The sequence below is a fragment of the Pygocentrus nattereri genome, chromosome 13 (genome assembly GCF_015220715.1).
Source record: "Pygocentrus nattereri isolate fPygNat1 chromosome 13, fPygNat1.pri, whole genome shotgun sequence".
NCBI lineage: Eukaryota > Metazoa > Chordata > Actinopteri > Characiformes > Serrasalmidae > Pygocentrus > Pygocentrus nattereri.
The window spans coordinates 18,502,681-18,746,769 of NC_051223.1; the positions used below are offsets into that span (position 1 = coordinate 18,502,681).

General features: G+C 38.9%; 16 protein-coding genes across 46 annotated transcripts; 9 read left to right on the forward strand and 7 right to left on the reverse strand.

Annotated features, from left to right (window-relative positions):
• The first annotated feature begins 4,773 nt into the window (after positions 1-4,773).
• shisa8b (shisa family member 8b) lies at positions 4,774-55,499 on the forward strand. 5 transcript variants are annotated; one of them, XM_037543981.1, is made up of 5 exons: positions 4,774-5,206; positions 5,481-6,121; positions 22,455-22,576; positions 42,246-42,371; positions 50,343-55,499. In XM_037543981.1, exons 2-5 carry the CDS (start codon positions 5,559-5,561, stop codon positions 50,825-50,827), a joined length of 1,296 nt encoding a protein of 431 aa, XP_037399878.1. In that variant the 5' UTR covers positions 4,774-5,206; positions 5,481-5,558; the 3' UTR covers positions 50,828-55,499. The 5 variants fall into 5 exon arrangements, 4 of the variants coding, with proteins under 4 accessions (XP_037399878.1, XP_037399879.1, XP_017580794.1 ...); XM_037543982.1 differs by having other exon boundaries at positions 5,495-6,121; XR_005131302.1 differs by lacking the exon at positions 4,774-5,206 and having other exon boundaries at positions 5,429-6,121; positions 50,343-52,756; positions 52,790-55,499.
• Positions 55,500-55,982: 483 nt separating this feature from the next.
• Positions 55,983-93,625, reverse strand: mrtfab (myocardin related transcription factor Ab). Of its 8 annotated transcripts, none has more exons than XM_037544058.1 (18): positions 93,488-93,625; positions 88,212-88,411; positions 72,786-72,851; positions 67,743-67,798; positions 67,492-67,567; positions 65,448-65,594; positions 65,143-65,297; positions 64,284-64,388; positions 63,924-64,177; positions 63,176-63,353; positions 62,695-63,090; positions 60,548-61,264; positions 60,165-60,368; positions 59,922-60,038; positions 59,574-59,717; positions 59,317-59,403; positions 59,113-59,173; positions 55,983-58,092 (listed from the first exon to the last, which is right to left on the reverse strand). In XM_037544058.1, the coding sequence occupies exons 2-18, from the start codon at positions 88,384-88,386 to the stop codon at positions 57,563-57,565; spliced, it is 3,468 nt and encodes a 1,155-aa protein (XP_037399955.1). In that variant the 5' UTR covers positions 88,387-88,411; positions 93,488-93,625; the 3' UTR covers positions 55,983-57,562. The 8 variants fall into 8 exon arrangements, with proteins under 8 accessions (XP_037399955.1, XP_017580798.1, XP_017580797.1 ...); XM_017725309.2 differs by having other exon boundaries at positions 63,924-64,180; XM_017725308.2 differs by having other exon boundaries at positions 64,284-64,400.
• A 2,157-nt stretch (positions 93,626-95,782) lies between these two features.
• On the reverse strand, positions 95,783-119,875 carry rgs9b (regulator of G protein signaling 9b). 2 transcript variants are annotated; one of them, XM_017725315.2, is made up of 19 exons: positions 119,674-119,875; positions 116,072-116,168; positions 113,186-113,236; positions 111,160-111,266; positions 110,832-110,883; positions 110,589-110,647; positions 110,367-110,443; positions 108,260-108,341; positions 107,647-107,709; positions 105,976-106,005; positions 105,774-105,835; positions 104,146-104,259; positions 103,917-104,032; positions 103,614-103,701; positions 103,055-103,193; positions 102,872-102,954; positions 102,617-102,740; positions 97,722-98,137; positions 95,783-96,502 (listed from the first exon to the last, which is right to left on the reverse strand). In XM_017725315.2, the coding sequence occupies exons 1-19, from the start codon at positions 119,737-119,739 to the stop codon at positions 96,346-96,348; spliced, it is 1,983 nt and encodes a 660-aa protein (XP_017580804.1). In that variant the 5' UTR covers positions 119,740-119,875; the 3' UTR covers positions 95,783-96,345. The 2 variants fall into 2 exon arrangements, with proteins under 2 accessions (XP_017580804.1, XP_037400336.1); XM_037544439.1 differs by lacking the exon at positions 119,674-119,875 and adding an exon at positions 119,427-119,592.
• Positions 119,876-120,795: 920 nt separating this feature from the next.
• Positions 120,796-127,781, forward strand: gna13a (guanine nucleotide binding protein (G protein), alpha 13a). Its single transcript, XM_017725318.2, has 4 exons — positions 120,796-121,332; positions 122,020-122,246; positions 124,894-124,944; positions 125,106-127,781. Exons 1-4 carry the CDS (start codon positions 121,053-121,055, stop codon positions 125,673-125,675), a joined length of 1,128 nt encoding a protein of 375 aa, XP_017580807.1. The 5' UTR covers positions 120,796-121,052; the 3' UTR covers positions 125,676-127,781.
• A 1,729-nt stretch (positions 127,782-129,510) lies between these two features.
• Positions 129,511-136,890, forward strand: LOC108444261 (archaemetzincin-2). 2 transcript variants are annotated; one of them, XM_017725329.2, is made up of 9 exons: positions 129,511-129,853; positions 130,405-130,687; positions 130,937-131,110; positions 131,349-131,477; positions 131,752-131,915; positions 132,161-132,337; positions 133,542-133,635; positions 136,614-136,626; positions 136,765-136,890. In XM_017725329.2, the coding sequence occupies exons 1-9, from the start codon at positions 129,851-129,853 to the stop codon at positions 136,781-136,783; spliced, it is 1,056 nt and encodes a 351-aa protein (XP_017580818.1). In that variant the 5' UTR covers positions 129,511-129,850; the 3' UTR covers positions 136,784-136,890. The 2 variants fall into 2 exon arrangements, with proteins under 2 accessions (XP_017580818.1, XP_017580817.1); XM_017725328.2 differs by lacking the exons at positions 136,614-136,626; positions 136,765-136,890 and having other exon boundaries at positions 129,512-129,853; positions 133,542-135,050.
• Positions 134,617-145,552, reverse strand: LOC108444260 (monocarboxylate transporter 7). The gene is made up of 6 exons (XM_017725327.2): positions 145,450-145,552; positions 142,159-142,420; positions 141,903-142,046; positions 138,865-138,993; positions 137,619-138,437; positions 134,617-137,048 (listed from the first exon to the last, which is right to left on the reverse strand). Exons 2-6 carry the CDS (start codon positions 142,394-142,396, stop codon positions 136,807-136,809), a joined length of 1,572 nt encoding a protein of 523 aa, XP_017580816.1. The 5' UTR covers positions 142,397-142,420; positions 145,450-145,552; the 3' UTR covers positions 134,617-136,806.
• Positions 144,196-158,304, forward strand: arsg (arylsulfatase G). Of its 7 annotated transcripts, none has more exons than XM_037544253.1 (13): positions 144,246-144,303; positions 146,028-146,059; positions 148,116-148,340; positions 148,720-148,907; positions 149,192-149,239; positions 150,223-150,331; positions 150,461-150,595; positions 153,619-153,812; positions 154,012-154,092; positions 154,796-154,904; positions 154,993-155,113; positions 155,827-155,917; positions 156,578-158,304. In XM_037544253.1, the coding sequence occupies exons 3-13, from the start codon at positions 148,117-148,119 to the stop codon at positions 156,853-156,855; spliced, it is 1,578 nt and encodes a 525-aa protein (XP_037400150.1). In that variant the 5' UTR covers positions 144,246-144,303; positions 146,028-146,059; position 148,116; the 3' UTR covers positions 156,856-158,304. The 7 variants fall into 7 exon arrangements, with proteins under 7 accessions (XP_017580810.1, XP_017580808.1, XP_037400150.1 ...); XM_017725326.2 differs by having other exon boundaries at positions 144,271-144,287; XM_017725322.2 differs by lacking the exon at positions 144,246-144,303 and adding an exon at positions 144,332-144,682.
• snx11 (sorting nexin 11) lies at positions 150,969-172,957 on the reverse strand. Of its 5 annotated transcripts, none has more exons than XR_001859224.2 (8): positions 172,735-172,957; positions 171,120-171,171; positions 170,380-170,466; positions 170,055-170,155; positions 169,816-169,911; positions 169,245-169,469; positions 166,001-166,735; positions 150,969-151,451 (listed from the first exon to the last, which is right to left on the reverse strand). XR_001859224.2 is itself a non-coding variant. In XM_017725334.2 (8 exons), the coding sequence occupies exons 2-8, from the start codon at positions 171,162-171,164 to the stop codon at positions 166,168-166,170; spliced, it is 864 nt and encodes a 287-aa protein (XP_017580823.1). In that variant the 5' UTR covers positions 171,165-171,171; positions 172,735-172,957; the 3' UTR covers positions 162,431-166,167. The 5 variants fall into 5 exon arrangements, 4 of the variants coding, with proteins under 4 accessions (XP_017580823.1, XP_037400151.1, XP_017580822.1 ...); XM_017725334.2 differs by lacking the exon at positions 150,969-151,451 and having other exon boundaries at positions 162,431-166,182; positions 166,441-166,735; XM_037544254.1 differs by lacking the exon at positions 150,969-151,451 and adding an exon at positions 172,271-172,366 and having other exon boundaries at positions 162,431-166,735.
• Positions 172,958-176,161: 3,204 nt separating this feature from the next.
• si:dkey-220f10.4 (tubby protein homolog) lies at positions 176,162-183,046 on the forward strand. The gene is made up of 12 exons (XM_017725304.2): positions 176,162-176,203; positions 177,104-177,260; positions 177,543-177,782; positions 177,863-177,979; positions 178,078-178,218; positions 178,750-178,925; positions 179,406-179,564; positions 180,615-180,727; positions 180,819-180,933; positions 181,054-181,152; positions 182,042-182,213; positions 182,875-183,046. The coding sequence occupies exons 1-12, from the start codon at positions 176,162-176,164 to the stop codon at positions 183,006-183,008; spliced, it is 1,665 nt and encodes a 554-aa protein (XP_017580793.1). The 3' UTR covers positions 183,009-183,046.
• Positions 183,047-184,034: 988 nt separating this feature from the next.
• On the forward strand, positions 184,035-192,556 carry stx4 (syntaxin 4). Of its 2 annotated transcripts, none has more exons than XM_037544416.1 (11): positions 184,035-184,340; positions 184,980-185,093; positions 186,629-186,728; positions 186,896-186,970; positions 187,052-187,122; positions 187,245-187,353; positions 188,190-188,263; positions 189,983-190,120; positions 190,328-190,438; positions 190,524-190,602; positions 191,668-192,556. In XM_037544416.1, the coding sequence occupies exons 1-10, from the start codon at positions 184,311-184,313 to the stop codon at positions 190,599-190,601; spliced, it is 900 nt and encodes a 299-aa protein (XP_037400313.1). In that variant the 5' UTR covers positions 184,035-184,310; the 3' UTR covers position 190,602; positions 191,668-192,556. The 2 variants fall into 2 exon arrangements, with proteins under 2 accessions (XP_037400313.1, XP_037400312.1); XM_037544415.1 differs by having other exon boundaries at positions 184,038-184,340; positions 184,980-185,084; positions 186,627-186,728.
• A 2,361-nt stretch (positions 192,557-194,917) lies between these two features.
• On the forward strand, positions 194,918-203,508 carry calcoco2 (calcium binding and coiled-coil domain 2). Of its 3 annotated transcripts, none has more exons than XM_017725336.2 (14): positions 194,918-195,001; positions 195,461-195,666; positions 196,088-196,190; positions 196,947-197,107; positions 198,512-198,637; positions 198,727-198,873; positions 198,979-199,094; positions 200,135-200,204; positions 200,327-200,491; positions 200,617-200,802; positions 202,403-202,498; positions 202,586-202,766; positions 202,941-202,957; positions 203,074-203,508. In XM_017725336.2, the coding sequence occupies exons 2-14, from the start codon at positions 195,490-195,492 to the stop codon at positions 203,227-203,229; spliced, it is 1,701 nt and encodes a 566-aa protein (XP_017580825.1). In that variant the 5' UTR covers positions 194,918-195,001; positions 195,461-195,489; the 3' UTR covers positions 203,230-203,508. The 3 variants fall into 3 exon arrangements, with proteins under 3 accessions (XP_017580825.1, XP_017580826.1, XP_017580827.1); XM_017725337.1 differs by having other exon boundaries at positions 194,992-195,077; XM_017725338.2 differs by lacking the exon at positions 194,918-195,001 and having other exon boundaries at positions 195,284-195,666.
• Positions 203,509-204,616: 1,108 nt separating this feature from the next.
• Positions 204,617-208,704, reverse strand: snf8 (SNF8 subunit of ESCRT-II). Its single transcript, XM_017725340.2, has 8 exons — positions 208,307-208,704; positions 206,958-207,008; positions 206,681-206,819; positions 206,059-206,163; positions 205,815-205,887; positions 205,527-205,668; positions 205,027-205,101; positions 204,617-204,936 (listed from the first exon to the last, which is right to left on the reverse strand). The coding sequence occupies exons 1-8, from the start codon at positions 208,358-208,360 to the stop codon at positions 204,799-204,801; spliced, it is 777 nt and encodes a 258-aa protein (XP_017580829.1). The 5' UTR covers positions 208,361-208,704; the 3' UTR covers positions 204,617-204,798.
• Positions 208,705-211,187: 2,483 nt separating this feature from the next.
• On the reverse strand, positions 211,188-213,505 carry LOC119265041 (gastric inhibitory polypeptide). The gene is made up of 5 exons (XM_037544471.1): positions 213,290-213,505; positions 213,113-213,208; positions 211,664-211,801; positions 211,462-211,560; positions 211,188-211,368 (listed from the first exon to the last, which is right to left on the reverse strand). The coding sequence occupies exons 2-5, from the start codon at positions 213,196-213,198 to the stop codon at positions 211,359-211,361; spliced, it is 333 nt and encodes a 110-aa protein (XP_037400368.1). The 5' UTR covers positions 213,199-213,208; positions 213,290-213,505; the 3' UTR covers positions 211,188-211,358.
• Positions 213,506-216,958: 3,453 nt separating this feature from the next.
• Positions 216,959-221,823, forward strand: msl1b (MSL complex subunit 1b). Its single transcript, XM_017725341.2, has 9 exons — positions 216,959-217,526; positions 217,629-218,405; positions 218,550-218,746; positions 218,845-219,152; positions 219,240-219,304; positions 219,428-219,495; positions 219,636-219,763; positions 219,881-219,953; positions 220,525-221,823. Exons 2-9 carry the CDS (start codon positions 217,743-217,745, stop codon positions 220,613-220,615), a joined length of 1,593 nt encoding a protein of 530 aa, XP_017580830.1. The 5' UTR covers positions 216,959-217,526; positions 217,629-217,742; the 3' UTR covers positions 220,616-221,823.
• Positions 221,824-222,373: 550 nt separating this feature from the next.
• On the reverse strand, positions 222,374-225,250 carry chmp2a (charged multivesicular body protein 2A). Of its 2 annotated transcripts, XM_017725350.2 has the most exons (6): positions 225,069-225,250; positions 224,219-224,386; positions 223,939-224,118; positions 223,588-223,718; positions 223,425-223,486; positions 223,192-223,313 (listed from the first exon to the last, which is right to left on the reverse strand). In XM_017725350.2, the coding sequence occupies exons 2-6, from the start codon at positions 224,384-224,386 to the stop codon at positions 223,192-223,194; spliced, it is 663 nt and encodes a 220-aa protein (XP_017580839.1). In that variant the 5' UTR covers positions 225,069-225,250. The 2 variants fall into 2 exon arrangements, with proteins under 2 accessions (XP_037400222.1, XP_017580839.1); XM_037544325.1 differs by lacking the exon at positions 225,069-225,250 and having other exon boundaries at positions 222,374-223,313.
• A 2,265-nt stretch (positions 225,251-227,515) lies between these two features.
• On the forward strand, positions 227,516-241,403 carry fbrs (fibrosin). Of its 4 annotated transcripts, none has more exons than XM_017725342.2 (19): positions 227,516-228,179; positions 229,244-229,842; positions 230,109-230,291; positions 230,647-230,679; positions 230,829-230,858; positions 230,972-231,020; positions 233,353-233,677; positions 234,244-234,452; positions 235,379-235,656; positions 235,772-235,816; positions 236,003-236,098; positions 236,461-236,544; positions 236,847-236,885; positions 236,990-237,061; positions 237,250-237,412; positions 237,700-237,780; positions 238,020-238,103; positions 238,211-238,427; positions 238,524-241,403. In XM_017725342.2, the coding sequence occupies exons 2-19, from the start codon at positions 229,543-229,545 to the stop codon at positions 240,109-240,111; spliced, it is 3,876 nt and encodes a 1,291-aa protein (XP_017580831.1). In that variant the 5' UTR covers positions 227,516-228,179; positions 229,244-229,542; the 3' UTR covers positions 240,112-241,403. The 4 variants fall into 4 exon arrangements, with proteins under 4 accessions (XP_017580831.1, XP_017580833.1, XP_017580834.1 ...); XM_017725344.2 differs by having other exon boundaries at positions 236,476-236,544; XM_017725345.2 differs by having other exon boundaries at positions 230,127-230,291.
• Positions 241,404-244,089: the final 2,686 nt, after the last annotated feature.

A 244,089-nucleotide genomic window follows, 5' to 3' on the forward strand; every position in this document is an offset into this window, starting at 1 on the left:
AGATACTAATAGGTAAGGCAGGGGGGAAAGAGCAGCGCACAAGAACCAAAACAAAAACACAAGCACATAGCAGAAAGCACATGGCTGCAACACAGGGCAAGAAACAGACACAGGAACAAGGGGAAACAGTGACAGCTGGAGACAGTTCAAACAGCTGGAGACAGTTCAAAGTACTTTAGAGACAGCTGATAAAGCTCAACAGAAATACAAGAAATTGCAAATATTAATTCAAAATCATATAGGAAAATGACAGATCAAATTAGAAGACAAATATCACAAAACATAGGATTTTGTTTAGTTAGGATTAATTGTTAAGTTAAAGAGAGATGTTTTTAGATGCTTCTTAAAAGTGAGCACTGAGCTTGACTGTCTAATAAAAGGCAGAATTGAGTTTCACAGTTTAGAAGCATAATAACTGAGCAAGGCTTCTCCATGTTTTCAATATTTTACAGAACGTGTTTGTAGAAGGTCAGTATCTGCATTATCTGCATCTGTCAGTATCTGAGACATTCTGTGATATAAGTGGCTTTTAGGCCATTTAGAGCCTTAAAACCTAGTAGCTGAACTTCAAAATCTATCCTGAATTTGAAAGCGGGAGTGAAATTATCTCTCTGTTTTGTTTTTGCAATTTTTATAAGTTCTTAAGAATGTATTGTTTTCTTAGGAAGTCCAGTAAGAAGATCATTACAGTGATCAACTCTGATTGTAACAAATGTATGAACAAGTTTCTCTGCATTGCTCTAAGACAGAAAATGCCAGACTTTAGTGATATTTCTCAAGTGATAGAAAGCTACTTTAGCTCAGAGTCTAAGATCAACCCAGGTTTCATACTGCAGGTTTGGTATATGAAGCTAAAGAACCAAGCAGCTTTCCCTGAGTTTTGTACCAATCAGTGTTTCACTTTTTGTGATTTAATTGTATTTATTTATATTTAGTGATTTGGAAATATTTAGTAAATACTAAACTCAGTGCAAAAACTAGTTTGGGTGTGGAACCTATTTTGATTTAGTAATGCATAAACATGAATTCAGTAAACACTATAATAACATTATAACTGTTTAAACTTATGTAATGCAGAGGTTCTTAACTAATTAACCATATACCGAAATCAAGCATTTGGAAACCTTTAGTAGTAGGCCTAGCGTAGAACCAGTTCAGTGCAGATGAAAAGATCTTGCTCTGGGCAAGAACATCAGACTCATCAGAATACCCAAAGCTGCAGGAGAAGAGCAGGACTTGGGGGATAGAGAGCTGAAATAAAATAGCATTGAGGGAGCAAATGTGACATACAGTGTTTGTTTCAGCTGCAGAATTACACAGAGATGATAGAGGTTCAAAGAAAAACTAATGTCAATTAAGAAGAGGAGATGAAATATTCAGGAGCATTCTCTCCCCAGGCTAGAAATGTATTCTGATGAGCGGGCATGTACAGAGAAACTTAAAGGCGTCTCATTTCCAGAATCTAGTTCATCAACACTAAGTTGAGGGGAGTTGCCTGTTCACACTTTAGAACACATTTTCTTGTACACTCTTAAAAATAAAGGTGCCAAATCAATCACTTATGGTTTCCTAAAGCACCTTTCAATGGATGATTCTTGAAAGAACCAATATATGTAAAAGAGATGTGTGAATGCAAAGGACCTTTTTAAAGTTCATAGAACCTCCACAGATTGCAAAGGTTCTATACTAATTGAAGTTAGACCTGTGCATCCAAGCCAGCAAGGTGCCTTCATTTTTGTGAATGTACATTTACACAGTAAAAGGAAGTTTTGTGATTTGTAACAGTAGCAGAACACTGTTCTTGTGCTATGCAGAACCATCCTTTTTATATACACTTTTCACTCTCCAAATTATTACTGTAACAACAATGCTTATTTCCATTAGGTCCTCCAGGTGATTTCCAGTCTTATTCAGCACCAAACTAGTGGTGCTCTACATTTCTTTTCTCATGCAGAGACTCAATCTCAGACAGCTCCCTATTCCCTACATAGTGCAGACTGCTCTGTCTTGGAAGGTTGGAGCTGTTTGAGATTCAGTCTGGGTTTTTATATCTGACTAAAACGTGTATTTGAAGCATGTGAAAACGTTTAAGTGACACATTCTTTACTCTTTGATATTGCACTTTGGATTGGGTGAACTCAAGTTCTCAAGTTTTTACCATGTCCAATTTATTCATTTGAGAAAAAAAACAAATGGAAGATCTGCTCCTCAGTCAAGCTAACGCTGCTTGTCACTTACAATCGCAAAAGTTTTAAATTTCCTAATTGGATAATTTTATGCTCACCATTTCAATTTAGCTTCTTTGTTTTTTTTTGTTGCCAAAACTTAATTATGAAACAAGAGTCATACAGTAATACTCATGGAATTTGAAAGAAACCATGAACTAAAATGGACTAAGAACTATAATTTTTTGTTCTCTGTAGTAATTAAGCTTTTCTGAGGTTGTAGAAGGCCCCTCTAGTTATTGCTTAATAAAGTAGCAAGTAGTTGATTAGCAGCTATGGGCTTGACACGGCATTAAGTGTGTTATGGGAGCATCATGATGTTTCTCTACACTGACGTGCCACTGAAAGGTGTTTTTTTATATGATCTGTTAAAAATCATTCCTAAAAACAAATGTGCTGAATTGAGTTTTACAGAGATGCCAGTGAAGAACACAATTTTGGTTTCCTGAAAAACCATTTAAATTATAGGTCTTTAAACAACTATTTTTGGAAATGTGACAAAATGTAACCATGTATATTTAATATTACTGTTCCACAACAATTAAATGTTTTTACTACTTCCAAGCTGAGAACCATAAAGGAACCTTTATTTTCAAGAATGTAGCTATTTGACCACCACAGCACTGGTTGGAGTTGTGTTCTGCCTTCAGAAGGGAGAGTAATGGAGTGAAAGAGAAAGAAGGGAGTACGGTTATGTGTAGATGAAAGAGAGATTTGATCTTGGCAGCTTGATACACAGTAAAAGGAAGTAGGAAGGTAAAAGTAATGGACTAAAAACACACAAACACTTAGTTTATTCCCGGAGGCATTCTGGACTTAAGCAGAGACCAACCTTAAACGCAAGCCACCTCTTTTTAGTCCTCTTTGCGCCTCTAAGCCGCTGAATGTTTATGCGGCGTGCCGAGGACCAGCGCGCTGATGGACAGTGGGTGGAGGACTCTTGGCAGGCAGAACGGTGTTTTGGACAGGTTTGGATTTTGCAAATACATGAAGAGGATTTGAGAGTCGAAACCTTGGACTTAATCGTGCAGCCGCAGACACACATTCATAATGCCATTCAAATGTGTTTATCTCCATCCTGGATGTTCAAGGCGCTTTACAATGACAGGCAGTGGATGAAGGAGAAACTCAGTATGGGACGTACTCATCATACTCACTGAAACGGCTCCTGAAATCGCTTTCTCTTCCTTTTCTCCTCGCTTTGTTCCCACAATCTCCTCATCACAAACATGCTTTCATTCATATATGCTTGCACATGGAAATATAGCCTTAAAAAATTTTCCACCAAAAATTTGTTTCAAATGATTCTAAATGATTTTAGTGCCCTTCAAAATAACATTCACCCCCCCCCCCCCCCCCCCCACTCAGTAAACAGCAGCTCTATAAAAATATCACCCCCCCCTCTCTTTTACTCTCTCCATCTCTCGCCACTCTATTTCCACCTCTTTCTCTTTCTCTCTCCCTTCTATCTATTTCTGTCTCCTTCTGTGTCCCCTCTATCTCTACCTCTCTCTTTCTCTCTGCCATCTATCTCTGACTCTCTCTCTTTCTCTCTCCTTTTCTCTCCCCTCTTTCTCTCAGTCTTTCTTTCTTGTCCTCTCCTTCTCTTTTCCCTGTCTCCCTGTGTCTCTCTTTCTGTCCTCTACCTCTCTTTCCCACTATCTCTTACTCCCTCTTTATCTCTTTCTCTCTCCTCTCTTTCTCTTTCTCTCTTCTTCTCTCTCTCCACCTCTGTCTCTCCACCTCCCTCTGTATTCTCTACCTCTCTCCACTCTCTCTTTCTGTCTCCCCTCTGTCTCGTTCTGTCTTTCTGTTCTCTACCTCTCTCTTCCCCCTAACTTTCTGCATTCCTCTTTCATCACTCTTTTCTTTCTCTGTCCCCTTCTCTCCCCTTTTCTCTTTTTTCTCTCTCCCTCTGTCTTGCGCTCTCCCACTGTCCTCCACTGCTTCCCCGTATCTGTCTCTCCTTCCCCCTCTCTCCTGTTCTCTCCCCTTCTCTCTCTCTTTTTCTATCCTTACCCTCACCCTCTCCTCGCATTCCCCCTCTAATTCTCTCTCTCCATCCCTCTCTTCTCCCTCTCTTTCCCCCTCTCCCTCTCCCTTGTCTCCCCCTCTCTTTTGCTTTTGCCCCATTTTGTGCCTCCTCTCTCACCCTCTCTCTCTATCTCTCTCTCTCTCTCTCTCTCTCTCTCTCTCTCTCTCTCTCACGCTTTCTCTCTCTCTCACTCCCTCTTTTCCTTTTTCTGCCTCCCTGTTTCTCTTTTCTTCTTTATCCTTCCCTCTGTATTTCTGTCTGCCTCCCCTTCTGTTGTTCGCTCTGTCTCTTTGTCTTTTTCTCTCTCCCTTTTCCCCATTCTCTCAGTTCTCTCCCATTCTGCCCCCTCTATTTTTTCTCTGTCTCACTTTGTCTCTTTCTGGCTCTCTCTCTCTTCTCATTTCTCCCTCCCTCCTCTGTTTTTGTCACTCTCTCCCTCTCCTGCTCTCTCTCTTACTCTGTCTTCCTCTTTCTCTTTCTTGCTTTCACTCTGCCAACCCCTGTTTCTCTCTCTTTTTCTCTTTCCCCCAATCTCTCCCTCTCTCTCACACACTCTCTCTCCCTCCTTCTCTCTCTCTGACTCTCTGATACGCTGAGAGTGGAGAGGAGGGATTTTATTTGAATGCTGATCTGTTGCTGTTCGCAGGACTCTGAGTTTACTCTCTGTCTGGAGTGTGTGCTGGATGAAAACAGCAGTGTGTGTTCACAGACTATTGCAGGAGGAAAAGGATGAGCAGCTCTTTAGAAAAGAAGCACTTATTACATGTTTGTAATGGTGAAAACTGAACAGGACCTGCATGGAAGTATTCCCAGAGCACACTGTTGATTACGAGTCTGGCGCAGTGGTGGGAACCGTATGCAGTGGAGACTGAGATGCAGGAAGAAGGAAAAACCACATATATCCAAACATCACTATTTCAAACTTTTTTTCACTATTAGGACAGAGGTAATGTGATATTTCTGTTTACCTGTTTTTGTGTATCATTTCTTGTATTTTTCATGCTGTAAAATGGCAAATTTTATTGATTCAATGGAACTTGTTACAGTACACTACAACAGTAATTTCAAATTAAAATAGCTTTTTAAATTGGCTATAAAACAGTTTTCAAGATATAATGTTTGTGTTACAGTAAAATATCTGTAAATAAAGTACTGACACTTTTATCACTTAAAGTTGAGGTCATATAAACATTTTTTTGATTCCTTCCATTGCTGCTGAGTTTGTTCTTCTCAGTTTGCATGGTTAGGACATTGTGGCAGACGAGAACGACCAAAAGCATTTGAGGATCTAGATCACCATGGCTGGACAACGTTTCCTGCTACACATTGCCCTCGCTGCTTTGCTTGGGTGGGCCTCGCAGGCCCAGGATGAGACAACCACAGAGATGGACATGCAGCTGGCCAATCAGACGACAGACTCCACAGTGACCTCGGTGACAGCAGAAGGAGCTGTGGTACTGAGCTCACCTGCAGGAGAGGTGGAAGAGGAAACCATCCCGCCCATGGGGACCCGTTGCCAGGGCTACTATGATGTGATGGGCCAGTGGGATCCACCCTTTAACTGCACCGCAGGCATCTTCCTGTACTGCTGCGGCACCTGCTTCTACCGCTTCTGCTGCCAATTCCGTCAGCAGCGGCTGGACCAGACCTCGTGCTCCAACTACGACACACCCATCTGGGCCAACACAGGCAAACCAGTGGCCACCATCACGGAGGGGCAGTCTGATCACGAGCGGGACCGCACCCACATGATCGTCTACATCATCTGTGGTGTGGTGGCCATCATGGTCCTGGTGGGCATCTTCACCAAGCTGGCCCTGGAAAAGAGCCGAGGGGGTCAAAATGACCTCAGTAACTCCAGGTGAGTTTATGATGGGCTACAAAAGGGGAGTTTTGTAAATTTCACACTCAAATAGTGTGAATTAAAGCTATCATTTGGCAAAAAATCTAATTAGCAAAAATTTGTGTTTCCACAGGCGTAAAAAGTATAAATAAAAGTAAAAACTGCTTTTAAGCAAAAACTAATCATTAACAATTAAATATGCAAGCATGAAGTATCTAAGTATAAACATATTCAACTTTCTAAAAGTAAAAAGGAAATTCTCCTGGACTTTGAGGTTTTTAACAATTAACTTGAAGGTCTAAATGAAAATGTAAGGAGTAAAAAGTATGTTATTTTTTTCTGGGAAATGTAATAGAGTGAAAATGCAAGTAATCAATTTCAATAGTTAGTAAAGTACAAATCTTCCAAAAATAATGCTTAAACATAGTAACAAAGTACAACTACTTAAGTATTTCTTTTACCTCAGATTTAGTCATGGTTCATGCCTGAAGTTGTTTCTTTAGTTTAGCACGGGAGCTATGAAGTTAATGTAGCTAAGGAGTCACAGATGTTTGTACTTCACCAGTAAGTATTGTGCAAACTGCATTTCAATCATGACACTCTTGCCTCAAACCAGATTCAAGTCGTTAATTTATCTGTTATAGAGTTTGTCATGTGGTATCTGACTACATGAAATACTGTAATGTGTAAAAATGTCTAAAAGTACATTGTTTAGCTGAAAGAGCTGTAGCAGCCATTTCAAAGCCTGGAGTTTTGTCAAAATGTTATAAATAGCAACGTTACTTGAATTTATTTGCAGTTTGAGTGAAGCTCAATGTGATCAGGCTTTTATTACTTGTTAGCTACATTTACCTCATAGCTTCCGTGCAAAACTAAAGGGGTAAAATGTGGACATTGAACATGCGTTTATTAATAAACAGTTATAACACATTAATAAAAAGGGCAGAAGTGAGCTGTTATAGCTGCAGCAAGTAACTAGTAAATATCTGATATTTAACAAAGTAGATGAATGTAGGCTCACTATTAGGCAAACAACAGGTCACTGTTGCCCTTTGTATGTATGTGTTGTCACTCCTTATGAATGATTTTAGGGTGTTTACGACCTAATAATTATCCATTTATAATCTTAAACCATTCATACACCCTTCATAAGAGTACTCTCATTCTAAAGTGATACTTGGAAAATTATTGTTGATTTTTTGTTTCTTTTGTCTCTTTAAAGCCTTTCTCAGTGACCTTTTTGTACAGTGCATGAAATTCACATTTGCTCCCACAAGTGCTACATTCAGTTTAGTGCCAAATAAGTGACACTAAGGATAATGTAACTGCAATGTTGTGTTGATGGATTCTAGACAGAACATTCTGTAGAGCTACTGTACGATTCGGAGTAGATCAGCATAAAAAATACTTTAATGCTCAGCCAATCATCAAATTGATTATATGTAAGAAGTGACTCCTCATATTCATTTAATCATTCTTCCTTCCATTCATTACTTTTTTGACTTCCCTGTCTTTCATCACACTCCTGACCACTTAGTCCCTCACTTCACGTCTGTCTTATCCATTCTCTCTATCCTGTCTCAGTGCAAATCAAAACACTTTTGTCCTCATTAATTTGAATATTCAGGAGCTCTGAATAGTAAATGACCTGTCAGGAGCAATGAACGCAGAAAAAGAGAATTCCTAATAGTTCTTCCTTCACTCTGTGTTCTCAGATAGGGGCTGCTCTCATAATGTAAACACCTTTTTTAAGATTTTGTGGTGACAAAAGAAATCACCCTGAAGATTAGTACCTCTCTGAGGTTAATATGTCTCTAAAATCATGCACTTCCTATATGCTGAACACTGCTCCTCAGATTAACTCTTCTTACAAGATTAAGAGTTCTCTCAAGATTAACATGCTGCACCAAGATTAAACAAACTTCTCCCAGGATTAGTTTTCCTCATGCTCTCTTTGCTCTCTTGCTGCTCTCTGAGAACCTTTTGTCACAATCTCTCACTGTGCCTCTGACTCTGCTTTACAGAGGCTGGGAAAGGCAGATGTGGATAAGGAGTTTCTGTGTTTCTGTTACATAATTAACATTTGTCACGTTTATATTTTTAATATAAGATCCCAAATGGCATAGCACAGTTTTTATAAGAAGAGGTGATGTTTGTGTGTATGTGTGTGTGTGTGTGTGTGTGTGTGTGTGCGTGTGTGTGTGCATGTTTATGTGTGTGTGTGTGTGTGTGTGTGTGCATGTTTATGTGTGTGTGTGTGTGTATGCATGTTTATGTGTGTGTGTGTGTGTGTGTGTGTGTGTGCATGTTAATGTGTGTGTGTGCATGTTTAGGTGTGTGTGTGTGTGTGTGTGTATGCATGTTTATGTGTGTGTGTGTGTGTGTGTGTATGTTTATGTGTGTGTGTGTGTGTGTGTGTATGTCTGTGTATGTTTATGTGTGTGTGTGTGTGTGTGTGTGTGTGTATGCATGTTTATGTGTGTGTGTGTGTGTGTGTGTGTGTGCATGTTTATGTGTGTGTGTGTGTGTGTGCATGTTTATGTGTGTGTGTGTGTGTGTGTGTGTGTGTATGCATGTTTATGTGTGTGTGTGTGTGTGTGTGTGTGCATGTTTATGTGTGTGTGAAAAAATAATTTCAATGAAAGAAATACAATGTTTTTTGCATGTTACTCACTATTGCACTGTCTCAGACAAGTTGATGTTCTCTAGGCATGCCACTCCATCCTATAACATCTAACTTTAACTACAATGTTCAAGTTAGACTACATACTTCATGAGATGTCTTGAAAACATCTTAAACAGGTGATGTAATGTCACCATTAATGCTGAATTGCTGAATACATTGTGGAGCAGCATAATGCTGCCTTATAGATGCTGTTTTTTCTGGGATGCTCATAGTTATTTAAAAAAAACAGAGTCACATTCGGCACTGGCTAGTCTACAGTTAAGACCTGTCTCCTACTGAAATCATGGGCACATCATTAAGCTAAAAATATCACAACAAAGACCCTGTATGGTCACACAGCTGAAGACTTGTATTACTCTTGTATTAGTCCCCAAACATTTCCATCAGTCTTGCTAAAAGGAAAGGTTATGTAGCACAGTGATAAGCAGGCTCCTGTACCAACTTTTTTGAAACATGTTGTAGGCGTCTTATTTGGAATGAGTGTATATTATTAAGTTCATAAAGTAAAACATTAAAGATTGGGCTTTTAATTAAATACAGGTCAAACAGAATTCAAATCACTTTCTGATTTTATTAGCATTTTACATACTGTGACAACTTGGAATTAGTTTTAGAAAACATAGATGGTCTGACCTGCTGCCTGCTTTAATTTTAACCTGCCATCCTTGTTAGTGCTGTAAAAGGTTATGATTTAGATCCAAATCCTTGGACTGAGTTCTCTTCTATTACTCTTTCAATGCACTGGCAATCTTTATATTCATCTTTGGTTATAAATAATAACAGTGAACATGTCCAAATTGGGGGGACACCAAGGGGAAAGGACTTGCCCCAGGTGGAGGAGTTTAAGTATCTCGGGGTCTTGTTCACGAGTAATGGGAAGAAGGATCATGAGATCGGCCGCAGGCTGGGACAGGCGGCAGCAGTAATGCAGTCACTGTACTGGACTGTAGTGGTGAAGAGGGAGCTGAGCCATAAGGCAAAGCTCTCTGTTTACCTGTCGGAATGACCGAAAAAGACTGACAGAAAGACATTTAAAATGGTAGCTACTGATGAGATACATCATGAAGAAGAGGTAGATAAATAGGTGTCACAGCTGTCTAACATAACTGTTGATGTGTGTTGTTTCAAAATCTGATCTTTCTGTGAGTTATGACTGTACAACTGTGTTAGTATGTACATGAGTAAAGGTTTTAGAGGGTTACAGCAGGCTGTTCCATAGCCCCAAGTAGAATGTGTTTACATTAACTTAGATTGAATGTAGGTTTTTGCCCTCTCTTGTTTTTCTTTGGACAGCAACAACATGCTATGCATATTTTTTCTAACACTGCAAAATGAATAACTTGTACTTTTTGGCTGTTCTGACAATAACTGATGTACAACCTCAATTCCAATGAAGTTGGGACGTTGTGTAAAACATAAATAAAAACAGAATATGATGATTTGCAAATCCTTTTCAACCTATATTCAATTGAATACACTACAAAGACAAGATATTTAATGTTCAAACGGTTAAACTTTATTGTTTTTTGCAAATATTCACTCATTTTGAATTTGATGCCTGCAACACGCTCCAAAGAAGTTGAGACAGGGGCAACAAAAGACTGGGAAAGTTGAGGAATGCTCAAAAAACACCTGTTTGAAACATTCCACAGGTGAACAGATTAATTGGAGGTGAGCGTCATGATTGGGTATAAAGGGAGCATCCCTGAAAGGCTCAGTTGTTCACAAGCAAGGATGGGGCGAGGTTCACCACTTTGTGAAAAACTGTGTGAGCAAATAGTCCAACAGTTTAAGAACAACATTCCTCAACGTGCAATTGCAAGGAATTTAGGGATTTCATCATCTACCGTCCATAATATCATCAAAAGATTTAGAGAATCTGGAGAAATCTCTGCAAGTAAGAGGCAAGGCAGAAAACCAACACTGAATGCCCGTGACCTTCGAAGCCTCAGGTGGCACTGCATTAAAAACCGACATCATTCTGTAATGGATATTACCACATGGGCTCAGGAACACTTAAGAAAACCACTGTCAGTGAACACAGTTCATCTACAAGTGCAAGTTAAAACCCTGCCATGCAAAGCGAAAGCCAAATATCAACAACACCCAGAAACGCCGCCGGCTTCTCTGGGCCCGAGCTCATCTGAGATGGACTGACGCAAAGTGGAAAAGTCTCCTGTGGTCTGACGAGTCCACATTTCAAATTGTTTTTGCAAATCATGGACGTCGTGTCCTCCGGGTCAAAGAGGAAAAGGACAGTCTGGATTGTTATCAGCAAAAAGTTCAAAAGCCAGCATCTCTGATGGTGTGGGGGTGTGTTAGTGCCCATGGCACGGGTAACTTGCACATCTGTGAAGGCACCATTAATGCTGAAAGGTACATACAGGTTTTGGAGCAACATATGCTGCCATGCAAGCAACGTCTTTTTCAGGGACGTCCTGCTTATTTCAGCAAGACAATGCCAAGCCACATTCTGCACGTGTTACGACAGCATGGCTTTGTAGTAAAAGAGTGTGGGTACTAGACTGGCCTGCCTGCAGTCCAGACCTGTCTCCCATTGAAAATGTGTGGCGCATTATGAAGTGCAAAATACGACAACGGAGACGCCGAACTGTTGAGCAACTGAAGTTGTACATCAAGCAAGAATGGGAAAGAATTCCACCTACAAAGCTTCAACAATTGGTGTCCTCAGTTCCCAAACACTTATTAAGTGTTGTTAAAAGGAAAGGTGATGTAACACAGTGGTAAACACGCCCCTGTCCCAACTTCTTTGGAACGTGTTGCAGGCATCAATTTCAAAATGAGTGAATATTTGCAAAAAACAATAAAGTTTATCCGTTTGAACATTAAATATCTTGTCTTTGTAGTGTATTCAATTGAATATGGGTTGAAAAGGATTTGCAAATCATTGTATTCTGTTTTTATTTATGTTTTACACAACGTCCCGAATTTATTGGAATTGGGGTTGTAAATGAACATTTGTTCTTGATTTTTACAGTTTAAGTAAACCAACAAGTGTTCACTAGTTTTATTTTACGAAGAACAGAATAACATACTACAAACCTTTAAGCAAAATTTTGCTATTGCAATAGGTTATAATACAATATACATCAAGTCCTTCAGCAATGACATTCAAAGGTGAGAGTGCATGGTTGAGAAGAGATTAAAAAGAATACTGGGCCAAGGGCATAACTGTGTACCATAGTAAGCCCACTAGGGGCACAGAATTGAGAGAATTAGCATGTATGATGCCTATCAGTCTCTTCTGTAATACATGTTTGAGAGTCCTTTAAGATATCACATATTTTAATATGAGGTCTTCTGTGGCTGGTGAAAAGTTTTTACCCTTCAGAAGCTTAAGGAAAGGTCAGTGACCCTTACATGGCTTAAGCTAAGTGCATTTATCACCATATCATTGCTGCCATAAGAAAACTTTGGGTCTCCAAAATGGGAACTTCATAAAAGAAATAAACCATTATTTTACCTTAAAAGAACTGCAAGGACCCTACACTGCACTGACTAAATACAGTTTCAAAGTAGCGATCAAATAAATTATAGCATATAGCAATAAATTATAGAATGATCTCAAAAGGCTCATACTGTACACTTTGCTTGTAATTAATATTTTTCCCTTATGTCCTATTAAAATGTCTGTGGGTGTTTATGTGTCAAAAAGTCTTAATTAATTCTTACACACATTACTGCCACATTATTGCCTTTAAGACGGAAATATGTAAATGACCTCTGTTCTGATTTGCTGTCCTGCATTGTGTGTCATTACGAAAACACTTCAAATGAAATCCTCCTGATAGCTCTCACTCTTTCTCTCACTTTAATGAGCAACACTGGCAATGCATGTCTTTGCTGCCGGGTTGCAGCGTAACTCCGTATATGTGAAAAACATTAGACATGTGAGTCACTGTAAACCACATGAGAAAACACATTTGTCATCCAAAAAAAAACCTCCCTTTTCTCTGTGGATCTCCAGTGGGCTTGGTTGTTGCTGCTGGACCCCTCAGCTGTGGTTCAAAACTGCCCTAATGAGTTTGATGTGAATGGGAAGTGGCTGTCTGGGACAGCATTGAGTGTGTGAGTGATTGTGCGTGCTTGTGAAGGTGTTTCTGTCTCTCCGATTTGGAAGGCGTGCTGTCTCTTGCGTGGCTGATTCATGGTAGGGGAGCACTGACATTTTCAGTCTCCTGACCCCCTCCTGCCTATTCCTCTAGCTCATCCTCCTCACGTCCTCTGAGTGGTCTCTGGGCAATGTGAGATCCTGTGCCCCTGACAAAACCATGTCCGTCTGGACATTTTTTTAAACAAATTTGGGCCTACTTTAGCATGTGTCAGACCCCTGGCTGCTGTGTAGCCCCAGGGAGGTGGACTGAAGGAGACAGGATCAAATTTGCTCAAATGACCGTGATGAACTGAGGCAGGACACATTAACTTACAGGTTTAAATTAGACACACCATAGTGGTGGCACACTGCTGGGACTGACCTATCCAACATGCTCCCCCTGCAATTGCATTCTTTAGTAGCATGGTGGCTCCCAGCTTTGTTATAGTCAGTGAAACATATCGCTGTTGTCAGATCAAAACTTTGTATTTCCAAAATTTTACAGGAGAGGGAAGAAACATACTCTACTTTTAATGTAATTCAATGGAACCAGACTTTTTCCAAGTAATTTTGGGTCATTTCTGTTGGTCCATTCATTGTGAAATTTTCACACAATATATAAGACCCAGGATAATTTCAAATTATGTCAAAAACTGAAAAATGACAAAAATGGAGATACGAGGTTTTGTTCTGACAGCAGCAATATTAAGAGACCCTTATTAGCCCCACAACGGGGAAATTTCACCTCCGCATTTAACCCATCCATGAAGTGAACCATCACATACACACTAGTGAGCACGCACACACTAGGGGGCAGTGAGCACACTTGCCCATAGCGGTGGGCAGCCCAATCCGCAGCGCCCGGGGAGCAGTTGGGGGTTAGGTGTCTTGCTCAAGGACACATCAGTCATGTGCTGTAGGCTCTGAGGATCGAACCGGTGACCTTCCGGTCACGACGCTGGATCCCTAACCTCCAGCCCATGACTGCCCATGACAGCCCATGTGGACTTCCTTAGTGAGTTCCTAGGATATTTCAGTCAACCAGCTTACATCAGCAATGATATCTCTTGTTTCTCTGCTATTCCTTAATCCCTCTTTCCTGTCTGGCCGTTCTGTTTCATTGTAAGGTTCTGGTCTGCGCTAGATGACCTTGGGCATAATTTATAGCCATGTGTTATGATGGAAGTTGTACATTCTTTCTGGTCTCCTTTCTGTGGTATGGAGATTTCAATCGAATTCTTAAATTGAATGGCCATTGAGCAGCTTTACAGAGTTGTTTACAAATTTCAGTCAGAACTTTAACCACTTGTTCTTCAAAGTCTTAAAATATTTCTGTTGCAGTATTATCAATTCCTTTTTTTATGTCAGTGATCTCATAGACTGTTTGACTCTACTCTTTTGTGTAGCTGACATCAACAAAAGTGACTTGGCATTTGAAATCTTTTTAATGCAAGCATTGTGGCAAATTCAGTTTTCAACCTGCATAATTTCAATTAACTATGAAAACATAGTCCAGCTCAATAGTGAAAAGCTCAAAACTCTAAACAAAGATTACTTCATTTGCCAATTTCAGTGAATTTTTTAATGTAAATCTTTTGCTACCTTTGTTAGATATATGTGCTGAGTATGTGAGTAGAGCCTGGTTAAGTCAACAAAGATTTGATTGGATGATTGTATACTGTAGATTATGTAACTGTAAATGCTGCTGCACACTGAGCCAACATTCTCCAACATCATAGACCATTCCAGAATCACACTCAGTTGCGGGACACCAATCTAGTGTTGGAATGCTCTAAGATGTTAGAGAATGTTGGGTGTGCAGCAGCATTTAGAATCACACAATATACAAGACACAATCATTTCAATAATTCCAACAATTCCAATTTGATGAAAATTGTCCAATCAGAATTTCATTTCAACAGTAGAGTCTATGTAGATGCAGCCCAGAGATCTCTTACATTGGTTACTTCAGTACTGTCAGATTACCTATCTAACATAATAAGGAATTGGCAGAGGAGTTAACCAGTCATGTTTTGCTTTTCAATGACTTAAAGAATTAAACTCACTCAAGGACTGCTGGAAGTTTTACATATATCACAACACTGAAAATAATGGGTTTCAGTCAGTTGTCAAGAGGCTATTAGAAATGGAACAGAGTGACAGCAGCCAGGAGTCTTTGCTGCAATTTACAAGGTAATGTTAATTTGTTGTAAGCTTCAAAGAACACATAGAATGTCATAGAATCTTCAGTGTTTCTTCAAATATTCATGTGCACTAGTGTTAGCTTAGTGCTAACATACTAATAGAAATCACATTTTGGCACTAGCATTATCGTAAAGGTCACGTAAAAAAGTCACACAGTAAAAAATGAGTTTTTGAGATCATTCATTAACACCTATGAATTATTGCGTTACTACTTTGAAACTAATATGTAAGTTTACTAATACATAAATTTATAAAAAGAGATTTAAAGATGGAATGAGAGTAGAAGGCTGACATGACAGGCTGATCATAACATTGCAAAGCAGTTCATGTAGAAATGGATTATTCATTTGGCTGAATAGACGAGGGTTCAAAAAGCTATGTTAGCATGCTAATACATCACCCATTTGTTCTCATTAAATCTCTTCAGATCAGCGCTCATTTCATGTCTCCTGTCCGCCTACTTTCACATGGCAGAGTCGCTTTTGATCCATGATCAGTTTGATCCATGATGAACCACTCAGAAATATTTCATTAAGCAAAGTGGAGACCGGAGGAGATGGTGTGAGCAAGTAAGATGCAGCATAAACAGAGTTATGTGAAAAGTGATTAATTAGGATGATATGTAGAGAAAGTGATTGGTCTTTGGGCTGGAGGTTTATAAAGCAGACTCGGGATGAGTATGACTAATAAGATGTCTCAGAGTGGGACATGAAGGGAATAATTTATTTCTATTCAGAGCTAAAAGAAATGCAACTGATCTTTCTGTAATTGAACATGATACTGAGAGCTGAAAGTAATTGGCGATGAAATCACATCGTCCAGAGCCAGAGAGGATGCCGCTTTACAGGATGTTAGAGAAATGACAGTGCAGCAAATACAGGCTTTAATTAGACTGACTGTGCTGTCACCATTTTTATTGCTCCCCCAAATGATGAAGGGTATAATTATAAAATAAAGATGAATGAAATTGTTTATCATGCTCAGTAATGTGTAATTAGTATCTATTTTATTCAACTGCAAAACAGTTCAATCACTGGCGAACACCGAAGCTTCATTAAGCTTCCATTGTTTTCAGCTAGTATGCATTCATTCATCTGTTTTTTAAATGTATGCAAATATATTCCTGTCAGGAGAAAGAAGCAATTAAATGTAAGTCTGATAAGGTTAAGAAGAATTCAGAAAATATAAAATGATTACTTGTCTTAGGATTCTGAATATGCCTTCATACAACTCTGGACAGAAAAATGCAATTTATGCAATTTGCACCCCAAAATTCCATTTAAATATACAGGAGTTCTAATTTTCATTCATTATAAACATCAATTCTAAATATGAATATGATTTCTTTTCAATTTTTTGCAAAAAGAGGCTTCAGCAACTTTAGTAACTTTAGTATCAGTATCAGCAAAAGCAAGCGAGGCCCACGGCACTCAGAATTTATGAGTCAGAAAATATCCTCTGCATAGTTTCGGGGAAAAAGAGAAGAAAAAAGAGATGAGGTGGAGTCAGAAAGAGGCTAGATGCATATAATATATCCAAAAGTATCCAGACGCACTTCTAATTAGTGAATTCAGTTATTCTTAGGTTCACACATTGCTGACACAGGCGGTCCATTACTGACACAGCTTGTACACTCTCCATAGAAAAACATTGGTCAATAGAATGGAATGCTTTGGAGCAGCTGGTAACTCTTTATTATACTTTATTACACTTTATAAACAGTAACGATTTGTTTGCAAAGCTATGTAAGCCATTCATGGCAACAGGCATGAGTTGTCATAAAGACTGCTTTTGTCAATTTTCATGAAATTCCACTTCAGCAAGTGTTACAATAACTAATGTTTGTTGGAATAAGCTTTTATGAATATGACCTTCAATCCAAGAAACTTCATAATCTGTCTGCCTAAACAGTTTGAGTTAATTGAACTTCAAGTAATAAGTTGGTAGAGCATAAGACACAAATTCTATTATTAGAAGTTTAATTAACTGACAGTGAAGTTGTCATTAAATACTTTTGTAGGTGTTATGAAGCTTTATGACTCCCGTGAAAGCATCAGCTGAAGGGTCCAGCACTGGGCTGTGGAGCAGTGGAACTGCATTTTCTGAAGTGAAGGAGCTCTGTCCAGTACCTTGAGCTGGAGCAGCATTTGTAAACAAATCATCTAACATCAGCAGCTGACTTCACTCATTTTCTTGTGGCTGAATACAATCAAATTCTCACAGCCATGTTTCAACATTGAATGTAAAGCTGTCTCAGAAGAGTAGAGGTTGTTACTGCACTCCCTGTTAAAAGCCTTAATTTCTGAAGAAACACTGGATGAGCAGGTGTCTATAAAGTGTTGGACACTTTTATGTAGAAGGTCTAAAAAGAAGGAAGTGTTGAGGTAAACATGTTAGATGTAAACATAAAACAAAATAACATCTTGTTTTTTTGATTTGATGATGATTTATCAAACGGTTCAGACAGCTGTGATTTAGATAGCTTGTTTCCAAGCTCGCATATCTTTCCTCCAGGCTGCAGTCTGGCAGCTGAACATCTGAGGAGCTCAGCAAGGACTCAGCAATGCCATGGCCTCAAGTTCTCTGGCAACAACTGTGTCCCATCACTTCCTCTCATACACTCTTAAAAATAAAGTTTTTAAATGGGAAAAAAAAAACTGACTTGTGTAGAACAGGTGTGGCCTATATTTGTCTTTGGGCCAAAGTTATTTCATAACATTACACTATAATTTATAAAAGAAATGGTGTAAAAATTCTGTAATATTCAAGTACAAAATTTAGTAAATCAAATGTCCATGAGCCTACTTTGGGCTGAACGTGCATATAACCTGTATGCTATGTGGAGGTTTTTAAACTTTAACAAGGTTATTCATCTAGACTTCATATTTTCAAAATGGTTCTTTGAAGAATCATCCATTGAAAGGTTCTTAAAGAAACTCAGAGTAGTTCTTCTATGTTCTTACTACAAAGAACCCTTTCTGTCTGCTTTTATGAATTTTTGAGTGTTCAGGCCTTAGGCTCATGAGTTTTAGATATGAGTGTACGATTCAGCATGCAGGAGAGTTATCTGGTGTGCTTAGTAAGCATTGCAGCTGTATTTATTATTTATTGATCAAGGAGAAGGAGAGAAGAATGATCAACATTCTGCTTAGAAATTCAGGGTAAAGAAGATGCGTTGGCTTCCCTAAAGAGGATGTCCATGCTGGTCAGCAGTGATAACTGATTGGAGCCATTTGATGATCAGAGGTTCCAGTTTCAGAAATTCCAGAGGTTCTTAAATCTCTGTTTACTGTCTGAGCATAAAAAGGACAATTTCCTTTGATTCCTTTACAATCCAGCTGCCCCTTCAATAGAACTCCATCTCCTTTCACCCATCATTGCTCGCCAGCAGCTCAGCATAGACTAAAACATTTTACACACAAAGAGTCAACAGTATTCTAGTCAATCTAGTCAATGAGGTTATGGAGGAAAATACTTTGTTTGATTATATCATTTAAAAATATCTTTAACCACTATTGATGCATATATTGATTAAAAATATCTGTAACTACACTTACCACTAGGGGGCCTCCAGAAAGTGGGATAAATATGCTAATTACAGGATAATTAATGTTAAATTTCCTTCGGGATCAATAAATTATCTATCTATCTATCTATCTATCTATCTATCTATCTATCTATCTATCTATCTATCTAGTTATAATGACACAGTCAACTGAAACTTTTGACTATGGAGCATGTGCTATTGTAGCTAATAATAGTATTATTTGATCAGTGTGGTTAGCGTTCTAATAATTAGGTGAACATGGTACATTCTGCAGTGTTTGAATAATGCAAATCACAGCAAATTGAACTGGACTGGAGATAACAGAAGGGCTGCATTGTCTGGATGTATAAACTCATGCCACCCCCACAGTGAGTGAGAGTGTGTGTATGACACAGCATGACAGCTGAAAACAAAATTGAGTCAGCGTAAGTCTGAGTGAAAGGAGTGGGCCCAGAGGAGGCCCTAATGAGGCTGGACTCAATGACTTGTGAATCAAAACACAGCTGCCTAAGAATAATCACTACATGTCGTTCACATTCTGGGACAGTCTTATAAGACCTCACTCCACTGCCTATGCTGGATAAAGTTTTTCCGCTTTCTTCAAAAGTAGTTTGATTTGTAAATTTTGCACGGGAGCCATCAGTCTAATGTACTGGAATGTAATGGATGTTTAGAGACACTAGTTCAGCATTGTGCAACTGCATAACTAAATCATCACACACTTGTCCAAAACTGCCCTCAAAAATGTTTAAACCCTTTTTTGCTGAAGCCATATAATGAAACTATTCATATTTTTATTCATTAATGTTGATGAAATATGTTTTGATGAAATGTCTAGGATTTACCAGAAGGAAGCAAAATGAATTTTTGTCTTTGTAGGTGATCAAGCAAGTCAGCATCTAACATTTAATAGAAGTGTTTATTTGACAAACAGAGCCAATGTATATATATTACATTTGCATACATCAGTCTGAGGTTCAAACATATTTCCTCAGTGTTGCTTCTTACTATTTTCTAATACTAAATATTAGCATAGCATAATCAGTGGGGGGGGGGTGCATGGGGTCAAATGACATTGGGCAGTATTTTCCATGTAAATATTCACAGATATTTCAAAGGTTTTAGCAATCTTTTTTGAGGATAAATGATGCTGGGCTGTGCATATTACTTTCTTAATTGACATTAAACCTTTAGCAGCACTGTAAGTAATCTCACTGTAAGACACTGTATGACATGGCTATGACGTTTTTAGCTATGCCACCTATGTTGAGAAATATACAATATAGACTTTAAAAACATATAAGCAAGCCTGTTTGCATAGTTGTGACGCAGCCCAGAAACCTAATAGGGCATGATAGTTAGCTAATGATATGGAACAGGTGTGATAGAGCAAGGATAATACAAGACTATGTCTGGAGCAGGAGGGTCAAGAACAAGAGTTAGGAGAATAATTTAGGCATGAGGTTTGCATGGTGCTAACAGATGGCCATAAGCTTTCATTACCTGTTAAGTATATAGACTTGTAGCTCCAGTGAAAAACAGTGGTTGATTGGCTACATTTAGGCTGAAAAACATGTGTAAATTGTCAGTCAAACCATTTAACAGAAGTGTGTTAACTGTGTTATTGTGATGGGGGATAAGAACACAGCTGTTGAGGAAAGCCCAGCCCAGGGAACCATTGAACTGGGCTCCCCAGTGAGATATGCAACAAACAGAGGATGAGTTTTTGATCATCTTTACTCTTTATGACAGGAGAATTCATCAAGACTTTGACTGTCTGTCTGAGACAGCTCACAAGAGCTCCATACTGGCTGACCTTATCTGACCAAATTACTGTCCTTCTCCCCTCCTCTACCCTCTGTGTCTTTTCTGTGCTCCACCACTCAGGTGACATCAGTGCTGCACGTCATCGTGCTCTCATGCTTCTCCAATGTGTTGTTGTCCTTATTCTGTGCCTCGCTGGCCTACTGCTACTGGCAGTCTCTGGCCTAGGGCAGCATGCTTATGCTCCACAATCATGTTACATCAAATCACAGCCTTATGCGGGCTGGAGGGTGTGTCGGACAGGTCTGGGGGCTCACCAGGGGATGCATGTGCAGGCTGCGGGAACAGGACACAGCTTTGCCTGAGAGAAGATGAGCTATCCTAGTTTTTTCAAGGCAGAGTTTTAGCACTAGGCCTTATGAGAAGTGTTATATTTCAAGGCTTAGATAGAATTTTTAAACTGATGTGATACAATTTTCTGGAAAAAAGCTACACCTTAATGGAAACATGACCCAGATACATTACTGTTAAAACTGTGGGAAGTTTCAGACTCATTTATAATTCACAAGACACATGAGAGCTTGAGACTTCTTAAAGCCTAACTGTAAAGAAAAATCTAACTGTCACTGTAGAATGCATTAAAAATTAAGTTTTGTTGATTTGGTTCATTGTACAGAAACTAACCCACTTAGATTTCTTTACAGCGGTGGTGATAGGGACCAGGAGTCACAGTGTCTACAACACAAAAATAATCACTTTATTTACTATCTAAAATGACTAGCGAACTTACACATGTCTTCTGAGTTGTTAAAAGTAATGTTGATAAATAGTGGTAGGTCTGAAAAAAATATCCTTACAAAATTCTGCACATATCTCTCCATCATGACTGGATAAAAAATAGTTACATTTTAGGCAAAAACTTTACCTCAGAACTATAGTAAAACAATGTCTCAGGTATCAGGCAGTGTATTTATAACCATGCATAAAATATTTATATTTGGGGGGTCCCATGTTGGCTGGCACCGTTAGCAAGCTGCTATCCTCACCTTAGCACTGGTGCTAGCTTCACTGGCACCGAAACGTTTGGTTAAACCATTCTTCTTCTGAAAATGCTCTTTTCAGGTTTGATAATGCAGTCTTCCACACATTAACTGAGATCTTACACGTCTTTTTTTTTTTCGGTTTGAGAAATGAGTAACAATTAATTCTTTCCACCAATCTCTTGAGAAATAGGGCAAGTTTTCAGATCTACAAAGATGCTACAGCATATTGGAAAGTGTTTCAGAGGTATTCTGGACATAGTTACAGCAGAGCAGAGCAGTGCTGCATCTTTACTTAGTTAAGAATACCAAACACAGAAGCTCCGGATTGGAGGTGAAGAAGGCCAAACAATAACCTTTCCCTGAATTTGAATTTAAGCATCTATTTTTCCTTAACAATCAACATAATGTCATAGGTTTGTGTTTAGAGACCCTCCAGAATTTTGGTTTTGGGGTCAAAGAGGTTGACTGGAGATCCCAGACCCCCAGGACTGTCTGTATTTTGCACCTTGGTTTAATGTGAAATGGTTCATTGAAAAGAAACAAATCCACTTAGATTTCTTCACAGTGGTGGATTTCCTCACTATGTCTACAATACAAATACAGCTAAAATGACTGAGTTGTATATTTCTACATGTATCCCTCCACCATTACTGGATTTCAAAAGGGCTATGTTTTAGACAAAAGCTTTATCTTAAAACTATTGTACAACAATGTCTCAGGCATCAGGCAGCAGATTCATAACTATTTAATGTAACAAACTTCTGTGAAGTAGCTTATAGAGACAGTGAACTTTCCATATATCTGGTTTCTATTACCACTACTGTGAACAGTTCTAACTCTTCCCTAGAATGGCTCATTTCACATCAAACTGCTCTGAATGACTTTAGGCACCTTAATGGTTTAATTATGAAAAAACATATTTGGTTGAGAGAGTGTATATCTGTGTATTTGGCTTATATGACAATATCCTGGTGATATCCTGTGCTGTGCAGGACTCTGCAGGAGCTGCTGAAGCAGCCAGGTGGAGAGCTGACCCCTGTGGATGGAGCCACTAGCAGCACCTCCCCTACCGGAGCCAATGGTGTCTCAGCTAGGATGCTCCGCAGCCGCAGTGGTGAGATAGACTGAGGCCATTATGTGGCTTCTTCAGATTTTCTCCTATTTCAATATGCAGACACTGACTAATGCAAGTAAGCAGTGATATATATGTATATATATATATATACACACACACACACACACACACACACACACACACACACACACACATATATATATATATATATATATATATATATATATATATATATATATATATATATATATATATGTGTGTGTGTGTGTGTGTGTGTGTGTGTGTGTGTGTATTAAAAGAATAGAAGTTTCAAATATATTTCACACTTTGATTTGACAAGATCTACTTTTTCCAAAATCTGCAAATGGTTTACAACAGAATTTATAAAACAAATTATAGGGCCTACATCATAGAAAAGAGAATTTCTGGTCTTTTTCTTAGTGGAAGAGTGTAATATAGAATGTAAACACTGTCCCATTTGAAAACGTATCCTTCATTCCTCAGTCCGTACAGGTCATACATGGAAACTAAGCTGCAAAAACAGCCTGCTTTGAATTAATTGTTTTTATGGTATCTGATACAGATATCTGCCTCTTTAGCTGACAGCAGTTTAGCCCCACCCACTTACATTGAAGTTATAAGGTATGTTTTAACCTGGACTGCTTTTTGAATGAGGCACAATGCAGGGCGGCCAGTAAGAGCAAAATTTACACAATTTACATATATTATTCTTAAAGGCACAGTACAAACAGCCTGTTTAACTTTTTAGCCTGTTTACCTATCTAAGGGATAAAGAGAGTTTGGGAATATAAAAAACATTAAAACCATATAAAGATATACATTACATATACAGATTACATATAAAGATTTTCTAAGTGTAAATGAGTTACACCTCCTCTACAGAGAACAACACACTTCAGTGTATATTTGGTAAAATAAACATACGTATTATGGAAAAAAAATGGGGTCTGTGCAAAGTGAATGGGACATTTTATATTTTATTTTTTATATTTCTCCAGTATGTTAAATACAGCAAATACATTGAACATGTGCAATAAAGGTTGCATTAAAATGGCATATTTCCTTGCTCCCTGTAAAGCATGTGTTAATTTCAAATCATCAAAATACTGCATTTGGCAAGCGGGGGAATGCAGGGCATCAAACCTTTGTGCATGACTGTTTGATTTGCGCATTATGTAGACACTGGCAGGTAGACAAACGAATGCCAGTCTGGTTGTGCATATCAGCAGCAGTGATGAGGAGAACTGTGTGACTCTTATAGATGCATCACCTATTAGCAGAGAGATGCTTCAGTGCTTCTGTGCATGTATGTGTACCCATCTGGCTATGCCTCCAAGCCATATGGAAGTGACCTGTTCTACAGTAACCTTGACTGTGTTCGGGTGTATGTGTGCTTCGTGGGCTTCAGGTCACGTGGCTGGTTCGAGGGCAGTGTAGGTGCAGTGTGTTGGAAAGTGGTTAAATTCTAGATATAGATTTCACATATCAAAGAGCCTGTATTCATCTCAGAGTGTTCCATTCCTCATTATCACTGGCATGTACCCTTGACAAGCTTTATAATTATGAGAACCAATTTGGGCAAACTGAGGAGATAATGCATCTTATAATCTATATACTCTGCTGCTCAGAGCTGGGAAAATAGAGGAAAGACATGACCTGTTAATTGTCTGAATTTCTCTGCAGGCAGTGAACAGAGTAGCCTACACCCATATATCAGTTTATATATCAAATTACTGTTACTTCAGTGAAATAATGACTCAAACAAATGTCAATACAACTTTAATTATAGAATCACAGTGAAACATCTTACACTGTGAAAAATACTTCATGTGGTAACAAGCAACTGAACTAGTTTTATTCAAGTCAAAAATTACTTTGATTGAAAGAATCATTCATTCAAAGTATTTATTTAGGTTGAATAAAACTAGTTCATTTACTTGTTACCACATGAAGTATAAGGATGCTGATTTAGCTAGCAACATGATGAGGGGAGGGGTCCATATTATGTGATTTCCATTTTACAAACATAATCTGTTAATTACCCTCATGAACTTTTACATTTATATCATAGCAGTGTTATATGTTATAGTATGTGTGTTGCATACCTGTACAGCTCAAGAAGGGAAAGTCACTCTGGACAGCATAGTAACATAGCGTAGCAACAAAGGTCTATGGCCAAACCACAGCTGTTCTGAGGTCAGCAGAGAACTGGTCACTGCTGACTATACAGTCTTGTCACTGTTTGCACTGTTTGCACATGGAATCTTATAAAACCCCTTCCAAAACTATCAACCTCCACGTCCTAACGCTCATTATGGCCATGTATGTCAGCATGTTTGGTAGAATAATTTATGTATCATAGTGAAATAGAGGTGTGGGTAGTATGTGACAATATCAGTGTGACAGTCAGATGCTCTTCTTTGATTGTAAGAAAATCATTGGATTGTAATTGAGGAGCAGGAGGAGGTGGGGGAAGAAGAAGAAGGTGAAGAAGAAGAAATAAACATGTTCTGAGACAAAAAAAAAACAGTGATATGAGGAGAATCCTCAACACTGTGCCAACTGGTCCAAGCTGCATGTGCACATGGCTTGTGTGCTGCTTCTATACGCTTTGCCCATTCATATGCCTCACAGGCACAGCCACATGTATTCCAGAGAGGGTTGATCTCAGCCTTTCTGTTCCTGCCTCCATTTCTCTATTTCAACATTGCCTAATTTCCTCCTCCTAACCCAGAAAAACGCCCCTAAACTGGTTTCCTCTTCATTTGTATATGAAATCAAGGTCGAATCATCTACACAAACTGGCACTTGCTGGATTTGCACACGGTGAAGGCGTGGAAGGCTTCAGACCAACAGTTGATGTGGGATTTATGCTGATATCCAGAGTCTGTGCACGGCTTAAAAAGGCATACTTTCCTCCCCTCTCTGTGGCACGGATTTAAGTTTGGCTTGCGTAGGGGTTTTATGCGTGTGACTGTACACATCTTCTGTATACTCTCTAGTTTTCCCCAGTAATGGGGTGGAGATTAGGGAGCGATGCTGCTGTTGTCATGCGGGTTTTAGAGTGCTCTCTCTGGGAAGGTGATGTGTAACACTGGGGTTCAAAAAGCCTGACATTTCTCCACAGAGAGACTTTGATCTGAACGGGGTTAAACAGGCAAGACGTTGCAAATAGCAGTCTGCCACACTGCCTCATATGCAGAGACAGGGATTTACACCAGTGGGTGAGGGCCCACAGGCTGTGTAATGACTGGGCCTCTATAAAGAGACATGACCCAGTAATGCGACCCCCATGACAGTGTGTTTTCATCTCACTGCAAAGTGGAGTCGACATCATATTTAGCAAAGCTTTAGCCTCAAAGTTCCTGAGCTCCTGCTCACATTAGCCTGCCAGCCTTTTAAACTGTATTATTAAATGGTAAGTTCTGGTTGTAAAAACCATTGGCTGAGCCACGTTGTGAAATGTTTGCACATATGACATATGACTGGGCAACAGTTGATTTCTGTATTAATGTGGCAAGTTATTTAAAACCACTGGACTGATCACTGAAGAACTATTATAGCATAGCTCCCCCATAGAAGTGCGTGGTATAGAACACAACCAACTCATTCTCTGATCCTGGTTCAAATTGTAACTCATTATATTTAAAATATTGGCTTTTTGAGATTTTGATTTAGATGGGCAAAATAATGACTAATAACTAAATAAGGTATTCCTCTTTGATAAAATGTGTGATTATTTCAACATAATACATTATTATTTTGAGAGAATGCATCGTTGTGAAATAATAAGTGAAATTATTGTGACTTTCTGTTTTGAAACATGTTGTTTGAGCTGAACTTGAGTTCAGTACCAAGTGCGTGATATTGTGTCCCTTTTTAATATTCACTGACAACTTCCTGCTTGATTGGGAACTGTATGATTTGAACTTGGTGGTGAGCACATACTCTTAGCACCATGCAAAGCATCATGAGTTTGAAATTTCAACAACAGCCACAGCATGAACAAGTAACAAGTAGCTTTAATGAAGCAGTGATAGAACCTAAAGGGTTTCACAATGGTTTGTGAAAAAATCGTTCTGATCATTATTGAGATATAGTCTGCTCTTAAAACACTTTCATGAGTGTAAAATATACCCACGGTATTCTGTTGCCCCTTTTTAGTTAATCGCGATAAGCAGGGTTTAGGAAAGTGTTAGTAAATTTGCCCCCGAGTCCTTGGGCTCTACATTTACCTACCTCTGTAACATGATTCAATTGTAAGTCAGTCTGGAAAAGAGCATTGCTTGCCGTTAAAAAAATAAATATTTTTAGAGCTTTGTTGTATTTTACTCTTTTATTAAAAGACCCCCTTTAACTGTGATACAGTCACTGTAGCACACAGCCTCACCTCGCTTACTGCTTTAGAAACCTGTAATTAGTAACAGTAGATAGTGAAAACATGAGCAATATCACTTTTATCACATTATCAGTATCATATCTTCTATAGATGGCATGAAATCACTTGTTCTTTTTCAATACCAGTACTGATATTAAAACCTTTTGTATCACACAAAGTGAATTTTGTTTTAAGCTTTAATACAGGATTGAATCAAACACGTTCTTTTTTCCCTTTAGTATCCAGTTGAGCATTTTCTATTCCCAATATGCCACTTTGCCAAAGAATGCATCAGCAAATAGTCCAGTTGTTCAAGAATGTTCCTGAGCATTAGCAAGGACTGGAGGCATTTCACACTCTATGGTGCAAAATCTGTTCAAAAGATTCAGTGATTGTGTAGAAATCTCATGACCCCTCAGGCAGCACTACATTATAAAGTGGCATGTTTCTGTGATGGACATCCCCACATGGATACACTGAGAAACTGTTGACAAGACACAGAGTTTCTCACTGCATCTACAAATGCAAGTTAAAACTGTACTATGCACAATGGAAGTCAACAACGTCCAGAGAAGCTACCATCTTCTGATCTGAAATGAAATGAACGAGGATCTGAAATGGACTGCTGCTCCATGAGTCAACCTTTCAAACTGTTTATGGAACAATAGATGTCCCATTGTCTGGGACAAATAAGTAAAGAACAATCCAGATTATAATAAACAGCAAGCTCAGTATCCAGCATCTGTTGTTGGGTTAGTGGGTAACTTGTACATCTGTGAAAGCACCATTAACACTGAACACATTTTAGATGACATCTTTTTTTAGGAATGTTAATTTCAACATGACAATGCCAAGAAATAATTCTTCAGGTGTGGAACATTATGACAACACATGACAGCAATGATCCTGCTTTCAAAACTGGATCTGTGCCAAACAATTAACCCACTCTTAACCCACTCTTCTAACATACTAAGGCTTATTATTCAGTAAGTACAGGGACTTCAATGGAAACTGGTTGAGCTATTCTTAGGTTAGAGAAGTGTGTAACTAACACCAGTGGGCCCAAGCTATTTAAGGGGTTAATAAGTGTTGTTAAAAGGAAAGGTGATGTAACACAGTGGTAAACAGGCTCCTGCTCCAACTTTTTTCATGTGTGTTGCAGGCATCATATTGGAAACGAGTATTACAAAAAATAATAGTTCATTCAGTAAAACATCCAATGTTGTGTTTTTGTACTGTTTCTAATTTGGTACAGATCAAACAGAACTTACTAATCACTGCTTTTATTAGCATTTAACATACTGTCCCATTTTTCTTTAGAACTTGATTTGTAAAACATTGTGTCAGTGTTGTTGTCTAAAATAGTTCAAATGGCAGTTGGAGATATTTAACCTTTGTTCAGGGGTCTGTTCGGTTATGATATATTTATTTACCATTTTGGATTCCGCTAGTGGCACTTTCCAGGACAGTACGTGCTGAAAAGGAAAAGGATCCATTTGTAACAAAGAATGAAAAGAAGAGAAGATGAAAATTTCTGCACTACTGTGGGAAGATAGTGAGAGGATCAGTGATTCCTGTGGGACTGAAATAAGTGAAGCAGAGGCAGAAAATCTCTGTGAAAATTGACCCTCTGTCTCTAACGAAACACTGAAGAAGAAAAAACTCTGGCGATATCATTCATTTCATCTTTCCGTTTCATGAGCCCTCTTCTTGCTCATCCGCTGGGCTCAGAATTCCCTTTTCCTCTCAGGTAGCACATTCTTTCATCGCTCCATTCTCTCTTTTATTAGCGCTGTTCTTTTCTGGGCTCCTCTTCCACTTCCTCTAGTCCTCTCCTCTCCTCCCTTTAACACGGTCTCTGCCCAGCTCCCCAAAGTCATAATTTGTTTTTTTTTTACTGTAAATTAGAAAGTATACAATTAAATGTCGCTCTGTTATTTTAGTGATTTGTTCACAAATGGTGGCAATAGATGCTAAAGTAAACAAACAAAAATAAATAAATGAATGAATGAATGAATGAATGGTTGGATGGATGAATTTATGAATCAAGGAATATCAATTTGAATAAAAAAAAAACAACAACAATAAATTACACGCTAAAATATAGCCCTCTAGCAAAGTCAGACAGAAACCAATGCATTTTTGAGGCAATACTGAGGCAGCAGGGTAAGATTCTTGTACCTTACATTTATTTTGCAATAGACCCAACATGCACAGCAATGACTCTAAACACAGTTTTCTCATCTTAATTGAATCATTCAAAGGGGTTTAAAGTGAGATATTGAGTTAATTGTAGAGAAACTTACCAAATTGATGCTCTTTACAGTGGTGGTGATAGGAACTGTGGATCATGATGTCTACAACATAAATTTAGCCATTTCATTTACTAATCAAAATCACCAGTGGATCCACACATGTGTTTTATATGTAATGTTTTATATAAACCTGTCATCACCTCTGGGAACAATTCTGATTCTGGAGGTTTCTCTAAATTGGCATATTTCTTCTTAAACAACTCAGAATAACTTTAATAACATTTTTACCAATTTAATTATGCAAATATTTTGATATCAGCCATCTGATTCTTTGTAAAGGATTTAATTGGAAAACTTAAGACTATCTGGATTCATAACTTTGCTGAAATGCCTAGATATTGAAGAAGAGAGCACAGAAACTACGTTTTGTAGTGCTGTAGAGTCATGCATCATACTGCTTTAGTTATCTCCCTGTTTCACTTCACTCGATGTGTGCTTCATTGCATCAGTTTTTGTGAGTCTTCTGCCTACACAGACTGTGAGTGAAACTTATGTAAACCTTGGCAAGTGAGGTTATATAAACTACAACCCCAATTCCAATGAAGTTGAGACGTTGTATAAAACATAAATAAAAACAGAATATGATGATTTGCATTCTTTTTCAACCTATATTCAATTTGAATACACTACAAAGACCAGATATTTAATGTTCAAATGGATAAACTTTACTGTTTTTTGCAAACATTCACTATTTGATGCCTGCAACACGTTCCAAAGAAGTTGGGACAGGGGCGTGTTTACCACTGTGTTACATCACCTTTCCTTTTAACAACACTCAATAAGCGTTTGGGAACTGAGGACACTAATTGTTGAAGCTTTGTAGGTGGAATTCTTTCCCATTCTTGCTTGATGTACAACTTCAGTTCCTCAACAGTCCGGCGTCTTCACTGTCGTATTTTGCACTTCATAACGCGCCACACATTTTCAATGGGAGACAGGTCTGGACTGCAGGCAGGCCAGTCTAGTACCCGCACTCTTTTACTACGAAGCCACGCTGTTGTAACACGTGCAGAATGTGGCTTGGCATTGTCTTGCTGAAATAAGCAGGACGTCCCTGAAAAAGACGTTGCTTGGATGGCAGCATATGTTGCTCCAAAACCTGTATGTACCTTTCAGCATTAATGGTGCCTTCACAGATGTGCAAGTTACCCATGCCATGGGCACTAACACACCCCCACACCATGAGAGATGCTGGCTTTTGAACTTTGCACTGATAACAATCCGGACAGTCCTTTTCCTCTTTGGCCTGGAGGACATGATGTCCATGATTTCCAAAAACAATTTGAAATGTGGACTCGTCAGACCACAGGACACTTTTCCACTTTGCGTCAGTCCATATCAGATGAGCTTGGGCCCAGAGAAGCCAGAGTCATTTCTGGGTGTTGTTGATATTTGGCTTTCACTTTGCATGGCAGAGTTTTAACTTGTACTTGTAGATGGAGCGACGAACTGTGTTCACTGACAGTGGTTTTCTGAAGTGTTCCTGAGCCCATGTGGTAATATCCATTACAGAATGATGTCGGTTTTTAATGCAGTGCCTCCTGAGGGATTGAAGGTCACGGGCATTCAATGCTGGTTTTCTGCCTTGCCGCTTACTTACAGAGATTTCTCCAGATTCTCTGAAACTTTCAATGATATTATGGACTGTAGATGATGAAATCCCTAAATTCCTTGCAGTTGCACATTGAGAAACATTGTTCTTAAACTGTTGGACTATTTGCTAACACAGTTGTTCACAAAGTGGTGAACCTCACCTCATCCTTGCTTGTGAACCACTGAGCCTTTCAGGGATGCTCCCTTTATACCCAATCATGACACTCACCAGTTTCCAATTAACCTGTTCACCTGTGGAATGTTCCAAACAGGCGTTTTTTTGAGCATTCTTCAACTTTCCCAGTCTTTTGTTGCCCCTGTCCCAATCTCTTTGGAACACGCAGGCATCAAATTCAAAATGAGTGAATATTTTCAAAAAACAATAAAATTTATCTGTTTGAACATTAAATATCTTGTCTTTGTAGTGTGTTCAATTGAATATAGGTTGAAAAGGATTTGCAAACTATCGTATTCTGTTTTTATTTATCTTTTACACAACGTCCCAACTTCACTGGAATTGGGGTTATGCATAAACTATTGGTTACATAAACGTATGTCAGGAAATAGCACTACAAGTACTAGCACTATGCAGACACCTTAGAAAAAGAAGTTAACCTGCTAGTTAATGCTAGAAATATTACTGTTGGCTCCCAGATAGCAAGTGGGCCACTGTTGGCCCACTAATGGCAAAGTTGGCAGCTCACTCGCTTTTTGTTCAGTGTTTTCCAGGCTCCAATGAAAAATGCTACTTTCATTGTTCATTATCTATTCACAGTCCAAATTACATTTTTTCTTTCTTTTCTCCCTTTGTTATCCTTGTTAATTGGCCTGTAGTATTATAAATAAAGCTGATTATACAGCTGTAATCAATCTAGCACAGTATTAGCAACAACATTTCCAACAAAATCATTTTATATTAGGCATAGTCATTCAGTTTTTTTCCCAACTTTTTTAATTGTGTGCATTTAAAATCTATTTGAGGAGATTAAAAGCTCGTTAGACCATTTAATCTGGGTGGTCCATGGGTGGTCCAGCAGTGGCATATCCAGCCAGCTGACTGATATATGCTTGCTATCAGGGCTAGCTCGCTACCAAGCCACCACGTGTTAGCTAGTGCAGTAGGTAGTTCCATGCTGATCTAAGTTGGTTTATGCTGGTTATGTACTGGTTTAGCTGGTTTACCAACATCCAGAAACATTTACTAGATGCTTGTTTTAGTGTTGATAAACATAACAGCTTCCATAACTGCTGACCAGCATACCAGCATTCAAAACACAACACATGTTGGTTTTTGTTGGTGACCAGCTAGGCTAGTCGATGATGTTTTTTCTAGCAGGGAATGTTTTAAAATGTTTAACTTTTTTGCCTGTGTGCTCACAAAGACAATAAATTGCTTTAACTTGGTCATTTTCTAGTTTGATTTGGTTTTAGTTTTGGTTTCATGGCAAAGATATTACTATGTAAAACCTGCTCCTGCCCGCAAAATGACCTGAGATTTTTTTTTTTTTTTTTTTTAAAAAGAACTCACATTTGTAACAGGACTGAGGAGCAGTCTGTGGAGATGCTTGCATGTAAATCCTTACAGCACACAACACAGTGCGTTATAGGTGTCCCCTATTCCTTAGGGTGCGTCAGTTGTACGCTTCTTCTGTTGTCAGATACCCTTACAAAATGGCAGAATCCCAAAATATGTAGTGGATGGGACACAGTTTTGGACAACAACTGGTTTTATTAGCTCATCAGATGCAGGATGTATGGTGAAAGCTTGAGTTCAGGCCTTATGTATTTGTGTGTGTAAATATTGGTGTCCACACATGGCAGGACAATGTTATATATAAAACACACACACACACACACACACACACACACACACACACACACACACACACACACACACTATAGCACCTCATGTCAGGCTGTCCAATGCACACTTACTCACATGTCTGTCTCTCAGCACCAAAGACTTGTTTTTTGTGCCTTTACACAGATGCACTGGTCTCAGAGCTCTGGGCTACAACTGCACAATGGTTGTTCATAGCGGGAGATGGTGGTGGATAGCAATGCACAAACATGCAGCATGTCCCTCTGTCCCATATTATTTCATCTCTACTGCACACTCTCAATGTCTCAGTCAATTTACATTAAAATCCTAAAACGAGACTAGAAGGGCACTTACCTTCAAGCTCACAAGGACAAAAGAACTTTTTTTTTCCAATAAATGTCATGCAGTGACTACATGGCTGTACTCCTGAATAAAATCTGGGTTTTTCTAGAATAACACAATACAAAATATAATATTTTTGTCTGCTGCTGTTTTTTTTTTTTTTTTTTGGTCACATTGGTACTTGCACAGGGCCAAATTTCCACAATATTCTCTTTAACCCAAATATACTCTGGTCTATGAAGTTTGTTCAAATTAGTTGTGGCCACCAGGGAGCCCATAACAACTTCTGGGTATTACACTATCATGGTGCATAAGATGCTTATGTAAGGAGAAAAAAGTAACTGCTACTCATGTCTCAAAAAAGAACACGTGGAACAAAACAAAAAAAAACAGGAAAATGCAGTCAGACAAGTACCGTTCTCCTGGCAACCACCAAACCTAGACTCATCCATCAGATTGCCAGATGGAGAAGCATGATTTGTCACTCCAGAGAACTCGTCTCCACTGCTCTACAGTCCAGTGGCGGCGCTTTACACCACTGCATTCAACGCTTTGCATTGCACTTGGTGATGTAAGGCTTGGATGCAGCTGCTCAGCCTTGGAAACTTATTCCATGAAGCTCTCTATGCTGTTCTTGAGTTAATCTGAAGGGCACATGAACTCTACGCACTATGCGCCTCAGCATCCACTGTCATTTTACGTGGCCAACCACTTCATGGCTGAGTGGCTGTCGTTCCCAATCGCTTCCACTTTGTTATAATACCACTGACAGTTGACTGTGTAATATTTAGTAGTGAGGAAGTTTTATGTCTGGACTTGCACAGGTGGCATTCTATCATGGTACCATGCTGGAATTCACTGAGCTCCTGAGAGCGACCCATTCTTTCACAAATGTTTATAGAAGCAGTCTGCATGCCTAGTGCTCAGTTTTATACACCTGTGGCCATAGAATTGATTGGAACACCTGATTTGCAGTCACAATTGTAAAAAAGCAACACTGTCACCATTTTTACTGGGTTTGGATCTAACTATGCCTAAAGGTTGCTAAATAAGCAGGAATTTCTGCATGATGTACAACCCAAATTCCAATGAAGTTGGGACGTTGCATAAAGCATAAATAAAAACAGAATATGATTATTTGCAAATACTTTTCAACCTGTATTCAATTGAATACACTACAAAGACAAGATATTTAATGTTCAAACGGATAAACTTTATTGTTTTTTGCAAATATTCACTCATTTTGAATTTGATGCCTGCAACACATTCCAAAGAAGTTGGGACAGGGGCAACAAAAGACTGGGAAAGTTGAGGAATGCTCAAAAAACACCTGTTTGGAACATTCCACAGGTGAACAGGTTAATTGGAAAAAGGTCAGTGTCATGATTGGGTATAAAGTGAGCATCCCTGAAAGGCTCAGTCGTTCACAAGCAAGGATGGGGCGAGGTTCACCACTTTGTAAACAACTGCGTGAGCAACACAGTTTAAGAACAACAGTTTAAGAACAACATTCCTCAACGTGCAATTGCAAGGAATTTAGGGATTTCATCATCTACAGTCCATAATATCATCAAAAGATTCAGAGAATCTGGAGAAATCTCTGCAAGGCAGAAAACCAACATTGAATGCCTGTGACCTTCAATCCCTCAGGAGGCACTGCATTAAAAACTGACATCATTCTGTAATGGATATTACCACATGGGCTCAGGAACACTTAAGAAAACCACTGTCAGTGAACACAGTTCGTCGCTCCATCTACAAGTGCAAGTTAAAATTCTGCCATGCAAAGCGAAAGCCAGGTATAAACAATACCCAGAAACGCCGCTGGCTTCTCTGGGCCCGAGCTCATCTGAGATGGACTGACGCAAAGTGGAAAAGTGTCCTGTGGTCTGACGAGTCCACATTTCAAATTGTTTTTGGAAATCATGGACGTTGTGTCCTCTGGGTCAAAGAGGAAAAGGACAGTCTGGATTGTTTTCAGCGCAATGTTCAAAAGCCAGCATCTCTCATGGTGTGGGGGTGTGTTAGTGCCCATGGCATGGGTAACTTGCACATCTGTGAAGGCACCATTAATGCTGAAAGGTACATACAGGTTTTGGAGCAACATATGCTGCCATCCAAGCAACGTCTTTTTCAGGGACGTCCTGCTTATTTCAGCAAGACAATGCCAAGCCACATTCTGCACGTGTTACAACAGCGTGGCTTTGTAGTAAAAGAGTGCGGGTACTAGACTGGCCTGCCTGCAGTCCAGACCTGTCTCCCATTGAAAATGTGTGGCACATTATGTAGCACAAAATACGACAACGGAGACCCCGGACTGTTGAGCAACTGAAGTTGTACATCAAGCAAGAATGGGAAAGAATTTCACCTACAAAGCTTCAACAATTAGTGTCCTCAGTTCCCAAACGCTTATTGAGTGTTGTTAAAAGGAAAGGTGATGTAACACAGTGGTAAACATGCCCCTGTCCCAACTTCTTTGGAACGTGTTGTAGACATCAAATTCAAAATAAGTGAATATTTGCAAAAAACAATAAAGTTTATCCATTTGAACATTAAATATCTTGTCTTTGTAGTGTGTTCAATTGAATATAGGTTGAAAAGGATTTGCAAATCATCGTATTCTGTTTTTAGGAATTGGGGTTGTAAAATCATGGATATAGAATACCGAGAAGGTGAATTGTAAATTATTTTCTAACTAATTAGAACTCCAAACCAGCATCCTCAGCAATACACAACTAGCCAGTTCAAAGATATACAGTTTTGAGAACTTGGCAGTCATTGTTATTAGTTAGTCTCTATTTTTACAATAGAACAAATAGCAAGATCCTGATTAGGCCTCTCAAAATGGTAGAGTCAGTTTAACATCTTGTAATGCTACATTTTTGTACAATACCAATGCTGTCACTTTAAAAGTTAATCCACGTTAAAGCCAGCTCTACTTTGATTTTAGACCAAATATTTTTTAGGCAATGTTTTCTGTGTTCATGAACTTTTATGGATGCTCAAATCTCAAAATTAGTCACTGTTTTGAACTTTTAATAACAGCACAAAAGAAATTTATAAACTTCAACCTACAAAAAGCACACATGGGTCTTTGCTATTCTTAAATAATTTTAAAGCCCTTTTGTTATTTTTCTGTTTTTGGCAGTTGCAGTTATACAATCCAAAAATCTGGAGCTATTGCAGTCCCCTACTTCCTGTGTCCCTCTTGCACAGCTAAAAACAGTAGTATAAGTATTATGAATTTTTCTGTACTTTTGCCAATTACAATAGACAACAGTGCGGCACGTTATGTAAGAAAACATACAAACTGACAAACAAAGCATGTTTGAGATTACCTAAAAACTCAAGTTTGAGTGTGGGTGGTGTGACACAGGCATCTAGTTTGCATAGTTGGTGGGAAATAAGTTTCCATTACCTCTTCATTTGCTTTGTATCTCCAGTGAAAAACCTGAGAAACAAATGTCACTTACCAGTCACCACATATCTCAATTTGGGTAAAAGTGGACTGTGTGCATATGTTTTTTAATGAACTGTCCTTTTAACAAATCTGGTGACTGTTATTTAAATGTATTTAATTGAGTACCTTACAGTGACCATTATTCAACTTTTGTAAAGTCTGCAATATATACTAGCTTAAATGAATTATATAATGCATTAAAGGTTTTTATTAACCATCCTGGACTTCCTTGTGGATTTGGGCTCATTATGTATGACTGACGAGACTTTAAGTGAGTAATACTTAATGAGGACATTAATATGCACAGAGGACATTTCCCTCTGTCTCATATACTAAAATCACACATTTGATGCACAGAGTGGTGTGATTGCAGTTTCTGGGGCTGAATAAGGCTCGGTCCCTGAGAGCCTCTTTGGCCTGACAGCCCCTCATTAAACTCCACTTTTCCTCTCCATCATTATTAAACTCTGCCTCACCCATTGGAGGGGGCTAGCGTGGAGAAGAGATGGTAAATTGTGGTTATTACTAGTGTTGATATTGAGCATGGATTTGCACTAAAGCTGTGTCCTGAAGGCCTATGGCAGTGTGTTAAACAAAATCAGGCATAAAGACTGAAAAGAGGAGCAATTTGGTCATGAGATTCCAACATTTTTCTTTTTTATAATGTGTATTTGTGTGGTTTTATGTACCAAAAACAGCCTTAATTCATTTTATATTTATTTGTGTCTCATTCAATAAATAGTTCAGGCTGAAAAACTGTAACTTTAATATGAATGGGAGAAACTAAACTGCAGTAGGTTCAGTTGGTGGATGTACTGGGGTTGGACAATGAAACTGAAACACCTGTCATTTTAGTGTGGGAGGTTTCATGGCTAAATTGGACCAGCCTGGTGGCCAATCTTCATTAACACCAGTAAGAGCAGAGTGTGAAGGTTCAATTAGCAGGGTAAGAGCACAGTTTTGCTCAAAATATTGCAATGCACACAACATTATGGGTGACATACCAGAGTTCAAAAGAGGACAAAATGTTGGTGCACGTCTTGCTGACGCATCTGTGACCAAGACAGCAAGTCTTTGTGATGTATCAAGAGCCACGGTATCCAGGGTAATGGCAGCATACCACCAGGAAGGACGAACCACATCCAACAGGATTAACTGTGGATGCAAGAGGAAGCTGTCTGAAAGGGATGTTCGGGTGCTAACCGGGACTATATCCAAAAAACATAAAACCACGGCTGCCCAAATCATGGCAGAATTAAATGTGCACCTCAACTCTCCTGTTTCCACCAAAACTGTCCGTCGGGAGCTCCACAGGGTCAATATACACGGCCGGGCTGCTATAGCCAAACCTTAGGTCACTCGTGCCAATGCCAAACGTCGGTTTCAATGGTGCAAGGAGCGCAAATCTTGGGCTGTGGACAATGTGAAACATGTATTGTTCTCTGATGAGTCCACCTTTACTGTTTTCCCCACATCCGGGAGAGTTATGGTGTGGAGAAGCCCAAAAAAGTGTACCACGCAGACTGTTGCATGCCCAGAGTGAAGCATGGGGGTGGATCAGTGATGGTTTGGGCTGCCATATCATGGCATTCCCTTGGCCCAATACTTGTGCTAGATGGGTGCATCACTGCCAAGGACTACCGAACCATTCTGGAGGACCATGTGCATCCAGTGGTTCAAACATTGTATCCTGAAAGCGGTGCCGTGTATCAGGATGACAATGCACCAATACACACAGCAAGACTGGTGAAAGATTGGTTTGATGAACATGAAAGTGAAGTTGAACATCTCCCATGGCCTGCACAGTCACCAGATCTAAATATTATTGAGCCACTTTGGGGTGTTTTGGAGGAGCGAGTCAAGAAACGTTTTCCTCCACCAGCGTCACATAGTGACCTGGCCACTATCCTGCAAGAAGAATGGCTTAAAATCCCTCTGACCACTGTGCAGGACTTGTATATGTCATTCCCAAGACGAATTGACGTTGTATTGGCCGAAAAAGGAGGCCCTACACCATACTAATAAATTATGTATTATTATTATTATTATTATTATTATTATTGTGGTCTAAAACCAGGTGTTTCAGTTTCATTGTCCAACCCCTGTATGTAAATATGTTTTTTTGTGACATCAATAAATCATTGAATTCAAAATGGGCTGTTTTTGCACCTTAGTTTCTGCACATGGACTGAATGGACGTTTTGAAGTGTTTGCTGTAATTACATACTTCAACAAACTTTTTTTTGAAACCACTTCCTGCTTTTACATTGGGTGAACATTTTATGATAAATGAGCCAGTTGGTGTGATCCAAAATTACAAATACTACTTAAATACTACTTAAATAAAATCTAATTCCAAAACATTGAATTTTTACCATTTGGAAAAACAGGCTTTTGTTACCACAACAGAGAAGCGTAAAGACACTAGATTTTCTGACCTTTTCTAACTCCTCAAATGACATACAACATACAGAAACAGTGACCTTGATCTGACAAGTTTTAATTATACTCGGTTGTGACAGTAATGCTTTTTCCCCTCATTCTATACAAACATATGGAGCGAAGGATGCGCTCCTGGGTTAAATGAACATTTAGAGCATTAAATAAGCCGCTCTTTGCCTCTAACAGGAAGCGACAGCAGAATTCTGTTCTCAGGCTGAACACGCAAAGCAGGTTCAGCCTGAAAGAAGAGCCACGTGCATCTCTCAGCGCTCAACACACCGTGCGTGTTTAATGAGACATGACTAATGGGCAGTGGAACAAACAGGAAAGAAAACAACATCCAATATCCACTAATTGCATCAGTGCCCTCTCCTTGTTGTCACCCAAGTGCAGAAGTAGGCCACGCAGAATGGGGCAGGGCTCTCTGAGTGCCGCAGGCCACCTTTCTGTGGTCAATACATGGCATGGCGAGACTAGGTGGGCAAGCAGGGGGAAATAGGACACTCGGTCACAGCACCGTTATGCCTGAAACCAGCAAAGGCGTCAAATTTAACCCTGCCTCAGAGTTTGAGCTGTTTTTAGGTTGTTGCCTTGTGAATGTGCCACAAAAAACCATCTATGCATCTGCTGTACTTGGCTGGTTTATTGAGCTGCCCAGATGTACATACAATACCATTTAAAGGTTTCTTAACAATACAAATCTAATTTTATTAAATTAAATTTGGTTAGTTTTCATGTGATAAAAAGTGTTTATCAGTGTAATTGCTTCAATTATCTGCTTAAACAGATAATTACAGTATTACGTATCATTTTGTTGCTTCTAAAGTACTTTAAATATATAAAAACAACATATCTAAAAGCACTTTTAATGTTTTGTTTCTTCAAATGTACATTGTATATAAAAACCTAAAAAAAACTTGAGACAGTTTATGAAATGCAAAACAAAAACAGTACAAAGACAAGGTATTTAATTTACTCTTTTATGAGCACGGACGGGTTGAGACTCATGCCTTGATTTAAATGTGTCAGTAAACAATCCAACAGTTTAAAACAATGTTCCTCAGTGACTGGTTGCACAGGTTTTAGAAATTTCATAGTATGAAGGATTTCACCACTTGGGCTTGGATTGAAAAATCTTTGACAATAAACATTGTTCATCATTGCATCCACAAATCCAAATTAAGACTGTACCATGCATGGCGGAAGACACTTCCTTGGGCTTGAGCTTATCTGAAATGGACTGATGTGGATATGTGTTAGACTGGTCTGCCTGCAGTCCAAACCTGTCTGAGAACATGTGGCACCTGATGAAGTGGAAAATACAACAATGAAAGCCTTGTTGAAAGCCTTGAGTTGCAGAGGTGAAGACTTGTATAACTGAGGAATAGCAAACAAATTCAACTTTCAGAAGTGGATCATTTTGTGTCTTCAGCTCCCAGATGATTATTAAGTGTTGTTAACCCCTTAAAATCTGAGGCTTTTTACATACTAAGGCTTATAATTCAGTAAGTACAGGGACTAAGTTATTCTTAGGTTAGGTTTTAGAAGTGCCTGCTGGCGCACCACAGTCATTGAAGGTGTTAAAACGAAAGATGATATAGCACAGTGGTAAACATGCTAATGTCTAAACATTTTCAGAATTTTTAGAATAAATGTTGAATAAATTGGAACATTTGCAATAAATGTTTATTTATAAAACATTAAAGGAATAAAATAAAAATAGTTCATGAAGCAAAACATCAAATATTGTACATTGTGTCTTTGTACTGTTTTCGATTCAGTACAGGCCAAACAATATTGGCTAATCACAGCAATTCTGTTTTTATTAGCATTTCATGTACAGCCCCAGCTATTTTCAAACTGAGGTGGTATATATGGAAATCACATTATTTATTGAAAAAATACAGACTCAGGTCTCTATTATAAGGGGCAGTCGTGGGCTGGAAGTTAGGGAACTGGCTCAGTGACCAGAAGGTTGCCAGTTCGATGCCCAGGGCCAACAGCACATGACTCAAGTGTCCTTGAGCAAGACACCTAATACCCAATTGCTCCCCGGGCGCCGTGGATAGGGCTGCCCACCTCTCCGGGCAAGTGTGCTCATTGCTCCCAAGTGTGTGTGTGTGTATTCACTAGTGTGTATGTGGTGTTTCACTTCACGGATGGGTTAAATGCAGAGGTGGAATTTCCCCATTTGTGGGATTAATAAAGTATCACTTAATTTATGTGAACTGCCATGCTTTTTATGATATCTGCTTGAGTCAGAAACAAAGGGACAACAATACTTTTAAGTTCCAACTGTGTATCTTAAATGCAATATGTCTATCTCAGGAAAAAGGCATGCATTTGTACCTTTCATGACTTAATGTTTAAAAACAGAAAAATAAATTGCTGGAGTCAAGACAGAGTGTGCAGAATCAGTACAACTTAAAAACATAACTGCCTTTAAACATGGTAAAATTATGATTCCTGACTAAAGGTACTGAAGACATACTCTTGAAGGTACGACCCCAGTGACAAGATGGGGACCATCCTAGTGACAGTTTATTACATTTTTTGGTGTATGGTTGCTGGATCTTTGTCCAGAAGAGCTGAACAAGCTCAACAGAGTACTTCAATACAGTCAAGCTGTGCGTTCACCCCTCTAAAACACATACCCATATACCCAGAGAGTGAGGAGCCACAATGAGGAACAGAGAGTAAAAGAAATCACATGCTCAATGGGACATCACCTAAATGAAATGAGGGTCTAAGGGTCCTTATGTAGGCTCATCCTTCAGTTTTTCGTTCTCATATCTACATTAATTAGTAGTTACTGAAAAATTCATAGTAATAACAGAAAAATAAGCTTAGGAGACAGGGAGTTGTAAAAGAAAGACACTGAGGAGTCTTCTACTGAGTTAAAAAGGAAAAGAAAGAAACTGTTGATGAGAAATAAGAACCAATGTGTTGATAGAAGACCGTTCAAAATGAAAAAAAGGCATTAGTCACTTGTGTTGGTCATTCAGTTTTGCTTGTTATACATAGTCCACATTCGGTTCATAGACAGATATGTGGTATGTGTTGCTGATTATGGGTATGCCCTACTTAAGTAAGGTGAGGTTTAAATATTCAGAAATGGCACCAGAAATCTGGTCAAAGTTTTAAAGACTTTACAAATTTAAGTCACAGTTTATCCATTTGTTTAGTGAGGAGCTCTCGGCCATCTCTTGAAGCTTAATGATTTTAATGTTGGAAGTATTACTATTTGGGCTGTAGCAATAACCATCAAAGCCTTCTGCCATTTGGCCTGTTTTGAAGTCAGTTCTCTTCCTTGTTCCTTTCTTTTCTTATTGCAGAGCAGTACCACCTCAACAACAGCAACTTCTCCTCCTTTAGCCCCACAGTCGGGCTCCCTCATCCCCAAAGCAATATCAGCCTGCCAGGCCTTGCACTCAACAAGTACACCTCACTGAAGGCAGTGGGTAAGTGAACCAACTTACCAATCATAATGATGAACTATCAGTCAATAGAACACTAAGAGTCAGCCTGTTTACAGATTTCAGCAATTCCCCGGTCACAATTAAACCAAATTCTCTTGATGCTAATCATGCGCTCCATCATTATTTATTCATTTGTATCACTCGATTTAGCATTCACAAAGAGCAGCAACAACTCCTTCAAGGCCTGAATCAAACAGACCGTTTTTTCATCTTCTTCTTTCTGTTTGATTGACAGAACTAGGGAAGCCCTGTGGTGGAGTAGACCTTTTTTCACTCTGTGCTGGGTTTGTGGCAGGGGCGTACGGTTGCCCTGCTTTACAAAGACCCAAAGCTGGAACCTAATCAGCCTCTGGCTACAGCAGCCCATTTATACAGACAAGCTAATAGTGACACACATGCGTGTGTACATGCTGGAGTGCAAACGAGTCCTTACAAAACTGCAGTCAGACATCTGAAGCACTCACAGCTTCATTGCCAATACTTACTTATACAATGAGACTGATGCACTGTGACAAATCAGCAGTCCCTCATGATTAATGAACATAATGAACTGCAGAGAGTTTACAGATAAACCTGTACCACTAATAGGCTGTTACTGCAGCACTTTCTGCTTCACTGCCACGTGCTTTTACATTGCCTTTAGCAGCCAGCAAACTCAAGCTGGATGAAATAATCATTCGATTTTTGTAACTTAGAACTAGTTGTTTCACTCATAAGTGTGCAAACTGTATCTGACAATAATTCACAGTATGAAGTAGAATATGAAAAAAAAATTGCATGTGAGTTTAGCAGCATTACATTTATTTGCAACATATTAGGATTTAGTCTTGGTGAGTTTAGTAAGAGTAACTTACCTAACAGAGGATTTAATGCATACAGACTAATAACTGTTTTTCAAAGAAAAAAAGTGCACTATGTAAGGCTGAACAAAGAAACACGCTAAAATGTGGTGTGTTTTGTCTGTAAAGCCTGAAACAATCACTTAAAAATCAGAGGCACAGGAGTTTTCACTGTAGTTTTTGGACTATGTTATATGTATTTACATATTAATGTCACATGCACAGGCTCCAAAAGAAGGTCCAGCTCAATGTTTAGGTCTCAAATGTAAAATCAACATTATACTGATGCATACATGATGAGAATAGTAGATAATCAGAATCACTTTATCACTTCATTGATAACTGTAAGATAATTTGCTTACACCCTTGGAAGACACGCCAACACCAAGTTTTGACTGAGTTCTCATTGAATACTTTCACAATCAGCAGATTCATATGTTTGTGGGGGGTCCGAAGCACAAACAACATTACAAAATGTTCGTCTGCACATCGTGTGTCATTGAGGATTTGAGGACTAGAGAGGTCTCCAAATCCTCAAAGCTTATATTGTGTAGCTTTAACTAATAATAACTAAATATTATGTCATGTTATATTATATTTAGATAATTATCTTGCAAATAAAGCGGTTTGGTAACACTTTACTGTAGGGTAGAGTTCACAAGGCTACCTAACAACCTGCAAATGTGTACATAAACCTATATAAACATTTATGAAGGCTGTTTTTCCAGTGAGCAGCAGTTGTCATAAAAGCTGCTTTTATCAAAGTCAATGTCAAGTTGACATAACACATATGTTGTGACAACTATTTTCTGACATTAGTTGTCATAATACTTTCTGGAGTGAAATGACACGGCATGTTATTGCAATTGACTTTGTAACTTAGTGTATTTTTGGTATGTCACACACATAATGGCTACTATGTTACATAACTTGACACATATGGCTGCAAAGTCACATAAAGGTCTTTTTTTAAAAGATGCTTTGAAACTTTGTGAAAATACTGAAATGAAAATCATCTGTATTGTAGTTCTATTATGAAGGTTTTGATGAGGATTTTTTATGACGACAGTTTGCCACAGTGTGTGGTACCCTCTAATGTGTCCACTGTAAAATAAATAAATAAATAAATAAATAAGATTAAATGCACATGATATTTTCTGAATATTAATTAAGAAGCATGCAGTTCAATTTTAAAACTATACACATGGTACTTGCTGAAGTTAATTGACTAGCTAGCTTGTTTTGACTCATAGTCAATTGAAAACAGTACAAAGATATTTAATGTTTTAATTAAATAAATGTATTATTTTTTGTATACATACATTTACCAGTCTCAGTCCATCTCAGATAACCTGTAGCCCACCCAGGTTTATGGCTTCCACTTTCCATAGTAGAGTCCTAATTTGCATTTGTAGTGATGAACTGTTTTTCCAACATATTGCAGCGCCCTTGCAGTTCCATATATACAAAAGAAGCATGTTGGATTTTAATGGTGTGTCGTCTTAGGGAACAAAGTTCACAGACAATTAGTATTGGTTTTTGGCTTTGCCCTTTATGCAAAGAGATTACTCTGGATTCATTTTTTCATTTTTCATTCATCTGGATTCATCTTTTAGTAATGTTATGGACTGTACATGGTTAAATCCCTGAAGTCCTTGCAATCTTGCATTGCGGAATATTGTTCTTAAACTGTTGGACTATTGACATTTTTTTTCGATTGAGCCTTTTGTGAATGCCCCTTTTATACCCATTCATGATAGCATCACCTGTTACCTGTTCACCTACCTGTGAAAAGTTCCAAACAAGTGTTTCTAATAATTGAATTGTTCAATTCAGGCAGTAAATTTAGATCAAATCAAATCAAAATTAAACAAAAAAATTTAATAAGGTAAAATATTAAAGATTTATTCTTTGTGATATCTTCACTTAAATCCCTGTAAAAGAAAAATCACTATATTCTGATTTTATGTGCATTTGTAATAACAATAATGATAATAATAAGAATAATAACTCTGTTTATATAGCATCTTACATCAATGCTTTACGAAGAAAGAACATAAACAACAGCAAAGATCAGAATTCGAGTTACAGTGGTGTAAATGTGTGTGATTGAGAGAATAAAGGAAGCATGTGAGAGATGTATGTTCACACTATATGCACACAGCTGTAGGACAAGGGCATTAGGCTGCCCTACATTACTGTCTAAAACAAGGCCAGTGGCAACAGAAGCACAGTGGTTCAGACATACAGACATACGTGCTGCCTACACACGCACCCACTCACAGTCAAATTTGTCCATACAAAGTGCATGTCTCAATGTCCTTGTTGGTTGTCCAGTCATCATTTACTGATGATGATCCTCTGTGGCAATATAACCTTTAGAGTCTCCTCAAGGTTTTTGTACTGTCATCCAGTCAAATACTCATGGTAGCTTAAATAAATGTAATAAATGAAGGGAAAAGAGGCAAAGAGCAAAACTCAGTCTAGCAGATCTAGATGCTATTCCATGATTTAAGTCACACAGTGCAGTGTTTTTAGTATTGACAGCAGAAAAGTTCACTTTGAGGTAATCTTTCAACAACTCCTGTTTTATCTTTTATTGTCATACTTTGATTTATGACTGGATGACAGCTGCTAAACTAAATAGTTTTCAAGTCTCATTCTATTAAATTATGTTTTGTCACTGATAAAAAAAAATCCAAAAAAGAAAGAGCATTCTTAATTTTAATATAGGGGACAGCAGGGCACAACCTTTCGTTTTTTTCCAGTTTATCGTTTTATTACTTGCGGATTGGGATTTTTTTTTTTACAAGCAACATAAAGATCACTGCTACAAATGAAAACGTGAACGTACAGCACCTACCGAAAGCAGAGCGAGTGCTAATGTTACCCCATAGGAAGGTTTAATTGTAACAGTGGTATTACAACAGAGGTTGTAATAGTTGCTAACGATTCTGGTAAAATGACCCAAACAAGTACAATCCGACGCTGTTTGAATCAGGCAAGCTTACCAGCATAGAAATATGATTAGTGAAAACAGCACTACATACAGCACATAACTTTATGTGACAGATGTTTATTTGACAGAAATGGAAAACCAATTTGTCAGACAAGATTTTAAATACCACCATCATTTATTTATTGCAGCTAATTAAAAGAGCTAAGTTAACACATCTGACACAAATATCAATTTGTAGCTTAAAATCATAATAATCCATCCAAGTGGAAACCATGTCTAGTCTAGTCCATGTGCTTTTTGTTTTGATCCCAGTCCGGCCCCTTGTTTGGTTACTCCATCCCTGATTGTTCCCACCTGTTTTTCTACCTGTGTCTGTGGCTCCCCGTTGGCCTTCCATCTCTCCTGTGTCTGCTGTTCTCCGTGGGCCTCTTGTTTCTCCTGTGTCTGCTGTTCTCCGCGGGCCTCTTGTTTCTCCTGTGTCTGCTGTTCTCCGCGGGCCTCTTGTTTCTCCTGTGTCTGCTGTTCTCCGTGGGCCTCTTGTTTCTCCTGTGTCTGCTGTTCTCCGTGGGCCTCTTGTTTCTCCTGTGTCTGCTGTTCTCCGTGGGCCTCTTGTTTCTCCTGTGTCTGCTTCTGTGTCCCTGGGTTTTTCTGTCCCTTTGTTTTTGCCCTCCTCTGTTCCTGGTATGGTTTTGTTCCCTTCTATCGTGTCCGTGCCCGTTCCTGTTCCTGTTGTGGTTCCCGTTCCTGTCTCTCCTTTTGTTTCTGTCCCGGTTTATGTATGTGTGTCGGTTTCTGTTTTGGTCCCTGTTCCCCTTTGCGTGGTCTGTCTTGCGTTCTTGTTTTTTTCAGCTTCCGTTCATCTCTCATTAGGCGTTGTTGTGTTGGGCCTCCTCGTCCTCCCTCTGTGTTTCGTCCTCGTTCTGTTGCTGTTTCTTCTGTTCCTGTGTCTGATGCTGTGTCTCCTGTTTCTGTATCTGTGCCCTTGTCTTCTGTTCCTTATTCTCGCATTCCGTCTTCTGTTCCTTGTTCTCGTGTCCCTGCTTCTGTGCCTGTCCCTGCTTCTGTGCCTGTTCCTGCTTCTGTGCCCGTTTATGTTCCTGTTTCTGTGCCCGTTTCTGTTCCTGCAATTGTTTGTGTGCCTTCTGGTCCTGTTCCGTGTCCTGCGTCTGTTCCTGTGCCTATTCCGTTCTCTGTTCCTCGTGTTCCGTGTTCTGTCCTTGTTTAGTTCTGTCCGTTTTTGGGTCCTTGGTGTCTGTTTTGTTTTGTTCTGTTTTGTTTTTTTTGGCACACCATGGAGTTGTGTGTCTTTGGGGGGGTGGGGTTGAGGGGTACTGTCACGATTGGTCCCTCCCAGTCCGGTCCATGTGCTTTTTGTTTACCTTTTGATCTTCCATGTATGTTTATTTTGGTCTAGTCCATGTGCTTTTTGTTTTGATCCCAGTCTGGCCTTTTGTTTGGTTACTCCGCCCCTGATTGTTCTCACCTGTGTTTCCACCTGTGTCTTGTGATCCCTAGTTAGTCCTCGTGTATTTAAGCCCTGTGTTTTCCCCTGTGTTTTGGCAGGTCTTTGTTTGTCGTTAGATGTTCGGCTGGTGTTTGTTGTTCATGTTTGTTTGATATGTTTGATCGTGTTGGATGTATTGTATTCTCATGGTGTTTGGTTCTTGTTTGAGGTTCTGTGTTCATTTTGTCATGTCTGTCCCTCCTGCTCTCCGTATCAGCTGTTTGAACCTAGAACATTTTGACCATGACCCTATATTTGCCCATAATATAACTCGCTTATCTCAGCACGTGCATCCGCCTCCTCGCTCCCCATTACAGTTTTAAATGATGATTTAATTTATTGAAGGAAAAATGATGTTTAGCCCTACTTGGCCCTATGTGAGAAGGCAATTTTTCCCTTAGCTACTAAATCAACCATTTAACCAAACTGAATTGACTATTGGGTTCAATTTCACTGGTCACACTCAGGCATGATTACTGCTAGACCTGTTGGATCCAAACATTAATTGAAATGAACCAGTGAGGCAATGTGCAGGTAGAAGGTCTCAAAATGCAGCACATGGTGCCACATTCTAAAATATAAAGATGAGAAGTTAAGTCACTGAAAGTCTGGAAAAAGTTACAAAACCATTGCTAAGGCTCTGGATCACAGCGAACAGTGAGAGATATTATACACAAATGGACAAAATGTGGAAGAGTGGTGAACCTTCCCAGGAGTGGCCGGCTACCAAAATTTTACCAGGAGTGCATTAATGACTCGTTCAGGAGGTCACAAAAGAACTGCAGGACTCACTTGGCTCAGTTAAGGTCAATGTACATGACTCCACAATAAGAAAGATACTGGTCAAAAATAGCATCCATCTGAAAAGAAGGTCTCGCATTTGACAAGAAACATCATTTGGGATAATATTTTGTGGACTGACAAGTCAAAGGTGGAACTATTGGAAGACATGAGTCCCATTACATCTGGCATAAAACTTACACCACATTCCACCATAAGAACATCATACCAACAGTCAAACATAGTGTTGGTAGTGTGATAGTTTGAAGCTGCTTTGCTTCTATGGGACCTGGATGACTTGTCTTAATTGATAGAACCATGAATTCTGCTCTCTGCCAAAAAATCCAGATGTAGAATGTCCATCAGTTCCTGACATGAAGCTCAAGTGCAGTTGGGTTATACAGCAGGACAATGATCCAAAGCACACAAGCAAGTCCACCTCTGAATGGCTCAAAAGAAACAAAATTAAGAGGTTGGAATAGCAGAAAGTCCCGGCTTCAGTCACTTTGAGATGCTGTGGCAAGACCTTAAACAGGAAGTTCATACTAGAAAACCCTCCAATGTGGATAAATTAAAACAATTCTGCAAAAACGAGTGAACCTCCACAGTGATGTGAAAGACTAATCACAAGTTAACGCAAATGTTTGATTGTAATTGTTACTGCAAAAGGAGGAACAACCAGTTGTTAATGTGGGTGATTTAGGTTTTGAATCATTTAAAAGCTACATTTTGTGTTTCCTGACATTGTCTATATCTTAAAATTAGTTCAATGATTTGAAACATTTATGGCAAATTAGCAAAAATAGAAGGAATCGGGTGAGGGGTAAATACGTCATCATTTGTATAGTCTGACTTGCTGCCCAATGTTCAAAACAAGCAAGTTAGTAATCTTTGAGAATGTAATGAGTAGAGACAGAGAGCATGGCTTTCAGGTAAACAACTGAAGCAGAGAGAGGTAAATCAGGTCTAATGAATATGACCTCAGCACTCTGAAGCTTCCTCTCCTTCACCAGTGAGCTAATCGGAAATGACACCACTGCCCCCTCTGTTTATATCCAATAACTACTCACCAGTACTCCACTGCTCTCCAGCTCCACTTATTTATTTACAGATCGCCTTATTCAGGGAGCTCTCGTCTGTTAGCCCACTGTGCACCATGACACTGAGTTCAGCTGAAGATTTATAAGAATGCTCTGCTGAAAAATAGAGCATTGAAACCATGACTATTATAACCTGATGGTTTCATTTTTTGCAACTTAAAAACTTTCTTTCTCCTGTAGTCTCTTTCTGGAGGCCCCCTGGTGGCCATTCCTCCAGCAGAATAGAAATCGATGGGATATTTGTACTTAATTTAACCATTTGAATTAAATATTTTGCCTGTAAATCTGTTATCAGACTGACAAGGACATTGTTGACTCCCTGTGTATGAGATGTGACTCTGTGTTGAGCTGCTGGTGAGCAATGAGGGGCAAAAGAGGTGAAAATGAATGTCTCTTCATAAAAATGGCTTTTCCAAGACAAAACACTGCCACATGCTTGATATAAAGAAAATCATATATAACCACTACAATAAATAAATACCATTAAACCACAATAGAACCATTCTTGAATTGTTGACTGCTCACTCACCTACAAAGATGAAAATCCAGTTCATGTCTGGTGTTGTAAATCATGCATATTTCCTTTGAAATACAATTAATGTTTTAAATCATAACAAATGAGGGACCTTCAGAACAGAAGCGGTATTCTATCTACTGTGAAAAAAGTTGAAGTTACCATTTTGGAGATACAAGGTTTCTTTTGTATAAGCAATGATAACATTCTTCACTTACTAGGCCTATTATGCAACTCTTTCTTTTCTCCTTGTGTAGCAGACACAGCTGCAAGAAGTTATTACAAGAGCTATCCACTCATGGACTTCTCTCAGTACCAAACACCGCCTGCAACTTTCCAGCCCATTCCACTGCACCCCAAAGACAAGTCTTATTTGCATCAGGAAAAGTCCTACATGCATCAGGCACTGCCATCCCATGACATCCACTCTCCCCTTTCCATTTCAATTCCCAGCAGCCACCTGGAGCGGACCCGCATCCCGAAGACCACCACTCACCCTCTGCTCTCTGGATCAGCCTTTAAAGCCTGGGACTCTGGGCCCAGGCACGTTCTCCAGCAGACCTCGCACCCCACTCACACTGGTCGTCGGCAGACCTATGATGATGGCAGGAGGCAGTACAGCACGGAGATGGTGCCTGAGCTTTTACCACAGCATGTGACCTATGGAGGACCTTCATCATACCATTATGCTCTCAAACAGAAGACCTACCAGACAAACAGCAAGACAGAAGTCACTGTCTGAGGGAAAATGTTTTACAAGCAGCAGACCTGTATTCAAAGACATCCAAATGGTGTGACTGTGGGCTTCTTTGAGATTTATGGTTTCGCTGAACTTCCAAACCCTGCTGCTTTGCTTTCCTTAGGGTTCTTCTGCCTTTGTCTGCTTAGTCCATATCTGGTCTGCATGTCCACTACAGTATGCTCCTCACATATACATTGGGGAGCATTCATCCTAGAATGCAGGAATGGTCCCTAGGTCCTAGAGCACTGAGATCCAACGTCCACCAACCAACACCAACAAACTAAATGTTAACCTGGTGTACCATACCTGTATGCATGATTGGGAATTTCTGTTCACATTGATTAATTTGGTCAGTTCTATTTCTGGAACATTCTGAAGCAGGGGTGTTCAGTCCAGGTCTGGGAGATCCATCACCCTGCGGGGTTTTGCCACAACTGTAGCATACCTACTCCAGGTGACGAAGGCCATCAGGGACATCTGACTATCAGAGCCAGCTGTATTGGATCCAACCTCTCAAGGGTGGTCGATCTCCAGGTCCATGAGTGGACACCCCATTCTAAAGCCAACAGCCAAAAGCTGTAGGTGTTTGTTAGAGGACGCTGGGCCGGTGTTCCATGGCCTTAAGGCTACATCAGCTCCACAAGGAGAATGCCTCTATCACATCAGCCCTCCATCTACCTCCACTGGCAAGGAGAGTGAATGTGGATCACCATCCTGGCCATCTTTACATGAAAATGATTAAGAAGAAAAGCTACAGAAAGCGAATATGATTCCTTAACCTGAGGCAGTAGGTAATGTTGAGCGAAAATGTCTACTCTAATTCAAGGATGTACTGAGGGATGACCAAAGGGTCATGTCCCCTGTGGATTCATACCACTGGGGGGTGTTAGCACATCTTTTGGCCTTCCTGAGTGGGGTGGTCAGTGAAGGATTGTGAAGTTCCAGAGGTTAGTATTCCAGGTCACATGAACTGTAGGTGAGATCTTGTAAGATCTCTAATTAGTCCATTTAAACTATTATTTTTGTAGGACCTGAAGCATCCAAACCCTAACTTAACCCTAACTTAACCAGGGGACCAGCCATATGTCTGGAGAAGTGAAGTTTATTTATTTGCGTGCAGGCACCAGACACCTAGCCAGCCCATAAGACACTGGACTGATGCAGTTTTATAGCATGGACTGATGCTCAACCTATTCATGACAAGTGACAGGTGTGACAGACATGACCATGTAGGGATAAACAAGAATAGACAGAAGAATGTTCCAAATACAGTCACAGTACAGACACACAGAATACTGAATAAAATGACATATAACGCAACACTAAACACATTACAGAGCAGTACATTTCTACAGACTTCAGCCTTGTTTATTCCAGAAAACGAACATAAGACTAGTTAACATGACAGATGGAAAGGCACCCAGAGGTAAATTGTTCAAATGTTGCTCTTTAATAACATAGGAGACGTAATGGTGTTCCTTCAAAAATTCATTATGAGAAAATAGCATTAGACAAAAGGGAGACATGAGATCTAGAAGAAATTATAGATGAGCGTAGCTGCAGATGAATATGAATGTTAAAGTCTTGACAAATCTGAGCATAATGTGAGACTTTATCTCTATTAAAACTGAAGAGGAGACAGATGTGAAATTACTGAAGTTTTTTCTCAGGAGAAACATCTGAACAGCAGGTGAATTAAGCAAAAGACTCCTTTGTCTTTCCACACAGAGGTAGTAAGGAGATCTCTTTTACATTTTTTTTCCTATAAAAAGAAATCCTCAGGCTTGTCTATGGAATATGAGATCCATAAGACTTTAACTTGAGTAGCTAAGTAAAATTGGATTGCCTTTGCTGCTGTCCAGACTTCTTTTCTAATGAAAAAACAATGCAGAAGTCACTATACAATACTTTCATACAATCCCCTTTTTTGTTCAATTTTGAGACCTTTAAATGATTTTAAAGGTCCAAAAACACGGGGACATGGTCTCACAATTAAACCAGGCAAACCCAACCTTGTGGTTTGGACTTCAGTCAGTAAGTTTAGGATTTCTGTCCTTTTCTCCATCTTTCCTCAACTTCTCCAAACAGAAGGTAAATGCAGCTGAGACTCAGTTGTGTTGTGCTGTTCCGAGCTATTCTTTTAACTTCTCGGCAGAGCAGGACAGCTTAGGCAAGAATGCTTATTCATTCAGCTAACGATCCAGAGCAATAATCTGGAACTGTGAAATCTCTTTCCCCGTACGTATGAGAATCTAGCTCGGAGATTCCTCCTAGACCTCCAACAACTGTGACCTTCCATCATCTGCAAGGACATTAGGGAGCAGATGATAAGCTGTGTTGCTTCATTGTTACATCTGACCCTATGCAAAGGCAAAATGGTGAACCTACCTGTGTTGAGCTTTCTGCAAGGTGAGATCTTTTCTTCATAACAATGGATCCTGATTGTCTTCTCTTCTCAGCACCTGAAGACCAAGCACAACAAACACGACTGTTACCTCAGAAACATTTGTTCCTCGGCACTTTTTACACCAGAAAGTATTTGAGAAATCAAAGCACAGGAAGACCTAAAAGTAATACTGGCTGTGAGCTAAAAGATTAGCCTTGTATTAATTTGTTATATTAATGAGGTGTTGTCTATAGTGACCAGTTAGCACTTGAACTGAAATCAAGTTTTTGTGCTGTTAAAAATATGGTACAGCACTTGAAATAGAGTCACAAACCAAACTGAACGCACCTCTTGGGCGAGACTCCCAAATAAGATGTTCCATGATCGAGGGGATGAGGTTAGAGATCATTTAGGAACCTGCATTTCAAGCCCATTTTATCTACAGCAATACAATACATAATGTTTTATATCTGAAGATTTTAGTTTGCAGTATTTGTACTACAGTATTTGTATGTTTGTAGTATCGAAAACTGTGTGTATTTTAAAGTGCTTCTGATCGTCTCCAGTATGGAACCATGCATTCATTCAGATCTGATAACCCTGTGAACTTCACCTCTGTGCACTTTTGTTATCTTAACATTTCCACACAGCACTTACATTTCATTATTCTACACACGTATTTGTGTGGGGAGCACATAACCAACAGAAATTTGTTAAGCAACTTTGTAAGAGATATCTGTACATGTATTAATATAGTAAGTGTTGCGATTTAAAGTAATTAATATATGTGTATATACCATTATTATTCTACTGAACTTTTTATTTATAAAAGGGCTTTTCAGAACAATTGGAAACAAAAAAGGATATGACTTTTTCTTTAATGGGTAAAAAAAAAGCCTCCTGCCTGCAAAGTGGTCTGATTTTTTTTCTCAAATTAATATCTCAGGATTGACTTTTAAGATAATCTTGAGATAGTTATGCTGAGAAAGATTATTTTGAGGTCATTCTCGAAATGTTTTCTTTGTATAAGTTTCTCAGGACAAGTTTCTCAAGATATTTATCTGAAGATGTTTTTCTCGAGACAATGTGAGGGAGATACACCCACTGTGGACACTAGATGGCAGCAATATGCTGTTCAGGGAGCACTGTTCCCTACATCCTGGCCCTTGGTGTTTTGGAGTGTTCTGGTTAAAAGTGGCATTAAAGTTTGAGGTTCAGCAAATTCCTCTGATTCCGAAACATGCCACTTTTAAAACAAGCTTCAAATGGCACTCTGATATAATGACGTCTGCTGGTAAGCACTGAAACTGCATCTTTGTGTTTTCTACTCACACCCTCTGGCTGGCAGGAGACTTTTTTAAAAGTAACCCCAAAGTAGAGTAACTGCATTGAACGTTACTTGAAATCTGGGCCTGTGTTCATGAAGATTCCTGAAATAGCTGATGTAGGATCAGATTCCTCTGTTATTCACGACAATCTAACAGGATCAGATTCTAGATCAGCACTACTTCAGAGAAGCTTTATGAATACTGACCCAGCGTTTTAAGGAGGTAACATGGAAGATGGACTTTAGGGTTGGTTTCTTAGACAGGGATTAAGCTTAGTCCTGGACTACACAGAAACCCCCACTGAAAGGAATATGTAGTCCAGGATCATCCAGGTAACCAAACCTCAATGTTAGGTGCTGAAGCTTGCTAGTTGGTCACAGAATGTCATATGAAGGGCGCCACACAATGAACAAGAGAATCAGTTTTCACAGACTTAATAAAACGTCAGATTCTCTGTTAGCTCCCTCTACAAATTCCCTCTAGAATATTAAAGAGAATATAATAGCTGAGCTGAGTGTGAGAGAATGTCGACTTTTAAAAAATATCTGTTTGACAAATATACTAATCAAGATTATAGAAGCAAAAGATATGAAGCAAAAAGTTTAGATCCACTGACTTGTACATTGAACACTGTTCTTAAATGCTTTCCGAATAAACCTATTACAAAAGTTTCTGAATTTCTCTGCAGATTTTGTTCTGCTGCTGTTAAACTGTGTTGTTTGTGAGTGCATCAGTGTTTCCAGCAGAAATCCTGTGCCATTCCTATTTGCTGTTCCAGGTGACAGAAGACAGCAGAGCTAAAATATAGAATCTCTGTTCATTTTAGTGGCTTACAAACAGTGACGTATTGCTACAGTGAGCCTATTTATGAAGGGGTTATGCACATTGAAAATTTCGTGAACTTTATCTCCCTCTCCTGGGCAATTTGGGTATTGCAGACAGATTCACGGATAGAAAAAAGCAAGGCAGAACAGTACTGAATGCTAGATTAGTAGGCTCTCTCCTGAATTAGCATGCATGACTCAAGACCACATAGCCATGTCAGCAACTCTGTTAATGTCTTCCAAGACCTTTTAAAAACCTCCACACAAGCTTTGCAGCTACAGCGGCACTGCTAAGTAAATACTGAAATGAAAATAAGCTACACCACTCGTTTAATATATCGCTGCTGTGGAAAAAAAAAAAGATAGAAGTATCTTTTTGTTGATTTTTTCTACCTCGTCTGAACACAGCAGCTTTTCTAAATATTGTGTGAACATTTCATGATGAATGATCCAAAATCACTTCGCAGAAAACCTTTTTACATTAACTTGCACTGATAGTGAAGAGAGTTTTGGCTTTTAATGTAAAATTAAAGCTTTGGAGATGCATGATTTGCTGATGTGTTAATCTGCTAACATTATGAGTGAACATGAAGAAATGACAGAAAAAAAGACCTCAATCCAAATTTTTTCCTTGCATTTTTTATTTTTCTTTTTTAAAAAATAACAATTTCCAAATACTCTGAAACCGGAACCCCAGCCCTGACCTCCACCTGCTCATCTATACAATCAGAGAAGAAGAAGGCTTTAGTCAATAATATGTACCTCAAATACAGCAATGCATAGAGATCTGGTGAACATCACCAAACCCAGTTCCCAGCAGAGTTTATTTGATTGGGAGGTTTCCTTAAGACCACAAGACTTCTTAGGTCACAAGGTCTTAGTCAATCTTAAGTGCAAAGTTGGAAGCACTGGCATGTTGGAAGTCACTCCAAAGCCAAACTCAGAGATTAGGAGAGGACCATGTCTACCTCTCCTTCTCTCTCTCCCCTAAATCCCTCCTCCCATCAGCGTGTGCCCAAACTCCATCAGTGCCAGCAGAATAAGCAATATGGTGGAGTGACAGCAATGTGGCATGGGAGAAATAACCCAAATAAGTTGAACACTGAAAGCTAGAAAAAATATGGATCATTTTTGGATAATAAACTCCTGACAGTGAGATGGCCAGGAGTCAAACACTACTTATTGTGGACCATGACCATCCAACCAGATGTACAAGCTTAAAGGACCCATGTCCTACATTTTTCTTGTATTAAATTTTTATTCCCTGAAGTCCTCTTGTAATATTTGTGTGGTTTTTATGTACTGGAAGCAGATGTAATTCATTTTCACATGACCATTTTTGATGCGTCTTTGAATTAAACAAGTTGTTTTTGTTACTGTGCCTGGACTGCTATATTGTCATTGCTGTGCAATAAACCATGTACCTATATTTTTGTAGGTTTTTTTTTTTAACTTTTCTGCATAATTTGAAACCCCTTAGAACCGCTTAGAATTGTGGTAAAATTTCATGATGAACAGACCAACAAAAATGGTCCAAAATTACTTGGAAAAAATATTTTTATATTAACTTTTACAATAATAATTCTTTTTTGTTCTCTGGTACAGTGACCATTTTGAAAATCCAAGGTTTTGTTCCAACTGCAATGATATATTAACAATCTCTAAGCAGTTCTGACTGACTGCTCTGTATTGCATCTCATTCAAAAACTACCCCAAGCTGAAACACTATTTACACCTTCACCACGAATGGACGAATCATGAGGACGCTTCATGATATGGGCCCTTTAAGATTGAGAAATGAAAATTCCCTGCCTGATATGTAGGCATACAAACAGAACAATCTGGATGTAAATGAACCGGTTTGTCATGGATACATATCGTCCTAAAGGAGGGAGAAACTTGGAAGGAGTATAGATTGGTCTCTCTGTTGGCAAACACATAAGCACAATGTACTGTAATATGTTTATGTATGGTTGAGGGTGTGGGGGATAATACTCAGTGCTTCAATAGACCTATTAAACAACAGAACTGCTCAGAAACCATACATTATTCTGGTAGAACATGAGGAAATTTTTTTTCAGCATTACAAACAGCATATAGGTTTGAAGTGTTCATGTGTAAAAGCCTGTACACAGAATAAGGATGAAGGTGCTAAGTCATATGTTGTATGTATCTGCTGAGCAGTTTAAGACCATAGCTACAAACAGGAGTCCCAGTGTATCTGCAGGTCTGAACTGTCCAAAAAGTCTGCGGAAAACACACTGGGGGGTGTGTGTGAGCCCAGAGGAGCTAGAACCGTTCCCCCTCCAGTGCTGCTTCCGCCCATGGATATGTCCAGCCAATCCATGCCATCTAGGGCAGGGTCTTCAAAGTCCAGGCTGGTGGGATGGGAGGAGAAGCTCAGGTCGCCGGTGTCCATTGGGGAAGGGGGATGATCCAGAATGCTGGGAGTGCTCAGCATTTGGTTGTGGAGATCATCGATCAGTGTTAGAGGACCGTCAAGCTCCACCCCGAGCAATGGCGTCCCAGTTGTGCTCTCTAGGAAGTCTTCCAGACGACCTGTTCCTGAGCAGGGCCGCTCGTGAGTGTCAGAGGGAGGGGCAGGGTCAGAGGGAGGGGTCGGAGGTGAGAGGTGCAGTGGGGAGGAGGGAGGGGAGGGAGTAGGAGGATTGGAGTGCAGGTCAGAGAGGGAAGGGTCTGGATTTGCCTTGAATCCAGCTGAAATTTCTGTAACAGATATAGAAGAGAAAGGAAACAAAACCAGGAAAAAAGAGGCAGTAAATTAGAGCTATGACATATAAGAGACTGAGGGTTGAGTTATTTTTACCACAGTACCATGGGGTGTTATTACTTACAACACAAATCAGAGCACCTAAGGTCCTGTCACACAAAATTTACTAAGCAAAGTTGCATTCATTTCAATGGTATTTGCCAGTCAGTGATATTGTGTCACAAATGTTGCATCGAGTTCAACTTTGGTGAACTCTGACATGCAAATTCATGTCTGATTAGTGCTACATTTTCGGCTGTATTGACCTCTAAAGGGACTTTGGTTCACAGAACTGAATATCCAAACTGGATAGAATGCTAATTTAACAAGTGTCTAAGCACAAACCTTCTAAAATTTAATCCCCGCTGGCTATATATGAACACATGAAAGAGAGACTGCATGATACGCAGTAAGTCATGAGACTGTATTAATATTTTTACTTCTGTGATTGTACATTTTGTGGTAGTTAAGTTTGCCAGGTGGCAAACTGTATATTAGCTCTTTGACTGACTGTAGCTGCATACCAGTCAACTCACTGCTGCCAACCATGCCAGTTATTGATGTATTTTTGCTAGAGATCCTTATGCAGCTCTGTGCTGTCACAACCAATTGTGGTTGTGTACAATAATATAATACAATTATTACATTATATATATATATTTTTTAAAAACTTTTTTCTACTGCAAATTTTAATAAAGAAATATTTTCATTTATTATTAGTTATAATTTGTTTACAGGAGACTGTAATTGCAAGGCAACAGAACAAAGATTCCATGAACAGCACAATGGTTTTTGAAAATTTAATAATGATTATTTTTAACAGCTTTGATCATTACTCAAAGAAACTTAAAAGTGTTTATTTTTATCCATCATCCATCCATTTTTTCCCATCAAATCTGCAAAAAGCAAACAGCTATGCAATTCTTCACACAACTATTAAGGCATTTAAAAGCTATTCCAAGATGCTTTTTCCTTACCTCCACTTTTAACGAGAATGTCAAACAAGTCATCTATGTGCTGATTGCTGGAACCGTTCTCCTATGAAAAGACAAACAGATTAATAACATTACCGTAAATGTATGCATCTACTGCACCATTGGGAAAATAGACTTTGTAAACATTTGCCACCAGAGCAGAAAAGGCAGATGATGCAGATGAACAGGGAGCAAAGGAAGCCATACTTTGAGACGATGAAGGGAGTGGCATGCTGGTTTTGGAGAAGGAGGGGTAAACAAAGTGTGCCGGTCAAAGGTTGGGCACACTTCTCCCTGCAAGAGAGGGAGGTCATGATAAAAGGGAGAGGAAATAAGAAAGGGAAAAGGAAGGGATTACCTTTGATGAGTAAAAGCAATACAGAAACCAAAAGGGGAAAATGAGATGTGTTATGAGATGAAATGAAACACAAGGCTGGTTTAGGCTGGACTGGATGATGCTGTACCTTGAGTGAAGGGGGTGAGTTGGGCTGAGTGACAGGGCTGGGCACCTCGCTGAGGAAAAAAGGCTGGAGATTAGGTGGGGCAGACACCGGATGACTTGACTGTTGTACAACGGGAGTCTCCAAATGCAGTGCTGCCTTCTGCACCTGTGGGAGGGATTAAGGCTGATTATATACTCCAACACCTTAAAATTAAAGTGTCGAAATTGGACTTGACCAGTATGTTATTACTCTAGCATTCAGGAAATGCCTGCCCTTAGCCTAATGAACAATTGTTGCCTGATGTTTGTTTTTTAAATAAGCCATGAATCCATTATGTATCAGGGAGAAATCAAGTGCATATTCACATACTTTTGGGCTGGGCTGTTTGGCAGGAGCAGCTTTCTGGGGCTGCTGGGGCTGGTTTACAGAATTAGCCACTTCATGAGTCGACTGGCTGGGTAGCTTAACAGGGGTGGACTGCAATCTCTAGGACAAAAAGCAAAATCATCACATAGTTAATAAGGAGTGCTTCTATGTGCAATTGCCAATTCATGTACACAAAACAGTAAGAAAAACTGAAATCATACGACACAATGGTGCTATGCACCTTACCTGTAGGGTGATGCGCCCATTGGTTTTGTTTAGAGAAGATTCACCATTCAGGCTATCCACACTGTTATTGGCAAGGGCAATCAGGTAGTGGTTGCCATTACCATCTGTGACAAGAGTGGGTGTTGGGTGAGCTTTCAGAAGATCCAGTGGAAAAGATGTGGTCACCTGAGTGCCAGTCTGTTGGTTGATAAACACTTGTGAGATCTGTGAAACACAAGGCAGGAATTAGAGCTCTCAAGGTAAGTATAACTGACATACCCATTAAAAGCCTCACATCATAATGTATGTGTGGAAATGCCGACAATCAGATGTTTTGTCTAAGCTTCAACAACTATTATTAAACAAGTTTTGCACTGTTTACCTTTTCACACAACCTGACTGACCTGTTGTGTCTGTAACGGTCGCTCTTTGTGCTGCTGTTGTTTTTGTGGCCTTTGTTGCTTCTTCTGATTGGCCAGCAGCTGCTTCTGCTGGTTCTGTTGGATAATTAGCTGTTGAAGCCTCTGTTGTTGTACCAACTGTGACTTGGGCTGCTGCTGCAGTTTTGTCTGCTCTAATTGTATTTGCTGCTGCTGTTGTTGCTGCAGCTGCAGCCGGTGGATCTGCTGCAGTTTCAGCAGCGTCTGCTGAGAGCACTGAGTTTGTGTCTTCCTCTGTGGCTGTGTCTGCAGTTGAGGCTCTGTTGACATCTCCATGTCCTCCTTTGCCTCTTCCTTCACTTTCACAGTCTCTCCGTTGGGCAGAGCTGCTCTTTCTGTCTTCATTGAACTGTCCGTGCCCTCAGTGGCTGGTCCGCGCTTGCCCTGCTCTAGCTGAGAGCGCAGTGTCTCCACCAGCTGCTGTTTCTGCCTCAGCATGCGTGTCAGCTCCTCAATTCGTTTGTCCTTCTCCTGCAGCATTTGGTCTTTGTCCAGACCAAGCAATGCGGGTCCCGCTGGTGGAGCCAGTGAAAGCTCCTGAGACTGAGGAAGCGGAGGTGGGACAGGGGTGGGACACGACAGGCAGCATGAAGACTGCAGCTGGCTCAGAGGCTCCTCTTTAATTGGGGAGGGGTGCTCAGGAGATGGGTGCAGAGTAAGCTGTGTGAGAGGTGAGCTCACCTGGTTAAAGAGAGGGAGAGAGAGAGATAGAGAGAGACTATTAACTTAAAAAGAAAAGTAAAATTTAAACCAGGGTAAACTTACAGTAAAATACTGTTAATTAAAGACTGACTCTAACAAACATAAAGCGATACAAAGCTATGAGGCCAACATTGCTAATAAAACACTAGAAGCCTATAGTCTATAAAGCCTTATAATCTATAAATCTATATAATATATAATCTATAATCTATAAATAAATCCCCAAAACCTACTCTCAAACCGCATCCTCCATTAAGGTCTGCATTAAGGTCATGCAGACTTGTCACACAGTATGACTCACTGTAAACTGTAGAAATGAACTAAATTTTGTGTGGCCATGAACTGTCCAAATTCAAGATTATAGTTACTTATAAAAAGAAAATCAAAAATCATGAATGGAATACACATACATGCATATGAAAGGTAGTCAGAATTTGGCATAACACTTATCGTCTAAAAGCAACTGCCTGCTGTATATGAGGTACACAGTAACGTTTTGTAGCTCACATTGCTAGTGATACTGTGTCTGAAACCACACAGACTTGACAAGCTGTGGAAGCGATTTGAGCAGGTTGAGAGCCTTTTAGGTCCAGTGCTAAACTAAAGCAAAACTTGGACAACAAGCACATCTTTGCTGAGCATGTAAATTTAATATTTTGTCCAACCATTCCTTTAACTAATAAAACACAGAGTAATGAGTGATACTGTAGATAACACACAAGTTATTTATAATTTCAAGTGTTTTATATGACAGTTGAAAAACTGCAAGGAATATCAAGCAAATAATTCATATTATTTCAAATATATCGCCGTTATCGGAAAAAAACTTGTATCTCCAAAATGGTAGCTTTACAGGAAAAGAACAAATCATACTTTACTTTTAATGTAAATAAATGGAACCAGACATTTTTCCAAGTACTTTTGGGCCGTTTCTTTCCGTCTATTCATCATGAAATTTACACACAATATAAAGAGCAACAGGTATTTTCAAATTATGGCAAATCAAAATGAAAAATAACAAAACTGGATATTCAAGGTTTTCTTCCAACAACAGCGATATGTATTTTTAAATTGGCAATGCCTTTGCCATGACAATAGTTCGAGCAGTTTAGACAAAAGCGACCACTGTTGTTACTTAGCAACTGGTGGTCAGCAGAATGATACGGGTATGGTAGAAAATAGCACACTATGTTGGGAGAGAACTCTGTGCTGTATAATAAAACAACATACCAAGTTGTTAAGAAGAGGATATATACACAAAACCACACATATATACACACTGCTGCATTCAAACTGAAAACAAAAGATGAACTGAAACATATGATGTGATATGTTGTAAGGTCAACACTGAACAAAAGGAGCATTATAAAGCTATTTATAAATACTTCTTGAGTTAAAAGAGAACTGACCATTTCTCCAAACACATCCCCATTACAGCTGGTCTCATCTGCACTCAGTCCAGCCAATGAGCGGTCGGACGGTGCTGGCGACACAGGGGGAGAGGAGCTAGTGCTGCTGAAGCGCATAATTTGGGGCGGAGCTGCAGCATGGACTCCATTAGTTGTAATCAGTGGAAAGGCTGCCACTTTCTCAGTGACGTCTTTGGATTGTTGCGGAGCTGAAACAAAGGACTGAGCTGCCACTTGCTGAGGTGTAGCTGGGAACGTTTTCACTGATCCAGTCCCTGTTGATGGTCCTGCACCACCATTCTGCTCCTGGTAGTTTTTCAGCCTTTCTATTAGGTCATTCTTAGTACCAGACACTGTCAATCCCCTCAGTTTCAGCTCCTGCTTAAGCTCAGCAACCTGTAAAAAAACACAACGATAATATACTGAATACTGCTATCATGACCATGAAGCATTGCAGAATTTAAACAGATAAATCACTTACTTTGAATTCATCCAAGTTTGCAGGCAATACACCTGGCTTTGCCCCTCCTGCTTGTGGCTGGTTCTGACGATTAGACCCATTTTGAGTGGATGGTGTAGCAGAGGGTGTGGAAACTGATCGTGAAGGGGAAGGGCCAGTATTGGCAGGCGGCTTTTGCTGCTGTTGCTCTGCAGGAAGTCTAAAAATATATAGTGTTCAGCTTCATTCTTATTGTGGAAAACTTGCATAAAGTTCTGCAACATGAGATGGCACAATACTGGTTCTCTTTTCCAATACCATAACCTTGAGTAATGGTTGATACTGCCATTCTTACAACTTGTTTCTCTTTAAAAACTACTAAACATATAAGTCAGCTACTTTCGATCCGAAGATCACTTAAGATGGCAATCTAAAACATCACTTACAGTATAAATGTCTATTACACAACACAAATTAGACCAGGGGTGCCCAATCCTCATCCTAGGGATCTACCACCCTGGAGAGTTCTGATCCCACACAGCTGGATCGACTTTTCACATCCTACCTGAAAACGTTCGTCACATGGATCAGGTGTGTTAAATTAGGGTTGTGGCTAAACTCTGCAGGGTGGATACTTCTGGCTGGACACACTACAGAATTTGTAGTCTTATTCAGTGTTTTTTCCTGGTATCAGACTGGTACCATCTCTATCTACATCGGTGCTGTGCACTAACATAAAAAAAACAAACAAAAAAAAAACTGCAAACCTTTCTTAATTAACAGAACTTACTTGGGGGGAGCAGGCAGGATAGTGTGATAGTTGTAGTGCTGCTGTTGTTGGCTGATAATCTGGAGTTGGAGGAAGAGCTGCTGCTGGTGGAGGATCTTGGCATAAGATGAGTCCAGCTGGGGTGGCGGCTCACGGTCATTCTTCTGATCAGGGGGGATGTACTGGTGATATTTAAGCTTTTTCACTTTAGGCTTGTTCTCTTTGGGTTTCTTAGACCGCTGAGTAGGCCGATCAGAACTAGACTTTGACTGTGGCTGCAACAATGATAACACATGAACAATAAAGATTCAATATGAGCATTCAAGGAAAAAAAGTGGTCACTTTCAGGTTTACAGGAAAGCACTGATATATGTCACTTACTTTGGCAGGTCCCGTAGGAGGACGGGCACTTGCAGTCACCAGAGTTCCATTGGTCATGTTTTGTGAAGAGGAGGAGTCAGTGGTATTAAGCAGAGATGTTGGAGCCTGAGTGAAGAACTGCATGTTGTTCACTAGTTAGTTACAGCATTCATGCTCATATAAATGTATTTTGGTAATCTTGATCCTGATCCCATTCCTACACGTCTTCACTATTTGACTACGCACAAGCAAGTGCAGCAATGAAGTAAATTGTGAATGAATGACAATGTTGAATAATACTGTCTAGCACAGTGTTTCCAAACTCCAGTGCTGAAGACCCACCTGCAAGGCATAGTTTTGTCTTTTTCCTGCTCCAACACACACAGGAGTCATATCATTAACTAATTTTAAAATCCTTCCTGAGCTGAAACAGCACGATGCAGGGAAAACACTAAATCTGCATTTGTAAAACACCTTTCAATATATTAAAAGGGTACAGCAGAACTAATGATGTGACATGACTGAAGATCACTCTGACCAAAATTATTTAATTTAGTTGAATAATATGAACACTTTGATTCATTAAAACATCCACAGAAATGCTCACCTAAAGCTGCTTATTCAAGATTCTCACAGCAAAAACAATAAATGTTTAGAGTGCTCATTTACATATTGCAGCCTTCTGCAATATCAGAACTGCAAATGGCTATACTGGTGATACTGATTAACAAACCATGTACTGATCAAACACAGAGCAGGGAAAATACAAAACTATGCAATGCAGGGAGCATCTCCAAGAGTGGAGTTGGGAAACACTGCTCTAGCATGTTGACATATATCTACTAGCTTCATCTTGACGTAAAAAGAACCTGCAATGTACCTGTGTGGGTGAGGGGTTTCTGTTTAGATTGAGCATATCGGAGGGAGAGTGCTGAGGGGCGTGGCCTAGTGGGGAGTCCTGACTGCCTGGCTGATCAGGTGATAGGGCATCACTGCTGTCCTCATCCAACGAGGAATTCTCACCTTTTGGAGACCCTGAGAGAATGTTGAGGAACAAATTGGATTCTAATGTGACAATAAGCAACTACACAAATGACTCAGTTGACAGAGACAGGGAAGACTGCTGATGACATAATGTAAAGAAGCCTTTTAATGATGTCAGTGCATATGTGGTTTAATGCTGACCTATAAGTGTGGGCACAGGCAGGATGTTTTTGTGGATGAGCTCAATGGGGCCAGGCCGGTGAGAGATCTTATCGTTGAGGTCATCAGCTAGTCGAGCCCTCTTCAACTTCAGCTGCTTGGCCTGCAGAGAGGGCTCTGCTGAAGTCTCTGTGGGTGGGACAACTTACAAATAACTTACAAATCAAAAACATACAGACACTAGGGATGCAAATTATCGATTAATTCATTAATCATTAGTTGATTGATCTTATCGATCGACTTTCGATTAATTGATAAGCGGCGTTTTTCACCTGAATTTTTCAATTTGTTTGTTCAATTTGTGTTTCAATAGGGCCTTTAAAAATATCAGCTAAATAGTTAAAATGCTGAGTTCAAAAAGTATATATTATATTATGATAATTATATTGTATTATATTATATATTCCTCAAGTAATTATGCATTAGGAAAAGAAAGCAGACATGTTTTTTATGGTATAACAAAATACATTCTTTAATTTAAAAAAAGAAATAAATTAAGGACTGGCTCAGTTCTTGCATTTGAAACATTAGACATATTTAAAAAAAAAAAAAAAAAAAAAAGAATAGAAGAAATTAAATAGAGAGCCAAACAGAATATTATTGAGCCTATAGAACATGATGTGAATTTGGACGGCTGTGAATTTCCCCGCTGTGGGACTAAAAGGATTATCTTATCTTATCTTATGAAGAAACTGCATCTAGGCTATTAATTAGGAAATCCTCAACAATCCTCAACTGAAACATCCACATTTTTCTGCCTTAATTTGTATAGGGTTACAGCAAAATAGACAGGTGGAAATGTTTCACCAACCTTCCCGCTGCCACTATTGCTCTGCTTACCCCAGCAGCAGCAAAGCCATCATTGACTGCGAGATTTAGCGTGTGTGCCATACATGCAGCTGATTTCCAGCTGACTCGTGTGGGGTTGTTTGCTTGGACAATGTTTCTAGCGTTGTCGTGAACACACGCTGTAACACGACCCCAAGTCTCCACAACATCACTGAGCTTTTCAGCTAAATTGTCAGCGGTGTGTCTATCCGACATGTCGTCGTAATCAGCACTGCAGATTGTAGCTGCCAGTTCTCGTCAGTGTAGTGGCACGTCACGGTAATTTAACTTTCTGTTGTTAGAGCCGTCCAACAATCTGTTGTCAGGGCTACAGCAGTAGCAGTAGCTAGCTTTGTTTTTAGCTCACTCTTCTTTTTTTCGTAGCGAGCTTCGATGCGGGAGGTTATTGATGGCCTCGAAGGGATATTGTAGCCTGGCTCTAGGAACGCAATGAGATCCTGAAATCCTGCACAGTCAACTGTGTTGATTGGCATCAAATCTCTCTCGATCATGCTGCATATCCTCTCTGTAACGCCCTCCGCCCTTCTCTCATCACACGCTCGCCTTCCCAGTGTAGCTGTGATTTTAGGTTGACCAGGTGCACTGGTGCAATGCAGGACAGCTGCATGCACGGTGTTCAAATGATAACTGAGTGAGCTAGTGGAACTGTTGGATTTCAATACCGCTTTACACAGAGAACATCTGACTTCTTTGACTAAATTAACAATGTTGAAATGGTCCCACACCGCACTTCTTTTCGCCCGCTTCATTTTGTTTTCAACCCTGGTCTCTCGCGACACGTGTTCACCTCTCATTGTTACGCTCTGTTCAAGTTACTACAGTAGCGCCCTCTAGCGATTAATACATTTTGTTCGAGCAACCTCTTGATCGACAATTAATCTAAAGTCGATTAATCATTCGCATCCCTAACAGACACAGAACAAAACCACACTCCGAAAATTTCTGAATACCAAAAAGGATCTGACCATTTTTTTGCTCTTGTTATATTATGCTAATTAAAATCAAGAACTGAGAGCAAAGACTTCAAGTGTATTGACAGATACATTATTGAATGCATATAGTAACTCATACATCATATATAAGCAAATAACTTAATATTAGCAGTTGAAAAAAAAAACATTGTCCATTTTCCTGCAGGCATCTACCACTGAGTTACAGGGTACTATCTGACACTCACCCTCCAGAATGTGCATCCTCACCAGCTCTGACCTCTCTGGACGACTCCTGATCTTCCTCTTCAAATAATCCTCGGTCTGCAGGAAATAGAGAGAAGGGGCAGCCAGACAAAAGTGAGCTTCTTTTTGAGTATGAAACCTGACATATTAAAGAGGCTTCTTAGATGTCCAATTCTTATGTTGGACTGGGATTCTGCTAACAAGCAGGAGTTATATTATATTATATTACATTATATTATATTAAGTTACTCACTCGTGCCCTCTCCAGACTTTTTCTCTGCTCGTGAAAAGCTGCAGGACTCTTCAGCGCTGCAGACAGAAGCAAAGATGAACTCACAACTTGACTATAGTACACTGACAGTCATATCTGATATAGAAGAACACACTCAAAGCAGAAGTATCTATTTACATTAGTGTCAAATTAGTCAATACATCTCAAAGTGCATCATATGACAAGAGATTTAAGAGAAATAAATGGAGGAAGAAAATGAGGAATTGCTGTGCAAGCAATCTTGTGGGAAATAAAAGGGGTAACTGAAAGAAAAGTAAACCTTGCTTGTTTGATGGTGTGTTATGGCTAACTCAAGACTAAAAGAGGAGGGAAAGTACAAAACTAGTTTTCCCTGGACTGGTCTAATCATGTTAGGTCACAAGGTTCAAGGCCACAGTTGAAGCTAGAGCCCTGTTCAATTAAAATGTTGTACACTGTTGCACAGTATAAGTAAAGCACTGTGAGCAACCATTACAAACTAAACTGCCCAAAGACACTGCATAAATTTCACCATAAATTTCTTTACATTTCTAGCAGGTACAAAATCAGGTACCTTACAGCTACCAAAGTCTGTGAAAATGAAGGAATGAGAATGTGGCCGTTGAGTATGGTGTAACAGCTCTGACTGACTAACAAGTGACGACATTTCCTCAACGACAGGCTTGGGCAGGGGGTGCCCAACAGGGGTGATCACCATTAAAAATGGTGTGGCAGGTCAGTGTGATGCCACCTTAAGGTAGTCTGACAGAGAAAAAGTGAAAGCAATGTGAGTTGGTCAGCTGTCTAGTCTTTCACAATAGCCCAGGAAATGTTACAGGAACATAATGCAATAGCAGAAACAGACGCCCCCCCATCCGTTCTCACATCCTAGTGTTTATCATCCCGTCCTCTTTCTTCCACTGAGCTGACATAGAGTAATGACTTTTAGGTAAGTGACTCCCAACAGAGATTAGGACTCTGTGTTGCTAAATAAACCATACACAGTGCATGTCAGCAGGGCTGAACAATATAGTGTTAATTGTTAGCGTGACATTGGCTTTTGCAATATTCATATCACAAAAAGTCAGAGTATGCAAATGAGTACTCAAACAAAGTGTTTTTGCTGTCTGTTGTGAACACTGACCAGTTCCAACTTATAGTTTGTGTGGGTGTTTTGGTGAATCAGAGCAATCATGTAATTGAACAAAGTTAAATTATTTTGGTTAAAAAGGTAAGGGCCAATTTGTGTCACATGACTGCTTCAACAAAGTATGTAAGTATACTTTAAGGCATACTGCAATTGCCAGTGGTGGGCCAGTGTTCAGTTTTTTCAGAGCTTCAAACTGTCTCCAAATATTACCATGATGTACGCTAATACCAGTGTGTGATAAATATAAAAGTATAAATGCAGTTTGCTTACATGGTCACTAAAGAAGTGCGGTGCACAATTTTCAACCCATTATTTAATTAATGTCAAACTATCTATCTAACAACAATTGGTAAATGTTATACAGTGCTGCTAACTATGAAAGAGGAGCTGGTAAGCATTAGTTTGGCTGACATTATTAAGGAAGACACCGGTCACTGGTAGAAAAATGAACAGGAAAGCTCATAACATGCCACATGGGGTCAGTTTACAGGCAAAGTCCTGCGCTTCAGTAAAAACAGCAAACTGGCCTGCTGGTAAAGCAGCACATGGGAAAAGCTCTCCCTTATGTGTAGTAGCCTGAACCACTCTAAAGAAAAACCACATTTTTTGATAGTTAATTGAGCCAAATGAACTCTGCTTACCACAGAAAATGTTAGACTCTGATTAAATAAAGCACCATTTACACAGATTTAGATGATAAATGAATCAAATCTGTGGTAGTGAAGGGGAGCGACTGGTGTTTGAGGGACAGGAAGACACAATTAAAACTGTTTCCTGGAGTTTGGATCTGTAACCTCTTAGCTAACTTAACATTGGCTCATGCTTGGCCCACACTACAGGATTTTAAAAATTCCTTTGATGAAAATGTTACCGACCCCAAACATGATATTTTCACCATTTTTTCTACAGTGTTTAAAACACTGTTAGTCATTAAAGTTCCCACACTACACAATCTGCTCTGAATAAAACACCATGCACTTTAAGATTGCGTATGCAAACAAGAGTCCTGATCAATAGTTCTCATTCTCAAAACCTTGTAGCAGTTGATCACAAACTTGTGTGACTTTAGATCTAAAGAAACACTGCGGATGATAGCGAGTCTATTGCTACGCTGGTGATGTGTGCTCTCTGCACAGAAAAGGCCAAACGGAAAAAAAATGTGGATAAAGCCATTGCTGCAAAGAAGGGGTCAACAGGGTGTATACACATTGCAACGTGAGCTTGAGGTAAATACAAACATACATACACACACATACACACTTGAGGTGAACAGTTCTCGATTTAGCCACCATGTTTATATCTTATTCCATACACACTGACAAGCTCAGTTCAGCTCAGTTCTTACTGGTTAATGGTCTTTCAATGCATGATGATAACACCACATTTCACTCGAGAGAATGGAGGCCAACTCCCACTACAGGATACTGAGTCGTAAATACTGAACGTTTAATATTTACAATTCACAATCAGGGCGGTACCGACTTGACTAATTTACTCATTCAATCTATCCCAGACATGCCACATCACAGAATATCATCCTCAAATTGGCCCGATTATCCTTCAGGGTGGCCAGGCATTAACGAGCAGGCTACATAGCCAATCAGTGGCATGCACTACAGGATAGGTGTGAATCTGGTATTGGAGGGACAGAAAGCCAAAACCTGTTGTGTGGAATTTGAGAGCTGTAACATACTGGCTAACATTAAACTAATGATGTCTTAGTCAGCAGGCCAAAAGCGAGTGTGTTCTGTGGTGTATGTGGCTGTTTGTCACCAAGCCACTCAAAACCAAAGTGATGGGGAGTTCCAACATGTCTGGGAATCGGGGCTCTCTCTTGAACAATGACTCTGAGAGTCAATATGCTTGAGACAGTCTCTTCAACTCTGCTGAGTTTGAATAGTATGAGATTGTTTAACTGCCAGCACCAATGCTGCTCACCAGCTGTTTTAAGCACAAACTCTGCTCACGTTTTCAATATATCTGCCTCTACAGTGCACCGCTCTGCACCCTAACTCTTTCTTTGTGATTAGGGTTGCAATAAACCATGATCAGAAACAGTACAAGGAATGAAACTCAAAAACGAACTATATTTCCACCGAATAATGTGTAAAACCTGATGCACCTGAAGTTGGCTTCTTATCTGCCCACTACTTATTCAAAATTTCCATACCACCATGAATGGTGCTGTATATTTGGGCAGCAACACACAATTAAGGTAAATCCTGCATTTTAAGGTGGAACAGAAAAGTTCCAGAAAAAAAGAAAAGTTTATCACAGGTTGTGCTGCTGTCTTGGTTAAAATTAAGTGGCGTCAAAGAGTTGATTTTCGATTCTCCATTGGATCCAGAGTTCAGAAAACATGAAATTGTGCATCACTAATATTCTGTGTAGTTGTTCTTAGGTAGTCATAAGTCCTGATTTAGCAGCACATCGGCCAGGAAAAGAAACCACAACCAATAAGAAACAGCTGTGAGAACCATTTGATTCAACAGTGGAAGTCAGTGTAAGGCGCAAGTTTTAGATATTAACGCATATTGGACATGTTCTCATCTCTGGCTACAGCTCATTTCAAGCGATGCAAAACGTGAACAGACTGAATGTAATTATTTGGCTGTTTATTACATAAACAGTGACTATTTCGAAATATCATTTATAACGCAGTATACCTAGTACTGTTTTACCACCCTAATGGTACTGTTTTAATCCTAATCTGAACTTTTTTTTAAAACTTGCTTCATTTTGATCAACACATTGTTTGACTTAAATAAAATCAGTTAAACTGCTTGTTACTTTATGAAGCATATATTTTGGCTCAACTGATAAAATACTCTTTAAAGTGTCTAAAGGAGTTAAGTTATCAGCATAAATTAAGTTATTAAGTTATCAGCATAAAGCTGCAGTTCGAGAGTGGTTAGCTGCACTGAGCTCTTGGTCCTGAAGTGGCCTGCATGCATGATATAAGAGTACAAGAGTCATCTTTGGCTTCTACTGCTATAAAGTTCAGCTGTAGCTGCTGCGGTAGTACTTCCTCCTTCATACAGATAGGCAGAATAGAGACCAGTGTGAACAGTGTGGCTCTTCTTGTCTGATGAGCAGAACCCAGAATAAGGAAGTGGAAACAGAGGGGGAAGCAGGACCACCTGATAATACAAGCAGGCCTTTTCACAATGACTGAGCAATGACACTCATAGGCCAGACCAAAGCTTACAGACATTCTCCCATAGCAAGATCTCCCATGTCTCCAGCCTAACACCAAACCAAAACAACAGCTTTAACACTGACTGCATGAAGCTATGCAAAGTGCAGTGCAGGAAATAGTTATGGATTCAATGATCTAACTATCTGTTTATACAATGCAATGAAAAGAATGCCTACTATGGGGGAAAAAAGTGTGTGAGTTGAAACTCTTATGAGGTTTGAACAAGCCTAAACTTTCATGATTTGAGACATAAAATTAAATATTAAAGGACTGAAATTTTAATGGAACCTAAAACAGAGTAGCAAACAATCCCGGATCTGGTACAGCTTTACTATTACAAGCAGTAACGATGAAACTTAAGTCTTGCAACACACTTGAACTGAGGAAATCAACCAACCCTTCCTTAGTCTTGCATTAACTGTCATTTGAATAAATAAGCCTAAAATAATACTAACACTCTTCATTCAAATGTTTATAAACATGCAAATATGGTCTTTGACGACCTGCTTTGTTAAGGTGACAGACATTTACATTCAACATAACATGCAATGTGACAGCTGCATTTTTGGACATCTGCACGGACAGCTGAATTGCAATGACAGCAGCACGGGCTGAAAAACAAATAAGCACTGCCTTCAACAAAGTGAACATGGTCTGAAACTTATGGAAGAAAGTTGAGGAAAAGAGGAGAACTTACGCGGCATGATTCCTTGGTTGACAAGCTCCTCTCGCGTCCTCCTCTGTTGTAGTTTGAGCTGGAGGACTGCATGAGGACAGAAGAAAACAAGTTAGAGAGCAGAGAATTTAAATATCACACTCGGAACGGTCACATCAGGATGGCAATGTTACGACTCCCTCTCCGCCTCTCAGTGGCTCCTCCACATACACAGACTCAGAGTTTGTGTGAAGTACACAGAAGCTGAAGTATGCGTCTGTCTTGGGTTTGAAAGTACTCTGTTTCTCACCAACATACATGCAGAGGGGAGGGACTGTGAAAGATGGTGGCTATTTGCTGTTACAAACTTCCTGTTTCTCCACGCTCGACCGTTTTCTTTAATTCAAACAGAGTGCCATAGAGAGCAAAAGCAATGAAAGAAGAGGAGGAGGATCAGGGTCAAAAACAGGAACGTACAGAGCACTGGCACAAGAGAGGGCAGAATTGCTCAACCATGAACTGGGTGGAGTGTGAAACCAGGATCACTTTTTTGTTTTGTTTTTAGTAACACAATGTAAGGTCTGTCACTCGGGCATTGCTGTTATGATTGAACATCATAATATGAAATCATTCAGTCCAATCAAAACAATTAGTGCAATAGAATTTAAATAACTGATTCAGCCAAAAATCAAAATTCAAACATTTTTCCCCATAACACATTTGATAAGCCTAGACATGTATATTTGATGTATGATTATTTGAAAAATAGACAAAAGTACTAGAGAACTAGAGTACAGCAGCAGAAGCTATTTTGAAACTGGAGATTACTTAACAGCTCAATGTGGTTTGAGGCAAGTGTGTTGATGGCTTAAGCATGCAATGTGCACAATGCTTGGGCCTAAAAGCTTCCATTACTTGATAGTGCCATTAGTCTCAGAGCTCCAGTGCAAAACTATAGGAAAAAAACAAAACAAAACAAAACATGGGAGCCTAAACTTGACTTAGCTGATCAACGTCACTGGGGGGTAACGTCACTAGGTTGCTGAGACTGTGCAATAGTCCATTGTCCGATTAAGCCCCTAGCCGTTGCTGACTGACGTCAGTATCTTTGGGGAGGGGGGTGACATGCAATAGCATCTAACTAAGTACATGAATGAATGAATGAATGAATGAATGAATGAATGAATGAATGCAGGCATGTCTGAGTGTTTTCATGTCAGCCAGTTAAGACAATGTTCATGTTTCGCAAGGAAAAGTTACATAAGCCTGTTTAACAAACAGTACCACAGTTAAAAAATTATGAACATAAATAAATACAAATGAATAAAATCAATAAAAAGAGCTGTGTACTGCTATAGAATGCTCTTAAGCAAAAAAGAAAGAAAAAAGATTTAGAGACAAATATGTGCATCTTAGACGGTACATTTTCTGAACTTTAAATCCACCACAATAGATGCAACAATTAGGCTCAAGCCTAAACATCACTCAAACGTTAGTGGGCTTAGTGGATTCATCCTTGCACTGGTGAGACAACCACACTCTGTGGGATCAAGAGCCAAGGCACACCTGTCACCCTGTTTAAATGACATCATCATGGGCATGGTGCTGCAGTGTTCACTGGTCAGCTGTTCTGACCTTCATGGGCACAGTGTATGGGATTAGTGCTGGGCTTTATGGAGCAACAGCACCATTCACTCTCTCCACTTCACATACACATGTGCCACACAATGACATGCCAAAACTTGCCAAAGGACATGTATAGCACAACTGACAGGCACGAATGGGAATTCTATTCTGAGAATGTGAAGCCCACCCTCTCAATTCAGTCTGGGCTAGTTCATACACAGCCCCCTCGTCCGCTCTCTCTAGTAAAATGGATGCTTTTGTTAGTTGCACTGTTACTGTGTCATCTAAATTCTTCTCATTCCCACTTTAACTGCAGCCTTTGAACACTCAAACACCCCCTCCTCCGTTAACCACTATTTCTGTCCCAAGTGCACCACTGAGGAAACACAACCCCCAACCCCACACCTCTGAGAAACTTGGACCATTACTGTAAATCAATCAGACACCTTAAACGTCAGCTCTCTCTGCTTACACTGAGACACAGGAGAACTAATTTCACATTTAATGGAGACCAGAGAGTGTCCTACTTTTATGTCTACAGTAACTTATCCTTTGGAGTCAGAAGGAAAGAATCAAGAGCCCAAACTCACAGTGGCCAACTGGGTTAATCCCTAAGCCTGCCAGTTGGTGAGTTCAATTAAACATGTCTCTTGTCCCCAAAGGCCCTGAGCTGGGCACATCACATAGGTCAGCCTGGCTCTTAGACATGGCTTCACATTCTTAACAGACTATCAGGGGAATAACCTCACCTCTTAAGACTTTAAGCTAGACCTGTTCGTGTGAAAACATCTGACAAGTTTTAATGGAGTAAAACTTACCTGGAAAACTGCTCAACTGCTTAAACGGCAGATTTTATTATTTAGCAGAGCTTAAGAGAAAACTAATATGCAAATTATGTGCTTATTAGGTTATTATGTATGCATTATTATGTGCTCATTAGATTATTATGTATATCTGCTTATTAGATCATTATGAATGGGACTACATACAGGCCCTTGTAGTTTAAGAAGTTAACATGTCAGAATGGTAAGTAAATCTATATGGCCTGTATGTATATTTTAACCATATGAACCAGATGGGCCTTGGTAGTGTGCCAAAACAATAATAATGATAGAAAAAATGTCTGTGTGCCACCAGTTTTCTGTCACTGTACAAAAGATGGACCATTTTTCTTCCAAGCAAGCAAAACTGAGAATGTTAAAAACTGAGAGCTAACTACTGTTGCGCTCAATCAGAATAACAATAAAGTACTATTGATGTGTGACTTGTCTTTCTGATTCACACGTTTTCTTAGTCAAAATCAAGAACAGATTCTTAAAAAAAAAATAAAAACACAACAAAAACATTCATTAAATCACATTATTAACTGAAAATATCAGCTATATCAGCAGGAATTTGGCCACTTTTTTGCACCAGCCTTAAAGGGCTAATGTACAAATGACAAGTGATGTCTTGGGCCCACCTTCTTTAAGGCTATGATAGGCATGTCTGTCATAGTCCAGCCTCACAGGCTGCTTATCTCGATCTGTTATCGTTGGTTGATCCTCAAAAGAGGATGCATCAATGTGAAGGCAATGGTTGGTGTCCAGCATGCCTAAATCCAGTTCTGAAGATAATGATCCTGGTCAGTGTTTCAATTCAGCACAAAGAACAAATATTCCAGCTGTTTTCCTTGAGGTGTGAAAATAGGTTTCATGTGTAGCTAATCACAGGCGGAACTTCTCCATAACTGTCAGATTTGTTCAAAAGGACAGCAATATTTCCTCAATTGAGCACCTAAGAAGTTCACACAATGGACAGCATAGTTTCCACTTCTTCTGTCTGGTCAAAAGGTGTGTTTCCACTCGCCTCCGCTTCCCTTCGCCCTTGACTTTCCTCTTGTCACAGGGGTAAATGGCAAATCCCCAAAATGAACACAGCTAACCCATACGTTATATCCAGAGAAACCAGAGAAAAAGATGAGCAGCAGAGAGAATGGGACTGCACAGGCTTCAAGCAAGATAAACATGCTCTCACAGCACTGTCCTCTCCCTCTCCCTCTCTCGCTCTCTCTCTCTTCCCCAACACACACACACACCCACACACACAGAGGCAGGCAGAAGAAGGGCTGCTGAGTGCCGATGACTGCACTGTCTCAGCTGTTGCCACTCGTTCACTCATTACAATCTGCAGACCCTCACACACTCCCTCGGCTCCATTACACCAGTCCAAACTAAAGTACCAACTCATGTAACACATAAAAAACAGATCTGTGGCCAAAACTATTAATGAGCTTTATGAGTTCATATTATTAATCAGAGGATTAAAAAAAAAACACCACATTGACGCATAAAAAGATTAAACAAATCAAACAGTCCTCTCCAGGCACCAGATATTTATGACCTGGTCAAAGCTCATATTTCAGAGGCATTGAGCTCATATATTATTTCTTATATAAATTCACATACAAAAAGTGAGCACGAGCTCTTTAGTATATTAAGAGTCTCAGAGGCTTCACCCACAGACATACATTTTGTATGTCGACCACAACTATGCAAATTTTGTCAGTCACATACCATCTTTATCAGTGTGAAGGGAAACTAACTTCTGTTTATCAAGCTAGTCATTAAAAGCAAATAGTCACCTGCCCTGTACACAACAACAAGCCTTTAGGCCTTTCCCCAATTATGACAGTATTACATCGCCATTATTTAAGCTGATCATTATAGCCTGGTGCTAAAACACATTTAAAGGATTGCATTAAGTAATTAAGTAATGTTTAGCTACTTGAGCTTAAGATGTGTCTGTCAGGCAGCAAGTATTAGGCAAAATATCTAGGAAGCAAGACAGATAATCAAGCCAGTTTGGCCACTTTAGGCTTGTATGTTTCAAACAATGCAGCTGGATACAATGTAGTTGCACAAAATGAACAAAAACAGACCATTATAATTTGAATCACAATTAGTTACATGGCAATTAATCACCATCTAAAATTTCATAATCATGACAGGCACATGAGCCTTATGAGGTAATATGCAGGCATTGTATTCATGGCATCCTATCTTCAGAAGTTATACAAGCATTTTATATTTAAAGCAATCAGAGTCTGTTTTTGTTGTAGACATTTTGACAATTGCCTGACCCTACACGTCATGTGAAAACAACAGCTTGTAGCTGGCTGTTTTGCATGCCAGTTAGAGTTGGCAGCTGTTCACAATGAGTGGTGAAACCCAGCAGACTCTCTGATGACAGTCAGAAGTCTGGTTTGAGACACTAGTGTATTAACAAGCGAAAGGCAATTAGTTCACTAAAAGAATTGGAGTCTCGTTTGACCCTTCTAGTCCTGCCTCTCAGTAAGGTGCAACAGTTTTCGGGGGACATATCTAGCTCTTGACAAGCATACATGTATACCCTCGCCTCAATCCTCTGAGTGGCTTCTGCAGAATGCTGTCGAGGTCAACTGTGGCCCCCCTTGGGTCCTCTCCCAGTTTTAAATAGTAAGGTCAGCTGGCCAAAAGGCGCTATATTCAGCGCAGTATCACCTGTGCAGGCAATGGGTAGAATTACTCACAGATATCCCAGCACAAGATATCCACAATTATGATGACACACGCATTTGCACCAACATATAAAAATCAAACATGTCAAAGAGAGCGAAGTTGAGGAACATGCCAGGCTTCTTTTGAAACTGCAGACATTCATTTTCCATCATTATAAGTAGCACTTCTGCATGTTGTTAGACATTTCTAAGGTGCTTTCCCGTTAAACATGAACTGAAATTTAGAAAAAAGATTTGCTTGAAAGGGGCACCAAAGGTGATATGGTAGCCAATATGGTATAAAACTGCTTTTCAATTTCAAAGGAATGAAGAAAAAGGCACTAAACAGAGACATGAGTGTGAAACCGTGTTTCTTTGTGTCTTTAGCTAGAGCTGATTTCAGTCCAACGAAACACAGCCAGTATTACTTACTGTGGATTCTTGGGGGGGTGATAGTATTTTTGAGGCTTGGCAGTGCAGCCTTACATTGGTCACTATATTTCTATATTACATGGTAATGTATTATATGAAATTTCCACCAGCCCTAAAAGCTTTGCTGGACACACTAGCAATGAACAGCAGTGCTCTGACGCATTGAATGTGAGATGTGAGAGTGACCTCACAGGAAGTTTAACACAGCCTACAATAAGCCCTCGTCTACCCACAAGCACTGAGACACCACCTTGACCAAACAAAGTGCTACACAGAAAACATGACCAAAGTCCACAAGTCTCAGACATTCACAGATGAAGAACTATAAAATGACAGACAGTAAGTACACATGTATCTTACTCTTTATCACCATGAGTAATGCTGTGTACAGATTTTATTTGCAAGGGTTATTAGTGATTTATTGTTAAAAAATTGATCACGCATATATTAACAGCAGAATAATATCAATGCTAACACATTTGCAATTAAAGTCCCGCAAAGAACAGCTATAACTAACAGAATAATCCAAGTACTGAAACACTAAAGTCCTGCCAGAAAATTATCATAGAAACCCCAAAACATGTCCAGAGCTTCCTAACAGGGTGTCTTGCAGCATTGTTGTGTTGTGATGAAGAAATTGCTTCACAAACTCATTGCAATTTTTAAAACCATTAAAGCTGGACTTTCTTTACCAGGAGAGGTTTGGGAATGTAAAGAGATTTCACTGGCTGTGAAACCCTTTGACACAACGCTGACTGCCCTAAATCTAACTAAAGATGAACACTTATGAACTAATTCAGATGAAATAAGCATTTCCCAAATTACCACAGAGAGCCCAGATTAAAAGTTTACAGCCCAGATGTTCAGGTCAGCTTTACTCAACAGGCACATCTCTCAATGACAATAACAACACAGCACATGTGACAGTGGGTTTTGTTATTCCATTATTGGGAGATGGATTCAAACAGGAAGACCACTAAAAAAAGGAGCTCCTGGTTTGGTCAATTTTAGCATTCACTTTTTCATTTTGTAAACACTGCAGATTTATTCTGGATTCACATTTCTTGGCAATCACTTAAATTACAGTAACCTGCTAAAACAAATCCATCTCAAATATAAAATATAGTTCATCACCTCCTCTATCCCAGAGGGAATTGAAGGTACATATCATATTCAAACCATGTTTTCCTCACTCCTGTTCAGGCAAGGAAGTGCACAAGCTCTAGCAGCAGAACAGGAAACATGTCATTACATTCCTTGTCTTTTAGTTTGATTAGGAATTCTTTATGCTCACTTATTTTTCCTCTAATCTAGTCTGTTCTTAGGAGTGCAATACTCACATTGTGTTAATATTACATCAACTCCAGAACTGTTCTTAAACGCGGAGCATGGGGAAAAACATGTTGGTAGAATTAAGTGGACAAGTTATGCTGAATCACAACACGGAATACTCAGGCTGCACATTATTTACTTTAAAACACAAGAGAAAAGAGTCGTTTTACAAACATGCATAAATCATTCTAAACAAAAGTTCATCCACTGCAGCACTTATTTTATTCCTGTGAGGGAAGGAGATTAAAGGAAGAAACAAAGAGAGAGAAAGAGGAAGATGAAATCTGATCTCGCCTACATGTGGCAATATGAGGCACTAGAAGAAAGAGGTTAGGGTGTATTCAGCAAATGAGGTTTTGGGTGGACGTTCACATCCAGGCTTGCTGTTTTTGTCATAGCATATTACATAACGGCCAGCTGAAATCATTTTAATCTGCACCCCTCGACCCTGCCCTACTTTTGAGCTATTGTGAAGCCAGTCTGCAGTAACATGAGTCTGGGTCTCAGGGTTACAAAACACTTCTCTTCTAGTAAATAACAATTTAATTATTATCTTCTCTAGCATTGTGGTGAACACAGCCTTGACCTGTTTGTGATGGTCTGATCAGGAAAGTCATTAAGATGCGTCACGCTGACCTCTTATGTCTTCACATTCAGCTGATGTTTAACACTGATAACCTGGCACTTGCTCTCCAACGCAACAGGCATGTTTGGTATTTCTGAACTGATTTGCTTATAATTTAATCTGCTAGGTGCTGTCACTTTTTCCATAAATCTCTTAATCTAATAATTAGAATATCAAGGAGATGGATGTCATGCACTATTGCAAAACAAGACAACACAAGTGTCATTTAAAGAGAGTGTGGTGCCTAAACCCCACTGTCCTCGCTAGTTTCCAAGCTATCCTTCCATCTCAGCTAGGTGTAGATGTGTAAGTCAAAATAAAGCTAGCTTTGAACGGTCCAGCTAAAACTGAATGTAAAGGAGGAAAAAACTTTAAACAGCAGTTTCATGATGAAAATTCCTATTGTAGTATATCACTTAATCCACAACTAAAGACTGACAAAAGTTTGATATAAAAATATAGTATGTTTGAATGACAGCCGATCGATGAACAGTAAGGTTCAATGTAGCTAAACCGACACAAGGAGTATAAGTTCAAGTTCATTAAATGACTGTCAAGTTGACTGCAAGCATTAAAACTAAAATACTAAACAATAATTCAAATGAAGTTGAATTATATAAGTTGAAAGCCTGAAAAATACAACTTCTCTGTCTGTTCAGAACTATGTTGGCATTTTATTACCCACAGTGACAGCGGTGTAGCCATGGCAACGTGAAAAAATCCACAGAAGCAGATATTTAATTTTTTAAGCTGTTCGTTTTCTGGCATATATCAGACTTTGAATCTGTGGCCTATCAGATTATGGAGATAAAGTTACATTCAGCTTTTAGTGAATATGTTAACTGTGGGAGTCAGTGTTGGTGAATAATGCAAAAATGAATTTGCATCATGCAAACTATTAGCATGCTTGCTCACTGGTAGCTGATCAGACACCATTAAAGATAGTTTGGTTTGGGTGGGGTGGGTCTGTGGTCAGGTACAATTGATGAAAAAATCTGCCCAAATTTTTCTTATTACAAGGTAAAACTTGATGCTGGCGTCTTTCAAGATGATCCCATCTAACTTGAATCAAACAAAAGAAACATAAAAGTGCAAGAATTTCTAAACTACAGTTAAAACTAAATGCAGGTGCCTATAGCTAAAAAATGATACCAGACTTTTAGCTGATAACATTTTTATCTTGGAGTAAACGGTACTTTCAAACTACATCAATATAAATATTTGCATCACAGACTACACCTAACAGCACAGCTTCAGCATCTAACAATCAGTCCCTCTGCACTGGCCTCAAAAAGGTATGAGAAAGAGTCCTGTAGAAAGGTCTGGCTGATGAAGCACTTTCTATAGCTAAGGGGTATGACTACTTCATTGAGTTTGGCTCACCAAACTCACTGATGCAGGTTTATCAAGAGCACCATGTCACAGGAGGTCTGCCTGAGCATGCATCTGCATGCCTGTTTTTCAACAAAGAAACAACAAGCCTTACCTTCTGGATATGATTTTTGGAGAACTTATATATTACATAGTTTCTTTATTGGTGAACTTGAGGTAGAACTGCATACATGCTTGGGTTGCTGCTGGGGAATTAAGCCCATCTCTGCACCTTTATCCTTTCAGCGTGGATCAGAAGGGCTCTGTGCTATTGCTTTTCATTCTCTCATTTTTCTACACAATCCATCCCACTCTGTTTTGGGCCTGTGTAAGCGTGCCGGAGCTGGAAATGGCATCCATCCCATAGTGTTACATAACACAGAAAACCACAGAGCAGCTCAGAGACAGAGCAGCAAGGCTGCTGCCACCTCCCTGCAGCAGCAGCACTACATGCAGTCTAAAATTCACAAAATTCAAGCTCAGGCTTCTCGGCTTTATACCATACCGTAATGCCCCATGTGCTTTAGCATCTCCATAGAGAAAAACACAGAGGAACATGCAAAAATGTTTGTGGTTCAGTACTGCATTGCCTCAGTTATGCAAGATGTTACAGGCTGAATCATGCCTGTACTATCTGATGCCTGTCCTCTTAAGACTTGTTATAACCATTGCTCAACATACAACGTAAACAGACATTCTGTACTCAGAGCTAAATGGAGTTGTAATAGGTCAGCAGTCCAATGTCTGTAAAATGCATTTGAAAATCAATACAAAAGCAACATAATAACTGACTGTTATTGGTACCAGTTACTGGCCCTGCTATTGTGTGGGAAGTACTTAAAAGCACTTTAAACAAATCTAATTTAAAACAAAACTAAAGCAAGCCTTTTACCCAACTTCCTGACCTGGTGACAGTATAGTGACACATAACTGAAGACCAAAACATGACTCACTGGAACAGAACCACCAGAAAGTCAAGACATAACAGGATGAAGTAACCACGAGTTTATAAGCAAAGGACGCTTACAGGTACTGCATTTTCTTGATGTATGTGTGGATAATTATTCCAGAGTCTGGACTTAAACGAAGACCAGAATCTGATTTACTAAACCAGGCCTTAAACAGAAACTCGCTGGATGTATCTGTTTCTTTTCCAGTCCAGACATTCTGTACTGATGTCAGTGTGTGGACTGATTCTTGGTCTGTAATGGTTGGAGCTCCACTCCCAGTCTCCATGGAGCACTCAGATGGTTTTAAAAGAGAGAGAGGGAGGGAGATACTGAGAGAAAGTGAGAGAGGGACAGAGAGCGAGGGACAGAAAGAGAGATCTTATCCTCTCCATCATCCCTTTCAGATGGAACAAGTCCAGGTAAAGCATCATTCTATGAAGTTTTACTTGAAGTGCAACACGAATGAGAGAGTCCTGTGTAACCTGGACTTGGTAAATTCACACTGTTTAGTATTAATTACAAAAAAAATGACCCAGCAATTAGGATTTTAAGTTAAAAATTATTTTCCAATATTTTTAATTGCCTGCGAGTTTTGAGCTATTGTGATTGTCAGATTCTACACTTATAGTGGCATCTACTTTTAACAGACTGCAGTATGGAAACTACGTTTAAGTAATTAATTGTAGCGGTCTTGGGAAACCTCATTGCAAACAGGGCAATAAAGCTTGTACAAGACTTTTAACAACAGTGAGCTTAGCCATTAAACATCAACACTACTACCCTCAGATCAGTCACCACACCCTCAACCAACCTTCTGTGAAGTGGCTCTGCTCAATTCAACAAATTATTTACAGTTAAGGACTGTACCTGAGTGTATGGCCATATCCTTCCTTTTCCAGAAGGAAGAGAAATCTCTCACCGAGTCCAACAATCCATTTGCAAATCAGACATGAAGAAAAAATGAAGGGAAAAGAATAGGAAGAAAGTGAAGAATGAATGAAACAAGACAACAAGTAGGCGCTGGAAGAGAAATCCAATAGTTGTCCCAGAACCTGCAGAGTGCCTATATGTGCCTCTCACCTTCCCTTTGACTGCAATCTCTTCCCTTTGACCAAACTCTCTTGTGTTGGCGTGTGGGTGCACGCCCAGCTTAAGTGGGTGTGTGTGAGTGCAAGTATTTGAGTCTTTCTATGAGCCAGTTTCTTCCTTCTTATTCTGTGGTTAACTGTCCACCTTCTAGTTACAGAGCAACTGTCAGAGTTTCCTGCTCCTTGAAAAAGAACTTTTTTCCCTGCAAAAACAGGCGGGAACATTTCTGGTCAGAAGAGTCCAGCCCTCTGCCTAGAGTGTTTAAGAAATCAGAGCACAGATGGTGGGGAAAACTCGCATTCCAGATCACCTTTGGCCCCTGAAACACTCCCTCTTATTCTCCTGGCTGAGTGTTTCTACTCAGCCTCCTTTCCTTCTATATACAGAGTTATGCAATGTAATCTTTCGGAAAACTCCTGTTTTGTTCCTCTCATATCCTCCGGGTTGTGTCTTTCCTTCTCCCATATCTCCCCATAATAAATATTTTCAATCCCATTTCTAATGTATTTGTAAACTTTACTGACACTTTACGCTAAACTTTACATACTTTTTGCAATACTAAATTCTCTTTTGCTTCACATACCATACCTGAAGAACAAAATCTGGGTGTAGTCTTAGATTCTGAGCTCTGTTTTACCCTGCATTTAAATGCAGTCAATAAAGTAGCTTTTTATGATTTGAAAAATATTGCTCAAGTTCAGAGTGATGCAGAGAAACGTGTTTATGCATGTGTTACAAGCAGAGAAATTATCCTCTACAACTTAAGAAAATATTCTCTACAACTTGTACAAAATGCAGCAGCACAGATGCTGATACAAATACTCGCTTTCTGCAAACACCTACCATAAAATACAGAAGACACTTCACTATCATGAAACTTTAGCTGATGATTAATTGTTGTATAAATTATTGTGATTAACAGTTTGTCTTTTGTTTATTTTATGCAATTAATAAAGTAAAAGCCTAAAACAGCTAAACTGGTTCATCAGCGATCATGCTTAGCTTAATATGCTATATTTTTGCTTTATTTTGCAGCCAACGAGATGATACACTGCACTGTACAGTACATAACAAATGTCTACAGTTTTACAGTCAACTAAAGATTACGTTTTCTCCTGAGACTGTGAAAATATAAGCGATAAACACTTGATCTGCAAATATACATGCTAACATTAGTATTACCTATTCCAGCTTTTCAATTAACAAACATTCCTCGTAAACATGTAGCATATATAGCTCAATTTACATTTAGAACTTTGGAAAAAGTAATTTGTTTTAATTACTTTTGCAAGTCATAAAAGAAATTACTTCAAGAAAGAAGTAATTTTTCTGATTTATGTTTATTTATTTATTCATCAGTCAGCTGATGAAAATGCATCTGGCTCACATTATGCTTGCAGAGATACAACATGATCGTAATTGTAGAAAATAAGGCGGGCGGGGAGACCTCTTTCTGCTTCTAATCTGTGGAACTCAATTTCACCTTTTATTAGGCAGTCAAGCTTGGTACACCCTTTTAAGAAATACTAGAAAACATCCCTTTAATTTAGCTTTTAATCAAACTTCCACTCCCTTTTCTATATATCTTTTTAATTTGATCCAACTGCTACTTTTATTTTTATTTTTTTCCTTCTACTGCATTTACCAAACAATAACAATAAAAGAAAATCTAACCCAACTCTATTTTCTTATATTACTGTTAAAGTTGATCACTTGTCTGTAAAGCACTACAAAAAGTGCTCCAAATATTTAAAAAATATATTTTATTTGTGATAATAAGTGGACATCGCTAAGTGCAGGAGCGAATACAACTGAATGCATCTTAAATTATGATCCGATCACTCAAATATCTGTGGAGGTGTTCAGGGATGCATCTGACCACATTACATTTAGTGTGAATGCTGGAGTATTTCAATGCGTCACTGGCAGAATTGAAGGACCACATTATTCAGCTGTGTCACCACACTAGAGACGAAAGCAGCTGCGTGGCTTATTTCAACTCCTCATCCATTTGTTTACATTGCATTAGCAATCCATGCGGTATAAAGGTTTCTAACAGCCCTTACATTTAGGTGAGCAAGGACTCCTGGTACATAAATGCAGTGAGAGACTGATGTAGTAAATGTGCATGGTACCCTTCCCCCAATCACAAGACCCAAACACGTGCTGTTACTGGAGATGCATTTGAGACATCTACAACAATGTCTGGTGTAAATGCCAGCTACAAATTTCATGACGTACGTATGAGAAGATCACTTCTGATTAAAAATGATTCTTACCATGCATTATAAGCATCGTGACCACAGCTGTATATGAGTGTATCTGTGGGTGTTTCTGATGAATGTAATGTATTGATGCCATCCAACAAATGTAAACTGGCTCTGTCATAACAATGCAAGCACAGCTTTACTTCAAGACATACTGCAATTATAATATGCTCCAACATAAATGCAATAAAAACATTTTATTCCATAAAAATCCATAAAACGTCCATAAAAAACACAGCCAGAGCCAAGGCCTTAATCCGCCCACAACTACACCCACTAACTGCAATGTCCGTATTCACATTTTATGCAACTTAATGCAATCTCTCAAACAGCATGAATGCAAAGGCTTACACAAGAAAGAAGACAGTCCTCTGTTTATTATTTAAAACATAATGGATAGAAACCTCAGGCATCAAGTCTCATGTGTCTCAGAGTGTCTCTGGTGTGAGAGATAAGAAAGGGTCCTGCAGTAACATGTTTTCTGTGAGACAAACCTCAGTGCAGGACAGCCCCAGGATAAAAGTGTGAAAAGAAAAGGTGTGGTGGCTACAGGCCAGGGACTGTGAGATGGAACATGCCTCAAACAGGTAAGCATTACCCTGTCACTGTAATTCATTCTCAGCAGGGCCGCAACTCCACAAATATATTCACAGGCTTTAATATCTCTATACAAATCTTACTGATGAGATCATCCATTTTCCTGGAAATAAACATCACTCTAGCTCTCCTCTGTTGTATTTTCATAATTGTCTTGTTTTGACAATGCCAGTAAAAAAAGATGGCAAACTGATACACAAAACAGCTGTGCAGACAATTCCATAAAGTGCAATATGGACGGTCACAAAGAGTGCTTTTACATCCTCACAATCTTGAAACTGAAATTCAATAACACACACTTTACTCAAAGTATATGTTTAACTGTTGAAAACAAGGCATTATGTAAGAAGAGCTGCTGAATCTAAGATATCTGGATGTGGCAAGATGTGTGGGCATTTCATGGTGAATTTTATTTTTCAAAAGCAACATCAGTGTAGCCTATTCTTGCTCTCAGATAGGATTGCATTTAACAGATCAATACTGGATACAGCAAACGTCCTTGATGAATGGAATCATAAGGGAAATTGTAGGAGGGAGGAAAAAAATTAACACAAAGAGAAATTACAGGTTAATATTACAGGGGTATAAAACCATATAAACAGTAAACTAATCTGAAGGTGGCAACTTCAACCACATTGCCTTTAGAAACATCTATAATCAATTATAATAATACTATAATACTTTCCTGGTAAAAAATACACTAATGTAAACAAAACTTCACAAAACTTCACGTCTCTATTCTACTATTGTGTAAACAATTTCTGTAGTTATAATCAGCGCATTTTTCAAAAATATTTTTTTTCAGACCAAGTACAAGTGCATATTTTTTTTAGTACTCGCCAGTACAGAATCCATATTGAGCAATCTACTTAGAATTAAGTTGTTGTTAGTGTGTGTGTGTGTGTGTGTGTGTGCAAGCTTAAAAGTTAAAGCAAAAAATTTAGCTGATTTAAAATTAAGTGTACTAGCTAGCTATACTATGTTATTTAACTCTACCTTGGATCAAATAGTAGACAGCGGGTTTTGTTCCGCGTCAGAAAAGCACTTCTGTTGAGCTGTAGTTTTGATCCTCATCTGTGTCTTTCAACAACAGTCTCTATAGCTCAGTGACAGCACAAATCACATCAAATCAAATTTACTTGTAGCACTTTTTACAACGAATGTTTTTATCTTTTTAAACAAGAATGTAAAAACCCCACATACACGGCTAAAGCATCTGAGAAGCTCACGTGTGGAGCTTTATGTTGTCTTGGATTCTTGACTGGTTGAGCTGTAGCTGAACGCCCTCCAAAGCCAGAAAATGTGTGATTTTAGTAATCTTCTTGGTAAGTGGTAATGTTTGGACAGATCATCATGTACAGATAAAACTCACAATTTATGTGCTTACGTTTTATATGCTCATTTATATGCTGTACGAAAAACACTTGGTCCATGCTACATGAAACGCAGGCTAGCGCACAGCGTTCACTCACCTTAGGTCACACGACATCGGCAGTTATCAGAATGTTGGTTTCTGTGTATTTTTATGAGAATATTAACTACAAGTAAATGTGCGTGGTGTTGGCCTGATTTCAGATAGAATCAGGACCAATGCATTCCTATTGCTGAGGTCAGAAATTTACACCCCTATAATATTATATGTGTGGCATCAACTCAACTCACCATTCTTCCTCTCATTCAAGGGCAGCAGACTAGGGATGGACTGCAGAGAGAGCTCCTTTAGTTCACATGTGACGGCCTCACTCTGCGGGCTTGGAGCGGAGCCTGAGGCCACGGCAGACACCATGCTGCCTGGTCTCAACTCCTCCCCAGCCTGGGCCTCGGGGGCTGCCAGCATGACACGCGGGTGATGACCGTCAGACCTGTGACAGATGATAAAAAGAAGTGAGTTTACATGCAACATCCTACATACTATCACTATACCCGTTCACCTGTACGCAGAACATACATGAGAGAACCAGGACTGGAGGAAGATGATCAAGGACTGGTGGAATAACCAAGGGTTCAAATTAAAAGAGGAAGAGGAGAGCACTGAAATGGATGGATACAATCTGAGGAACCATGACCCAGCCATTCAGATGCCTGAAAACCCACACCGATGACAGGATATTCTGGAGAAAGACTATTCATATGGATACCAGGGGTAGGAAAACGGCATTTAATTATAATAGTAATAATAAACAATTGCTCAGCCAATGCTATTGGTTAAAACAGTTTAATTTTATTTACTTAGCCAACAGTTCCTATTTAAATAGGAATGATTTTGAACTCTATGCTTGTGGGCACAGTAGGAAATTGGTTCTGCTAGATAGGCATACTGAAAAAATTAAGTGTGCCCCTAAAATAGTGATGTTCAAGAGGATGATAGCATAACTACAGTGATTAACAATAATGCAAACAAACATTCACAAGCAATAAGATAATTATTTCATCCATGTTCTCCAAGGGAAGGTGTGATGCACAACAATTGTGAGGAAATCAAATATGGGTATGTTAAATTACAGAAGGACATGTAAGACAGCAGCAGCTTTCAAGGGCTACTAAAGCCAAATCTAGCCCTGGTAAAAGGGGTGTACAGGGAAGTAGTAATTAACTGCTCAAGTGCCAGTAAGTGAATACTGAAATCACTATTCGGGTATTTTTTTTCCCCCATCTTTGGTTGGAAATTTACTTTGTGTGCAGGCTAACACGTTACACCAGATTAGAAAACCAGAACTACCCATTTTATAACTATCTATAACCGCTGGTTATAGATTACTTGATACAGACTTGACTGCCTGTTATCGGTCAAATGGAAGAATATATATTTTTAAGTACAAAATAATGTGTAATATTGTTTAAAAAAATAATTCATTTGGTATGTTTTGGTTTTCTGGCCAGTCAGCCACAAATACTGCACTTTGGCCCCCCAAGATAAACATCTGGTCGGTCCCGTTTTGGTACTCCCCCCATTAACAACAGTTCATGAGGCTTGTCAGGTCTTATTCTAGCACAGCATAAAACCGGCTGCCAAAATTAGCTTACTGGTGTTTGTTGCAGAACAGCCTTCAGAAGGACAAGCAGGCTGTAGACTTTGTCAAGATACGTCATATTTCAATCTATACATGAAACATTGCTCAAATCAAACTCATACAAATGGGTAGACTTTACTATAGAATGTCTTTGCTGACTGCACAGTGTTCCATTAACCCAAGTGCAGCGCGCTTTGCCTAATTTAATCTGAGTGCTCTGACATGTCCTATAAAAACGCATACAGACTCTGCAGAAGACACATAGCGATTGAAAGATGGAGCCATATGGCGCGTTCAGACATGTTTCATGGAGTACAGCATCAATTGTGCAACACCAACAACAAATCTAAGAACATAGATACACAAAATATCATCAGGCAGAAAGGTTACAAAGGCAGAGTTGGCTTCCCCCACATAATCTGAGTGTATGATGCTGGCTATTAAGACCACATGACATAGTTAGAAATGACCTCTAAAGATTCTACTCTTAAGACATGGAAACATATTTTTGATGAATGGAAAAGATGTGATGCAAATTCTTTAGGCTAGCACCTTTTATTTAAAGACATGGAAGGGCAGCAGTTAGGGTAGAAAAAAACTGCTTCATTTCTGCATTCACCCCACATCAGGCCATTTAAAATTAGTTTGAGCACTCTGAGCTGACAAATTTCTCAAAAAGTTACACTTTTCAGCTGTTGCAAGGGGTTCAAATGAACAATGTTTTTCGGTCACTTTGTGGTCAGTGCAAATTATATTACTCAGTGAGTGTGGCAGAAGGGAATGCCTCAAAACAAACCACAGTCAACACTGAAAAACTGCCCTAGGCCAAGAACGGACAATCATGCATTAGCAATCAAAAGCTTCCCTACTATAATTGTACAATACAGACATGTGCAGTGTAGCATTTAAACTTAACTACATCCACTTGAAGCCACAAAATCTGTCTGTGTCACTTCAAACTTCACAAACTGTGTTAATGTAACAGGGCCTCTAAAATGCACATATTACATATGTGCAAGAAATCAAAGCCTACAGGAAGCACGGCGACTTGTATTCAGATTCAGATTCCTTTATTGATCCCAGGGGACAATTGCAGTATTTATTTGGATTCCACATCAGGGCACTGAATTCATCTGGAAACTCAAATCATTGCAGGGCTGAACTAAAATGAATCACGTCTTAGCTCTAGCCTCCTGCACTTGAGTTACACATAAGCCGTAATGTGCTTGGCTTGGCACACCACATCTCAAATTTCAAGGAAGCCATACGCCTAGAAGGAATAACCTTCAGTAAAAGCACAGTGTTCCTCAGAAAACTAACAATCACAATGGACAAAACAACCCACTCAAATCTCCCATTTCCCACCTGTAAAAAAGGAACCTTTTTTTTTTTTTTTTTACATTTTTTCTTTCTCAAGCGGCTTCACTTCTGTGTCAACTCTGACCATTTCCTGAAAAATGTAACAGCAAGAAAATGAGCAGTCAAAATGTGGCTGCACATATACAGCCCCCCTCTGGTATGTTTTCCACAACCAACTTCTTTAGAAATAAAAAAAGAAAAAGAGAAATAAATAGAGCTGTTTCACGGTCTGGAAACACCCTGGCATACTGGGTGGATCTTTGGTGGTTGTGAATGTTGAAGAGAAAATGTAGGTCTTTACACAATGAATAACAGTAACCACCTACAGTATCAGCAGAGAAAGAAGTAATTCTAAGATGCTGTTAAACATAAACATTAAAAACTAGTGAAGTCCCAGTCTATTCTTAACAAAATACTACTAACACAGGTCCCTCCAACAAAGCATCTGTCCATTAGAATCCATATACAGACAAGTCTATATGAATCATCACTTTTGTTCAGTGTATTCATGATTAATCCATTTCTAAAAGGAAAAATACCAGCTCTGTACTTCATAAACTCCAAATATAAGCTAAATGGAATTGAAGTGCTATTCTGTCATTCAGTGATACCGAATAACTTACACAAGCCCATTGAATTGCACTCTTCATACTGACATATTCAGTTTTAGCTTACCAGTAAAATCATCACTGTTGCACAGCATATCGCCGCTGTCGGAAGAAAACCTTGTATCTATTTTTGTTGTTTTTCAGTTTATGACATCATTTGGTAAAGTCTGTTGCTCTTTAAATTGTGTGTAAATTTCATGATGAATGGACCAAAAGAAACGGCCCAAAATGACTTGAAAATAATTCTTGTTTCATTGACTTACACTAAGAGTAAAGTAGGCTTTTTCCTTCTCCTGTAAAGTTACCATTTTGGAGATGCAAGGTTTTCTTCTGACAACAGCGACATGCTCCACACTATGACATCTGGCTCTAGCGCAATTTCTCTCTGCAACTAAGTGAAATACATTGGCTTGCATGTACCATATGCAAAACAAGAAGGCAGTAAATCAAACACACACCAAGAAATAAATGCCATGTGTAAACAACAGGATGCATAATGTCAACAACTCTACATCTTATGAATGCTTATACATCAGCACTGGCTGATATGCTTATGAAAAATATCGGATATCAACCCACACCCATATCATTGCAGCCCTAGTAAACACACCCAACATCAAAAATACATAAATTGTAATGCCACAATAAAATGATTTAAGAGATTTAGTTATCAGCACCACTGCAAACAATCTCTCCCTGCCGGCTATGCATTAATCAGCTACTCAAAGACATAGACTGAGCACAGTATAAAGACTCCTCCTAGGGTTAGCACCAGCCTCCCTGTGTGAGTGAAAGGCAGTGTTCAGACATGTAGTACGAGGTCTTCTACAATTCAAAGGGGAAGGACACATTCCTCTTTGCGCAGGCCCACACCTGTCTGTAAAAATCACCCATGAACATGGTGGCCAATAAACATGCCTCCACCTACAAGGATGCTTGAGGAGAAATGAAGGCAGCTCTTTTCTAGTCCCGCGGAGCAGACGGTGAACTTTAATCTTGGCTACACTGACAGAAATGTGATTCGCATCAAAGTGGGGTTTCAATCAGCATAGTGATGCTGAATTTACCTTCATGGACAATGTAACCAGGTCACCATACAGGGCTGGGCAATATGGCTATATTTATCATTACTGAAAACGTGCTTTTCTGAGCAAAAAACCTCAGACTGCAGCGCATCTTTCTAACAGGCACCGGATGTGGAGTAGACACGACTTGTTGTGGCGTTAGCACGTTTAATAATAACAAAGCAGGAAACTAAATCTGTTCACGGGCTACATTTTGACATGCAAAACATCTAAGTTAACGTTAATGGCAGAGATTTTAAGCAAGAGTTATTCACTCCTAAAACACCCGCTGCTAGTCATTATTCCTCTCCTGCTAGCTAGCCAGCCATCCAGCATAGCAAACCCTCTCAGCTCGGCATCTGTTGACTCTGTGTAGGTGTGTCCCGCACGACTGATTTAATGAGACAAATACCCGCTGTTTTATAATCACATGTCATTAAGGCTGGCAGGTGTCATGTGGACTCGGCGTATACAGACATCACTTTCGGCAGCAACAGTTTGCAGCGTGATAAGTGGCGAAGCTAAGAAAGCTAGCTAGCGTAAGCTTGTTGGATTAACTGTCATGGCATGGCGACACGGCAGGAAGTGGAGCGGCAGTACAAGAAAACATCTTCCAAATAAATCTGCCGTCGAACTAACTCTTTACAGCTAAAAACACAAGTACATGAAAATAACAGGCCTACAGAAGCTCGGTGCTATAGCTGGGAGCGAGGACGGGGGGTGAAAATGGGGGGCTAAGAGGATGTAACGTTAGCGCTGCTCTGCTCTTTAGTCGCCAACAGCGCTGCAGCGGCTCGCCTTCAGCTAGCTAACCTTACTCACTAGCCCGCTGACTGACTGGACTACAGGTTAAAAACAGCGCCTGAAACACTTCCCACAATTTCTAAACAACTTACCGAGTTGTGGGGACTTGAATGTAGCAACGAGCTGAATTTTGAAACTCGACATTTATTCACAAACCGTGAGCCGACATGGTTAGCGTTAGGCTGCGCTCCGCTAGCCCGACCATCCCAGCTCTGCTGTGAGAGAGAGACAGACAGACAGGGGAAGACCACTGCTTCCGGGTGACCACACCGAGGCAGTAAGAGACAGGTTTTCATTTCAGTTTACATCATTTTTACAAACGATTAATGTCGTTTAGATGTAGAAACAGGAGCACGTATAGAGGAGACCAAACCCAAGATCAAGTAAAAGTATTGTTATTACAGTGTTATTACTACAAAAGTAAACGTACTTTTCCTTAAAAAAACAGTCGAGATTACCACCAAAAACACCTCAGAAAATTGTTTAAAGCACTCTGTTCGTTAAATGGCAGTAAACAGTCCGCACTGTAAGCATAATTTGTGGTGAACACAAATCTATGCAGTCTAAATTTCTCAGACGTGTCTGACTCCTCCTGACATTCATCTTCTGGGGTTTGGAGCAGTTTGGCAGTGTTCCAAACAGAAATCTGAGCTGTGAACTTTTACTTAATTCCTGACATGTTTAGTGCTAAAAGATCAGATTAAAAAAGAAAGAAAAATGTACATACGGAGGTGAGTTTTGTAAGTGTTGCAGAAATCCAACCATGGGCCTCCGTTTTCAACACTTTTTAGCTTTATTCACGCAATGGCCTTGTTTACTCTATTCTAGACAGGCCATCTCCAGTCTTGCAGACCACCTGCCCTGCACATTTGTACCTAGTCCACATCCCAGCACACCTGACTGAGGGCATCAGGTCGTTTTCAAGCCCTTCATGAGGCAAATCGGGTGTTTTTTTGAGCAGGAACTCTATGAAAATGCAAGCTTTCCTATTATATTTATGTAACATTTATATTGTGTTTTTAGCATATATATATATATATATATATATATATATATATATATTCATACTACAACATTGCTACATAATTCATACTAAAATATTAAATCAATGTACTGTTTATATGTGAAGTAACATCATTTGCATCATTTTCCCAAAATAAACCCCAAAGCAAAATATGTCTAAAAATATTTCTTTCCATGCTCAGTGGCTTTCTAAAAACAGTTTAAAGGGGGAAAAGAAACTGAGGCTGGTTAGGCTGTATTCTTCTCTTCTTCATGTACATTAAAGACAAATAAAATGAAGTTTGAGGTGCGACCAATCACAGTGAAGCAGTGTATTATAATGGAGTTAAACAGAACCAAAGCAACTTTAGCAGAAGTGAAAGTATTATTTAAAAATGTTTAGACAAATACAAATCTATACATTTTTTTCTTGAGCACATGTACTGAGTATATGTAACTAGTTACTTTAGCAATTATAAAATGCAAAGGGGGGGGGGTAGAGGTGTGTGTTGCTTAAGAGATGCTTAAGAGAACAATTTCAGCCTTGTGGTTCTGATTTAAACAAATGGATAAGTGTGATGGGATGCATTTGTAGGTAACACTGGGATAAACACACTTAAAGGTGAATTCCAACGGTTTTTCAAAATGCCTGTATAATTCTGTCGTTGAGATGCTCATTGTAGAGAAAGTTACACATTTCTTTGCAGTAGCAGTGATAGGATCTAGGGGTGCTGATGTCCACAGCACAAGCACCACCAATGAACATACACTTGTCTTCTAGGTTTTTATATGTAATGGTGATATAAAGGTAAAAGAGTGGACTATATTGCTTAACAATGCCCAACGTGTGGATTAAAAAATGTTTTAGGCCAAATCTGAATCTGAAGCATTGGACAGCAGATTTGTAACCATTTCAAATAATAACTTTCTGTGATGGAGATTTTAGAGGCATTAAACACTTCAGATGTCTGGCTCCTATAACCATCACTGTGAACAATTCTGACTCAAAAGTTTTTCTAGAACAGAGGATTTCACATCAAACCTCTCTAAATATCTTGGTTTACGTCTTAATGAGTAAAATATTCAGAACTTTTGAAAAGTCAGTGAACTTTCTTAACTACAAGGTACTTCAGGTAGTTCAGCATTACAGCATCAGATTTGTTTTGCTGACAGCTTCCTTCAGCTGCCCTTCATCTGTCTTTTCTTATAGGTTGTCACTCTGTTCATCTGGACTGATGAGTATCTTGCTCCACCTGCTGGTATTTTGATAACAGCAAAAACAGTATTTCAAATACTGGGCAATTTGACTAAGATTTAGATGTGGATGATCTGTCAAGTTTCTACAGCTTTGTTTAGCTTTAGCTTGTGTTTGCAAGACACGATTCTCTTTTTGAAATACTTTATTGAGGCACTTACACAAGTCCAATATGAGCAATAAGCACATTCTCATTCTGAAGTGAAGTGTAAACGTTTTGAAAGTAATACATTCAGACAGTAAATGTCCCACATAATGTTCTACTGTCTTCCTGGAGATACAACTATGAAAATATTGAATATTTCTTAAAGACGTTTACATTAACGCATCTTTGATAGATATAAAATGATGAGCAGACCAAGTACAAAATCTTTTGCTTGCCATACTAAACAAGTTGATGATTTTGCAAAAAGAAAGCTCCTCTAAAATAAGGCCTCCCCTTACCATAGCCACAGGTAGTTGAACAGGTAAATAAACAGATATAAAATCCCGCAATCATGTTATAACCAAGTTGTTCCACCGGCTACTAGAACATGTAGGCACTACTAAAAAGCTATCAGAAATACAGACAATTAGGTTTGAAAGGTTGTTACTTCAACTGTCGACTCCTAGAGCATGTCTGGGTGATACAGATGGTGACACCAAGACACACGTGTATCTCTGTGTGTTTCTCTCTTCAAGCTGTAGATCCCTCTATCCTGCTCCATCGTGTTTGGTGACCGTTTCCCATGGGCAGATGATTTCCTTCACTCCTCCCCTGGCTGCCCCAGGACTCTCTTCCTCCTCATCCTCCGAGTCAATAGGGTAGATGCGGCATTCAGGAGGGATATCCACTTTAATTTGGAAAAAACTAGAGGAGAAAAGATGGTGGTTTACAAGCCTGGTGGGACATAATTAAACACATAACTGATTTATGACTTACATAACAATTTATTGCATAACTATTGATCACTAGCATTTACAAAACTAATAATGACTCATTTTCGATTCAACAGACAAACCCCTTAAACTCCAGTTATTTACTGGCTAACGTCACCTTTCTTCTCACTGGCTTTATACATTTATCCACTTTCAAATATGTGCAATCTCTGAATTTTGTATCGCTTAGGATTCTCTCTGTCACAAAGAACATGCACAAGTTCATTGAGTCTAATCTTCCAGCACCTCCAAAACTTGAGGCCAGCTTGTCACGTTGGCCAAATAACAGTTGAGACATAATTTAAAGGTGAATTCTACCTTTGTCTTTGCAAATTTCTGCATAATTCAGTAGTTTAGATGGAAACAAAGTTGATCATAGAGGCTGGAGATGAAAAGCTTTATTATACAGGAAATTAGAGATTTAGATTACAGTGTTGCTGACAGGGGCAAACATAAGCTTTTTATTTACTATCCAAAGCCACCAGTGAACTTACACAGCTTCTGAGGTTTTGCGTATAAGGCTGATAACAGGAAATTAGTGGAAACCTAAAAATACATTTTCTTAGGTGACTATTTTGCCATACAGTGCTCCACATGTATCTCTCCACCATGAATGTGTTGTAAAAAATACATTTTACATCAAAACTGTGCTGGCAAGCTGTCGTAAAATGTGCCCCAAACATCAGGTAGTGTATTCATAACTATTCCTGTAATAACTTTCTTTGTTGGAGCTTTCAAAGCCATTAAACTTTTAAGACAACTGGTTCCTGTCACCACCACTGTGAACAATTCTCACACTGTTAGTCTCTAGAACAGAGCACTTCAAATCAAAGCTCACTGAATGACGCTGCTTATATCTCAACCATTTAAGAAATTTTGAAAAATAAGTGGGATTTCTCTTTATAGGAAATGTTATAGTTAAGGGAAATGTTAGAGTTGATGACGAATTCACTTTAGGAAACCCTTAAGAACCATACAAGGGTTTTTTTGTGCATCACATTTAACCTTCTTAAGGGTAATCTTAAGGGAAAATTCAACTTAAGGTGATTTATGCATCTACTATGTATCTACTAAAGATGGGCAATTTAACAAAAGTATAACATCGTGGTGCTTTCCATGTCAATGAAAAGTCTGAAATGTGTCTTACTAACTTTGCAATCCTCTTGGGCTGTGGTTGTGCGAGTGGCTCCCCTAGTGGTTGTACTTTCCCACCTCCTGCAGTAACAGCACACTTTGGTGACAGACTGGCAAACACTGATGGGGCATTGCATCCTCTGCGGAGCAGGCGGCTCAGTGACAGTGCTACACGGGATTTGGCTGCAGGTGGCTGGCTCTCCTCAGACACGGATGCCTCAGTGCTCTCAGCAATGGAGGGGAAATGGGAGGAGGTGGGGCCACTATCAAACCTTCTCTCAGAGGCAGGGGTGCTGTCGATGGCCACGCTGATGGGAGAAGGACACGCAGCACTGTTGGGCAGAGTCATGAGCCCTGGAGAAGCAGTGGTTTGATTCTCACAGATACCTGTGTACACGGCCAAGTGGGGCACAGGGGCGGTGTACCGGCACAGCTGAGGGCACAGCAGGCAGAAAGGTTAGTGTTATACAACTACATTTCAATCAAGCAGCCAAAGAAATGTCAGCAAGCACTGGTAGAACCATCTACGTTTTTATAATCTTAAGTATATTTTGATCATAAGGCTTACAATGAAAGGCCCAAGTCATGGAAAACCAAATTTTCCTCACTTTGTGAAATAAGCCCATAAATGAAAACCAAGCTGAAATAACAACTTGTTTTGAATGAATTGTTCATATGAGGTCATGAAAACCAAAGCATTTAAACACACCATGTGGCCAAATGTATGTGGACACATTGCCTAATTATTGAGTTCAGGTGTTTCAGCCACACCCAATGCTCATTCCTGCTAGATCTACCCCAGTCAACAGTAAGTGCTGTTATTGCAAAATGGAAGCGTCTAAGAGCAACAACAGCTCAGACACATACCAGCAGACCATGCAAACTCACAGAACATTTTATGTGAACCACATAAAACCACCCATCTTCTGTTGCATCACTCACTATAGAATTCTAATCAGCCACTGAAAGCAACATCAGCACAAGAACAGTTTCCACTGCGGAGCAACTGGACACAAGTCTGAGATCACTATGCGCCATGCCAAGCGTCAGGTGGAGTAGTGTAAAGCACACTATCACTGGGCTCTAGAGCAGTGGAAGCATGTTTTCTGGAGTAATGAGTCATGCTTCTTTATCTGGCAGTCTTATGGATGAATGTGGGTTTAGTAGATGCCAGGAGAACACTACTTACTGGAATGCATAGAGGGAACAGTAAAGTTTGGTGGAGGAAGGATAATGGTCTGGGACTGTTTTTCAGGTTTTGGGCCACATATTTCTAGTGAAGGGTAATGTTAATTTTAGACAATTATATGCTTCTAACTTTACGGCAACAGTTTTGGGAAGGTCCTTTCCTGCTCTGGCATGAGTGTACCCCTGTGCACAAAATGAGGTCCACAAAGACATTGACAAGGTGGTGTGGAAGAGCTCCAGTGGCCTGGCAGAGAGCCTGTCAATTCCGAGTGAGGCATTCTCATCCACCATTAGTGCCTGACCTCATGCTCTTTTGACTGAATGGGCACAGATTCCCACAGGCACACTTCAAAATCTGTTGGAAATCCTTGTCTGACCAGTGGAGACTTATTGCCGCAAAATGAGAGCCAACTCCATAATAATGCCTATGGTTTTGGAATGGGATGTCCAGCAAGCTCATATAGGTGAGATGGTCAGGTGTCCACATACTTTGGACCCTATAGTGTATATACACCAATTCAGCCTACTGCAGATTAGTTTACTATTTCATGTTGACATTAGAAATGTTTCAGTCCAGATTGTGTTTTGAATGAGGGCAGCCAATCTTAACCAGCATTATTTACGTATATCAGTCATAAATCAGTTAAAAATAGCCGGTTAAATTGTAATAGATAAAAAAAAGTTGGAAAATGAAAATTTTAAACACCACTATTTTTGGCAGATAAGCCACAAATACATCAAAAGTGGATCCTAAGGATTTAAGACAAATAGTTTAGTTTTTTGCAAATATGAATATAAAAAATATATTTAACTTTGTTCTTTGTAGAGGAGGCATTAACTACTTTACATCTAGAAAATTAACAAAATGTAATTAAACCAGAAAGGTTCAAGCTTTTGCATATAACTGTCTATGAATGAAATAGGTAATCTATTCTTTCGTCTTAACTTGCATACCTTACTATGAGTTACTGAATGTCTTTAACATACTGTAGTTTCAGTTTTATCACTTTATACTTTATGTAACAGTATACTTACCCATACATATGTGATACAGTATGTCATGCTTCTGTTCATTATGTTTAATTTAACCTTTTGGATAACAGGCTTATTCTTTAGTTGTTAGACTTATTGTTCAATAAGTAATGGAACTAATGGTACATACTTTATGTTTATTGACCCTAGCGTTACACAAATAATAGTAAATTAGCTGGTAAATTTCAGTTGATTGACTGTGATATTAGGGATAGTGTAAGGATTAAAGTTTTGGGTTGTACGCCAGGGTTTAGGGCTAGGTTTAGATTTTGGGATGAAATTGTAATGAGAGTTAAGTTTAGGATTAAGTTTAGATTTGGGGGTGAACTTAATGTTAAAGTTAGATTTAGGGTTAGCTAGGGTTAAAGTTAAGGTTAGGATTAGGTTTGTGACGATTGGCTCCTCCCTCTCCTCCAAGTGCTTTTTGTTTATTGTCCACATGCTTCTTTGTTTTGAGTCTAAATCCTGCCCCCTTGTTGCATGACTCCACCCCGATCATTGCCACCTGTTTTCCGCCTGTCCCTTGTTATCCTTGTTTTGTATTTGAGCCCTGTGTTTGCCCCTTGTGTTGGTTGGTCTTTATTTGATGTATGTATTGTTTGAATTGTTGTTTGCTGGATGTTTTTGTTTGATGTTTGACTTTCTAGTCTTTGATTGTATCTTGTGTCCTGTTCGTTCGGTCTGTCCCGCAATCTCTCCGTGTTGGCTGTATGGACCTGGACTGTTATGACTATGACCCCGAAATAAATCTCGCTTATCTCCGCATATGCGTCCGCCTCCCTGCTCCCAGGCGTAACAAGGTTCATGTTTAGGTTTAGGGTTGGATTTAACATACTCTTTACATTTAACTTGATGTTCAGTTGTATTTAATAGATAATTAGTTGAATGTAAGTTAAAGACAAAGTGATCATCTACAAAAGCATTGGCAGCAGACTCTCAAAATATAGTGTTACTGTAAAGTTATGTAGTTATGAGAGTAAGGAACTTAAGTGTGAGCTAACATATAAGCCCTTATGGCTTCATATGTTAAGAGAAATAATAGTGCATTATATAGTAGCAACAGTAATATACAACAACAAATTGACTTGTTGATGAGTTCAATTATATCGTATATAGTTATCGTATTATGAGAATTTAAAGTGGGTAGTAATTTCATGGAAACATCATGACCGATACAAGGATTTCATACAAAAACAATCCATGATTATGAATGACAGACACATGATATGACCACACTGGACAGAAATACTTTTGATGTGTATGCATGACTTTATTACATAGATGACAAACAGTGTAACTCACCCAATGGACACCGGTGTAGAAAAATTAAAAACAGAGAAATGGACAGTAGTTTTATGCAGATGGAACCTGTTTGATTGCATAGTTTCATGTAACACATAATGAAGACAAATAACAAAACATGATGGAACAGACACGCATACACAACGATGCACATTAACTTACAAAAACATAACACAGTGATGCACATGACATTAAAAACCATTAGTAGCTAGTACTAGTTGTTATCTATCATATGAATTATTAAATAAAACATACTGCTGAAAGTAGAATGGTTAAATAAAATCGTACAACCTACAGTATTATAAAGGCAGATATACAGTGCATAGAACTACAAGTAGTGATATCTAAAACTGAATTGTTGATTTAACTGAGAGTAGAAAATGCACAATATCATTTACTTTTTCAATGCCAATACTGAAATCCTGTGTATCAGCTAATACAACAACAGTCCAATGTGTTCTGTTTTTATTATCTAACAAGCTCAAAATTGAGCTCTTTTTAATTGAAGTACTTGCATATACAAAACTATAGCCCTTTTTATTCAGTTAAAGCTGCACTATGTATGTTTTGGAAAGCTTTATTTTAATGGTCCACTGTAGATGGTTTGTAGATGTCCAACCTTAATGTTGTTGATATTGAACTGAGAACAAACTGAAAGTTAGTCAATAATTTAATTATCTGTAAATAATCTACATAGGATCATTAAAATTAAGGGTGACCTAAGGTTTTGGTTAAAATTCAAAGAAGTAGCCTTAGTGAGTCAGGAATTAAAAAAAAAAAAAAAACACGCTAACTTACGTCCTCAGACGTCACATCCTTTACCAAGTTTTGACTGAGTTCTCTTTGAATATTCTCTCAAAATAATCAGAATAGTCCTCTTTTGGCAAAAGCACAACCAAACAAATCACAACTGACATTTCAGAACATTCTCCCACATGTTGCATGCAATTTAATGTTTCCACCAGAGAGGTCTCCAAATCCCCAAATCTTACATAATGCAGCTTTAAAATTTCATAGAAAACAAAACTGCTAATATGTGTAAAATGACACTTTTAAAAATAAATCAGTTGTAATTCTAGTATAATACTTGGCTTGTGACTTACTGTTCTTTTGTTAGTGTGCATGGGGCTACTGTTATCACATGATCTGCTTTGCTTTAAGTTATGTTGCACTATAAGCAATTCCAAGATATTTCTGACTAGATGTTTTACCAAATCAGATCTGATTTGTTCTTTTTGTCCTTACAGCATTTTCTGCTAGACTGGATTCTGTGATAAAGATACCCGATTAGATTTCTGTCTTTCAAAAATAGAGTATTTCTCCTCAGTGTCATTCTCTAAGTCTTTTGTTCAGGTTCAGTCGCCTTTTTCTGGGCCAGTTTGCTCATAACCTGCGTTATGTCCACAGGGCCGCTGGCAGCCAGTTTGGCCTTCTGCTCTTCTTCCTGCTGCCTCAGGATGATGGGGCTCAGACTGGGCCTTCGCTTCTTAGCATTCTGCTCCAGCTGGGCTTCACTGAAGGGACAAAAATGTGGGTTATGACATTTGTGCTCTGGAAAGCACTGTGTGCCAACTGATCTTTTTTTATGGGCACCATTTGAGTTTTAAAGAGTATTATTCATAATGCATTGTGCATTATATCTAACCTGAATTTGTGTGCCTCAGGAGCGACAGCTTTCTTCTGAGTTTCCTTAAACACTGGGGACTTCAGATATCGTCCGTATGAATCCTTAATGAAAAGGAAAGCTAATGTTAGCTCCGTGGCTGTTGTAGTGACTGGAATAGTGATTGGCTGATTGTTGTCATTGGTTTCAGGGGATATGGCTGACCTTTTTCATCAGCATGTAGATGTGGGTCTGTGCGGCATCTAGAACATAGCGATGAGGGTGAGACAGGCCCTTCACAGTAATCTCCATGGTCTTTCCATCAATGTTGATCCAGCGAGGGGCTCCACGAGCCAGGAAAGTTCTAAAACAAAGTTTGTGTCAACAAACAGAAGCCACGTTTCAGAAATGGCAGTACTATGGTGGAGGTTTTAGGTTTCATTTTGTTTGTTTGTTTTGTTTGATGTTGTGTTTTTTTTTTGTTAATATGTATTGATATATTGTCTGTATATCTGTCATCTGTTATCATAAGGCCACTTAATGACAGTGTTATGTAAAGTTATCTGCAGTCAAAATGATCGTTAACTACATTACATTAGAGTATTCCACTCGAACTGTAAATTTAATAAATGAATCATGGTTCCTGACTTTTGCACAGTAATGTACAGTGTGTATATAACTAAGCATAGTATACCACAGTTACATAAAAATTTCTCGTTGTGAACAAGCATTTAAAACAGTAACCTGAGGTTTTAGCAATTTATGGCACAAATATAAAGCTTACTTGTAGATTTGCTGAGCTTTCTCTTGCATTGTAGCTGCAGCACCCCATTTGAGATCTTCACACGCCTCCCAAAATGCAAGATTCTCACCTGTTCATCAACATAAATTAAATTCAAACCATCCTCCAGCCTCATAAGGGCTTTTTGTTTGTTAGCTATCAGAATCAGTCTAATTTAAAGCTTCTGGTTCCACTATATGCTAAATTTGTCACAATTAGCTTTTACTTTATTTGCAAAATAATAGTGTGAATTATATGACTTTACAGCACAGCAGAGCTTATACATGTTTAATGTATGCCACATACCACTAAACTCTTTCTTCAGGAAAAGACGGAAATCAGCTCGTCCGCGAGGGTCAGACAGCAGTTCACCGAAGCTAAAGGTCCAGCGCTCCACTCTCATTTTCGTAGGATTCTCAACGCTTTAAGATACACACACACACACATAAGCTTTGTGAAGCCCTTCAATCAATAATTAATAAAGAGCTGTCACTTTAAATCTGAAATTTAAAGTTCTCCCAATAACGGGACCCACTTTGGCATGTTTAGGTGCCAGTATGTCACATCGTCTGTTAACCAGGGGTTGCTTGGAAGGCATGGATAAAGGAAGGGATCATGCTGCTTGTATGTTGTGGTGTACTTCACAAGTCTGCAATGGTAAGAACATAATAGCAGTAATTTTATGTATAATGCACTTAAATCAGAAGATGCTATAAGAAAAAAGCTAAATAAAATTATAGAAACAATATCATCACATGGAAAGGTTTGGGTTTAGTGGCATGAAATTGCCTATAGTCAGGTCCATAAATGTATATACTTTGACAAAGGTAATATTATTTTAGCTGTCTACCGCAGCATATTGAATTTGAAGTTAAATATAGAAAATAAGATCAATGTGTATATTTTCAGCTGTAATTTGAGGGTATTTACACCCAAATTGGGTGGACTATGTAGGAATTACAACAGTTTTCATACACAGAACTTTACATACAATTTACATACACAAAACTTATCAGACAACCTAATAATCATACGTTCAGTGGTTACTTTTAATACTTGGATGTTCTTGATCTGGCCATCTGTTGTGAAAGGGCTTTTCTTCACAAGGGAAGAAGTTCTTGCGCCATCTACTTACAGTTGTAAGAAATAATGAGGAAAATGCACATCTGGCCATAGAACAGCTGAGCAGACTTGTCCAATTACTTTTGAGCCCCTAACAAAGGGGGACCACATACGAAAATTGTTGCAATGCCCAAAAGTGTTCTCCTGATCCAGATGTAAATATGCTTTTCAAGTTATTCTAATTATTCTAATTATTTTTCTTTTTCAACCTGACTACAAATTTGTAGTTTTTTGGAGGAATAAAAACTGATCATTACCAGGAATGGCATATGCCTATTAGGCATAACATTATGATCACCTCCTTGTTTCTACTCTCATTGTTCATTTTATCAGCTCCACTTACTATATAGGAGCAATTTGTAGTTCTACAATTACAGACTGTAGTCCATCTGTTTACACTGCATACTTCGTTAGCTGCCTTTTACCGTATTCTTCAGTGCTGGTACGAGTGGATCAGACACAGCAGTGCTGCTGGAGTTTTTAACCACCTCAGTGTCACTGCTGGACTGAGAATAGTCCACCAACCAAAAATATCCAGCCTGATGAAGGACTAGAGGATGACCAACACAAACTGTGCAGCAGCAGATGAGCTGTCATCTCTGACTTTACATCTACAAGGTGGACTGACAAGGTAGGAGTGTCTAATAGTGTGGAGAGTGAGTGGACACAGTGTTTAAAAACTCCAGCGGCACTGCTGTATCTGATCCACTTGTACCAGCACAACAAACACTAACACCACCAAGTCAATGTTACTGCAGTGCTGAGAATGATCCACCACCCAAATAATACCTGCTCTGTGAGGGTCGATGGTGGTCCTGACCACTGAATAACAGTAAAAGGCAGTTAACGAAGTATGCAGCGAAACAGATGGACTATAGGCTGTAACTGTAGAACTACAAAGTGCTTCTATATGGTAAGTGGAGCTGATGAAATGGACAATGAGAGCAGAAACAAGGAGGTATGACCACCTGTTATGCCTGATCGGTGTAGTTAAAATGGTATAATGTAAAAAGTGCATGTTTTGTGCATGTCATGACATACGCTCCAATGGACACAGATGACTTCACTCTAGGCCTCATGATGCATTGCTGCGTGAAAATGATCTACAGCAAAATCAAAATATAGTAATTATCTTAAGGGTTAAAGCATATTCATTACGTAATATCATAACTGCAGTACTACAACACTGTTAGCTTGTTCTGTACATAAGGAAAAAGTAAGCATAAGTAAGGCAACCACTTACTATTCTTCTGAAGTACTCAGATGTTTTTTTCTGAAAAAGAAGTAAAGACAAATGGCTGAAGAAGACTAATTTTTAATCTGTAGAAGATTAAAAAACGACTGGATTTTTGTATGGATGATGGACCAGGGAGTGGGAGGAGGACCAGCAAAACATGGACTAACCTATTTTTTTAAAGTTGGCAAAAATATCTTTCAGTAGTTTATCACTGTATAAAGTCCTACATCAAACAGCACATCTTGTGAACATCTACTTTATTTGTTATCTTACCCATTCACAAAAAGGCATAACCTATGAGCCTACTGGGTCAACCTGTATAGATACAAAACAGGTTTCCTTCTGCACTGTAAATGAGAGTTAATTTCTTCAAATTAAAGCAATTTGAAGACAATGAGACACACAGTGCTTATTTAAACCTGTACAGTATTCATCTACAAGTTCATATTTTTATGCCTCGTCCCTCCAATCAAAACATACATTCCACAGTCCATGCTGAGGACACTGAATGCAACATATTTATGTTTTAGTTACATACTATTGAACAAATACTTTTTTTTTTACATGTGAATGGTTAATCTTTGTTTAGATGTAAAGTATTATAGGTGATGTTCTGTTGTAGTTAAAAAAGCCAGCTTTTCTCACACTGCTGATGTTTTCCCCACACATATTTTATGCAAAATCTGCAAAAGAAAGAGAAAGGCAAGAAAATCAGTCTGAGATGATACACATGCTCTGATGTATTTCTCAAGGAACATAATGATTTACTGTAAACCACAAAGCCAGTAATGCACACTAGCTCTTTTTCACCCTGTGCAATGCATGACGTCTAAGTTTAGCAGCCTTTTCTGGTGTGCAGCAACAATGAGATTATCACACCATAAATCCTCTTGTATATAAGCTGATAGACTAAACGTGTCCTTGACAGGCTTGCTTTTGGTTCCCTCTATATTAACACAGTCTCAGCAGTTCCTTTCACCATGGACGCTGCTTTACGTCAGTCAGCATACAGAACTCTACATATAACAGTAGCTAAAGGCAGAACTGTAAAGTAAAAGCTAATCTTGTGATTAATGTGCTCAACTGTTTTTTAGAATCATACATTGAATTAATACTTAGATTTTATCATGAGCAATAATAAAAACATGGCTTAATTTTTATATTAATTGTTTCTTACCCATAGTTCATAGAAACAAGCTCTTTGATACGATATTTGTGTTTGTAAGTAGAAGGGAATATATCTTATTCTTATTATTCTATGCTCTTTTTTTTACCATTTTCACAGGTCACAGTTTTTGAGCTAGAACCACAAAACGTATGTCTAAAACCCTCTTATAGACACTACAAACATTACATACTAGCACACACACATACATATATATTAACAATTGCCTAGGACACCATAGCAATGACTTAGCAACACCTTAGCAACCACCTGGGAAAACACAGCAATGACCAACTTGAAGTTAATTCACAAACTTTCCCCTTCCTGCTTTCATTTGAATTTGATGAAAAGTTACCATTGTGCTGTGTCTTATGTTGCATCAAAATAACATCAAAACAAGCAAGAAAATTACTATGTAATTACATTGAATAGTATAACAAATAATACTAAGTGCTGATGCTTAGCCAGCAGCTTATTCCACCCATTAAAAAAGGCAAAACTCACCTTTTTACCTCCTCCTGATTGGGATCTACCATTCGCTCCAGTCCACAGTCCATCCCACTAATTGTTCCTGGCTGCTCAATGAATAGTGCAGGAGAGTTAAATAAGGCTTTGCTCTATGCAATTACAGATTGCCATGCAGAATTGTGTAAAGAAGCGGTTCATAACAATATGCTTTGTCATGCGCTTTGTGTGTGTGCTAGTATGTATGTCAACCAAATTACTGATGTTGCCTTTTCACTTTTGTGAGAAATGAACACAGGCTACAATACACAGTGTTTAAGGATTTTGAAGATTTCACACATTACAGTAAGGTATGAAATCTTCAAACTGCTTAAATACAGTGTACTATGTACTTTGAAACTTTTTCTGTATCAAAAACAACCTAACATTAACATTTTGAAACAACCGAATAAAGTAGTGGTTCCCAGTCCTGTGCTCTGCACATTTTTCTGATTACTCTGCTCTGTTATACTCCTGAACCAGCTCACAAAGCCCTTGGTATCAGTCCATAAAGTGAATTAGAAAAGTCAGATTCAGTTAGATTGAGAAAGACACAAAAACGTGCAGAGCATGGGGGTTCTCGGGACTGGGTCTGGGAGACCTGTTGTTTTATTAACTCACCGGTGGTCTGTGTACTACCCAGTAGGCTCTTTCTTGGCAGTCAAACACCACCCGATCTGGTTTCTTCCTCTCTTTCCCTGCCCTGTGCACAGAGAAATCATACTGTGAAAACCCATAAAGTTCCTGTTAATGTCCATTAGAGCATTACTATTTCAGTGCACACATTTCCCAGTAAAATCCAATACTGGATCTGGATGAAACTGTTTTGCACAGCAGGCTAGCATGCAACTCATGCAAGAACAATATCTCAACATTCTGCAAAGCATAATACACAAAATGCATACTGAAAAATACAGAGGAGAACTCAGAGTTTTCTAAGCATGGTTTCTGTCAAGTAAAAATACCTGCAGGTAATTTTGAATTCATCTTTATTTAAAAGAATCATTATGCTTGTTTTATTTAAACTCTGCAAGTACTGGAGTAGTACTCTTATATTTGGTTGGAAACAAAAAGGTTAAATTCCTCAAACTTCCAACAGAAAATGATCCAGTCAGGATGGTTTTCTTTTCGGTAAGGATGTAGATCTAGTCAAGCGAGCTCTTCCATTGGCTAGGACTTCAGGAGCTGAAATGGTGCCTAATGCATCAGATCAATACAACATAATTAGTAAGTGTTTTTATTTCAGTCGGTGGGACAATTTTGTGAAGAAAAAACATCACTGTACTACTTTAGCCAACAAAATGCGAACTGAATGCCTAATCACCTATATAATTTGGCAACCAATCATTATTTTTGTTTTCAAAGGGTGGGAGAAAAACATTGACTCTAGGCCTCATAGACTGTGAGTACGAGTGGACAGCCTAACCAATGTGTTTCAGTCACATGTTAGAAATAGAAAACAGCTGCAGCCATGACTGTTCACTGATAGACACTGTGAAAGTGCTACAAGGGAAAATCTATGCTAATACGGGTTTTACCAGCTTCAAATAATACATGGGATGTGTTTTACAGACATTTAATTTCACACAGCCACACATGTTCATGTGAATTGCTGTTAGCACACAGTACTGTTGTCCCATAGAAGAAATAAGAATTATCGTGAAAGTGTTTTTTTTCTCTTTTCTGAGTTTTCAAGTCCTAAATTGAAGGCCTAGCTGTGGTAGTCACAGCCCACCACTGGATTTGTGCTTTGAATTGGTTTGATTCAGGTGTTCCACAATTGGCCTCATATTAAAACAACATCATGGTGGCTGTTTTCTATTTTTTCATGTACAGCCCCATTTCCTAAAAAGTTGTGACACTGTGCAAAACGTAAATAAAAACAAACATGATGATGCAATGATATGCAAATCATGTAAACCATATTTTTAAAGGAAAATAGTTCAAAGACAACATATCATGTTGAAACTGAGAAATTTTATTATTTTTTGAAAAATATATGCCCATTTTTAATTTGTTGCCAATTAAGTAGCATCTCTGGATGCAATGATGAAATGTTATCACAGACAGAGGTTTTCAGAAGTGTTTCTGAGCCCATGCAACGATTTCCAATGCAGAATCATGTCTGTTTTTAATGCAGTGCCGTCTAAGGGCCATGCAAATATTGTTTTTTGGCCTTGTCTCTTGCATACAGAGATTTTTCCAGATTCTCTGAATCTTTTACTGTTGTTATCTACCGTAGACGATGAAAAGCAAAAGTTCTTTGCTATTTAAGTTGGGAAAAGTTGTTTTTGAATTGTTGCACTATTTGATCGTGCAGTCTTTCACAGAGTGGTGAACCCCTTCTTATCATTATTTCTGGGATTTTCTTTTTATACCTAATCATGTAACTGACTTGTTGCCAATTAACCACCATGTGTTTTTCTAGCACCACTCTACCAGCCTTTTGTTGCCCCATCCCAATTTTTTTGAAATGTGTTGTTGCCATTCAATTCAAAATGGGCATATATTTTTCAAAAAACAATCAAATTTCTCAGTTATAACATTTGATATGTTGTCTTTGTACTACTTTAAATGAAATATAGGGTTTACATGATTTGCACATCATTGCATTTTGTTTTTATTTACATTTTGCCCAGCATCCCAGCTTTTTTGGAAATGGGGTTGTAGATTTATACATTTGATTCAAGTAAATTCAAATGCAGTTGACTTGTTTGAACTGACTGACCGGTACTGCTCTTTGGCCTGCATCACAATGAAGTCCCACTTGTGATTCATCCATTTGTGAAGATTATTGTACTGTTCCTGAAATGAAAAACTCATTCGTTATTAGTTTGTGTGCTATGGGCTACCGGAGATTGGATGCCATGGAAACAATGCTCAGTAATCAACAGATATAATGGGAGTATATTTAGAGAGGTGATTGTGAATGTGATTGTAGAAGCAGTACCTGTTCATGCAGTTCTAACAGCCCCTTTTTACGTATATTTCTCTTTGCCAGATATATTGCTAGAAAAATACAGAAAATTAACCATGAGATTTTCCACAGAACAGTGAAATATTCAACATTATCTATAACAGAGAATCCCCACATAAAGAGAATATTGCAAGTATCGTTTGGAAATGGCATTGCCATTTTGTAGTTCATATATCAATTTTACAAGAGATCAGAATGTGTGTACTAATTACTGACCGTAGTCTGTGTCCTCCACTGGCCACTGCTGTGCAGGCCAGAAATATGGTGTCTGTGAAAGAAAAGTGGACAAGCTTTTTCTTAACATAATAAAAAAAAAATAATCATAGTAAATAAGGCCCATGTTTTGCAAGTTGACATGTCCTTTGGAACAAACTGTCTTAATCTAAAGCATTTAGGACCAGTTTCTCGGATCCAGATAAAGCCTAAACCAAGGCCAAATTGGATTTTTATTGGTGATACACTGTTAACATTACAGTCTAAACTTACTCCATGTCCAGGAAACCAGCACTTAATGCAATATATATAGTTTGAAGAGGGTTACTACCTGAAAGCGATACAGTGAAGTGTCTGGTTTGAGAATGAGTCTCTTATGATCCTGTAGTGGGTAAATATAACCAAAGGCCACCATCATGGTGCCCATGGCTCGGGCCTCTAGGATCAAATGTGATAGAGAAATTATTCAACACAACTGATACAGATTTTACACTTGTCTTTTAATACAGATCTCCAAGTCATGTCTCCTTAAGGAAATGACTGAAAAGAAGAAACCGACTAAAGATGAGGATTTGATGAATGAGTGTAGTGAAAAACCAAAACATCAAGAAACAGTGAGCATTAGTATGGATATACTGCAAAGAAAATGATAATACCTGGGTTTTTTTACTATTAGTGTGGCAAATGATGTCCTACAAATTTGAAGCCATGAAAATCAGTTTAAAGTGAGAATGAACCACAGAACGTTGGCATTTGTGTTTTTTTGTTCTATTCCTAAATTAACCAACAAAAATTATGATCAAACTATGATTATTCCTTTTTTGTTTTAATTTCAGTGAGTTTTAGTCATGTTATGCATGAAACTCGGCATGCCACAGAAGGGACTTAACAGATGCTAAAGTAATATTTTTACATAAAACAGCTATTTTGATACTTGTTTTAAGTTTAAACTGTAAAATGCATTAAATGTATTGTCTTTCACATGACAATTATTTGCTTTGATAATAAATCTTGACCCAGGAAATATAAAATGTTATTAAAATGCAAGAAGGTCTTTTTAAATGAATAAGTTAAGTCTAAATTTGAGAAGTCCACAGTAAGAGAAATCTTATATAAGGTTTCTCTTACTGTGGACGTCTCAAAGTTGCATGTAAATTTCATGAAGAATAGACCAAAAGAAACAGCCCAAAATTACTTGGGGAAAAAAAGTCTGGTTCCACTGACTTACGTTAAAACTAAAGCAGGATTTTCCGTGTCCTGTAAAGTTACCATTTTGGAGATACGAGGTTTTGCTACAACAACAGTGATACATGTATTTTTTCTGATAAATTTTTCTAAAATACTGCTGCAAAAAGAATGTGTCTGTGGTGTTACTCATATTTGTTACTGTCTACAAGACTGATATGTGTGTAAATGATCTCTGTTCCTACTGGCAGTCCTGTATTGCGCCTCATTCAAAAAGCAGCCCAAGCTCAACGCTCCTCATAACTTTTTTGTGTGATTTTTTTTGTGTGACATTCATAAAACAGCAAATTCAAAATGGGCTGTTTTCGCAGCTTAGTTTCCATATAAGCTTTCCATATATTTCCAATACAGTATTGTGAAACTTTACCAGTGTTTACATACTGCATCATTGTTTACATTTATATTAAGCAAAGTGAGGGCAATTTGATTTCCTTTGATATGGGCTACTTTTATTTTCCACAGAAGTGTGACTTTGAAAATGGGGCAGTAGACTTGATTTCACAAAAGTCTGTGTTGTTACAGTCAGCGGTGTTACAATTTTAATGATGTTGTTCAATATACATGTTTCACTTGAATTACATGTCAACATTCATGTGTCATTTGCCGCCATAACCGTAGAATGACTGATCCGCTCTTTATCAAGAGTGATGCATATTTGTCCTGCAGTCATATCAAATGCTTATTACTCATTAGCTGCCCTCTAAGAACATGTCATGATCATTAAATCGATAGAAGTGGTCCTTAGTTACATGTAACATATTCTCACTGTCCCAGAAACTATATCTATAAAATAGTGACTTTACAGGAGAGGTCAAAAACCTTCATAATTCTTAATGTATGTTAATGTATAGAGATTCAATTCCAACTGATTTTGGAGTATTTCTATTAGTCTATTCATTGTGACAGTTTCAGACCATGGAAAAAGCAGCTGCTGTGTCTGCAGATGATATAGAAATTCTGAAAAAAAACTGGATATGTTTTTCTTTGGACATCGACACTATGTTAAGGTGAAGACCATCCTCTTTTTGCTAGTTATCATTTTAGAGATATGACGTTTTGTTATGACAGCAATGATTTTCAGTACAATGCACAAAATAATTCACTCTACTTACCAGCAGCATCTATTTTGAAGCGATTAGCAATCCATTCAACAATATCTTCACCTGGAGGCAGGAGAAAAGTGTAGTTACAGCTATGAAATGAGGCATCAGCATAATTGACCATTTCACCACAACTCTCAGTAAGAAACAGCCATCACTGATAAAGCTTGCATAAAGTTACCACAGCAGGTGGGACAGTTGGCTTAATTAGCTGGCAGCTCACCTGCAGGGTCTACACACGCCACTGCATCTAATAGTGAGTTTAGATGAGGCAGAGGTGACCTTCCAGCAGCAGAAGTGAGCATAAACTTTCTTCTGGTTCAGCACATGAAGGGCCTGATAATTAGTTAATGATATGAGTCCAGATATGACTACTGCATCAAAGTATGCAGGGCCAGTGGGTCTTCATGACTGGAGTTGGGAAATAAAACACTGCCAGTCTTGTAAAATGCTGACTTGCAGAAAGGAAATACGATGAAGAGACTGAAAGGAGAAAGAATGTGTTTTGTGTAAACTACACCGCTAAAAGGGAGCTCCACTCATTTTTTTATATATATATATATATATATATATATATATATATATAAAAATAAATTATAATTAAATGGTAAGATGTAAATAAAGTCATTCAGAGTGGTTTGGTGTGAACTATTCCATTCTGGAAAAACATATCGAGTCAGAATTGTTCACAGTGGTGGTGATAAGAGCCGGATAACTATTTTACCTTTATCTGTACTTCATACATTAAAAAGTGTCTCTAAAATGGCAACATTACAGTAAAAGGAAAAAACCTTAACTTTAATGGAAATAAATGGAACAACACCTTTTCCAAGTAATTTTGGAGTGCTTCTATTGGTCCATTCATTATGAAATAATGAATAACACAGTGTAACGGGCAGGTAGCATTTTTTTAATTTTGTGAAAAAAAAAGATAAAAAATGAGAGGAAATACAAAGTTTTTCTCTGACCGTGACAATATATTAACTCAGAAGACGCTTGTAGATTTTTTGTAGAAATTCTGAGAAATCAGTGGAAGTGATGCCATAGAAAGACTACTTTTGGTTCCCTAAAGAACCTTTCAAAGAATGGTTTTATTAAAGAGTTCATAAGCAATGTTTTCTTTTTTTATTTCATTTTTTTTAGGAATCTGTCATGCAAATAAAATTTTACTTCTCAAAGAGTACTTTGCATTATTAAATTCGTGTAATGTTGCTTTAACAACCTTTCAATTAGTATTTTAAAGACCTTAAATATTGTAAAAGGGAATTAGATGAAGAAATAGGAATGTTGTTGTACTAGCTGTGAGGTCATGATTGTGTATCCTGGTGTGTGGTCAGCAGGAGCTCTTTTAATTGGAGCCAGATGAGCAGAAGCCTGCGTGAGTGAATCAGAGCAGCTTCATTAGTGAGTCGGGTGGGTGGGCCTGCTGACCTGATCCACGTGATTTCACTAAATGATTCATGAACACATTGGGTGTCCTCTCCAGGCCAAACCCACTTCTCAGAAACAATGCTAAAATCGAAAAATTAACCCCCATCAGAGGGTCCACATTTCAGTTCCCCTCTCTTACAAATTACATCAACCAGTGTACAGTAACTGCATAGTAACAAATATGCTGTTAATTACTGCCAGGATTTCACAATATTTTTATATACATTTTACTGTGAAATCAACTAATCTTAAGAGATGTTCTATAATAATACAGCAAATTAATGTGACATTGACAGTGAACTGTACCCCTCAGCATTATGGGATATGATAGCAACCAGGAGTTTTTGGTCACATCTGTGCAAATTATAAGCAAACTTAAACTGTCTTAAACTGTAAATATGTGCATGCGTTTAATATACATACTTGAGATATCCTGTGCATATATTCTATGAATAATAAATATGTTCATTAATATGGTTTATTTTATTTTTGTTTGTCTTTTGCTTAATTTTACATATTTATATGTGTTTCAGATTTAAATTTGCAATAAATTACTGGCTACTGCTTTTCACTACTTTTACAATTTAAAAATAAAAATACAGATTGCTATAAGTGCACTACAGAATACAACGAGAGCAACTGCACTAATCTTCTCGTCCGGGTGACTGTGGAGTCAATAATATTTAGTTGCTGTTTTATTGTTATGTACTGTTAATATGATACAGTAAATTACTCTGAAAGAAATGCCACCGGTAGGCAATAATTTACAGTAATTTTTGACAGCACAACTGGGTGGATGTTAGCCCATCATGACATCATCTTCTTATATTAATTTATTTTTGCTAGATCTTTGATTGTTCTTCATTTTGAGATGGTTTTCATAGCCTGTTTTCTAAGGATGATATCAGACCCATATATGTAGATAATTGCCTAAAGTAATTGGCATTGGACAGATGTTTAGATTTGACTGATAAGGCAATATTTGATTTAATGTTTATTGTACTCTGGCAGTGCAGAATGTTTAGATGACTCTGGGCACTAAAATGTCTGCATTTTGTTCATTTTACTGCATTGTACCTCCTTTGTATGTCTCAAGCTTCTGGTGGTTGTAGAGCAGCAAGGCTTTAAGAAAGAAGAGTAGAAAAGCTCTCCACCCTGAGACCACACAGCCAGGAGGAGGGAGTCACTGCAGCCAGCTGCTCAGGGGTTGTCATGGCAATAGATACTTCAGACCTAGACCTACATAAGAGGACTTTAATGCATGGACTGGCAGTAATAACTAGCACAGTAAAAAGTAATCTCTGAAGAAATCACTGAGTGTGGGGGAGTCTCATCAGTTTGGCTAATAGCTAGCGTCTCATATGCTGTATGAGATTTCCATTTCTCAGGATTTTCCTCTTGCGTTAAGCACAACTGCGCACAATTACATACACATATCCACACAGTAGTGAGACATTCTGGATTTACCTGTGATGGCATGAGGGATGGTGGTGATGACCAGCCTCTGGGTTTGAGATTTCACCCCAGTCTTGGGGTCTTGCATCTCCAGCACCACAGCTTCCATCTGCCATTGTAACAGTAAAATAAAGTACAATGATTCTAATAATGAAAACCCATTTTACTATTACAGTATTATTCACCTTTAAAAGACCCATATCCTACATGTTTTAACATGTATAAGATTTGTGTAGTTTTATTTATCAAAAATGGTCATATCTCATTTTTACATGAACATTTTCAGCCTTACATTATAAAACAGGTTGTTTTTGTTACTGAGCCTTTAGGACTGGTGTATATATCAATGAGCTATCTTCTAATTGTCTGTATTGTGCCTCATTTCAAAACCACTAAGACCTGAAATACTCCTTAAAACTTCAATATGAACAGCCAGGGCTAAACAGCTGTAGGCTGAATAGGTAAATATATATTAATGAGTAGGTTTTTGTGACAGCATAGACACCATGGATTCAAATTAAACTGTTTTTGCAGAATAGTTTCCACATGTGGACGTATTGACCCTGCAGTGAACAGTATGTTTTTAAACCGTGTTTACATATTAAAAAAGCGAGTGTCTTGCAACCCCCAGGACAATAAGACTCCCATATAAACCCCTCTGTTTGTTTCAGTGGTTGCAAAGTGCTGAGTATTGGACTGTCCCTAAAAAAGCTACTTTGCAAATGAAGTCTGCCTCTGCCTCTGCGTTACGGTGGGAAAGTCAGCATTCCATGATATGGATGCCTTGATTAAAAAAAAGTTAAAAACCTGTTAAACTTGAAACTCACTTACAATAGAGGCCAACTGGCAAATGCTTCAGCCCAAGTCAGTTTCAAGTCTACAGGATTTCATTTTGAGTCAAAATTATTGTCCATGGTAAAAGACAACATTTTACATATGTGACAAATAAAGATTAGACTGAAAAATGCTTAAGTATTCCTTTAAGTACTCTCAATCAGAAATTCAGGGCAGTGTCAACAATGTATTCTTCATGTTTCTCACTGTATAGACTGTGACATTGTGCTAGAAGCACTGCCATGTTCAGCTTTGATGCAATCTCCTGACATATTTTAGCATGGTCAGTTGCCAGCTTCTATTTTTACAGTGGGCTGATTTACTTGATTTACTTTACTTCACACTCAAAAGAATGGCAGTAGTTCAAAATGACTTGATTCCAGTACACTCAAAAAAAAAGGGATAAAACTTTCACTGGGGCAGTACCCTGGGTCACTGGGGTGCCTTTAGTCAGGGACATTTATTTAAATTATATTTTCATATGTATTTATTTTAATATTCATTTTGTGATTTGTTATGAAAAGTACAGATATACTTCAACTGGGAAAAAAATACTTCAAAACCACTGTTGTACCTACATTTACATCGTTTGTACCTTGATGAACGAAAAATGTACCCTAACAGTACCTGTATTTCTAACATTGTATAAACTGACTAATGCATGCATTTGTTAGATTAAAATATATGTATTGCTTATCTGATATGAGATTTTGGATTCCATGCAAATTATGTGAAATCTCACCCCACACTGGGTTGCTTAAAATGAGTGTCACATATTTTTGGCTTTTACATATTTACTAAGTCTCTCGTTTTTATGTCCTGCAAACAAAAAAAAATGAACAAGGCTACAAAGCTCAGAAGTGCTTATTCCATTGGTCAACAAGTCAGTTACTGTAAGGTTGCAGCGCACAATTTTCAAACATCCCATCGCTGCCTCTTCCTCACACATGCTGTTTCATGCTCTGGTGGGTGAGTGGTTGACGCCTTTGAAATCCGTGATTGATTGGTTCATCTTTTGGGCTGTTTGAAGTTGCTTCTTGCTTTGTCAGGGTCTCTGGCTTTTGAAGGCTGTTTGGGGAATCATGCACCCTCATCTGGATCACAGTGAGCTCTTAACCAAGTGATTGGGCCATTACCATCCCAATGTTGAGTCAATATTAGGTTTAGAGGGCAGCCAACAGGCAGTCACTGCGCACGTCATTGCTTCAAAATGTTAATTCAGCATCACCCAACACAACATCTTAACAGACCTGAGGCTGGTGATAAAGCTGGACTAATACTTTTAAGCACACATTGACCTTAACTGAGACACTGTGATCAGTTGTACCTGACATGCTGATAGAATGGACAAAATAAACACGTACAATCAATCAGCCAATCAATAACTAAGAAAAAGTAAAAACACACACACACACACACACACACACACATATACATACATACATACATACATACATACATACATACATACATACACACACACACACACACATATATATATATATATATATATATACTCAGACAGTTAACCTTAAATGAAAGCATGTAAGACCTAGTAAACATCCAAAACTGTCACCATAAGATAAACAGTACTTTCATCTTTGAGAGAAAGGAGAAAATCAAGCTCCATTCTTTTTTCAGATCTGGAAAAAATCCACAGGTGATTCTGTCCATGTTTTCACTGCAAGAAGGCAACTCAACACTATGAGTCTGAAAGGATGTGTGGCTGTCAAGAAGCTGTTACTGAGAAAAGGAAATAGACAAAAAAGAAGAAAATCTGCAAATCACACAAAGAAGCCGCTGGTGTTCTCAGAATGGACTGAATCCAGGCCTCAACTGAATGTGTTTGGGATTACTTGGATCTTGAGAAGCACAAAAAGCAACCAACATCTATTTATTGAACTTTGGAAGTGTGGCAAAATATTCCTGCAGATTTTTTGAAACACGGAAAGTGGGTATCCCAGAAAGAATGGAAGCTGTAATAAAGCCAGACTGTGGACACATTAATACTGATTTCACACTAAGTGTGATATGTGTAGTTGTGGCTTTTGTATATTTTTTTGTTAAATGTGTTTTTTTCTTTCTTTTTTTCCCAACACTGAAAGACAAATAACCTGTCCTTTTGGTCATTTTGACTTGAGTTTAAATAAGTGAAGGGTGGTCTCTGGCTTGTGCAGTAGTTCGTATATGCATGTAACTGAATATACCCACATACAAACAACTCTCAAATGAGCAGAGGAAATAGCGGACTGCACTGAATGTAGATGGCATGAAAGACAAAGAGCTCGAGGTGATGGAGGAAACTTAAAGCTCCAAAAATAAGCTATGAAAATGTTGACAGCTTACACTGAGACTGTGCTCATTAGTTTACATTATGAAAATAAGATGAATTCATATGATAATCACTGTCAGTAATTATATTAAAGCTGTTTCTTACTAATAGCCGTTCATTTTAATGTTTATAGTACACTGTAATTCTTACACATGTTCATAGTTTAATAATAGATAACGGTCAAAAGCAACAGTTACTTACAATGGAAATGTTTAGGTGGAAGAGTTAGTCCTACAGATCAGCTGGCAGAAAGGCACCAATTCAGGTTTAACAGACGACTGTGAGCAGCCAGATGAACCACACATTTCCCAGGATTTCTCTATAAGCAGTAATTCACGTTTAACAGCAGCGGTGAAGCACAGCCTCGAAAAAGACCGTGCGCTGTGCTGAATAACACCAAACCCCAGATGACGGTGTTTCAGCTCCTCCATTCAAGCGATCAACCCACCTTTTTGAGGCAAGACATCCGCGGTCTGTAACGCTGTCCGTGATCCCGCACATTTCTTATAGTCATGTTGGGTCCGCCGAGAACTGTCGAGGAGCAAAGATAAAGTGGCTGCTCGGATGGACGTGGGAGCTTTTCTAATCCTGCCTAATCTCTTATTATTATTGATACACACACAGACGATGGTGGTCTCCACCAATCAGAGAGCAGCTCCGCTCCTACAAGTCAAACCTGTCACATCCTGCATGAGAGCAGGCAGTGACACAGCACCGTCCGGTAGGGGGCGATGTTGAGCTGCTGTGAGCTAAATGGCTTTGGTCATTCATTACACGATGTTTTCGTGCCAGCGAAAGAAATCAAAGCTGTATTTCTGACCACTGGATTCACATTTCCTGCAGCCCCAGACAAGTGCTTCAGCTTAAAGGGGCTTCCACCATTTTTCAAAATGTCAGAGTAATGGTTGGGATGATTCACTCAGACGGGTGTGATGCGAAGTGGTTCACTGTAACTTACAGACTCTGATTTCCTTCCAGTTGTGGTGTTAGGGACCTGGGGTCGCCATGTCTACAGCACAAATACAGCGATCTCATTTACTATTCAAAACCACCAGTGAACCTGCGCGAGTTTGTATATGCAAAGCTGATAGTTATAAACCCGAAAAGTTTTCTTTTGAGACTATATTGCCTTACAAGGCCACCCGTCCGCCCTGAACGGATTAAAATAAACGGATTCAAATACATTTTAAGCCAAAGCCTTAATTATCACAAAACTATTGTAAAAAATGTCAGGCAATAACTTCCTATGAGGGAGCTTTTAGAGGCGGACGTCTGGTTCCCATCACCACCACTGTGAAGGATTCTGACTGTGTTCAGTTTAGAGCGGAACATTTCGCACCAAACCTGATTTACATCTTAATTATTTAATTATATAATATGTTCTTTTGGAAAATCGGGTGGAGATCCCCTTTAATTTGTGGACCTGATGACAAATTAATGTCTAGCCCACTGCCGAGAAAGCTTAAAAACGACAAGAAGCCGAATCTGCGCTCATCGTTATCCATCAGAGACTATTCTAAGTGTACGTCCATTATCTGTGTTTAACTGTCTTTATCTTTCAACTGGGTTTAGCGACAGAGATATCTGCTTAATCTTGAGAAACAAGTGTCGAAATAATAAACGTCTTTCCTACAAATCGCATGTTTTTAAAAACTATTTACTGAAACAGATTTGCTTCATTTCGTTTCTGGTCGGTGATTCTGAGTTTTATACTGACACGAGCAAATTTACAAAACTAGGCATAAAGTCACCGCCCAGTTTCGTGAACGCGCACCAAGCGGCGCGCGCTCCCGCGAGTGATGGATCCATGAAGTTGTTAGTACAAAAATGGCTGATTTCCTGCCCTCCCGGACGGCTTTAGTTTGTATCCCCGCTTGTTTTCTCTCCAGCAACGAGGTCGAGCAACAAAGGAAGTCCAAAGAGATAGACCGATGTATTTCTCGGGAGAAGACGTTTGTGAAGCGCTTGGTGAAGATTTTACTGCTGGGAGCGGGCGAAAGTGGCAAGTCAACTTTCCTCAAACAAATGCGCATAATTCACGGGCAGGACTTCGACCAGCGGGCCAAAGAAGAGTTCCGGGCTACAATCTACAGCAATGTTATCAAAGGTACTTCACTCTCCGCGGCCCAAACGGCGTCTTTGTCGACCGCTGAAACAATAGAGTCGACGTCCTGAACTTGTTTAAAACCGAAAGTGATTTCGTGAACTAACCTCGGCCGATAAGTTTCGATAAGACTTAAAGAGCTCCGTGAATCTGGCGTTAGCTCGAGTCAGAGTACTCGGGGCGGGCGCCGCGCCTGTGGACTTTCAGACAAAACGTTCAAATAAGCCGTTTCCTTCGAGGCCGCCGTGCTGCCTGTGCTGCCTGTGCTGGCCTGCATATGTTTTATTGAGCCACAGTGAATCACACCAAGGGTGGGAGCAGGGCGTACTAGGGCTCGGCAAACTCTGACTTCAGTTGACAAAACTTGGCTTCAGCTTGTGTTTGTTTGGTTTCTTGCTCTACTCTCGGCTATCCGTGCTATCTGTAGCGTAGATCTGTATGTACCAACCTGTTTAAGCCTCTGTTCCTGCTACCTGTTTTGGCTTGGGTCAGTGCGCGGTGCAGTAATAAGGCATATTCTGTGCTGAGCTGTAAATCTGACATGGTCTCTGTTAATTGGTTGTAGTTGTACCACGTATATACTCACAAATACCTGCTCTCCCAACTTCTCCAACGTCGTGTGAGGGGATTGAACAGGTTATCAGTCTCTCCTATCTCACTGGAATTTCCTTGTTTGGGTTTGTCTTCCAGGAGTGCGGGTCCTCGTTGATGCCAGAGAAAAGCTGCACATCCCTTGGGGAGACCCTTCTAACCAGGCCCATGGAGAGGTCATGATGGGCTTCGACACCCGCTCATCCACGATGGCCCAGGGAATAGTAGAGACCAAAATCTTTCTGCATTATCTGCCATCGATTCGTGCCCTGTGGGCTGACAGCGGGATTCAGGCTGCTTATGACAGGAGGAGAGAGTTTCAGCTGGTGAGTCTAAAACCACCTACGTTAGTCATCCTCATCAGTAGTGACGTGCGTCAAACTCCTGTGTGTCTTCGTTTTGAATTTCATGGTTTTCAGCCAGCATTGGATCTTAATGTTTTGTGTGAAGTGCCCTTTTTCGTTGTGATGGGTTGGACGATGCAGATGTTTCTGTTGTGACACCAATTCTAATTTTAAAATGTGTGGTCCAAAAGAACTGCCTACACACAATGTTTGTGTAGCTTGTTTAACAGAGTTTGTGAGGTGATGGGGGTGGGTGGTGGTTCCAGTTTAAGAATGTTGATCTGTTTAATCGGCTTGTACTGGTCAGTGTTGTGGGAAAGACGAGGAAAAACCTTTTGCTCAGAACATTTGTTGCTGTAATATAGGCATACAGATAGATCATATGAAGCCACATGTTGGCCTCTTTTGTTTCTTCCATTCTCTGGGATGGAGTGTTGGAACTGGTATTAGCGGAACTGATCAAATTCAAGACCCTTATATATTCTGACTATATTGCAGTGTCATGGTATCAAACTTTTAAGTTTGTAATAAAGAAGTTAATAAACTCATGCTTCCAGACTACTGCTAACAGAATGCCATAGAAACCTGGCAGGGCTTATTTTGGTTCATTTTGTTCTGCTTCATCAAAGGGAATCCTATGCAGTGTTATTACACCGTCGCCCATATGTGGCAGACAGGGGTTCGATTCCCCGCCCAGGTGAAACGCACTACGCAATAGCAATAATAGGTAATACTCTCAATGCTATATTCACCTATTTCTGTAATATGATGAAATTGTAAGTTGCTCAGGATAAGAACTTCTGCCAAATGCCTAAATGTAAATGGGTTTTGAAATAAAATCCTGTTTCCAGAAAAAAATTACGATTTATTAATTGAAAAATATATTTTAAAACTGTCTTAAGCACGCAGCAAGTGACATACACTAATGTTAAAAACATTTTATGAATACTGCTAAAAAAAAAACAAAAAGCAACATTGTGACATCAGTATGAGTGTGCTAGATTTAAAAAAAAGATTTCCTTTAGTAAAGAAAATCAGTATTTATGGTTCCATATAGAACAAAGAACCCTTTACATCATAAAAGCGTTCTTCAGAAGGAGAATTTCTTTTCTGCAGTTTTGTTTAGACTTTTTTTTTGAAGAGGGCTTTATGTACCACCAAAAAGGGGTTTTCTGTTGTTACAAGCTTGACATTATAATAATAGAAGAAACCTTTCTGCTAAGACAAAGAACCCTTTGAGCATGCAGAGGATTCTTTAAGTGATCATGGTTCCATATAGAACCATTTTCTTTACTAAAAAAAGCCCTTGAAGAACCATCTTCTTTTTTTATATATAAAAAAAGACTGCAGCACTACCATGTAAAGAACTCACTCTTGGACTATGATACCTTCATGCACAAGAGTCCATCAGCCTCATTGGCATTTTGTCTAATCTAGTGACTGAAGTCATCCATCATTAAAGTGGGTGTGTGACACTAATATGTGATGCAATTTTAATTAATGTTCAGAAGATTTGACTCACTGGTTAGATGCTCACTTCCTAGCACTTTTACTGGGATTGTCAAGGGCTTTATGTTGGTTTTACAGATTTAAAGACTTTCTTTTAGTCTGATAAGTAGCATTTTATTTCCTCTACAGCAGTCTTCAGTGTCGAGAGTCAGCATGTGGAGTCTTCCAACAGAAAGCGAAACTCTTGTCATGTGGTCACGGAAATGTCCCTGTTCCTTCTTTCCTGTTTTGTTTTTTCTTTATCGGTTTTTGTTTTTTTGCTATTTTCTTTTAAAGTGAACAAACATAAAATTAGTTTCATTGAATTGTACTTTCCAGTCTATCCCTTTTTCATGTCTTAAAAGTAGTCCTCTCATTGCTGAAGGTTGGAGGAATGCTTCTAGAACATGAGTTTTCTCATACTTGCACTAAATGAAAGCTACTGAGAAACTGAGCCTTGTTCTCTGTAATAAGGGATTGGAGGATTTATCGGTCAAGGTTTAGGATTAAGCTCTCAGGATCAAGGGTCGCAGCTTTTATCCTTGAAATAATTAGAAGTAGCTTGAAAACACCTCAGGAATATGCATTGTGTTTGCGCATCTAGAACTGAATTATGTCTGCAGCCAAGATTTAACTTGCATTGTATGAAACTGAACTGATTAGGTGTAATTATTAATGTCATTATTTAATTAGTAGGAGTACACATTGGTATTGGAATTATGTCTGTATTAGCAGACAGTATCTTACAAAATGTGTTGATATTGGGCAGATATTTAAATTAAGCTGATGATTTGACTTTTTATTGTCCTTCAGAAGAGCAGAATGGTTAAGCGATGCTGGATAAAGTGTCTCCAGTTTATTCATTTTATTGTAACCCTGCACAAATAATCCACAGTGCTGATTAAATTTGATCTTGATGCAGTTTGTTACATAAATGTTTATGTATTGTGATTGGGTTTGATGTTGGCAGATATGTACCTGGAAAAATATCGACATGAAAAGTTTTGTATGAAAAACTTGTGTGCTTGTTATGCAAGTGCTGTAATTGCTCCATAGTTAATCTTTCTTTCTTTTTCTTTCTTTCTTTCTTTCTTTCTTTCTTTCTTTCTTTCTTTCTTTTTCTTTCTTTCTGTGTCTGTAGGGTGAATCAGTTAAATATTTTCTGGACGATATGGACAGAATTGGGCAGCAGGTAATTGCTTTTTCTTTCTTCACTAAAAATGCACTGTGTTTAAAAGTTAAAGAGTGCATTTTTACAGTGGTCAGTATAACTTAATGCGATTTCAGCACAGATATCAGTTAATTTCTCACAATTTTTCTCTGATCTTTTTTCCATTTTCTTCGTATTGTTAGGACTACTTGCCAACTCAGCAGGACATACTTCTGGCACGGAAGCCCACCAAGGGCATCCATGAGTATGACTTTGAGATCAAGAATGTTCCGTTTAAGATGGTGGATGTGGGCGGGCAGCGGTCAGAGCGCCGTCGATGGTTCGAGTGCTTTGACTGTGTCACTTCCGTCCTCTTCCTTGTCTCATCTAGCGAGTTTGATCAGGTTCTAATGGAGGACCGTCAAACCAACAGGCTTATGGAATCACTTAACATATTCGAGACCATCGTCAACAACCGTGTCTTTTCGAATGCATCAATCATTCTCTTTCTCAATAAGATGGACTTGCTGGAAGAGAAAGTGAAGATTGTGTCAATCAAAGACTATTTCCCTGAGTACACGGCAGATCCCCATGATCTGTCTGAAGTAAAGAAGTTTCTAGTGGAGTGCTTCCGCAGCAAGCGCCGCGAACAACTGAAGCCCCTGTACTATCACTTCACCACTGCCATTAATACAGAGAACATCCGACTTGTCTTCCGTGATGTAAAGGACACTATCTTGCATGAAAATTTGAAACAGCTCATGTTGCAATGAGCGACGTGGGGCATTGTTTATGATCAGTCCATTTTATTGTGTTTTTTTTTTTTTTTTTTTTTTTTTTTTTTTCTTTGTTTTTGGCTTCTCTTTAACATGAACCATGATTCAGTAAAAGCCCTGAAATGAAAACCTGCCCAAAGCAGGTACATTGTGTTGCCACTGGCCGGTTAGACTACTTCACCAAACTTTTTATTTTATTTTTATTGTTTTTAAATAAGCTGTCTGTCATACATATTCTCCATGTTCTGGTGCTCCAACCTGATCATGAACTCTCGCTGATGTCCTGTGGATCAGTATGACGTATGGCTTTCTCCTATTCAGATAAGTCTCTTTGGGGCGTATAACTCTAAAGACCTCCAATTCTCAATTTTGCTGTAGTTATTGTTCAACTGTACACACCAGGCCATCTACAATGTACAAAATTTTATTTTTCAGTAACTTTTTACTATAGGGCAGCGTTCATAAGGCTATGTGATGACCTTCGTAAGACCTTAATGACGACACTTCACACGACATCTGTGTTATAGCTCTGTGTGTGTCACAGTGAAAGTGCTCATGTGACGTAGCTTGACAAGTCAGTGTGGTTAACTGAAAGTGCATTTTCTGAGGGTTTTAGGTAAAATGTTATATTTTATCAAATTACATTTGTGTAAAATTATGATTTGAAGGTGATTTCACCAGAATGTCATAACACAATGTCATAAATTGATGTCACCTGAAATAGGTGCTATGTCAAAGTGACAAAGTTCACTAAAGCTGCCCGTTCTGACAGACAACACTTACTGGAATAAGCCTTTTTTAATACTTGTGTGGGTTTATAAGTTATGCACCTTAATCAACACTGCCCTACAGTACAGTGTTACTTAATTTTTTAAGTACTGTTACAAAAATGTGTTAAATTTTGCTGGTCAGTTGTTTTAATTAGAATTTAATTTAGAATTTAAGTAATATGGAAAAAAAGTACCTTATGAAAGAAAGATCAATTAGTGATGACCTCTGTGAATAGCAAGCTAGTGAAAATAGCTTATTTTGGTCATTGATGCCCCAAACAATATCTGTGCTGGTGAGCAAACTGCGTTTGGTAGATTTATTTTATTTTTTTTACTATATTTACAGAAGCAGTTGGTGGACTGAACTTTTGTGTGTGTTTGTGGTGTTTTTTTTTTTTTGTTTGTTTTTGTTGTTTTTTTTTTAAAGAAGCATCTGGTTTTCATATTTGTGGAGCAGGTATGGGCATGCCACAGAGCTAAGTGGTAAATGTAGCTGAACTATATATTCATAGTCACACTCCAAGTGCTAACTGACTAGATTTAAGCTTGATATAAGTCTGCTTAACTGCTGAGACTCAGGACTGTAAATATGCATTGTAGACACATAATTGATGAGCACCGTTAATGATTGGGATTGGAATTTTTGGATTTGTTGATTTAAATCATGGTGTTGGGTGCCCCCCCCCCATTCTTTCAGAACACCATATAATTGCACTTGGCTCATGCTGAACGTGCATTATCCTAGTTAAGGTACCCGTGTATGTAATGCTGTTGTCTTTGTTATTATCAAAAGGGAAAAAAATCTTTGTTATACAGAATGTATGTTGTACAGATCCCTTGTCTATAGTTTTAAATCATAGTCTGGTGGATTTTTCACTTTAATGTTTCCTTAAGTGAAATGTGACCAGCATCAACTATGAACCTTTCCTATGTTGGGTTATATAGTAATTTACCAGAGTTAGATAAATATGTGTACATATGCATTTATCATGTCAGATTTACTTCAAGAAGCCAAATTACCTTATTGTCTTATGTTGTTGGCTTAAGTGGGCAATTTTTCCTCAGGGTTTGTGGTGCGATTTTATTTTGGGGATGGAGGAAGCATGTTTTGTTTTTATAATGTAGACCAAGATGTTTAGAAATTCACCTCAAATGACCATTTACAGTACCAACTTGCATATTTTATAATTAAAAGCTGATTTTTCTTAGTTCTCATCTCAGCTGGCAGTTTTGGGTAAAAACTGTTGCGTGACATCTTTTACATCATCTGTTGACATCAGACATATATGACTAGTTGAGAAATCTATTATTATTATATATTATTATAAAATTACCTGTGAATATATATATATATATATATATATATATATATATATATATATATATATATATATATATATATATATATATATATATATAAAATGATTTTGGCAGTGAAGTAAGCCTTACAGTAATTTTGAATTAGAAGACCGTCATCACTTTAGCTGATTTACAGTGCTAAGCTGATTTCCTGAAGACTGGCTCAGGGGTCTGTTTTCACGGTTTGCAAAAGAATTTGCTCAGTTCAGTCATAAACCACAACTGTCACTTATGTTCTTTGTGTACAGTAATGATTTCATTGTTTTCAATCGCTTTTGTATAACTCCTTTTGGTCCATTAAATCTAACTATTTTACAGAGATGCAAGACTTTTTATCTTTTGGCCTTCTTGACTTGCTTTTAGATATATTTTAAATCAGATTTCTCTGTATAATGTGCTGTTTCCAATAAGCTGGTTTTATTCTAATATAAAACTCTAAATTAGTGGTTGTGATTGTCGCTGATGGTACTGAAATTTGTTCCATTGCTCACTGTGAACACTTGGAAACATTTAGCTTTTTGCCAGATGATTTTATTTATTCTTATAAATAGATTTACACTTTACCTTTCTCTATATTTGAAAAGAGAATAATGCTCTGAGCTTTAGTGGAAGAAAAAAAAATAAATGAAAAATAAAACTTTCTACACCCTTAGTGTTTCTTCAAGGGTTTAGTAAAGGCAAAGGTTAGAGCAGTGATGTACACTCACTGGCCACTTTATTAGGTACACATTGCTAGTAAAAGGTTGGACCCCCCTTTTGTCTTCAGAACTGCCTTAATTCTTCGTGGCATATTTTCAACAAGTTGTTGGAAACATTCCTCAGAGATTTTGGTTGGTTATTTGAGTTACTGTTGCCTTTCTATCATCTCAAGCCAGTCTGCCCATTCTCCTCTGACCTCTCACATCAACAAGGCGTTTTCGTCCACTCAACTGCCGCTCAGTGGGTATTTCCTCTTTTTCAGACCATTCTCTGTAAACCCTAGAGATGGTTGTGTGTGAAAATCCCAGTAGATCAGCAGTTTCTGAAATACCCCGACCAGCCCGTCCGGCACCGACAACCATGCCACGTTTAAAGTCACTTAAATCATCTTTCTTCCCCCATTCTGATGCTCGGTCTGCACTTCAGAAGTCTTGACCACCTCTACATGCCTAAATGCAGAGTTGCAGCCATGTGATTGGCTGATTAGCTATTTGCATTAACAAGCAATTGAACATAATAAATTATACCTATAATTGTATAATTATATAATAATTGTACCTAATAAAGTGGCCGGTGAGTGTATATATTTTTAAGGTTCTGCTATTATTATACGTCATTGCACATTGTTTTGGTACTACACAGAAACCTATTTGCTTGGGCTGTACGGTGATGCAATCTAACCGGCAGCAGAGAGACTTTTATTTTGAAGATTGTAGTAGCAACCTTGAACAGTCAGAGAAAGGGAATGAGTAAGTTAACATGCTCAGACAACCTGGGCGTGTTTGTTACAGTAGAGTATATCTCCGAAAGTCAGCCACTCCGACAGAAAATGTGTGATTTTGTGCTTTTCGTTAATAAACGACGCCCTTACACACCAGTTGTTTTAAATGAAAATAATCTGGCGTGTAATGTTCAGGGTGGGGCTCGTGTCCGATTTTGTTTTTCAAAAGAAAAGTCTACCAAGGCGGGACTTTAGCTTTGAAAAATGATCGCAGGCAGCCATAAAATGAGCTCCGCGATGTTAGTAAACAGTAGTGTGGACTGTCAGGCCCAGGGACGTGTCTGAGCTCCTGAAGGATCGCGCTGTTCGGACTGATCTGTGCGCGGCCGTGTTTAAACGTACAGACCCTGAACGTCCTGACGAACGTAAAGGAAGCCTCTGGACCTTTCAGTGTCTGCAGACTTTATAGTTATATAACATATTTAATTGTAGAAGTTTTTTGTTCGCGTATTTGCTTCTCCTGCTACGGCTGCTCGAAAAAATCCAGCGTCACTTTCTAAATATAAAACAACTCAAACGATCCATAAAATCACATGTATTATGAACCCTGAAGATCTTGACTGATGGTAAGGTCCGATTACGAGAATTTCTTATTCGAAAGTTTATCATTTTGTGCTCCACCTTAAATGGTTTAGCAGTGATAATGAAACAGCTGCACCATTTAAGGTGGAACGGGCAATTGTAAGCTTGTAAGAAGCCAGCTCTCATGGTAAGACATTTCTAGGTCGTTTCAAAATGAGCAGAAAAGCAAATATTCCGTTTTTTAAAATGCGTACGAAACAGAAAAGTGTAGATTAAGTCCATATGAACTGTTGACTATAAGGACTGTAGGATATAGATTATAATAATAAACTTAATTCATCCGGGTAGCAGCTCAAAGCGCTTTAGACAAGTAATGTTCAGTAACAGTAATTAAGGAAAATAAAGTTTAATAATTTAACATTAAGAGTATTAACTGAAATATATTGAGACAATAATATGGATCAAATTAAAAATATTAATGCACAAAAAAACACATGCACAAATTATACCTCAGTTAATGTGTGTACTGAACCATGAGTGCTGTTCCATGATTGTTTAGTGTATATTTCTGTCTACTTATAATGTACATGTACAGATGCAGGTGATTGAGCATCCTGTGGAGAAACTGCGCTCAGCCCTCCGCTCCACTCGGAAGGACCTGATTCAGACCTATGAGCAGTACAGCCGAGAAGAAAAGAGGCTGCTGGAAGAGGGTCTCCTTCCTGGCAGTCCACTGTTCAGACCCGTCACTGTTCACTCTGATTCAGACTGGATTCCTTCACACCCTGAAGCACCTCAGGATTTTCTGAGCTTCTACAGCAACCCATACCGCAGCACACCTAACAATGGCCATAAGACCATCTACATACAGACTATTGGTTAGTATAAAGACCAGCATTGTAATACTGGTAGTTGGCCTTCTAACTGACAAGCCAAATTGACCAGCATGAATTGAGGGAGAACACTTTAAAACATCCTAACAGTCACACAGATATGGTACAACAACTGAGTGTTTATGTGTTGGTGTTTCTTGGAGAACACTGGGTCAGGCTTCAGTTTTCAAATGAAGTAGTGTCTTGCACAGAGTCAGTGTTTATAATGTTGTCTTGGGTTTCTTCTGTCTGCAGGCTCTTTCGGTGAAGGAGTTGGGATCACTGAGCAGTATGTGGAGTGGCTGAGAGGATACTGTCAGGCGTTCTACTACGGCCTGGTGGTTAAGCTTCTACCACCAGTAACAGTCGCGTCCACAGGCTGTACCTTCCGTGTCAACAGCAATACCCATAACCTTCAGCTTCACGCTGGTAAGTGCTAGTAGGCATTGAAGAGACATACTGAAGAGGTAGATTTTGGCCATTTCCATTCATTGTCCTGTAGATGGCAGTCAGTGCTCAAAGGAATGGGCAGTGCTGGTTAGTTCTTTGGTTATTTTGTTTAACACAGTTCACTGTGACCACACAAATCAGATTTTTCTTTCTCTGCCATTTTTTCACTCATTACTTACAGTTCTCTACTGACTGTCTTTTTCTGTCCTGTTCATAGGAGAACTGCTGAATTTTCTGAAAAAGAAGAAGCCAAAAGATGCATTTTGCATTGTGGGGATCACAATGATAGATCTGTACCCAAAAGACTCCTGGAATTTTGTTTTTGGCCAAGCATCTCTTACTGAAGGTGATATATTATGGAACTGTGTTGGTCAGATTTTCCAGTCTCCATGCTGAGATTTCTAATACCTGTTATTCTGGATTAGCTGAATAGAGTTGCCACGTGCAGCATATCTGATTTAAATCCTGAGTGGCTGCATAGACTGAACCAACCACTGAAGGAATTAACATTCATTGTTTTGCTGAATCCTTTGTTAAAACATTGCAGTTAACTTTGGTTTGATTGTTGATTAAGCTGTTTTATAGAATAGAGGTCTAAATATTAAGCATTTGTGCCACAGGAATGGGAGTTTTCAGCTTTGCCCGGTATGACGATGACTTTTACACAAGAAATTATGCAGGACGGCTGAAGAAGGCAATAAAGCTGAAGCCAGGAGACTACAGCGTATTCCAGGGCTACTATACACCTCCAATCACCAGCACTCTGCTCTTCCGCTCATGTAAGGTGTGGCAGTTAGGTCATGTTCCTCCAGCAGTCTTTCGGAAACATGAAGAAATAAGAGACCGTCTAAACCAGTCCTGTGAATTATTATTTATTGCCCTATTTAGCTCTAACCTCGTTACTTACCAATGTATTGGTCATGAAATTACAAAAATTGTGTATGTCAATAAGATCATTGTTTGGCTGCTTTAAATTTTGTAATGTTTTTCTCAAGAATTGCCATCTAGTTGTTTGTGTTCCTCTGGCAGACCTTGACACATGAGATTGGGCACATATTTGGCATCAAACACTGTCTTTGGCTCCAGTGTGTTATGCAAGGCTCCAACCATTTAGAAGAATCGGACCGTCGGCCACCGGATGTCTGCCCCATCTGCCTGAGGAAGCTACAGTCCGCCCTTGGCTTTAAGATAGCTGACAGGTACAAGGTAAGAGGGGGGGGGTGTGGAGGTAAGGAGGTGAGGAGCATTCTGTCTTTTTCCAGTACACAAACCCATTCAAGCTTTTCAAGACTTGACCCCTTAACCCTGAGATTGGTCATCATTTTAGAGTTTGCATTCAAACAAGCCATGATTCTAAGCTAGTGCTACCCAAAATGTTCCCAAATATTTCCATATCCTGGAAAACCAAATTTGGCTTGCTTTTCTAAAATAAAGGTGCTTGAATTGGTATGTAAACAATGTCAGTCTCAAAACATTCCACTTACTATCCACTCCATGTAATCCATGTATAGAACCATTCAGTAAAAACAGCTTGTTTGGAATTCATTATTTCTGTGATGTCATGAGAACCAACTCATTTGCATGCAAATACCTGTTCAGCCTACAACAGCCCCACCTATTCACTCTGAAGTTCTAGAGTGTTTCAGCTCTGAATGCTTTTTGAATACGGAACAAGACAGGGCAGCCCATCACAGCAGACATCATTTACATATATCAGCCTTAAAGGTTCAGTAACAAAAGCAGTCTTTTTAATTCTGAGGGATAAAGATTTGGATAAAGTTGAAAAAATGGTCGTGGAAATATTTTTGGTATATAAAATCTCACAAATGTCATAAGTGGACCTCAATGATTAAATAAAATACAAAAAAATTATAATACATATACAGTTGGTATGACTTTTATTGTACATTTTGTGTGTATGTACACCCCCCCTTGTATATCACTGTTTCATTATGAGTAGATAAAATATATTGCTACAGCTATGCTGTAAGACTTAATGACCTTGCGAATCAGGTGACCTAATGGCATTTGGAAAAAAAATGATGCTTACATGTTGTTACAACGGTTGTGATTTTTGAAAACACTGTACATATTTCCCATAGAGACAAATGTTTAGAGGTAGAGTCCTTAAAATTGCATTACAACCTCAGAGGTCTGTTCTTAATATTCAATTATTAATCTTAATGTTCAGTAACTACCATAAATATATACGTAGATATGAGAGTGAGAAACTGAAGTGTGGGGCACATATGGGCCTTTAGTTTTAAGGGGTAATTCATGTAAAGCCAATATACTACAGTCTGTACTGTCAGTGGTGAACAGTTTAAATGGCTGGCGTTTGAGTTGAATGTCTTAATATTTATTATGTATTATTGCTGGTCAGTGTGTTAATCTGAGGTCCCTCCTGCAGGCTTTACTACATTGGATAGAGAATGAAGTAAGCTGTTCTGGACAACACTTGGGCAAACCCACTCAAGCTTTCCAAGGCTTCAGGGAATGGTTATGTAAGTGTCTAAGCATACTGGAAGATGAAATATTTTAATTATGTTACACTCTGGTGAGGATGAAACATGGAAAGATATTATTTGATGTATGGTGGATTTGGTTTTATCTAGATCAAACAAAAAAACTGCATTTGCCTTTCTCTTTTGCACCTTGAATGTACATAGGTTAACCAATTGAAAGTTTAATACAAAATCCATTATTGTAAAATTGATACAATACAGTATTTCAAAAGATTTTGCTCAGATTACTTTATTTCAGATCAAAAAATAAAAGTGGTTGTGTGTAATAATGATGTACATTATGTTGCTCTTCCAGACATGCAAAACATTATGCAAAATCATCCTTTGGGAACTAACACTATGAACAATTTCTTCCCAAATACACAAAATTCAAGTCTTATAATAGTGCTCAGTCTATAACGGTATGCTGTAAAATGGGAATTACCCTTTTAGAATTAACTTTCAAGTGTAGACATTTTCACATCCTTGGCACAGTAGTTATAAAAGGCGTTAACTCAGACTGACCTTCCCTTTCTCATGCTCACATTGATATAAACCTGAGTTCTATTAAGTGTTCACATGCTGAAGCTCTATATCTGAATAGCTCTTCACATTAAAGTAGATCAGCTTACAGACAGTGGAGGAACAGTCACATGGCTGTTCTCCCCAGGCAGCACACTTTTCATAACATGAGCAGTAAAGTCTAGATTTCTGAAGTGGTGTGTCCTATAATTTAACAGTGATGTGAAAGCATTTACCTCGATTTGACACTTTTACTGACCTAAAGTCCTAAGATTGATAAATATTATGTCAGTGTCATCACAAAAGAACATAATTGGTCCCAAAATGTGAACATAAAGTTAAGTGCAGGAGTAACTATGCAGTAGACTGTCAGTGTGAAAAAAATCAGCAGAAACAATTTTAATAAAAAATGATTAAATAATTAATTATTAAAATGTGTTCATCTTTTTTAAAAAAATGAAATGATTAAAAGAGTGCTCTGTGTTTTTGTACAATGTACTATTGCCTTTTATCTCAATTCACTGCAATGTCAAAGTGGTCATTAAGGGAAGCCTAATACTGCACGTAATATCTTCAATAAGTTATTTTATGATAACTGTATCTTACGGTATCACATTTCTACAATCATTCATTAGTCCATTTTTAGCTTTTGCTTGGTGGTGATCTCTTATTCTGTGTAAGCTGTCAGCCTTGATCACCTTCTGCTTTCTCTTCTGTTTCTAAATACTTATTTGATGAATTACCTTATTAATTTAGTTAATTAATTCATTAATTGTCGCATGGAGAGAGTCACTTATCTTGTGTGTTTTCTTGTTTATTTGCTCCCCGATTTGTGCGCCCAATGCCCAGTTATGCCCTAATTGGTGTGAAATAATAAAGATCTTGGATTTTAACTCCTCAAACTCCTCAAGACGTATTAATGTTAATGATCACTGTGAGCTACCTATTAGGCCTTGCATCAACATGCATTTTTAATGATCAAATCCCATTCGGTTTCACTTCACACCTAGGACGCTTTGTAACTGGATTACGATCTGGTCACTCAAACCACAGTTGGAGGTGGTCAGAGACAGATTGTGACAGCATTTAATAGATGTGTAAATGGAAAGCATTTTCATTATCTGTTCACAATTATGAGTAGAAATGCATCTGCTGAGCGCTGACTAGCAACTAAGAAAATAAACGGGGGGGGGGAGTAAACAGAAGTAAAATGGTAGTGACACATGTTGATGTGCTTTTTATGAAAGAAAAGTACAGTCAGATCTCATCTGATCGCAACTGGGATGCATTTTAGTGAGAATTTAAATGGAATCTGGCCAAAGTTCGATCCAGATATCGAATGCATGTTAATGCAAGGTGTAAAAAGCCTCATGTTTAACATACTTAATTTTGCTCATTCACAGCTGAGCTTATATAAAATTAAGTTGCTACTCAAAAAGTGATTGGTTGTGTAATTTCAGAAAGTCTTTATTGTATCACAGCAGGTTCCTGTTGCTGTAGTAAAAGTTCCAGAAATTTATCTGACATTCCTGATAAAAGCCAATTTTCCTAGTTTTCAGAGTTTCAGAAATTGTTTTTAATCAAGTGAAATGCTTATGAAGCAGTCACCACAGTGACTTGTCTGTTAATTTAATATTTTGTATTCTGGCTTTGATGGTTTTAGCTCCTATGCCTGTAAACAACATGGAAACATAATACTCTCAGGTGTAACAAACATTATGGGGCAGATTTACTAACATTTTGCACATTTACAAATCCTATTTTGCTGATAAAAATTGGCCTTTGCCCCTATTCAGACTTCACCATAGCGTGCAAATAATAGCAAAACTGTTAGAGTATGCTGCATTGCTTCATTAAAGCATGTTCAAATTTTAGAAAACAATTTTGCTGCGATTTATTCCCCTACAGAAGTCTGGAACATATTTTTGCACTGTGTCTTACCTCTGGAGATTTCGCCTTGAAGTGACAAAAACTGTTAGTTTAAAAAAAAAAAAAAAAGGTTCCTTTTAAATTAGAAAATGATAATCCATTTAACATTTGGATAGATTTACTTCAGTCTTTCAATACTCATCCTATTAGAAACCTATGAAAAGGTATTCTCCTTGCACTAACACACTTGATTCAACTCCTGGAGAGTTTGATGACATGGATCAGATATGTGGAAGAGCAGGAAACCTGCAGTGATACTTCAGAGCTTTAACTGATCAAATTTATGTCATTAGAAAGTTCTGATTTTAGTGCACAGGAGATTTTGAGCTGATTCGAGCCATCAATTGTGTGTTAAGGCCAGAGTGGTTAAAGTTCTAATTCCATGTCCATCCAGAATTGTAACTAGAAACTTATGTGGATGAATACAGAGGTCAGTGTGATGTGTCTAGGCTCAGGCTCAGGCTTCTGTTGTCATGGTTGTTTGAACTTACCCCTCTCTTTAAGGCAATTTTTTGTATAATTTACAGGTGTGAAAACAAGGTAACCCCACCTTGCTGTTTCTGTCTATTCATCTGAAGCAATTGCTGTTTAAGAAGTTATTGTTGAAGTTTACCCACTGCCTTAAACTGTTGTCCAGTTTAAAGCTGTTCCATGATCGGCCATTCACACATCTGATAGGTTCCCAAGTCCCAACTAAGTCCACAGAGAAGACAGCTTTCTTCAAGACTGACCTTGTGGGTTGGAGAGAATGTTCACCTCTTGGAATTCCTCTGGCATAACTTTATCCTCACTCACATGCTCAACTACAGGGATGTCCTGGCAAGGGCTGAAACACTTCTTTGTGCACAGGTGACCTGTCTTCGCTGGACGTACCAGCCCAAGAAAAAGAGCTCCTAACCCCATTCCCGCAGCAGAGGAGTAGAAGGCCGAGCTGTAATCTTGAGTAATATCCACCAAAACACCTGGAAAACGTTTGAAACAAATAGTGAGCCAGCATTCAACAAAAATAGTCATTTTGTGTTTGAAAAAGTAAATATCTTTTAAGTGACTGCAAAAATAATGATTGACACGCCTCTCATCCAGTCACAACTGTTTTTAAGTGATACTTCCTCCATTAAATAAAGGAAAACCTCAGACAACACGTCTTACAACAAACCTGCAGTGTGAATAGTGGCGGTAATAAATTAGTTTTAGATTATTTGGGCTACAAAGATGGTAAAAAGTGTACTGGGGAATTGTAATTCAGACACACTTGGTCTTTATCACAGCAACAGTAACTATGGGAGTTGGAGCTTTTGCAAAGAGTCAATTCCAAAGGCCAGAGCACAGCAACCCAGCGTATTGTAGTTGGCAGTCGGCTTCAGAGTGTTCTAGATTAGGAAATTCTGTTAAATCAGAGTGGAGGGAGAACATTCTAGAACATCCCAATAATCAAACACAGGTATGGTACATCAATGCACCATTTGGGTTTATTGAAGAATGTTGGGTTGGTGTGATCTGAACTTAAAACAGCAGAAATAACATTTATTTACCTCCTAAAGGTGGTCCAGCAAGCCCCGCAAAGCTCTGGATGCAGACATAAACGCCCACAGCTAAGGGCATTCTCTTGATGCCCACCACATCATCCTCAGCCAGCATGGGTATGTGTGTAGATGCAATATTGCCTAACAAGAAGCCATAGAGCACGCAGCAGACTACCAGCCCCCAGAAACCATTGACTACAGTAAAAAGCACAAGGACCAGACACATCATCATCACACATCCAAGCAGGACAAATATCTTCCTCATGCGGCCCCAGCTTAGAATCCAGCCAATAGAGAGACGTCCAAAGATCTCCGCCACAGCCATTATTGATAGCATGTAGGCTGCCTTGTCCCTTTCAGTATCCCTGTTGGCGCTAAGCTCCACCACATAGAGCTGCGGGGCAAAGAAGCCAAGTGTTGCAAAGAGACCGAATGCAGCATAACACACAAAGCTGCATTCCTTTAGCACTGTTAGGTCCAGGAGTTTGCTTCTACTTGGCTCCTCTTGGCTCTGGTCCTGTTGGCCTTGAGTTATCTGAAAGGGGTCGACCTCTTTTTGCTGTCCCACCACTTTAAGGCTCTGTTCTGGCTGCTCCAGTGACTGCGCACCTCCAGAGCTACAAGAACCATGGAGCTCGGAATCAGGGTCAGAGTAAATGATCTCCTGCTTTGTGGATTTCAGAGGTTGGGTGAAAGACTCATTAGAAGTCTTAGGCTTGATAATCAAGGGGCGAAGCAGAAGTCCACAGATAACAATTGTACCTTGTAATGTCCCAAGCACCACCATTGTGTGTCTCCAACCAATTTGTGTCTTAAGTGCTGTGAACGCTGCAAAAAAAAGTTTGGGGCACAAAATGAAATGTACATATTTGAGCTTAAGTAGAGATGCACTGATACAAAAACCACTGCTCCTTGACTGCCATTCAAAGGCAAATATATGTAATGTTGGTATTAGCAATACCAATACCATTAAGGTTATTGCCATGGAATAAAAACCACGTTCAAGTGCAAATATTTAGCTATTACAACAAAACAAATTCATAGGGGTATCAATATTTGGTGTCAGTTGATTGTATATAATATGAAGATAAAGGTATGCTTTTTATTGAAAAGACGATATCATACAGTTTCAGTTCTGGCTTAAATATTGTAGACTAAATCATGTTTTTACAAAAACGAGACATGATGTGCATTTAGATGTAGTGATTGTAGTAACTGGACAGTGAGGGAAACAGTTGAGCTCGATTGTACTTACCAGGTGCAAAAACAAATATTGCAAAGGATTCTCCTGTGGAGGCCATAGCAGTCACCAGGGAGCGACGTTTACTGAAGTACTGGGACAGGATTGTGACAGTGGGGAGAAATGTTAAGCAGTAGCCCAATCCTTAAAGGAGACAAATTCAGAGGGATGATATTTCACTCGTCTTTTGAGATATGCGGAGTTGCAGTTGTCACAAGCAAATATCACTGTACTACTTCATACTATGTATCAAATATCATAGTACTCATTTATACTTTTGCACCAAATCAAATACAGTACTGTAAGTCAGAGACCACCCTTCATTAATTTCATCTGCAGTCAAACCAGCTGAGTACAAATTAGACATAACATAATCCATGTACATAGAGTTGGAGAGAATTAAAGGAAAATAAGCAAACAAAAACAGGAGTTTCTGTTCACTCAATAAATGACTGAGTGGTTCAGTAAATGTGTCTAAATTAAACCTTGTTTTTACATATAAAATTATTATCGAATCACTTGCATATTGTAAGTTCTTCACTCATGCTAGTAAAGAAGTAAAAATTCAAATGGCATATTGTACTTTACGTATTTGGTTAATCTTACTAGTCTTTTGTACATACTGAGAAAAGCAAAGAAAGGAAGGTAAATGTTAGTAATTGTACATGAACCGGGTCTACTTGCGCGAATAAATGGCTGCTGAGATGAAGACGACGGCGAGACAGACATCACTAGGCTCCCTGCACTGCTGCAGCTGAGTGTTGCTGGTTTGTCCACCTAAACTGTTGGATAGTGCTGCATTGTTTTTATGGTTTTATGTCAGTTCTATGTTGTTTATGAATGTAGCTGTACTATTTTTATAGTTATATGTATCTGTTTTGTTTTATCATTCTATTTTTAGTACTTGTTCTTTGTGAAGCACTTTGTAGCTGTGCTTAGAAAAGTGCTATATAAATAAATGTTTACTTACTTATTTACTTACTTAAAGTGTCATAGGTAGAAACAAACACCAATGCTTCCATTACCACTATTAATGCCCTGCCAACTCAATTTCGCAGCTGTTACAGAGTAAAACCCAGCTAGATACCAACATCAGCACACTGTTACACGTAAGAGCACCGTATTCCGTACACATCAGTATTCCGTACGCTTCAGTATTCCGTACACATCAGTATTCCGTACACTTCAGTATTCCGTACACATCAGTATTCCGTACGCTTCAGTATTCCGTACACTTCAGTATTCCGTACGCTTCAGTGTTCTGTACACTTCAGTGTTCTGTACACTTCAGTGTTCCGTACACTTCAGTATTCCGTACACTTCAGTATTCCGTACGCTTCAGTATTCTGTAGACTTCAGTGTTCCGTATGCTTGAGTATTCCGTACACTTCAGTATTCCACATGCTTCAGTATTTTGTAGACTTCAGTGTTCTGTACACTTCAGTATTCCGTACACTTCAGTATTCCACATGCTTCAGTATTCTGTAGACTTCAGTGTTCCGTATGCTTCAGTATTCCGTACACTTCAGTATTCCACATGCTTCAGTATTCTGTAGACTTCAGTGTTCCGTATGCTTCAGTATTCCGTACACTTCAGTATTCCACATGCTTCAGTATTCTGTAGACTTCAGTATTCCGTACGCTTCAGTATTCCGTACACTTCAGTATTCTGTAGACTTCAGTGTTCCGTACGCTTCAGTATTCCGTACGCTTGCAGGTTTTCCTGTTTGTGTAATAAAAAACACTTTCTTGACATTTGTCAATGATACATCTCAGACATTGTCATATATATCATATATATGATATACATCATTTTTCCATCAAATCAGTTGTCAAGACCATCAATGCTGAGTTTGGACATCAAATCTGTGCAAATATTGACCGACATCCGACACTACACGAACATGGCGGGTGGGGAAACCCAGGGATGGGAATGTGAATAGGGTGGATAGGGTTTGTTTAAACATATTTAAGCCTTAAACGAATTTTCAACAAGGGATTATAACCATGAAACACAGTATGTTTAATACTGAGCTGGTAATCCGAGTTTACACCGTCAGCTCAGTGACCTTAACAGACCCCTTTCAGTTTGGTTGCTAGGCAGATTTTGCAGAGTCCAACCAATCATTACACCCTGTTTGACTTCAGGTATTTCCGCGATAACTACTGAAACTCGAAAAGTGCTGAAAAACTGTGCGGAACACGGCGCTCTTACTGTACACATCCAGCTGAGCGTCGAGCTGATAAACAGCCAGCAGGTTAAACCCTTTCAACACCTCTGTTGAGCGTCTTAATAAATACCTAGCCCTGAAGCTTTCATTTAATTCAGTAGTATTGTCAGTAGTCAAGGTAATTAATCTCATGTTAGTGGTAACGTATCTTGGCTTGTTAGCTTAATAGCTAGCCGTAGCCAACTAGCTGAGTAACGTTAGCTAGCTCCCTAGCAAACGCTGCTAGCCAACATGAATCGTCAGATTGAGTCGATGTGAATTTCCCTACATTTATGATTTGTAAAACTCTGGGGCAGAAAATGTGTTCTCAGCTGATCCAAGTGATGTGTTCTCAGAACAATGGACTGACCTCCCCAGAGTCCAGACCTCAGCATCACTGAACGTCTTTGGGATTGTAGGATTGTGAGAAGCAAAAAATGCAATCAGCTTCCAAGACTGAACTGTGGACGTGTGGAAAAAAATCAATACAGTTTTCTTTGAACTAAAAGTAAGAAAAGAAGGAAAGTCGTAATGAAGGTAAAGCCATTAAATACTGAAAATTTTGTATTACACCAAGTTGTTGAGGCGTCTGGGTAAAAATAAAGGGTGATCCCTGATGTTTGCACTGTACTATTTTACACTTTGATTGTTTATTACTGATTATGCAAAAGAAAATGAACAATAAAGTTATCTGTTATCGGAGCTGTTACCTTTTATAAGGTAACCTAGATAATGAACTATTTCTGAACAACACATTTGATCAGTACTGTATTCTTGACCACTACCTTCACATTAATCTATCCTATGCTCAAGACCCTTATTACAGCAAATGGCTTTGATTACCAGCAACAATCCCGATAGTGATGTAAATCTGACTGATGTAGCTGGTGAACGCGGTGGAAATTGTTCCCAGGGAAATGAGGAATCCTCCAAGTATCACGACGGGCTGGAAGCCAAAGTGATTACTCAGCACAGTTGACAGCGGTGCTGAGCCAACGAGCAGTATGTATATGGACAAGAAGGATAAACAGATGAGCACACAAACATCAAGTAAGATTTCCGCCGAAGCTGGTTTGGCAGTGGCTCAAATGGATCTTACCTGTGAAAGTCATTACAAACACGCATATTGAGATAATCCATGAAACTCGACTGTTGCTCTCATTAAACTCGGACGTAAGATCCCTTAGGAAAATGCCAAAGCTTTTGATGACCCCATAGGTGAAGACCTCCACAAGAAAAAAGGCCACAGCCACAATCCAACCCCAGCCTCCATCTGGGACCTCAGAGTAGACTTTAGGTCCCAGACAACCATCTTTTCTGAAGATCCACAATGCCATGGTTAGTGAAGTCAAAACTGTGAACTAAAAACACAAACACTAAAGTTTACTCGTGCAGAATAATAATGCTTTGTGTCATTCAGTAGCAGATGTCACACAGAGTGCTGCAGTGTTTTGCATATTTTTTGGGACAGTGAAGTCAAAATGTTTTTTACTGTGTGCAGTTCCTAGGAATTAAAGATGAAAATGTTAAATAGAGGCAGAAGATACAAGACACCTTCTGGGTATTTTGGGCATACTATATTTTTTGCTTTATATATATATATATATATATATATATATATATATATATATATATATATATATATATAAGTGTTAAGTTTTTAAGTTTATAACCAATGGATGTCCTGAAAAAAAGTCAATGTATACAACATGGAATTCGTCCTTTGCCTGTGGTTAGTAACTATGCACAGATGCACTATACCAAAACTATCAGAATCAGAAGAAGTTTTATTGCCATTTTCAATGAACAGGATTCACAGACTAGGAATTTGCTTCGGCATGAAGGTGCAACATAAAAAAAGATGTTCATCTGTGTGCAATGTACAGCTCTAAACTCCAATTCTGGACAAATAATCATTCAGGTACATATTTTCTGTACATGAATACACCTCATTACAATAATTCTTTCTATTTCTTGGGAGCTCTGAAATAGTACTTAAATGATCATAGATATAAATTATTATACATTTTATACATTGATCTGTATATCTTTTTTCTCTTAGATCTTAATGCTGCCTTGATAAATTCCACTTGACCGGCTTGATTTACCTCTCTGGCCCAGTCTTAAACTATGAAGTTAATGACAATATTGAGTTACGTTGGGAGTTCCTCATGGATCAATTCTGGGCCAATTTTATTCTTTATTGTCTTAAATGACCAGGATCCACTGGCAGGTCCAAAGTTTTACTTCTACTATGATCTAAGAATAACTCAACTAGTTTGCATTGAAGTCCATGTAGTTACATAATAATAAGACTTAGTATGTAATAAGCCTTTAGAGGTTGAAGTATGATTTGACTGCCTGATAAAATTGTAAAAAAAAAATAGCAGTTGCTTCCAGCAACATGCAGACAACACACAGCTAGACTTGCGGAGTCAATATACATCACGTTCAGCTCCAACAACTACATTTACTATGATAAAGACAAGTACCACAGAACAAATTCAGACTGGTCTAAAGTTTTCAAATTGTGTGTTATAACCTTGGGTGCAGTGGCATCAGTGAAAAAAGGGACCATCATAAGAAAAGTACTTTAATGTTTGTCATACACAAGTCGTAGTTCTCAAGGCATGACTCTCCACCCGCTAGCATCTAAAGTTAACCTAGACTACCTATCTAAGGTTTTACACTAAATAATCTTTTACACAAGATTTTACCAAATAATGAATATATCAAGTTGAAGGTAGTGATGGAGCCAATTGGAAGTGGTTACCATGGACAAGATGCATTCTGAATAAGAAGTAAATTAGATGTGTCTGTGGTGCTGATGGAAGCTAACTGTCGAGATATGTTAGGAAATCTGTGGTCTTTCTGTGAGTCATGATGTACAACTGTGTCATTAAGTATATGGGGGGCCTTATAAAGATTTTAATGGGCCTGGTCACCACAGCAGCCGCTTTGATTTATAATCAAATTATGATTTTCTGTGGTTTTGTTAAAACTCAAAGTGATTTCGATATCATAAACTCAGTGATTACTCGCTTTTTAGCCATACCATTCAGGTATTCAGGGAGAAAGAGAGTTTGGGACGGTGCTACTAAAAGGGGCGTGGCCTAGCTGTGCGAAATATGCTCCTCACGTGATGACAACATGACGTCGCGCCGTATCAACATATCAGTGAGGCGACGCCGCGGGAGAGAGCAGCTTCATCAAAACAACTCGTGTTCTGTGAGAACCTTTTGAAGTAATCCATTTTTAATTCACGCTGTCGGCTTTTTGACGTCTTTTAAATGCCCGCTGTTGTTTTGTTTGCTGTCCTCTGTCGTCGGTAGGAAGTTAAAAAGCAGCTGCAGCAGATCGAAGAAAACTGGGGCGCGTTTGTACTGCGCAGAACTGCGCATGCGCACTGCACAAGGCACAAGCCGTGCTTCATAACTGCACGTGTGTGGTGTGTAGATCAGAGACTTCTGCAGGAGTCTCTACGTGTTAGAGTCTATAAGTGTTGCCTTTAAAGTCTGTATCCGGCACATAACGTTAACACTTCTTACTCAGGTCAGTAGGTGAAATGTCCTTCACCTCGTTCAACATCGCCGGCGCTATTTACCTCACAGAGGAGACCAAATGTAAGTGACTTGGAAAATTCATTTAGAAGGGATTTGTGCGTTAGCTCATAGGAAAACTTAAATCTGCTAATTAGATCCTAAATGCCGTTCTACAGAACCATAAAATTAGAAATCACCCAAAGTGCCTATTGAATCTGCTGGCATACTGAGGGCGATGTTGACCAATACAGTGTTAAGATCAATAACAGGCCAGAGACACACAGTTATATATTCACTTTGCCCAGTGTAGTGTCCACTGGGATTTGTCTAATCACTTTAAAGCTTTCCCCCCCCTGCCATCAGCATTTTAATCCATCAATGTACTACTACATATATTTACTACTACATATATTTTAAATTTCCTTTGGTCCATGTTTTTCTTTACTTGCTTGAGCACAAATCTGAAGAACTTTTTCAAACTGATCAAACCATATGGCTAAATTTTGAGTTGTATCACTTTGATTGTCATATTACATATATATTACTATTATTTGTGACCACTAGATTGGGACTACTGACTACTTCAACAGAACAACAGGAAATCTAAATTTCATTGTCAATACAAGTAGGAAAATTACATGTAGTCAAAAACCCCAAAAGGCTACGTTAGATATTAATCAAAAGAATAAATATACAAAATGTTTTCACTTTAGACCAATCAGGACAAGATTAGTAGTTTTTTTTTCTCATCATACCAATTGTAGTTGCACATGAATGGATTTAGGATTTAAATTTTCAGATTGAGTAAATTTTTTTCACAGAAGAAGCAGAGAACAAAAAGTGCTTACCTGCTCTTTCAGGTTATGGAGGAAAAAAAGTGATTTATGTGCAGCCTGCCACTGCAGTGTGCTTTCTGCCAAGAGTACATGTGGTGTCTGAAGCTGTGGCTGCTGGATAAAAATGCAGCTTGCCTGGTGGGAGGTTACAGCCGTGGGGGCTTTGAGGATTGGGTTACACTCAGCACTGATTGAGAAATCATGCTCTTAACCCCCTTTTTCTACATTTGAAACATTTGGTACATTTGAAATTGTAGGACCTGTTTATTTGCTACTCTCTGTGTTTGCAGTGCTCTGAGTTGGCAGTGAGGTACTGAATTTGACTGGCCTGAGCGTTTTGTAAGAGGACCAGTGCATTAAGTGAAGTTTGTTACCCTGTTATGTAACAGTTGTTACTGCTTGGCTAGAAAGTGTCCTGGGACCCAGAGTGGAGAACACACTCTCTGCATAGGCCTAGTGGACTTTACATAGAATAAAAGGGCAGAGAGGCAGAGAGAGGGTCCTATTAGTCATTGCTTTCAAGAATAAATTTGACACAGGCTAAAATGAACTTTTCACTGGAAGTTACTATACATGTCTTCACTTTGCAGAGTTGTTCATGTGTTCTGCACAATTAAGACAGGTAAGTTGTGGGGCTGAATTAAATGGGAAATTACTCAAGGTTTTGTGATATATATATATATATATATACACACACACACACACACACACACACACACACACACACACACACACACACACACACATATATATATATATATATATATATATATATATATATATATATATATATATAGTTAAACCCAGAAATATTTTGACTGTGACACAATCTTCATGATTTGGGCTCTTCATGCCACCACATTGGATTTGAAGTGAAACAACTTAGATGCAATTGAAGTGTAGACTTTCAGGTTTAATTCAAGGGGTTGAACAAAAATATCCTATGGAACGTTTAGAATTGCTTTACCATAAATAAAATGTTTCTTTTTAATACTTTGTTGAGAATCCTTTGCAGGCAATGACTGCCTGAAGTCTGGAACGCATTTCACTTGCTTAAGACAAAACTTAAAGCAAAACTTAAATGCTTGAACGGGTTGAGATCTGGTGATTGACTCAGCCAGTGCAGAATATTCCACTTCTTTGCCTTAAAATACTCCTGGGTTGCTTTCGCAGTAAGTTTCGGGTCATTGTCCATCTATACTGTGAAGCGACGTCCAATCAACCCTGTATCCCTGTACACTTCAGAATTCATCCAGCTGCTTCTGTTTTCTGTCACATCATCAATAAACACTAGTGACCCAGTGCCATTGGAAGCAATGTATGCCCATGTCATCACACTGCCTCCACCATGGTTTACAGAGGATGTGGTGTGCTTTGGATCGTGAACCGTTCCAAACGTTTACCATACTTGCTGTTCCAGTTTAATCTGGCCTTTCTATTTTTGAGGCTGATTAATGGTTTGCATCTTGTGGTGAACCCTCTGTATTTACTCTCATGAAGTCTTCTCTTTATGGTAGACTGATACACCTACTTCCTGGAGAGGCTTCTTCACTTGGGTGGATGTTGTAAAGGAGTTTTTCCTCACCATGGAAAATTCTGCGATCATCCACTACTGTTGTCTTCTGTGGACATATAGGCCTTTTTGAGTTCCCGAGCTCACCAGTGCGCTGTTTTTTTTTCCCAGAATGTATTTGTTGTAAATGTGAACTGTTGATTTGGCCACTCCGAACATTTCTGCTGTCTCTCTGATGGATTTTTTCTTTTTTTTTCCAGCCTAATGATGGTCTCTTTCACCTCCATTGAGAGCTTCTTTAACAGTATGTTGTGGGTTCACAGCAGACCTTTTACCTGCTTAATTTATGATGGATTAATGAAATAGCTTTTGAGATAATTGTCCAATTACCTGATATTAAAGAGCTGTAATTCCTAAATCCCCTACCCTCAAATTAAAGATACAGCTGCATCTTGAATATGGTAAACAGCTAAAACGCGTCGCTGTCCAAATATTTATGGGCCTAACTGTTTGTGTGTGTGTTTGTGTCTGTGTGTGTGTGTGTGTCTGTGTGTGTGTGTGTGTGTGTGTGTGTGTGTGTGTGTGTATATACAGTACTGTGCGAAAGTTTTAGGCATCTAAGCAAATTTTTAAACAATTTATCTCAGCAATGATTTTATCACAATATACATTAGAATAAAGTCATATTCATAATTCAAATAAACATAAAAACAGTAAAAAGTAGCAAGAATTTCTTGTGTCCATATTTTTCCTTGACACCTTCACAGCCACCAAAGAGACTTGTTAATATCATCAATTACATCACGAGCACAATTTAATGAAGCACTGATTGGTCAAACCAGGAGCTGCTTTTTAACTACATATAATACTGGGCTTCCTCGAGGAGAGGTTTGAAAATGGTTAAAATGACTATTTATTTGTTTTATATATATATATATATATATATATATATATATATATATATATATATATATATATATATCAAATTCAAATATTAGCACTTTATCTTGGGTGCCTAATATATCATTTCATGTTTTATTTTTTCCATTATGTTAACTTATTTACAATTAGAAAATCAGCTATAGACACATAGCTCCAATAGCTGTTACCCAATGTGCCAGTTAGATGTACATTTTTACGAACGTTTCCTCTTTTTGCTTTCCAGAATGGCAGAAGCTGGATTTGGTGTTCTGCTGCTGTTTTGCTGCCTGTTCTCAGGACTGGTGTATTACATCAACAGTTACTTTGAAAATGGAGATAAGACGAAGACTAGAGAAAGGCCCAATTTTATCATTATCTTGGCAGATGATATTGGCTGGGGGGACCTCTGGACAACACCATTTGATGGTACTACACCCTGGTTGAGCATGTTAAAACTGGAAGGCAAAAGGTAGAGTGAAAGAAAGATATATATTTATAGTTATATATTATACATATATTGTTATATTCTAAAAGCATTAAGGGAGTACAACAAATAAATAGCCATTTTAGATTAAAATCACTCGTCAGTCACTTTTCTTCATGATGCTAAAAGGATATAATTTCACAAAGTGCATCATTCAGGGAGACCACACAGTGTATTGAAAATGTATTAAATTGTATTCTGTGTATATTTTGAAACATATTTCCAACTGAATGAAAAACTATATGAAATGTTTTTACCATTGTGTTGGATTGATTTTGCCAGCATTGTATTATAACAACTGTTTTCTATCCTATTTTTGTACGTCCATTTATTTTTGTCCTGATTGTGCGCTGTTGTTTTCCAGATTTACAGACTTCCACTCTCCTGCCTCAACATGCTCCCCCTCGCGTGCTGCGCTGCTGACCGGCAGACACGGCTTACGTAATGGTGTCACTCACAACTTTGCAGAAGGCTCTGTCGGAGGACTTCCACTCAATGAGATGACGTTTGCTCAGCTCCTGCATGACGCTGGCTATTATACTGCCATGATTGGTAGACACAGCACGCTTTTAAATCACTGTTCAGCATAACACTGTGATTAACATTCGGATGGTTTTTAGTGAGCAAGCTCAGAAAGGCCTGATGCTCTGATTAACTCCTAATTAATGCATGCCACACAGACCCCACGGTGACTTAAGTTTAACTGAAGGCCAAAACATAATAGTCATAGTGATGTTTATTGCATTGTGATTATCTTTACCAGTCATTATGGTACTGTAAATGTCTTTAGAATTGCTCAGAAAAAAATATAATACTGATCTAATTTTTGGCTACAGGAAAATGGCATCTTGGACACAATGGTCCTTACCATCCAATCCACAGAGTTAAGTACAATTCTTCAATGTTTTGAACTGAATTGCAAAGATACTATAAAAGGTGCATCTCATCTATTACTCATCTCTTAACACACTGTAGTGTCTTGGAAGTAGTTGGTCATTAATAGACCAAATGTACAGTGGCAGGACAGAATTATAAGGTAGGGCTGCGCAGTAATAAGTATATCAGAGTTTTCATGATTATGAAAAACATCAATTAATAGTAATGTATGTTCTCAATTAATCAGCTTAGTGATTTGTCCCCAATTTGAGTGATAAACAGTGTATCCACCGGTCATTATAAAACAGGGTATAGCAGGCTGAAGATTATTTACTTGGGGGAGCTTTTAGCGCTCAAATTTTTTTTTTTCGTGCATCACAAAAATGAAAAATAAACATTCAAGGAGAGTCGCTACTTATAAAGTGAAGACTTGCTATTTAACTATATATTAACTATATATATTATTTAATTGATAGTGACAACCCTACAAATATAACGTTAATGTTTATTGCAGCATTGGTCTTCACAGTACTAATATTACTGTGCAGTATGCAAATTTGCCTCTCTGAATGATTGTTTTATTGGGTGCTGAGAACATCCTAACCAATCACATCTGTTATTTTGGATGATATTTGGAAGAAACAAAGCACATGACTCAACTAATGTGAATCTTTTGTGGTTAAAAATATTACAGGCCGGTCCCTAACCATGTTACATCAAAGATTCACTAATGTGTTTTCAATATAGTTATACAATATAATGTAAGGTATATTGCAATCATACTATGTATGTATCAACACATGAAGGAATTTTTATGCAGTGAACTTCGTCCACATTATGTAGCTCCAACCATAATATTGAACTACTGCCTTAATTACTCCTCTAAACACATATTTCTATTAAGTCGTAATTAGCTCCATTTGAATCATATATGAAGGAAGAGTATGAGGTTCAGAAAGATTTAACAGGCACTTGTTTTTCTCTACTACAGGCTTCGACTATTACCTGGGTATCCCATATAGTAATGACATGGGCTGCACTGACAAGCCTGGCTTTGACCTTCCCAGCTGTCTCCCATGTGAGCAAAGTAAACATAGCAGGTGAGCTCATACATGTCTAACTCACATGAGTTCAGCATATATATCTGAGGCATATAGAGTTAGGTTCTACAATCCACACTGATTTATATTGATCCCATTAATAAAAACTGCCGAATTTCTACTCAACAGGAAGCGTGGAGGATGTCACACTAAAATAGCATTACCTCTCTTTGAAAACCAGACTATTGTTGAACAACCCTTGGACCTCTGGGACCTTACAGGACAATACGCTAAAGCAGCGATCAGTCAGATTTTCACTGCTAGGTTTGTACCCCATCTTTATTTCTAATGGTCATGGTTATATGGAAACTGCTGAACAGTACATGTGCACAGATCATGAATTTTTATGGCTGAGCCTGATTCTGATTTCCACAGCAAAGTCCAGTGTTGAATCAACTCCCACAGAGTTGATTTCAGCACTTTATTAGGGTTTATTTAGCTCCATACTCTTCAGAGTTAAGTGAATACTTTCAAAATAGTTAAACATTTAACACTTTGTCAGAGTTGGTTTTTTAAATAACACTGAGTTATGTTTTTACTATTGGCTCCGTATAGTATTAGTTTCACTCTCTGAATTGGTAAGATATCTACACTGAAAAGCGGTTAAATTTTTTTACAAGAATGAATTACAAAGAACTAAATTTTCAAAATAAACATTTATTTTTGCTTTTTCTTCCTTGTAGTTATTCATACAGTTAAATTAAAATACTGGTTAAATCATGTATAAGCTTCCATGTGCAACATCAAATGAGCTTTGAATATCAAATGATTTATGAAATTTACACTGAATGTGTAATGATGGAAATCAAAATGTTCAGTGAATGGCTAACTTGTCAATAATAAAACGGGATCTTCAACCAAAAGTATATCACTTATTTGACAAACGACTGGCATGTCATCTTCCATTTACAAATGTACCATCGTAAGACAAATCAAACACAAAACGTGCTTTGAAAAGTTCATCAACCCCCCAAAAGAAGCGGTTTGCCTGGCGTGGGATGAGATGCCCATCCATGGTGATACAGAAGCTGTCAATCTTGCTCTTCTGACATCCAACACTGAGAAGTTATGGCTGCCAGCCATGCCGGTAGTGAAGATGCTCCTCCAAACCGCAGCATGACTAAAGAAAAAAAGAAAAAAAAAACACATTATAGAACTGATTATTCATGGCTAGTGAAAGATGGGAATACCTATGAAAACCTAATGAATTTTTTTTTTACTTTTTAACAACCCACAGTTACACATATGGCCAAAAAGTGAGATAATAACTTTAATTAGTTTCTCAACTGCATCACATGCACAAACTTTTGGAGATGTTAGTCACCCTGATGGTGGCATAAGGAGATGTAACAGCAGCAACCGGGAGCATCCACTGAACTTGACTGTCTAACAAAAAATTAACACAATGTGCTCCACAGTTTAGAAGCAGAATAATATTTTCTGTATTTTGCAGAAGGTATTTGTATCTGCAGATTTAAGATCAAGTGCTGGAGCATAAAGAGACACTGTGTGATGCAAGTGGGTGCTTTAGGGACATTTAAGCTTTAAAAACTAGTAGCAGAACTAAAATCTATCCTGAAAGATAAAGACAGCCAGCACAGTTCATAATGGGAGTGATATGAGTTCTCGGACTCTCTCATCTTCTAGAAAATCAGGGAGTTGTCTGTGGCATGGTTGAGAAGAGACATGGCAAGCATCCCCATCACGCTGCTTTTCAGTATTAATGGTCCTTTGAAAATTTGGGCCTCCTGGAGAAAAGTTAGGACACTCAGACACTAGGAAATATATTTACCTTACCTTAATTATTTGATTTCATTAAAACATATGATTCAACATTAAATTTTGTCACTACCAAAACAATCATAACTGTACCAAAACTTTACCAAATGTTACATTTTAAATATTGCTTTTATAAGTTGAAATGTAGCGGTTTGGGTTTGGGACAGACATCTCTCATTAGAAAGTACCCTATAAGTGATGAGTTTGTATGCATCTCAATGTCTGCTTTGGGTTATAATAGATCATAAGAGTTTCTGTTAAATCTAAGATCTGAATACTTAATTGTTAAATTTTTTGTCTAATTTATTGAATGTTCCTTATAAATAACAAATCATTGAAGGTGCTACATAGAAAGTGAGAGGTAACACTATTTAGCACAATGAGTAATGTTTAATTGTGCTGCAGTGTACTGGTACAGATGAAGCAGCAGCATTTAAACACAGCATGAGTGTACTTACAAGCCTCACATTATTTATACCATAAATTGGCAACACATAGAGAAAAATAAAAAACAATTAATTGGCTGATTGCCAGTTGCTTGATTGGAGCAAAATTTGACCAGTTCTGATCTCGGCCAATTCCATTCGTACATTCCTAGTGCGTGATGAGTCGTGAATGATGGAATACTGTCCAGGGCAGTGGGTCTCATTGTGTCCTTAAAATCACTTGATTCGTCACTTCAGTTTGCTCTGACAAAGTAAGTAACTGGTTAACTTGTACTTCTGGTCTTCATCCCATGGCCTGGTATTCTTCATCATCTTTGCCTTTGAGTATCCTACCTATTCTCTTTTTCATAATTATAAGGTTTAATATAAGGTTTACAGCCAAGTCTAATAGTGACTAATAACTGGACCCTAATTTTGAATGGACTGTATAAGCAACTATTTGTCTCAGAAGCAGGACTTTGATCTGGTATGACATGCTTAATCTACAAACAGGCCTGTTTAGTTTGACCGATCAAGCAGAGAACTGTGACTTTGACCTCTGACATAGTCCAAGGATAGATCACAAGTTGGTGCGGTATTTTCTGCCTAGCTTCTCCTATTTCACATTACTGCCTTATACTTCAGAGTAAATGTCGAGACAGCTGAGTTGAAGGCGTTCACATCACTTGTGATACAAACACAACCATGTGAATAATTTAGTTGCTTGTTCCTTCTTCTTTCGTATATCAGAGTTCATATCTTGCAGTCTTGTATAATACAGTACGTCATATCATGTATTTTATTTTAAAGATGTAGTATATTGTAAAACACTTCAGTAAATTATATCCAGTCAGCATGTGTTATGTTAAAAACATAAGAGTTTTGAAAAAAAACTAAAGAAATGTAATGGTATTCATTTTATGCTTTATGCTTAATGTGGAAACACTGCTGTTTCTTACTCTGTGCTGCTGGTGATCTATGAATAAGTGTAAAAATTGCCTTCTAGCTTGACAAGAGACAGTCTGACCAGATTGGGATATGGCACTGCTATGTAAACAGTCTTTTCTTGTTTTGTTTGTCCAGGAACAGAGGGCAGTCTTTCCTGTTGTATGTGGCTCTGGCGCATATGCATGTTCCTCTGTTCCATTACGGCTTTCTAAATGTGACTGAAAAGGACGCCTATTCTGCCAGTCTCAGTGATATGGACAGTTTGGTGGGGTCTATAAAGCTTGCCACTGAGGCCTTTAGCATGGAAAACACGCTCATATGGTTCACTGGTGAGTCATTTAGAGCTGTCAATATTAGCTGTGAACGAAGTCCTGTGGGTGCTATGGTAGTGGTGGTGGTGGCTTTCTACAGTTCATAGTGAATAATGAATGTAACTTTTATTTTAGCGCTGATAAAACATTAATAAGGTTAATGCATTTCAGAATTCAGGAGGACTGTGGATCTGAGGTCTCAGTGTGCATCTTTCAGGTGATAATGGCCCCTGGGAGCAGAAATGCCAGTTTGCAGGAAGTTCAGGGCCTTTTGTGGGGAGGTGGCAGACCAGCAGAGGTAATAATCAAAACCACTGATATACAATGTTTCAATGTAATTATGTGTTTATAATAGTCTGAAATAGAAAGTTACATCCACAGTGTGATTGCACTTGACCTCCTGACAGGCCGTCTCAGATTTGCTTAATACGTTAAGGAAATAATGCCAATGTCCCAGTAATTTTTTGCTTCATGAGTGCCACAGTAGAATGTACAAACTTGAAATAATTCCTTTGAATTCTTAGAAATGTTTAACAACTTTTTAGCAATACACTTTCAGCTAGATGTGAGAAATTTTCAGTTGTTCTTTGTTTTACAGTGTGTTTAAAGAAACAGCTGATACAGAGATGCATGTTTTTTTCCAAGTTATTGCAGAATATGCAGGAAAACAAAAGGGCAATCAGAGCATCCAAACTAAAAGTATATTAACTCAAGGAATTTTGGTATTAATTGCTTATTTGACAGTACTTCTGTGCCAGTTAGACTGATGTTAATAAAGTTTTCTGATTTATGAAGCACAAAACATGACACACATTTCAAATCCCATATTGTCTATGTACATGTTAAAATATTTATATCATTGGAAAGAACGCAGCTTTGTCATGAAATGTGATGATCTGAAGCAGAATGATCACTAATTGATTATCATTTATGACTTTGTGTACATGTAAAAAATTTTTTTTTTTAAAGGAACTAATTAAGTGATTATTTTTTGTGAAAAGGTGGAGGCTCAGCCAAAAGGACCACATGGGAAGGGGGCCACAGAGTTCCAACAGTGGTCACCTGGCCTGGGAAAATATCACCCAACACCACCAGCAATGCGCTGCTTAGGTATGAGTGGTTGTTCATGCGCTGATAAATGTAATGACAACTATTTTCTGGCTTTACTTGACTGTTTGTTTCTCTTCCTCATCTGCAGTGGTTTAGACATCTTCCCTACAATCCTTTCTCTAGCTGGTGTGGCGCCACCATCAGACAGACATTATGATGGCCTTGATATAACAAACGTTCTGCTCCATGACTCTGATTCAGGACATAAGGTATAAGGTAGAAACTGTGATCTATACCATGTTGGAAAAGGTTCTTCTTGCGCACATTTGAGAGTAACATTAAAAAAAGTTTGATTAAATTTTCTTATGTAAAACAGAACTGATTATTAAACTAAAAATGCATTTTAAAATGTCTTATTATTTGATTATCCTTTTTGGGCGACATTGTCTTGGGGCTATATTGGGCAAAAATAGAAAGAATATGAAAAATATATATTTTATCTAAATATTTGAAATGAAACTGAGTATTTTAGTACTAAAACACAAAAAAAATGAAACTACTAAGATGTAACGTCATGAAGTAATGTTCTGATTTCTTTCATACAAAACTATGTATGCTCACTGCTATATAACAGATTTGACTGTGGTGGGGATCTAGCCACTGTTAATGCATATATGTAAGATACAACAGTATGTTAGTTTTTATAAATAAAGACAAAAAAATTCTAAATAAAAATATTCTAATTGAAAAATAAATGACAACTTGCAATGAAATGGCTGTGTAGTGTTGCTGTGATTTGCACAGTGGATGTAGTGCTCCTGACTAAAATAGGTTTACAGGGAATGGCATTTGTATACCTTCAAAGTGCACCTGTATGGAATGTGTACCTGTTAATGAGTATATATACAAAGTGGGTGTATCTAATAAACTGGCAACTCTCTGTATAGCACACACTGTAACTACAGTTGTTCTCCATCTTCAGAGTCTCATGCATCCAAACAGTGGAGCAGCCGGGCAATTTGGAGACCTGCAGACTGTCAGACTGGGGCGTCACAAGGCCTTTTACATTACAGGTCTCTGTTTTAATTTCTTACTGAATTTGAATGATCAGTTCTATTCCTTAAAGAAGAAATAAACCACAGGAAATACTATGAAGAATGAACATTGCTTAACCATAATAGACTTGATGGTGGGAGTGTTCTGGTGAAATGCCTCTAATCAGTGTAGGTTCGGTTCATTTCTGATACCATGACAAATGCTGCTTATTATTGCTTTAAAATGGATTCAGTTTGACATTAGTGACCTGACTACAATTATAGCAACAAACCTGGTCAGGGTTAATGTTACCATTACAAAGGGCTTTTGTCCTGCCAGTTAAAATGGAGTGTATTTAAGGTGTAATAATAAGGTGTATTTCATTGCTTCATTTCACAACCGAAATTTTTATTCCTTAAGGGAATATATTATATGAAAATTTCATGACCACTAGAAATGGTTGAAAATGACTTTTTTGTTACATAATTGTACATATACACATATGTATAGTTTCTTCCTTCTCTTTTATCTTCTCCAAGATAAAGGTTTTGTTAGGACAGTGATGATCTGTTCTTTAAACACAGTTTCTTTTTTTTCTTTTCCTGTATGCAGGTATGTACATAGTGACTTATTTGCAGGTTCTCATTGGAACTGGTAATTAGTCAGATATTAAGGAACTGCTGTTTTAATTTTCTCAGGTGGTGCTGAAGCCTGTGGTGGAGGAAGCGGAAAGCCAGAGCTTCATGATCCCCCTTTGCTTTTTGACCTGTATAAGGATGAAGCAGAGGGGTCACCATTAGACCCCACCAGTGAGGAGTATCAGACTGTGCTGAAGGAAGTGGAGAGAGAACGGGAGGCTCTATTATGGGATATTGCCACAGACAATATATCTACTGCAGACTACACCATAACACATGCGGCAGTGCCCTGCTGCCAGCCACACAACCCTGCCTGCCGATGCCATAGAGTCAAATAAGCCCTGCAACTGTTTGTGAAGCAGTCAGCCAAATATTTCATATACAGAACCAAATAGCACAACTATTAAAAATAAAAATAATAAATAAAATAATATATACAATCATTAAAATAGTCCCCAAAATGAAACTTATTTACCTCTACTTTACTGTTATCAACATATCACTGGTGTCGGTACCAGGAAAACCTTGTATGTCCATTTCCAGGACTTTAAATTGTGTGTAAAATTCATAATGAATGGACCAAAAGAAATGGCCCAAAATTACTTGGAAAAAAGCCTGGTTCCACTGACTTACTTTAAAAGTGAAGTATGTTTTTCTTTCCGTCAAGTTATTATTTTGTTATCCTAATCACTTAGTTTGACATCAGTGATATAAAAATTCAGAAGACACGTGTAGGTTCGCTGGTGGTTTTGGTTGTAAATAAAATAGCCATTGTCACTCCTGGTTTGTATCAGCACCACTGTAAAGAAAATCTCAGTAAGTTTCTCTCAAACCTCACTGAATGCCTTTGTTTAAATCCAAACCATTGGGTCAGTAGGAGTTGTAGCCGATGATGTTGTGCCACCCCCATTTGTTCCTTCACACTAATACAAGAAGTACAGGACAGTGGCCCAAGGGCAGGTACACAAAATATTGACTAACAGCAGTTCCTAAGAGTGTAAACATCCAAAGAGGTGCTAGACAAGGTTGTTCACTATCACCTCTGTTATTCATTTTGATTATTGAGCCATTAGTCATAAGATCACATAGCAATATATTGGGTGTTGAATTAGGCGGATCAGATTACCGAATAGCCCTATATACAGATGATGTAATATACCTGTCAGACTTAAAGAAATCCATTCCATCTTTACTACAATCTGTGACACTCTGGGAAATTTTCAGGTAACAAAATAAACCAAACCAAGTCATCCATCCTACTATTAAATAATTATGAAAGACAAGGAATCAAAATTACAACCGATATTGATGATATTTCCAGGGTCAACTATCAGCCTCTTTTGGAATCTATTTCCAAATCTTTTGAAAGATGGAGAGCTCTACCCATCTCATTAATAGCCTGTATAAATATAATGAAAATGAACATACTGCCTAAAATACTATACTTATTTCAGGATATTCCACTCCACCCCCCACATTTTCTCTTTATAATCCTTAGAAAGCTCTTCATAAATTTTATTTGAAATAATAAGCGAGCCAGGGTCTGCTTGTCATTACTATACTTACTGGACAATGGGGGGCCTTTAGTTTCCCAGTATGCAGTGGTACTAATGGGCAGCCCAATTACGAACAATGACGTATTACTTCTCTCCTGAAGCATTTCCCACTTGGGTGGAAATAGAATGTCTTTCTATTAGGACAAAACGTCCTTTCAGATAATGTACTAATGCCCTTCTCAGAGATTTCAACCAAGTTTGGCATTCCAATAAAGCACTTTTTTGAAATACCTGCTACTTAGAAGCTTCATTTTGTCTCACCAAGGCTCAAAGTTTTCAGAACTCAAAATCTCCCCTGTCTAAAGGATTGGTATCATCATTTTATAACATGTTAATGTCTAGCTTAGAGTCCTCAGATTCTAAACTTGACTCTTGGAAAGAAGATCTACAAGTTGAGGCCTGGACGAATATATGGTTAGATGCTCAGACAAGATCCATCAATAGCCAGCTGAAGCTAATACAATACAACTGGATTATGAGAACATACATCACCCCAGTAAAACTGAATAAATTTAATGGCAACATTCCTGAGTAATGCATGAAATGTTCACTCTTAAAAGGTATGTTGCTGCATTGCATGTGGAGTTGCTGTGTAGCCCACAAGTTCTGGAAAGAAGTGTTGCAAGCTATTTTCCACATGGTTTTGGTAGATTTACCTCTGAAACCTTAATTTTTTTGGGGGGGGGTATTTTCCCTGACAGTCTTGTTATTGGAAGCAGCGCATGTAAATTGACTGACGTATTCTAGAGGAAAAACTTCTGATAGCTTTATTTTGGAAAAGAACAGAGGGGCCCTCCATTATGCAGTGGATAAAGAATATCTCCATTTGTTTGTCAGTGGAAAAAGTAACATATATATTAAAAGCCAAACAGTCTAAATTTAAAAAGGTATGCAATCCCTTCCTACACTACTTACCACAGCTAGACATTAGCAAGTTGTTATAAGATTACAAATTGACTTTTTTAAAAAAAAAGATGTGCATACATGTTTCTTTTCACAGATCTGATACTGCCTAAGGGCCTCTTTTTGCTAGTTGCCAATGATCTGTGCCCAATACTGAAATGTTCTGCTGTCGAACTGATATGTACCCAGTCCAGCTTTATTGTCTAACTGCGCTGTACGTAGTCTACCTGTTTTTTTTCCCTATTTATTGTTGTTTTTGACTTACTATTTCTGTTTGTTTGTTTTTAATTAATGTATTATTTTTACCTACTTAATTACTTACATAGCTAATTGTTTTATGTGTGTTTGGTTAACTTTTGTTTGTTTATTGGCCATAACTGTAAAATTGGTAAAAAGTCAATAAATACCATGTATGGGGAAAAAAAGTGCTGCTACACACAGCTAAACAGCTGCATTTATGGGCAATATTACAAGTTATGATAAAAATAGTTTATATAAAAAGTTTTATTTTTTTAATTGGATGTACACAACTTGGTTATGAATGATCTATCCTTATGGTGACCTTTTAAAGCAACATGGTCAGTGTACATGCTTTTTGACACTGTAGCTGACCTTTTGTACTGCATGTTCTTGTGCTTTCACCTGCTCCACTGCAAACATTTTAGTTCAAGAAAGGAGATATTATTAGCCAACACTATAGCTAAAATGTGTAAGAGTAGAGAAAAACAAACTACGCAGGGCAGGAAAGGGAGCAGGGGGTATTTCACAAATCAGGATTTCTTAGTTTAGCCAGATAACTTAAGCCTAAAGTTAAGCCTGTCTTATTGGGGAAGAACGGAGGAACATCAATGTTGGATGGTCCTGAACTTTGAGCTTATGTGGCTAAATGAGAAATCCTGTATTGTGAAATACAACCCATTCCTATTTGGAATAACATTTGTTTCAGTAAGATACTGAATAGTCCTGGTCCTCTATTTGTAAACTTAATATTCCTGCCAGTTAACCCCACCCAAGTGAAGGAAATCTGAACATAATGGAGTTTAAAGCTTCTAGAGAATTTTTAAGACAAAGAATTAACATAGATTAGAATATGTTTTTTCCAGAACATTTTTCTGGTGGATACAATGTTGTGTAATTTAGTACCCATTCATAATTTAACTGATGTGATGTGCTCCAGTAGTATTTGGCTACATAACATATATTTATAATCTTTCAATTTTAAGTGGGATAGTTCATACGGTCTGGAAGGCCGTATCAAGACTTGCTGGTAGTGGATTTGATCAGTTACCTCACGGACAGACAGCGGTGTGAGACTGTGGGAGATGTTACATTTGAATTTGTGCAGATTACTAAGTCCCACAAGGCTCAATTCTGGGATCTGTTCTATTTACAATTTATTGACAATTTTGTTTCTTCTGTAACTGGCTATAATGTACATCTTTATGCTGATGATGGTCTTGTACTGTTCTGCAGATACTGTACATTCTGCTGTTAAATCCCTTCAGCATTGTTTTAATGATTTACCCGTTGCACTCAATAACCATAAATTAGTTCTTAATGCAGACAAAGCTAAATACATTATTTTCCAGAGACTATGATAAGCTCTACATCTCTTCCGAAAGTGCTACAAATATTGAAAGAATCACAGGATACATGTATCTTGGAATAGGGATTGATGATAACATTTCTTTTAAATACTGTGTAACTAATCTTGTGAGCAAATTATGGAGAAATGGTTTCTTTTATAGGAATAAAACATGCTCTTCTCTGCATTATAGAAGGTTATTTATTGAGGCCCAACAACTACGGTAACAACTACGGTAACATTTTTTACATGCATTTTTCAGCTTCTATTATTAGGCCCTTGTACTTTGAATCCCTCTGCTTTAGGACTTATTACCTGCGACAATCACAGTACATCTCATTGTGAGCTGCATGTTAAGGTCGGCTGGCCCTCTCTCTGTGTAAGGCATGGATTTTATGTATTTATCAAGACCTTTGTATTTTTTCACGTCCTTACATTACTTTGTTGTAGTCCTGTAATCCAGGCCCTTACAGAACACATTCGAATGATTTAATTATGTTGTTGGTTCCAGCTGAGTTTGGAAAACCAAGTTTTACCTACTGTGCACCTGTAACCTGGAATAACATGCAGACCAATCTAAAGCAGACCTCATTTTTATCCTCAAGGCATTTTCAATTTTTAATTTTTTATTATTTGACTTCTGTTTGTTCATATTTTAGTTGATGTAATTGTTTTATATTTTATTTTTTGAGATTTTTAAGCTTTCAATATTTTACCAATTTGGTTGTTTTATTATTTTACTTAATCATTAACATTTATTTAAGTTTCTTTTGTTGTGCTGTTTAATGGCTGGTTTTCTTATATGTGTATCGGCACTCGGGCTGCTGTCCCATACTTACGGTATTAGTGTGACAAAACAAAGGAGAGTGACACATCTCTGCTACATCTGGCTCTCCATGGAGATATGCAATTTAAAAAAAAAAAAAACTCTGGAATTACCCTTTAATACTTTAAAGTACCTTGAAGGTATTTATCATTTTGCAATCTTGTAATACGGCCTCTTTATGTCATGTTGTGATATATTTGATGCTGTATTCACAAATTTTCACAGATTCTTTTATATAAATTATTTGTTTTGCATAAATAAAGTAGGAATTTAAAAATGTTGAGAAAATGTTGGTCATAAAGTTTTTTGTTGCTATCAGTTCAAGGCCAGAATATTTTTTCCTTCTCCTGAAAAGTTTTAAAGCTTTTAACAGTTTTAAAGCTTTCAGGTTTTGTTCCATTTATGGTGTCATTTACTTTTTGATCATGCTTTGCTTGATCAAAAATCAGGTCAGTGTATATCTAGAGTTAGGAGGTCAAACATTTCACCTGGTGGGCAACGAGTGTCAGTCCAAGCAGAACGGACTCAGTTGTTTTATAATGCTGTTGTCCCTTTTGACAGGCCATTATGAACTTTGTAGGTCACTGATTGGGGTGTACCACACACCCCTATTTAGCTACCTAAAAATGGTTCTTCAAGAGTTCTTTAGTGAAAACATTGGTTCTGTATAGAACAGTGATTGGTGAATACATAAATAGAATTTCTATGATTAAATGATTCTTCTCTATGATGGACAACTATTGTACATGGTTCTTTAATAAACCTTTTAAAATGGTTTTAGATAGCACCAAACAGAGTACCTTTGTTGGTACTATATAGAACAATTTTTGCTAAGAGTATAGTGTGAAGAGTGAATTGGGAAACTCTCCCATTGTATTACTCTAATAATGTGGTCAGACTGGGCGAAACAATTCAAAAGAAAAAATCTGAAATGTAATCTTTCCAGTAACCAAACAATATGAAGTAGTAAAGAAATTCTTAAATGATTGTTGAAATATACAACATGCATTTGGAATCAGGGACTTTCTATCAGACAAACGGTACTCAGTTATTTTTCATTCTCTTTATTTGCCATTAGTAAGTACATTAATAATTTCAAACATTTGCAGCTTTGAGGCTCTGTGCACAGATAGGTTTGGCCTTCAACATCCTTGTTTAATATATTCAAATAAAATCACAAGGTACAGTGATATAAACCTGACAAAAAAAATTTAACATCTGTTAAAAGGAAAAATAAATTGCTATATTTGAGAACTGAATGCTTTCCCATCTAAACTATCCCTGCAAATAAACCCTTCTGCAAAATCCATGTAAACCAGGGAAATGTACATCATTTTAAGGTATACTATATGCCTATAACCTATGCAAAAAAATCATATAAAGTATTAGCCATAACGTTTGAAAAAAAAGAAAAGAAAAAGTTCCCTTTCTTGTTGTTTTCTGCAGTGTTCTGTCAGTATTTCTCAGTATGATCACAACTGACATTCTAAGCAGCGTTTGTGAAACAGATTGAAAGTCAACTACCGGGAAGTAACATCATTCCCATCATCTCAGTGCATCTTCATACCATTTTAGAACGGCATCCTTATTTACATCATGAACGCTGTGTGCTAGTATGGTTTATTCTTGTTTACCTGTTAGCAGTTATCATGCAGTTTATCAGTAAGCATGGACTCTCTCACAGACTGACGTAGCTCTGCTCATGTGACTGAAGCTGATGAAGTAATCCAGCAGAGTTAAAATGCACAGAGGCTTATCTATTTTTTAAACAAATTGTTTTCCTTACAACTTTATCACAGCCAAGGTACTATTGGTCCAGCAAGATGCAGGTCAGAACATGCCCCTTCTGAAGGCTGTAAGAGTTAAGCCACACCACGTATTGCATAACCTCAACACTCTTCGAAGAGAATGTCGATTGTTCAATTCTACAATCTAATCATATAGATATCCCAGGTGGTATATGGCACAGCTTCATTTTTGGCCTGCTGATTAATATCACTTTGAGAACATAATTTAGAACTTGAACATTCTTCTATCATAACTCTATCCTAATTATTATATGTGCAGTTTGGTTTGTATAACTCTTCACAGCAACACAATGAGCACTTCATTACATTTTCAAACCAGCCAAGTTAACACGCCTCCTGTAAACGACCTTTCTTGTGACTGGGAATATTGCACCAGTGGATTACAAACATCAATAGAAGAATCAGCACATCGACAAATAAACTGACTGTACCAAACATTATGGATGCCTTCCTAAAATGTTATTTTGACCACAGAACAGCTTCCGCTTGCCTGAATTTATCATGTTCATGCAATTACTCCTGGCCCCTCTTAACTTTGTTTCAAAGGTCATTAATCTGCACAAACAAATCTTAGAAATACATGGAGCACAGTTCCATTTTGGTGATACAAAGTTTTGTTCCAACAGTGAATATATGAATGTTATATGGAAATTGAGTGAGTGTGAACAGCCTGTTCACGCCAAACTGTTGTCACTTGTTCACTCATTTCACTCTCAGTTAGAGAGCTGAGGATTCTCCACCAGGAGGTGCTGTTTGCACTCCAGTGGCTTTTTGCTTCATAAGAATGATGCTTAGCATCAGTGACACTGTGTCCCTTCTCAACAATTAGCCATTTTGACTGCTGGTTGGCCATTTAATGAATGTTCATTGGTGGTATTCCAGATTCACAAGGGAATCTGCTGATCTTCAAAAATTCAGCAGCACTTTTAAACAGAAAGGTGATGTAACCCCTGCGCGTGGAGATCTACCTTCCTGTAGACTTCAGCTCCAACCCTAATAGACCCCACCTGATCCATTGGATTTTTGCCTTTAAGAGTCCATAAACAGCTGAATGAGGTGTGAATTTGGGTTGGAGGTGAAAGCTGGACATGGCAGATCTCCAAAAGAAGGGTCGGTGACCACTGCTCTAATGTCACCCAAGACAGAGTCTCTTAAAGCGGGCTTACAAAAGTGTCAATGTAATCATCTGTGGTGCTTCAACTTCCAAGTAAAATTCTAAGATTTAATTAAAAGGATAATCAGTCCTTTCCAGTGTTTACGGATTTATTTTCCATATTTTGCAAAAAGAGCAACTGACAAGCTCAAAATAGGTTGGCAACATTTTTGACTTTCCTACAAAGCCTATGGGCGCAATAGTGTCAACAGTGTGCTTGCCTGTTGCTGTTTTACCTAAATATGAGAAATAACTTAGCCTGATCTTCCCCCTTTCATGTATAGGATTTGACAGATGGAATCAATTGGAAGTCCAGATTTCACCTGGATTCATCTGATATGAAACTCATTTGTCCATAATGTTTTGTGCACTCAGTGGTTGTCTAATATCTCCTCTTTAACAGCAGATTCCAGTGCAGAGAAAAGTATTAGCCAAAGTAGTAAAAGAGCTTACAAATGAAGAAAATCACAATAGTTGCACAACAGGAATTTCTGTACATGACTGTGCGCACTCTTACAGCCCAGAGCCCAGTGGTAAGCCGGTTTGGGGTTTACCCTCGGATGTTGCCCAGGCAGCCTAACAAATCTTCTTCTCACTCTTGTTAAGCAGAATGAAAAGCACAAACTTATGTCAGTAGTATTTGCATCAGTGATGCCACAAGACCCGAGACTGCGTATCTGTGTGGTACCTGAACATTGTTAAAATTTACTTCATTCACTTTGTCATCAGTGTCTTAATTATTTATGATATACTGACTGACCATAATCACTCTCCCCTCATCTTCGGTTACATGACACCTTCACTGCGTATTGCAATACTGCCCTTTGGCAATATTGATACTGAAGAGGGCTTACAGATGTAAATATGACTGTAACACATTATTTTTAACAGTGTTCTGTGAGCATCCTGGCCAGTCACAGATCCAGGTGATTTTTTTTTTGCAGGTGTTATAATTAATCAAATAATTCAACAAAAAAGTGTAATTTTGGTCCATATAATGCAGGCCAGTATTCAATCACATCACATTACTGATTCACCAACGCATTTTTACAAAATGTAAGAAAGCTCACAGATGCAATATTTCTTTGAAAGTTGCCAGGTTTGACAAAGCTTTAGCAAAAAACCATCAAAGCTCATGAAAACCTTTAGTGCAGCACTCAAAAAACCAAAGCTTACCACATTTTTACTTTAAAATCAGTGGCACTGTTAGAAGAGAGTGGGTGTAACTTTCACGAAGTAATCTCAAGTCTAGCGTAAAAACCTTTATTACAAAACAATAAAACTATATTCCTTTCACTCCATCGTAAAATCATTTTATCATTTCAAATTTAGTAATACATTCCAAATATAGATATTTGACAAAAACGCACTGTGTGAGCTACAGTTTCCCAAGCTGAACGGAATTACTGCCAACATTCTGTAAAGCCTGTCCAACCTGGCAACAGTTGCTATGAAAGAACAAAGTGCATAGATAAGAGACCTACCAGACAGGTCTAGCCTAGAGCACATTCAATCTTTAAACTATTATAGTCTAACTGTTTTGTATCCTCTGGTACATCTTCATGGTCACCTGCCTCAATGTATAGTGAACTTCTGACCTACTTCCACTTCAGATAACAGTGTATCCTTGTCAAAAGGGACTTTGGACTTACAGCGGACTGCTCTCTTCTCCATTTCCTCACGGATACTTTGTTACTGTATTCACTGTGGTTGTCTCAGGCACTTCCACACACCATGTAATTTCTTATAATAGGCCTCGTTTTGGTCCCCGTTAATAGCTCCTAGTGACTGGTGGGTTGACTTGGAAACCGTGGACAGGTTAACCAACAGGTGTCTGGTTGAAGGAATATAATTTTAGACTGCTGCAAGATAATAAACGACCAAAATGAAAACATATTTGTACTGTAGTAATAATTAAAGAGCATTCTGGGTCAGGTTTTGATCATTCTCTTCATGGTATTCTAAAGTCAGTTAGTTATGAAGCTGGTCTGCTTCTCAGAACTGCGGCTGAATGTGGTTTAAAAAAAAAGCTGACCCATGTATCATTACTAACTACATGTTTTGGTTGGGACTTGTCCTCTGCACTATGTACCTGTGAGGCTGTATCTGCACTGACGTCTCTTGTGTTGTCATGTGTTTGTGTTGTCTCCTCTGGCACGCTGAGATCAGCTTCTTCTTTAGTGTCTTCCAAAAGAGGAACGTGATGGTAGTGAACCTCCACTACCAGGTCATCACACCGCTCCCCTTCCTTTATTCTTTCTTCTTGCCCATCTCCATGAGCTGCATTTGCTTCAGAAAATCGGAGCTCTACAGAGTCGATGTCAGTGGTGTCCAACTCATTTGTAGCTTCATCATTTTGTAAAGTGGGAACGTGGGGAGAGGGGCTGCTGAAAATGACAACAAAGGTCAATGGGTCGAATGAGTTCTGGATGATGCATTACTTACACAGCTACAGTTCTATGCAATCATGTGGGTGCCACTGGCCAAATGATGCGTTTTGGTAATTTAGTAAATCTAAATGCAAATTAGTTACACATTGTCTCACACTTCTGTACATTTTAATGCCCAAAAAATGTAACATATTGAGAAAATAATAATAAAATGTTACAGCACATTTTACATTTTATATTTTCTTCTTTCCCAATATGATAACCTTTTTCCCAATAGGATTTACTTTTATAAATCAACAAATCATGTCATTCTCTGGTATTCAACCTTGTATAACATGTACATTGTTGTTTACGGATGAACCAATAAGCAACATATGGGCAAAAAATAATAAACGATAATTAAAATCTTGCTGTGTCTCATACCAATATCAAATATCAACAGTTTTTTATTAGCTCACCATCTCCCAACACTTTATAATATGTATACTTACTTATAAGATGGATCACTCATTAATTTTACGGAGCCATGACAGATTAATCAGAGATGGCCATTACTTCAAACATTTACCTATTTAGAAGATACCTGACTTAAGAGTGGTAGGTTAATATAAGGCTAGAAAAAACCCAAGAAGACTCACTCATAAGTCACAACTGGTTAAAAAGGAAAACTTCACAGGCCATGTTATCTTACCAGTAGCAGTGACATGCACTGCTTAAGTGTTAAAACTAGCATGCAACACTACATTCAAAACCAAGACTACAGATTACTGTGTGAGCATTAGAGTAATATGAGTTCAGCACTTTAAAGGAACTGGTAGCCAAATTAAGTGGACAATAATAACCAGTAATTAAAACATCATTAAAAATGGGCTTAAAAAAACATCCTATTATGCATATACTAAAAACTGCAGTAATAATCATCAGACTAGTGTATTTTACCTAAATAATGTAGCTCTATTATCTACTATAAAAAAAAACAAAAAACAAAAAAAAAAGATCGGCCCAAATCAGGATCTACCAACAGTCAACTTTAAGGTACTCGGAAACGAGCAGAGGGGGGAAAAACTGGCTTGGGACATCCCTTATTAGTATAGCACTGGTGTTCCTGCCTGGCAAGAGAATAGTACCTCCAATCTTACATGTGTGGTGCTTTGGTGGTGTTTCCACTCTGCTCTATTTAAGTGAGTTTAAAACAGAATGTAAATGCCCACTAGAGCCTACACATCCATCAGTCCTTGTGTGAGTATAAACAGGGCACCATGCTATCAGTTGTAATTCAAATCAGATGTATCCCATGTATCAGCCAATGTTCTAATCAGTCACCAATGTACAGTCAACTCCAGAATTACTGGCACCCTTCATGACAATGCCATGATATTTCAGGCTTAAACAAGTGATTTAGATGCATATTTTCATTTTTACATCGTATTTTGGAACAAAAAAGGTCTTTCCCCCCCAAAACAGGTTTCAAACATACTGGCAACCTTAAAATTGACACCTCCCATGGTGAGAATAACAGCACTGAGTCGCTTTCTGTAATGCTTTTACGAGGTTGTGGAACACTTGGGCCATTGCAATGAAAAACAGTTAATGCACTATATTTGTAAAACTCATTAAAGCATGGCACAGTATTTAAAATAAAGTGATCACTAAAACATAGTTTGGCTTTTTAATATACAATGTTGCATGAAATAATATAGAAAATAATCCAGAAAAGGTGGAATGGTTAATATGTTTCATTGTGGATTTTGATGTGTGTTTGGTGTATCTTGCTATCTTTAGCCTTCTGGCACACGCAGACAGATTTAAAATCTTCTGATGTTTAGTGGAATTCATTGTTTTCCTCTGATCCCCTAGCAGCAAAACAGCTTCAAGGTATTGATGATCCACCACCATACTTGACCGTGGGTATTATGTACTTCTCGTTGTATGCAGTCACTTTTTTTCACTACACATGTGACAATGGTGTGCGTGACCAAAAAGTAATATTTCTGTCTCATCTGACATCATCACATGATTTCCCTTGTAGTTCCAATGGGACTTTTCTAAATGTCAGAGAAAAAATCTAGCACATGAATTTAGCAAAGACTTTTTTGTGGAACTCCATAAAAAGTCAGGGAGGCAGCGTGTGGCAGTGGATTGTACATTGTACATTGGATTTTAGTGTAATCTCATATAAATACCCCAGGGAAACACGAAATGGTCAAACACAAAAATGGAGTTCCTGGAGGCCAAGATACAAAAAAAATCAAGATTTTCTTCTCTCCAAAGATGTAACTTTGTTTGGTTTTATTTCAACTATTGCTTAGGGGTGGCAATTATTTTGTCCCACATGTTTTTGAGAGAATACAATCTTAAAATAAAACTCTATTAGAAATGTTTTCTATTAGATAAATGGTAAACATGTATTGTTTTTTTTTATGAATGTTTTTGTCCAGTTTCTAGTGAGGTGCCAATAATTAGTATATATCATGCAGCGCTGGTATTGCACAATTTCCATCCATACCTCTCCACTGACTCATATGAGATTGGCGTTGGGCAAGGCTCCAGTGAGCTGTCCTCTTCCTCCTGAGCCCAGCCGCGGTTGGAGGAGGCGTAAGTCAGAATGGCATCAGTCACGCTGTATGGAGTGTGGCCCTGCACGCAATCCTGAATGTGGCCTACAGGAAGTTGAGTCTGCAGGAACAGATGAAGCTGGCTATCTGACAGGCACACGGTCATGTGCACCACCCTGTTTTGCAAAGACAGCATGAAATCAAATGTTGCCATAATCACAAGCTGATGTGAATGAAACAAACAGTCTGCTCTCATAACCAGTTCGCATATTAATAATTACATCTTTTTTTCCCATTTTTGGTTTTTGAATTGACTTCTGCTTAATACAATACACTTAACATGTCAGAGGGTACTGGGTTGAAGAAAAAAAAAAGGCACAAAAACCAGAAGTGTAACCTGAAATTATCCAACATGCCTCACTTCCCTCTTGTATAACATCCATAAAATACAATCAGAATCACATTCCACAGCTCCTTTACATCTACCACATCACACATTAATATGACAATGATAATACTGACTTGTCCAGAAAGGTCTGTAGACCCTTTCTCCTTTTTTCAATGAAGTCTGTGTTGTTAAAGGAAAATATTGATTTTCCAGGCAGATCAGGAACAGGTCTGTGAGACAAAGTTATGTTTATATGAATACACAGGGAAAATGTTTTTATCTGTAAACTAACAGTTTTTTTAGATGTCAGGCTACAACCTATCACAATTCCACTGTTTTGCTTTGTTAATATGGTTATAAACATTTAACTTACACAAGGCCAGCATTCTTTTGCAGTTTCCTCTTGAGCCACACAAATTCACTGTATCGGCGACGCACACAGGAAGTTTTAGCTGTAAATGCCTTGCTGTTAGTCTTTGAGCGAAGAGAAAAAAACAAGCTCACATTATACAATAAATGCCTTTCTTATGTACAAACCAAGTTAAGGTACTTCAAAATGAACATGCTATACATTAAGATGTTAAAACACAATTCAAATACAACTTAACCCAAAGAAGAACTCACTTATTCTTCTTTACACTGCAAATAATCAGTGGTTGGCTCCTTTATAGAAAATGTTTCTTATAAAAACTACTTACATGGAGGAAAATTTTAAAATCCACAAACGAGTTCCATGATCCTTCATTCACTACCCGAGGATCCTGAACCCTCACAGCAATGAATTCCTGTTAAAAACCAAAAAAATATATTATCTCTGAACACGTGCTATATAGTTTATTTTGTAGTTATTTTATTTTTGGAATGTAAAAATGCTGCTCTTAACATTGTTTGCAATTTTCATGACCCATGAACCAAGAGAAATGAACACCAGCTGTTACATTAACTTACCTAAAATTATGAAAATACAAGTAAAATACACAAATCAAATCACCCTGAAACAAGAGAACTGCCTGCTGAAAAATGTTAGCAACTGCACTGTAAGCCACTGAATTATTAAATATCCACATCCATCTTGGAGTAGAACTCTCATCACTGAAATAAGAACCAAAACGATTTGCATTCTGAAATATTGCTTAATATAAACTCCATGCACTTTCATACTTTTGCACATTTTCTTGATATGTGTACCAAATATTACTCCTGCCATAATAAAACATTGTATATTTGTAGAAGTAACACTGTAGAGAAAGGAAAAACCTTTCTGACTTTATATCTGTTAATGTAGCGTTAAAACATTTGCCTTTCAATATTTTTATTGGTCCGTTTGTTCACAGTGTATAAAGGGCAGCTTTATTAGATTTTCTGTTTTCAAAGAGTGAAAAAAGATTTTCTTATAAGAGCCACAATATGAAATAAATGAGAAAGACAGATATCTTACATCTTCTTGACTTTTGATCATCCTACTGCATTTGAACCAGCACATAGGACATCTGTGGAATGAAGAAGAAAAGAGTTTACTAAAACAAACATTCTTTAGTACAAGCAGTCACATCAGAGCTTCTGTTTTTGTCCTTTATCAGAAGCACCTGGAAGGCACATTTACTCACTGGCATTGTCCTTCTGGTTCTGGAGTTTGTGAAAATTCAAGAATCTTAAACAACTGGCTAATAAATCCATTAAGGGAAAAATCCCTCTCCAGATCTACATCAGAAAAAACATCTCATCGGTGCGCTGATCCCTCTCTTCAGAGCAGAAATTAAGAGGACAGCATCTTCTGCTTGCTCTTTAACCTTCGCCTCAAGCCCCCCAGGCCCTCAATCTCATTAACCCATTCATATTTTCACCATGACAAAGAGAAACTCCACTGACCTTGTTCTGATTGGGCTAAAGTGATGAAATTGGTACCCATTGGATGAATATCTAACCCGATTTCTTACATATAATTTTCATATTTTTATTCTATTCTATTGTTTTGCTAAAAAATACGCAGTCTCGTGTGATCAAAACACTGAATCTCACTTGGTAAATGAGGTAAAAACAAACTGAAATTTGTTTAAAAATAAATATGTTCATTAAGGTGAAAATAATCTGATTTCTCTGATGATAATCTGATAAAGTTTTCTTTTTCAGATTTTTTATTTGTGCTAAAGCCCATCACATTTTTATTATGGAGGGTGTAGTTATACACTGGATGGCTATATATATCAATACCTAACTGATCAGTTTCTATTATATGTCATTTTCATACTTTCATGCAGAATCAAAATTTTTTGTTGTTTTGTGATAAAAAAAAGTCACAGGTGATCAAACAGACTGATAAAACTCAAAATTTAACATAAAAAAGTTTTTAAAAATCTCCAGATTTGTGCTCAAGCAAGTCAAGCAAACAAATAGACCAAAGCAAATGTTAATAATGCAGATCTGGTCGTTAAAGGGTTAATAAACAAACTACAGACATGCCATCGGTTACTGCTTAATCCTGTAACTCGCTTTTACGAAAGAGATTAAGCAAAGCCAACGGTGCACTATCTAGCTAGGTCACCTAAGCAAACGCTCGCTTAAGCAATAATGTTTTATTGTATATTGTACCTTGTAGGAATTCAGCAGCAGCAGCAGCAGCAGCTCTATCTTTATCTAAAGAGTATCCATCAAATCCTTTCGATTTATCCGTTAAATGTAAACAAACTGTAGGACAAACATAAATTACTCCAGCTGTTCCTGCTTCGCTCAGATCCTCTCACTACAGAAACTGAGGTAAAGTGATCCAAACTGACTGGTGACCAGACAGACAGACAGACAGAGAGACAGATAGACAGACAGAGAGACAGACAGAGCGACAGACAGAGCGACAGACATTATCGGTCCGAACTCTGACACCCTGTGTGTTATGATGGGTCACTTTAATAAGCAGGTCACTAACATGAGCCCCGACATTACTGCTCGTTCTTCGGTTCTACTTTAAAACCTCTCCACTCTTAAGCGGCTCACGGGGCGTTTACTCCGAGGCTGTGCCGCTCGGAGCCGACAGTTTTTGAATGATGACATTAGGTTACCTCGATCAATAAAGCAGCTGATAACGACATGTCTTCACCATTCTGGCTCCCTGGATGAAGATTAGATTAAACCGCTACCAAACTGAACCGCGCAGCCGTCTACAGGAGCTTTGGAGAAGCATAAAATAAACTTTATCGGCAGATAAACTCGGAGAGCTTCACAGTATCGACACTCGTAAAGTGAGTTATCATCTTCCTCCTCCAGCCTTCAACAACAAACAGCCCCGGGAAGGCAGAGCGGCGCTGAGCATTCCGCCCTCTACCGGAGCGGAGGTGAACCAGCAGTGGCATTAAAGGGGAACGCCCCTTGACGTGATTTTGAATATGAAAAATTCCTGTGAAAATTAAGTTTTCTTCTGGGGCCTTTTTTGCCTTAGAGCACCCTTCATGTATCCTTCCACCATGAATGGATTAAAATAAACTGATGAAATAATTTTTTAATACTATATCGCAAAACTGTCGTATAACAATGTCTCAGACATCGGGCAATGTATTGAAAACCATATCACATAACAGCTTCCTGTGACGGAGATTTCAAAGGTATTAAACTCTTCAGATATTCCTGCCACTGTCCCTGTAAACAATTCTGACTCTGTAAGTTTCCCTAAAACAAAGTGTTTCACATTAAACCACTCTGAACGCCTTTGTTTATAACAATCATTTCATTATACAGCAGTGTTGAAAAATCTGTGTATTTCCCCTTCAAGACCACTAGTCCTGACTCAGTCATACACAAAAGGGACAGCAATACCACTGTCATTTTCTGTCTGACTCAGAGCGATACCACTTACAGTACACTGCCGCCTACGAGGGGAAATCTTTGTGGTTTCTGCAGAGTTATTCTCACAGACATGACCCCACACTCAGACCTGACCTGATTAGACAATTAGAAGTCAAACCTAATGTTTTCTCTTTCTGGGTACACAAACAAAGACACCTGTTTGAAAACCCTGGATTCCAGTGTAAGTGACTATATTCTCCTTTCCACGATGCAATAATGCTTGAAGAGTAATCTATAAATAATGTTTTTCTATCAAAATATTTTGTTTTCATAATCTGTACACTGCCTCAAGCATTTGAATAATAATCTGCACACTGCCACAAGCATTTCAGTAGTAATCTGTACACTGCCACAAGCATTTCAATAATAATCTGTACACTGCCACAAGCATTTCAGTAGTAATCTGTACACTGCCACAAGCATTTCAATAATAATCTGTACACTGCCAAAAGCATTTCAATAATAATCTGCACACTGCCTCAAGAATTTGAATAATAATCTGCACACTGCCACAAGCATTTCAACAATAATCTGTACACTGCCACAAGCATTTCAACAATAATCTGTACACTGCCACAAGCATTTCAATAATAATCTGTACACTGCCTCAAGAATTTGAATAATAATCTGCACACTGCCTCAAGAATTTGAATAATAATCTGTACACTGCCACAAGCATTTCAGTAGTAATCTGTACACTGCCAAAAGCATTTCAACAATAATCTGCACACTGCCACAAGCATTTCAATAATAATCTGCACACTGCCACAAGCATTTCAACAATAATCTGCACACTGCCACAAGCATTTCAACAATAATCTGTACACTGCCAAAAGCATTTCAACAATAATCTGCACACTGCCACAAGCATTTCAATAATAATCTGCACACTGCCACAAGCATTTCAATAATAATCTGCACACTGCCACAAGCATTTCAGTAGTAATCTGTACACTGCCACAAGCATTTCAGATAGCACCACAGACTCATAGAAGATCCTGAGCATAGTCCGGCAGACGTTGAAGGACCTCAGGCACCTCAGAAAATAGAGACGACTTTGGCCCTTCCTGTAGAGGGCGTCAGTGTTCTTAGCCCAGTCCAGTTTATTGTCAATATACACACCCAAATATTTGTAATCATTCACCGTGTCCACTGACACCCCTGATGGACACAGGGGTCACCGGTGCCTTGTCCCTTCCCACCACCAGTTCCTTTGTCTTTGTCACATTGAGCTGCACCATGCGACAAAGATAATAATCTGTACGCAGCCATAAGCATTTAAAACTATTTTGTAAAACATAATTTTACAGAATATAGTGTTCTGTAAATGTATCTAATTTCCACAACACATTGACCACCACTGAGGTTTTTCATTTTTACTTAACATTTTGTTAAGTTCACACTCTTAGAACTTGTTTAGGAAGGAAAAGCAATTCAGCAGTTAAAAGTAATACAGACTTGTTTTTGTTCTAATCAAAAAAACAAAAATAAATAAATATCAGTAATGAGTAACATGTGGACACATTATGGTTGCGAGAGTTAAGGTACAAAATGTGAGTAAAAAAGGAAAAATCTATTTAAAGTTTTGCTGTATTTAAAGAATAGACTCCTGGGTTCCAGGACCTTTAGTCACTTAAATGCTCCTCAGGGAAGTATTTCTGTTTGAGTACATTTACTACACTCATAAATCATAAACAACAAAAATCTGAAGTCCTCTGGTCAAATTACATTGTGCTGATTTTCTAAGTGACAATAAGTTACATGTCCTCTACAGAGAGCACACTCCTGCATGTTTTAACACACAATTACTGTTACTAACATGTTGAAAAAGACATAAAATGTGGCCTGTGTACAAGTTATGGCACATTTAATGTGTTTTAAATTTTTTTCCAATGTTAAACTAAGCAAAAAGATGTTATAGAATATAAAGCATATATCAAAGAACTGTAACAGTAATGTTTTACACTTGTGCAATCATACTGCATAAACCTGCACGTTTGTGTCTTTTTTCAATCAGTTTGCTCATATACTTTTGGTAGAACCAATAATCTTTCGGAAAGACCAGTTAAGAAGGTAAACACTTTAAATTCTCAGGTTTAATACACAGGCTTGTGCTGATTATTCAAAAAATACATAAAAAAACAATACAAACTGCTTGAGTTTCTTTAAAGGAGTCTGGGCCCAGCAGCAGTTCCTGGGCTTTTAAAGGGTTAATAATAATAAATGCATATTGCTATTGTGTATGTAATAATATCAAATAAGCATGTGATTGTTTATTATAGTTTGTAAACACTGAGTGGGGTTTGGACTCTGTATGAGAGCAGAGTAACAGAGTGGCCTCTGATGTCAGTGATGACTGTAAGTCTCTGCATGGCGTCTCAGGGCTGCGTGGACTGTAAGAACATTATCTTCTCTAATCTTCTTTCCCTTCTGTTATACACAGGTGGAGAAGTCAGATGGAGCTGCAGAGATAGACAGAGAGGAAGAATGAAACATACCTTTTATTTCAGGTGCTTTTAAGCTACATTGCACCTCAGGAGCTCCTATGGGTGTAAAGTGTTGCAGTTGTTGATAGTGACATACGTGACTGTGTCATATCAGTGAGGACTGAAGATACAAAAGTATCCCACGACTTTACCAGAAGACATGGAGGACCAAGACATTCGCCAGCAGAAGCTGGACAATCAGGCAAGTAGAGACGCTAGACTTCTCTAGTATCTGACTCTTGGATTAAAACACTGGATACAACCGTTTCAAGTCTGATTGGTTGGTTGGTTATTTGTTTATTTATTTGTTCATTTATTCCAAGATAAATCAATGACGCCTTAATCAAACGTCCATTTACAGCACACAATCAGTATTTTCTTTGTACATAAATCAATGTATAGCATGAATATGAATGTATATTATGAAACACTATACAATGTGTTTGTGTAAGTGTGAAAATGTGTGCGCGAGTTGTGTGTTGTGTGTGTGTATGTATATGTATATGTGTGTGTGTGTGAGTGTGTGTGTCAATGTGTGTGTGTATGTGTGCGAATGTATAGTATGAAACACTATACAATGTGTGTGTGTGTGTGCACAGCTCTGCTGTATGTGTGTGTGTGTGTGTGTGTGTGAGTTTGTGTGTGCGTGTGCACAGCTCTGCTGTATGTGTGTGTGTGTGTGTGTGCACAGCTCTGCTGTATGTGTGTGTGTGTGTGTGTGTGTGTGAGTTTGTGTGTGCGTGTGCACAGCTCTGCTGTATGTGTGTGACACATATACCAAATCTATATAAATATATAGGAAGTAAAGAGTTACAGATATTGTTACAGTTAGTGTTACAGTGTTATAATAACAGCAATCCATAGATTAGTAGTTTACAGTTGTAGTATTATTTCCACAGTAATAAATAAAGTACCCATTTCAGTACCGCTGTAAAACACAGTATTTTGCAAAAGAGCGTGACCACTGCAGGATAAGCATTAATAAAGTGCAGTGCACAAGAAACACAGATGTGCAATGATGCATGAGGGACATAGTTAATTAGAGTGCAGAGACATTTTAGCATTTCAAATTATCAGCTGACATGTTTGCTCATACAAACAGCGAACGCTTTTGATCAAGAAGCAGCAGAAAAGACGAGCCAATGCTCAGATGATGACGGCCAATCAAGAAGCTCGACCAAAGAGCCGCAAACAGAAATCTGGGGCTGAAGACACAGCACTGCTGATCAGCCAATCTCAGAGCAACACCTCGCTAAACGGTAAAGAAGATTCTCATTCACTCACTTGCTCACTCATTCATACAGAGTCACTCTCAAGTACTGTTGTGTTTTTTAGCGAGCATGTTTCAAAATATTTGAAAATATTACTCTTGAAGTTTCCTAAATGGTTCTTATTATGGTTCTTGCTCTAATGGTTCTTATTAATAAAATAGTGTAATAATGTATGTAAATTAAGAATTTAATTCCAAAATTGGGTTTTGGTTCGGGGTGCCCAAAATTTGCATATGACTTTATATAAACATTTTGTTCATCACCCGTCAGATCCGCTGCTGGAGCAGGCTCATGATAACATGCTGGAGGAGATTAATCTGGGTGAAATGAACATCTCACCTCAGACGGTAGTGATATCAGAGGAAACCCCTTCACCTGTTCCACTCATCATTAAGACAATTGACTTGGATACAAACAATCAGCTCAGCCCTAAACACCCAGCAGACCCACAGAGCCAAGCAGAGGGGAAAAAGCCCAAGAAAAAAGGAGTTAAAAAGGCTCAGATGAAATGTAAGTGTATTCAGCACAGAGTTAACACGTCATTTATGAGTAAAGTGTGTAGAAGCCTGACGTTCTCTGTTCTATTTAAGCACTCAATCCTGAGGAGATGGGAGAAGGAGAGGAAAAGAAAGAGAAGAAAACAGTGAAGAAAAAAGAAAAGAAAAATGACTCTAAAGAGAAAGCGAAGAAAACGGAGGGAGATCCAAGTAAGTCCATCAGACGGCTTACTTTGAGTGATTTGTGTTGATTTTTAAATTATTGTTAAAATTTTTCTCATATTTAAATTTTAACCATCCATGTTCAGCAATTCAGACTGAGTCTGTGATGGAGTTCAACATCACAGAGGAAAAGAAAGCTGATGTAGGAAGTGATGAGGATGACAGAAAGTACTGGTCGACAAGCCCGGTGCCTCCAACTCCAAAGAAAAAGCAATATTTCTCTGCCTGTGAGTTAAACATTTAGGTGATTTGGGTTTATAGGCCTACAGTCTCAAGAGGTTTAAAATAATAATAAAGCAGTTTTTCAGCCTAATCTGTTTCTGTTGCCTCTGCACTGTACAGTTGATTGCCATTGAAAAAGACTAATGTTTTTCCACGTATGTTCCTTTGATTTGGTTCATTTCCATTATTTAGGAACAATGCTTCATAACAGTGTTATAAGTGGAACAAAGGTCTAAATACATGTAAATATAAAAACTGACACTATTACTTTTATACTGACACTATTATATTTCATCTACATGTATGCATATTGACAGATATCTGCATAAATTAGCATATATCTAAACATTTAGAAGTACCACCGCACATATATATAATGTGACATATTATGTAATATCCATATGTATATATATATATTAAGTTAGACATCATTAAGTTAGACATCTGACAAATAATTTTTGCAATGCATGTTGCTTTTATGTACTGTATATTGAGGAGTAGTGAATGAGTGTGTATTGTTACTATCATTGCTACAGCAAGGTGCCATCTGAGTGACAGTGTGGATGAGAATGACGCTGAGGAGGATGACAGGCAGATTGTACAAATACAGAAAAAGCCCAAGAAAAGCACAAAGAATGACTACAACCTCGCTTCACTGAACTCTAACTACAGGCAGTCCTCCTCAGAGAGTGACTGTTCAGACATGGGAAAGGTGAGACTTTATATGCAGTAAACCAGTGTTTCTAAAACCTGCACTTTTCAGTGTTGTCCCTGCCACCAACACACCTGATCCATATAACCAGCTTGTTAACAGCCTATTATTAAAGTGGTCCTGTTAATGCAGGAAAAGCACAAAAATATGGTGTAATGGGCCTCCAGGACAAGGGCTGAGAAACACTGCAGTAAACTGCTCTGTATTCTTAAACTAATAGCTCAGGCTCTAAAACCTGTTTGGCTGAGCTGTTTCCGAGTCCTTTGTAAAATCTTGACACACATCATCACATCATCAGCTGAATTCTGTATTGCTACTCTACATTATTAATGATCACAGTGCTGCTCATGGAATAATCTTTGAGTGATATATGTTGCTTGGCAGCCACAGCTTACTGTCAACAAACTACACTGCATTATTTATGTCTTAATAATGAGCACATATGATCTTGTTGTTCTTGCTTGTTCCTTCTTTTGCCAGGCTTCGCCAGTCTCTCTGGAGGATTTGGAACAGTTTGCTCTCCGGCCTGCTCCGAGGGATGTAACTATCCAGTGTCGGATCACCAGAGACAGAAGAGGAATAGAGAAAGGAATCTACCCCACATACTACCTCCACATGGAGAAGGAGGATGGGAAGAGGGTGAGAGAAAAGATTATATTAGCCCACAAATTAAATTTCATGTCACTTATTATTACTAAGATTACTTATCTCTATTAGACTGAATTCACAAGGACGTTTTCATACAGTATGTGTCAAAAACTGGTTTGTGGTGAATGTTGTTTGAGGGTGGAGATTGACGTGCGTGAAACTCATGTGAAAGCTTGCTGCTTCTTTTCAGAGAATGAAGAAAGAGTACTGGTTGTTGTCATATTGAACCTCTAGAGCTGAATTTTAAAGCTCTGGATTTGAGCTAACAGGAGTCATGTGTGTCTTCATCAGTTTTTTTAAACACAGATTGGTCTGTTTTTGATCCTTTTCTCAGTAACAGCTTCTTGACAACTACACATCCATTCAGACCCATAGCATTGAGTTCTCTTCTTACAGTGGAAGGACAAACAGAAGCACCTGTGGATTTTTTTCAGATGTAAAGCAAGAGTGGAGTTTGATTTTATTCTCTCTCTCAAAGATGAAAGCTTTAAGCACTGTTTATCTAATCGTGACAGTTTTGGTGACTATGTCTTGCACTTATTAGGAGTCCCATTTTCTCTCCATCTTCTCCCTTATGCATCTAACCCCCTCAGAAATATCTCCTGAAAAATTAATCATTTGTATTTAATGGCTGTTTTGAAAGGAAGTTAAATAAATGAGAACAGAATGTCATATTGTTGTTCCCACTGTGTGGTTGAATGAATCATCTTCCTGTGAGATCATCACCACACACACACTTTGCCCACATCACTCCAGTTAAAACGTTTGATTTTGATCACATGCTTTTTTTTTTTTTGTTAGAGATGTCAGCCTTGAACGACACATACGATTCGGGAAGTAGATAGAAATGAACCAAACTCATAAAGTTCCATAGGTCTAGTCTTAAAGTGCAAATATAGTCAACATCAAATGTCTGAAACACAATGTATTCCAGGAAGTCTGAATGTGTTCAAATAGTTAACAAATTTTATTACTGCATTCTTAATTGATAATCACTGAATATCTAATTATAGTATTGCTTTTTTATTCCTTCATCTTCAGGTATTTCTCATGGCTGGCAGAAAAAGGAAGAAAAGCACAACGTCTAATTATCTGATCTCCATTGATCCTACTGATTTATCCAGAGACACAAGCAGCTACATAGGCAAACTTAGGTCATTATATAAAACTCTATCTGTTTTTCTAACCTTATCAGCTGAAAATAACTGGTAATATTTCCTAATGATTGATTTTCTCCCTATTCAGGTCAAATGTTTTAGGGACTAAATTCACCGTGTATGATAACGGGGAGAATCCAGAGAGGAAAGCATTCATAAAGGAATCTGAATCACTTAGAAAAGAGCTTGCAGCAATATGTTATGTAAGTTAACATGATTTAAATGGTTTAATTACATTATTTTAAAAATCATACTGCAATAAAATGCGGTGGTGACCCAATTAACTGATACATTTCTTAATGTTTTTGTTCACTATCACACAGGAGAAAAATATACTGGGCTTTAAAGGCCCCAGAAAAATGACAGTGATCATTCCTGGAATGCACGAGAATGATGAGCGAGTCAGTATTTGTCCTAAAAGTGTAAGTACTTCAAAATTGGTCTACCTAACACAACGGATTCTTCTGCAGAAGTGCAGTTTTCATGTACATTCATGTGCTCGTATCTCATATTTTTCTGGTCTTTTATGTTTTTTCTTTGAGGTCCACTTATAGTTTTGGTGTGGTTATATGTTCTGAAAACAATCACAATTCATTTGTTTATAACTATTTTCCAATTGACTGCCTTGTATTGAGCCTCATTCATAAAGCACTCAGAGCTAAAACACTGCTTAGACCTTCAAAGTGAATGGGTGGAGTGCTGAATAGACAAATATATGTTAATCAGTTGGTTTTTGTGCCATCACAAAAACAATGAATTTGAAATAGGCTGTTTTTGCAGCATAGCTTTCTCTGCATACTTTGTTAGCCCCCTTTTACCCTGTTCTTTTATCAGTCAGGACCCCACAGGACCTCCACAGAATAGGCATTATTTGGGTGGTGGATCATTCTCAGCAGTGCAGTGACACTGACGTTGTGGTGGTGATGCGCTAGTGTGTGTTGTCCTGGTCTGAGTGGATCAGACACAGCAGTACTGCTGGAGCTTTTAAACACCTCATTGTCACTGCTGGACTGAGATGGCCAACACAAACTGTGCAGCAGATGAGCTATAATCTCTAACTACAAGGTGGACTGACAAGGTAGGAGTAAGTGAACACATTGTTTAAAAACTCCAGCGTCTGATCCGCTCGTACCACCGCAACATAGACTAACACGCCACCATGTCAGTTATGAGAATGATCCACCACCCAGTTAATACCTGCTCTGTGGTGGTCCTGAAGTGGTATGTGTTTAGTTTTTTCATTCTGTCATTTAACATCAACATCAAGTCAAATACATTTTGCAAACTCTAACTCTCTCTTCTTTACCTCAGGAGCTTGAATCTCTGCTCACTCGTTATGAAAATGGAAACACTGAGAATCTGGTGTGTCTGGTGAATAAGTCTCCCAGCTGGAATGAGCAAACTCAGTCTTATGTGCTCAACTTCCACGGCCGAGTTACGCAAGCGTCTGTGAAGAACTTTCAGATTGTTCATCCAGATAATGGTGAGTTGTTGAAAACACACATGACAACATATTCTCTTCATAAATGCACGAGGCTGACTCCTACACAAATCTTACAGCACAGTTATGTGTGTGTGTTAAAGAGACTGTTAAGATTTACAGTTGCATGTAAGTTTGAACAGCCCTGATCAAATTATATGAAAATCAACTGCACAAAATGTTTTACAAATACCTGTATATGCCTTAAAACAGTGTTAATGTACAATACTTTTAAGATTTGATGTATAAAAAATGGAAATATTTCATTTATTATAAAAAATGACTAATTCTTTCTGCTAGTAGGTAGCCTCTCCAGAAAATAACACAATCAAAAAGTTTTTTTCTTGAGTAATATCACATTCTAGTTAAAATTGGACCGAATGATGTATTTGAGTTAAAAAAGATAATTAGCTAGCTGTTCATTGCTCAGTGGACAAGAAAGAGAGCAGCTGTTTGATGCCCCAACAAAAATTACAAATAGTGGAGGGATTTTATTCTGTTCTTAATAATAAATAGAATATTTCACTGAATTTATATTACATATCTTAATAGTATTGGAGATGTATCCCTTACTGAGGCTTACATGTCTTAATGGTCAGAGTCCCCTTTAAACTCTGTGCTAAATAAACCTGTCAATTTTGCTTTTCTCTTTTATTCTGCTCAGAGGATTACATTGTAATGCAGTTTGGGAGGGTGGCGGAGGATGTGTTCTCCATGGACTTCAGCTTCCCCATGTGTGCACTGCAAGCATTTGCCATCACTCTGTCCTCCTTTGATGGGAAACTGGCTTGTGAATAAACTTTAAACTATGTGAATAAACTTAGACTATATTTTAATGAATATGTATGTATTACTTTTAGTGATGTATGGCCTTTGGGTAACTTATGGTGAGAAACTTCAACAGCAGGAATTTTCAGGCCTCACAGCAATGAAGAAAATAAGATGCAACTTCTTTGCCTGCTGTCATCTGTAATTATCAATACAGCAAATAATGTGTTCTGAGCAAGAAGTAGTGTAAGTACAAGTATGTTTGTACTTTCATTTCCATTTCTTACTTTAATGTTTTTTTTTTATGTTGAGTCAACTCATGTCCTAAAGTGGCCACTTTCAAAATCTTTGGAAAAATACAACAATCATCAGTTTAATAGTGCCCTGCTTCTGTGTGTGTATACTTTTAACTATTCAATTTTTTATTGGTTAAAAATGAATGAAATAAAATGTTCGTATTTAGCATAATGCTTGTCATACAAGGCTAAATAAAAGTTGGGTTAAAGAGTCCATGTCATGAAAAAAATAAAACTTTCTTACTTATTGACATGAAAGAGTTTGATGTAGAATGCACTTTGCAGAGCATATCATTCACTCCTGAGCCTACTCAGTCTATATATGACAACTAAGCTGTAAAAACAGCCCGTCTTGAATTAATAGCTTTTATGATGTCACAAAAACCAACACAATTTACATCTTTAATCCTACAGTCATTCAGCCTCGCGCACTCATCCTGTAGTTTCAAGGAGGCTTTAAGCCTGGATCCCTTTTTGAACAATAGTGTAAATAATCAGAGCAGAGCTCATTTACATTAACAAACACAGCCTGGCTTATTCAAAGAGATTCGGAGAGGCTGGAAAATGGTAATGTAAAAATTAATTACGACTGTTTTAGAACATAAAACTACATAAACATCATAAATGGACTTAAACCAAGAAAAATGTAGGGTGTGTGTTCTTTAAGAACGATACTGCAAAAACACAGTTGTACATTGGTCCTACATTAGCTGTGTGAAAATAACCTGTTGAATGAATCTGCTTCACGTGACATGCGTTCTGGTTTCCTCTACTGTCTGCCTGTGGGTTCCGCTCGTAGGTTATATGATTTTTTAACATTTGTCTCAAGCGGCACAGCTTCCAGCAGAAGTTAACGAGAGGCTCAGTAGGTGGAGATGAAGCGCCTTTAATGGTGGATATGCTAAACCCTGAGGAAGAACAACTGTGGTGACTGACTTTGAATGGAAACTCCCTTCTCCTGTTGTTGTTGTCAACAAAGTTTCGGCGTTAGATGAAGTGATTCGGCCTCTAGAAAGCTTTTAGAAACGGAGCAAGAATGCGAGACCGAACCAAAGAACTGGGAAATGTAAGTCGACCCGGACACTCGCGGAGTCTAATGTGGCGGGTTAGCGGGGGCTGCGAGCTAGCTGGCCGAAGTTTGTCAGTGAAGTTAGCAGGTTAGCTTGTAGCTGTGACTGCAAGCGAGAAGCTAATGTGACATTGTTGTACGTTTTGTTGCACCTCCGTTTCATAAAGTGTTAGTATGTCTAATATGTACGCGAAAATGGCAGCAGACGGGCTCTGGGAGATGGAAGTACCGTTTCTGTGTTTAAAGCGAGCTGAGTTAGTTAGTCTAGCTAGCAGGCTAAGATAGGGATTGGGTGAGGTACCGTTAGGGAAAGTGCTTTGACCTCGCAGTGTCCCGCTGCCCGCTTCTAGCTTAAGACTGTAATAGGTTATAACGTTATATCCAGAGTTATTATCACATATAGGTTAGCTTATGTCTTTTTATTAAGAAAGAAAATACAAAATAGCCGCTCTGAGCCGCGTTGACACAGAGGTTTCACATCCGTTTAAGACCTTGTGTCCCAGTGTTCAGTGTCCCAGTGTTCAGTGTTGGTTGACGGGTTTGTTTGTTGCCACCTCTGTACTGAGTTTGTGTTCAACACGTGTAAAAGGTCTTTTGACTTGAATTGTCTCCCATGCATTCACACGTCCACTCCAGCCTGCAGAGGGTTCAGATGAAGACGAAGAAGGCACAGCGCTCATGGTAAAACCTGGCACAGGGACCTCAGGGAAGGAGGACAAAGAGAATGAGGTTTCTTTAAAAGGTGAAACTGTCACTTCAGACCTTCCCTCAGTTCATCTGCTGTTTAGAGCTTTATTTCACACACTTTTTGTTCAATTTAGTGTGTCTCAATAAAAACAGGCATATCAAGGAAGGGGTTAAATTTATTTGTGTGAGTAACGTTAGAAATATTGCTTCTTATGGGCACAAAAAAGGCACAGGTCCATATATATTTGGACAGTGACACAATTTTTGTAATTTCGCCTGTGTGCAGCACTGCAGTGGATTTGAAATTAAGCAGTCAAGATGTGATTGAAGTGTGGACTTTCAGCTGTAATTCAAGGGGTTTCACTAAAATATTGCAACCATTTAGGAATTACAGTAATTTTTACATAACCACTCCATTTTCACAGACTCAGAGGTAATTGGACCATTGACTGATGAAGCAGTTTCATGGCCTGTTACCTCATTGTTTCCTGACAAATTAAGTAGATATAAGGTCTGGAGTTTATGCTAGGTGTTGAATATGCATTTGGTAGCTCTTCATTGGAACTCCCAGTCCAAAGAGGTGGTGATGCTTGTGAATTGGGTCATCATGAGGCTGAAAAACCTAAACAAACCCATCAGAGAGACAGCAGAAACGTTAGGAGCGGCCAAATCAACAATTTGATACTTTTATGGATTCACTGGTGAACTCAGCAACACCAGTAACTCAGGAAGACCACTAAAGTGTAGGGTTGCAGAATTGTTACAGTGGTGAAGAAAACCCCGTTCACAACGTTTAGTCAAGTCAAAGACATTTTAAAAAAGGTTGGCATATCATTGTCAGAGTCAGGAGGCACCTACAGAACTTCAGACCTCGAGGTGCAAACCACTGGTAACCCTCGAGAATAGAAAGTCAGATTAGACTTTGCTAGAAAATGTCTAAAAGCCTGCCCAGTCCTAGAACAAGATTCTTTTGGCAGATAAAACCAAGTTTAGCTTGTACCCGAATAACAGAAAGAGTATAGAGAAGGAAAGGAAGGGCTCATGATCTGAAGCGTAACACACTTTCTGCCAAACATGGTGGAGGCAGTATTATGGCATAGGCATATATGGCATCCAGTGGATCTATAAGAAGTATCAGAATGAATTTTCAAATGCTGCAAAACTGATAACATGGGGTTTCACAGCAGTAAAGCCTGGCAAAGCATCTCAGGGGAGGAAACAGCATTTGGTGAAGTTCATGGTTCCCAGACTTCAGACAGTCATTCACTGCAAATGATTTGCATGCAAGGAATAAAAATACTCCTTGTGTTTATAATTATCTTGGTTTGTCCAAATACCTTTGAGCCTGTGAAATTAGAGGGGTTGTCATTTCTAAACAGTTAATGCAGTGTTTTTATTAAACCCCATGTTTTAAAGCTGAAAATATACACTTCAGTCACATCTTGACATCTTCAGTTCAAATCCATTGTGGTGGTATACAAAAATTGTCACTGTCCAAATACTAACAGACCTGACTGTTTTCTGACAGGTTAGAAGTAGGTTGACTCATAATACCTACTCTGATCTTTCCCTGATTCTTATTTCTTCTTGCCCTACAGGTCCAAGAGATTCGGGAGGGCCTTGAAACGCTTAAGAAGAAAGTGTCTGAACTGGAGAACAAGCAGAAAACTGTTTTAGGGGTGGCACTCCCAGACGACAGTTAATAACGAATATATTTTTTGATCAACGTGTTTGGCAGATTCTTTTCATTTTAACATACTGAGAGTTAACCATCAGATTCAAATGTTAAAATGATCAGTATGTATAATTAGTATTCAGAAATTAATTCTAAAGCTTTTTTAAGTTTTTCTTTTTTTTTGCTTCAGATATGAAGAAGGAACTTCAAGTCCTTCGGGATGAGATCAAAGTACTGGCTAGCCAGATCCACAAGAAACTGAAGAGTAAGAATTGTAATTCAAGTATTAAAATTTGCTCTGCTTGAATAAACTCCAGCAAATAGTCAAATGACAACTTTTTTGTAGGTCTTGAACCCAAAAAAACAGATGAAGATGGGAAATATGTTCCTATAAATACAAGAATGCAAAGAACACAGGTTAGTTATGAGAGATGTTCTTTATACGCTCTGTATAATTTCTACAGATTGAAGTGGTTGTATTTACATCTCTGTTGGAAGTTGTTTTCTTCAGACTTCCTTTGACTCTCTTCGTTTCCCAGCATGCTGTCTTGTCCCGTGATTTTGTGGAGGTGATGGGGAATTGTAACACGCTTCAGGCCTGGTACAGAGACAGAAATGTGGAGAGGATACAGAGACAACTCAAAATCAGTGAGTATTTTTTTTCTTCTCGTTTCATTAAGCAGTGTCCTTTAAATAATGCTTAGAAAATTGAGGTTTGCCTAAATGCAGTTTTGGATTTTTGCATTTTAGTAAACAATTGCTGCAGAAGATTCTGTTAAAGGTCTTTGTTAAAGTTTCCTGGCATTTCAGAATGATTAAGGCAGATCCCAAAAGACCAACCATTTCTGTGCTCTGTCTCAAAAAGAAAGTGAACTATATCAGATCCAATGTACTAGACAGTGGTAAGTAATTGAGGGACCAATGTGTTTTCATTAACATTTGAAACATAACTGAAAAATTTATGACTCAGCCTCTCAGCTAAACAGGCTAACATTTTGACATTGTGTCAAAAACTGGTGTTTGTGAATTACTGGCCTTTTGACGTCAGTATGGTAAGTAACCAATTTTTATAAAAGTAAAAAACTGGACATGACTTGTATTTACATCATTTTTGACCTCAATCATTCCTCAGCAGTTAAGCCTGTTAAGAGCCGATGCTGCCGGACCCCGCCACAGGGGATTGTTTCTGAACATCATCCTTTTCACTGTTTTCATATTTCTAAGTAGTTAGTGGCCCACAAAAGTAGCAGAATGAGAGTGAGATTTGCCAAGATTACATGACTTTAGCACTGTATAGTCAAATATGATAGCTTTTGGATCTTTCTAGCATCTGTTTTGTTTGTTGAGATAACAAATCATAGAGCTTAATATCTTCCAGTATGACATCGAATGTGTGGTTCCATTGCATCAAAGTCATGCTGAATCTGTGTGAAATAAAAAGGTGCAAGATTCTTATCATCTTTTTTAAAATTTTTTTATGGCAGCTGGCAACAATGTGACCGATGAGGAGCTTGAGTCAATGCTTGAGAGTGGACAGACCGATGTGTTCACACAAAACGTGAGTGCATTATTATGGTATTTCTGCTGATAGTATTAATACAGTTTTGAGGAAGCCACACCCTAAGCTCCAGGTATAATGTTTTTTATTTGATTTTGTTGCCTGTTTGAAGTTGAATTTTGAGGTTTCTAAATAGACAGAGATGAAACTGAGAACTGGTGAAGTGTTTGATTAGTTTTTATTTAAATTGGTTATAATTTCAGAATAGTTGTTACTAAGGATGCACCAGATATAAATATTCAGTATAGTTCAGTTTTCTTTTCAGCCAAATTGGCAGATTTGTTTATTAACATTTTTTGGCTGATCGATGGTCTAAATGAACACAAACGCAGTACTCCATTTCCAGTACTGTCTGTTGCTTGGACCCATTAATTCTGAGATGAAAAATAAGTTGTCTATTTCACATGGCATCTAACACGAATCACAAAGTACTACATTCAAAGTAAGAGGTAACTGGCTGTTTTGCATAATGAATCATACATATTTACTTGCTACAGTGTTTTGGAACAGGTGTAACAGCAGCAGCATTTAAAGACAGTGTGCGCTTACCTTCCTCACACGATTTATGTCATAGTATTGCAACACAGATTGGCCAAAAAAAAAATGACTGAGTACTGATGTTTGGACCAAAAAAATCTGCTGATTTCAATCTTGGATGATTCCAATTGTGCGTCTCTACTTCTTGCATTATTTGGTTTTGATCCAGTCTCTTCCAGATTATAGCTGTTTTTATATGTGGATACTAGAACATGTTGACACTGGTGAGTACATCTGAGGAGCAGAGCAGGATTCCTCAGTAAATGTGGATAATTTCTGCCCAAAAAGAGAGTTGCCTAATAGGAACATGTCTGAGCTCTTAGACAACTTGACTTTTGACCAAAACACCCCCCTGGACTGTACTTTTCCTTTAAAGATCATTTTTATTTGGGCTTCAAAGTAGTTTGCTGCCATTGTAGTTATTTGAGTGATTCACTGTTAATGATACATACTCTTTCCTGCTGTCTATGGAGTGGGAGTTGATGTGGTAAGATCATTTACATAATGAAAAAACTTTTTTCTTTTTAAAACATTTCCACCTTGTAGTTGCAGTTACCATTAACTTCCCTTAGAAACTGTAAAAACAGAAATGAAAACATAAGTCATAGTTACATCATTCCCCTTTTCATGAACCTTGACATCCATGATTTCTTTCATCATACATTACATCCCCCCCCCCCCCCCCCCCCCCCCCCCCCCCACACACACACAGAGTGTGATCCTCCACCCCACATAAAAAGAAAATGTAAATATGTAGATAGAAAAGACATGTTATTAAAGAAACCATATCATGGAAAGTTTAATTTCACCATTGTTAAAAAAAAAAGGAACCTGCCCAAAGCCTGTTTTGAATGCATTTTTGTCACATCATAATTAGTGTATTTACATATATCTTCTTGTTCAGCCTACAGCAGGTTAGCTCTGCTCAGTTACTCTGAAATTATGAGGATTGTGTCGGTCTGGGCTGCTTTTTGACAGAAGCACAAAAAAGCCTCTTTAGAGAGGTTGGCAGCTAGCCATTTAAAATGAAATATGATTGTTTTTTCACACATGAAACCACACAAGTGGAAGAAAAATGTAGGATATAGGCCCTTTAATACTTGTCATTTATATCGTGGTGGTCAATATAGGAAGTGGCTACATGCCATATTACTAACACTAGTTAATGGGATTTTTCTATAGATTTTGACAGATGCAAAAGCTACCAAGCAGGCACTGAATGAGATTGAATCACGGCATGATGAGATTCTCAAACTGGAAAGAAGCATCAGAGACCTTCATGACATGTTCCAGTACCTCGCCATGGAGGTTGAGGCCCAGGTGAGTTGGGGAAAGAGAAAAGGAAAAAAAAGTCAAACATAGGGTTAATAAGTTCTGAATTGCTATGAAGTGTATATGAATATATGAATAGTAGATTTACTCCCAAAATCTTAAAAGGTCTGAAAATGTTGGGGCTGTTGTGTTTGAGCAGTCGCCTAAATTCTTCTGCCAGTTTCATCCCACTTTCTTCATTCATTTTGTCTGCAGGGTGAGATGGTTAATCGTATTGAAAACAACATCATTAACTCTGCTAACTATGTGGAGAACGCTGTTGCAGAAACTGCAGAAGCTGTTGTCTCTGATAGGAAAAGCCGAAAGGTTGGTTATTATAAGTTGTTAGTGAGTACATGCAAATAATGTACATATCCAACTCTAAAGTTCACTCATTTGTTTGTTTTTGCAGAAAAAGATGTGGATTGCGATATGCTGTACAATTTTAATTTTGATAATAGTAATTGCCCTGGCTGCTAGTTTTAGCTGAGGTGAGTTCAGTACTTTTTAAAGTAGGGTTTCACACACAAATATTTACTTTGCTAATTTGCTACATGGTTAAAAACCTATATATGTGCTTATTTAATGAAAGCTGTGTGACGTGTGTTTGGATGCCATGTGCTTATGGAAAGCTACTTTTATCTTTTAATCCATACCCAGAAATCATGAAGTAGTTATCATAGTATTGTAAAAACTACTAATTTGATATGTAAAGACTCTAGACATTAGATTTGGTATGTATGATTACAGTTAGGATGGAAGTCATTCATGTAAAATTTAACATGCCATTTTTATGTGTGACAATTTAACTACAGTGTTAAAATTTCATTCCTGCTGGTAAAAATTGCGAATTAGGAGAAAAGTCTTAAAGTCTTAAGTCTTAGTACTGAGAATTAACTTTTTACAGATCAGGTTTAATTTTTTACTATTATTATCATTTTTACTTGTTCAAATTGAATTCATGACACAGAAACTCTAGATTAAAAGCTAAATTAAAAAATTCATAAAGTACTTTGCAAAGTGTTGCTCATACTATGCAGTGTTCTTGTTTGATGTCTTATAAATGACAAGCTAATCCGTTATAACCTGAAGCAAAGTTGCCTCTTTATTTATCAAGACCAAACAGATCTACAAAGTGCCAGGCCCAAATTAACTTAAGTATTAATTTTTGAGATATTGATATATTTTATATACTTATAGATTTTATATCTTTTAGCGGTTATGGATTTCAGAAATTTGTAGGCTGAACAATTGTATGCAACAGTTTGAGCACCGCGGTCAAATGTCATGTTTTGTTGATTTTCTAAGAGAGGAATTTAATGCATCCTCTACACCTGCACAGTTTAATACACAGTTACTGTTTACTTGCTGAATTTGAAATACTGTAGGGGAAAAACTATATAAAAAACAGCTTATTTAAATTTGTTTACTGTAGCAGATGTGTCCCCTTTTGCCAGAGTTGTGCAGCTCTACTTTAAAAGTGCTTTATCATTTACTTGTTGTTGTTATTATTAATAATAATGTGTTCATTTTTGTATTCTTTTCTCTTTTTCCAGTGTTTTCTTCATATTTTCATATGTCCATAGTATATTCACCTCTCCCAGATCCTCTACTCATCTACTGTTGCAGCTGATAAAGTTACTCAGAACTACGTGTTAATAGTCTAATACAATGGCTTTTTCTGTATATTGAATTGCAGCCTCACATTCATTTAAACATCACATTGGATCATCTAGGATGGTCTTCTTCCTAAAACTAGTACTTATCAAGTAATATTGACTCTACAAAACCATGGAGTTCTCAGGAAACCCAGGATGATAAAGCAAATTCTTAATATATAAACACTTAATACACCGGAGAAACTCACTATTGGAGAATTGAGCTATTTGCTTATACCTCAGTGTGTTAAATGTTTCTCTGTGTTGATATGTATTGTTTTGTGAGTTGTTGAGAAGGATGCTGTTTCAAGACTTGAAATTTCTTGAGATGATCAGCCACCACACCTCTGTATATATACTACTTTTTTATTGCTTTTACATTGCAGTATCTGCTCCTGAAATAATTCTTACTGCTCGTGTCATAAAATAACATATTAAGGGCTATTTTATTTTCTCAGATAACGTCATAGAGCTCCATTTACTCATATAGCAAGAGCCACTACCTAGAACTGCCTTTAGGAAGCTGAAATTGTTTGTAACTTCATTGCAAGGGAAACACTGAGAAAGGTGCTTTTTATATGTACAGTAACTTACTCTCAAGTGCCTCTGGCTTAGTGTTACAGTGAGTTATGATTGTGTGCTTTCTCAGTACATTTAGTGGAGGGTAAGATCAGAGAGACTGCAGTATTGTTGGGGCATGATATGATGTCACTTTGTACTAAACTGTCTGATCAGAGTTATTTTAATGTAGAACTGCTGTTTTTAAATAAAATATATCTTACACTAAGCTCTTATGTCGATCAATTGTGTGTCACTCATTTTACATATAATAAAACTAAAACAAAGCTATGTGAAGTGTGTTTGGATGCCATGTGCTCATGGAAAGCTGTTTTAGCTTTTAATCCAAAACAAGATATTCTGATTGGGATTAGTTTTTTTTATATATATTAAATTTAATATACACTGCTAAAAAAATACACTCAAACACTCAAATAAAACATCCTAGATCTGAATGAATGAAATATTCTCATTGAATACTTTGTTCTGTACAAAGTTGAATGTGCTGACAACAAAATCTCACAAAAATCATCAATGGAAATCAAATTTATTAACCAGTGGAGGCCTGGATTTGGAGTCACACAAAATTAAAGTGGAAAAACACTACAGGCTGATCCAACTTTGATGGAATGTCCTTAAAACAAGTCAAAATGAGGCTCAGTATTGTGTGTGTGGCCTCCACGTGCCTGTATGACCTCTCTTCAATGCCTGGGCATGCTCCTGATGAGGTGGCGGATGGCATTGGTGGATGGAGCGAGACATGATATCCCAGGTGTGCTCAATCGGATTCAGGTCTGGGGAACAGGTGGGTCAGTCCATAGCTTCAATGCCTTCATCTTGCAGGAACTGCTGACACACTCCAGCCACATGAGGTCTAGCATTGTCCTGCATTAGGAGGAACCCAGGGCCAACCACACCAGCATATGGTCTCACAAGGGGTCTGAGGATCTCATCTCGGTACCTAATGGCAGTCAGGCTACCTCTGGCGAGCACATGGAGGGCTGTGCGGCCCTCCAAAGAAATGCCACCCCACACCATTACTGACCCACTGCCAAACCGGTCATGCTGGAGGATGTTGCAGGCAGCAGATCTCTCTCCACTGCGTCTCCAAACTCTGTCACGTCTGTCACATGTGCTCAGTGTGAACCTGCTTTCATCTGTGAAGAGCACAGGGCGCCAGTGGCGAATTTGCCAATCTTGGTGTTCTCTGGCAACTGCCAAGCACCCTGCACGGTGTTGGGCTGTGAGCACAACCCCCATCTGTGGACGTCGGGCCCTCATACCATCCTCATGGAGTCGGTTTCTAACCGTTTGTGCAGACACATGCACATTTGTGGCCTGCTGGAGGTCATTTTGCAGGGCTCTGGCAGTGCTCCTCCTGTTCCTCCTTGCACAAAGCTACCGCTACGGTCCTGCTGCTGAGTTGTTGCCCTCCTACAGCCTCCTCCACGTCTCTTGGTGTACTGGCCTGTCTCCTGGTAGCGCCTCCAGCCTCTGGACACTACGCTGACAGACACAGCAAACCTTCTTGCCACAGCTCGCATTGATGTGCCGTCCTGGATGAGCTGCAGTACCTGAGCCACTGTGTGGGTTGTAGAGTCCGTCTCATGCTACCACGAGTGTGAAAGCACCACCAACATTCAAAAGTGACCAAAACATCAGCCAGAAAGCAGAAAGGTACTGAGAAGTGGTCTGTGGTCCCCACCTGCAGAACCACTCCTTTATTGAGTGCGTCTTGCTAATTGCCAATAATTTCCACCTGTTGTCTGTTCCATTTGCACAACAGCTGTGAAATTGATTGTCAGTCAGTGTTGCTTCCTAAGTGGACAGTTTGATTTCACAGAAGTTTGATTTACTTGGAGTTATATTGTGTTGTTCCCTTTATTTTTTTGAGCAGTGTATTTTCTTCTTCTTCTTCTTCTTTCGGCTGCTCCCTTTAGGGGTCGCCACAGCGGATCATCTGCCTCCATCTTGCCCTATCCATTGCCTCCTCTACTTTCACACCAACCATCTCCATGTCCACCTTCACTACATCCATAAACCTTCTACCTCTTCTCCTTCCCCTTCTCCTTCTTTTTGAGCAGTGTATAATGACTCAAATTCTAAAGTCAACATTCGATTTTAAATTAGAATTTTACTGGTAGGAATTACATTTTAGTGTGTAAAATTTCATTCAAATATATTTTATTTAATAATTTCATGTCAAAGTTAAGCTTTTACTTGTGCAATTATAACTTAAATGTGTTAAAATTGAATTTGTACTGGTAAGAATTGTTCCTCATTAAACTGATTTGGTTAAAAGTCAAATACTCATTGAAATTGAAATCACTATCACTCATTGAAATCACTATCACTGAAAGCTGAAACTATACATGCTACAATGTAATGCCTGCTATTCAGTTTTGCTTTAAATTTTGACGTTAGAGTTCAGTTTTTACGTCAATTTGGATTTATTATTATTTTTTACATTTGTACTTGTTCAAATTGAATTTGCAATGTAAAGAAACGGTAAAAAAGCTAAAGCGTTTGCCATTAATGCGCCAACCTGAGCGGCGGGTGTCGCTGGTGTCAGTCAGAACTACATTTCCCAGCATGCTTGGCGCCATCGTTAAATGCCACAAAGTGGGGCTGTGAACGGTCACGGCGCGCGGGGCTGAGACGCCAAACGGTTCAGGTAACGCGGTTATTTATGGAAGTTTGTCTCGGTTTGATATCGGAGCCGTAGAGGAGATCACCGAGGAGTAAACTGCGTATGTCTTATTTAGGATGTTGACGGTTTGAACCGATTTACTGTTTATTAGTTTATTCGCGTTTTTCACGTAAATACTCGACGTGTTATCTGGTCTAGTGCGAAATAATGACATAACAGCCTTGATAAATCTCCTCCTCACGCCGAGAACGATTTTATTTGATGTTTTTGCTCCACAGTAAATGGACGAGTGAGATAGGAGTGAAAGTGAAACTTGTTTTGCTTATTTGGTTTTAGACTTTCGTTTTTGGGGCTCGTAGTTAAAGTCAGACATCTTGTGTTTTGAGTTTCTCAGTTACTGGCTGAAGTTCCTCACTTACCTCTGACTAGTGTGTGTAAATCAGTAGCTTCTGAGTTGTGACGGTGGATTTGATCGTATTGCAGGTAAAGTTGCTGTTATTTCCGGACTGAAAATGAGCGACAGTACAGAAGAGGACCGGGTTACTCTGGGAATGGAGTCCTCCTGCTTCTCTCAGGTTGTTTTTATGGATGTTCCTCACTCGTATCCACCGAACACTTCAGTGAAGTGCAGCTATTCTGTGACCGGAGGGCTGAACCCCAGCTCCAGGGACTGGATCGGCCTATTTAAGGTGGATCATTCTGTGTGATGTTATGCTTTGAGATTTGTTCATCATTTTTCTTGTTTTGTTCCCTCAGCTTATACTAAGACTGGGTGACTGGGAAAACTATAAGCTGACAGATAAAAAGATTTTTTAATTATCATTTCTAAAAATAAGGAACATGAAGAACATCAGACAATTGGGAAAAATAAACCAATAATACAGTAAAATCTAATATCATAATGGGGCGAGTTATTGCTGTGCCATGGTTGCTGTGTAGAGCTCTCTGTATTTGGTCTACATCTGTTTGTTTTTGATACATACAGTCACTCAGTGTACTAGGAATACTCTAAAAACAAACTGTGATGTAATTTATCACATAATTACCCATTTGTCCCATATTTCCCCATATTATCTGTATTAATGTATGGCCTGTATATTACGTGTCTAGGTTGGCTGGAGTTCAACTCAGAACTACCACAACTACGTATGGGTGGAGCTTCCTGTGAACCATGATGGGACTGAGCCCCTCAAACTACAGGTTGCCTTTGATGGTAAGAGAGTGGATAATGCTTAAATATGAAATGTTAGACCAGTGTTAATGGACCTCGGTACACACTTAAAATACAATATTATGGTTCTTGAAGGATTCTTTAGTAAAGAAAAAGGCTCTTTATAGAACCATGAACACTCACAGAACCCTTTGCATGATTAAAGATTTCTTTGCATTGTGAAATGTTTCTTCAGATTGATGAAGATTATGCTGTAGATAGTTCTGTATAGAGCCTTTTTTGAAATGGGTTCTATAAAGCACCAAAAGAGGTTCTTCTATTGTGACAAGCTTGACATCATAACAATAGCAGAACTCTTTTTGGTGCTATACAGAACCATCTACAGCACATTCTCCATCATTCTGAATGCAAAGAACCCTTTAATCATGCAAATGGTTCTTTGAGTGTTCATGGTTCTATATAGAACCATTTTCTAAAGAAAGTGTGTAGCTAATGTTGTGATTTACCTGCAGTAAACATCAGTAGAGCCAGTCACACATCACATGTCCAGGGTATCCTAAACTAGGTCTTGTGATGTAATTTGTACCTCATTAAGAATCTGGTCTCCCACCACCTGCCATCTCCTTGGCAGATGGTGATGTGTTTGGAGCCAGTGGCTAGACACTGTTAGGGTGGGGCATAACAAATAGTTGTGCAGTTGCATAAGTATTTGAACCTGTTAAGGAGCTGCTGAGTCATCCACAGCAGTCACCAGAGAGACACCATAGCTTTACTGTTTATCGGTGTCTCGTCTTGTAGAATACTACCTTCCTAAGGATGATGGGGAGTTCTATCAGTTCTGCTACGTGGACAGCAGTGGTCAGGTCAGAGGAGCCAGCACACCGTTCTGCTTCCAAAATCCAGCAGAATCAAGCTTAGACTGCAGCCTGGAGAAAGACCTTTTGGTCATCACAACACAGGTACAATTACCCACACATCCTACATGTGGCAGGTACAAATGCCATCTTACACCAGGGGTGGGCTGTATGTCGATATTTATTGTGATTTCTTTTCTGAGCATATGATGGCTCTTCAGTAGTTAAAGAACACTAAAAAGCTGCATGTTTCACTACAACAAGACCTAAGTTAGGCCTGTTTAATTGCGTTAAGTGCAGTATGTGAACCTCATAGTACAATAAATTTGCCAGATTTTTGCTCCAGATTGGCCAATTTATTCTTTTTTATTAAGCCAATGTCTTTGCAAGTTTATGATGTAAATAACATGAGGCAGGTGCACACACACTGTATTTGAATGTTGCTGGTACACCAAAATACCTCTTACTTGTAGTACTTTATTTAATGTTATTAAAATAGGCAGCAGATTTTTCTTTAAGAATTTAAAATGCCAGTTTGGCTCATTGAAGAGTAAATGGCCTATTTAATATAGTAATTTTGGCTAATAAAAAGTACTGGATTGTGACATGGAGCGATGAGGTGGACACATGCGCTGAGAAAAGCGAGATGTATTGAGGGCATATCCAGGGTTGTGGTCAGAACAGTCCAGGTTCAAATAGCCAACACAGAGAGAACGACAGTCAGACATGATGAAATAAATGCTGGAAAACTACAACGGGGGCTGGAGGAATGAACACCAAACAAAACAATAAAGACATCAAACATACAGAAAGCACATCAAACAGCGTATACATATAAAAAAAATGTCCATCAGCAAATTCTGCTGTAAAGACGTTGGAATTGGTAATAATAATTAATGATCAATGCATCCTTGGTTTTTTAGAAAAACTAAGTACTAAGGTTGTGTTTGTGTAAGGTATATTAGATCTTTGCCCACACCTGTCTGACACATCTTTACATACTGTAGGCTTGCAGCTTGCTTTTAAAACAGTGACTGTACTGCTGCTCAGCATTCCATGTCTAAAAGATTCTTCAGTTCTATAGTAGTCAAGTCATGCAGTACCTCCTGTTCTGCACGTTTATTGTTTTCCTGCTCTAACACACCCATTTCAAGTCATGAAGGGATTGTTAATAGTGTATTTGTTTGCTCAGCTGTGTTGGGAGGAGGGAAACACTAAAATGTGCTGGACAGGAGGTATTCCAAGACCGGGGTTGGCAACCACTGGCATAGAAAAGCTACTTTTGATTCTGTACAGAGCCTTTCCAAATGGAGACCCATTTGTGTAATTAAGATAGGCAAGTATAAAGCAACCCTCTTAAAGTTTAAAGAACCTCCACCTAATCTAAGTTTTTCCCTAGAATCATATTATTCAAGCCAGGAACCTTTTAGGAACCCCTGTTTTTAGGAGTGTGGTACAGTAACAGAATATTTTGCATTCTTTAAGAATCATGTATGGTTGTGGCTACAGGAACAAGCAGAGCAGATGGAGAACGAGAAAAAGGATTTATTGACTCAGATGGAACAAGTGAAGGAAGAAAATCTGATTTTGAAAAACGAGCTGGAGGAAAGGTTGCGTGAAATTCTCCGTCTCAGGGTTGGTTCTTTATCTCTTTGTGCTGTTTCTGAGTTGTGTAACACTGCTTAACACTGTCACTGAGGTACTTGTGGTTTCATATCCTGTAGATGCACATTGATAAGCTGAAGTCAGACGGTACATCTGGAACCTTAGCACCAAAAGAGCAGAAGCCTGAGTGTGTTGAACAGGTCACCCAAGAGCAGCAGCTTCTCTCCCACACTGTGGCAGAAAACGAAACCAAACAGGAACAGGAGGTGCCAACAATAACACTGCATATGCAGCTTATTGTTGTTTTTGAGTCACTGTAAACATATGGATAAATAATGTGTTCTCTTTTATCATTCGACTGTGCTCTGCAGTCACTGACCATTTCCCAAGACAAGTATGATAAAGCAGTGCAGAAGATCTTGATGCTGAAGGAGGAGAAAGTTCTGCTAAAGGAACAGGTCGAAGCCCAGCAGGCTGAGATTTCACAGTGAGCTTTAACCCTTTAACATATAAACAAAAAGCAGCTATTTCTGCCTTTCAATCTGCTCCTTTCATATGATTCGTTTTACTAGATTAAGACCATGACTTGGCAAATAGCTGCTATTGAATTTTTAAAACAATTTTTTCAAGCAAGGAAACATAAATAGGATTATGCAGTTCTGTTCGAAAGTCAGAGACTACCATTCATTTACTTATTTTCCAGTTGAAAGGGCAAATAAGGACACGTTATTCATTTTTAGCAATAAAAGGCAGAAAATATATATTTAACAGAAAATATTTACATACAAATTTCAACAATTTTCAATTATTTTTTCAGGACTTGGTGTGCCCACTGTTTTCCTTTTATTAGCTTCCATTGTTTTGAAAGACTTTCAGTTTTTCAAAAAAGAATCTGTAGGGATATTTTTACACACATCCACAGTTCAGATTTAGACATTGGTTGCATTTTCTGCTTCTCACAACACATTCAGTGCTGTCGAAGTCTGGACTCTGGGGCGGTCGGTCCATTTTTAAAATTCTCTGCATTTTTTCTATGAATGTTTCTTAGTAAGAGAACTGAGTTCCCTTCTCACAGTGGACGAAAAGACAGAAACACCTGTGAATTTTTTATTGTGAAACTGTCACAGACCACCCAGTAATAAAGACAGAATTGTGCTTCTTTTTGATAGTGACAGACAACACTGAAGCACATAAAAACCTCCAATTCCACATGCTCATCCATTGTACTACTCAGCAGAACAGCTTCTTTGAGGGAATAGTTAAAGGAGATTAAGTATCTGAAAGTATTACTGATGGTACATTAGGTCTGATAGGGTTAACATATCAATAAACATTTATATAGTTTAGCCCCTTAAATTCCAAGCTTATTATTCAGTTATTAATCTTAAGGCTTATTATGAAGTAATAGGTATGACTTAATCAGTAACTACTGTGTCATGTATGTAATTATGAGTCCATTGTATCATCTTATAAAATGTTATATCTTATTGTAGATATAGTCTTATATATATCTTATTGTCCCTGCAGGTTAAGGCCCAAGGTGAAAGAATACGAACAGGATTTTAACAGACTGCAGGATCATGTCCAGCTGCTGCAGGTCTGACAGTATCGTCATGTTAACTCAGCCTTTTTTTTAATCAGGTTACAAGACAATATGTTTTTTTCTCTCTCACTAAAGATGGCGTTGTTTCCTGTATGATTACGGTCTTCCTGTTTCAGGTTGACGTACAAAGTAGCCGGAAAGAGAATGAAAGGTTGCATGCGGAAATCTTGGAGCTGATGGAAATGAAGAGGGAGGTGGAGGGACTGCGGGACAAGAACAAGTCTTTACTTGCAAGATTATCAGAACAGGGACCTTCTGATGGGGACCAAAGTAATACAAAGGTGTGAAAATTTACATGTGGAAAAGTTTGTGGTGTTCACCTGAGAACTTCACACTTTATTTTTATATTGATTGCTAACATTGGGATTTGTGGAAAAAAAATCTAGTGATCTATAAAATGTTATAGGTGCAGATTCAGACTGTCCTGGAGCAGCTGACCGAAGCCAGAGGGACGCTGCGCAAAGAGATTGCGAACAGCAACGAGGCAAACAAACGTGCCGATAAAGCTGAGCTGGAGCTGAGACAGCTGAAGGAGCAACTTGAACAAATGACGGTGGCTAAGGAGAGGAAGGTGGACAGGAGCCAGACTGAGGTGTTTGTTTTGTGTTTTATCATCAAAACCTTGTGTTTACCTTTACCTTTCCTAACATGATGGATTGGCCTGAAATATTTTCCCCCATTTCCCCCGTTACCCCAAAGTCATTGAATCAGAAAAACATGTTTGGTGCTTGAGGTTTGCTTTTTTGGTTTGGCAATGGAGCTGTAAGACTAATGTAGCTGACAAACAATGGAAACTTATAAGTGCCACTTGACTCTCTTTGAGATTTGCAAGTCTGTTTTACTTAACATATGGGTGTGGTGTGAGGCATATTGATTTAGTTGGTAATTCATGGGGTATAAGCTTCCATTACTTGTTAATTACTTGTTAATTACTAAGTGTCATAGCTCCAGTACAAAACTAAAGAACTAAAGAAACTAAAACCTTAACTTTATGTTTGTCTTAACGACCACTTTTGAGCAAAAAGTAAGATTTCCTTCTTTAGAACTGGAACCGCAAGGCTAATGGTGCTTAGAAACACTGGTCACCAAAACTGTTTCCACAAATACGTGCCCAAATATTCATTTATTTGCTTCGCATTATGTCGGTAAGCTACGTAAACTTGTTTAGAAAAACAGAATTTGGTAAAATGGCATGGGCAGACCTTATTTACATATTTAAGCTAAAATTGGAACTACATTCTCATTTGCATAACATCTTTCATACTCCGGGAGGCTGGGGAACCAGGTTGTGCTGTAAAACGTCGCTATGCTGATATGTAGGATTAACACAACACCACCTAATGCTTGCTTACTGTTACTGAGCTAAAGTTGCATATCAAATAGTAAACCCACAAAAATTAGATGCTGTGTTCCATTCAAAAAAATCTGGTATATTACCACTGATTTCCCATTGATGCACACAAGTGCAAATTGGTGTGCGTTTTGGTAATAAACCACAAACTAGCAAATAAAATGATAGTCTAAAATTTACAGCTATACCCAGTACATTTTTTACTAATGACACCTCAAAGAGGTGAATCCAAAGTAAGTGCTGTTTACTTTCTCTCAGTCTTTGTTGTATAGCTTTGTGCAAATAGGTGGGTCCAGCTTCAAACTGAAGCATTTCTTCATATAGTGTGTAAATTAGTATATATATTATTTTATTTTATTTGTATATGGGTTTACATTTATATGTGGTCAGGCTCATTTGTGCAGAAAATATGGTCCTTAAATTTGTAATAGGACATTACATTTATTTTCTGGGTACGGTCGCTGTGGTTCTCTACCCGTTTTATTGTACAGTGCATCCACAAATTCCTTTAGCCCTGTCTTTGTTTGTCTTGCTTGGAACAATGCCAAATTGTGCTAAAGAAAGAAGTGATTCTTCTTTGGTTATTCTAAATGGCTGCCACTTATTTTAGCCATACAAAAGTTTTTTGTAGTGTTGACAGTTTTTTGGCATGTATTGACACCATTTGCACTGAACTGGCGTTCAGTGTTCATTAGCAACATTAGATTTGTTAGTGCAGTTCTAAACTAATCAAGCAAATTTTTGTCACCAAACATGTCTTGGCTGATTGACTGCATTCGGGAAAAGTGGAAGATTAAAATTTTCACCAGACTGCTCCTTTAACCCTTGCATGTCGTTACAGAAACAGCTTGAGGAAGCGCAGAGCAGAATCGATGAACAGGCAACCATGGCCAAAATTGCACGATTAGAAAAGGAAAAACTTGCTGAAGAAAATGAGGTGATTTCCTGTTGGTTTAGATCTCATGTTTACCATAGTCGTGTGTGCAGAGTATAGTTTGACATTATCTTGGTCTTTCTTTGACAGGAACTCAAAGCAGAAGTAATGAAATTACAAACGCAATTATATGAACTTCAGCTCGCATCAGTAGCTGCGGTCTCTCAGCAGCAACCCAGCCCTCTCAGTCCATCTTTTACTGACCCATTCAACTCACTGCAGCAACCCCAGTCAGCCTCACATTACTATGAGAACATCCCTGGGCTTTCTGGTAAGTGTTTGAAAAATCACATAAAAGTAAGTAATCTGCTTTTCAGTTAGTTGAATACAGAGTAATGTACAGGCATATAGAACAAATAAAATGGTGTCTTTGACAATTAGTTGTGAAGTTGGATTAAGAGCCTAGGCCTAGTGTTTTCATAAATGTCTTATTTCTGTTTTCTAGGAAATCCCACTGACAAGGTAATTCTTATGTATAGACACATACTTATCATATTCATTATCATCATTAAAATTGGTGCAAATTATGTTAGTACGCTTGTCCTAATTCACATGTAATTCTTGATCTTTATTAACAGATGGTGTGCCGTCATTGCCAGGAGAGTTTTCCTGATATCAGTGAAGATGAACTGGCAATGCACGAGCAATCTCACAAGGTTTGTCCTTTCTGTACTTTGATCTGTGATGATTTGGGACAGCAGGAGTTTGAAGATCACGTCTACGGCCACGAGTAATAGTCACGGGGAGAAACCATCAAGGCCCATCTATGGAAAATAATATGAATAATTGAACATGAATAATTGTGTAAATTGGTGCAAATGTCTAGATATTCCTACCTACTTAAATACTTTACTATATTTATTTCTTCCATTTTTAAAAAATTAGAAGCACTGACATGCTGCGTGTCGAATGCAGCTATAGCTCTAGATGTTCTCAATACTGTGGTGGTTTTCAAGTTGCTATAATAATATGTAGAGCAATAAAAATAAACTTTTTAATGTGCATGAACCTCACATATTGCACTCAGAACTTTTTCAAATGAATGTACTGGAGGTTCTTCAAAATGCAAATCAAAACCTGGAACTAGTAGATAAACAAAGTAGCCACAGAGTTCTGTATGACTGATTAAAATCTAGGATGAAAATACCATGAAAAGAGGAACCTCACAGGAAAAAAAGATTTGTTTTTAGGTTTTAAATGAATCGGCCCTTTATCAAAGAATGAGAAAGCTATTACTTGAACAATGTTCCAAAAGCTGTGGAGGAAAACAAATAGCAGCTATATGTCAAAAATTACAACCATGTATATGTGTGTGTTTATATATGAAATGTACATTTTCCTTAAAATTTAGCATAGGTTACACTTTTGAGAAATCAGTTTTGGGTAAGTCTTTATTTTGACAAAACATCAAATATTGAGAATATTGAAATATTTAAGTAATTACTTTGAAAAAATACATAAAAATACAAATATTAAAAATGTTATTTTTTGAAAAGTTATTTTAAAAGGTCAAATTTGCAGAGTAAGAGGGAAAAAACAGGGTTTTTCTGTGGTAGAAATAAGCTTCCAGAAAAGACTGTAAACTGTGATGCTTTATATCCTTTATGATGGCTGCTGAATTAGGGTCAGGCTGGAGATAAAGCCTCATAGTATGCTATAGAGAAAGATTTTACATTAGTTAATTATTTAAAGCTACACTGTGTAAGGATTAGAGATTTGGAGACCTCTCTGAGGGGAAAAGTATAATTGTACAGATCATGTGGAAGAACATTTTGCAATGTTGGTTGTGCTCCGGACCCCTTCCCTGAGTGGATGACAGTGATGATTATGAGTGTGTTGAATAAGCATTCAAGAGAACTCAGTCAAAACTTGGAAAGATGTTCATCAATATTGATTTTCCTAAAGAAGTGTAATTGAGACCTAAACATCAAACCAAACGTTAATATGTGGACCAAAAACTACCACAAAATCTGACCTGACATTTAGCATTTAATGATGTTATTTGTAATTCTAAATATAATGCATGCGTATTTTTAAAGGATTTTAAAACCATGTATTTTAATGTACACCTGCATCTTATTTGGTGACTGAATAAAAAAAAAAAAAAAAAGCAAACAAATATTTATAGAAATTTCTACAGAAAATAAATGCTTTTATTATCCATTTCAAGACAGTTATTCTTTCAGTTAGCTTTCACACTCGCATGTTAAGGAAGCACTTATTACATGTTGTAGTTTCAGCACTTTAAAGGACAGTATTCAACCTGGCTGATTGCTCAGTTTATAAAGAGTCATTTCTTCTGGTCATGGTGTCATCTGGTTAGCCTCCTCAGCTGTGACATCACGAGACGAAAGTTCTGAGAACAGGGCTGGCAGCCAGTACTGTGGCTCGTCTGCAGCTTGAGAATCCAGCCACGCTAGACCTTCTTTCAGCAGGTGGTCCTGAACATGGGAAAACCATGTCATAGCTTTAGTGTGTTCCTTAGGTTTCTTATCAAAGTTCAACATAATGTATTCTTCTTGAAAACTTACAAGTACGTGACATGCCCGTTCTTTCTCCCACTTGAGGCCGTCTCTGATCTCACTCACCGTTACGTAGCCCTTTTTCTGCAAAACACGGAAAGTATTTTACAGAAATATTTGCGCAAATCTCACAAACTACACTCTTTAAAAAGATGGTTCCTCAATGATTCTTTAGTAAAGAAACTGCTTATGTATAGAACCATGAACATTCAAATAACCCTTTGCATGATTGTAGGGTTCCTTGCATCATGAAAGTGTTCTTTAGATTGATGGAGAATGTGTTATAATGGCTCAATCTAGAAATTTTTTGAAAAGGGTCCTATATAGCACCACAAGGTTCTGCCACTGTCACAAGCTTGTATCGGCACATTTTCCATCATGCATTAGATTTTTTGAGTGTCTATGGTTCTATATAGAACCATTTTCTTTACTAAGGAACCCTTGAAGAACCATCTTCTTAAAGAGTGTAGGCAAGTTTAGTCCCTTTCTATAATTTCAGTACTGATTACCTCAGCCAGCTGAAGAACAACAGTGTGATCCATGTTGAGCTCAGCTGGGACAGACTGAACTAAATAGGAGCCTCCAACAGGAATCATTCCAAAACCGTTCCCCATCGCTTTCAGCTTTTTGATGGCCCGTACCAAATCGTCTCTGGTGAACAAAAATATATATGTGCATCTCAACATTTGTATAGAACTGACAGAAACTGAGACTCTTAACACACATTTCTCCTACTTTCTCCCAGCTTATTTAAAGCTTTTTACTAAGGTTAAACATTTTAGAGTGAAGACACTCACTGGCTCATGTCCTGAGCAAACTTGCCTCTTCCCTTTAATACTCGCTGATGAAGTTCATCCAATGTAATGAGTCCTATTGGAACAAAAAATGGTTTTACCTTGTAGGTGCATTCTTCATTCATTTCTTAGATTTCCATAATGTGTTCATATATAAATGCATTACACATTGCTTTTAAACTCAGTGGTTCATTGATACAAAGCACATCAAGATGTGCTGTGACAGTTAGATCTAAATGTAACTCACCGCCATTTCTGTGCTTTAGAGCAAGGCAGACTTCAATTATCTGTACACCAAGCTCATAATAGAAATCTCCAACTCCAAGCATCTCAGACCAGAATCCTTTACCAGCTGTTCAAAATAACACCAGAAAAATATATAATGAGAAGACGTACATACTGAACAATAACTGAGCAATGTAATATTACATTTAGATTTAAGTAACAATATTCTATGATTGTTACTATCTGTGTGGAGTTTGCATGTTCTCCCCATGTCTGCATGGGTTTCCTCTGGATTCTCCCATTTCCTCCCACAGTCAGGGTAACTGGACATGCTAAACTGCCCCTAGGTATGAGTGTGAATGTATATGTCTGTCTGTCTACCCTGTGATGGACTGGTGACCTGTCCAGGGTGTATCCTGCCTTCCACCAAATGACTGCTGTGATAGGCTCCAGCCCCCTCCCCCCCGTGACCCAGAAGGATAAGTGGCTTAGAAGTGTGTGTGTGTGTGTGTGTGTGTGTGTGTGTGTGTGTGTGTGTGTGTTTTCTATGATTGAAATAAAATAATTAGCCACTTTAATTAGCGTCATTGAACCTCAAACTTGACCAACAGCTTGGATAAACACATTCGGATATGAGTACTCACACGCTAGTGGGTCCACTCCTATTGTGGCACACATTTCCTGGAACTGAACCCTGAACTGTGAATTCTTTCGAATCTCTTGCTTGTGTTTGCTGGCAAACTCCTCCAGATGAGTTTTGAATGTTTCCAACTGTTTAGACATCTACAGAGAAAAAAGGTCAGGCCAACGATTCAGCATAATCTGTGATGCTGTTCCGCTTACTGATTTAAATATTTCATAAATGAATAAGTATATTTCCATGTCTTGGAGAGGTGAGAACAGTGCCCTCTTTACTCTTACCTGTGCGATCTGATCTTCGGCCAGGACTGTTCCTCTTTCTTTGTACTTGGCCTACAACAATGAAAGAATAATGAGAGGCAAACCTCAAACTGAATGCACCAACATGTTTTGTTATTTAATCCACAAGATACCATTGAATTTTTTTGCCTAAATGTTAAAGTTATTGTATTTAAAATGAAAACTTAAGTTAATTGTTCCTTCAATTAAAAATTGAGACAAACATGAATTCTTACTAGCAATAACTGAAGAATCTTACATCCTAAAATATTTTCCCTACTAGTAGAAGTTGAATGTTGAGATGTTTCAGTTTTGAGTATTACTAACATTTTTACTGTTTAAATTGAATTTCTGAGATCAGTAAAGTGTAGATTATGCCGGTGATGTCAGACTCATATCTGATGTATTTAGTGTAACGGTACACCTGAAGTGCAGGTTTAGGAGATACTGCTCTAAAATATATCCACTTTATTCCCTTTTCTGCATTTTTAACCCTACAATATTTAAAATATGGTTCATCAAGGGTTCTTTAGTAAAGGAAATGGTTCTATTTAGAACCATGAGTTCTATACGGAGCCAATACATAATTACATGGTTCTTTACCTGGTGAAACTGTTCTTCAGATTGATGACAATTGTGCTGTAAATGGTTCTGTACATAACCTTTTTGAAAAATGGCTCTATACAGCACCAAAAGTGGTTCTTTTAATGTTACAAGCTTGACATCGTAACAACAGCAGAACCCTTTTCAACAAGGTTCTGTACAGAACCATATACGACACATTCTCCGTCAATATGAAAAACTCTCTTCGTTTCAGTGTTTACAGAAGCATAACCAGGTACACAAACCCCACCGTGACCCGCACGTCCTGTAGCCCAAACAACGCTACCGCCAGCTACCGCCAGCTACCTACAGCTACCGCCAGCTTCCTACGCCAGCTACCTCCGCCAGCTACCTCCAGCTACCTACGCCAGCTACCTCCGCCAGCTACCTCCAGCTACCTACGCCAGCTACCTTCAGCATCTACCGCCAGCTACCTCCAGCATCTACCGCCAGCTACCTCCAGCTACCTACGCCAGCTACCTTCAGCATCTACCGCCAGCTACCTACGCCAGCTACCTCCGCCAGCTACCTCCAGCTACCTACGCCAGCTACCTCCAGCTACCTACGCCAGCTACCTCCGCCAGCTACCTCCAGCTACCTACGCCAGCTACCTCCAGCATCTACCGCCAGCTACCTCCAGCTACCTACGCCAGCTACCTCCGCCAGCTACCTCCAGCTACCTACGCCAGCTACCTCCAGCATCTACCGCCAGCTACCTCCAGCTAACGCCAGCTACCACCATCAACTACCTCCGCCAGTTTCTTCTTGGCGATGGCTCCGGCTCCGACTCCCCTCCTGTGCATTGTGCCCCGCGGCTGAGCTGGATGAGGGGCGTAAGCCGCAGACTCCTCGGCCGCCAAGCAGCGCCGAGTTGGACGGTTAACGCGCTGATGAGACTGCGGGGGTCCGGTTTAAAGCCCGGATGTAAACAGACTGAACTTCACTGTCGGCGCCGTGGAGCGAAACCAGAGAACTAAACGTCTGTTATATTATACAGGCGAACTCTGCAGCTGAACAAAAACTGAAATAAACCAGCGTCTCTTCCTCTTTCTGTTGTGTTAGAAACTGATCTGTTTATCTTTTTCTCTCTTTCTGATGTTTTTCCGCATTGAAGCGCATGATTCTTCTTCTTTGGGGACTTTATGGGCGAGTGCGCACTGCAAGGCTGCTGCTACTGCCACCTACCGGATATACAAGCCTTGCTTTACCGAGGGACGGCCGTAGTTAGAGCTGCTCAGTCAAACCGGACACAGGTGAGCTCCACAGAGAGCTGTTCAAACCGAAAGGCGCTGTGGGGATCAGCATAAATACTAAAGGTTAGGACTGCACAGGTGAGAGCCAAGAGGAGACTAATAAAACTGCAAGTGGTCCAATTTCTGCGATGATAACAACATTTCTGAAGGTTATTTAATTAAACCTATGTGGTCATAGTTTTAAAATAGTACAGAACAAGCTGTACAGTGTATTTATAATGCATTTTAAACATAAACATGGCTAACACTGTGGAGAAAAAAAAGCATCTATTCAGGGCTGCGTGCACACACACGCACACGCACACGCACACACACACACACACACACACACACACACACACATATGTATATATATATGTGTGTGTGTGTGTGTGTGTGCGTGTGCGTGTGTGTGCAGCGGTCATTGGGAGGAAGGCAGGATGCACCCTGAACAGGTTGCCAGTCCATCGCAGGGCAGATAAAAAAAAAAATTATATATATATAGGTTAGGCTCCAGCACCCCAGCGACCCTGAGGGAGAAGTGGCTTAGAAAATGTGTGTGTGTATTTTAAAATATTATAAAGTATATATAAATACTTTTTGGCGGCACGGTGGCGTGGTGGGTAGCGCTGTCGCCTCACAGCGAGGAGGGCCTGGGTTCGATTCCCCGGCCGGGTGACCGGGGTCCTCTCTGTGTGGAGTTTGCATGTTCTCCCCGTGTCTGTGTGGGTTTCCTCTGGGTTCTCCGGTTTCCTCCCACAGTCCAAAAGACATGCAGTCAGGCCGATTGGACATGCTAAATTGCCCCTAGGTGTGAGTGTGTGAGTGACTGTCTGTGTCTGTCTGTCTGTCTGCCCTGCGATGGACTGGCGACCTGTTCAGGGTGTATCCTGCCTTTCGCCCGAAGACTGCTGGGATAGGCTCCAGCATCCCCCCGCGACCCTGACGGAGAAGCGGCTTAGAAGATGGATGGATGGATAAATACTTTTTAAAATGTTTTCTGCAGTCAGTGAAGAATAAATGATTCTTCTTCCTTCCTTTACATGGAGACTAGAGGTGTGTAACAGAGGAATCACATAGAGAACTATATAGAGAGTATTCTGGTCAGTTTCAAGCAACAGGCTGGACATCTGTAGTCTTTCTGCTCTGCAAATCTTTCAGGGGGCTTCTCTCTTTCTCTCATGGAGCAGTCGTGGGCTGGAGGTTAGGGAACCAGCGCTGTGACTAGAAGGTTGCCGGTTCGATCCCCTCGGCTGACAGTCCATGACTGAAGTGCCCTTGAGCAAGGCACCAACCCCCAGCTGCTCACCGGGCACCATGATAGGGCTGCCCACTGCTCTGGGCAAGTGTGCTCACTTCCACCCAGTGTGTGTTCACTAGTGTGCATGTATGTGGGTGTTTCACTGCATGGATGGATGAAATGCAGAGGTCTAATTTCACAGTGTGCAAACAAGTTAGGTGATGGTTCTGAATCCAGTTCATTTTCTGAAGGTTACCAGCAGCCCAGTCTGAGTTACAAGAATTTTCAGAGTATGACGCGACACAGGTGGGTCCATTTTGCTTCTACACTATTAAAAACAGGGCTACACAAGGGTTACAAGGGTTCTTTGACTTGTACTAGTAGTACCATGTTTAAAGAATTCTTTAAGAGACATATGCAGCTGTTTATAGAGAAGATCCATTTGACCAGGCACAGAACCATTTGTGTATATTCCAACGCACATTTATGCATACGGTTCTTTGAGTGTTCATAGTTCAGTATTAAACTATTGCCTTTACTATAGAACCTTTGAGGAGCCATTTTTAAAGAGTGTACTCTGCAAAACTTTGGAATTGCCATATTAATATATTATTTGTTGTTTTATATACAACTTCTACAGTGTGGATTTAAATCTGACAGACTATTTAAAAACATTGTTCTAGATGTTATATTTGGTATTTAAAGTGTTTTTTAAGTGAACAGTACAGTAGTAAATGATGAATAATGTACTGTACTTATGTACTTATAAGTTACCTTCCTTGAAATTCAGTCTCCACTTTTGAAACTTTGGACATTAATTTTATTATTTGGACGCATCTGATGTTTATTCACTTTTATTTACACCTTCTTAGTGTCGAACCAATTATTTAAAACCTTTAAAGTTGAACTGGGCCAACTTATTGATGTTTTTTTTTTACTTTTTGTTTACTGTTGTAAACAATGATTAATTTTTTTTGTGTGAAATATTTCAAACATAAAATTCTAACGTTTGAACAGTAGGTTACATTTGTACAACTAAATGACTTATTTGTTCATTCATTTAGATCTTTTATAGGCAATTAGTAATAACAAACAAATAGAGGATATGCCACGTGGATGGATATGCCTATTGTGCTATTTTAACTATTACAACTTCACAACAATGTAAGACACAAAGTCAGAAAGGCTTTAATTTTGAGATATGCTTTTATTGAAATTGTAGCTATCATGGATACTTTAGAGCATTGGGCCATTTTGGGCCATTTTGAAGTTTATCCATTGTCGCCTGAACCTGTCCACTGCTCTGCTGACGCCACTTCTTCCTGGGCACTAATGAGTCCTGAGAGACAGAACAGAAAATGATTTTTATTTATTTTTTGAATTTTTAGCTAAATTTTATTCATGATCGGTCAGTACTTAATTCCACACTTACTTGGACCTATCTCCTTTGCTGTGAATCAACATGGTGAAATCCTTCTTCAGAAGATCACTGAAGGTGTGAATGTCTGGATCTTCTGATGTCATAGTTGGCCTTTAGCAGCATATAGTAAAAAAAAAAAAAAAGCATGGGGTTCAATCTGTGTGTCCAAAAATAAATGTATAACAGTGATAAAAATGCTCTACATCATACATACATGCTCTTTTTCTCTCTCTGGTTTAGGAGAAAGTTCACAAAGTTCTTCTGTACCAGGGAGTCCATTATTTTACTTATGTCACTCGCGATAGTTGATTCAGCATAGCGACGATCTAAGCGTTGGCCGTCGTCTGCAGGGCTATTAGTGATACACAAATCATAAAAAATGTTGTATTCCTTGAGTAAATAAGTTATGTTTCATAAAAAAAATGAGTGGGCTTCTGGATGGGTGATACCACTAATTTTCTTTGTTTGATTCAATAGTTAATAACAGGGCTTGATTTTGATACTTTTGATACTTTTGATAAGTTTTCTTGTGCATATAAAAGGGGATTTCCTTACATATCTCACACTGAAAAACACAAAAATACTGACATCAAAAAATTCTACTCAAAAGCCTTTACATTATTACTGAATAATAAGAGTGTGGATATTAGACTTCTATTATAGTGTTCACTCTCTCACTGATTGCTTTCCTACACAGTTCTCATACCTTCCTTCACATTTCTCGGCTCAGTGCCATTCAGCTTTATCAAAAAGGTTATTAAACAGTTAAACAGATAAAGCGCGTAAACACTTCAGTGACTTTCTTCAACACAATTTTCTCTTCAATTTAGTCTTTGATAATTCCCTCCACTAGCTCCCCCCAGTCAAATGATGCTACCATCTTTTCAAGCTACTGCTAATTCAACATCATTAGACAGCTCAACATGCTTGGATGAGGACTTTAACGGCCAATTCTGTCCTGTCCACCCAGAATAGGTTCGGTTGTACTCCCAGCCACAGATGACCATGGCTTCACTGGGGATCGAACTTGCTATCTCCCAATGACAGGGCCAATGCTGAGATCCCTTTGGGAGCCATGACAATCAGTAATGAATAAAAAAATTACAGTATAATTTGACTTAAACATGATGATGCTTTGTAGTCTTCTGTCTCCACCCACTAGCATCAAAATATTTATGTTACACTACCTATTTAAGGTTTTGGAGTTATAATGAATATATCATGTTTTAGATTATGAAGAATAAGTTTGAAAACGGTTACTATGAATGAGACACATAATGAACAAGAGTCGGATCTGTCTGTGTAGTGTTCATGGAACCCAGTGTGTGTTCTTATGAAATCTGGTCTTTCTGTGACTCATGAGTGTTTCAGTGTCTACATCAGGGGCTCAATCATGATTTTAAGGCTCGCACCATGAGACCCACTGTGACTCCATTTGCCCCTCGATGGTTATGCCACTGATATCTATATTTTCACGTGAGCATCAAACGTCAGCATCAGAAGTATCGATGCTTCGCCCAACCTCCATCTTTACTAAACACCTCATAAATACACTGACGCAACTGAACACCTACAACTTATGGTACGATCCACATTCTACCAGAGGTCAAAGACACAATAATAATAATAAATACACAAATAAATATGAATGTTTGTATCTTGCCTGTTGTCAACAGCTCTTGCACCGACTGCCAATACAACACCCATGCAAAGGAAAACCAGTGCAATCAACTCTACCTTCATCTTCATCTTGCACAACCTGAAATTCAGATCAAAATTAGGCATCCCAACTGACAGAGTAACTGTAGCATGAATACAATTGCTGAAAAATATGTCCTACCTTTCTCAGCTCTGGTGCTGTAGTAGTGATGTTTTAAAATGGTAGGGTGCTTTACAGTGAACTGCACTGTCCTTTTATACTTTACAAACACTGTAAACATTTGGAAAAATACCTTAGTTCCACATCATTAGAGCTGTTACTTATGTGAGAGATTATGCAGGTGTAAATACTGATAAGCTTACTTCCTCACAAGTCTTTCCACTATTTGGTACTCACGTTTTTAGAAAGTGGAAGGAAGCTTATCTGGATTGCCTTGGAAAATTAGTCATTTAGTCTAATGGCTTCATAGTCATTAAGCGGTGTGATGTAAAGCCTGTGTGGCTTTGATTGTGAACCTGGTTAATGAAAACGTGTTTTCAGGCAGTTTAAAAATGCTTGTGGAACGTTTTAGACGTTTTTGTTCTCAGGTCTTGGTTCTGATTGAATTCAGGCTATGAGTCTGTACAAAAGCCCTTTACACAAGAACTCGGTTATCCTCAGACAGCGACAAAATATCACCACAAAATGGACCACAGTGCTCACTAACTTGTCCCAAATAAACGTGGTTATAGTCTGATTTTAGTCTGGACCTTGTCCTGAGAACTAATCAGGTTCCAGTTTTGACTTTTCATTTCATTTTATTAGTTGTTTTTATGTCTGTAGATCTGATTTGGGCTTTTTGGGGTCCTGTATACGACTATTTGTTTTAGATCAGTGTAAACTGTAACACTTTATGCAAATCTAACCCAATGAAAAAAAATCTATATATGGCAAGTATCATTATCAAATTATCAAACACATTTAAAATGTACTTTAGTGTTTGGCATACAGTTAGGAAACAATGTACTACATATTAAATATGTCTCACATTTAGAAATGAATACTTGTATGGACCAGTCTATTAAATTGGTTGAAAGCCAGAGTGAAAAACATAATTTCAACATTTACTTGGCTTAGACTGCTGTAGACTTTTATTGTTTGCTTTGAGCGACCCTAAAGCTTAATTATGCACCTACTCAGTTTTGTTAAAACAGATGAACATTCCATTTTGTCATTATGGAAATAATGATAACACTACCAAAACTTTACTAAATGATTAGTGACAATTTAAGCTAATTTTGAGGATAATTGAAAAAGCTAGCCAGAACATGACTAGCAACAACAGCTTTGAACAGTTGTGCACATTTTTTTATTAAAGCATAATAAAGTATTTAACTGCAGAAAGTATTTGTTTCTGTTGTGTCAATTCTTAGTGTTACACACCGAGTTTCAGACTTTGGGACACATTTACATCAAAACAATGGCATCTAACTGCTCACCATGTGGCCATGAGGGACAGGGATGCAGATTCACTTCCTGCTTTAAAATTCAGGGGTGTGGCTAAATAAGGCTCCGCCCATGGACTCAAACTTTGTGTTTCAGTAGTGACATGAAAATGTTCAACAGCATTTTCTTAAATATCTTTTAAAATTAAAATTAAGCTCCTGATGAAAAAAGATCTCAGATCGTTATTATTTTAAGTTAAAATAATAAATCTTTAAAATTAAAGTTAAAAATCCTTAAGGTTAAGATTTGGGTTGACACCTTCCAATAGAAAGTACCCTATAAATGATGATTTTATATATGCATTTATATATTTTCTAAACGAATGCCTTGGGTTTAAATCAATCGTAAGATAATGGTATATATCTAAGGTCTGAATAGATGTTTTTAAACTTGTTTATTTTACTATCACAGCTGAACTGAATTAAAACGGTCCATGTTGCACAATTTGATACATAATTACTGTTTATTGCTCAATTTAACATACAGGAGTAAAATTAGGCCTGTGCAAAAGTTATGCCCTATTTTTATATTGTTCCCACCAATACGGTAAACTCAGAAAAAAGAAACTGTGCTTACAAAAAAGCCAAAAATATCATATTTAAGTAATTTATATTTAAGCAATTTTCAACAATGTGGCAATTATTTCTTAAATAATATTATTTGTCAAACATGTTTAATACATGTTTAATGTTTAATACATTGCTTTTATGAGTTTTCTTTTGAACATTTGAACAAAAAGTTGTTTACTCCACTTTGCTCAGTGCATATTACGTTTCCCTCTATCATTAATGTGTCCATGACTTGTGATCATTAATAGAGCTCCTTAAACTTCACAAAAGAGTAGTTTAGTCTTTTTTCGGTGTCCTCTGATCGTCTGATCTCTGTCCTCTGTTCGTCTGATCTCTGTCCTGTTTGTCTGATCGTGTGATCTCTGTTCGTCTGATCTCTGTCCTCTGTTCGTCTGATCTCTGTTCGTCTGATCTCTGTCCTCTGTTCGTCTGATCTCTGTCCTGTTTGTCTGATCTCTGTCCTCTGTTCGTCTGATCTCTGTCCTGTTTGTCTGATCGTGTGATCTCTGTTCGTCTGATCTCTGTCCTCTGTTCGTCTGATCTCTGTTCGTCTGATCTCTGTCCTCTGTTCGTCTGATCTCTGTCCTGTTTGTCTGATCGTGTGATCTCTGTTCGTCTGATCTCTGTCCTCTGTTTGTCTGATCTCTGTTCGTCTGATCTCTGTTTGTCTGATCTCTGTCCTCTGATCTCTGTCCTGTTTGTCTGATCTCTGTCCTCTGTTCGTCTGATCTCTGTCCTGTTTGTCTGATCGTCTGATCTCTGACCTCTGTTCGTCTGATCTCTGTTCATCTGATCTCTGTCGTCTGTCCGTCAGATCTCTGTCCTCTGTTTGTCTGATCGTCTGTCCTCTGTTTGTCTGATCTCTGTTCGTCTTATCTCTGTCCTCTGTTCGTCTGATCTCTGTCCTCTGTTCATCTGATCTCTGTTCGTCTGATCTCTGTTCATCTGATCTCTGTCCTCTGTCCGTCTGATCTCTGTCCTCTGTTTGTCTGATCGTCTGTCCTCTGTTTGTCTGATCTCTGTTTGTCTTATCTCTGTCCTCTGTTCGTCTGATCTCTGTCCTCTGTTCATCTGATCTCTGTCCTCTGTTCGTCTGATCTCTGTCCTCTGTTCGTCTGATATCTGTCCTCTGATCGTCTGATCTCTGTCCTCTGATCTTTGTCCTCTGATCATCTGATCTCTGTCCTCTGTACGTCTGATCTCTGTCCTCTGTACGTCTGATCTCTGTCCTCTGTTCATCTGATCTTTGTCCTCTGATCATCTGATCGTCTGATCTCTGTCCGTCTGATCTCTGTCCTCTGTTCGTCTGATCTCTGTCCTCTGTTCGTCTGATCTCTGTCCTCTGATCGTCTGATCTCTGTCCTCTGATCTTTGTCCTCTGATCATCTGATCGTCTGATCTCTGTCCTCTGTACGTCTGATCTCTGTCCTCTGATCATCTGATCTTTGTCCTCTGATCATCTGACCGTCTGATCTCTGTCCTCTGTTCGTCTGATCTCTGTCCTCTGTTCGTCTGATCTCTGTCCTCTGATCGTCTGATCTCTGTCCTCTGATCTTTGTCCTCTGATCATCTGATCGTCTGATCACTGTCCTCTGTTCGTCTGATCTCTGTCCTCTGTACGTCTGATCTCTGTCCTCTGATCATCTGATCTTTGTCCTCTGATCATCTGACCGTCTGATCTCTGTCCTCTGTTCGTCTGATCACTGTCCTCTGTTCGTCTGATCTCTGTCCTCTGATCGCGGAGCTTTTACTGAAACTCCACTGCACGGGCTTGTAGACGCGTCTCGCCTTCGCGCATGCGCGGTGTCTCCAGTTTAAACCGACCGTGCGCTCAACATGGTGCTGAGGATCAGGCCAGAAAATGGGGGACTAATAAAAGTGGATGAAAGTATCACTTTAAACGCTGTTCTGTTTCTTCAAACGGGAACGCGTGTGGGATAAGCGGTGAGAATTCAGCACAGGCGGTACGCAGGTGTGTTTGTGTGAGCGCGGTCGAGGCCGGCGGCTGTTGGAGGGCTTGTTATTGTCCCTCTCTGAGCGCAGCTCGTCTGGAGCCGCTGCTCTCCAGCACTGCGGATCAAAATGGAGGCGAGTGCTGAGTAGCTACGCCGGGCAGGTAGTGGAGAAGTGCCGAACTGCTCCTGAATCAGACAAATAACACACACCTGCACGTTTCAGTGTATTTTTGGAAACCAAATTCATCGGCAGACGCTCGGCTTGTGCACGAAATCAAGAAGCTAGGTAGTTAGTTGGCTAAGTGAGTTAGCTAGCAGGCTAATTAGCGAAGCTAGCCTGCTAAGGCGGCGCTGGTGTTGGGAGCAGCATCATGGAGGATTTGCAACTTTCCTCCCAGGCTGGTCCAGGTGAGCTCTGCCGTATCTCTTTCTTCTGTATGCCTACAGTGCAGGCTTACTTTGGAAGCTAAACGTTGTTTTTCTTTCTTTTTGTTTTTATTTCAATTGCAGGTTAGGAGCACGCCGGCGCTCCGGCTTGGTCTTCACTGGCTGTGAACGCTGCAGTCTGCCTTTCTGTCTCCGCCATTGGAGCTATGGTTTATTCTGTAGCTTGTTGTTCTCACCATGAATATGCGCTCCGAGTCCATCTCTAACGTGGGACTGCGCTCAGAATCTAACACTTTCTGCCTTTCCAAACGAGGCTCTGGCCATACTATAGGTGTCCCGAGAAATTCGTACACTTTGGTGACTGAAACGCATGATCCGCTCGGTGTTACTCTAACTGACGCCGGACAGCACTTCATCGCATCCAGAAACCTGGACAAGCACCTCGCTGGGAAGGCTGCTCGGCCGTTATTGCCAGTAGGACAGAACAAAGCGGTAGCTGTTCCTTCTGGAGGAGGCTCAGAGAGCGCCGACGCAGTTACATCTCAAGCTAAACAAATGGGGGGCGAAGGGACCCCTGTTAAAAGTAAAACTTCACTTGGACAGACCAACGCTATTGATAACAAAGCAGAATTTGTTTCAATGAATTCACACAATTCCAGGGATTCTGGTGGTGAAGACAGCACAAAAGGGTTGGACACTATGGGGGCACACGGCATGGCATCCCATGAACATACAGAGGGTAAACGAAAGAACATAAAGAAGGCCCCTGGCCATCCCAATTCACAAGCCAGTTGTCTTCGGCAGCTCCTCCTGCTTCAGCTGGATCTCATAGAGCAACAGCAGCAGCAGCTGCAGTCCAAGGACAAAGAAATAGATGAACTAAAAGCAGACCGAGACACGGTATGTGGTTCTGAATTAAGCTTGAACTAGTGTTTTATTAATGGTACTCTTTCCTCTTAGGCTTGGGACATTTCATCCCTGCTAGTCAAGTAGCAAGTTTATGAAATGGGCTTTTCTGTCTCTTTTCAACACGTCCTCCAACAGCTGCTTGCACGGATCGAGCGGATGGAACGGCGCTTACAGTTGATGAGCAAAGAACCTCGTGACAAGCGTCTGTTTCAGCCATTGGAGCGCTGGGTCCCAGACACAGACGACTTCTGGGATTCGGACGTGGGAGACAGCCCTCAGACCCACACACCCAAAACCTCTTCTTTTAGTCGAAACAGCAAGGTGCAAAAGAGGTAACAAACGCAGATGGATCTGTGATGCTTTGTCACATTTTGGTCTTCCCTGTTATATAAGTTTTGCATTTATTTATTTATTTTTATTTACTTTGTAGGAAATTTGGCTTTGTAGACTCAAAAGTACAGAAGTCACAGGGGAAAGCTTCTAGGTTTACTCCCCAGAAATCAGACACAGGAGGAGCGTCACCATGTCAGAGGGATTTGCGAAACAAGGAGACTCCAGAGAAGACTGGATTGGGGAAGTCAACAGGGCAGACGGAGGCCCTCTCAGAAGGAGAAGAAAACTGTGAACACCAAGACTTGCCATATATGACGACAACAGAAATGTACTTATGCTGTTGGCACCAACCTCCTGTCTCACCCCTGCGTGAGCCATCCCCCAAGAAAGAGGAGGATGTTGCCAGTGAGTACTTTAAATGCAGAATATTTTTTTTTTTAAATTAAACATATGCATCATGAAATGTTATGTATGTTTAAATTTTTTGCATAGTTCCGTCCTGGAGAGAAAACAGCATGGAGCCATCGAGGGAGGAAGAGGCTTTTGACATCCCTGAGGTGATGACATGCTTTACTTTGTGTTTTCTCCACCATCTTATTATTACAGTACATTCTTCTCATGCCAGAGTCTAATTCCCAAGCACATGTAGCTTAAGGTGATATTTTTATTTTGCTAACTAGAGTCTTGAGGATGGTGTCTTTCTGAAACGCCATGCAAAGCTAGAGCTGGATGAGAAGAGAAGGAAAAGGTAAGAGTTGAAGCACACAACCCCCCCCCCCCCCCCCCAACTCCCCCTTTTAGAGGATCCTCATTAGACTATTTTATCATTTTTCCAGATATGCTTTCTTATGTATTACTGGCTGATGTTTCCCTTTTATAAACTTTTAGATGGGACATTCAGAGGATACGGGAGCAACGCATGCTCCAGAGGCTGCAGCAGCGCATGGAGAAGAGAAAGATAAATGTTCAGGAGAGCGAGCCAGAGCTGTCATCTTTTTATCCTGATATTGATGATGGTAGTATCTGTACTTTAGCTGGAAGCTTTTTGGATGCTTTTGCTACTAAATTATGCTCATATTTGAAATAAAACACTGGGCTTCCTAAAGTAAATTTGTTGACTTTTTCTCCCACAGTGGAATCAATTGTCATCACACCCTTTCTGCCTGTTGTGGCTTTTGGGCGGCCTTTGCCCAGACTCACACCACAGTGAGTACCTCTCATTCAAATACAGCTCCATTTAGATGCTCCGACTTTATTAGATTTTGAAGTACATTACGTGTAACAGGTTGTATTCATTACAACTGGAAATTCTATGAGATTCTCATGAGATTCCTACTTTACGCCTTTATGTTCATGCAGCTTCACTTGGCACTTGTTTGTTATTCTGAGCAGACAAAAATGTCTTAAAGCTAGAATTGGGAGTTTCGTTTGGTTAGTGGCAAGTTTTATTTTGAAAGTTAGTGTAGGCTATGGCAGTTAATTGTTAATATAACAGACTAATAAAGCTTAATTACCGTCTTCTACATATAAGCTTGCAAGTATCCAAAAGAGTCCATCTGTATAGGATTTCATACGTAAATAGCACATCGTACACAAATATCAAAAGGTTGCCTAAAAAGCTTAAAACATGCTATTATTTATTTAGGCACTGGCAAGTTTGTGTGGAAATCAGTTGGCTGTGGTCTTGAACGCAGCCCTGATGTCTCCATTTTATATTGTTTTGATATGTATGAGTTTCATCTCCCTTACAATTTCTCTCTCATTCACACCCGCACAGGAACTTCGAGCTGCCGTGGCTTGATGAAAGAAGTCGCTGCCGTATAGAGAATCAGAAAAAACAAACTCCTCATAGGACCTGTCGAAAATAAGCCGCTCTCACATAAAATTGAGTGCATATCCATGTTGAATGCTGGAGAGGGAGGCAGTCCTGAGGCTGCAGGATGCTTGATCAGGATACTCCATGGGTTTGTGTGGGTTTATAATTAAATGGCAATAAGACTTCCATGTGACAATAAGAGGAAATGGCAGTGTTGCAGATTTATTTATGTTAGTCATTAGGAGAAACCCATCCACAGAATGCCCTGCATTTTTTTAAAATAAGTGTTCAGCCTTGATTGATTGCTGTGTAAAGTAATTCTGGTCCTGCTCTGTCTAGTTTACGGAAATTATATTATGCAGGCACTGCTTTAAGCAACAGTTTCACATGCATTACCTTGTAAATATGGACTATTTGATGCGTATTTTGCATGTAATGCCTAAGTGAACTTCTGAAAATCAAGCTGCGCTGAAACATACCTTCACTGTACATGCACCATGGGGGTATAATGGAGAGCCTGAATAAGAATACTCAACAATACAATGACTTACGACTTAAATCCTTAAATTTAACTTGAGAATGCATGGTTGTCTTGAGTCAACAAAATCATACAAGGAGAAATTTCCTTTTTTGTAAGTGCAGTTTGAATTCTATTAAAAAAAAAAAGAACAGTTAATGTCAACAAATTCAGAGTTAAATAAGCAGTGTGTGCTGCTGTTTTATAGCAAGTAGTTATTTGTGAGCTTATACTGGAGGTCTGCACATCTCTGAAGTTGTTCAACATGCCACTGTACCGAGAAGACATCTAATGCTCTGTTCATGTTGGAGCAGCTTGTTGATCATTGTTCTCGTTCTTTATGCCTATCTGACCTTATAATTGGAAACTTTCTTTATTACCTTTGTATTGCCTGCATCCAAAAGAACATCAAAAAGCTTTGTGTCAGTTAAGTCATGATATACTCTGTGCCTCGTACAACAAAACGTCAACAAAAAAATCCAAAGCCATGCCTCACTTTAGTCTGTAGCCACATGATTCTTTTGTTTTGGCATGTTTTGCCATTACTTTTTTTTTTTTTTTTTGACCTTGTAAAATTTTGTGTCTAGTTTCATGATATGTGTAGGATGTATATAAGGGAAGATGTTATTTTTTTATTATTTATGTTTGTGTTGTATGTTCGGTATAGATATTATATTGATAGAATGTTGACAGAATAACTGAAGAAATTTGTTTTGCAAAAAATACAAATCCTATTACTTCTGCATTTGTCTTTTTTCATTATCTAATGTTTTAAGCATTAATTTTTACACATCATGAGACCATTTGGTGAACATACAAAGATTTCTCCATCATCTAAAGTTGATGCAAAGTTGGTGTGTGCAAGGTTTTATTCACTGTAATATCAAAGCGGATTCAGATAGCAAGGAGCCAACAAAAGTGAAGACATCATACCTCCACTGGGCATTAAATAGTTTGAACACTGACGTTTAGTGATGCTTTAGCTAAGCTGAACCCAGTTCTTGCAAGCTTATAAAACAAAAAATTCAAACCACCTGCAGCATGTATGCTAAGACAGGTTATGTCGTCCATTTTTTTCCCATAGTTTTACACTGTAGCTATCAAATAATACAAACCTACCACTGGAAAACATTTGTTTTAAGCTAACAGAGGTTTTAGTGCAGGGATGCCACCAAAGTATTTCAAAACACTTTTTATCGCAGTTGTCAGTATTGTAACCTCCTTACAGAAAAGTTGACATTGCATTGTTGCACTCGGCCACTGTGTCTCCACTGCATTCATTATGGGACTCAATTCAGTCTCTAACTGAAAAATGTTTATTGAGAAAGGCAAAAATACAACACCCCAGTTTCACTTTTAGATAAATACTATACTATTACACACCAGTAATCATACTTTTTTTCTCTTAACCCTTTTGTCACTGATACTTTTTAAAATTCTTTTAATGGGAGAAACTAGAAGGATAGTATTTAGAGATGTAGAATCGAGTGGCCCATTACATACTGTTGTGTGATTAGTAAAGAACAATTCTGTAAAGACTGAGAAAAGCATTTTTATGATCAGAATCTGGTAGCAGGAAATGTTTGAAGCATTGTGATAAAATATATAAACCACCAAGCTTTACAATTCTGGAATATGACCAAAACAGTAATAATGAGACATGTAAAACTGTAACTACTCATATAAAATATCAGTCTTATCACCATTTATTTGACTAGATAGCAGGCCATATGCCCCTTTATTTATTCCCATTTAGTGTTTTTTTTCTTTTTAGCAATTTCCTGCATACCTGCAGTGCTTTAGACATTCCCCCCAGGAAATCTTTCCCTAATAAAATATGATGTGTGGCACAAATGACCTGAAAACCACATCTTTGATTGGAGCGTTTGTTTGGTAGAATGACATTACACAGCACGTCAAGTAGAAAAAGAACAAAGAAAAACAAACAAAAAATAATTCACACAAGAGTGCCTTATGCCAGAAACACACTGCATTCCAACTGTGCAGTGTTCGATCATCCACTGTTTTACTCGCTCAGCATTTCAGTAAGGTGTTAGAAAGCTTCATACACATATTTCTGAACTAATGCCTTAAAAAAAGTCCTGTCAGCTTCAGTCTCTTCTGAGGTTATTCAGTCTTTCCTCTAGGTCAGCATCTGCATCTGCCAGAGTCGGCTGCGGCTCTGCTTTCTTCCCAGCGGCAACTGAAAGGCTTCCCCCAGTTGATGGCAGATCTGTTTGAAAATATGCACAGATCTTGATATGGCATCTATAAACAGCTGAATATATACATTAATGACAGAGTTATCAGCTATAAAATGTGAAACAGCAGGTAGATTCCATACTTGACAGTTCATCTGAAAGATTCAGGCCCAGCTCATCCAGCACTTGGGAAACCACAGCATCACTATCAAAAACAACAAAGAGTGAATGTTAAGACAGTGCAACAGTCACAGATCTGCAAGTTCACATTTCAACCCAAGAATACTTTTAGGCACACAGCCCCACCTTTCTTCTTCATCATCCTCATCTCCCATTGCATCATCGATAGCATCATTCATCATCTCCTCTTTCATTTCCATAATTTCACTCTGGCGCTCGAACTCCATCATGATCTTCTGAATCTGTGGCAACTTCAGCTGTATGAAGGGTAAAGGTTGTCGTGAGTTCAGTGAATATAAACTTGCATATTTGTGATTGGTGACTTTGGTCTTGAGGAACAGAGGCTAAGAAACATTCTGCATATTGTCAGACTCAGAGCCACAAATGGTTACGCTTGAATTTCTGAACTCAGAATTTCAGTATAACAATCTAAAAAGCTGCACTCTTTACAAAGCAGAACTAATATGGTAAACTCACCTGTCTGTTCATTGTGGCCATGGCTTTAGTGACTCCCTTCATGGCCTGTGCCATGCTGTTGTTTGACTTAAGGGTTTGGATTTTGAGACTGACTGCTTGGATATTTGCTCTCATCATTATGAACTTTTTAACGTAACGCCTGGTGCGAACCAAGTCCTTTGCCATAATCTTAACAGCATCCTAGAATAATAAAAACATCACATTTAGGCAGTAATTAACACATCAGTTCATGCTTTATATTCATACAAATGTGACTGTGTCATCATGACTCTCCCCTTACCATCTGTCCTTGTTTGGCCATTTTCTTGATGTCAGCTATGATTTTCTTTTCCTGTTGTTCCAGCTTCTGGCGCTCTCTGTCGAGATCTCTCATGGCTCTGTTGAGTGCTCTCTGGTTCTGTCTCAGCATCTCCTCTGGAGTTTTCCTCCGCCCAAATAAGAACTCCATCTAATAAGTAACCAGAAAGACATCTCTTCATGACAACAAATTCCATTACATTTCCATCAGATACTGTGAACAGTGCTCAGGACCGGTCACATGACAACTAATGCTACAGAATGACTCAGATGAGGGTATGTGGTTGACATCATCTTTGGCTGAAACACACCTTAATCTAAAATAAGTTGAGCATTAAGTACTGCCCACTGTTTGTGTTGTAGTTGCCTAAAACACTGTGTACAGTACCAGCTGCAGTTTTAAGTAAGAGAAGTAGCTAAATAAATATTTTCTAACCCAAATTCACGTCACGTCAGATTTGTTTGGCATTTCTACATTCTTGTGTAACTGACCATGTATAGGCAACCTAATAATGACCATCACACAGTATAAGTGAGTAGGTTTAGCTAACTAGTTGACGTAACTTGACTAACAGCTTACTGCTAATGTTAACTAGTCAGAGGTTTAGCCACGATGATGTGACACTTTCTGGATGACAGTATCAAATACAGTGGATTACAGACAAGAAGGATTATATACAGCCTTTCCTCAGAACATATAACACGTTTTCGCCTTGCTAAGTCCGTTTAAGGTTAGCGACTAAAACAATAACAAGCTGCTAGCATGCGGCTAACGCTAACCGCTAACATTAACTCTGCGGAGTCCGGACAAATGACAGTCCGAGAAGGTTTACCTTGACTTTCCTCTCTTTCAGTTAGAAGTGTCCTCCAGACAAGTGGGAGCTCCCCGCAGACACGCCGAGCCCGCTGTGCTTCTGTTTTCTTTGGCTGCCTGTGAGCGACGCTCGGTCTAGTCGTTCCTTTTGCTTTTTCCCTTCCGCATCTCAGCGCTTCCTTTGGAGAGCCGCTGACTACGTCACAGGACGGACGTTTAAACGTCCAGATCCAGGGTTCTGAGCGGCCGGATGACGTCATCATCACAGCATACTACATTCATTATTTTAATAAAATAAATAAAATAATTTTATTTATTACTAAATGTATGATTGTGACCGCGAATGTGGGCGTAATAACCACTTGGCCGAACATTTCATACAAAAACGTCATTTTCAAATACCCCCAGCCCCTTTTGCGTTTTTAGAGACGTGTTTGTTTAGATCATTCCCACTTATTAAGCTTAAAAATGCTTGTCTCAGTTGCGATGTTCTTGTACCTTCATATCTATTTATTAATTGATAATTTCTTCTTTATCTTATTTTATTAATTAACGTATTTAACTCCACTTTTTTCAATTAACGTCATTATCAAATGCCTTGAAATTTCCTCAGTGTAATAATCTAACGTGTCCCTCTTCTGTTGTAAAAACCAGAAAACCCCCACACCGTTTTAGGTAATGAGCAATAAAAATTCAAGCATATTGGTTGATGTTTATTGATTATATGAATGATACAATTGTAAGATCTTTTTTTTTATAAGAGAAACATTTTCAAATCTCCATAAACATGAAATCACACTGGACTGTGATGCGTGTTATTGCATTGTGTGATGATTATTTCCATTTTTCCATCCTTACAAAAAAGTCACTGGGGCAGTACCCTTCTTATCACTGGGGTGGTACCTTTATTCAGGGAACATAACTGTACCATAATCCACTGAAATGATATTTTCCAAGTTGTACTGACTCCACACACCCTGCCTCATCTCCAGGCTTTTTACTAAATGGTTCTGTTTTAAAACATTAGTTTATAAAAAGATACAAATATCTACTTTTCCACTGGGAAAAACTTATTTAAGGTACACGATTGGACCTTAACACTGTTGTTGTACCTTTGAGGGAATGTTTACACTGTTTGTACCTTGATGAACGAATCATGCATGGTACCTTTATTTCTAACAGTGTACGATGGAAACAAAGTTGTTCGGGGTGCTTTTAAGTAAAATTCTTCATTCTAGAGAAACGTACAGTGTGAGAATTGTTCACAGTGGTGGTGAGAGGAGCCAGACGTCCGAAGAATTGAATGCCTCTAAAAGCTCCCTCGAAAGCTATTAAATGAAATGATTTTGAAATGCTGCCTGATGTCTGAGACACTGTGTTTACATGCACTTATTAATCCAATAACTGTAGAAAATCAGATTTTCAGTCATTCGTTCACTGTGTTTACATGCACTCGGGGAGTGATGTGGGGAAAAACTCCAGGTTTACTTCAGTCAGGCAGTCATCAGATTTCTGCTTTGCAATGAGACAAAACTCCCAGAGTAACGTGACGAGTTTTTCAGTGAACAAAAAATATGAATGCACATCATCCAGAAGGTGAAGAAGAGTTGAATCCTTCGGTTCATCAAGCATTTATATGGTTTCCTTCTGCCATCTCGCAGGTGTCAAACACTTCTTACTGTTTCCAGGCCGACGCTCTGTTTTCACGCATGTGCAGACTGAGAAAAAGAGAGAAATCAGAATGAGAGTCTACACGTGCTGAAAAACCAGATTACTGAGCTACTGCACAGCTCTCTTCATCGGATTTCTTCATCAGATTCCTAGGCCTTAATCTGATCCAAGGAATTGGAGGATGCTGTTTACATGACTGCTTGAATGATCTGATACAGCTGAAGACTGATAATGGTTAGATTATTAAGTGCATGTAAATGCACTCATTGATTTGGGGTATTTTTAAGTTAACCTTTTGGCCTGAAACACTAATATATAAATCATTAAAGGGGGAGAGGTGTGCACAAGGTGTTTAGGCAAACAATACCAAAGAAAACCTAGGAGACACATACAGGTTGAGTGGTCATGATCCACTATTCACAGCTACTTATAAGTACATGTATCTGTATTTCAGACATCGTGATTTCTGGTTAACGTCACCGTAACGTTACGTTAACGTAAAGAAATCTGACTCGGTTAGTTTCTCTATAATGAACAATTTCACCCACCTGCTTAGTTTGCGTCTCAACCACTGAAGCAGGTAAAAGAATAAAATTTTGAAAAATCAGTGGATTTTCCCTTTAAAATTGCAAATCAGGACCATTCCTGCACGGTCAATGAATAAATGCTATATGGATTATTCAGCCCTCTACTAAACCGTACACTTTGCTATAAAATGTTTTCGGGATGCTGCTGTAAATGGTCAGCAGCTCTTTCACAGCTTCATATCAAGCTGAGCCTACAGGCGGCAGTGCTGCCTTATCCTGAGGTGCACACAGCTGTCCGTGAATCAGAGAGGGAAGAAAAAAATCGACTGAAGCACACAATGCAGTTTCACTGTGGGGCTTATCCACCCAGGATTCACGGACTGCCAGCTTTTCAGATTATAACGAACCGTATATGTACCTGATTTTGACGATCAGATTTCAGTCTAACGCTTTAGAAATCCCTGTAGAGACCGTCTTTGAGAGAGCAGTTCATCTACACCGCGGCTAAAAGAGGGAAATAGATTCAGCTTCGCCCGACTGAGTGGATTAGACAGAGGGCCGCGGGCGGAAGGAGGTGCCCTTCCCGGCCTACTCTACAGGGCTCGGCCGGCGCTCCCGCAGCTGAAACTCGAGCTCGGGGCCTCGGGGCCTGCGGCGGCTCTGATGATCTGATGGAGAAACGAAACGGGCAGCAGCCAGAAGAGAGCGATCCGATACATCGGCCACTTTGGAGCGGTGGGTACGATCGGAATAACGCCGCTCTGATTATCGCTTATACAGCACAAACAAGCGAGGGCGATTTTTGTGTTTGAGAGAGAGCGGCATCTGCTGAACAATCCGAGCAAGTGGAAGCATTTTTTTGGGCTCAGACGGCTTCACCTTTCTCTCCTCTGCTCGTCAAAGGATCGCTAGCTTTGGCTGGCTAACCAAAGGTAGTTTAATCGCCTTTTGTATATTTTTCTTTACATTGGTTAAATAGTTTTGATGTGCTTGCCGGATGTTTTTTAAGGATTTGGGTGACTTATTGTATTATTTGTGTGAGAATCATCGCGACGTGTCATCGAAGTACAGACGAGTGAGTGTAATATTTTATTTAGCAAACAACTTGGGCTGAGCTAGCGGACGGTAGCGCAGTTAGCAGACGGCTGTAAGTGTATTGCCTTTGGATCCAGCTGTGTCAACGGAGGTGTCTGGAAGACGCAGAACGGAGAAATGGCCTTTTTGCTTTTTTTTTATCGCTAATTGTCAACGCCAGGTACACCGCGCAGTAAATCGGTGTTCGGTTCTTGAAAGCGGTGTTTACACTGGATGTGATCAATAGCGTCAGTTAGCAGGCTAGCAGTATGGTAATTACCTTACCGTCATTTATGGTGGATGCTAGCCTGCTAGGCCAGCTGAGATAACTAGCTAGCGTTAGCTGACTAGCCATCCGTCGTGTCCGGTCGAAAAACTAGCCAGCTGACTTTGACAAATACTGGTTTATCATGCGCAGTACCAGGTTTGTATTCTCTGTCTTTTTTCAAATAAAATATACGTTTGTTACTTTCACACGTAAAGCCTAAATCTAATGTTCAGCTAGCTTTGATGAACCTGTCAGTTTAAGGCTAGTCAGCTAACCTAGCTAACTAGTTAATATTTTTACTTGGTAACTGGTCGTCAGGGAAGACGCGTTACAGCCGCCTCACATTACCGTTTTATATAAGAAATGTTTTGTGTGCCTGTAAATAAGCGCTTTTCTCTGTTTTTGTCTGTCGGCCTTCCAGTTTCTTATTTGTTCAAGCACGTCCTGTTAGTGGTTTCCTCTCAGTACGTGATGAAAATTGTCCCTCGGACATTTCCCTAACGACGTTACGTCTGTGCGGTGATGTGCTTTTCCCTGGTCCACAAAATACACAGTTCGTTTTATTATCGTTATAAGTCATTTCTTGTGTACTGTAAGTGTATGTATGCAGTGTTAGTAGCTAATGTTTTTTTTTTCCTCTCCTTTCTTCCTCAGATGAGACCAATAATGTCTTGACACGACGACGGTAACGCAGAAGGGAATATTCTAAATATATAGAACCTTTTTTATGGAGACAGTCTCACAGATGGACAGGCATGACTCTCATAAGACAGCACTGTGCTGACACCATGCAGTCTACAACTGGTACAAAGCTATAAGCAAGAATATTAACTCTGCTTTAAACTGGGACACCTACATTGGTTAAGGAGGTTTTGGGTGTCTTCGGCTAAAGTAAGGTTCCTTCACGGGCCAGGTGTTAGTGCCTTGTGTGTGGACTTGCAGTACTTTTTGACATGGACGGTCCGAGTCGAAGCGGAGGGTTAAGACAGAGCCGTCGCTCCCGTTCTCAGCGCGACAGAGAGCGGCGGCGAAGGAGAGCAAACCTTGGGCCTTCGTCACCTTCCTCAGCCTCGGATCAGGAGCTTTGCAGAGGAGACTCCCTCCTCGGTGCTAGTGGTGGAGAATGTCGGCCCGTCTTTCCTGGTGCCAGACACCGGCCCCCGCGTCGGAGGAAGCGAGAATCGGTGTCGTGTGAGGAAGACATCATTGATGGATTTGCTATAGCCAGCTTCATAAGCTTGGAGGCCCTGGAGGTGTGTGTCATTATTCGTCCATGTCAAAATGCACTAGATAGTTACGATAGAGAGTGCATGTTACATGACATAAAGGTGGTGTTAGTCTCTCTGTCCTATTTATTTCTTTTTTTAAATTTTAATCTTTATACAGTTTTTTTTTTTTTTTTTTTTTTTTTTTTGTTAAATATTGGGTTGAAAGTATAAACATGCATGCAATATATGGAGCAACGACATTTTGAGTCATGATATTACTCCTGTATGTCACTGCACATGTTTTTTAATAGATGGACTGTTCTCTGAAGCCACCAGAGCGAGCTGGAATGCTGATGGGGAGAGGCAACAAAAGGAAGAGAGGTGTGGATGAGAATGGCGGGCCTCTCTCAGAGCGTGAGGAAGGAGCTCCAGCTACGTACACCACCAGCAGCTGGGAGAAACGCAAGAATGAGAAAAGGAAGAGAGAGGCTAAGGTGAGAGACACAGAAAAGGTGATGTTTTTCTGCACATTCTCAATGTTTCAGTTTCAGTTCAGATTTAGCGTTTACTGTAATTATTTTTAAAAACACCTGCAGGGTTTCGGGTTTTACTCATTCGATAACATATTACTCATTTGAAAAGTATAATAATGTCACCATGTCTTTTACAATAATGTATGCCTCATGTATGAATTTGTTAACTCTTGCTACTTATTCATATGGCAATTACCAGAACTAGTACCTTTTGAGTAATTTAAAGTAATAATATCAAATTTGAGCCCATATATGCAAAGATTCCTTCTGTTTGCTTAGTATGTCTGCAGGAAATCAGTTGTGATTTGTGTTACAGGTCTCAGGAAATCTCATGGAGACAGGATACATTGTAAGTGTCGTTTGTTCCTTTTAATGCCTCTTTACAGCTAAAGTTTTAGAAGTATGCATACACAGTATGTTCACAATACATGTATTTGGTCTTGAGTGTCTTGTTTACCAGTGAATGTTGTCATTGATGTGTCTTTGTTTTTGTGTCAGTGTGACACGGAGAGTGAGTCAGGAGATAAGGTGGGTTATTTTCTTGTATTGGTAATGTGATGGTGCTGGTAGTGTTTTTTTATTTATTATTTTTTTTTTGTGAAGAATGTTAATGATTGTTGTTTTTCATTCCTTTAACCTAGGCCTCTGACAATGATATGGAGCCTACGTTCATCGTTAGCACTAGAGAAGGTAGATATTTTGCATCATCCTTTCACTAAATGTAGTAAATGCTTTTTTGAGGTATGCATAATTTTACATCTAAAAATGTTTTAAAGTACTGCATGCTGCTCAGCAGCTCAATTTTCTATGGCAGAGATTCCCAACCTTTTCTAACTTGCGGCCCACACAGGCAACCAAAAAAGTTTCCGTGGCCCACAAGATTTTACTGACCAAATCATTAAAAGTGTGAACAAATATAATACAACGTAATACAAAACTTTTTTCTACTCAGCTAATGAGTTAACTGGTGAGGTTTGGCAGCTACCTCATGCTAGATTACATGCTGAAGAAGGTGGCTCAGTTCAGTAGATCTATATGCATACTTGTTTAGCCTGCACATGACGGTGTAATTTGTTTGTTCTGGAAGTTTTATTGACACTACAGCTCAGAGGTCTTTTTACTAGTTTACTGTTCTCAGACATGTGAAGCCTAATGGCCTTTTCACACTGATTGATGCATGCAGTATTTTCAGGCCACTGTAAAGTAATTCGATCATGTGTATAACTGATGATATCTTTTACACCAAAAGTGATATTTCTAATCGTGAAAATGCAACATAATGGAAAATAATGTTATTTATTCGCTCTGCTTGGAAATTTTGTAGCAGGATTCATTTATTCTCTGCTTTCTCATGGAATGCATTAACATATCCAAAAGCAGCTCAGACAGGCTGAAATCTAAACACCGAAGTTACAAACATTTGAGCTATTTCTGTAAGCTTTCATAAAGTTCCAGCTTCTGAATGCGGTACTGAAACTTTCCCTGCTCCTTTTACTTTTCCAAAACAAAGTCCACCCGACATCATTTTTTGAGGAGCTAAGATCTTGTCACTTGAAGACATTCTGCCCATTTGTTTCATTTAGATCTTTCCTTTTGAGAGAAAGTGTTTGTTACCATTTATCCATGATGGGTGAATTCTATATGAAAAATTAAGAGAAACAATTTATATCACCTTGCACTGAAAATGTAAACATAGCTTGGACTTTTGCTGGACTAAATGAGGTTGGCCTAAATATGATTTTCTATTTTTGTCAATAATTAGTTGTTAATATTTTAAATAACATTTGGTTAAAAGTTTACATTTTAGCAGTATGCCTTTTTTCTGGTACACAAGCAAATTACTCAGCCAGATTGTCCCTGGTAGGAATGCAAATTGCTTAGATTAACTTGTAATCAATAGAAAAAAAGATGCAATGTATCAAAATATCACTAATAAAACGAATAGTTCTGGATCTGAAATATGATTGCCTGAGCCACATTTAAAGGAGCTTGTGGAATGCAGGGCTGACAGGTGGAGCCAGTCATAAGCCTGTACATGAAGAAAAGATACCCTATGGAAGATGTTTTGTTTAAACTAAAGCCCTGACAATGATTATAGGACCAAAAACTAGTAAGTTGAGAAAATGGTAGTACTGTGGGGGAAAAAATGTCTACAGTTGTAAAGTTCTATTTTCAGCTTATTACTGTCCCAAGTTGAAATGAAAATAAATGACTGCGTCTAGCTTTAGCTCAATGTACCTCAGTAGCTCTCCAAAGCCGCCACCGTCCACCATGTCCTTTTTTATAATTTTGAACGTCTCCCACTGGCGTGCAACACGTTTTATCTCCGCGAACACAGACAAAATCGTTTTTTCTCTTATTGGTGGTGCTGTCAAAAAGTGGTTCTAAACGCTACTATTTTTATGTGCATACTTCATTTTTTAGTACATTTATCTACTTGATCCAGTTGCTTTATTGCACCCTCATGTACAATTAAAAAATATTCCTTAATTTGAAGGATTCAAATATGCAGTGTTCTTTACTGCAAATGAAATCACATTAAATTGATGTATTTACACCAGTCATGCTCGGTGAACATTTGTTTATTTGTGAGTTAAAGGTTAATAGTAATGCCTAACTCGAGACATTAGTGAAGCTTTGTAAAATGCTTTACAGTTGTTGCTCTGTATGTATGGTTTTCATTGTTGCATAAATATAATTTTGTAGGTTTGTGTTTGCTACTTTTGACTACAAATGATGTGATATTTGTCTTGCTAAAGTATTCAAATCAAATCTTTAGGTTTGATGCCTGTTAGTTCAAGTGTTTAGGCAATAAAGTTTGAAAACAATTGTTTACTCTAGTTTAACATGCATGCAATGATGCATCCCACGTTTTGGCCTTATGTTTCATGTTGTAACATGCATAGCAATTCTAAAAGGTCTTTCTCATTTACTGTGTTCTGTAAGTCATGTGTCTTGGTCATAAAAACAAACAGTACATTGGAGCTTAGGTTAAAGTAATCCCTTTTTATCTTCCCATCAGTGGTATCCAACCCAGTGAGCATGGCTTCTTCTGTGAGCAACGGCTGCACCCTGTTGCCTTCAAACAGTGGGCCACCCCGTCTGTCAGTGACGCCCCGAGTGTCTGGCTTAGAGCGAAGTCAGGAGAGGAGTCTGGAGCTGCCTTATCCTGAAGCTACCTCGTCCGGTCTACCCGGCCTTTTGCCCCGCTCCCCTGCCTCTGTTGCGACCCCGCCGTCTGAACAGCACAATGGAAATGCTGGACCACACCAACGCAGTCCCCCACGACAAAAGCCCTTTCTCCCCTTCCCTAGCCGGACACAAACAGTCTTCAGTAATGGGAACAGGTCAGTAAAATTCAGTGCGTTGTGTTTTGGGTAGGTCAAACTAGTGCTGGGCAATGTTTATACTGATATACTGCTTTATTGCTTTTCAGTTCTAGAAGTATTTTTACCAACATATTTGGCAGATAATGAGCAACAATTATCTGTTATATAATGTTCATAAAATAGTTTTTAATTCTGTTCTGAGCATGTTACTTATGGTGTCTGGGACCTGATGGTTACCTGTAGTTAGTGGGTGCTTCAGATTGCAAGACCTATTTAAAACCCCTTAAAAGCAGTAAGGTTCTTTTCTGTAAATGTGCTTTCTATTTGATTAATATTTACAATACTGGATAAAGTCCCTTTAATGTGATTTAAGAGGGAAAAATGGAACAAAATGGACCAATCGAAACAAGCAATGTCAAATTTGACCTTTTAGTATAGACTACCAGGAAATATGAATTTATTAACTTTAATAAAATTCTATATAGTAATGTTCTCTAAATATATGAAGCTGTATGCAGATTTTAATTATTAATGTCTCCCAGTACTTGGGCAGTCATTTTTACAAAATCTTTGTTTTTTATCAGGAGTGGTACCTCAGTTAAGACTCAGTCTTCATCTGCCTCTTTATCAATCCGCCCGCCCACACCCTCCACTAGTGTGCCTGCTGGCCGAGGCCCTTCTGGGACAGGAGTGCTCCGCCCCTCTTCACGGCCCAGTCCTGGTGCTCTTTTCACCCCTTCTCCTGGCCTGCCTCCACCTCCTCCTCTCCTGCAGTCCCCTCGCTCTGCAACAGGTGCGCTTAACCACAACTTTATGATGGTGGCTGCAAACACATCTGTTTGTACTGTTATCTATGAATGGACATTTAATTTTTAGTATTTAAATATCCTACTGAGAGTATTTTTTTATTGTGAGTAAAAACGAAACCATGGCAGCTTTAACATTTTTCTTATTGCACATATCTTGTGTAGTTGTTTAAAAAACCTTTTTGAAGAGAGTTATTGTGTAGAATGAACTCATTCAGGACAGTCTGTGAACCAAAAGTAACCAGATGACAGGGGTGTTATGGGCAGAACCTGACCACTGATCAAGGACTATATTGCAGAATTAGGCAGAAGGATCATGCAGTCTTGCATTCTCCCAATGTGGCATGTATGCATGTTTGATTTAGACATTATTATATACCATATTTGAGTTTGTGAACTTTATTAGTATTTACAGAAATATATGTACTTTAAAAAAAAATTTTATTTAATAGATTTTTTAAGAATTTGTTTAGTGGTTCATCATTGTACTTATAACATGTGATTTAATATACTGCGAGTGGGCCTATGGTATGATAACTTGCACAACCGTATGAATTTATCATCTTTTTATTTGGAATATGCTAAGATACAGCTCTATTTGGATGTCTGTTTGATTTTGATACAAAATCAGCTGCATGTCCAAAAAATTCTCTGTAGACCTGCATTGCTGTGTCAGTAATACATATTTTGAAAGTTTTGTAATTGAGACAGTAACCCTATTTAATTTTGACACATGCTTTTATTTGAATATCTGATCAAGTAAATGAATACTAAATTGAGTTTGGATCTCAAATAACCATGACATACGCTCATCTGTAGTGTTAACCATGTGAACAGTTGTTGCCAGTGTTCTTTCAAATTTTTCTGGATTTCCAGATAAATCAGTTCTGTGGCCTTTCTCCACTGCATATAGATCAAGACTTGTACAGGCAAGACCTGAACACGCACTTCCTAGCCTCCCAGGGTGCAGAGCGTGAGAATAGAGCTTCAGGGAGCAGTGCAGGAGTCAATTCAAGCTCAGGGTCAGGAAGACCCTCTGCCTCTGCCTCCAGCTCGAGCACCTCCAGCAGGACTTCACAGGCCCAGGCCTCCATCCCTGCTATGTACCAGTTCCATCACCATAACCATCAGCACCAACACACCCACACCCACCAACACTTTCTGCATCCACCTGCTGCAGCACCTCCTATGGTGAGAAGTCACAAATGCTCATATGTGAATGGTTTTAGAATAATTCTTGCTCAATATTTATTTTCTATTTGGTCATGTTGATACTATAAAAAGCTGTATGTCTCTTCTCTTTTAGTTTGAGAAATATCCAGGCAAGATGGATGGTCTTTTTCGACACCCAGTAAGTTGTGCTTCAGAGGCTGATGCCTGAAATGACTATGCACAAAACCGCTGACAGTGGTCCAGGGCCAAAAGTTACATCATATGATGGCTAAACAATAAATAGTGAATCATTTATTTTGGACTCATATTTGTGCAAATATTGATATGCCAGTAAAATGACACTGCTCTTTTGTTTCACTATAAGTTTTTCTCTCAGTACCCACCACCTGTGCCTGGAATTCAGCCTGTACTACCCCCAACTGGACCACTTAGTTCCCTACAAGGAGCTTTTCAGCCCAAGGTGAGGAATACTACAAATGTGTATTTTATTTATTTATTTTTTATTTAGATTCACATATTAACTTTCCATTGTCCCCCCCCCCCCATATGAAATAATAATTAGGATGTTAGTTATAAGTAGTAACATTGTAAAAATACAACAGTAGTAGTAGTAATAGGACTAAAACATAAATAACTTTGCAATAATATTTTAACAATAACTATTTTTAATTCAGAATCTTATGTAATTCAAAGTGTCTTGGATGGCATATAAATTCACCTATGTATTACATTATTTTGTTAGGTTTTGAATATTAAAGCTAATGCATGCTGTTAGTGTGTCTCTATTTGTAATGGGTTAAAACAGTGTCCTGTGATTGACAGCTTCTTGCCCTCCAGGGACCTGCCCCAGAGATGACTGCTCGTCTAGGAGTGGTACCTCCCCACCTGCAACCTAAAGACCCAAGAGTAGGAGATCTCAATAACGTTTGGTCTACATTGTTTCTGTACTTTGGTCCTGGAGGCCTATCTGTACTACACCTGAGTCATATCACTAATTAGGTTATTCTGGAGCAGATTCAAGCCTGTTACATGGAAAACGCAGCTATGCAGTACTGGTGGACGTCTTAAAATACACTAGTTTAATGTATTTGTAGGGTTGTTACTAATTCAATTACTGCAGTATTTCTTTGTCTCGTTTATTGTGGGCGAATGCATAATTCATAGCTGGATAGTGGATAATTGGCATTTTCTCTCATCTGTGCCTACAGATCTCAGATCCATTTGCACCTTCATTGAAAGTCAGTAATGTAAGCGTAATCCCTTTGCTCTCCATGCTTTTTTTTTTTTTTTTTTAAACTTCTTTTTGGTTTACTAGCATTCACCCTGCTTGATTTTTCTTTCACCAATACAGAAGCCAGGCAAGTGGTGTGCTATGCATGTGCGTGTGGCCTGGATGATTTTGAGGCATCAGGAGAAAGTTAAGGTTTGTCAATTTTATTTTCCAGGTTGATCTTTGAAATATGTTCATTAGTGGATTAGATCACTAAAGTGTCTTGCTGTTGTGATTAGTTCTCATATATTCTGTCCTGCTGCAGTGACGTTTCTTGATTGGTTTATGTTGATCAGAATTTAACTTTTTTTTTTTTTCTTCTATGCTTTACTCTCTTGCAGTTGATGCAGGCAGATCCTCAAAAGCTGGACTTCCGTAATGACCTGTTGCCACGTCTCCCTGGGCCTGGTGGCATAGGAGGAATAGGGGGTCTTGGAGCACTTGGGGGTCCTTTGCCTCCAACTCATGAACTGGCCAGGCCAGGCAGCCTCTTTGCAGCTGCTGGTACATGCTGTTCTCTTATACAGTTGTACTGCTGAAGAAATGACCTGTTTATTCACAGTAGGGCATGTATCTTATGTGTATGTGGAGAGATATTTACATAAATCCCTTAATGTGTTATCAGTTACGACAAAAGCAGTTAACCACATAAAAGCCAAGGGTTATTGAAATAGCTGAGATAAGCCATGTGATATTAAAAGGTTTGGAGAGGACAAAATAGAAATGGAGCCTATAGTACTCCATGAAAGGGTGTTAAATCAGTATTTGAGTTAACCCCTGTATCTTCTTAGGTGGAGTCAATCCATCCTCCACTCCATTCATCTCTCCATCAACGCCCCACTCTTCTTTCCTCACCCCAGCAACACACCTGGGTAAGAGATTGGACCACTCAGCTGTACCCTAGCCAGGTTTTCAAAATATAATAATACTGGAAGAGTGGTTATGTTCTTAAAGTGGATGAGTGGCATCAGACATTAAATTGGATGCTGCAACACATATTGAAATGAGCATAATCTAAATGGGCTCCTCATGATTCAGTTTTTATTAATGCACAGTTTGTGCACTGAAGCTGTGTGATTGGCGTGTGATGCACGGTGTGTGTGTGTTACAGATCCATATGGCCGCTCGCCACCCTTCCCACCCTTGGGAGCCCTGGGCTCTGGTGCCTTCGGAGGACTGGGTAGCCCCTCACTGAGTGAGTCAAAATGTTAATTTGATTATGGAAACACAACTTCCTTTGTTACTTTAAACTTATGTTGATCACATGCATTGACCTATTCTTATCTATTCTGTCGGTCTTAGCTGCTAGTTCTGTGTTTGGCCATAAGGCAGAATCTTCTGCAAGTGCAGTAGGAGGATTGGGTAACCCGCATGAACAATGGAATCGCCTGCATGTTGCCCCTCCCTCTTTCCCCTCAGGGCCCTCTTGGGCCAAAGGACTAGAGAAAAGGGATGAGAGAGAGAGGGGAAAAGACATGGAGAGAAGAGAGCTGACTCACATAAAAGATGAAAAGGACAGGTATGTCTCAACTGTAAAGAATCCCTTCTTTTGTTTTAAGTATGTAAGCTGTATTAACTTTCATACCTACTAACTACTTTGCACTTTCTCTGACAGAGACAGCTTACTGTATGGTCGTCCACCTGTGCGAATGTCTCCCAGTGCCCCATCACTCAAGCACCGCAGCAGCACCCCCAGCTCTCACATGAATGGCCTTGGCCCCCTGAGTGGAGGTGCTGGACAGTCAGATGGACAAAGCAGGGAGCGGGAGCGTGAAAGGGAACGTGAAAGGGAAAGAGAGCCAGACAAGAGACACCATTCAGTTTCAGCCTCCAGGGCACAAGCATCGACTTCCTCAGCACCAGACAGACCTCGTTCGTCCACATCGTCTGTTCTTGCGACCCCTCCTCCAAATGCCCCCTCAGCACCCTCCCCTCTGGACCTATTTCCCAGACAAGCACATGCTCTGAACTCCGAGCCCTCCCATCCATCCCAAAGGGAGAGCAGCGGTCCAGCCTCTTCCTCCTCTTCTGTTAGTTCTCTTCCGGTCAAGAAGCCAGATCGGACAACAACTCCAGTTTCTAAGCAGCCTGCTGGTCTCCCTCCTGGGCTGCCTCATCCCCCAGTGAAGGTGAAAGAGGAGAGAAAAGAAGAGCCTGAACAAGTGCCCATCTCTCTACCACACCCAGGCATACCTCCTCATAGCTTTGAGCGGCCCAACAGTCGCCATACTCACCACCCTTCAACCCCGTCTTCAACCCTCTCATTGACTCCCACACCTGGAGTGCCTCTTCCCCCTCCTACCCAGCACCCTACCCACCACCCTACCCACCACCATCTCTCTCTCTTGGATCGCACTCGTGCTATTGAGGCTTATCTGGGTGGAGCTGGCGGTTCGGCCGGACTGGTTGTAGGGGCTCCCGGGGATCGATTTTCAGTCCATCCACATACACCACCCCAAGGCCACTCTCAGCCTCCTCACAGCTTCCCCTGGGATACGTGGAGGGATCTTGCTGCTCAACAGCAGCAGCATCGTAGAGAGAGTGTCTTGGCTCTGCAGCCAGATCCCCATCTCGCACTGCGCTCTGACCCACACTTCTCCCGCCTGTTTCAGCATCCGCATGCACGATACCTAGAGGCAGAGAGGGCAGCAGCTGTAGCGGCAGCAGTGGCAGCTGGCCAACATCATCCACAAGCACCTACCTCCACTGCTTCGTCCTCAGTGGCCCGTCCAGAGTTTGGACTGATGTCTCATCCTTTTGACCGCCCACCTCAGGTTGGTGGTCCTGGTGGTGGATTGCTGGATGAGGATCAGCGTACCCAGATCCTGCGAGAGGACTTTGAGAGGGTGCGCTACTTTGGGATGCATCCACACCTTGCTGCACCTCATTTGCCCAGCCCATCTGCAGCCCACCTAGAGCAGCTGCATGCAGGCTTACTGTCTCACTCTCAGCTCCATCCTGCTGGAGCTTCTGCACCTTCACCGCATCACTCACTCTATTCTCGCTTGGGCCCCTTGCATCCACATGTTCCAAATGGAATTCTCGCTAAGGCACCAAGTCTAGTAGGGCCCTTGTCAGTTGGTGCACCCCCTCCGCTCATTCCATCTGCAACTAGGCCCTCCACTCCACCTCGTAGTTCCAGACTTGGTGGTGCTGGAGATTTGGCCCTGTTCAGCACACACAAGGATGGCGAGTCCAGATAGTACTAGGTGAGACTGAAGCAGTTAAGGAATTTACTGCTCTTGAACTGCTCTTCCTACTAATGGAAGGACATGCAGGAGCCCAACCTGCTGAAGCTAAAAAGATCGTACGTGAGTGTTCTGATGACCTGAGTGGAGGGCAGAGAGACTTCACAGGGCTGCTCAGTATATTTATCCACTGTGGTTATATTGGTGCAATTTAAGGTACTCTTTCTCCCCACTCCCCTCCTGTGCTTTTGATTTATATTTAGGATTTTGTTTCTCAAAGAGGCCGGTGGATGTTCAGAGACTAAAGGCTGTGTCCTGTCATATGAAGAGAGATGCATACAAGCCTTGCAAGGCTGTTCTCCAGGCTGATGGATCCAGAATTGTATTCAGAGATGATGTTTGCATTTTAACACATCAGTTGACATATCTGTTTCCCTCTATGAACTCATGGCTGCAAAAAAGCCCGTAGAGATTGAGATCTGCATATGAAGAAGTGGGGAAAAAAAAGTTGAACAATGGCTGAAGTAGTGCTTCTCAGATTGTCTAGTGTGTGCTTTGTCTGTAACTAGAGAGAAAAAAAGCACTGTTGTAAAATGAACTTAAAGAAACACATCTTCAGCTTCCTGTTCTTAATTAGTCCACAGCAGAGGCACAACTTCCATGAACGTTACAAAGAACGTCTGCAGATTTATTTTATTTTAATCTTTAAAAACTATTATTAACTGTACATCTTGTTTGATAATATTTTAAAATTTAAAGGAAAAAATCTCATTCTCCTACACTCTGATACATGAGCTGGGACAGAATACAGTAGAATAGTGATATTGCTTTTGTAATTATTGTTAACATTAATTACCTTATATAATAAACATATTCACTGTTTGTCATCATGTCATGGTTTCAGGTCTCACCAGTTGCACTCCCTTGTTAGAACAACTTTCTATTTTGATCCAGGAAATGGCGGCACATTACAACTGCTACAAGAAAGTATATATACAAAATGCCAGTGAACTGGGATTGTAACCATTACCAAGCCTGTCCCCTATGTTGCTGGTTGCTGAATATATTTATGAATGGTAAAAGATCGAATTCCCAATGTGGAGAACATCTTCCACAAAAGACCCACGTCAGATAGATATGGAGTGCTGTGTACGTGTAAACAAACAGCAGGATTGAAGGGACTCTATTTGAGAACAGGACATTCTGGTTTAATTATTTGAGCAAAAACGATTTTATACCTTTTAAATATGTTCCCCTTGAAAAGAAAGCAACAAAGATTAATTATTAAACAAATCGTTGGTTATTTACATGTGTGTTGGTGTATTGCTTCATTGTATGCCTATTTTGTTCAAATAAGTGATTTCCTTAGATTTATACTGTACATATGAAACTTGTTTATAGTTGTATTAATTAAAATGCTTGAAAATGGATCTAGCAGGGTTTATTATCCCTAAATGGAAGCATGGCCCCTCTCTGGTCACCAGTTAAGGAATGTGATAAGTTATGCTTGGTGGTTACCAATCAGTTATGAGACTGATGACCCAGCATATCTTGCTGTGACAGGCCAATTTACTCAGCAAACAGGCGAGTGACTGCACTGGGTCCTTTCAGCAGTGAATCTGCTGGTAAGATGAGTAACTCAAAAATGAGATATTTATGCTAATTTCATGTGTTACTTTATACAGAGCTGTCTGGTGAGTTTCCTAATCATTAGCCTCACTTATAAACCGGTCATGAACGCAACCTTAAGAACTATTATGGCCTATTATATATTTTTTGCCCTAAAAAAGTGATTCATTTAACTTGGTTCAAATACAGTATTTCCCTCTGGATGGAAATCTACTTATGTTCATTTTAAAATCCTAGATCTGAATGAATGAAATATTCTCATTGAATACTTTGTTCTGTACAAAGTTGAATGTGCTGACAACAAAATCACACAAAAAAAATCATCAATGGAAATAATTTATTAACCAATGGAGGCCTGGATTTGGAGTCACACACAAAATTAAAGTGGAAAAACACACTACAGGCTGATCCAACTTTGATGTAATGTCCTTAAAACAAGTCAAAATGAGGCTCAGTATTGTGTGTGGCCTCCACGTGCCTGTATGACCTCCCTACAATGCCTTGCCATGCTCCTGATGAGGTGGCGGATGGTCTCCTGAGGGATCTCCTCCCAGACCTGGACTAAAGCATCTGCCAACTCCTGGACAGTCTGTGGTACAACGTGCCGTTGGTAGATGGAGCGAGACATGATGTCCCAGATGTGCTCAATCAGATTCAGGTCTGGGGAACAGGCGGGTCAGTCCATAGCTTCAATGCCTTCATGTTGCAGTAACTGCTGACACACTCCAGCCACATGAGGTCTAGCATTGTCCTGCATTAGGAGGAACCCAGGGCCAACCGCACCAGCATATGGTCTCACAAGGGGTCTGAGGATCTCATCTCGGTACCTAATGGCAGTCAGGCTACCTCTGGCGAGCACATGGAGGGCTGTGTGGCCCTCCAAAGAAATGCCACCCCACACCATTACTGACCCACTGCCAAACCGATCATGCTGAAGGATGTTGCAGGCAGCAGATCTCTCTCCACGGTGTCTCCAGACTCTGTCACGTCTGTCTCATGTGCTCAGTGTGAACCTGCTTTCATCTGTGAAGAGCACAGGGCGCCAGTGGCGAATTTGCCAATCCTGGTGTTCTCTGGCAAATGCCAAGCGTCCTGCACGGTGTTGAGCTGTGAGTACAACCCCCATCTGTGGATGTCGGGCCCTCATACCATCCTCATGGAGTCGGTTTCTAACCGTTTGTGCAGACACATGCACATTTGTGGCCTGCTGGAGGTCATTTTGCAGGTCTCTGGCAGTGCTCCTCCTGTTCCTCCTTGCACAAAGGCGGAGGTAGCGGTCCTGCTGCTGGGTTGTTTCCCTCCTACACGTCTCCTGGTGTACTGGCCTGTCTCCTGGTAGCGCCTCCAGCCTCTGGACACTACGCTGACAGACACAGCAAACCTTCTTGCCACAGCTCGCATTGATGTGCCATCCTGGATGAGCTGCAGTACCTGAGCCACTTGTGTGGGTTGTAGAGTCCGTCTCATGCTACCACGAGTGTGAAAACACCACCAACATTCAAAAGTGACCAAAACATCAGCCAGAAAGCAGAAAGGTACTGAGAAGTGGTCTGTGGTCCCCACCTGCAGAACCACTCCTTTATTGAGTGTGTCTTGCTAATCGCCAAAAATTTCCACCTGTTTATTCCATTTGCACAACAGCTGTGAAATTGATTGTCGATCAGTGTTGCTTCCTAAGTGGACAGTTTGATTTCACAGAAGTTTGATTTACTTGGAGTTATATTGTGTTGTTTAAGTGTTCCTTTTATTTTTTGAGCAGTGTATTTTCTTAGCAGTGCGCCACCCCAATCAAATCTTGGCCTTAGCTGGACCCCTCATACTGAAGGTTCTAGCTACGCCCCCGTCCTTAAAGCCCCCCCCCCGGGCGTGTTTCGGATACGGGTTAAGCTCAGTCTGAGAGTGAAGGCTGGACAGTGGAACTGCTCACTCAAGCTCAGTCCGGATGTACCCGGTGTTTCATTCAGCTGACCCGTGCCTTCTGAAGACATGATGGGTGGGATCTGGACTGGCGACCACTGCTTTACACAGCAAGAGTTTTAAAGCTGAACCAGGCCAGTCACATCGCCGACCTTCTGTTGTACTCTACACTACTGCACATGTTAAAAGCTTTCTAACGTTCAGTTTTCACATGTACTTCAGGGACGTTAGAGCTCTCTCTCTCTCTCTCACTCACTCACTCACTCACAGACACACACACACCCCTCCCCTCCCGCCGGGCCCTGTCCATTTATAGGTCGTCCCTGCGAGTAAGAACGTGTTTACAGTGACTTGCCTGGTTAAATTGTGTTAAATAAAGACAAAATAATAAATTACATTCGCCAGTGAAACGTGAAAACTACACAAACTCTGACTGACGAGATGAAA

Bases quoted from the DNA above. Each gene is read 5' to 3' on its own strand.
- LOC108444261 (XM_017725328.2), top strand. The intron at 130,688-130,936 runs GTTAGTATAAAG...TTCTGTCTGCAG, and splicing joins CATCTACATACAGACTATTG to GCTCTTTCGGTGAAGGAGTT. The intron at 131,916-132,160 runs GTGTGGCAGTTA...TTCCTCTGGCAG, and splicing joins TGCTCTTCCGCTCATGTAAG to ACCTTGACACATGAGATTGG.
- snx11 (XM_017725331.2), bottom strand. From the start codon at position 171,164: ATGTGCTGGTTCAAATGCAGTAGGATGATCAAAAGTCAAGAAGAT. The intron at 170,467-171,119 runs GTAAGATATCTG...GGTTTTTAACAG, and splicing joins TGATCAAAAGTCAAGAAGAT to GAATTCATTGCTGTGAGGGT. The intron at 169,912-170,054 runs GTAAGTTAAATG...TTTGTCTCACAG, and splicing joins CAAAAGAATGCTGGCCTTGT to ACCTGTTCCTGATCTGCCTG.
- gna13a (XM_017725318.2), top strand. From the start codon at position 121,053: ATGGCTGATTTCCTGCCCTCCCGGACGGCTTTAGTTTGTATCCCCGCT. The intron at 121,333-122,019 runs GTACTTCACTCT...TTTGTCTTCCAG, and splicing joins CTACAGCAATGTTATCAAAG to GAGTGCGGGTCCTCGTTGAT. The intron at 122,247-124,893 runs GTGAGTCTAAAA...CTGTGTCTGTAG, and splicing joins GGAGGAGAGAGTTTCAGCTG to GGTGAATCAGTTAAATATTT.
- rgs9b (XM_017725315.2), bottom strand. From the start codon at position 119,739: ATGACTATAAGAAATGTGCGGGATCACGGACAGCGTTACAGACCGCGG. The intron at 108,342-110,366 runs GTCAGTCAGTTC...CTCTGTGCACAG, and splicing joins CAGGCCAAAGAGCAGTACCG to GGCAGGGAAAGAGAGGAAGA. The intron at 96,503-97,721 runs GTTAGTAAGACA...TTTCTCCTCTAG, and splicing joins CAGCCCAAGAGGATTGCAAA to TTTTTTCCAAATTAAAGTGG.
- fbrs (XM_017725342.2), top strand. From the start codon at position 229,543: ATGGACGGTCCGAGTCGAAGCGGAGGGTTAAGACAGAGCCGTCGCTCC. The intron at 234,453-235,378 runs GTGCGCTTAACC...CACTGCATATAG, and splicing joins GTCCCCTCGCTCTGCAACAG to ATCAAGACTTGTACAGGCAA. The intron at 236,099-236,460 runs GTGAGGAATACT...TGTGATTGACAG, and splicing joins AAGGAGCTTTTCAGCCCAAG to CTTCTTGCCCTCCAGGGACC.
- shisa8b (XM_037543981.1), top strand. From the start codon at position 5,559: ATGGCTGGACAACGTTTCCTGCTACACATTGCCCTCGCTGCTTTGCTT. The intron at 6,122-22,454 runs GTGAGTTTATGA...TGTGCTGTGCAG, and splicing joins AATGACCTCAGTAACTCCAG to GACTCTGCAGGAGCTGCTGA. The intron at 42,372-50,342 runs GTAAGTGAACCA...CTCCTTGTGTAG, and splicing joins CACCTCACTGAAGGCAGTGG to CAGACACAGCTGCAAGAAGT.
- LOC119265041 (XM_037544471.1), bottom strand. From the start codon at position 213,198: ATGAAGATGAAGGTAGAGTTGATTGCACTGGTTTTCCTTTGCATGGGT. The intron at 211,802-213,112 runs GCAAGATACAAA...TATCACTAATAG, and splicing joins GCAAGAGCTGTTGACAACAG to CCCTGCAGACGACGGCCAAC. The intron at 211,561-211,663 runs GTATGTATGATG...ATGCTGCTAAAG, and splicing joins CAGAGAGAGAAAAAGAGCAT to GCCAACTATGACATCAGAAG.
- calcoco2 (XM_017725336.2), top strand. From the start codon at position 195,490: ATGAGCGACAGTACAGAAGAGGACCGGGTTACTCTGGGAATGGAGTCC. The intron at 200,492-200,616 runs GTGTGAAAATTT...AAAATGTTATAG, and splicing joins GGGACCAAAGTAATACAAAG to GTGCAGATTCAGACTGTCCT. The intron at 200,803-202,402 runs GTGTTTGTTTTG...ATGTCGTTACAG, and splicing joins TGGACAGGAGCCAGACTGAG to AAACAGCTTGAGGAAGCGCA.
- stx4 (XM_037544416.1), top strand. From the start codon at position 184,311: ATGCGAGACCGAACCAAAGAACTGGGAAAT. The intron at 185,094-186,628 runs GTCACTTCAGAC...CTTGCCCTACAG, and splicing joins TTTCTTTAAAAGGTGAAACT to GTCCAAGAGATTCGGGAGGG. The intron at 186,971-187,051 runs GTAAGAATTGTA...ACTTTTTTGTAG, and splicing joins GATCCACAAGAAACTGAAGA to GTCTTGAACCCAAAAAAACA.
- chmp2a (XM_037544325.1), bottom strand. From the start codon at position 224,386: ATGGAGTTCTTATTTGGGCGGAGGAAAACTCCAGAGGAGATGCTGAGA. The intron at 224,119-224,218 runs GTAAGGGGAGAG...TTATTATTCTAG, and splicing joins TGGCCAAACAAGGACAGATG to GATGCTGTTAAGATTATGGC. The intron at 223,719-223,938 runs GTGAGTTTACCA...CCCTTCATACAG, and splicing joins TGGCCACAATGAACAGACAG to CTGAAGTTGCCACAGATTCA.
- si:dkey-220f10.4 (XM_017725304.2), top strand. From the start codon at position 176,162: ATGGAGGACCAAGACATTCGCCAGCAGAAGCTGGACAATCAG. The intron at 176,204-177,103 runs GCAAGTAGAGAC...TCATACAAACAG, and splicing joins AGCAGAAGCTGGACAATCAG to CGAACGCTTTTGATCAAGAA. The intron at 178,219-178,749 runs GTGAGTTAAACA...TCATTGCTACAG, and splicing joins AAAGCAATATTTCTCTGCCT to CAAGGTGCCATCTGAGTGAC.
- arsg (XM_017725321.2), top strand. From the start codon at position 148,117: ATGGCAGAAGCTGGATTTGGTGTTCTGCTGCTGTTTTGCTGCCTGTTC. The intron at 148,908-149,191 runs GTAGACACAGCA...TTTTGGCTACAG, and splicing joins CTATTATACTGCCATGATTG to GAAAATGGCATCTTGGACAC. The intron at 154,093-154,795 runs GTAATAATCAAA...TTTTGTGAAAAG, and splicing joins GAGGTGGCAGACCAGCAGAG to GTGGAGGCTCAGCCAAAAGG.
- mrtfab (XM_017725307.2), bottom strand. From the start codon at position 88,386: ATGCTGGCAGCCCCCGAGGCCCAGGCTGGGGAGGAGTTGAGACCAGGC. The intron at 65,298-65,447 runs GTCAGCATTAAA...ACATTCTCTCAG, and splicing joins GCCTGTGCCCACACTTATAG to GGTCTCCAAAAGGTGAGAAT. The intron at 63,091-63,175 runs GTAAGTGATTTA...GTTTTTTTACAG, and splicing joins CAAACTTGGATGAATTCAAA to GTTGCTGAGCTTAAGCAGGA.
- LOC108444260 (XM_017725327.2), bottom strand. From the start codon at position 142,396: ATGGCATTGTGGATCTTCAGAAAAGATGGTTGTCTGGGACCTAAAGTC. The intron at 142,047-142,158 runs GTAAGATCCATT...TCGTTGGCTCAG, and splicing joins GTTTGTAATGACTTTCACAG to CACCGCTGTCAACTGTGCTG. The intron at 138,438-138,864 runs GTAAGTACAATC...TTTTTTTTGCAG, and splicing joins AATATTTGTTTTTGCACCTG to CGTTCACAGCACTTAAGACA.
- snf8 (XM_017725340.2), bottom strand. From the start codon at position 208,360: ATGCACAGGAGGGGAGTCGGAGCCGGAGCCATCGCCAAGAAGAAACTG. The intron at 206,820-206,957 runs GTAAGAGTAAAG...TTTTCTCTGTAG, and splicing joins CCGAAGATCAGATCGCACAG to ATGTCTAAACAGTTGGAAAC. The intron at 206,164-206,680 runs GTGAGTACTCAT...TATTTTGAACAG, and splicing joins AGGAGTGGACCCACTAGCGT to CTGGTAAAGGATTCTGGTCT.
- msl1b (XM_017725341.2), top strand. From the start codon at position 217,743: ATGAATATGCGCTCCGAGTCCATCTCTAACGTGGGACTGCGCTCAGAA. The intron at 218,406-218,549 runs GTATGTGGTTCT...GTCCTCCAACAG, and splicing joins TAAAAGCAGACCGAGACACG to CTGCTTGCACGGATCGAGCG. The intron at 219,153-219,239 runs GTGAGTACTTTA...TTTTTTGCATAG, and splicing joins GAAAGAGGAGGATGTTGCCA to TTCCGTCCTGGAGAGAAAAC.